General features: G+C 45.4%; 1 protein-coding gene across 4 annotated transcripts; it reads right to left on the reverse strand.

The window, feature by feature from the left end:
• Positions 1–12072: 12072 nt before the first annotated feature.
• Positions 12073–140638, reverse strand: XPNPEP2 (X-prolyl aminopeptidase 2). 4 transcript variants are annotated; one of them, XM_029607420.1, is made up of 24 exons: positions 140593–140638; positions 125468–125542; positions 115438–115511; positions 108800–108910; positions 108428–108491; positions 95095–95199; positions 94165–94251; positions 93517–93660; positions 92304–92405; positions 90989–91070; positions 83099–83294; positions 80875–80964; positions 68677–68786; positions 55453–55530; positions 54799–54870; positions 54038–54098; positions 52524–52593; positions 52238–52342; positions 49575–49634; positions 48333–48409; positions 24686–24784; positions 23791–23935; positions 12815–12905; positions 12073–12728 (listed from the first exon to the last, which is right to left on the reverse strand). In XM_029607420.1, the coding sequence occupies exons 1-23, from the start codon at positions 140621–140623 to the stop codon at positions 12862–12864; spliced, it is 2082 nt and encodes a 693-aa protein (XP_029463280.1). In that variant the 5' UTR covers positions 140624–140638; the 3' UTR covers positions 12073–12728; positions 12815–12861. The 4 variants fall into 4 exon arrangements, with proteins under 4 accessions (XP_029463280.1, XP_029463279.1, XP_029463282.1 ...); XM_029607419.1 differs by lacking the exons at positions 12073–12728; positions 12815–12905 and having other exon boundaries at positions 23169–23935; XM_029607422.1 differs by lacking the exons at positions 12073–12728; positions 12815–12905; positions 140593–140638 and adding an exon at positions 125652–125686 and having other exon boundaries at positions 23169–23935.
• Positions 140639–288358: the final 147720 nt, after the last annotated feature.

Genomic DNA, 288358 nt, shown 5'->3' on the forward strand with positions numbered 1-288358 from the left:
AAGTGAAGTATCAGGCTTATTCTGCGCATGTCTTATTCTGCGCATGTCTTCTGGCTTTGGCACACATAGTGCCTTTAATATTCACCTTTCAGTGTATTAGCTGTTGTAGGAGAAATTGTCGTGAATGGTCTCCGGTAGTTTCTTTGGTTGCCGCACTAATGCATGGAGGGAACATGAGGCCCACTAATGATTGTTTTAAATTCAACCATTTTTCCCCCCCCCCCCCCCCCACCGTCTATTCCAGGCTACTTTTGCACACAGTTGAGAAGCTACATAATACCGTACAAGATTCGGGACTGCCAAAGCTTCTCTTTGTTTTGGTTGGTACATCACTCCTCGAGCGACACCAGGGGGCCTTCGCCACCAGATAAGGACAAAGATTTTCCTCTGTCACAATTTCAGCATGCTGTTTGGAACCTGAACTGGTAAATGTTTGGAATAGCTAACAAAACTGAGGCAATATATTCATTTTTATCACCCGCTCTCTTTCTTAATCACGAGAAATTATAACCCTCCCATTTCTCTAAATATACTATTTATCAGCAGGGGATAGTTTAAGTAAATAAGTCTTTTGTCTGTCGAGCCAGATAAACCCCCAGATATTTTATCCTTGCCCATTTAAAGTAAAACCCCTGTGCAAGTTGTACTGCTTGCTCGTTTGGAACAGTGACATTCAGTATCTCAGATTTTTCAAGATTGATCTTGAAACCAGAGACCTTGCTAAACCTCCCCATTTCTGCCACCATTCCTACCAAGAAAGAACTGATCTGGTTCCACAAAAGTGAACAGGATATCAACCACAAAGAGATACATTGTCCCCCCCCCCCCCCCCCCACGGCAAGTGCCTTTAATAGAAATATCCACCCAAACCTTAATAGCAAATGGTTCTAGGAATAAGGCAAAAAGCAGCGGACATCCCTGCCGTGTGCCCTGACCCACAGTGAAAACATCGGAATAGCCGCCATTAACTTCCACACACTATTTTATACTTTTTTTAAATAAAAGGTTTGCATTTTTTATTATAACCACAAGCTGTTGAAACCATCCCCCCAATCCCAAGCTACCTTTTTGATAATAGTTTAGTTTAAGTTTAGCATAATAAAACTTGATATACTGCCTTTCAAATACAGCAAAATGGTTTACAAAGACTACAACGTGAAAATTACAAACTGTATATAAAAACGAAATCACATCACAGAAAATTATTCTGACCCTTGCATGGATTACTGTGATACTTTAAGAAGGCCCTGATAAAAAAAAAACCAACACATCAGGCCTTTGATTTAGATTTAAATGGTGGGAATGCTTAAATTGGTGCAGCTTTCAAAGGCTTTAAAACAGCAGTGCCTCTTATTCAAGCAAAACATAATTTTGACATGACTAGGAGAATACCTCTGATAGCACTAAGGAAGAGGAACCATAAGGGCTGTTTTTGTTTCTAGTGTACCTGTCATAAGAAAAACAACTAAAACAGTTTGGGTTTAATTAACTGGGAGTCAAGATTTACGGCCAGCATGCCCTTGGTCTCCTTCTTCCTCTTCTAATCCCCCTACCCCTGACCACCACCTCAGTACTACTTCTAAAGGCCTTTAATAATTGGTGGACCAGTTTAAAATTGCCTTGATCAATACACATGGAGGGTTCAAGTTTAATGTGATGCCCTTTGGATGATTTGGAGTATCTTGGACATTCCAAAGGCTCATGGATCTTGAACCACCTGGCAGAACATCTCTTACTGGCAAATTGGAGGACATTTTTTGAAGAGCATCTGCAGAAACAGAAAGTCATCCTTAAGAGTTTAAGGGAAGTTAAGTCTGCAAGGAAGTGAGATACTTTGGGCTCATCTCCAGCAAAGAGTGTGTGTGTGCCAACCTGAACAAAATGGAGGCTGTGAAGTCCTGTCGATCCCTATTTTTCTTTTTTCAAGCTACAGTATACACCGCATGCTTGTTTCTTTGAACTTTCTGCTGTTTAGCTAAATAAAACCTAAATCCTTTTTTAGAGACACACTGAGGATAGAATTCAGAGGAAATGATGTCACGGAATGATGCTGAGGAAGGGAGGAAAATGTGTTCCTAAACAAAAGATAAGAGCGCATCAGAAACCAAGGCACTGTACCCCAAAGTGCAGGGAAGGCATTTGAAATTAGAAAAAGGTTTATCACTTTTGAAGTTACTGATCAATAAGCAAATGCTGCACTGTATGGAACAGATCCTGATATTTTACTGGTATATAAGATAAATTCTGACATTTTTATACACAAGATACGGTAGATTCTGATGGTTGTATACATTGGGCATACCCTGATGATAAATAGATATTAATGAGATGCATAAGCTAAGATGCTGATTGTGTTGTACACAAGTTAAGTCTTGATGATGCTCTACGACGTAGAGTCTGACCATGCAGTATGTCATGCTTTCCCAATTGATGTGCCATGGGATACTGCTGTGCCTTCAGACCTGATCAGGTTGTGCCATGGAAAATTCACCACTGTCTGATCCTCAGATACAGGCCAGCACCTGGGGTCTGCCCTTAGCATCCCGTAGCAATAAGACACTAGTAGTGGCTTTTAAATATGTAGGATCTTCTTTCTAAAAACATGTGTACTCATGCATGCCTCTTCTTCCTAGCGACAGCATATGCCCTGGAGTGCGGGAATTTAATGGTCAGTATATACTAGATCTGATTCTCAATCGGTGTGTCGCGACACACCAGTATGTCGCCAACTACTGGCAGGTGTGTCGGGTCTCCTGGTGTCCCACTGCTCCGTTGTACTTTCCTTCTCCCTTTTTCCAGCCTCCGTGGGCCAATTGGAAGCCTCCTTTCTTCCTATCCCCACTGCCCAATGGGAAGCCTCCTTCATTCTGCCTGCCCCCGAGCAGGCCAATCGGAAGCCTCCTCCATTCTACCTGCCAGTGGGAGTAGGAAGAAGGGAGGAAGCCTTTGATTGGCCAGTGAGGCAGGCATGGCATAGCCCGGGGTGGGGTGGGAGGAATGCAGTGTTGAACTCAGACGAAGCAAAGCCACCACGGGAGCTCATTGCTGTGGTGGTGAAGAGGAAAACCCGACTCCAAAGAAGCAAGGCTGCTACGGGAGCTCATCCCCATGGCGGTGAAGAGGAAACCCGACCCCGACCACCACGGGAGCCCATCCCATGGTGGCAAAAAAAAGAAAGCCCACCGGAGTAAAGCTGCGGTGGAACTGGAGCCCATCCCTTCAGTGAAGGAAGAAGAGTTTTTTTGGTGAGAGTTTGTGTGTGTGGGTGTGAATGAGTGCCTGGGTGAGAGCTTGTGTCTGAGGGTATCAATGGGTGCCTGGGTGAGAGATGGTGTGTGTGGGTGTGAATGAGTGCCTGGGTGAGAGATGGTGTGTGTGGGTGTGAATGGGTGCCTGGGTAAGAGCTTGTGTCTGAGGGTGTGAATGGGTGCCTGGGTGAGAGCTTGTGTCTGTGGGTGTGAATGGGTGTGTAAGTGAGAGCTTGTGTCTGTGGGTGTGAATGGATGCCTGGGTGAGAGCTTGTGTCTGTGGGTGTGAATGGATGCATGGATGAGAGCTTGTGTCTGTGGGTGCCTGGGTGAGAGCTTGAATGTGTGGGTGTGAATGGGTGCCTGGGAGAGAGCTGGTGTGAATGAGTGCTTGGGTGAGAGCTTGTGTATGTGGGTGTGAATGGAAGCCTGGGTGAGAGCTTGAGGGTGTGAATCAGTACCTGGGTGAGAGCTGGTGTGAATGGGTGCGAGAGCATTTGTGTGTGATTGAGAGCTTGTATATAAGAGAACATGTGTGTGATTGAGAGAGAGACTGGTCAGGAAGATGACTAGTGTGCGTATGTGAGAGAGAGACTGGTCAGGAAGATGACTGGTGTGAGAGAGACCAATTGGAGGGGTGAGTGTGTGTGTGTGTGTGTGTGTGAGTGTGGTTGTGGGCGCTAAGGAAGAGGACAGAGCTTCAGCAGCCCTTGCTGCTTCTGGTGAGTGCTGTTGGCCTGGAAGGGAAAGGAGTAGGAGAGTTGCTGGAGAGGGTAAGTAAAGGTGGCTTTTTAAATTTATTTTTCTTGATTGACTGCCATTTTAATTATTGGGTATTATGCGGTCTGCTGTTTTGAAATATTTTATTGATATTTGGACATGTTTTAATAATTTTTATGAGTTTTAATTGTTGGATATTATTTGTAACATTTTTAGTATAGTTTTACAATTATTTCTGTGTGGGGTTCTATAGCAGCTTGGCTTATTCTGTTTTTCCAATAGGAAATGTATTAGTGTTTATGGCCTGGTTTAATAGTTGTATTTCTTAGACAGGGTTGTTACTGTTTGAGTGTGTTCCATAATACAGGTGTAACTTTGTGCGGATTAGTTTGTGTGCATTATTGCAGATCCTGGGACTGTATTAGGTGCTATATTTCTCTTTCCATTTCTCCGGGTTCGCACTGTATGCAGAGTGTCTTTTTTGGTTTTCCATTCCAGTTTCTGTCTCCATATTTATAATTTGTGGTTTTTCTGTACTTGGTGAAGGTCAGTTCTGGGTGTGTGACCGAGGTGAGGTATTTTACTAGCATGTAGGCAATTGTATCAATCTTATTTGTTGTGTTTTCTCAATAGGATATGCATTAATGGTAAATTATTGTCTTTTCATAAGGGAGGCTATTGTGCCTGGTAGTAAAGGGAGTTTGCTTTGCTTTTATTGAGATGTCATCAGAATCAGAATATCTTTTTTGTATGGTGAGTTGTACAAGGTAATACCCTAGATCTGCTCTGCACTCATTGTTGGGGATTGAGAGGATTCCTGAGGAAGCAGAGTGCATGTTTACATTTAGCCCCATGATGGTCACATGTTCAGTGTGTCACACATGTGAGAACCATCTGTCAGGTGTGTCCCGGCCAAAAAAAAGGTTGAGAACCACTATACTAGATAGACCTTGCAAGTGCATTACAAGAGAAAGGTTCCTTTGGTACTGTACAATAAGATAGCCCTTCAAAATAATGTTTACATGCATAGTATCAGATCTTTTATATGAATTACATCCTGTATTGAAGATCAGATAGATCCTGATGTTGCTGGACATGACAATTTTCCAGAGAGTCTTCTACATGTGATAGATACCGATGGTGCTTTATGAAACTAATTTTTTTTTCTTTATTAGTTTTCAGATGTAAGAATTTTCCAGTAACAATATCTCACATTGAGACAGAACAGCAGTAAAACTGACTTGAATATTGTACATGAGAATGATCTTAATGCTATGATCCATGGTGAGACAAGGTCTGATGGCTTTTATACATTTGCCATCCAATGTTAATGGCCTGAGATAGATCCCAATGGTGCCTGTTGAGCAGATGAGATACAATTTTACCAGAGTGAGAATCTACCACAGTTTTGGACAAATGGTGCCCTTACTTCTTGAACCACATGTCCTCAAACTAAAACTTTCTCTAGAACTGGATTATAGTTAATGCTCAATTGGGTAGATTTTCAAAGCTGTACGTGTGCAAAAACAGGCACTTATGCGCGTAAACGCCAGTGGCGCGCACAATCCGAATTTTGCATAGAGGTATTTGTGCGCGTAAGTGGCCCTGTGCGCACATTACGCAAATAAAAAAGGGGCGTGTCGGGGGCGTGTCTGGGCGGAGACCGAGCATACGCGCGTAAAACGTATTTTATAAGCGACACGCATAACTCCACCGGCGCGCGCTTCCTAGTTCACACGCATATATTTACTACTGCTTTTTGTGTGCGCAAGGTACGAGTGAAGGGTCTGCGGCTGCTGTCTGACATCGCTAAAGTGCCAGACATCCAGCAGAAGGGCAGAAGGTGGAAAGAAGAAGCCGTGGGGGAGTAACCGGTGTAAACTGGAAAAGTAGAAGCGTTTCCCATCGCCAACGTTAATGTGCGTATAACGGTAGGAGAGAGAGCCTCAGGAGCGTCTAAAGCCAGCCATTCCTTGGTTATTCCCTGTCTACACATGTTCACAGCAGCAATATGGCTCCTGCAATCCATAAGGCTCAGGAGGGAAAGAGAGAGGAAGAGGAGGAGAAGAAGACTGCTGAGACAGAGGCGGTACCTGTTACAGAGTCTACAGGACTCGCACCCAATTTCTCGATCTGTCTGAGGAGGAAGTAATGACCCATTACAGATTTAATAAGGAGACCATACTGTCCCTCTGCCGAATGTTAGAGGGTGACCTGCAACCCCTCACGCAAAGGGGCTATGCCTTGCCTGTACACATCAAGGTGACTACCTTCCTGGCATTTCTGGCTACCAGAACCTTCCAAACACCGCTTGGCCTGACGTCTGGAATCACTCAGGGTGCCACCTCAAGGTGTCTGGAGCAGGCCCTGGCTGCCCTGCTGCGACACATACACGACTTTATCTCCTTCCCCATCGGAAGAGAGGAACAGCATGAAACCATGGGAGACTTCTACCAAAAAGCACGCTTCCCCTCGGTCTTGGGAGCTATTGATTGCACCCACGTGGCCCTAAGGGCACCAGGAGGAGATGAGGCCATCTACTGCAATCGCAAGGGATTCCACTCAATAAACATGCAGGTGGTGTGCAACGCCAAGGGCCTCATCACGAATGTGGTGGCTCGCTTTCCTGGATCCACCCACGACGCCTACATTCTCACCCAATCCAGGATCTATGAAGAGTTCCAGCTGCAACACATCACTGGGGGCTGGCTCCTAGGTAGTACAGCAACCAACTGCACACACGAGCCCCCACCTATATTAGTAGAATCGCTATATGTAGGGTGCCACAGTAGGCATTCGGTTTGTAAGCCCTGTGAGCTGTACCCCAGTGAAGCACAAACCCATCCCCACCCCCTCTCCCTCCTCTTAGCCATCCCTTGATCCTTGGGCCTCCAGGCCGCTACCACCTCCCCGAGCATACCTCTCTCGCCTTTGCACCTCCAGATTCCCTTTAAATAAACTATATCCTAGTGAATACTGTCGCCAAATTAATATAGCTGGTATGTACCTGTACATACTTCAACTGTACATAGTCTCCCTCTTCTATTTTTTATTTCATTTTTGTTTCTGTTGTCGTATACTTCATCTAGATACACCTTTCCACCCGCTCCCCATCCCCTCTTTCCCATACCCCCTCCCCCACCGCTCCCTCCCCCCTTCCTCCCCCCGCCATCCTTGCCCCTTTGGTTCTTTTTGTATTCTGATTTTTGGTTCTGTTATTAATGTTATATTGTTATATTGTTACATTGTTTCATTGTATTTCCCGCCTGAGTTCTTTGTAAACCGGCATGATGTGCTTCACGAATGTCGGTAAATAAAAGTTAATAAATAAATAAATAAATAAATATAACCTTCTGTTTTTCTCTTATGCTACAGGTGACAGAGGATATCCACTGAAATCCTGGCTCATGATTCCCATGGCCTGCCCCAACACTGCAGCTGAGACTCGCTACAACAGGGCACACCGTAGGACCAGGGCTGTCATAGAGAGAACATTTGGCATCCTGAAATCACGCTTCCGCTGTCTGGACAGATCCGGTGGATGCCTCTTGTACTCCCCCTCTAAGGTGTGTGAGATATTCCTAGCCTGATGTATTCTACATAATCTGGCACTTAACAGACACATCCCTGTACCTGAGGAGGGTCCCGAGGAGAATGAGGAGGATGAGGACATACAGCTGTCCATGGAGGAATTGGAGGAAATACATCGCTTGAGCCAAAGGCAGGCGATACGAGAAAGGAACACTCTCAAAGAAAGCCATTTCTGTAGGTGATAAATGAGCAAGTGTGAAAAACGTGATAATTAAATAAAAGTAAAAAGGAACAACTGAAAACTTGTCACAGTTCACTTCCTCGGCCGTCCTCTCCTACGACCATCAGGAAGCTTAGACTGGCCCACCCGGGCACTCCAGCGCAGGGGACGCTTCCCACTGCTTACACTACCCTCAGAGGGCAGAGGTGACTGGGGCACATCCAGGGCATGGCTACAGGAAGGAATAGCCAGGGGCAACAGCTGTTCTGGTGCTGGTGGTGGAAGCATCACAGGAGGTGCAGGCAGGGGTGGTGGTGCCATCCACGGATAGCCTGGAACAGGCTGAGGCGCAGGTGGAGGTACCACACCGGGTGCCTCTGCACGGGCAGGTGGCATCCATGGGTATGGAGGCCCATAAGTGGAGGGTAATGCATCCAGGGCCCCATAAAAGGCCATGGAGCCGCTGGTGGCTGCGGCTGCACGGGAGGCATCCGCTGCAGCATCTCCCTCCAAACCTCCGTCTGCTGCTCAGTAGCCTGGCAAAGGTCTTGGAGGCGCGCCTGAATCCCATAACACCCCTCCCTGACAGTACGACGGAGGGAACTTGCTTCCTGCTGCACCACATCAGACAGGCCAGAGATGGCGTCCAAGAGGCCGGCGCCCTGCTGTAACAGTCTCTCTGCCTGACTGGTATACGGGTCGGGTTCGGGCTGGTCTGACGCACTGCTGTCTTGCTGCCGATCAGGTTGCATTTCAGCCAGTGGGTCCTCTGGCTCCTCTCCCTGCCGCTGCTGCTCCTCCTCCACAGGCTGTTCCATGTGTTCACGGGCTTCCACCTCCTCCTCTTCCGATCTGTCAGGGACCACCTGCAGACGCCGGTACAGCCTTTGGGGTCGTCTAGGTGCAGGTCCGGGTTGCTCATCATCTGGCTCCCCTAAATTCAAAAGCATATGGAAATTAGCACACTGACAATAGGGGTGTGATGTACTTCGCTCCATATGTGATACATGCTACAGTAGCAGCCCTGACTAATTACTCCAGTGGTAGTTACATAGGACTTGGCATGACACCCCTGGGGGTATCATGTGTGGCATAGTGGGGCCGTCAACCACACCATGTAGCACCTGCCCAACAACCCCTTCTGGACACAGAGGGATGTCAGTGTGCTGCATGGAATGTGGTAAGTTACCAGGCTGAGTTAGAACAGAGGGCCCTGTTGTAGGAACTGCACTTTAACCCTCAACCTAATCGAGCCCCACTGTTTATGCATTCCATGGACACATTACCTGTGCAATATGCTATGGAACCTGTGAAGTAGGCATGTCTGCTAGAGGAAGGTGGAAGGAAAACAATAGGGGAAGGGTAGGAAGGGGCTGAAGGGGGACAGGGGGAATGGGGGGGGGGGGGGGGAGGGGGGGGAAGAGTGAGAGGCTCATTTGCAATGTTGAACATCCAATACTGAGCAGGTGACATTGGTCATATGCCTCACATCAGTTCCCATAGAACTGCACCCTCCCATTGCTGACAATGTTGAAAGCCAGCATTGTGTGCCTGCTTACCCATGTGCACCAGCAGACACTCAGTGCACATGGGTAAGCAGGCACACTATGTTTTCCATAAGAAATAACATCCACAAAATATTGTAAGACAGTCTGTACACTATACTGCCTGCTGTATGACCACATATATACAGCATCACCATACACACCTACCAGAGCGGTGCACACTGTCCTGCTGGTGTACTACCCAAAGTGGAGCTCTGCAATGCTCTGTGCTGGCTTGGTACATACATCAGTACAGCAGCCCTGGCTGGAATCCTGGATACTGAGTGCTGTACCTGAAATGGCCACAGTGTTGGCTATACAGGTTAACAGTAATCAGTAGTTATAGGTACATGAAGACATATGCTGCTATACTGTGAGTAGATACATGGATAGGATTACAGGAGGATTGACAAAGTTGTAGTTGTGCTTACCTGGCTGCCCTACACGGTGCATGGTGTCAAGCTGGCCCACGCTACCCACAGCTGCCTCTGAGATGGTTCCCAGTATCAGCTGCTCAGAGGCTGAGAAGGTTATGTGGCTCTGTTCTCCCTCTGCAAGTCGCCTGGCCTGCTTGCGCTTCACCAGTCTCATGTCCCTCCACTTATGCATTAGTTCCCCAATACAGTGATTGTGATGGTACACAGAGTTCACAGCATGCCTGATCCCTCTCCAGATCTGTTCCTTCCTGTATGCACCCACCGTACCAGACTGTGGACCATACAGCAGATCCTGGTGCCTCATGACATGCTGCACAAGCATATCAACTTCCTCTGGTAAGAAGTTGGGCTTACGAATCTGAACTGCACGTGCCTGAGACATGGTGAAGGTGGCCAGTGAGTGGACCTGCGATCGTTTTAAAGGGAGCCCAATTTGCACGTGTCCTTCCCCAGTGGGGCGCAACTTACGTGCACAGCTGATCCCATCAGTGCGAATAGCAAGTACACTCGCCAACAATTAAAATTGATGCAGAACATGTGCGCGCTGGCTATTGATTTTCATGAAGATGTACGCGCCGCCTCTCGATTTTAATGAAGATGTGCACGCCGCCTATGTACCTCAATGGAGTTGGGAGTAATGGCCTATCAAAGAGGTGTGTGTGTAGCCATTAATGAATATATGCAACATGTGCGTGCTGTTGCCCCTTCCCACAGGTAATTACGGGTAATGAACTACCACTTTGTGTCAATGCCCTACAGAGTGTGGGAGGTGCTGATTAGCAGCTGGCCACGATTGAGTTGGCCTTCTCTGTGGGCTGCAGTGCTCACAAGTCTCTGCACATACTACTCGATTGCTGCGGATGTAGGACCCAGAGAGTGAGAAATGTAGGTAAGGCCGCTTTACTGAAGCGTTGGAAGGGGACATCTGTTTTTAATCGGGGATACTTGTGTATACTGTCTGATAACTGGTCACCAGTGTTTGCTTTGAAGGGGGACGTTTGCTGTCTAACATGTGTAGTCTGCTTCTCAGCAGCCTCTCTGAGGTGCAATATCCAGGCTTTGTAGCTGTTCATGATTGTATGTCACTGCATTGTCCTCCCACTATAGCAGCCCACCGAACAGCTTGGAGAACCATCCCATAGACTGTAGAGGAGATGTGCGCCTGGCCCATAGGGAGATGTGCGCGGCCCATAGACTGTAGAGATATGTGCCTGGCCCATAGGGAGATGTGCGCGGCCCATAGACTGTAGAGATATGCGCCTGGCCCATAGACTCTATCGGACATGTGTGCGCCGCATCGGCTTCAGTAAAGTGTATGGGCGAGGCGGCCATCTCGAGTACAGTCTATGGGCCAGGCGCACATGTCCACTAGAGTCTATGGGCCAGGCGCACATGTCCGCTAGAGTCTATGGGACGGCTCTCCAGGCTGGTGGACTGCTATAGTGGGACTAGATCCTAGTCCTTTCACTTCAATGTTGCCTTGCCCATAGACTGTACTCGAAATGGCCGCCTCGCCCATACACTGTACTCAAGATGGCCGCCTGGCCCATAGACTCTAGCAGAGATGTGCGCGCCACATCGGCTTCAGTAAAGTGTATGGGCGAGGCGGCCATCTCGAGTAGAGTGTATGGGCGAGGCGGCCATCTCGAGTACAGTCGTACAGCAACGTTGAAGTGAAAGGACTAGGATCCAGTCCCACTACAGCAGTCCACCAAACAGCCTGGAGAACCGTCCCATACACTGTAGAGGAGATGTGCGCCTGGCCCATAGACTCTAGCGGACATGTGCGCCTGGCCCATAGACTGTACTCGAGATGACCGCCTCACCAATAGACTCTAGCGGAGATTTGCGCACCACATCGGCTTCAGTAAAGTGTATGAGCGAGGCGGCCATGTCGAGCAGAGTCTATGGGCGAGGTGGCCATGTCGAGTACAGCCTATGGGCGAGGAGCACATGTCCTGTACAGTCTATGGGATGGTTCTCCAGGCTGTTTGGTGGGCTGCTCTGCTGGGACTGGATCCTAGACCTTTCACTTCAACGTTGCCTCACCCATACACTCTACCTTCCCTCCTTTCCCACCTACCTTCCCTCCCTCCCTCCCTCCCTCCTTCCTTCCCTCCCTCTCCCACCTTCCTTCCTACCCTCCCTCCCTCTCCCACCTTCCTTCCTTCCCACCCTTTCTCTCCCATCTTCCTTCCTTCCCTCACCTTCCTTCCTTCCCTCTCCCAACTTCCTTCCTTCCCTCCCTCCCTCTCCCATCTTCCTTCCCTCCCTCCCTCTCCCACCTTCCTTCCCTCCCTCCAACACTCGGACAATACATGGGCCCCTTCTACCCTTACCTGAAATGACCACATCGTTTTGGTTAATAAAACTTGTATTGTAAGGCTACAATATAAAATGTTACTATATTTACAATAAACAAAAAGGATGGGAAGGGGTGGTCTAAGGAGCAAAACTATTTACAGAAAACAAAACTCCCGTGAGGTTAGGGAGGCAGGGACCAGAGAGGATGATCACCGACGACGGATCAGATCCCCCAGGACCCGTACAGCTGCGCCAAGCAGCTGTAGAGCCCTGGTGATCCGATCCGTGTTCCGGATCATCCTCTCCTGGAAGGCATTCACAGCCCTCAGTCCCTCTTGGACCCCCCTCCCGAACGCCAGGAATTGGCCATATGTGAGAGGCTCATCCTCGGGGGAACGTGCCCCCCGGGGATGGGCCTCTTCGCTGGTGATGTGAGGGGGGCCGATGAGGCACGAGAGGGCCATGAATGCCTCCCTGGGCCAGCAAAGGCTGGCCCCTGTGTGCCCCCGCGTTCCTAACCCCACGGGCAAAACGGGGAGGTTGCCCTACGGGGGAGGGGGGGGGCTAGGGGAAGGCCCAGGGCGCGCCTCTGCCCGGGGAGGTGGCCGCCGACGGTGACATCTCCTCGCGGGGGGGGGGGGGGGGGGAGGAGAATCCGCCTCCCCCCCTGGAGCAGCTGCAGCTCCTTCTCCTGGAGCTGGGCCTGGCCTGGCCTCGTCAGCGTCTGTGAAACAAAAGGAGATGTCTGAATACACTGTACATTCAAGTTCAGAAGGGGGATAGCACATTCCAGTAGCTTGGGTCACTTACCACCAGGCCCAGCCCGCTGTGCCCACAGCCACTCCAGCCACCTCGACCTATGTAGGAGCAGCCACCGGGCTTTCTTCTTCAGGTCCTCTATCTATTAGAAAGAAAGGAGGGAGAACCATTAGTGTACTCTGATAGTCATAATAGGAACTGGATTCTTGGATGTGGGTGATACAACATTAATGACTGACGACCATGATATTCTTCACTAATCATATACAGGTCAATCCAGTAACGAGCAGTAGGAAGAGCTGCGTTAGTGCCCGGCGCACCCGCGGTTGCCGCACGCACAGTGCAGCTCACCTACCGCTCGATCCTGTATGTAAATAGCTTGCAAATGCAAGCTGCGTCTAAGAAGCGTCCGTGAAGCGTTAGGCCCGCACAACCCGTTTTACTGTATAGAGCGCTATACAGCGCCTATACAGTAACCTGGGTGCGCGGGCCTAACGCTTCACGGACACGCTGGTATCTGTCATTTCAAATGACGGGTACCAGGAAGTGGACGGTTCTCCGACGCTCGGGATTGTCAGCCCTCTCTCCCCTCTTCCCGAAGCAACAAAAGCGAAAAAAATCGAAAAAAAAAAAGTTGCAAGAGAGAGAGGGGAGAGAGGACGGGCAATCCTACGCTCGGGATTGCCAGTCCTCTCTCTCCTCCTCCCGAGGCAAGGCGCGAAAAGCAGCCTTGCTCCGGGAGGAGGGGAGAGAGGATTGACAGTGTAAAGCGGCGAAGCGACTTACTTTTTTTGCAGCCCCCCTCCGGAGACGGACATCGACGAGGATGACCGCGGCTCCCTGCCTCCAGCTGCCCGCGAAGATGGACGCATCACACGGGCGAAAGCGGCCCCTGTGCGTGCAATTGGGCCGCTCATGACGTGACGTCACATGCCGTGACGCCAAACGTCGTGACGTCACGCCTTGAGCGGCCCAATTGCACGCACAGGGGCCGCTTTCGCCTGTGTGATGCGTCCATCTTCGCGAGCAGCTGGAGGCAAGGAGCCGCGGTCATCCTCGTCGATGTCCGTCTCCGGAGGGGGGCTGCAAAAAAAGTAAGTCGCTTCGTCGCTTTACACTGCCAGTCCTCTCTCCCCTCCTCCCGGAGCAAGGCTGCTTTTCGCGCCTTGCCTCGGGAGGAGAGAGAGGACTGGCAATCCCGAGCGTAGGATTGCCTGTCCTCTCTCCCCTCTCTCTCTTGCAACTTTTTTTTTTCGACCTATAACGCGAAAGTCTCCTGTGCTTTAATATTATGCTTTAGCCCTATGACTACCCAGAGCAAGGCTCATAAATGTTTGTCTAACTGCACGAGGTTTCTCTGTTTAATTTATAATGGGGGGGGGGGGGGCGATTGGGATTCCTGAGTAAATCCTTGCTCTGCCTCTAATTTTCATCTTATTTCTGTTATGTTATTATTTTATTTCTTTATTCTTGCTGCCTAGAAAGATTGAGTTGGGACCCAGAATTTGGGTCTCGGTGAAAGGTGCAATAGTCAAGCTAGAAATAGTTGCATCAGTCAATAATCCATTAGTAACCTCGCTTGTGTCCAAAGGGAAGGTGTTTTTGTATTTTGCTTTCTTGCAGTAGTTTTCCCGATGTCTGATCAGTTTTGAGTGGCATAACTTCTGACAAATGTAAAACCCTTGAAATTATTATTTTACGCGATGTGTTTATTCTACTTGCATGTGAATGGAAAGGGGAAAGGGAATGGGAAAATCGCTTTCGTTGCTTCGGGAGGAGGGGGGAGAGGACTGGGGCTGCCCTGGAGACCAGCACCCGTGGACGCGGCCAGGGCAGGTGAGCGGGGGCTGGGGGAAAGTTTGCCGCCTACCCTTACCCCTGCCTCTAACGCAGGGGTAAGGGTAGGCGGTAAGTTAGCAGGTTAAACGCGCGGCAAAACGGCAGGGTAAAAAAGCGATAGTCGGGGCGCGCGTTACTGGATGGTAGGGAATGGGTAATTCGATCGTTTACATGCAATATACATGCCACGTGCGGAAGGGGTTGCCTGGGGATTTAAGGACGCGGTAAATAGGTTAAAGGGGATTGTGGATCGCAGGAAGGGCTAATGCGGCCAGAAAGTGAGTAGAAAGCGGGTTAGGAACGGGGAAATCGCGGACGCACTTTACAATATTGACCTGATAGTTATCAGCATTGACAATTGAGGCAAAACACAACACAATCCAAACCAGTGATAAGTAACAGCATGAAAGAACCTACTTTCTACAGTGCAGTTAAATATGACACTACAATACTCTGGTTCCTCCTGTGAGGCCTAACCTGACATTCACACTCCCACATTCACCCCATCAACTGTAGTACAGTCTACTTACTCCACGGGGGTGGGAGGCCTGCTCGTTAAAGCGGCTCTGCAGATGTGCGCACACTATGCAAAATTACTGGGATCCGCTGTGTGCGCAGGAGCGCGCGCTCCTTTTAAAACCTACCCCAATGTGTAACAACTGCTGTGTTTCTTTTAGCCTACCCTCCAAAGGGAGAAAAGTATATGTATGAGATCACCACGTCTATGTGCACATGTGTGTGTCCACCTCTCTAGCCCTAATAACTTTTGTGTTTAGTGTCCTATCCGCACCAAATTTTCAGGATGTCAGGATGTCCAAGAGGATCTTGATGTGGAATTTACTTTTGGGATCCACCTATATACACTGTGCCGCATGTGCACATCTCAGAAACTAGGTTCCATTAGCACTGTGTGTAATTTTTGAATAATCAGTGTAATAAATGGGAATCAAAAAATAAATAACTTTCCGACTCAGGCATTGACTGGGAAACTGCTCAGAATTTCAGCGTTTCTTCGCTGGCCCTTTTGTTTATTTTCAAATCTTTATTTACCGTAAATCAGATTTGGACAGTATGCTTGGCTGCTATAATCAAGAGAGGGACTCCACATATATGCAATTCAAACTGACCATGTAGAGAAGCAAAATAACTGAAATGCTTAGAGAGTTCTACTAACAGTCATTTAAAAGCTAATAAATGCAAACAGGCAACATGTCCTAGAAATCAGGTTTAATTTCGGGAAAAAAGGCTAAAATGCTTCTTGAAGAAAACAAACTGAGAAATAAATTATTTTATTCTTTGGGTGTATTTCTCATTTTCACTTCCAAACTTTTGTTTTTTAACTTTTGACTATTCAATTGAGGATATGATGGCTTAGGCTATTTTGTCTCAAAGCTTGTCTTTGATACACATCAAAAGGTCTGGGTTACAGAATCATCAAACTGTGCAAATTAATATGGTTCTTAGACCAAATGCATGCAAATTTATCTTAGAATTATTCATTTTGGTTATCCTAAAATCCAGAAAGAGTGCAGTGGGAAGGTTGCAAGAATCGGATTTGAGGACAGAAAGCTTTTCATCTTGATGCCTTCAGCCAAAATCAGACCAGAAATGAGCATCTCCAGAAAGGCATGTGAAACGAGGGGAAGTCCCAGACAAGTTCCTGGTGGGCAGGCAACCAGATCACCCAAACTGCCTTCACAAGTAATGCATATCAGCACCTACACTGGCAGTCTCAGCACAGGCTGAAGAGTGAATGGCACAGAATCTGCGCCTTCTCAAACCCTTTAGAGAGGATCAATGTAAAACATGCACATTGATATGGGGCATAGGTCCCGAAATCCAGTTGCGAACTCCTCCACTCAACAGCTCTGGTTTGGGGGGCTATCTGCCTTGAATATTCATGAGACATGTTTGAACACATTTGCTTTGATGATTAGGCTAATTAGCATAACTCAGTTACAAAAATAAACCAGACCTGTTGGGAGTTTTCGAAGGCTGGATTTGGGGAAAACTTGCATTGTTATTGCCCAGGCTCTACAAGTCTTTGAATAAACGGAGGATTTCACTTGTCAGTGCTGCTTCTCCAACACTTTTTGAGAACCTTACATTTGCAACAAATGCAACTGCACATAAAATACTTTGATTTTGCACATGATATAGGAATGTGAAGTCCTCCACCCAAACCCAAGGTCGATGTATTAAAACCTGTGGTAAAACCCATGCTAATTTTTAATGTGCTTTTAACTTAACGGGTGCAGTAAAAACCCACACTACCACGGGATGCAGTAAGCTAATGGTATGCAAATGAGCTGGAGCAAAAAAAAAAAAAGTGCCCTAATTGAAAAAATCAAGCTAAAAATGTGAGTTAAGCTGAAAATCCACACTAATGTAGTGTTTTAAAAAGTGCTTTAAAACCAGAAGTAGGGAGGTAGGTGGTGGAATTTGGAAGGAGTGTAACTAAAATAGCCTGCATGCAAGACTGGTGCTGTGCATCCCAATTTGGGCACAATCTTGCATGCCTGTCTGTTTGGGCAAAGGGTAAGCTCTCTGGGGTGGGCCCTACAGCTGAGCAGTATACACAATTTGGCACTGTGCATCCTGTCTTGGGCACAAAAGAGTTTGGCTGTAGGTGCCCTCATAAAAGAGCTTATTCTTTCATTTCATGTGGCATGTCTTGCTCAAATGGCCTCGCATGTGAGATTGTGCCCAAGTCAGGATGCACAGCCCCAGTGTAGCATGCAAGGCCACTGTGCCACAGTGCCAGTGCGTAGTATGCAGCTGTAGGTGTCCACCCCAGAGAGCTTACACTTTGATTTTACTTGCCATGCCTTGCCAAAATGGGGCGGGCACCTATAGCTGAACAGTATGCACTGGCACCGTGGCACCATGGCCTTGCATGTGAGACTGGCACTGTGCATCTCAGCTTGGGCACAATCTCACACTTTGGAATGAGGTGGAAAGGAAAGAGGAAGGGAAGAGGGAGTGTGAGTGAGAAGGGAGGGAAGGACAAGGGAAAGGAAGGAGGGTGTGGAAAAAAGGGGAAGGGAAGGGGGAAAGTTTGAGGGGTAGGGGAAGAGTGAGCAAGACTGCATGGGAGGGTGATATCAGTGGTGTATGTGTGTGTGTGGGTGAATGATGTGTGTGTGTGTGTTGGGGGGGGGGGTGTATGGCTGGCGGCAATTGAAATTGTTTTGCCTGGCACAACGCTGGCAATTTAATTTCTGGGTCTGAGTGGTGTAAAAGTTAAACTAACATTTCTGATGGCCGATGTTATTCTATTGCTGTGCCCACGTAGATGGAGTGTATCTGCTTCTACCACACTGGACACAGCAATAGAAAAGTAATTGGCTCAGACCAAGGAAGGAGATACATTTCCAGCATAAACTCTCTGGGGAGGGCACCTACAGCTGAAAAAAGCATAATACTCTGGGACAGGCACTTTCAGCTAAACAGTATGGACTCTGGCACTGTGCATCCCGACTCTGGCATACTATTCAGCTGTAGGTGCCCACGCCCGACAGCTAATGGTTTGCGAAGCTGTAAGTTCTGAAGCTGGGAGCAGCAATGGATAACACTGGCCACCAGTAATGTGAGTTTACTCTGCTGCAGACCCAGGAATTGAATCTCAAGTGTAAGCTCTCAGGGGAGGGCACCAGTCACAGGTTTCCCTGGACAACTGGACAATGTGTGCACAGCACCAAAGTGCATAACGTTCAGCTGTTGGTGCCAACCCTAGAGAGCTTGTGCTTTGCTCAGCTAGTTGTAGGTGCTGAGCTTACACTTTGATTTTACTTTCCATGCCTTGACAAAATGGCCTTGGGTACGAGAATGCGCCCAAAAGATGGGATGTACAGCACCAATCTTGCATGCAATGCCTTTTTTTCAAGGCCTGGCACTGTAAGCTCTTTGTGGCAGGCACTACAGCTGAGCAGTAGGCCAAAGTTGGTATGCGCACTATCAGGTACTATTCAGCTGCAGGTGTCTGCCCCAAGAGCAACGCTGGAAATTAAACTCCTGGCTCCGAGGTGGAGTAAACTCACATCTCTGGTGGTCAAAATTATTCTATTACTGAACCCACTGTGGTGGAAATAGCTAGTCACTATCAAATGAGCACAGCAACAGAACAAAACAGCTCTCAGATAATATGAACCAGGTTTTATTCCTGCTTTGGCCCAGGAGTTAATTTCTAGCATTAAGAAAATGTGCCTGAAGTTGTTTGCCCCTTGCTGCATCTCCCTGCATTACTGGGGAGTAGCTAATGCTTTCTTTTACATGGGATATGCATTCACCCACACTAATTTTAGCACTGAATTTTACTCCTGATTTAGCACACATTTCTTTGGAATTAAAAACTGTATTAAATACCAGGATTAATTTAGCATGGTAAACTGAGAAAAAATGCAGGTTAAAACAGGAGTAAAGAGCTGTGCTAAGGTCAGCGCGCCTTATTAGATTGGCTCCAATAAGAATAAAGTTCCTACACTGGCTGCTGTCATTACAATAATCTAGATATCCCTATAGGATCAATGCTGTCTCTGTTTTCCACCCCGTGGGAGTCTCTGCTGTGACGCCTATCGTGGGTGTCCTGCATATGTATAGTATGTGCTTGAATCAGCAGACTCTGAGAGGTTATCTGATTGGAAGCCTCAGACGACATTTCCATTCTTCCAATATTTTATTTTTCTTTCCAGCATGTCATCATTCTCTTCCTATCAGAGATCTCCTTCTCTGATATGGAGGCACTTTATACAACTTGACTGCCTAGTCTGTTTGTTTGCTTTGAGGGCTCATGATGGGGTGGAGAGGACTCATATATTTTTATACTACCTTTAGATTCTCTTTTCCTGATTGTGTAAAGTCAGCATTGCCCTGCAGATCACTGAAAAGTAATAGTGAGTAACTTTCAAGGGTGATTTTGTGAGAGGCTATGCTGCTGGCAATGGGTTTTGGTGCAAAACCTGCCCATCTTATCACTTTGTGTGAACCAGTCTTAGCAGTGAATGTCAACGATCACTTTTGCCACTAAGAAAATAGTAGAAACTGGCTCAGATATACAAGGATCCTCACAGAGTTGTGATGCCAATATTTTACCTTGAGGCTCTCACCAGCTTTGCTTGACTAAGCGAGATGCTCTTTGTTTTCCTAAAATATAATCACTGGCTGCTCGGTTGGTTTAGAACAAGTCACATGAGCATGTATGAAGTTAGACCGCAATACACCACCTCTGCTCACTCACCACTATCATGCTCCAACAAGCCATGTGAACAATCTGACTAAACTGTAAGAGTCCAATATTCAAAACGCCTAACTACGGATAACTTATCTGGCTAAAGTTAGCCAGATAGCTATCAGAGATAAATGTTCCTCTGAATATCCCTGCATACAGTTATACAGCTAAACCCCCCCTGGATAATTCTGAAACCTAACTGGCTAGATTTGAATATTACTGGATAGGTTTCAAAGGTCTCCAAGAACATTTTCTTGGATAACTTTGCTCTTAATTGGCTGTATATTCAAATAATATAGCCAGTCAAGGGTTGATGCTGTGTTAAAAAAAAACCTACCTAACCCAAAGGCCGCAGTGCAGGCCTCCCGATCCTACCATCACCCCATCCCAGTTAAATGAACAATGCCCCTGGCGGTCAACCATTCCTCCCCCCCCCAAAAAAAAAAAACAGATTTTAAAGGTAGCAGGTGAAAACTGGCCCTCCCTTCCCCCTTGAAATCACAGAATTGATCAAAGCATTAAGGAGGAATGCCCACCCTTCAACCAGGAACCTCCCTGCCATCAGCACCCCACAAACCCCCCCCCCGACCTGGAACCCCCTACCCTGTTCCTGGGGCCGGGAGCTGGGAACAGGCGTCCAGCGTTACTATGACAGCCACCCTGGTTGTGTAAGCTAAGAGTGTGCCGCTGTGAGAGCGATGCTCCGATAGCCACGCTGATAGCTTATGTGACCAGCGTGGCTATCAGAACCAGGAACTGGGGCACGTCTTCCCAGCTCCCAGTCACAGAAACAGATTTGGAGATGGGGGGGGTCCCCAAATATGACAGGAGGGCTTACGGTGGGCTTCCCACCTTGACCTTTTGCTCAATTCTACAATTTTGTGGGGTGGGGGAGGAGAGCACTAGTTTTTGGGCCTGTAGGCTCACTACCTCTAAATATTTTTGGGAGGGCTTTGAGGGGAGGAAGGATTGAATGACAAGGGCAATATTAATTTTACTGGGGCGAGGGGAAGGAATTGAGTCAGGAGGCCCACACTGCAGCCTTTGGGGGGTTTTTTTTTTGCACAGCATTGACTCTCAACTGGTTGTATCTTTTGAATGTAGCTCGTTAAAGGCAAAGTTATCTGGGAACACACGTTCCCAGGTAACTTTAACCCTCCTTTTGCTGATGGCTATAGTTAGCCAAATAAGTTATTCAGCTAACTCCAAATAATTCCAAATGTAGGAGTTAGCCAGATAATTTACTTTGCTGTCTTGACAATGCTTCTTACTTATTCGTCTAGATTTTAGCCAATGACTTATCCGGTTCAAATTTAGCCAGGGAAGAGTTAAATGGTTTTGAATTTTGGCCTCTAAAATGTTTTATTGCAAAAATAGTAGAAATGTCTTTTTCTAACCGTGGCTAGGGAGCATATCACGCTAACAAAATGACACCTTCCTCCAGGGAATGACGGATCTTCCATTCCCAGGTGCGTGAAGGTCCGCCCTCACTTCTTGGGTGTCTGATTGCATACGTTTAACCATTATACATTGTACTGAAAGGGGTGGGGTATCTAAGATTGTTAACACAAATCAGTTCTACAGCATCTTGCCCAACACCAAGTGAATGCTAATCCCCTGTGAACCATGGGTCACCTCTTTTTGCAGCCATTCACAAGGGTTTGATGTGTCATTTCTGAGCGTGTGTTTTTGTAACTGTATAAGAGTATTCTGGGCTATGTTTGTATGGGAGGTATAATAAGAGTGTGTAAGACTGTGTATCTCTAAAGAGACGTTTCCGATGTGTGCATTTGTATGCCTTCGGTCATAATAGGGTGTGCTTGTGGCATAAGAGTGTGAGTATGTGTGCATGTACAGAAAGATACATGTGAGTCTGGTGACATAATCAAGCATGCGTGTAGATGTACAATTGTGTGTGTGTCCAGAAGAGTAGGTGTGGGGTGTTTAATTCTGTGTGTGTATTAGAGCATGTGTGTTCACAATGGGCCAGATTTTAAAAAGCATTTACATGCGTAAATCTGGGTTTTACGCATGTAAATGCACTTTACTCGAGTAAGTGGGCTTTTGAAAATTGCTACAATATATGCCATTGAATCGTCCATAGGATTTATTCGCATAAGTGCACTTTACGTGAGTAAATGGCTTTTGAAAATTGCTACAATAGTAGTTACATTTATGCGCGTAACTCCTTTGAAAATTACCCCCTATATGTCTGCGTTTATAGTGAGTGTGCAGGTGTGTATGTTTACCCTGCCGACATACAATAGGGTATGCTACCAAACTCGGCGAAAAGCTTTCTGTAGGTACTTTGACTAGCTGGGAGGTATTATTATTTACTGCATATGTGCATCAATATGAGGAGTTTGATGTTTTCTTAAGTCTGAGACACAGTGGCTCCTCTAGATACCCTGAAAAGTACTCATCTCTGATTGCTTTTGGTGTTATGTATGTTTTCCCATTTTTTTTTTAAAATGGGTGAAAGTTGGTGTCTTTTGAAATGTATTTACATACTAGTATAAGAAAGGGGGAAGTATTTTGTCTGACTAGGAGGTTCCACCCACCCTATTTCCTGTTTTTCTTATATAGATTGTTTTGTGAGAAAAAGATTACATTCTTACAGCTTCACCCAATTATATAAATTGATCTTTGTGTTCAGTTACCCAACATTTTTTTTCCCATCTTTGAGGCTATAAATCTTTTCCCCAGTTCTTTCCAAATGCTTATTTATCTTGTCTGTCTGTCTTGACTAGATTGTAAATTCCACAAAACAGGGGGCGTCTCTTATATGTGTCTGGGTGCCAATGTACTGTAAGGATGCGTGTGCATGCATTCAGGCAGTAGACAGTGCATGCACACGTGGCAAAGTGTATATATGTGTTTACCTTTCACTTTGTGCTTCATAGAATTATTCTCAGCAATCAAAGGTTAAGGAGTACATTTACAATGAGCTGTCTTGCCTAACTACAAAGTTACAGGAGTACTTGTAAGCCCACGCAGAACAAGGAGATTTTCAAACACAAGGTAGTTCTACGCACTGAGTTTGAAGATCAGGTTGCTATGTGGTTACAGCTAAGTGTGCACATTCAGGGGAAGTAAAAAGAAAATATAAAGTTAGGCGGGGCAGCAGCAGCATGCAGTCTATGTGCAGGCCATTTGAAAATGCAAGATCCGTGTACAGATCTAATGCACACCCCCCAGGGATGCCTGTCTTTCACGTGGACAGGTCTGTATGCATTATGAAATTACGTGCACACTTTCAGATGGCTGAAAATCCACTTACCCACATATGGCTGACTTATCAAGGTGAACGCTATTTGTACCCGCGTACAAGGCAACTAGTGGCTTCATTCACTCAGCTTTTATTTTCATTTAGACATCAAATGGCAATAAAACCTTCATGAATCTTTCAGAATTGACCCCTATGAGCAGGGTTGACCTTAGAAGGGTGTGGGGCCCAGGGCTAATCCACAACAGCGGGGCTTTGGAAGACTGAAATGAGAGTGTTGGGGTGAGCCCTACCGTGGTAAAGTGGGGCCTCTCACCCAGGGTGGTTAGCTCTGTTCACCCCCCTCTAAGGAAGTTCCTGCCTACGAGTGTTATTAGAGGGTATTTAATTGCTATAACAGAAAAGTAAATGTGCACTAGTCATATTTTATGACAGACACATGGAGCATACAGTATGCATTGTATAAGGTAAGAGGAAGAATAATCTTTGCTGTGTCATTGTGTGTACAGAAGAGATAAGTGACAGGTTTTCTGTTGATTGGGGGCTGTGGTGTTGCTAACGGTGTAGGACCACTGTCATGGGACTATGTCTCAGGGATGAAAAAGGGTCTTATAAAATATTTCTGCCTGCTGAACTAAGCCCATTTTCTGTGCCTTTTTTGGGGGGGTTAAGCCATCTGTCAGACCGACGCCCTTTGTAGAAACATGTTTGCCAGTAAGGTGAAAGTCAACGTGCCCATGGACACTGTTGCAAGAGTCCCCTGTGAGAATGGCTCCGTGTTCCGCATCAGCCACGTGTGCTCCTCCCCCAGATTCTGGTTCTGGAGTTCCGGCCCAACCACCTTTCGGATGGTCTTATAGTATTCGTTCAGGTAATCAATCTGAAAAGAGAGACAGAAAATATTGGGCTGCCACCATATATCAAATAAATTGTGCTATGCAGTGTATATTCTGCCTGTGCAGAATATGTACTGTATATATGTTTCTTATTATGCTGCCACTGTATGTCATTTTGTGTTATTGCATAGCTTAGATTTCCTGCATGTTGCAGAGCTCTTTTTCTTCCGGTCGGTCATTATTTGACTGCTTCGGGGCTCCTTATTCAATCTTTCCTGTTTTTGCTTTGTCTCCTATCTGTGGTCAATTGCCTGCTCTTGCCCCACAGCATGCCTGGGACTGTTCATTTCCTGTAGAGACTCATGTACAGGGGGCTCCTGGCAAGCTAGCAGCTCTCCGAGTCTCCTTCTACAGGATCCTTAAAGCATCGCTTTTTTTTTTTTTACCTGTTTAATCCTATCCCGCTACTACTCACTAGTCCCTACAGCTTCTAGCTCAGTTTCAGAAACTTAACGGCTGAACTAGGCTTTGCTGGCTATGCGGGGCTATCCTTGAACCCTTGACATCCACAGTGAGTTTGAACTGTTAAGCTTTCTAATAAATGTTATTTAAATTTTCAAGAACTGAATTCTCTGGTATTTGAAGCTGAGAAAGGAAAAATGTTTAACTGACTGCATAGGCACTCAAGCTAAGGGAAGGAGAGCTGAGGGCAGTACAGTATACATAGTGAGATTATCTCGGCATTTATTCCCCTTTCAGCATCATCTGCAAAGTGGAATCCCAGGTGCACTCACCTGTGTGGTAGACATGATGCTGGTGTCAATGAGCTTCTGGTCATAGGGCACCAGGGTGACTGCCTGAAAGGTGAGGTAAGGCATGCCTCCAAACATGTGCTGTGGAACAAGTACAGGAAGAAGGCATGAGAGGGAGCCCATAGTAAGAAAGAAAGCAAAGTCGCTTACCTGTAAACAGGTATTCTCCATAGTCAGCAGGATATATCAGCCACACAAGTGGGTGACATTATCTGACAATGTTGAGATGGAAAAGCTCTCCAGAGCTTGGGAAAATTGAGGTGGTCTTTCTGAGCATGTGTGGGCGTTCCTGCACAGTCGCCGCTGCATGAGTCTCCCTGGTCCTTGTAGCAAGCTAACCTTCAACTTTAAAGGGGAGGTGGCTGGGATTGTGTGGCTGTTTTGTCCTGCTGTCTATGGAAATACCTGTTGCAATTAAGCAACTTTGCCTTCTCTGTGGTCAAGCAGAACAGTAACCAGTGACACGTGGGGACTCCCAAGCTGTGGGTTGCATGCAAGAATTCATGGTCTTCTATCAGCAGCAGAGCACACAATCTGAGTTTTGATAGAGGTTGGGGGGAGAGTTGAAGGAATTAATGAAATAAGCTTTTGAGATGGGAAAAGTTTTCCATTTTCTAGATGACACTAAAATTTGCAACATAATGGCCACCCCTGAAAGAAGAAACAGAATGAACAGTGATCTAAGAAAGCTTGAGAAGTGGTCTAATACTTGGCAGTTAAGATTCAATGTCAAAAAGTGCATAGTCATGCACTTGGGGTGCAGAAATCAGTGGGAGCAGTTTGCAGTAGGTGGTGAAGAGGTGACCAGGAGAGGGGCCTGGGTGTGATGGTATCAAATTATCTCAAGGTTGCAAAACAATGTGATAAGGTGGTGTCCAGAGCCAGGAGGATGCATAGGGAGAGGCATAACCAGTAGAAAAGTAGCCCGCCTCCAATGCACTGGTATCGGAGGCGGGCTACTTTTCCATGGGCCACCCTGTACTTGCTTACAGGTCATTGATGAGGCCTCACATTTCTGGAGGCCGATCTCAGAAAGGCTATAGAGAGGCTAGAGAAGGTCCAGAGAATGGCCACCAAAATAGTAAGGGTTGTACCAAAAGCCCTATGAGATGAGAATGAAGGACCTTACATAAATATCCATCTAATCTGTCTATCTGTCTATATACTTGCCCCAGAAGAGAGGTGAGAGATAGAGGATATGATACAGACATTTAAATACTTGAAAGGTATTTAATGCAGAAGAAGCTAAGTTTTTTCAATGGAAAGGAAGCTGTAGAACCAGAGGTCACAAGATGTCTGGCATGCCCTCCTGGAGGAGAGAATGGAGACAAAAACAGCAGTAACAGACTTCAAAAAAGCATGGGGTAAACATAGATGATCTCTAGAAGTAAAAGAATGATAATGAAGGCCTGGGCAACCTTCACTGACAGTTGCAGCCCAGGGCAGTGGTGCTATGTCTACATTTTGCTTCCTGGAAGGCATAGAAGAACCTGCATAGAGAAGCAGTTGCAACCCTGAAGGACGCATGGCAGAAGTGGGAGTTGGGTTCCATTGTGGGAATTTGATTTCCTTTAGGTAGATGTGCATACAGTTGCTGCTGGGCAGACGGGATAGGCCATTTTGATCTTTATCTGCCATCATTTACAATGAGAACTGTTTGGCCCAAACTGCTTTTTTCTAGGCCGAAAACTGCCTGAATCGTTACACTAGAAAAACCATTGAAAAAGCTTTCATATCGTGCTGACTCTGTCTAAATACAATTTAAGCGACTGTTGCTGGTCTAGTTAAAAATGCAGCTTGCACATAACTAAATGTAGGAATCGGGTGGAACTATTATTTTGAGTTTCATATTCTTTGGGAAGCCCCTGATGCAGCCCCGCTATAGGGCAAAACTCAGCCTGAGTCGGGCATCACCTTCGGGCATCATGTGCATATTTTAACTTTGTCACCTTTGGATTAATTATTGAATAAAAGAGTCCCTACACCTAAGGAGATCGGTCTGTTTCCATTGTGTGTGCCTCCTGGCTTTATTTGACCATCTACTGACTGGGCTGAAGGAAATGAATAGTTGTGACTTTATGTAAAACTTGTTTTCTTCAAACAGAACAATACGGTTATGGTTTCTTTATTTATAAACCACTTAAAAATCCTAAGCGGCTCACATAAAGGACAGTCATAGTAAAAGAATAGAGCATACAAAGCTAAAATAATCTAAAACAGCACATCACGCCATATCAAAGAACCTTAAAACTGCTCATGTAAAAAACATTCATAGTAAAAATAACATTCTTAAGATGACACATCAGAACAATAAAATGAAATAAAATGTGTTAAGAATAAATCAGAAAAAACAGGAGCCGTTATTTTAAATACACTTCTTGAAATCGGAAGGTTTTAAGTGAGTTTTAAATATTTGTAAGCATGAAATAAACTTTAATGCTTCTGGTAACTGATTCCATACAGAGAGTGCTGCGACTGAAAAGGCACAGGTCCGAGTGACCTTCAAATGAGTCTGATGAATGCTTGGTATTTCCAGCTGTGCCTTCTGAGAAGAGCGTAAAACTCTATTAGGATCAAAACTGGTGCCGGGTTCTGAGAAAACAGTTTAAGTACTGATGCTGCAATTTTATATTTCATTCTTGCATGCACAGGGAGCCAGTAAAGCTTTTCTGTAGTCTACGGTGTGAAAATTCTGTTTGTCTTTATTGGCATTTGGTCTTAGGGAAAATGTCGGCAATACAATGGATTGATTTCAATGAAATTTCAAGACTGTTTGATAGAAATTTAGGATGAGTTTTCAAAACTATTCTGTTATAGAAAATATGGGTAGGAGAGAGTATGAGATTAGTGCTTGCAACTCATTCTATGGGCAGAAGCTACAGCTATCAAAACCAAAACCTTCCAAGAACGGAATTTTAATTCTGCTGTTGCTAGAGGCTCAAATGGTGACTTCATGAGCTAAGCAAGAACTGTATACATAGATCCCAAGAAGTAGGAGAATCTTCAACAAGAGGTTTTAGTTGGTTTAGGCCTTTTACAAATCTGGAAGCTGTAGGATGCTGGAAGATATGAATTTCACCTAAATTCTGTTGGTATGCTCCTATAGCACTATGATGAACTGTTCTGATTGAAATGTGAACACCAGATAGAAAATCTTTCCATTTAAAGTTGTAAGATCTTCTGTTAGAACATTTTTTTGAAGCCAGAAGAACCTTACTCAGTTTAGCAGGCAACTGCAAAGAAGAAACTTATTAACTTACATTCATGCAGTCAGAGCTAGGGATTGAAAGTTGGAATGAAGAAGATTCTCGTTGCACTGAGCGATTAGGGATGGGAATATTTCTCATTTTAATGGTAGGTGTTGAAGTCATAGAAACCAAATTTGATGTGGCCAGAAAAGGGCTATCAAAATCATTAGATCTTTTTTTCTTAACTTTTGAATTGTTTAGGCTATAACTGGAATTGAAGGAATGCACAGAGAAGACCTTGATTCAATGGGATTGAAAAGGAATCCATCGCTAACACATAGAGGTAGATTTTAAAAACATACGCGCGCGCGAACAAAAGTACACCAGATTTTATAAGATACGCGCGTAGCCACGTGTATCTTATAAAATCCGGGGTCGGCGCGCGCAAGGCTGTGCAAAATCGGCAGCCTGCCTCCGTTCCCTCCGAGGGCCGTTCCGAAATTGGAGCGGCCTCGGAGGGAACTTTCCTTCCGTGTCTCCCCACCTTCCCCTCCCTTCCCCTATCTACCCTACCCCCCAGCCCTACCTAAATCCCCCCCCCCCCTTACCTTTGTTGGGCAAGTTACGCCTGCTTGAAGCAGGCGTAACTTGCGCGCGCCGCCCCGGCATCCCCCGGCACAGGCCGCAGTGCCGGGGGACTCGGGACCGCCCTCCCGGCCTGCCCCCGAACCGTCACCACGCCCCCGGACCCACCCCTGACCGCCCCCCACCCCAGACACGCCCCCTCCCGCCCCTTTAACGAAGCCCCGGGACTTGCGCGCGCCGGCACAGGGATTTTAAAATCTATCCCTCAGTAACATAGTATCAAAGTACTGACAGCAGAAAAAGACCACATGGTCCATCCAGCCTGCCCAGCAAGTTTCTTATAGTAGTAACTGCTGCTCTGTGCAGCTTACCCCCAAGCCTTGTATATTAACAAAGCAACATTTTTACTGGGTAATGAGCCTTCTTGAAAATTCAGACAGTGCTGCTTGAAGTGCTTTGCTTTTGAACTTGGCCATAAAAGCAGCCCTGTGCTTTTCCCCTTATGTTTGTCTATTAATACCCAGACCATCAAAGTTGGGGCCTGTGTCCTCTAAATCCAATTTTCCTTTTCCCCTCATGCTATCAAAGTGGAGAGCGATGTCAAAGCGGACAACAGTTGTGTCAAAAGCATCAAAACTTATTGGTTAAGGGTAGTAATCCCTATGCATATTGTAACCGCCACTGAGCAGGTTACCCCCATGCACCCTTTCTTCATTTCCATCCTTTAGCTTTTAGGGATCCAGTGTTTATCCCATGCCCCTTTGAAATCTTTGACTGTTTTTGTCTTCACCATCTCCCCCGGAAGGGCATTCCAGGCATTCACTACCCTTTCCATGAAGAAATATTTCCTGACATTCGTTCTGAGTCGTCGCTCCTGGAGTTTCATTTTGTGACCCCTAGTTCTTCTGTTTCCTCTCCAATGGAAAAGGTTTGAAGTACATGAATCATTAAAACCTTTCACGTATTTGAAGTCTGTATCATATCTCCATTCTTCCAAAGTGTACATATGCAGATCCTTCAGCCTCTCCTAATAAGTCTTCCGATACAGACCTCTTCTCACCATTGGCTGGCCCCTGTTACATGGTAGGAGCAATGGATGGCCCACGCCATTTTTTATGATGGCGTCGGCCATCCATTGCTCCTACCATGTGATGGGGCTGGCCAATGGCATGGATAGCCCCTGTCACATGGTAAGGACAAAGGGCCATTGGCGCCATTTTGTTTACTGGCAGCCGAAGGCTCAAGAATGGGAGATTGCTCTCGGGACCACTGCTGGACCACCAGGTACTTTAAAAAAGTTTTTCTTTGGGGGGGGGTCAGGAGGGTGGGGATTCGAAATAATTAAATTTAAAGGGTCGGAATGTGGTGGGTTTTTTTGGCACGAGACAGCCGACAAAAAACGCTAAGAACCGTGGGAACGAAGATTTCCCGCTGTTTTTCCCCGAACCCGATACCAGAAACGAGTCCGGTACCAATTCACATCCCTACTGGTTACTCCTCTCTCTATTAGCCCAGCATTCTTCTAATTTTAGCTATCAACTTGTCACATTGCTTCACCGACTTCAGTTCGCCAGACACTATCACCCCAAGGTCCCTCTCCCAGTCCATGCCCATTAGTCTTTCACCATATATCACATACAGTTCTTTTGAATTACTGCACTCCAGATGCATGTCTCTGTACTTCTTGGCATTGAATCCCAGCTGCCAAATCCTCAACCAGCATTCAAGCTTTCTTAAATCACTTTTCATTTTCTTTACTCCTTAAGGCATGTTCACTTTATTGCAGATCTTAGTATCATCCGCAAATAGACAAACTTTACCTTCTATCCCTTCCGCAATGTTGCTCACAAAGTGTTGTGTTCATGCCTATTCTCCTCCTCACTCCACCCTCTCTACCTTTGTGGCGACTCCCTTCGGCTCAGACTGACAGATGCTGCCGCGGCTTCTCCCCACCTCTTGGTCCCGGTATCCCCAGGCTGGCTTGACGCTACGGATCCGCCATGTTCCTGATGACATAAGGGCGCGCACGCGCACTCCAGACTTTGTACCAGCAAGGGTGCAAACCTCGGGGGAGTCCCCCCATAGTGATGTCATCCATTTTCAATTTAAAAGGTCTTTGTTTGCTAACTACAGACGAGTTAGCAAGGAACTCCAACGGGACTTGTTTCGGCAGTCCACGCTACTTGCAACAACTATCCAAGTCAGCAAGGGGAAATCTTTCTCCACTGCTTGGCCTTTTCAAACTTACCAGGAGTACCCGCTCCTCTGGGGCTCTGTTCTCTTTCTTCTTGATTTCAGATTGCTGGACGGGATCCGGTACTCGCCCCTCGAGGGCCTACGTTCCTGAATACTTAGAAGACTCCTATTGCCTGGAGGCGATCGCAGACATGAACACAGTGAGTCCTATTACAAACAGGAACTGGTACTCACTCCACGAGGGCCCATGTTCCTAATCTCTAAGACTCCCTTCAGTCTAAGACGTTATCGCAGGTACGGAGATCATGAGTTACCATTACAGACTGCAGATAGGAACCGATACTCGCTCCTCGAGGCCCTATGTTCCTAAATCTCTCCTAGCCTCTCTTCTATTCCAGAAGCCAGCCCATACACAGTTATTGTGAGTTCTATTTCAGACTGCTTATAGGAACCATTACTCATCTGCGGCTCCTGTTTCTGAATACTGAAGACTCTCTGTTGCATAAGAAGAAATTACAGATATCTACAATTGTGAGTGTATCATCTACCACTGGTTATGTCCAGCATACCCTATCTACTCACTACCTATAGTCTCTCCTTACAGCTCATCAACTCAGAGATCGTAGTTCCAGTATCTGAGGGACTTCAGCCCTGCCGGGCACATCAGCTCACTACTGCCACCTCTGGTGGTTCTACTTCCAGTCTAATAAAGAACTATCTGTGTTTGTCTCAATACTCCAGCCTAGCCGGTGGTCCCTTTCAGGATCTCCACTTGAGGGCGCTGTCATCTGCCATCAGCCCAGGGATTCACTATTTCTACTAAGTGTTACTCCTTACACTAAGAGAGCGGTATTATCATCTGCCACTCTGTGGGAGCCAACCCACATCAGACCATTACTCCTCTCTCTGCGGAAGCTGATCCATATCAGATAGCTATCTCCCCATGGGGATCATACAGGTTGCTGGCTCATCTTTCTACAGGAACAAAGCATAACAGTTGCTACTCCTTCCCTCTGGGGGAGCAGAGCACTAACAGATTGCTAACTCCGCAGCCTAATTCATAACAGATTGCTAACTCTGCCCCCTTGGAGGGGTGATCATTAACAGATTGCTAACTCCGCCCTCCTGGCGGGATGAGCGCTAACACAAAGATATTGAACAGAACTGGTCCCAAAACTGATCCGTGTGTCACTCCACTTAACACTGTTTTTTTCCTCAGAGTAGGTTCCATGTACCATTCCATGTTGTCTCCTGTCCGTCGACCTGTTTGCAATCCACACTACTACCTTGGCACCCACTCCAAAGCTTCTCATTTTGTTCACAAGTCTCCTATGTAGGACCATATCAAAGGCTTTATTAAAATCTAAGTAAATGACATTGAACGCTCTTCCTTGATCCAATTCTCTAGTCACCCAATCAAAGAAATCAATCAGATTTGTCTGACAAGATCTTCCACTGGTGACTCCATGGTGCTTCAGGTCGAACAACCCACTGACGTGTAGATAGATCACTATCCTTTCCTAGACTGTCCTTTGATGGTCTTTTAGAGCAGTAAGTAGGGACATTGTTGTTGAATGGCACTGCAAAGAGTGGCCCAAAGTTGAAACAGTTCTTTTGCTTCCTGATGGTCCAATGACCATTTGTGCGGTTGCAGATATGTCTTAGTATGTCTGCTATCTGATTTTTGCTTCCAGGGAGATACACAGTTATCGGGTACATTCTTTGGGAAAATGCCCATTTCCATATCTTGTATACCTGTTGACAGAGGTTGAAAGAACCTGCTTCTCCTTGCCTATTGATAAACATATTCTTACTCAGTTGTCTGTTTGGATCAATACCACTTTCCCTTTTAGCCAAGGACTGAATAGTTTAGAGAACTGAAGACTGCGCAGATCTCTAAGTGATTTATGTGGAATAATATTTCCTGTGGAGACCAGGTTTCTTGAGTGTAGATAGATCACTATCCTTTCCTAGACTGTCCTTTGATGGTCTATTCTAATGATCTCCCCATCACTGATTAGAGGCATCTATAGTTATTGTAATTTATTGTAATTTGAAATTGAATTAGTGGAAAGACTGACCTCTGAAAATATTTGAAGGTTCCAGCCACCATGCCAGAGATTGGAAGACAATGTTGGATATATTCACCCTGTGGGAAAGTGGTTGTAGGTGTTGGTTCCATTAAGATTTTAGATGCCACTGTGACTATATTGAGACATGCAAAAGATATAACATGGACTGTGGCTGCCATGTGTCTCAACATTTTCATGAAGTAGCAGGCAGAAACCTGTTTCTGATGTGATAGGGTTAGAATTGGCCAGTTTGCTTTCTTCTGAGGGAAAAATGCCTTTCCTTGTATGTTATGAGGCGGGTCCTTATGAAGTCTATGATATGAATCAGCTCCACATTGGATTTTGGGAAATTGATAATGAATCCTATTTACCACTTTACATATGTTCCTTAGTTTATTCCCTGTTACAGTTTAGCCTGTTTATGAACATCCCCAAAACGTTTTCCTGTTAACTTGTTTTAATGTATTTCACCCATGAGGTGATTGTTTAGTTCCATGTAAACCGGTGCGATATGTATTGTATACAGGATCACCGGTATATAAGAAACTAAAAATAAATAAAATAAATAAATTCATCATATAAAGTGTGGAGGAATGATCTTCCTGAAGAGTATGGCTGGATATGAGCCAATTGTCCAAATTATGGAAAAAAAATACACTGCTCTTCCTTAGATGAGCAGCAAACACTGCAAGACATCTTGTAAAGACTCTGGGTGTTGCTGAGAGGCCAATGGGGAGAACTTGGTATTAGTAATGACCATTGATGTTGAAGTACAGAAATTTTCTGTGATTTTTGTGAATCAGGATATACGTTTAACTCTCTTGTTAAATCTAACTTGTACATATGTATATAATTCTCGTTTTATCATCTCCTGCCCTTGTTAACCCTCTCCCTGTTAATGTTTTTATTGTAAAGCTAGTTGCTAAGTTATGTTACATTGTGAACCGAGGTGATGTTTTGCAAACGTGCCTCGGTATATAAAAAACCCTTAAATAAAAAAAAAAAACAAAAAACGTTTAGGCATCCTTGAAATCTAGAGTGGATAGCCAGTCACTGATGTCTAACTGAGGTAGGATTGTTTTGGGCAGAGTATTTGAAATTAAACTAGTATCTCTCCTGTATGATTTCTAATACCCAAAGCTTTGTTATTATTAGAGACCATAGTGAGCTAAAGTGTTGACACCTTTTCCTCACTGGAAGGCTGCTTACATCTAATAGGGCTTCCTTCTGTAATACCGAGATTGACCTTTCCTGCTTGTAGATAGCTGCTCAGATGTAGCTGCTGACATGGTATGGAGAATGCAGCAGTGATCTTTAATAAAATCTACTGTTTCTTTAACTTTGTCACCAAAAAGATTTCACCCTGTGCATGGAGAATCAGGACATTTCTTGTGAACATCTTTATGAAGACCCAAAGCCTGTAGTCATGCTAGCCTTACGGTTCCAATGGCACAGCAGACATTCTGGAGGAAGTAACAGAGTAATATAGTAATGATGGCAGAAAAAGACTACACTTTACATCTAGTCTGCCCAGCAAGTTTCTCATGGTAGTAACTGCCATTCCGTGCAGGTTGCCCCCCATGTTTCTGTTAAGGGTAGTAATTGCTGCTCCTTGCTGGTTACTCCCAAGTCTTATGTTAAGGGTAGGAATATTTACAATCAAAGCCAAGCAACTGTCAAACCCGGAACAAAATTACTGCTAGCAACATTTTTATGAGATACTGTATGCATCATAGGCTGATCAAATTGGATGCTTTCCATATTTATCTGCTTTTTTCAGCAAAGGAGTGAAATGATCCATGGTGTCTGAAGGGTGCTTCTGGGTCATGTCTTGTAACTTTTGCAATGAATTATACATGTACACAACCATATATAGTGGATAGGCAGCTATTCTAGTTGAAAATATTGCCGACTGGAAAATAGTAATTTAACCTCTTTCCCTGGAGGGGCACTAGAATGTGAATTGGACTGAGAAACATGGAAACATGATGGCAGAAAAAGACAGTATGGGCCATCTAGTAGGGATGTGAATCGTTTTAGGACGATTAAAATTATCGTCCGATAATTTTAATATCGTCTTAAACCGTTATGGAACACAATACAATACAGATTCTAACGATTTATCGTTATAAATCGTTAGAATCGTGAGCCGGCACACTAAAACCCCCTAAAACCCACCCCCGACCCTTTAAATTAAATCCCCCACCCTCCCGAACCCCCCCCAAATAACTTAAATAACCTGCGGGTCCAGCGGCGGTCCGGAACGGCAGCGGTCCGGAACGGGCTCCTGCTCCTGCATCTTGTCGTCTTCGGCCGGCGCCATTTTCCAAAATGGCGCCGAAAAATGGCGGCGGCCATAGACGAAAAAGATTGGACGGCAGGAGGTCCTTCCGGACCCCCGCTGGACTTTTGGCAAGTCTCGTGGGGGTCAGGAGGCCCCCACAAGCTGGCCAAAAGTTCCTGGAGGTCCAGCGGGGGTCAGGGAGCGATTTCCCGCCGCGAATCGTTTTCGTACGGAAAATGGCGCCGGCAGGAGATCGACTGCAGGAGGTCGTTCAGCGAGGGTTCCGGCGCCTCGCTGAACGACCTCCTGCAGTCGATCTCCTGCCGGCGCCATTTTCCGTACGGAAACGATTCGCGGCGGGAAATCGCTCCCTGACCCCCGCTGGACCTCCAGGAACTTTTGGCCAGCTTGTGGGGGGCCTCCTGACCCCCACGAGACTTGCCAAAAGTCCAGCGGGGGTCCGGAAGGACCTCCTGCCGTCCAATCTTTTTCGTCTATGGCCGCCGCCATTTTTCGGCGCCATTTTGGAAAATGGCGCCGGCCGAAGACGACAAGATGCAGGAGCAGGAGCCCGTTCCGGACCGCTGCCGTTCCGGACCACCGCTGGACCCGCAGGTTATTTAAGTTATTTGGGGGTGGGGGATTTAATTTAAAGGGTCGGGGGTGGGTTTTAGGGGGTTTTAATGTGCCGGTTTTTCGATTTTTCGATTTTTTAACGATTTTTCACGATATTTTACCCCCCCAAACGGCAACAATACGATTCCCTCCCCCTCCCAGCCGAAATCGATCGTTAAGACGATCGAGGACACGATTCACATCCCTACCATCTAGTCTATCCATCCATCCAATTAATTTAGCATTATAATTCCCATCACTTCCTTAGAGATCTCCTTTATTTATCCCATGCTGTCTTGAATTCTTATCTCCACTACCTCCACTGGGAGGCTGTTCCACCCATCCACCATGTTGTGCCAGAGGTGGACTCTTGATCCAAGGTGGGGTTGACACTACCCATAGGAGGGATCCTACGGGTCCCCACCGTCGGCAGGCAGAGAGGGCTGATGGACGGAGGCCGGCTGGCACTTCACCAATACCAGCTCTCGTTCCCCGCAGGTTGAGTGTTTGGGTGCCAGGGCTGGCTGGACTTAGGTGGCCTCCGTCAGTGGTTGTTGATGGGTGGATTGAAGTCAGCCCAGAGGCAGCAACTAGTGTAGGTATCAGTCTGTAGTGGACGAGGCAGAGTCCCGGAGACCTGGTGCCAAAAGGAACACAGTTTGACAGAGGGCGCCTGAGCAAGAGCAGGATGAAGCCTGAATGAATCACATCCAGGAGAAAAGCTGAAGAGGCGTCTTTAAGCAAGCTGGGATCAGGGCTGGCGGCAATCTGGAAGCAGTGGCAAGCACGGCTGAGGTCTAGTCGAGGAGAGAGTCAAAAGGATGGTCAGTCAAAGCAGAAGTCCAGGGCTGGAGAGAGGCAACAGAGTAGTCAGGCAGTGCAGAGGTCAAACCAGGTCAGCAATCCGGAGGAGAGACGAAGGAGCAGGAACAAGGAAACAGGAACGAAGGCAATCAGGATCGGGAACCAGGAACTGAAGAAGCAACTAGTACTCGACTAGCGAGGGGATCCGTTGCAAAGGCGATTTGAGAGAGCAGAGCCCAGGCTTATATACCGGAGCTCTGCCGACATCATCATCCAGGGCTGCGGCCAGGTTCCCGCTGTGGGCCCTATTTAAAGACTAGCTGTGCGTGCGCATGCCGAGGGAGGGGTACGGTGCTGGTCGGGATGGCGTCTCTCTGCAGGCCTCGCAGAAAGGCCCAACGTGGAGTATCAGGAGCTGCAGCAGAGCAGGAGGTACCAGGGGCGGCCTGAGGACGGAGCTGGCAGCCCACAGCCGCCAGAGACGAGGGACCAGATGCTGGATCACTTTGAAAGAGGTGAGGGGGCTGAGCCGCTGCCAGTGCATGTAACACACCACACTCTCTGTAAAGAAATATTTCTTAAGATTACTCCTGAGTCTACCCCCCTTCATTCTAGAGTCTTCTTTCCTTTGAAAGAGGCTCACCTCTTGTGCATGGAAACCTTTGAGATATTTGAATGTCTCTATCATATCTCCTGTATTTCACCTTTTCTCCAGGATGTACATGTTTAAATCTTAGACTATCTCCATATGCTTTAGAATGAAGACCGCTGAACAGTTCAGTAGCCACTCTCTGTACCGACTCCATCCTGTTTATATCCTTTTGAAGGTGCAGTCTCCAGAATTGTGCACAGTATTCCAAGTAAAGTCTTATCAGGGACTTATACAGGGGCAATATCATCTCCCTTTTTCTGTTGACCATTCCTCTCCCTATACAGCCAAGCATCTTTCTGGCTTTTACCATAGCTTTATCCACCTGTTTGGCCAACTTGCGTTCATCAGATACAATTAGCCCCAGATCCTGTGCTTCCTTTGTGCTTAGAAGAATTTCACCTCCAATAATCTTCAGAGGGATAGCTGTGTTAGTGTGGTGTAGCAAAAATGACAAGAGTAGGATGGCACCTTATAGACGGTGGATTCTGTCCTCGAAAGCTCATGCTTCAATAAATTAGTCTAAAAGATGCCACCTGCCTCATCATTTTTACCTCCAATAATGCACCTTTCCCTTAGGTTTTTGCATCCTAAATGTATTACTCTGCATTTTTTAACATTAAATCTTAGCTGCCAGACCCTAGACCATATCTCAAGCTTTGCTAGATCCCTTCTCATGTTTTCCACACCTTCCTGGCTGTCCACCCTGTTACAAATGTTGGTATCATCAGCAAAAAGACAAATCTTTATTTAAAAAACTTATATTCCGCCACTTCCTAAAATCTATTCAGCATGGATTTTTTTTTTTTTTTAATACTTAATACTTTCCCGACAATCCTTCCATTATGGTACTCACAAAAATGTTGAAAAGAACCAGTCCAATGACTACTTTGCTCTTTTGAAAGTTGATTCCACTACTATAGATTCATGAGGAAGATATATTTTTGCTGCACTAGATCAGGATGAACTTTGTATTTGAGATCCAACTTTCTTTTTACTGGTAATGTAGTCAAGGGCATTTGCCACATCCTGGTTTGGAGTTCTTGCAGCATTATATGAAGCAAAACAATCAGCGCTTGTTTTGGGGCTTGTTGCGTTTGGTGGGTTGCAGGTCTGTCCTGCAGCCCGCCACTCTTACCTCCAAGTCCACACCCCGGCACTCTGATCTCCAATTTTGCGGCCAGCCTCCCCAGCAAGAATGTGGCCATCCGGTGTGGAGAAACTAGGCCCATGCTGCCGACACCAATAATGCTGCAGGAGCACTCCTAAGCATGTGCACACCCAACTTGCTGGCATTTAAAGGGCCCACAGTGGGAACTCTACTACGGCGCAACTTGATGACATCACGGACTGGAACTTTAAGGCCACCTCGCCTGCCTCGGCAATAGGTCACCTCTTTGGAGTAGTATTTTGCCTCAGCGTTCTCCACTCCAGCATTCTTCACCTGACGTATGTTCCTGGTTCCTACTGTGTTCCTGTTCTTCTGTGTCTTCATCCTGCGTCCTCATCAAGCTGGTCGGTCCTCCTTATCTGCCTCCCAGTGTTCCTCCTTGTTCCTGTGGCTCCTTATCCTCCATTGTTTCTTGTCTCCTCAGTTTTGGACTTCTGGCTTTTGACCTCTGGTTTGGACTTGACACTGCTTGACTTCCGCCTGCCTCCGACCTTTGCCTTCTTATCGTTGTTGACTGACCTTCACCTGGCCTTACTCTCTCTGCCTGGACCTCGACCCTGAGTGTACTCTGCCCACCTCTGACCACAGTGTGAACCTGACTCTGATTACCTGCCACCTGCTCAGAATGCTGCTTGACCCAACTCTGCTTTCTCTTACTGTGCTGGTCCTCATCATCTACTACGCAACAGATCTTCACCTCCACAGAGGCCCGCATCTAAGTCCAGCTGGCCCCAGCTCCCGAGAGCTCAACCTAAGGGGAATGAGGGCTGGTATTGATGAAGTTCCTGTTGGGCTTCTGCTTCAGCCAGATCCACCTGCTGATGGTGGGAACCTGCAGGGCTCCTACTTGCAGGTTGCACCAACTCCCCCTCGGCCCAACGGGCCACTTCTGCAACAGATTGCCAAGACCATGGACCCAGCGGATGCCTCGGGCCTCCAGGCCAAGCCAGGTCTAGCACCGAAGATGCCTATTGCAGCAGCATCAGTTCTGGGAGCTCATGGCGGCATTGTTGGAGCAGCTTAGCACCTACCTGGATGCAGCGGTGGTTCTGCCGGCTTCTCCTTCCTCGGCTGCAACTCCTACCCCTGCTGCGGTACCTGCATCACTCATGCTGCGGGTACTGGCTCTGCCCCGGTATGCAGGGGATCCGAAGCAGTGCTGGGGTTTCCTAAACCAGTGTTTCATGCATTTCTTGCTCCAGCCCATATTGTTTCCCACGGATTTAGTGAAGACCACCTTTGTGCTCTCCCTGTTAGTTGGGAAGGTCTTGGCCTCTCCCTTGTGGGAGTGAGCCAACCTCCTTCTGCAGGACCTGCAACAGTTCATCTGGGCCTTCAAGCTAGTTTTCAATGAGACAGGCCAGCTGGCCATGGTAGGATTGGATCTCCTCCACCTACATCAAGGTAGCTGGCCCTTGATCAACTTCACTATAGAATTTCGAACCATGGCAACGGAGCTGAACTGGGGAGAGGAGAGTCTCCACAGTATCTTCATGGAGAGGCTCTCTTCACAGATTAAGGATGAGCTAGCCACTTGCGAGCTTCCCAAGTCCTTGGATGGTCTGATTGATTTGGCTGGGAGGATTGACTGTCATCTCCATTAACAAGCCCAGGAACTCCATCCTCCATGCAGGCCATTTACACTTGTCTCTAGGTTCCAGCATCCTCCTTCTCTACCTCCAACACCAGCCCCTAACTTCATCGCATCCAGAAGAACTGATGCAACTTGGTCAGGGGTGCCTGATTCCCGAGGAGAGGATCTGCCGATGTCAGCTGCGACTCTGCTTTTACTGTGCCGGGACTGGGCACCAGTTTGCACAATGTCCTCAGAGGCTGGGAAACTAATAACCCTAGGATCTAGTGAGGAGGTGACCCTAGTCTTCATGATTCCTGCTCCTCAATTAACACTCCCTGTGACCTTTACTGTGGGCGACCAGGAGTTTCCCACATAAGCCCTGGTTGATTTCGATGCCAAGGGAAATTTCATTTCGAAAGCCCTCGTCAACCACCTCCCGGACACCTCTCATCATTTCTTCCATTCATGGGGATCCACTGCCCAGACTGATTACAATGACCACCACACCCCTGCATATTCACATTGGCATCCTACATGTGGAAGACCTGGCTCTCCATTTCATTGATAAAGCAGTACATCCCATTGTGTTGGGTCTTCCTTGGCTACACCTCCACGCTCCGCAGTTCACTTGGACTTCACTGGCCAGGTGGAGACCCCATTGCCACAGCACTTGCCTGCAGCCTATCTAACCACTACTCTGTGTGCCATTAGCAGTCACCCTCATGGGATTACCTCCACTGTATATGGACTACATAGACGTCGTCTTCAAAAAGAGGGCAGAAACTTTACCTTCTTACAGGGTATACAACTGTGCCATTGAACTGCTTCTTAATTCCAAGCTCCCTAGTGGCAGGGTGCATTCATTATCTATTCCTGAGACCCTGAGCTATGACTGAATATATCAAGGAAAACCTTGACAGAGGGTTTATTCAGCCCTCTACCTCTCCGGCTGGGGCTAGCTTCTTTTTCATCACTAAAAAGGCCAGATCATTACGCCTATGTATCGATTATAGAGGACTAAATGCTATTACAAAGAAATATCGGTACCCCTTGCTGCTTATCTCCGAACTATCTGACCGCCTCTAGGGAGCCACAGTTTTTACTAAATTGGATCTCTGTGTGGCCTACACCCTCAATTGAATCCAGCCAGAGGATGCGTGGAAGATGGTATTCAATACACGACGGGCACCATGAGTACCTCTTCATGCCTTTCTGATTAGGCAACCACCTGCGGTATTTCAGAAGATGATGAAAGAGACCTTCCATGATCTTCTCTATGTCTGTAGTTGTGTATCTGGATGACATCCTAATTTTCTCTAAGAACCTAGACTCTTTGCTGGGTCATATGTCTGGTCCTATAGAGGTTGTGAGAAAACAAACTGTACGCAAAGCTTGAAAAGTACTTTTTCGAGAGAGAGAGCCTCCCCTTCCTGGGATAATTAGTGTCTAGCAAAGGTTTCTACATGGATCCAGATAAGATCAAAAGTATCCAAAATTGGCCACAGCCCACTGGTATACAGGCTCTGCAAAGGTTCTTAGGTTTTGGCCTCTATTACTGGCACTTCATACCTAACTACTCTCAGATTGTGGCTCATCTTACTAACCTCACCTGCAAGGGAGCAGACACCAAGATATGGACACCAGAGGCCATCCTCACCTTTCAAGAGTTGAAGGAGGCTTTCCTGTGGGAATCCTGACTTCACCATCATGATCCTATGTGGCCCTACATAGTCTAGGTGGATGCCTCCATGCTTGGAGTAGGGGTGTCCTCCATCCATGCTTGGAGTAGGGAGTCCTCCATCCATGCTCCTCCTTTTCGAAGAAATTCTCCCCAGTGACGCGCAACTAAGGAATTGGCAGCAGGGAACTGCTGGTCCTTGAGCAGCACTTGAGGAGTGGCACCACTGGCTCAAAGGAGCCTAGCATCGCATTGTTATTTACACCCATTCATAAGAACTTGGAACATCTCTACCATGCACAATGGTTGAACGCCCGCCAAGCCCTGCTGGTCTCTATTCTTTGCACACTTTTTTGAGATCAGGTACTGTCCTGCCACCAAGAATATTTGAACCAACACTATCCCAGTACTTCTTGGTAGAGGACATCTCCGAGGCTTCCACGCATGTCATAGACGCAGCCTGGATTCTTCTGACTGCCACCATGACATCCCACTAGGGAAGATGGACATATGATGCAGACTCCGAGAAAAGGTGTTAAAATGGTCCCACGATTTCTATGTTGCAGGTCACCCTGGGTGGGCCTGAACTCTCATACTCCAGCAGTACTACTGGTGGCCCCAAATGCAGAGAGATGTATGGGCCTACGTGGACTCCTGTCCCACCTGCGAACAGGAGAAGCCATTGGTGGGACAACCCTGGACCCATTTGTCCATAGAATTTGTGGTGGATTTCCTTCTCTCAAACGGCTGTACAATTATTTGGGTCATAGTCGACTGTTTTTCTAAAATGACTCATTTCATCCCGTTTCCTGGACTTCCCATGACCTCGGAATTGGCCCAGCTATTCACGCACCATATTTTGTGCCTTCATGGCCTACCCAAGCATATTGTTTCCGACTATGGGACCCAGTTTACAGCCAAGTACTGGCACTCTCTCTGTAAAAAGTTCAACATTTCCTTGGACTATACAACGGCTTACCACCCCCAAGCTAATGACCAGTCCAAATGAACCAACCGAACATTAAAGACCTTCCTCAGAGCTTATGGAAACAACCGTTGGGATAACTGGGTCTCTCTTCTTCCTTGGGTGGAATTCTCCTACAACTTCCACTTTAGCACTACTACTGAATCATCTCCTTTTCAATTGTTTATGGAAGGCAGCCGCAACTCCCTATGCCGATCCTTTTGACTATTCCCTCACCTGCAGCTCAATTGACTGCCAAGGAGCTCCAAGAACTCTGGGTCCGCATTGAGAAGATGCTCCAGAAGGCTATGGAGAGAGCCAGATGAATGGACGCGCACCATAGACCGGGTGACTAGGTTTGGTTTAGCACCCATCAAATTCGAATCCGGCTCTTCCCAATCACCCGGTAGGAGGGGCCAGTAAATCTACCAGTTGCACCTACCAGCTTCCCTAGGAATCCACAATGTATTCCACGTTTCTCTTCTGAAGCTTCTAGTTCTCACTTGGCCCTCCAGGAAACTACCCGAGCCTTAAGAGGTATTCACTGAAGAAGATGTTACCTATCAAGTAAAAGAAATCCTGGATGTCAGACATTGAGCCAAGAGATGGGAGTACCTGATATCATCTCGGGATCCAGCCAAGCAAAAGACACACCCTTGGGACCAGCGTTGCCGCCACTGGTATTCAAGCAGAAACTTTCTGTATTCCTCCCCCCCTGACCAGAGATCCCTATGATGAATCACTGAACTGAAGATTACTACACAGAAGCTGTTACACTTCTGGCCTATATCGTGTAACCAGCGTGCTTCTCCGCCTTTTCTCCTGTAATCAGCCTACAGCTAGCTGACGCTGAAGTCCCTGTAGTGACACTGACCAGCATAGAAGCTTCTTGCTAAGCGAGAGAAAGAGAGAGACTGTACCCTGCTTCCGTCACTGTCTATTAATGTGGTAAGAATAACAGACTAAGTCCTAATAATGTTTTAAAGGTCAGAGAGTTGCTTCTAAATAATCTGGGGTTGGTTAGCTGGTAGGATCTGTGTATTGGTAAAAATCTGTGCGAGATCTGTAGCCATAATTTAGAAACTGTAAAATTATCTGTATTGCATCATTTAAAGCAATTGCTGTATGCCTGTATAATATCTAATCAATTATGTTTAACTGATAAAAAAAACCCCCCATTATTAAAGGAATTCATGAGTCTTGACAAAATGAAGAAAGTCATTCTGCTGATTCTGATCCAAAATAAACATTATTGTAAGTAGTTGTGAGGTTTTTGCCCTACATATAGATTGCTTAGTAGTAGTGGATTTGGAATAAACTGGTTTGTTTAGTTAGTTGGTGCTGATATTTGTACCTTGACACTGAGAAGTTGTTGGTGAATACAAGGGTATGGTGGTTTTACTTGTTTATGGTGCTGGGAAAACTTCTACAACAAAGAGTGCTGATTGTACTTTCCCATGTGCTGTTATGTTGGTGCTGCCACCAGGGTTTGCTTTGGTTCCTGAATGTTCAGCATTGAAGAGAACACTTTCTGTCCCTCTTTACAAGAGGAGGAATGGTGCTTATGCCATGAGAGGCTTCTAAGAAAACTAAAAAGTCATGGGACAGGAGGCGATGTCCTTTCATGGATTACAAACTGGTTAAAAGACAGGAAACAGAGAGTAGGATTAAATGGTCAATTTTCTCAGTGGAAAAGGGTAAACAGTGGAGTGCCTCAGGGATCTGCTTTTCAATATATATATATATATATATATATATATATATATATAAATAAAAGGAATACGATGAGTGAGGTAATCAAATTTGCGGATGATACAAAATTATTCAGAATAGTTAAATCACAAGCAGATTGTGATACCTTACAGGAGGACCTTGCAAGACTGGAAGATTGGGCATCCAAATGGCAGATGAAATTTAATGTGGACAAGTGTAAGGTGTTGCACATAGGGAAAAATAACCCTTGCTGTAGTTACACGATGTTAGGTTCCATATTAGGAGCTACCACCCAGGAAAAAGATCTAGGCATCATAGTGGATAATAATTTAAAATCGTCGACTCAGTGTGCTGCAGCAGTCAAAAAAGCAAATAGAATGTTAGGAATTATTAGGAAGGGAATGGTTAACAAAACGGAAAATGTCATAATGCCTCTATATCGCTCCATGGTGAGACCACACCTTGAATACTGTGTACAATTCTGGTCGCCGCATCTCAAAAAAGATATAGCTGCGATGGAGAAGGTACAGAGAAGGGCAACCAAAATGATAAAGGGGATGGAACAGCTCCCCTATGAGGAAAGGCTGAAGAGGTTAGGGCTGTTCAGCTTGGAGCTGAGGGAGGATATGATAGAGGTCTTTAAGATCATGAGAGGTCTTGAACGAGTAGATGTAAATCGGTTATTTACACTTCCAAATAATAGAAGGACTAGGGGGCATTCCATGAAGTTAGCAAGTAGCACATTTAAGACTATTCGGAGAAAATTCTTTTTCACTCAACGCACAATAAAGCTCTGGAATTTGTTACCAGAGGATGTGGTTAGTGCAGTTAGTGTAGCTAGGTTCAAAAAAGGTTTGGATAAGTTCTTGGAGAAATCCATTAACTGCTATTAATCAAGTTTACTTAGGGAATAGCCACTGCTATTAATTGCACCAGTAGCATGGGATCTTCTTGGTGTTTGGGTAATTGCCAGGTTCTGGTGGCCTGGTTTGGCCTCTGTTGGAAACAGGATGCTGGGCTTGATGGACCCTTGGTCTGACCCAGGATGGCAATTTCTTATGTTCTTAAGACTTCTCAGAGTCAAGGCACATAGTGTTAGAGGACTCTCCCTTTTTTTGATTTAGGCAATGGTCCCTCAGCTGTGATGGTTTCTTCTTCACTGTCACGGAGAGTTGAGAAAAATGTAAAAATTCTTTGATTGTGCAACGTCTGGGTCTTCTGGCCCTGGGGGACATTCAGGTGCAGGCCACATATTTAGAAATGTCATGGGAAGGTCCTAAGCAGCCAACATAGAGGTCATGTTGGTCAAACAAGGACATCCTGTGGAAACAGTGGGGGGGACATTTTTTGAAGCCATCTGCCATCGTGAAGATTACTGGAGCTAGGTTGAACTCGATCTTGGTGAAAATTTGATGTAACAAATAACCTTTATTGGGAGACTCCCAAAAGAAAAATGTAAAAACAGACGTGAAAGAAAATAGAAATAAGAAGAGAAAAAATATGAAGAAAAAATGTCTGATGAACGGCTTGATCAAAAAGGCATCCTTTTGCACAAGTGGGAATGCTTGGGCATGCCCAGAAAAACCTTTGCAATTTCCTGAGCTCTGAGAGAGCTTTTCCGTCTCGGCGTCATCAGATGACATCTCCCACTTGTGGGGATGATTATTGTCCTGCTTGTCCACAGAGAAGGTGAAGAAGAGAGAGGAAAAGAGTTGACAAAAAGAAGGAAAAGATGATAAGAGGCTAGGGGCGGAACCAAGATGGCTGCACGCATTGAGACCTAAGCGGGAGCTCTGCCGTCTTAGATTTGCTTTTTTTCCTTTGAAAAATGCCCGCAAAAAGGAAGGGAAAAGTTCGGACTTACCCAGCCGAACTACCACCATCCGCGACTATCCAGACGGAGATTACCGGCTTTTTGAGTCCAGCAGTGCTAAGTCAGAGAACCGAGGAGTCCGATGTGCATGGAGGCAAGGAGGAGCTGTACATGCCTGCGGGGGAGGTGTCTCTAACCCCGGAACAGAGGGCGCCGCCTGTGCAGAGGCTAACGGAGGAGATGAGGAACGAAGGTACAATTAGTATCGCGTCTGAATTGAACCCAGAGGCTTTTTCAGAAACTCCCCATGGCATAGAACCGGGATTTTCCACCTCAAGCCCGGTGGAAGAACTGAGAGCGGAAGGAGCAACCGGACCCGGAGCAATCCTGGAAGAAGGTGTGCCTGTGGAATCTGCCATGAGGAAGGAACTGTTTGTAATACCAGCGCGCCCTGCACAGGTAACTTTAGACTCCCTCTGGGATTTTATGGCCGGGATGGCCACAGCTATAAACTCCTTGGATGTGAAAATGGATTCCTCTACTTTGCAAAGCACTCAAAAAACTGCTGCCTTACAATTACAAGTAGATGAGTTGAAAGCAAAAGTAAATGTCCTGGAAGAGGAAGGAAAACAGATTAAAAAATATAAAGTATCAGCAATAAAAGACAGTCAAATACTATCCAGGAGGATGGAATTTGTTGAAAATAAATCCAGACATTTGAACTTGCATTTCATTAATTTTCCCAGGGTAGTGGGAGAAATCCCTTACACTACCCTTAAAAAATTTCTTTTAGAAAAGCTGGAGATTGCTGAAACTAATTTACCTTCGATAAATACTTGTTTTTTCCTTCCTGTGCCAAAACGCTCAGGAAATACCCCTAATGTTTCCTTTGGAGGGAACTTAACGGAGTTTTTGGAAGACTCAACACTGAACGTGATAAATAGAGGAACACTCTTAGTTTCATTTATAACGGTTAAGGATATTGCTTTTGTGATGAAACAATACTTTAGGAAATATCCTGTGAATTATCATGAGGCTGCAGTTAAGATCTTCCCTGATTTAGCTCCAGCTACTCAAGCCAGACGTCGGGGGTTTTTGAACCTCAGACAAGAGGCTATAGGGCTGGGTTATACTGTAAAAATCTTATTTCCTTGTAAATGTTTTCTTACGAAAGGGAATGAGCGCTTTGTATTTTTTGCAGTGGAACAGTTTAAAGAGTTTATACAGGCCAGGAGACTGAACACACTAGTCCAGTGAAAGTAAATAGGACACTGCTGTTATGTGCACCAGTTTAACTATAATATTTTCAAATGTATCCTTCTTAAAAGATTTCTTTTCCTTCCCCCTATGGATGATCTAATCTGCTAGGTTTGTGTTTCTCTTAATAGCTGAAGAGTGTTTTGGAAAAGGATTGCAATTTATCCCACGGCCATTTCTGTAAGATATTTAATTTTATTATTACCTATTAAAAATTTCCTTGAAATGGTAGCAGAGGGATAATAAGTTTATAAATATTTTGTGATTAAGAATACACAATATTTCTGTATAAGCAAAGTGATATTGTTTTGTTTATGTATTAAAATTAATAAATAAAGAATTAAAAAAAAAAGAAAAGAAAAGATGATGAGAGAGAGAAATAGAGAAAGATTAAAAACAGAAAGATATAACAAATCAGAGTCACATTAGCTTCTTTCTAGGATGTGACCAAAGCTTAAAATAGGTAATTAGTCAATACAATAATAAATGAGTGCTTTGTTATTTATTCCCTAGATTTTTCTGGATTATTTATCTAGGGTCAGTCTTGAGTTGTGATCCACTGAACTCTGCCCAATGAGAAATAGCAGGATGACAGGCAGAATTTAGGACTGTGCTCTTAAATCTCAACTATATGGGCTGGCTATATCTATACTGACAAAAAAGACAGCCAACCAAAATTTAAGACAGAAAGAGGAAAGAATAAAAAATAGGCAGGTTGATATTTCAAAGCCTCTTGCTAGCACTGCGGCTTCAAGTCCTCACTGTTATTGTGACCAGTAAATAACAGACGGTCACTTGCTCTAGAGAGAAAGGAAAGTGTAGCAGGAACGTGCCCTGGTGCAGAGTTGCAGACTGCCCTCTGGTTTCTGAAATACTGGATTTGGGATGTGATAAATTATTGCTATCACCATGATTGTTTTTTTTTCCAGATACCCATTGGCTTTCGGGTTCCTATCATCACATTCTGAACCGATGCAGTTTCTTTTCATTATATAAAAAGACAACGTTGCCATGTTTCCAATATTTCCATATTTCCCCATTGTAAAAAAAGGAATACAACTCACCTTTGTCTGGGCTTCTACCACCAGGACCACATCTTCAATACGGATCCCAAACTCTCCATCGTGATAATATCCAGGTTCTGGGGGAAATGAAAGGACAGCAACATAAACTCGCTGCTCCTGAGATTTAGATCCCTATAAACCGCAGTGACCAGAGAGCACCACAGCTCTGCTGGATTGTCAGTGGCTCTCCAGCGAGCCTCCACCTCCTTGCACCAATGCAGCCGTAATCCTTTCTGTGCTCCGGGGCATATCCTCCTCTCACCTGTACACATTTACCATTCTCTAAACGGAAGGTTTACCCAAGAGTATTCACTTAGCCTGGACATCCTTCCTTCCGCGTCTGTAAGTACTGCTGCCTGCGACTCCTTCCTGTTTAGCCACCACTGGTCTCATCATCTTTTTCTTAGACTATCCTGACACCAGGAAGGGAGTATTAGCTCCCAAAAGCTAGTCAAGAAATATTTTAGGTTAGTCCAATAGAAAGGTATCACCTTACATATCTTTCGATATTTTTTTCAATTTTAAGTGTTAACTTTTATTTCCATTTCAGTTTTGTGTCAGTAAAGTAGAGTTTATTTTGGACCAATAAGCTTTAGCCTGAGGGCTGTCTGAGTGACTGTGAATGGATTCCCATGGACTGAGAAGCAGTGTCTTCCCCCCCCCCCCCCTATTGTCCCAGGGCTGCAGCAAGTTTTCCAGGACTCTGCTGTACCTGAAGGTAGCCTCTTGGCTTACACATAGAGGGGGGCCCTGTGCAAAGGGGTCCAACACTGTGGGCCAGTTGCTACTGGAGTCTGCTTGACCTTTAGTGTACTGGAGCGTTGGCTCAGTGCACCCGAAGAGCTTAATGAAGACGCGTCTTTTGCACTCACTGTTTTGTTCACGTGTGGTGGTGAGAACAGTGCAGTGGCGCCAATATAACCTGTGCATCCTCAGCGTGAAGGAGCAGAGGAACAGAAGACGACATCATGGGAACATTGTGGAATTACTTTTGTTGAAAATACTGTTGTGCTTGTTTGAATCGCAGCGTACAATGTGCAGGAACTGTTTCCTGTATTTGTCTACTATTTTTACTACCGGCAATTAAAATAAAGATCTTGGAAAAAGCCATCACAGTAAAGGATGAAGGGTTATTCTTGCCAGCAAGCCTACAGCTCACACGGCTGAAATCCCGAGATGTGCAATGCAAACCTGAAGGCAGTTGAACCCTGCCATCTAAACCAAGGCTACCCAGACACTCACCTATAGAAGTAAACATTCCTTTGCTCAATGGTATATTGTTCGACTGAAATCCTACAGGCCCTAAAGTAAAAATAGATTATAAATTCATTAATTATCCTTGCTGAACTGGTGTGAACAAGAGCTGACAAAGAGTGGCTAAAGGAAGGGCAGTGAATCAGTAGAGTTAGCAGATGGTCCCAGGTCATCAAGGAGAGGATGAGTCTGGCTTCATTTTGTCCCACTGCAGATATGGAGGTGAGGGGCTGTTGTCTTAGAAAAAAAATTAGATCGTCCCTCCATACAATGGAGAGAAAGCCAAGCTTTGCTCATCATTTCTGTAGGTACTCCCTGCTCTCCCTAGAAGTTAGCCAAAGAACTGAGGCACTCCAAGCAATGCATTAGAAATGCAAGGTTTCTTATTAGGGATGTGCTTTCGGTTTAAATCAGCATGAACGTATCAATGACATCTGTTGTTCCATTTCATGTCATTTCCTACATGAAATAATGGGGAAAAAAACCCAAAAGTTTTTTGTTGCTTTATTTTCATTTAAGTGAGTGCTAAAACCATTTAAGCTAAAACAAAAAAACAAAACAAAACAAAGTAACCCCCCAATCTCAAATAACCAAATAAAAGGAAAGGAAACAAATAACAAAATGAAAGGGGTTTTTCTCCTGCCCACCCCTGTTCCTTATTATAAATCCTAACAAGGAACCTTCAGGAATGACGCTTTGGATTTAAGTACAGGGCAATTTTCAAAGCTTTTTTCATGGGGAAAGAACAGGTTTCTTGTGGAAGAAGACCCACTGAAAACTGCTCTCTTTCCCAAAAGCAGGTAAAAGTACCGATGTTCGTCACGAGGGTATTTTTACCCGTAGCCGAAAAGGGGAGTGGTGAGGTGAGGGAAGGGTGCGTACCAGCAGAGCTTTCAGTTTTGTACTTATTTAATTTATATTCTGCCTTTCAGACACTTTAGCGTGGGTTACATTCAGGTACTGTAGGATTTGTGGGTATATCTGCAGCTGCTTCACAGTAGGTGCCAAGCTATGAGACGAGCTGAGGGCCCATTTTCAAAGGGAAACCCCAAGCGGGATTTCCCTTTGAAAATGAGCTTGCAGTCCCGTGGGTACAATGGATCCATGGGACTGCAAGCCCCCCTGCAAGGTTTCAAAATGACTCCCTTAATTTACATTTTTGTATTTATTGATGAGTCTGAATTTTTGGCATTTGTTGCAGTTGTTGTTGAGGATTTCCATAGGGTTTCCAGATGGACCCATGGCTATTAGGGATGTGCAGCAGGGACGGATTCGTCCCATTCAGTATTCATATTCGTGGGGAGTCAAATCCGTTGCATCCGCTCTCGGGGGACCCCGATCCATTCATTAGTTACTTATGTATTCGTTTCCCAAAAAAAACCCCATCTCAACCCTTTAAATTTAATTAACTACAACCCCCCCTCCTGACCCCCCCAAGACTCAAAAGTCCCTGGTGGTCCAGCGGGGGTCCTGGCGCGATCTCCTGCACTCGGGCTGTCAGCTGCCGGTATTCATAATGGCGCCGATAGCCTTTGCCCTCACTATGTCACAGGGGCTACTGGTGCCATTGATTGGCCCCTGTCACATGGTAGGAGCACAAGATGGTGCCGGCCGTCCATTGTTCCTACCATGTGATAGGGGCCGACCAATCCTTACTGGTTACCCTCATGCCTTATTCAAACAATGCAGCTCGACCTTGCTTTCCTTTTGGACTTGACCACATACATATAGTAACTGACCACATACATATGGTTAGTTGGATAACTTTCATTGGGGATATTCAGTGAGACCTTTATCCCACTGAATATCCGGGACAAGTTACCTGGCTAATGTTAGCCGGATAACTTGTCCACTAAACTTCCTACTGAATATGGACCCCTATGTTTCTAAGCCCTTTGTGAGCCCTAGATATAGGATACAATTCATGATTTTCTGGACAGTGCTCATGTATGTTAGAAACTGGGGAACAGATTGTGAAATTTCTGAGTCTTTCTCTGCAGAAATCACAAGACATAACATAAGAACATAAGACTTGCCATCCTGGTTCAGACTGAGGGTCCATCTAGCCCAGTATCCTGTTTCCAACAGTGGCCAATCCAGGCTACAAGTACCTGGCAGGATCTCAAGGGGTAGAGAGATTCCAAACTGCTTATCCCAAGAATAAGCAGTGGATTTCTGCAACTCTATCCTTAATAATGGTTAATGGACTTTTCCTCCAGTAACTTGTCCAAACTTTTTTTAAACACAGCTTCACTAGAAGTTTCCCCCACTTCTTCTGGCAATGAATTCCAGAGCTTTATTATGCATTGAGTAAAAATATATTTTCTCTTATTAGTCTTAAATGTACAACTTAGCAATTTCATTGTGTGTTCCCTGGTCTTTGTATTCTTTGAACGAGTAAATAACCGACTAATGGGTGCCCTGCTAGCAGGAAGCAAGACCCTAGCAGTGCCAGCTTCCTCATAGCAATGTCCTGCCAGACCTCCGAAGGAGTGAACCTCCTCACAACTGTACTCTGCCCCCTCTGCTTTATGATGCTGGAAGCTCCTTGGACTGAAATGATGGGAAGGACCTTGAGTGGTCGGTGCAATACTCGAGCTACAGAGGCAATGGCCAAAAGCATAAGTATATATCTCAGGAAAGTCACGTACACTCATGGACGGCAAGGAAGTTGCCAATTCCATGGCCAGTTCCGTGGCCATAATTCAGTCCAACGTTCCAGAGGGCCTTTCGGGCAAACGACTCCAGTATTCTCCCTGAAACCAGAAGCAGCAAAAAACCTTCAGAAAGTGAGCACCCCAGTGAGGCTGGGAGAGCCTTCAGTCAGAAATCTCAGAGTAGTCATTTGGATTTATAGTACATCATTCATCCCGCCGTGCCCTCAGCCGGCTGAATCAGCCACAGTGCATCTCTTGCCGTAAAGGCTCACACACCTACCTGAGGATTCTGAAGGAAAGATGAGCTGGGTCAGGTCAATATTTCCCATCAGCACCCGGGTGTAGGCTTCCTGGTAAGGAGAAAGAGAAAGTAAGCCTGAGATGCAGTCATTAAACAGAGATCTAATCTGTGTATGTGTTTGTGGTTTCTGGATCTGAATGTATGTCTGAGTGGTTGTAATTCGGTGTGTGTATTCCAACATGCTCATATTCCTCTGTGTGTGTTTGTATATCCGTCTCTGTGTATTCCTCAGATTGTATACTGGTATTGGTGTCTTTCAGTGTGTATATTTCTCTGTAAGTATATGTAGTTCTCAGTGCAGATGCATTGCTGTGTGTATGTATATATATATTTTTTTCTCTATGTAAATATTGTTCTATGTATATATTTTTCTCTGTGTGTTTATTATTTAAGGATCTGGGTATCTGTGTATGTAGTTCTGGTACGGGTGTAATTCTCTGTAATTATATTTCTGTGTGTGTGTGTGTATTTGTTTCTAGGTGGGTATATTTCTTTGTGGTTATATTTCTGCTTGGATACATGTGTATACTGAATATATTTCTGTGCAGATGTGTGTTTCTGTGGATGCAAGTAGGCGTACTTCTGTGTATCTAAGCAGTAAGCATCTGTTGCACACAGAGAATGAAATTCATGGGGCTATGTACTGCTTTGTTGTAATGGGGGCTCAGCAACCAAGTTGTCCCTTGCTTGACACGGATGAAAAGGTGGCTGCTGAATGGAGAGAGGCAATATCCATGTGCCCTCTCCCCGCCTCACCCCACTTTGTTAACAGCAAAGGGTACAGCAGTTCTGTCTAAGGGCATGGGCCTCCATGCTTGCATTCACAGGCAGCCTGCATCTGTACGTGACAGTGCACGGATAGATGCATGCGTGTGCGTTAGCATGTGTATATATATATATATATATGTGTGTGTGTGTGTGTATATATATATATATTGGTGTGTGTGTGTATATATATGTGTTTGGAAACATGCTTATCAGCGTAGAGTTGGATGTGCACAATGGAGTACTTTCTCAAAGACTTAGTCGTCTTTTACACGTAGAACTAGAACCATCCCATGTAAGTCAGCTCTATGTGAGCAAGCTGAAAGTCTGCACAAATTTGATTGCATAAAAAAAAAGAGGCATTCCAGAAGCGTATATAAGATGTACACATGGGCATGTAAAATGAGGCGAGGTGGTGGCATGTAGAGCACCTTTACCCACACAAGAACCTGATATTCTAATTTAGTGGATGCGGATACCCTGTGTTTGAAAACCTCCTTGTTCCATGTGGGCTTACTCATACACACCTCCCTTTGCAGTCAAGCATCTTCCTAAAAACATTCACCCCATTAGGCTCTCGATCATGTGTAAGAAGAAAAAAGGAAAAGGACAGAGTGTGTAGCATCTGCATGCAGCGACAGGCCTGCAGCTTGAGGGAGAGCTCAGTATGCCGCACGGTCCACCGCCGGAAACTGAATACGGTCACCCCCAGAGACCCCAATCCGTACCTTCTCAAACGCTGTGGGCGTCCCCCAGTGTAGAGTACGAGTGATATCCGTTGTCCCGTCCCTGCAAAAAAGCACAGGGAGTCACTGGGAGGCTTCACTTTGACTCTTTCTGCCGCGAGCTGCCAAATCCAAAAGCGGTGAAAGCATAGCAAAGGAAAAGTTATTGAAATCCCCTGCAAGGTAAATTGTCTGAGGGAAGAGAGACTTCAGAAGCCAGCTGGGAGGAAGAATAGACTTAAAAAAAATCTTCTTTCTCCTGTAGACGATTTACCTTGCAGGGGATTTAAAAACATTTTTGTAGTGGTTTTCTTTTTTGATTTTGCTTTCAATTCACTCCTTTCTCTCCTCCATTACTTTGTGTGGTAATAAATCCAAAGCAGTGCCAGAGGAGCCATGCGTCTTCCCATCTCTAGCATCAGCACGCATATAACACAAGCATTGGTACAAGCAACCCAAACGCTTCTCCATCCCGCAAGGCAATTCCAGTCGTATGACGCCTCCCTCATTTTCTATAGACATGGCAGCACATTTGGGGTGCTCTAAGAGCATGTCCAAACGTCTCTTAGGAGGGCTCCAGAGACCGTTTCTTTTCTTTAAGGCTGGTATCAGAGCAGTGCAAACCCACCTCTAGGATTAATATTGCTACTTGACAAGATACTGCCTTTCAACTCTATCTTACAATAAGAAATCTGAGAGACAAAATAAACGCATCAGTATTTCTTCCAGTGCTATTGATGGCAAGAAAATGAGTCCATACATACAGATATTGCCCTCCAGAATCAATGAGGTACATTTCATTTACAGTAAGTTTCCGCTTTGTATTATTTGATGGACTGAAAGAAGAAGCACAAAAAAAAAAAAAAAGGAAAATTAAATTCAAACAAACAAGTCCCCATCTCACCCTCCTGACACCTCAATCAGAGAGACTCCTCATGCTGAACTAACAGATATACCCAGCAGCGAGATACCCTTCACTGCTGACCTACCCAATTCATTTATTCCTTCCCGGTCCCTCAGCAAAGAGCCGGCCCTCGTACTAGCCCCTGACACCCCGGTACAGAGATCCTCTGATTGCTAACCTCTGCTGTAGCAGCCGCAGGGACACTGCTTGGAGCTAACTCCTGTTAACCCCAGTGCTCACCTTCCAGCAATACCCAGCAGCCGAGACAGCCTTCAGCACTGAACTCATAAATTCCCTTAACAAAAGACATTCCTCGGCTGCTAACCCTCAGACACCCAGGAGCAGAGACATCTCTCATGCTAACTACCTATCCCCTCCCCCAACAGCTGAGACACTCTCCTCTGGTGCTGAACTCAGCAATCCCCCAACCACAAAGGCACTCCTCGCGCTCACTATCAACCCATCCAGCAGCGCCAGGAGTTCCTTAAAGCTTCCTGCAGAACTACTACAATACCTGTAATGAGCAAGAGCTGCGTTCAGGCCACTTGCAGAAATGGTCGCAAAACTTTGCCCTGCAGAATTCTTCTGCTTCCTGTGGAAATTCAGAGAAGGAGAGTCGTATAAGGGGACGAGGAAAGGAGGCAAAATAAAATGGTATCGGACAAGGAGAAGATAGGACGGCTTCCATGTACGGAGTAGGGAAAACCAAGAATGTATCAAACCCTTCAGGTAGACTTAAATGAGGTGGCAGCACTAGCAGAAGAGAGTATATTGTTAACCTTCTGCAATTCAACGTCATCATCAAATTTCAGTTGTTGTAGGAAGAAAACAACATCCTGACTGCCTTAGAGATAGGAAAGCAGGACTGGATCAAAATCTCAATATCATAGCATGGAATTAAGCTTGCAGGCCTAATGCCTTTCCAACCCTTCTCCATCCTACTCATTCACCGAAATGGATGCTGTTCTTTCCCAAAGTCATCACTAGATGTCAGTCTGATCTGGGGGTTGGGGGAGAGGTGGGAGCATGCGGGAGGGACCTACTTTCCAACCTACTTCAACATGGGGCCTGTTCTGCAAAATACATTGAGATGGGTTCAAGAAAGATGAGCCACAAAATTTAGGACACTAAGTTAAACACCTCTTTTTAGCTGAACTTAGGTGCCTCAAGTTTCAGTTGAAAATTCACCTCAATTTAGGGACTGAAAGCTTGGGTTCCTAAATTTTGGCCTGTTATTCATTTTCCTAGATTTATGATCCTAAATTAGGTGCCCAGTGCTGAAAATTAGTGTCTTAACTCCAGCCCATATGCACCTACATTTTAGGACTCTAATGAAACAAGTGTAATAAACCCTTAGGATCACCACTAGATGGCCCTAGCTTAATACATAAGTTAGGAGTTCGGAGCATAACATTTCACAACAGCAACTCCAGGAGTGGTGACAGCTGGTGAAGAGAGAGAACAGTTTGGTATTTTTGGTTAGGATTTGAAGGAATAGGGTCTGTTCATTTTATTCCCCTGTCTCTATTTCTAGGCCCCACAACCAGAGATACAGTAAGAGGGGAGAGGAATAGATCTTCCAGTAGCATCTGGCTGTCAGGGTTTGCCACAGATTTTGAGCAAATGAGTTATTCCGCTGGGAATTCATTCTTGAAGTTTTTTTTTCTTTCGGGAATCCCTGGTCCTGGCTCTGGGAGGGAAAAGCCCTGCCTGAGGAAGGTCTGGGTAATGAAGACCTGCTGCTCTCACCTCACAGCCCGCGGAAGGACAGCGGTGACTCGCCTCAGGAGAGTCCTGGCTTTCGGTGTTTGTGAAGATGTTTGCCTCTTGAGTTGGGAGGAAGGTGAAATTAATACTTAGCAGATAACTTCCTTTCCTCTAGGACAGGCAGTATCATTTATCAGAAGATGGAAATGGAGCTCAACTGACTTGCTGATGTCACTCTCATATAGCCCTGCACTGACATCAGCCTGTCTTCCAGTATGCCTGGAAAATCCAACCGTGGACAACTGAATAAACACCTGGACTTTAAATTTCCACACTAGAAATTTCCTCTCCCAACCATTTACTATTTTTGGATATTTTTTACTTCCAGTCAGGAAAAGCACTGGACTCAGAGAAGGAAATGCAATAACCATAACAGGTAAAGACGTTGCACATATACCATGTCCCTCGGTGACCCGGAGATCCACATCAGCCTTTGAGTTCTGTCTCTGAAAAAATCCCTGAGAAGGACAAAGAAAAGACAATACAGTACAGTACAGTACAGAATACAGTATAGGCAGCCCAGGTCGGGAGTGTGGACTGGCCTGCCTGCCTAGAGGAAAGGAAATCAGGTAAGTAGTATTTCCACCTTCCAGTGCACTCAGGCAGGCCAGTCCACACAAATGGGATGTAAAAAATACTACTTCCTTGTCAGGCAGGAGGCTGCCTTTGCCCCCTGCAACACTGCCCTGGCATAAGATACTTCTTCCCAAACCCTAACATCTAAATGATAATGCTTGGAAAAGGTATGCAACAAAGACCACGTTGCCACTCTACAGATCTGACGGAGATAGCAACTGTAACTCCGCCCAAGACGCTGCCTGCTCTCTTGTCGAATGAGCCCTAATTTGTCTGGGCAATGGCTTATCTGCATTTACATAGGTCGCCTTGACCACATCCTTAATCCATCATGTCACTGTGGCATGAGAAACTGCTTCTTCCTCCTTTACTGCTTTGTGAAGTACAAAGAGACAATTTGGTTTCTGTAAGGTCTTGGTAACCTTAAAACAACAATATTTATTTTATTTATTTATTTAAATTCTTTTAATATACCAACGCTCAAGACCAGGTCTTATCGTACCGGTTTACAATAAACTAGGGGGTAAACCATTTAACCAGTAAACATTGAGAGCGAGAAGTTACATTACAACAGGGAATGTACAACAAGGCTTTTGAAGAGAAGTAAAAAGGAAAGATTAACAATTTCTAATTTGAGAGCAGCAGAGCAATAGATGCCTCCTCACATCCAAAAGATGCAAACTCTGAAATTCGTCTTCAGCCACTGCTCTATCCAACAAAGGTGACGATATAGACTGATTCAAATGAAAATTCAATACAACTTTGGGCAAGAAGGATCGTACATTCCTAATTTGCACCTTGTTTGGCATAAGCACTAGAAAGGGTTCTCGACAAGAGAGCTTGCAATTCCGAAATCTGCTGTGCTGAACATATAGTGACTAAGGACACCATGTTCATGGTTAACAAACACAAAGAGGACGGAATGTGGGACCTGCCAAAAAAGATCAGCACAAGATTTAGGTTCCAAAACAATACAAGTATTCATAGTGACGGTTGAAAATGCTCAACACCCCTCTGAAATCTGTTCACATCGAGATGCAAAGAGAGATGTCTTTCTTGAACTTGATCCATGTAACAGGCCAAAGCTACCACCTGCACGTTTAGTGTACTAAGGGCCAACCCCTTATACAAACCTTCCTGCAGAAATTCCAGAATCAAGGGAATTGCCGATCTGGTGGGGACACGCTGCCGCTCCCGATACCAGTGTTCAAAAATCCTCCAGACATGCAAGTATGACAACAATGTAGAACATTTTCATAAGAACATAAGAAATTGCCATGCTGGGTCAGAGCAAGGGTCCATCAAGCCCAACATCCTGTTTCCAACAGAGGCCAAACCAGGCCACAAGAACCTGGCAAGTACCCAAACACCAAGATCATCCCATGCTACAGATGCCAGTAATAGCAGAGGCCATTCCCTAGGTCAACTTTATTAATATCTGTTAATGGACTTCTCCTACAAGAACTTATCCAAACTTTTCTGAACCCAGCTACACTAACTGCACTAAACACATCTTCTGGCAACAAATTCCACAGCTTAATTGTGCGTTGAGTGAAAAAGAATTTTCTCCGATTAGTCTTAAATGTGCTAACTTCATGGAGTGCCCCCTGGTCCTTCTATTATCTGAAAGTAAATAACTGATTCACATCTTCTCGTTCAAGACCTCTCATGATTTTAAAGACCTCTATATTTCAAATTCGCAAGACAGAATAATCCTGCTTCAATAGTCTATCCCTCTCAAGGGCCAAATCATAAGACAAAACCGATCTGGATTCTCATAGAGAACCAGCCCCTGTCACAGAAGGTACCTGCAAAACAGTAGCCGCAACAGCCTGCCATCAACTATATGTGGAAGGTCTGCATACCATGTCATCCACGGCTAGTCTGGGGCTACCAGAAGGACTAAGCCTGGGTGATGGGCTATCTTCTGCAGCAATCTGCTGATCATGAGCCATTGAGGGAACAACCTATAAGATCTGGTCTAACAGCAATCTGCTGATCATGGGCCATGGAAAAAACACCTATAAGATCTGGTCATACGGCCAACTTTGGATGAGAATATTGAGTCAGAGTGCTTGAGTGCCTCACCTGTGACTCTAAAATTGCTGCACCTTCACATTCTTGCAGCTTGCCATCAAATCCAACAAGAGCTGACCCCCTTGGGAAACACTGAGCTGAAAGGCCTTATTTGCCAGCTCCCATCCCCCCAGGTCTTGGATCCAATGGCTGAGATAATCCACCTAAAAATTGTCAACTCCAGCAATTTGAAATGCCAAGAATACCCGGAGATGTTATTCCGCTCACAGGACATCCAAAGGATGTCCATCTCCCCAGAAATCTTTTGATTCCAGGTTCCCCCTTGATGATTTATGTAGGCCACCACTGTGGCATTGTCCGACATCGCCCTTACAGCTCTCCCAATCAGTCAGTCCGCAAACCTCAGAAAAGCTAGCCAAATTGCTTGAGCCTCCAACCAATTGATGTATCTCCTTGGGAAACCACTGCCCCTGTACCACTATTTCCTGGCAGTGAGCTCTATAGCCTTGGAGACTCGCATTCATGGTTACTACTATCTAGTCGGGGATTGCCAAGTCTATTCTCTTGGTTAGATGTTCCCTCTTCAGCCACCACAGCAGAGCATGTTCTTGAGAGATGGAAAGCAAAGAGGATCATTGCACAACAGGTGTTAGAAATTTGCATACCATGGCTACCAAGGCTAATCTGGATTCTTCAGGAGGAATCAACCCCAATGTCCAGCAATCTTTGGAACCACCCTGCCTATCTTGGGCCAAGGTGGAAACACACAGAAGAAATTTTCTGCTCTTGACCAATCCTACATTACGGCATTGATCTCAGAGGACTTTGGATCTTTCCTGTGACTGAAGAACTGGTGAAGCTTTCCATTTTCTCCCATTGTCATCAAAGCCATGAATGGCCAACCCTACCTGTTGACAATGAAGTCAAAAGTCCCAGAGAGAAACCACTCTTTAGGATCCAGAATGTGACAACTGAGATAATCAGCTTGCATATTGTTTTCTCCTGCTATGTGAGATGCCGACAAGTTCAGAAGATGCTCTCCACCCAAGGATAAAGCATATCCATCACCAAGGAGATCTGCTAGCCTCAGGTACTCCTTTGAAGATTTATGTATGCCACTGTTGTGCTATTATTGGACATCACTCTCACTGCTCCTCCAAGTAAATAGGGCATGAATTTGAGGACTGCCAGGTGAGTTGCCTGAGCCTCCAGATGGTTGATGGGTCACTTCACTTCCACACTGGACCACTGGCCTTGCGTTGTGACTACTAACCAAATGAGAGGCATCATATCCATCCCCCTCATCAAATGCTCTTGATTCAACCAACACTGAACTCTACATGATGTCCACTGGAAGAGGGAACCTCATCGAATAATCTTGATTCTGAGGATTCCACTGAACCAGCAAAGTTCTCTGTAAAGACTGCATGTGCACTCTCGCCCAGGGAACCAAGTCCAGTGCTACCGCCAGGGAAACCATGTCCTGAAGGTAAAGCCATACTGATGGTGCCTGAACTGTCCACAACCTTCTGACCTGATCTTGTAACATCCAAATCCACTGTTCCAGGGGGTTATACCCATCTGATGGATGTATTGAATCAAGCACCCAGGTACACCAGGTGTTGAGATGGTTGCAGATTTCTCTTGACCAGGTTGACAATTCACCCCAGCTCCTGCAGCCACTATATCACTCTCCAGGAAGCCACCTGGTTCCCCTTGAAGGACTTTGCATGGATCAACCAATCATCCAGGAATGGGTGGACCAGGATTCCTGTCTTCCGACAAGCTGGGATCTTTCAAGTCCCTTTATACCTTTGCCATCTTCACCAATTGGTCCCCAAATAGTAGCTGTCCTTTAACCGGCAGCTTGGTTAAGCTAGAGTTGGAGAAAATATCCAAGAGAAACCAAAGAAGCCTAAAGAAACAAGCCATCCCTCATGTAAACTAGCCTCAGCCTCTGTTTTCCAAAAAGGGCTGAAACTCCAGGTAGAACATGCTTTCAGCGGCACACCATGGAAACAAATTCTCTTCCAGAAGATGTGCAGCCAGCATCTCATCTCTCTGGAGCAGCTCTCATACCAGCATTAAAAGTTTGAGGAAATTTCCTATAAGGGGTAATACCAACCAGGACTCTCTGCTCATACCTCAGGACCAAAAACACTGGAGTGGTTTCCGGGACAAGAGACAGTTTCCATAATAGTGCCCGAGATGCATAATCAATGCCAATGCCATTTTAAAATGGGAAACCAGACTCTGGTCCACTAGAATGGTGGATACCACCCAGGCCATAACAGTACCCCTCCTCTTAAGACCTCCCCCCAGGGGTTTGGGCTTTCGAGGATGTGTGGCATGGAACTGCCAGATATGGTCTTTGTCCAGGATATTGGCGGCAGGTTCCCGATTGTTCTCCTCAGGTCCAAAGCCCTCCCATGAAAGGAGATATTCCCACTTTCTACCACGTTTCCTTACATCCAGGACATCTTGGACTTGATATGTGACGTCTACTTCAGAGGACAGTGGTTGGGGCTTCGGTGGTTTTTTAGAGAAGCTGGACAGTATCAAGGGTTTTAGTAGAGAAATGTGGAAGGCATTGTGGATTTTGAGAGAGGAAGGCAGCTGGAGTCTGTAGGTGACTGGACCCAGACGGCGTAGCACAGGAAAGGGCCCAATATACCTGGGAGCAAAGCGAGCTGAAGGCAGCTTAAATCAGATAAACCGGGTGCCGAGCCACACTTTATCACCTAGTTTAAACTGAGGTGCTTTGCGATGATATGCGTTGAAGAACCCTTTTGATTTTTGGGCAGCCTGCTGGAGTAGCTGCTGGGTGCTGTTCCACAATTGATGCAACTCCTGGGCTGGAGAGGGTACAGACAGTGGAAGCGGAAGAGGTGGCAGAGGCTGACGTTCAAAGACCACCTGGAAGGGCGATGAACCAGTGGAAGCGGACTGGTGGGAGTTTAGAGCGAACTCCACCCAAGGAAGGAGGTCAGCCCAATCATCCTACCGTAGACTCACGTAGGCCCACAGAAATTGCTTCAGGGTCCTATTAGTCCTTTCAGTTTGCCCATTGGCTTGGGGATGGTAAGCCGAGGTGAAATCTAACGAGATGTTGAATTTTTTGCAGAGACACCTCCAAAAGCATGCAGTGAATTGGACTCCACTGTTTGAGAGGATATGTTTAGGGAGGCTGTGGAGCCGGAACACATGACAGATGAACAACTTAGCAAGCTGCGGTGCTGAAGGTAGTCCGGTGCTGAAGGTAGTCGGTCAACGGTGGCCCAGATGGTGTTGTTGCCACTGGAGGCAGGCAGGTCCACGGCTCACTCGGGATAGGCAGTGGTTGCAAGAATCCCCATGGTCTTCCTGCAGGAGGTTTATGCCGCGCACAAGTGGGACAGGACTCAACATAAGCCTGTGCGTCCTTCCTCATAGTAGGCCATCAATAATACAGCTGAAGGGTGAAGAGAGTTCTAGACTGGCCGGGATGTCCTGCAGTCAAGGAGTCGTGAGCCCATCGAAGGACCCTCCGTCGTAATTGGTGAGGGACCACCGTCTTCCCCAGTGGCACTGGAAAAGTGGAAGACAGGATGACCTTGGCAGGGTTGATTATGTGCCGTGGGGTATTGGGAATGTCCTCTACGATGAAGGATCTGGAAAGAGCATTGGCATGGCAATTTTTATTGGCTGGTCGGTAGCGCAGCAGGAAATTGAATCGGGTAAAAAAGAGGGCTCAACGGGCCTGGCAATGGTTCAAACACTGAGCAAGGTGTAAATACTCGAGGTTTTTGTGATCAGTATACACTGTGATCTGGTGTTGGGCTCCCTCGAGCCAGGGGCGCCATTCCTCAAAGGCCAGTTTAATAGCCAGTTACTCCTTATCCCTGATGGCGTAATTTCGTTCTGCCGGAGAGAAGCGCCGTGAAAAAAATGAACACGGGTGTAAGGTACGGGTAGTCGAGTATTGGCTTAGAACTGCTCCTACACCAATGTCGAAGGCACGACCTCGACTACAAATGGGCGCCTGGAATCCAGATGGCGGAGACACGGCTCTTGAAGAAAGCATTCTTAAGATCCTGGAAGGCGGTCATGGCTTCGGGTGACCACTGAGAGGGATTGGCCCCCTTGCGAGTCATGGCCATGAGTGGTGCGGTCAGAGTAGAATAATGGTGAATATAAGACCAGTAGTAAAGTGGCAAAGCCAAGGAATCTCTATAGTGACTTGAGACCCGTAGGATGAGGCCATGCGCGGATGCTCTTCAACTTCTGAGGATCCATTCTGAACCCTTGACTGGACACCACGTAGCCAAGGAAAGGAACGGTCTCTTGCACGAAAGAACACTTTTCGAATTTGGCAAAAAGTTGATTGCCCCGGAGCCACTGGAGGACACATCCTGGCAATGGCTTTTTAGATTTTGGAAGAAGACTAGAATGTCGTTAAGGTACACCACGACGCATTGGTAAAGCATATCTCTGAACACCTCGTTCATCAGATTCTAAAAGACTGCGGGGGCGTTGCAAAGGCCAAACGGCATCACAAGGTACTCAAAGTGGCCGTCATGCATGTTAAACGCGGTCTTCCATTCGTAGCCTTTGCGGATACGGACCAAATTGTAGGCTCCTCGAAGGTCCAATTTGGAAAACATTTTCGCTCCCTGAAGCCTGTCGAAAAGCTCCGAAATCAGAGGTAATGGATAGCGGTCTTTTAGAGTGATTTCATTTAGGCCTTGGTAATCGATGCAGGGATGAAGTGAACAGTCTTTTTTCCCTACAAAGAAAAATCCTGCTCCCGCGGGAGACTTGGAGGGCCAAATGAAGCCTTTGGCTAGGTTCTCGTGGTACTGCAACATGGCCTGAGTCTCAGCGATAATGGGTAGATCTTACCCTGCGGAGGCTCTGTGTTGGGCAACAAGTTTATTCTGCAGTCGTAGGAATGATGTGGGGGTAGAGTGTCCGCAGCCTTCTTAGAAAATACATCCGCAAATGAGGAGTATTGTAGTGGAAGACCAGGTGGAGAAAGCGAGACATTCAGGGAAGGCAGAGACAAGATGGACTCCAAGCAGTTGTCATAGCAGCAGGAGCCCCAACAAGAGAGCTGTAAGGTGGCCCAGTCGAACTGCAGGGTGGGGGGTGTTGCTGTAGCCATGGTAGTCCCAGGAGCACAGGATGTATGGGTTTGTCCAGAATATGGAAGGAAATGGTTTCTACGTGCAAAGACCCCATGTGGAGTCGAACAGGAGCCGGGGTGTGAGTAACCTCACTGGGAAGAGGTTCTCCATGGATGGACGAGAGGAGTAAGGGCACTGGGGAGCGGTTGGTGGGAATCCGGAGGTGTTCCGTCAATTGTTTTAGTAGAAAGTTTCCACCAGCCCCAGTGTCCACCAAAGCCAGAATGTGAAACTCCTGGTTATCCATCTTAATGGAAACGGGTACAGTCAATGGAGGAGACAGCGGTCAGGCCTAGGAGCAGTCCTCCAGCTGAACCAAGGCCTGGGAGTTTCCCGGACAGACTGGACATGAGGCTATGGCATGTCTGGATTTGCCGCAGTACAGAGAGAAACCGGATTGCTGGCAATGGCGTCGTTCCTTAGGGAACGTCTGCTCCAGCCTCTCTGCATCGGCTCATCCTCAGCTTTACTCTGAGCTGCGTTTACCCTGGGTGAAGAACATCGAGTTCAGGACAAGCCTGGTATAGACTTCCTGGAAGCTCTAGACTCCTGTGAGCATTCTTGCAGGCGGTGGTCAATGCAACCAGAAAGGTCTATCAAAGAGTCCAAAGATGCAGGCAATTTGTGAGTCGCCAACCCATCCTTAATCCAAGGACATAATCTTTCGAGGAAGATGGACCTTAAGCAGTCTGAGTCCCAATGAAGTTCCAGTGAAAGGGTCCGGAATTCTATAACGTAGTCCGTTAATGAATGAGAGCCTTGTTGGAGATGGAGAAGTGATGACCTGGAAACGGCTCTTCTACCTGGGTCATCGAATACGGAGTGGAATAAGGCCAGAAACCCAGGAAGGTCTCGAAGAACCGGATTAACATGCTCCCAGAGAGGTGACACCCAGGCCAAGGCCTTACCATCCAGAAGGGAAAGGATGTAGGTAGTCTTGGTAATAACATATGGGAAGTAAGCTGGTTGCAGACAGAAGTGCATATTGCATTGATTCAAGAAACCCCTGCACATAAGAGGGCTCCTTGAAAAGCGTGGCAGTGCCGGCAAGGGCACGGTAGGCTGAGGAACCGGCATAGAGGTGGAGGAAATGAGCTTGGTAGATGTCGGTGGCGTCTAAATGAGTGCTCAAGTTATCAACGGCTGCTGCCAGTGTTTCCAGGAACTTTTGCTGTTTGCTGATTCGTTGTGCCAGAATAGCCTGGATCGCTAAGATCTCTGCAGGGTACATGGACTTGGTAATCTGTTAGGGTTCGTGGGTTTCGTGGACCCTTGGCCTGAGGTAAGAGTTAGTACCACCTGTGGGGAGGAGCCCCACAGGTCCTAACCATTGGGAGGCGAGGTCAGGTGCAGCAGTAGAGTTTAGAGAGCGTCCAGCATTGTAACCACGTGATCGCAGGAGCTAGTGGAAAGGAGTCTGTGGGGAGTCCTGAGGAATGGAGAGAGAGAGTCTCAGTTCAGAGGGATCCACAGTATACAGGCTAGACTGGAGAGCAAGTGCCAGAGCAGCACTAGGCAGGCCCGAGAAGCGGGAGCGCGAGGCAGGAAGTTCAGGAGGTGCTGCAGTGGCAGCCCCAAGGGGTGTAGCTGCATAGCGAGGAAGGCACTGATGAGATGATGTAAGCTATCCCGCGGAGTGGGGAAGCCCGAGTTGAGTCTCCAAGTGATGATGTAAGCAACTCCGAGGAGCGGGGCTGCGCACAATAAACCTCTAGTAGAGGTTCGGAGGCACCACCCCGAAAGCGGGGAGGTGTGAGCACAGTCTCTGGTGAAGAGCGAAGGCACTGCCCCGAGGAGCGGGGGAGCACCAGCAATCACCGGTGCAAACGTAGGCACTGCCCCAAGGAACAGGGAAGCACAGACAGTCACAAGTGTAGAATGTAGGCACTGCCTCAAGGAGCAGGGAAGCACAGATTCGAGTCTCCAAGGTAGTGAGGCAGTTCTGAGAGGCAACCCTGAGGAGCAGGAAGGCCGGCAGGTAGAGCCTCTGGAAAGCGCAGGGCTAGCCTGAGGAGAGGGGGAAGCCTGAAGACCAGGTCTCCGGTAGGAGCGCAAGTGGGCCCCCGAGGAGCCAGCCAGAGTCCAGAGTCCAAGGTAGAGCAGATACAGCCACTACGGGACCGAGGAAACAGGAGCAAACCCCAGTAGCGATGGAACTCGTTGCCAAGTCAGCTAGCAAGGGGTGAAGGTGGTGCTTAAGAACCCAAATCAAGTGATGTCATCAGTCAGGGACGCCCCTGAGGTTCCTGCCATAGAGCCTTCAAAGGAGGGCCCAGTGGCGCGCGTGCCTAGGAGGGCCCACAGTTGGCGTGGATGGCGGCAGCATCCCGGCGGCCATGAGGAACCTTGGGAGAGCGGAGGTATGCGGCGGTAGTGGCTAGTCCCTGCCGCGAGCATGCCTGGAGAGAAGGGAAGGGTGGCACATGACGTGTTGGAGCGGTCGCAGCTGTCTGTGACCGACGGTCTTAACAACCCCCACTCACCTGGGTTAGCCAGGTACTTGCAATCTGGATTGACCACTGTCAGAGACAGGAGGCCGGGCAGAACGGACTTTGGTGTGACCCAGCATGGACTTTCTTAAATTCTTATCATTCCAAGCCCTGGAGGGTAAGAATGTCTCAGGACACATTCACGGATAGAGGAGCAATTTGAGAACTATTAATGGATGTGCATGTAACCATAATCAAGTGTTTTTGCTGCCAATTAATTACTTTGGAAGATGTGCAGTAAAGTTGAACACCCAGCCACAATGTCCAGCCTCTTTATTCTGCATCTACACATATTCAATATGTACACCCAGAGGAGAGGTTTCCTCCTGCGCCTCAGGCCCTGGAAGTTAGCCTCCCCGCCCTTGAGAAGCTCCAGGACTGAGCAGGACCCCAGGTTTCACGGATAATACCAGAAGAGGGGCTACACAAGTATCCCAAATTCAGTCGTAGTCAAATTTCAAAAGCATCAACTTTAAAGCTTAGCAGCCCAAACCCTTTGAAAATTGGCTCCGGAGTTTCTCCATGCATTTCATACTGCCTGTCCTTTTGTCATGTTGATTCTGTAAGTATGATTTGTGTCTCAGAAATCATTTTCTGACCATAACAGCAAACCACCATGTGCTCTTCTGTGGGGAAAAATTCATACGATAACTTTCAGGGTGCTGGATGACCTCAAAAAGCCACTATACTGCACTCAGACTGAAATTCAGCAAAACTCAGACAACATAGTCCTACGGTAGCTGGGACCTCTGCATATTGCTGCGTGTGTCGTTTGTAAAAGTCACATGTTGTGGGAGTAATGCATCTTCAGGGTATTCTGATGAGGAATGGAAGTGATTCTATTTCCTGGATGGTATCGGGTGGAAGATGAGAACATTTTCTCTGAGAACATATACATTTTTGTGCATCATTGCTTCCCATATATGGGCCATCCTCAAGGAATAGGTACTGGTCCTTACTTTCACATTCCACTGGATGTCCCATGTTCGCCAGTAAAATGAAGCTTGAGCAGGAATTATCTGGAACTGAGCTACTTGTGAAGAACGTTCAGGTGCGTGATTCTCTGTCTTCTTCCCTGTTAGTCACAAACGCTTCTCTGTTACTTGTTAGCTGTCTCTGTATGATCAGGCTGACTTGTTCTTCCTGTCTACAGGAGGCCACGAGTTCATTTATTTATTTATTTGAAAAACCTTATTACTCGCTCTCTTCGAAGTCCAGAGTACAAATTAAGCAAGCATAAAATCATGTATTTGACACTTGTTAAATACCGGTTTATATCGCGTGCTATGTCACGATATAAACCTATTAGACACTGAGAACTTTCAGTGAGCTCACCTCTAGTTTGACCACATGCTTCATTTAAAGCCAGTCCTCACGTTGCAATGGCATCGCCCTCAGTAATATCAGGTGGCCAGTATAGCTACTAAATCACCACATCACTTTACCAGTGATTGAGAACGCTGAAGGTTTGCAAATCAGCTTCTGAAAACCATATTGGTTTAGATCATCTATAGTAATTTGACTAAGACTGGTGCTGGCTATACAAGGGGGATTTACCCTCCAGACTCCATGAAACAGCTGCACCCAGTTCATACTTTAAACCACTGTTCTTTATACACGTTGTCAAAATATTCCTCAAACCTTAACTCCAAGGAGAACTCTTTTGCTAGCAAGTGATTGAAAGTTTAGTGCAATGTTACAGACCCTCGCAGGAAGTCCACATAATTTGCTGCTGAGATTTCATCCACTGTTCCTGTTGGAACATTCTTCTCTAGCCAGACCAGGAACTGGATCACAGCCACCGCATCCCGAATCTGTAGAAGATCGGACAATATCCAACAGTCACTTGGTGGTCAACAGTGGAAATACAAGAAACCTTCAGCTGTTTGACAAGCAACCTGCTCATTTCCAAACAAGGGTATCTTAGAAATGTTTAGAGAGCAAGGAGGTCAGTAGAGAGTGGGAAGTTAGCTAGTTAAAGTTAATCACCTAACATTGGTCAGGATGCTCAACGGGACTTAACTGGGCGTCTCCTGCTGAACATATTCAGCTAAAATGACTCAGGTAGCAATACCTGGGGAACTGTCGCTCACTGGGTTTTCAATATTTGTAAAAAAAAAACCAACTAGCATGCCGAGGAGTTCTGCCCCTCCCATTCCCGTCTTAAAAAAATGGCCTGCTGGGATGAATACCAAGTGCACGAGCTGATTACTCCTGGCATACTAGTATTTATTCACTTCACTCAGGGTTAAAGGACCAATGACAGCTGTCAGTGAAGGGGATCTATCTGAGTAATTCTAACTGGTCAATGTTAGCAAGATAACTTTATCTCCCTAAAGTTAGCCTGTTTAAGTTATCTGGGACCAGTCATTTCATGTGGGTAATCAGCACCTTGGTTTAGACAAAGGAACTGTGGGCCGAAAAAGCTAAAAGTCAGAAATGAGAAAGCCTGTGGTTAAAGACTAAACTCCCTGAAAATAAAAGCAATTATAGACATGGCTATTAAAGAGCCAAAAAAAAGAATTATTCTTCACTGAAATTATCTCAAGAGATTAACAGGCCTAAAGCCTTAATTCTAGAAGATAAAGAGATGCAAGGGTTGGGAATTAAGCCAGAAGTAAGAGGAAAAGATGTAGGTTCCCTGAGTGTTGCTGACTGTGCAATCTTTCTTGAATCAAAGATTAAGCAACTGGAAGTTGGTTTGGATGGAGGGAATATGGAGGGGACTAGAAAGCTCTGAAACAGATAGGAAGATTAAATGGAATAATTTTGATTCTCTTTTTGGCAGGCGGCTGAAGTGGTGATGAAAGGTGCAGCGATGAACCAGCCTATGTTCACTAACCATGTCCTGCATGGTTAGTAAAGAACACACTTCTTCACTAACCATGAAGTTAGTGAACCATGTCCTGCATGGTTAGTGAAGAAGTGTGGGTTAGAATTAGTACCTATTTTAAAGACCCCTTATTAATGCCTCTTTGCAAACTGATAAAATGCCTTCACAACTGAAAGAACTAGGGTATATCCAAACTTAAAGAAGTCTAATGCAAATCCGGGTCAGGCCACAAATTATAAAACAAATTCTAACCTTCCGTTTTTTTAGCTAAGCTAACTGAAAGAGCCATGGAAATACAATAGCTGGAAGAGAATAATTTCTTTCATCCACTTGTCGGGTTTTAGAACCGAGACAGCCCTTGTTGCGTTAAATGATGATCCTAGAAGATAACTGGACTCAGGTGTGGACTTACTAGTGGTGGCTTTAGATCTCTCTGCAGCCTTCATCACTAGCAATCACCATAATTTCTTTTTAAGAGATTGGTGGCCACTAGTGGGGGAAGCAAGGTATTTGACTGAACAGAATCCTTTTTGGATCAAAGTCAGCAGAGAGCTCGGAGTAAGGATTGTGGTGTTCCGTAGGGATCGGTTTTGTCTCATCTATTTAATGTTTACATGCAACCTCTTGCGTATTTGATTAACAACTTGGGATTGAAATACATGTTGTAGACAAATAATGTTCAGATATTGTGCAATTTGGAGATAGACTAAGAAAGAAAAACTGAATTAGTTGACGAATTGTTTACATGTAAAGGGGGGGAGGGGGCCCTTCTAGCCTTAGGAAAGTGCTTCTACCTTTTACAAGCATGTAGCAGGAGGCTTCAGCTGGTCTGAGTGCCTGAGAATGACAGAGGTCTCACCGGAGAGAGGTATCACTTGCCTGTTGGTGATAACGGGTTGGTGTCAGTGTGCTAAGGAGGAGCACCACTCTCCATTGGGAGAGGTAAAACAGATGTATAAAACCCTCTGCTTCCATGTGCGTGGGAGGAGTCAAGAGATGTAAGGGGGTAGGATTCTAAGCCCTAGAGTCCTGAGGAGTGTGTAGAGCCATCTCCCGCAGAGGGCCCTGTGTCCCAAGAGAGGTCCCAGAGGGTTGAGTGGAGGAGGAGAAGAATTCCAGGGTGGAAGTGCCTGGGAGTCCAGAAGAGAGAAAGAGCTTGGAAGAGTTGGTGGACCAGTGTACCGGGAGGTGCCAGGAGAAAGGGTAAACCTGCCTGGGAAAATCCAGCAGAGTCAAAAACTGATCCAACTGCCATCAGCCAGTGACTCCGAGAAAGAAAGAGCAAAGGATATTGGAGAACCAGATTTCATCTGCTAAACAGGTACTGCGAGGGTCCAGGGAGGATGAAGGTGCCTGTCCCAAAGAGCTGACCTGTTTGAAGGAGAGGTAGAAAAAGACTGATTTTTGTTTTTTTTTGTGCTGTGAAATTTTGCCACAGTATTGGTGCACTATCCTATGTGTACTGTTTTTGGATTTGTGTTTTGCCAACAGTTTTTTTGAGTAAAGACTTTATTTTGAATAAGCTGAGATGGAAGAATGAATTTTTGTGTGACTGACAGGGGTGCAGAAAAGCCCCCACAGACAAAACCTTAAGTGCCTTGAAAACTTGTCTCCCCTGCACAGGAACCTTGGGATGGTCTATGGCCCTCCTCATATTCCCCTGTGCCCAGGACCCGAACCAGTTGGGGACTTCATACAGGTGGTGTAATTAGGGATAAATTGTTGCTTAATCTTCAAAATAGAGATATTGTGAGTAAGACACCATCTATGGAAACCGCACCACCAGTTCTAAGTTGGGAAGGCGCCATTACAATCGAAGTCCAAGATCAAAATTCTTGAATATGGGGCTATTTGTGATCAGTTAATATGGCAAAATTATCCTTTTGTCATCTTAGGCTGATAAATAATCTTTGTCTGTATTTAAGAATGAGCTAATCACTATGGCTCAGGCTCTTGGTGCTAGGGTAGCTGGATTATTGTAATTCTCTACTCGCACAGATAGAGATTACATTCACATTGTTGGTAAGATTACAATTTGTTGAGAATGCTGCCGCACTTACAGTGATGGGACTGAGGCTGTCACGCCTGCTCTACAGACCTTGCACTGGCTCCTTGGTGCATAAATTGGTTTGCAGAACAGGGACCGCCGTATCTGCAGGATTGGATAGCACTAGATCCTACTGGAGCTTTAGGGGCTTCTCAGGTCTTATGTTTTAAAGTTCCTGCGTCAGCAGAAATAAGGTTAGTTTTCACACATAAAAGAGCTTTTTTTTTTTTTTTCTGTAGGTCTTCGATTGTGACATTCTTTTATAAAACATTAAAGGCCTCATTTACTAAAGCCTTTCCCCCCTATTTTGTGACTAATGGGAAAAAAAAGCTTAGTACTTAAGGCCATAAGATTCATGGGGGGATATTTAGTAATCCAAAAAATGTGCAAGAGCTGTTTTTTTTTTTTTAATATGGTATTTAGTAATTAGTTTAATTAGTTTTATCTTTGTTCCTTTTAGAGTCCGAATAATGGAGTTCAAGAATTGGAGAGCTTTTATAGTATATTCCTAGCATTTCTTTTATTCAGTCTGATTTATTTAATGCTGCTTGTCTTTTTACCCTTTATTTACTGGATAGGGAACAATGATTTTGTAAGAATAGATTTATGATATGTTGCATGGGATGGCTGTCGTGGAATTGAATTTTATGTGAATTTTTGCAAGTCACTTACAACCCCTTCAAAATTGTATGTCTGATAAGCTGAAGTGAATAAATACTGCATGTGCCTGCGCTTGTCAGCTCTAACATCTCGGGGTCCCTATCTGATGCTACATCGTCTGATAAGTCAGCCGTACCTGGCTAAGTGGCGGCTGCTAAATATCCAGCTGTACCATTTAGCCGGTAAGTCACTGGCTCCACCCTGGAACGCTCTTAGATTACTCTTTTTTTCTGTGCATATATGTATGTGTGAAACTGAAAATACGCGCCCTCGTGCGACTTTTATAAAATATGGAGCACGTATGTAGAGGCTACTTACGCGCGTATAGGAAAATTGGTTCTTACCTACTAATTTTTCTTCCTGTAATACAGCAGATCATTCCAGACCAGTGGGTTGTGTATCCCACCCAGCAGATGGAGTCAGAGAACAAAACCTTTGGACACTGCTACAAAAGAGAGAGTGCCACCTGCAGTCCCTCAGTATCGCCCTGTACCCAAGCCTTTAAACTAAACTTCAACTAAACTTCAACCAAGGGCGACCAATGTCTCCCAACTAACCAGAGGTCTAGGTCGCCCGAAACCAACGAAACATACACCGGCTCTGCTGTTTAATAGAAATCCAGTCATTCCTTCAGAATACTAAAAGCTCCACAGACTGCCTTTCGGAGTCAGAACTGGGTGGGCCTCTAGAATGATCTACTGTATTACAGGAATGAAAATTAGCAGGTAAGAACCAATTTTCTTTTCCTGTACATACTCAGATCATTCCAGACCAGTGGGATGTACCCAAGCCACCTTATTCTGGGCGGGCCTCCAAAAGACCCTCTCGCAGAACACTCTCACCGAAGGCCGCCTCCTTCTGTGCCCTGACATCCAAACGATAAAACTAGGTGAAAGTGTGAAGGGAAGACCAGACAGCCGCCCTACACATCTCCTGCGGAGAAAGAAGTTGACACTCCGCCCAGGAGGCTGCCTGTGCCCTTGTGGAGTGCGCTCTCAACCCCACAGGAGTCCGCTTTCCTTTAGAAATCTAAGCGGAAGCGATAACTTCCTGAATCCATCTAGAAATTGTAGCTTTCAATGCTTTGTCTCCTTTCTTGGCCCCGGAAAATAAGACAAAGAGGTGATCTGACCGTCGAAAAGCATTAGAAACCTCCTGATAGTGGAGAAGGATGCGCCGCACGTCCAACAAAAGCGGCTCCCTCTCACGGGAGGAATCACGGGACCAGTCCGGAAAAGCTAGAAGTTCCACTCTCTGAGTGACATGGAAAGAAGAGACCACTTTGGGCACAAAGGAAGGAACTGTTCGCAAGAATACCCAATCCTGGTAAATTCTCAGGAAAGGGTCTCTACAGGATAAGGCTTGCAGCTCCGAAATCCTCCGTGCCGAACAGATAGCCACCAGGAAGACCGTCTTCAGAGTCAAATCCTTCAATGACGCTCTCTTCAATGGTTCAAACGCTGCTTCGCATAGAGTGCGGAGTACCAAATTTAAGCTCCACTCTGGGCATACTTTGTGCACTGGCGGACGCAAATGCTTCGCTCCTCTAAGAAACCTGATGATATCTGGATGCATAGTCAGCTTCTGACCCTGAGCAACATCTCAGAGGGCTCCCAAAGCAGCTACCTGAACTCAAAGCGAGTTAAAGTCTAAGCCCTTAGCTAACCCATGCTGCAGGAAAGCCAAAATCTGGGACACCCCCACAGCCACGAGGCTCAGGTTCCTCTGCAAGCACCAACCTTCAAACACCTGCCAACCCTAGCATACGCCATCGACGTAACAGGTCTCCTAGCCTGAAGAAGAGTGGAAATTACCAACTCAGAATACCCTTTCAGACGTAACCTCCGCCTCTCAAAAGCCAAGCCGCGAGACAGAAGTGATCGATCCGATCTGAGAATATAGGCCCCTGACGCAGAAGGTGAACTAGACTAAGAGGACCATCCTCCGCCAGTTGTACCAGATCCGCGAACTAGGGACGCCTGGGCCACTCTGCAGCCATGAGCACCACGGACCCGCGATGCAACTCTATCCACCTGAGAACGCGGCCTATGAGAGGCCATGGGGAGAAGACAGAGAAGAAATCCCGTGGGCCATGGACACACCAGAGCCCCACTGATCCGTGTTCCCTCCTTTGACTGAAAAACCGAACCATTTTAGAGTTGGCTTGAGTCACCATCAGGTCCAACTGCGGAGTGCCCCATCTGGCGCAAATGTGATTCCATGCTTCGGAGGACAACTCCCACTCTCTGGGGTCCAAGCGCTGTCGACTGAGGAAGTCCTCTTGCACGTTTTTCACTCCTGCAACATGACAATGCCCCCAAAATGAATCTTTGCCCAGGTGAACAAACGTTGCGCTTACAGCGCCACTGCAGGGCTCCTGGTTCCCCCCTGCCTGTTGATATACGCCACTGTGGTTGCATTGTCGGACAAGACGCGCACCATCTGACCCCTGACTAAGGGGAGAAACACCTGAAGGGCCCGGTGAACCGCCCAGGTTTCGAGTCTGTTGATGGACCAAGATTTCTCCGACATTCGCCACAGGCCTTGAGCGGTCTTGTCTTGACACATCGCTCCCCATCCGAAAATGCTGGCATCCGTAGAGATGACCATCCAAGCCGGGGAGGGGGGGTCCAACTCCACCCCTTTCTCCAGGTTGCGAAGCAACAACCACCAAGAGAGACTGCATCTGGGTTCCTGAAGAAGAGGCAATGGAATATGGAACTGCTCTGACACAGGGCTGCACCTGGACAACAGCGCACACTGTAAAAGGTATCAAGTGCGCAAAAGCCCAAGGCACCATGTGGATGCCATGATGCCCAGGACTTGGAGATAATCCCAGGCTGTTGGCTTCGTCAAGCGAAGAAGGCCTTTCACCTGAGTCTGTAACGTCTGCACTCTGTCTGTCGCCAGGAAGACCTTGCCCTTTTGTGTGTCGAACCGTGCACCTAGGTACACCAAGCATTGAGTGGGAACCAACTGGTTCTTCCACAGATTGATGACCCAACCAAGAGTCTGTAGGGTGATCATCACTCTTTGGAGAGATCTCTCGCAGTCCGCCCGAGACTTTGCCTGGATGAGCCAATCATACAAATATGGATGCACCAAGATCCCTTTGCGCAGAGCTGCTGCTACTACTACCACTACCATCAATTTGGTGATCGTGCGAGAAGTCGTGGCCAGCCCAAAGGGAAGAGTCTGAAACTGAAAATGCCGACTCAGCACCTTGAACCTCAGGAATCTTTGATGGTCCTGCTGGATCGGAATGTGCAGATAAACCTCCGTTAGTTCTAAGGACGTGATGCACTCCCCTTTGCGCACCGCAAGCACTGTTCAGAGCGTTTCCATGCAGAACTAGGGAACTCGTAGGCACTGGTTTAACTTCTGCAAGTCGAGGATAGGACGAAAGGACCCTTCCTTCTTGGGAACCATGAAGTACACAGAGTACCGCCCCTGGCCCTGCTCTGCAGGAGGGACTGGACAAATGGCATTGAGTTCAAGAAACCTCTGGAGAGTCGCCCACACGGCCTCTCACCTGCCGTGAGAAATCACACGAGACTCTACAAAGATGTCCTGACCTGGAAACAAGAAATCTAGAGCGTAATCATGCCGGACTACCTCCAAGACCCACCTGTCTTCTCCCACTCCTCGCAGAAGCTGGATAATCTGCCTCCTACAGCTTCTATGTGGGAGTGGGGGCCCCTGGCCTCATTGGGGAGGCTTACCGCTTCCTGAGCCCTGACCTGTACCATCTCTGGGAGTCAAATGACCTCCACAAAAGGACTGCAGATGACCAGAGTCTGGACTCAGGGGGAGAAACAGGTTTACCAGAACGAAAACGCCGAGAATCCCTAAAACGAGCTCGTGAAGGAAAAACCTTCTTACTCGGCTTCCTATCTTCCGGCAACCTATTGCCCTTAGTCTCCCCCAATAGCTTCACCAACTGGTCAAATCCTCCCCAAACAGGAGTTCTCCCTTGAAGGGGAGATTACAGAGCTGCGTCTTAGAGGACAAGTCTGCTGACCAGTTCCGTAACCATAAAAGCCTACGAGGAAACCGTACTACACGCAGAGGTGCGAACCAAATCATAGAGAGCATCAGCCACATAGGCCATTCCCGCCTCAAGGCGGGCCGCTTGCAAGGGCAAAAGGTCGTCTGCTGCTACCCCGCCTCCGCAACCTTCTGGACCTAACACAGACAGGCACGCTGCATCATGCTGACTCACACCGCCGCGCGTAGGCTGAGTGCAGAGACCTCAAACAAACGCTTCAGCTGAATTTCCAGTTTGTGGTCTTGCATGTCTTTCAAAGCAGCCACCCCAGCCACCGGGGCTGCTGACCCTCACGCCCCAGACACTGAACGGTCTCCCCTTCGGGCCGCGGTACCCACTGTCCCGGCCGGGCCCTGACTAAGACCAGAGGCCTACCCGAGGAACTTCTTAGGTTCTGATGAAATCACTTTTCTTTTTTTTTTTCAATAAAAACTTTAGCCAACCTCAGCAGGGCCAGAGGAAACCGGGATCAGCTTCGGAGGCAGAGGGAACCAGAAGCCGCTGGTTATCAGGCCCTCCGGCAGGGTGAGTGCAAAACACAGTCAGGGGTATCTAACCCCCCCGGCCTGGAGGGATGGCCCGCAACGGTGCCTAACACCTCAGGGAGCAAAATCTCAGCTCAGCTAATCTAAACTAACTACACTTTTTTTTTTTTTTTTATAACTAAATCCTAGACTGCAGTTTTGCATCTCTACCATCTGCTGGAGTCAGACTGCAGGTGGCATCCTCTCTTATGTAGCAATGTCCAGAGTTTTGTTCTCTGACTCCATCTGCTGGTAGGGATTGTTGCGTCCGTCGGTCTCAGATGGCTTCGACCTCTGTGCCTCACTTTTCTTCCTTCTCTCTCCTCAAGCCTTGGGAAGATGGCTGCTGCCGGGTCTTCATGCTGCTCTCCAGCGTCCCCAGAACAGCAACGGTGTTCGCCATGACTTTCCTGAGGGCCTCCTAGGGTGTGCTTGCGCACGCCACCCTCGTCTTTATCCACGTCATGGCGGGAACCTTGGGGGCGTCCCCTCCAAGTGACATCACGACAACCGGGTATTTAGTCTGCCCTTCGTTTGCTAACAAACCGAGTTAGCATGGATTGGATTTGCCTCCGGTCTAAGCTGCTCTGCCACTTCCTTGCTGCCGCGGGAATCTCTCTCTCTGCCCTTCGGGTAATTCATCTCTAACCTGGGTGCCCGCTCCTCGGGGGTCCTTATGCTTCTTTCAGGTACCTATCTGGAATACCGAGTACTCGCTCCTCGAGGGCCTGCTCTCCCTACCTTGGTGCCTACAGTTCAACTACTTCTGCCTGCCAGGATCTTCATCAATACAGCCATCTGCTTTAGTGAGTAACTAACCTTGTCAGTCTGTCTCATCTTCAGCTTCAGCGCTGTGAGTCTACATCCGGGACTTCTCTACTATTTTGTGCAGCCTACTAACTACCTGAGTGTGGGACTGGTCTCCTCTGCTGAGGACCCCTGGACTACTTCTACTAGGTTACCTCACTGCTGCCGTCCCTGGGCAGTACCACCAAGCTGTACAATAAATACGAATTCTCTGTGTCTGCGTGTATAGAGTCTAGCCTAGTACTGCGGTTCCTGATGGGGCTCCTCCCCGTGGGAGTGGCCATCACCGCAGTACCCAAGAATCCACTCAAACACCTCAAAACCATAACAGGGATAGACAACCCACTGGTCTGGAATGATCTGAGTATGTACAGGAAACGCTCATTTTTACACACGGAAACGTTCGAAAATTCACCTTTCAGTAATCAGCCCAGTGGTTCAGGGGGTGGTGGAGAGAGGTATTGACACTATATCGGCATGCTAGGTTTTTTTTTTTGTATAATCTAACATCAGGCCTACTATTTTTCCGATCAGAATTAACTTGGTAATTTGAAGCCACACCCCTGCCCTGCTACTTGTCTGGATGGCTGGGTAATGACTTATTTATTTATTTTGAACTTTTTTATACCGACCTTCATGTTGAAGAAAACATATCAAATCGGTGTACATGTAACAACAAAATTGCACAAGGCATTACATAAATCAATGTTGCACAAGGCATTACATAGAACAAGAGGTTACATAGAACTGGGAGAACAGGGCGAACTGACAGAGAATTTGCAACAGCAAACGTGAGAATTAACAATTGATAAAGGAAGCGAGCAATTGACTTATCCAGTTAAACGTTAACCATTTGGCAGGGCAGTATATTTAAAACTCAAATACTGTACGATTAAGTCCAAAACACAGCGAAATTAACCCCTTTGAAAATTGACTTCTTAGCATTTTTCCAATGGACACAAAACGGAAAAAATCCTTTAGTGCACCAGATACCAGGTGATACAATTTCCATCTTGTATTATGCAATGAACAAAGCAGCAGTACAACAGATAATTTTAAAAATATGTTACCATGCAGGGGTATCATTAGGGGGGGGGGTTGCCCCTTTAATCCTTACAACACCGCGTCACTAAGATCTTCTAACTTCTTTAAGGAAAAAGAAATCTACTGGCTTCATTGTAAACTGTAGCACTTCCAGCCCAGGCCTGTCCCGGGGGAATGCTACACTTGGAAAACCTACTCCAACATGTCTGGTAGACAAATTTCATGATATACGGGATCCAGCCAACATTTCCAGCAACATCCCACATTCTGTGCTAAATCGCAATCAAGGCAATCCCCAGCCCTATCTCTACCTCCCCCCCCCCCCCAATGTCTGACATTCTGCATTCCCAACAGACCCATGAAATCGACCGTTTCCCAGAACGGCCAACCCTGAACACCACGGCTGCCATGTCACTGGGCAATGCAGCCACAAAACTTGAGTTCTTCTGGTATCTCTAGCCTCTGAGGTAATTAAAGCCAGCTGACAGAAATATAAGGGCAACATTACGGAGGGAGGGCAGCAGGAAGATTTAATCTGAAGCAGAGATTAAAAAAAAAAAGAAAACAGGAAGAGCCTCATTCATGCAGCAAAGTCTTTAGTTCACAGAGGAGGTGAACAGAAAGGGATAGGAGGAACTGGAGACGGAGTTAAGCAGTGTAACAGTGAGGAGGTGGGGGGAAGGGGGAGGGCTGGGAGATGAAACATCAAAGAGATAGAACGGTGGAGAGATAATGCGTGTGCAGAAAAAAAACCTGTATATTCCTGAGAAAAACAGGCGAAACAGCAGCCATAGGGGCAAAATATTATATCCTGCCACACAGCTAGAAACGCAATTTGATCAGGGACTATAGGGATCGGCACCAGAACCTGGGAATTCTCCTTGCAATTTTCCTTTCTGTAATTTTATTTTATTGCCATCCCTATTCTGTTTTTCTCTCTTTTTCCTTTTATTTTAACCACTTTATGTATTACTTTGGAATAAAGTTTCCTGAATCTGGATCTGTGGAAGCTGAAGGAAGTGGACAAGGAGGAGGCAGTGGAGGGCTGGTGAAGCAGCAGAGAGCACAGTGCACAGGCAGTGTGTGCTGGAGAGGTCCAGCGGGAGGACAGAGCAGGAAGAGCAAAGACCCAGAAGCAGGGCAGAAGTTGAGTGGTGCAACAGTGACGAGCTGGAATAAGGTAATAATGGACGAGAGCGAGAGCATGAGAGGCGCTGGAGTGGTAGAACAGTGACGAGCTGGAATAAGGTAATAATGGACGAGAGCGAGAGCATGAGAGGCGCTGGAGCGGTAGAACAGTAACGAGCTGGAATAAGGTAATAATGGAAGAGAGCGAGAGCATGAGAGGCGCTGGAGCGGTGGAACAGTGACGAGCTGGAATAAGGTAATAATGGACGAGAGCGAGAGCATGAGAGGCGCTGGAGCGGTGGAACAGTGACGAGCTGGAATAAGGTAATAATGGACGAGAGCGAGAGCATGAGAGGCGCTGGAACGGTGGAACAGTGACGAGCTGGAATAAGGTAATAATGGAAGAGAGCGAGAGCAAGAGAGGCGCTGGAGCGGTGGAACAGTGACAAGCTGGAATAAGGTAATAATGGAAGAGAGCGAGAGCAAGAGAGGCGCTGGAGTGGTGAAACAGCGACGAGCTGGAATAAGGTAATAATGGAAGAGAGCGAGAGCAAGAGAGGCGCTGGAGTGGTGGAACAGTGACGAGCTGGAATAAGGTAATAATGGAAGGGAGCGAGAGCATGAGAGGCGCTGGAGTGGTGAAACAGTGACGAGCTGGAATAAGGTAATAATGGAAGGGAGCGAGAGCAAGAGAGGCGCTGGAGCGGTGGAACAGTGACGAGCTGGAATAAGGTAATAATGGAAGGGAGCTAGAGCAAGAGAGGCGCTGGAGCGGTGGAACAGTGACGAGCAAGTCCCTCCGCAGACTCACATGAGATTTCCTCATTAGTTGCTGCTCTTTTTCGTTTTTTACCGCTTTGGTCTTCATCACTGGAGAATAATTGTCATCAAAAAGTTTTTCCTGAAGGTGCAGAAAGAAGCAGAATGCAACAGTGTAAATAAGATCACACACACATATATATATATATATATACACACACACATACACACGCTGTATTCATATTTTTTTTTCAGGATTTATTTTAAATTATTATTTCATGTCAATTAAATAAAACATTACTCAGGCATTAGAAATCCATCCCAGTTTACAAAGAAATGTTGGGAAGTTGTTGGTGCGGCTGGGATCAGAAGTTGTTCAGCCCTAGAAGTAGGGATTTAAATACTATTACTATTCCTGCCATGGGGCCAGATGTACTTAAGCATTTTTTTCCATACAAATAAAATTGGAAAATCGCTTTAGTACCAACCCTTTAGGTCCATCAAGAGCAAGAGGTCACGTGCCCACAAAGATTAGTCATCTCAGATGGAAGCGACAGGTGCTTACAATCCAAGGATAAATCCATAGGGGATAACTTTCAAAGATCTCCAAACGGCCCCATGTATGCGTGTGTGGAAATCTACTACAGTGTTTTCGAATCTGGTCCGCACAGATTATAAAATACACTTATATCTGTCCCCCAAAATACATGCATATGTTTCAGCATGCCTGAATATTTGCAATGCATTGAAAAGCGCATGCTTTCACTACCTGCCTTTTAAACAAACATAACTTGTTTGTTTCAAACTCTGAATTGTACGTGGAAGTAGGTAGATTTTAAGATATGCACGTGCACTTGAAATCACCATTTTGACAATACCTCCACTAGTTTATCTAATCTGCCTCCAGATCACCAAGATCCTTCTAGTACTTTATCCTGAGCTCCCCCAGTTCAGCCAGACCTCCCACTCAAAGGGGCCAAGCGCACTGTTAACCTGCAGTCGGACACAGGTAGAATAGGTGCTAATCAATCCCCTAATGCTGAGGGGATTAGCACCTATTCAACAGGCATCCAACGTGGAGTGAATCTAATAGCACCCATCACATGCACATGCATGTGAATGAGGCTATTAGGCCTTCACTCCCGATGCAAAAAAAAAAAAAAAAGAATGTGCATCTCGGATGCACATTTAACTCAACACCTGCCTGGAGCAGGCGTTAATAGCTGAGTGCATCAAACACAAGTACAGAAAAGCAGAAAAAACTGCTTTTCTGTACTGCCTCCTACTTAATATCGTTGTGATATTAAGTAGGGTGATATTAAGTAGGATGAAAAATTAAAGAACAGTCAGCGCCCGTTCTTTTAATGCCCCCCAGGCAATATTTAAATTAGGAGGTCGCGCATCCTTGCTAACACGAACCCAATCGGTTTCCATGACTGCCGTCCGCCGGTAAGAAAAACCGATGCCGGGTCTATCGGCGTTGGTTTTCGTGACGGCCGTCCGCCGGTAAAGAAAACCAACGCTGATACACTCAGCGTCGGTTTTCCTTACCAGCGGACGGCCGTCACGAAATTTGACGTGGCTGTCTGCCGGTGAAGAAAACCGACGCCAATAAACTCGGTGTCGGTTTTCCTGACCGGCGGACGGCCGTCATGAAAACCGATTGGGTTTGCGTTAGCAAGGATGCGCGACCCCCCTAATTTAAATATTGCCTGGGGCGCATTAAGAGAACGAGCGCTGACTGTTCAGCACCTGCTTTCTACGGGACTTTATTGCATCGGCCCCAAAGATACCAACTTTTTGCAGGCACCTCTTGGCCCCGCCCTGGAATGTCCCTAGACCGCCCCATTATTGTGCAGGTAAATGTGTACCTGAAACCTATTGATCTTTATAAAATAGCCTACATGCTACTTGCGCGTGTATATGCTCATTTTCCACGTGTAACCCCTTTGAAAATGTACTCAACAGATTGGAAATGCAGGTATAACAGAAGCTCTTACATGCCAAATGATTGCAGTTCTGCCACTAAAACTGCAAATTGTCATCAAAATACATTCATTTGTCTGGACCGAGCATTTCAGCAACTGAATGAGTAGAATGTGTGTTTTTGCTTCCACACAGTAAATGCTTATGTGCCATGCTTATAGTATTCTATATATAGTTCACAGCAGATTTAATATTTTTCTGCATAGAGTCACCAGCAAGCAAATGCAAATCCCAGTAATTCTGCAGCCAGTTGACATGCACATTGCTAATTTGACGAGGCTTGCTTTTACCTTTGGGATCACTTCATAGAGCCCATAAGTGGTGTATTCTGTACCAATCCAGATTTTGACGTTTCCTTCGGTGTAATTCCTCACATTCTCCTGGACTTGGTTGTAGTCTATAAGCTGAACACACAGAGGCCCCGTGCAGGTTGTGTTCAGATACTTTTGAACCTCTGGTGTCATTCTGCTCACATTTACAAACAACCTTAGGAAAAATGATAAGGTTTTAGCTGCCCTCTACTGCTTTCAGTGAGTGAGTGCAGTGCAGAATTCCTTGCACTGTATTTTTTCCTCAACACTGAGTTCTGGAGAAGCTAATGTGTTTCTTATTGTACCATGCATTTTATTGTGTAGCCAAAGTTCTGGCAATGTATGGATAATATATGAAGGAAAATTCGTTCTTACCTGCTAACTTTTGTTCCTGTAATACCACAGATCAGTCCAGACTGCTGGGTTTTGCTCCCTTCCAGCAGATGGAGAAAGAGAAAAACTTGAAGAGCACCACCTCTTAAACCAATGTACCACTTGTGTCTCTTCAGAATTAACCTTACCAAAGCAGTATAACCATTTTAATCAATGGACAGATCAAGCAAGGACAAGAAGAAACCAAAGAAACTATGTACATGCGAGAAATAATCTGTAATCTTCTTCTGCAGCAACTAACAGAAAATGCTGTGAATAGAAATCAACAAGCGGACTCTCCAAGAACTCCTCCCCCCCAATGGGCGGGCATCTGGACTGATCTGTGATACTACAAGAATGAAAATTAGCAGGTAAGAACCAATTTTCCTTTCCCTGTACATATCCAGGTCAGTCCAGACTGCTGGGATGTACCAAAGCTTCCCTAACTGGGGTCCCGCTTGAAAGACACTGCTCCCAAAACAGCTGACGTCCAGTGCCTGGACATCCAAACGATAGTGCCTGTAAAAGTATGCAGAGACTTCCAAGTCACCGCTCTGCAGATTTCTTGTGGTGATACCAACTGGCTCTCTGCCCAGGAAGTAGCTAGTAACCGAATCGAATGAGCTTTTAGACCATCCGGAACTGTCACCCACGGCAAATAAATGCGGAAGCAATAGCCTCCTTCAAACAATGGGCAATGGTAGTCTTAGACACTTTATGACCTTTCTTAGGCCCATTCCACGATCGGAAACCTGAAAAGCATTGGTGACCTCGAGGTAACGCAAAAGAACTCTTCTGACATCTAAACACTTCAATTCTCTGGCGTGAGGAGTATCCCAATCGAAAACTGGGAAGGCCGGAAGCTCACGGACTGATTTAAGTGGGAAGCCGAAACCACCTTCGGGAGAAAGGATGGAACTGTTCTGAGCGACACCCTGGAATCAGAAATCCATAGAAAAGGTTCCCTACAGGAGACAGCTTGAATCTCAGAGATCCTCCTACTGGAACAGATAGCCACCAAAAACACCGTCTTGAGAGTTAAATCCTTTAAGGTGGCCTTCTTGAAGGGCTCAAAGGGCGGTTCACATAACACCCGAAGCACCAAATTCAGACTCCACGAAGGACAAATGGGACAGACTGGATGGTTCAAGTGCTTTGCCCCTCTAAGAAAACGTACCACAACAGGGTGTGCTGCCAGAGACGCCCCCTTCACTTTGCCTCGAAGACAACCCAAAGCTGCTACCTGGTACTCGCTCCTCTAGAGCCTACTTCATTCCAGCTCCTGGGCTATTCTAAAAGACTACATTGTGAGTGTTACCATCAAGGTTCTGTTCCTGAACTCTGCATACTCTGCCTACTCACTATCTTAATTTCTCTACAGCTCAGCCTTCCTCGGATCGTTGTTCCAGTGCCTGAGGGACTACAGCCCAGCCGGGCTATTCCAGCTCACTACTGCCACCTCTGGTGGTTCTCAAAGACTGTTTAATAAAAGAACTTGTGTGTGTCTGTCTCCCAACTCTGAGCCTGACCGGTGGTCCCTCTCGGGATCTTCCCCCGTGGGCGTGGTCATCTGCCACCGGCCCAAGGATCCACCCACAACTATCACAAATAATAACAGATTGCTAACTCCATGGATCCGGCACAGCTCAATGCCTTGCAGGCCATACCGGGCCTGGCCCTGCGCATTGCGGAGCAGCAAGAAGCCTTGGAGAAACTTACTTCAGCGTTCCATCAGCTACACACACAGAAGGTTCAAGGCACAGCTTCCAACCATGAAGGTCAGTTACAGGAGGTAACTTTAAAGTCTGCTGTACCACTGGCGGCTCCAATCCGCTTTTCCGGAGAAATCCAGAAGACCCAGGGCTTTTTAAACCAGTGCTGCATGCATTTTACCTTACAGCCATCTTTATTTTCTACGGCTCTCTCCAAGACTACCTATATCCTTTCCTACTTGGATGGTAGGGCCTTGTCTTGGGCATCTACCTTGTGGGAACGTAAGGACCCCATTTTGCAGGACATAGGATTTAGACTTATTTAAATCCGTTTTCGATGACCCTGCCCAAACTGCTGTCAACGGTTCTTCTTTGGTTGAATTGAAGCAAGGCAACAGATCATTGGCTGAATTTGCCATAGAGTTCAAAACTCTTGCGGCAGAACTCTGCTGGGACCCCAAATGTCTCAAGACTCTCTTCTTCAGAGGCCTGGATAACCGTTTAGAGCTGGCTGCTCATAAAACACCTGACTCGCTGGATGAACTAGTAGCCTTGGCCACTCGGATTGATCACTGGCTCCGGGACAAGGTGAAGGAACTCCGGCCTAAGGTGTTACCTAGGTTGAAACAGGCTAGTGCTATATCTGCACCTTGGATGGTTCCAGTAATCCCTGCTGCTGATATTGATGAACTGATGCAACTTGGTCATGGATGTTTGACTCAAGGGCAGGAGGCAACTTCATTCTCAGACGTCTAGTGGAATACCTGAGGATTCCCCTCACCAAGTTGAAAGATCCACTACTGTTATCTTCCATTCATGGAGAACCCTTACTGGGCGACGTGACTTGCCAAACCGTACCAGTTACTCTGCGTACTGGAGCTCTCCACACTGAATCACTCTCCTTCTTGGTATTAGAAAGGGCCATGCACCCTATCGTCCTGGGGTTACCCTGGTTGCAAGTGCACCAACCCCAATTCGACTGGGCATCCTTGGATCTCTCCCGCTGGGGCCCAGAATGTCATGGGAGATGCCTTAAGGAAATCTCGCCTATCATTTGCATGCCTACGACTCCAGTGATGCCAGGACTGCTGCCCCAATATGCTTCCTTCGCAGACGTATTTTCCAAAGAAGCAGCTGATATTCTTCCTCCACATAGGCCCTAAGACTGTGCCATAAGACTGAAGCCCAATGCTGAGCCACCGAAAGGACGGGTGTATCCTCTCTCAGCCATTGAAAATAAAGCTATGTCAGAATACATTGAAGAAAATCTCTAGAAGGGCTTTATCCGACCATCAAAGTCGCCAGCCGGCACAGGCTTTTTCTTTGTGGGGAAGAAGGACAGTACCCTACGCCCATGTATTGATTACCGAGGTCTTAATGAGATCACAATCAAAGACCGTTACCCCTTGCCGTTAATCTCGGAGCTGTTTGACCGGCTGCAAGGGGCCAAGATATTTTCAAAGCTTGACCTGAAGGGGGCCTACAACCTCATTCGCATTTGGAGTGGCGATGAATGGAAAACGGCCTTCAACACGCGAGATGGCCACTTTGAGTATCTTGTAATGCTGTTCGGGTTGTGCAATGCACCCGCCATTTTCCAAAATATGATGACCGACATCTTGCGGAACCTGCTGTACAAGAATGTTGTGGTCTACTTGGACGACATATTAATCTTCTCCCAGGATTTGGACACCCACATTGAAGATGTCAAGCAAGTACTCCACCGTCTTCGCGAACATTGGCTGTACGCCAAACTCTCTAAGTGTGAATTTCACAAAGACTCAGTGCCTTTCTTAAGCTACATCGTGTCAAAAGAAGGCTTCCAAATGGACCCTCACAAACTTGAAAGTATCAAGAATTGATCCCAACCTACCAGCCTAAAGGCTTTAAGGAGATTCCTGGGGTTCACCAACTATTACCGAAGCTTTATAAAGAACTATTCTTCTTTAACCGTACCTTTGACTGCGATGACCGGTAGTCCCTCTAGGGATCTTCCCCCGTGGGTGTGGTCATCTGCCACCGGCCCAAGGATCCACCCACAATTATCACAAATAATAACAAACTTGTGACATCAGCTTGGTTATCCGATCCTTCCCGAGGAAGACTTTGCCGACTCTGGTATCGAATCGCGCTCCCAAGAAGTCCAGGATCTGGGAAGAAAGCAGATGGCTCTTGGAATGATTGATGACCCATCTGAGGGAGTGCAGGCGGTGTAAGACCTTATGTATCGCCAGCCTTCAAAGGTCCTCCGATTTCGCTCGAATGAGCCAATCGTCTAGGTATGGATGAACCAGTACTCCCTCTCGCCTGAGAGCTGCCGCCACCACCACCATTACCTTGGTGAAGATGCGGGGAGCTGTCGCCAAACCAAACGGTAGGACACGGAACTGAAAACGCCTCCCGAGGATCATGAACCGGAGGAATCTTTGATGTTCCTTGTGGATCCCGATGTGCAGATATGCTTCCGTGAGATCCAGGGAAGCCAAGAACTCGCTGCTGCGCACCACCGTAATGAATGAGCGCAGGGTTTCCATCCAAAAATGTGGCACTTTGAGAGCTTTGTTCACCTTCTTGAGATCCAGAATTAGATGGAAAGATCATTCCTTTTTGGGCACCACAAAATAGATGGAGAATCTCCCGGTCCTACACTCGTCTGGAGGAACAGGAATGATGGCCCCCCAAGACCTTCCAGCTGGCGCAGGGTCTAATTCATGATCTGCTTCTTTATCGGTGACCCACATGGAGAGATCAGGAACAGGTCTCGCAGAAGCCGAGCAAATTCTAAAGCGCAGTTGTGTTCTATGATGTTTATATCCCACTGGTCCGACGTTACTTTGATCCACACCTCATAAAACAGGGGCAGCCATCCCCCTATGACTGGAATCGAGGAATGGGCTGGCGTTGTCTCATTGAGAGGACTTGGGTCCCAAAGACCCCTGATTGAATCCATCTTGGTTTGGTCTACATCCTCGAAAGCAGTGAGACCAAGATTGAGATCTCCCCAATGATTGTCTCTGTCCGGGGGGGGGGGGGGGGGGGGGGGGGGGGGGGGAGGGGGCACTCTGCTCTGACAGAAATGCCTCTGATCCTGAAAGCGAGAGTAGGGAGGGAGAAAACTTTTAGGGCCCTAGGCTTGTCCTTAAGGAGCTTATGCACTTTATTCTCCCCTAAGGACTTGATCAGTTGCTCCAGATCTTCCCCAAACAGGAACTTGCCGTTGAAGGGGAGCGCCCCCAGCTGAGACTTGGACGAAACATAGAAAGACCAGTTGCGTAGCCACAAAAGCCATCTGGCCGAAACCATGGACACCATCGTCCTGGACAAGGTACAGAGGAGGTCATATGAGGCATCCGCACCATACACCATGCTGCCTCTAAACGGTCCACCTGCTCTGATTCCTGAGGAGGGAGATCTTTCGCACTGAGAAGTTGCTGAACCCACCTCAGGCTTGCTCGCTGCATGAGACTGCTGCAGACAGCAGCCCTAATACCCAGCGCAGACACCTTGAATATTCTCTTAAGATGGACCTCGAGCTTTCTGTCCTGAAGATCCTTAAGAGCCGCCACTCCTGCCACTGGAATAGTTGTCCATAGCTCATCCCACTCGCAGGCCGGATTCTGGAGTATCCCACTCATGGAGCATCAGTTGTTGGAGCATAGGATGAAAAGGGAATGTCGTTGCCGGACCCTGCAATCCAGCTAGTACAGGGTCTACTATGTCCTGACCTGGGACCTCCTGAGGCAGCAAAGTTCCCAACTCGGTTAGGACCTGTGGGATTAGTGGGTCGAGTTCATTCCTCTGAAATAAGCGGATGGCACTCAGGTCATCATTATCCAACGGCAAGGGCTCCTCTGGTTCCTCACCCTGATCCACCCCGATGGAGGCACGGAAGTATCAGGCCCTGGACGCTCCATGGAGCCCATGTCCCCCCAAGGAGGTTCACTGGGACCCCGGACCTTCCTAAGCCTAACTGCCCCCTGTGGCTCCAGCCGCCTGGGGACCTTCGGGGGCTGAGGACCATCCCTCGGCCTACGTACTTATGCCTCACCTTGCCGAGGCTGGCATGTCAGATAAGCTTTGTTCATCAAAAGCACAAACTCTGCGGTAAAGGCCAGCTGACCCCCTAACATCCCCTACCAGGAGTGCGGGGTCATCATCAAAGCCATCCAAAAATGAGCCCTGAGGGCTCGAATCAGCAGGGGAAAGGGAGGGCGGGAGATCCCCTCCCCCAGCCGCTCTATCCGACGTGGCAGCAAAGGAACCCAAAATAACGCCATTCCCGTGCTCAGCAGGAACAGGGCAGCTGCGGTCTTTTGCCTGTCAGGCCGTTCGCCCGCCCCACGGGACTTAGCTGCTGTTCCCCTGCCATTGTCCGATGTCCTGGGAACAAAGGTCTGCGCGGGAGAGCTGCAAAGCACCATGAAGCACGCGGTATGGCCGGCAAAAAGGAAGCGAGCAAGAATGAAGGTCGGGCGCCAAAAAACGCAGGCACTACACAGGCCTGCTACTGAGTGTGCGGTCGCTGCAGCAGAAGAAACAAATCAAGCACCTGGCTTTTTTAGGTTTTTTTTTTTTTTTTAAGGGAAACCTCCTAAAAACTGTTTCAGGAGTAAGTTGTAGTGCTGGTGCCTCCGGGTCTGGAATCAGGGAGGGGGAGGGACCGGACCACTGGTATTCACCCCTAGTGCCTCACGGAAAGAAGGAGCAGGCAGGGTATCCAACCCCAGCTCCGGGTACCTGTTACCAGGGGGGATGGTCCCACCAGGACTTGCCAACACCCTGGGAGGATTAACCTTATTGTCCTGCCTGATCTGCCAAGGAGAAGGAAAATAAAGGAAGATCCTCGTATCCCATTTTTTTTTTCTTTAAGTTCAAGACCACAGGTTTTGCACCATCTCCATCTGCTAGAGACAGAGAAATACTGAAGAGACGCAGGTGGCACACCGGTTTAAGAGGGGTGCTCTTCAAGTTTTTCTTTGTCTCCATCTGCTGGAAGGGAGGCAAAACCCAGCAGTCTGGACTGATCTGGGTACATACAGGGAACAACAGATTCAATACATAAGTATTCAGTTTTCCCCATTACTCCAAGAAATGACCAATTCTCTAAGAGAATGTGTGTTTCCTACACACCTGCAACATGCAAACTACATGCTTTTAAAGCATGTCATTTCACCCATGCATTTTTGTAAGGGATGACATGAACCATGGGATAGTAACTGTTTTAAGGCTTTGAACGATGTTGTTGATTAAATATTTTTCCATGCACCATAGCAATGATTCCTAAACTTCTCCTCAGGGACATGCAATTGGTTGAGTTATCAGGATATTCACAATAAAGATGCATGCGGTAGATCTGATATGTTTGCTTATTTGCAAAAAAAAAAAAAAGAAAAACCTGAGTTGATGTATGCGGATCTCCCTCATGCATACTCCAGGATGTATATCCTAAAAGCTCTATCAACTGAGGGCAGGGCTGGGATCCATTTTTATGGCACATTTCATTGTGCAGTAAGGACAGTCAAAATACATATATAATCTTTCAATATTGGTTCCATCAGGCTGCATTCAGGAAATCACTATTTGTTTCATTATGGGATAGTCGCCTTTTGAGTCAATTCACTTAAAATGGATTTCCAGAATACCGAGCAATGTGCATTTGATACTGTCTCAGTCCCACACAGGACTCACTGGATGGGAGTGAATTCCCACCTTCTCTAAGCATTGCTGACGATTCATAGCACTGCGTTTCAGGGGAGAAAGTTATGTAAATTGAGATACACCGTACCTGATGAAGTCCTGACTCAGCAGCGTGTAGGAATAGAAGTAGGGGTTGTATGGGATGTCCTTGCCTCTCAAGTTAAAGAGCCCTACGGAAACCATCGGCAGAAAGTTACGGAAAGAACTAGTCCATCTGCATTTTTATCAGTTATTCTGTTACCCGCTTTTTCTTCCATTAACTCTGTGTTCCCCCATTTCTTTGCTGTCTGTTCTAATAACATAAAAACAGGAATGAGTTTAGATTGTAGGTCCATATTTGACTGTAAATGAGCAAGTAGCTGGTCTGGGGTAATCAGAAGGGACTGGGTGCCAGAAATCCGGGGAGGGAATTCCGATTGGCAGGCCTGGGATTTGTCAGTAGGCACACTAGGCCTGTGCCTAGGGCAGCAGAAATCTGGGGCTGGCAGATTTGGGGGGGGGGGGGGGGGGGGGGATAGGGTTCATGTGTGGGAGAGGAAGGGTTCATGCCATGAGTGTGTGTGTGTGTGTGTGTGATATTGAATGGGATATTAGAGAGTGGATGCAAGGAAGAGCAGGAGTGGAGCTTGGAAGGGACACCTTCCTCCTACCCTCCCCACCCAGTGCAAGTCAAATCCTCCCTCCCTTGATCTTAGATTCTCTCCCCCAGACTCTAGCACCTTCCTTCCTTCCTACTTTTCCCTTCTCTCCAGATCCTGGAACCCACTCCTTAACCCTTCCTACTCCCTCAGTCCAGGAAACTACCTCCCTCTCCCTCCAATCTTCCCCATCTCCCATCCTCCCCAACCCTAGTCCTCTTTCCTTCTCACATTCCTCCTCCTCCTTTCTCCTCTCCTCATCCCAGCCGATTCCTCCCTGTACTTACTTGAAATCAGTTTTATTCACCCAATAAAAATAAAATAAATTATACTAATCTAGTGTAAAACTACTTTATTTTTATAATGTTATACAAAAGATGGAAATGTTTGCCAATTTGCTTCAGAACCTTTTAATTTTTGCCACAAGAAGCTAGGGGGACGGTGCCTTAGATCTCCTGTTCCCTGTTCCCTGTTGTCCATCCCGTGGAAGGGGTGACAGGGGGGCGCCAGCACCAACAGTGCCTAGGGGCGCCAAAATCCTAAATCCGTCTCTGCCGGTTAGGGGAGCAGAAATTTGGGAGAAGGGTTGATCTGAGGCAATGTAAAGGGCAAGAGGATTCTAGGGGGATGGGAGGCAGTGGAGATGTTTCCTGGGGTGTTCGGCGGGGCAACAGCTGTGCAGGAAGATGGGGCTTCTGCACGTTGCACTATTTCAGAGCTAAGTCCTAGTTTCAGAGGGCTGCGGTACGCAATGTTAGCTCTCACATGCAGTTTCATCTAATGCTGAAAGCAGCACTGCTGTTGGTTTCTGAGAGTGTTGGCTCATCTGCCTCCGGATATTGGATACTTTCTCTTGCCAGGTGCTTCCTGAAACCCAAGCAGAGGAGAGGACATAATGAGTACGAGTCAGGTGATCACATTTGCAGACGACACAAAATTATTCAGAGTGGTTAAGTCACAAGCGGATTGTGATCAATTGCAGGAGGACCTTGAGAGACTGGAAAATTGGGCATCCAAATGGCAGATGAGATTTAAAGTGGACAAGTGCAAGGTGAAGCACACAGGGAAAAATAACCCTTGCTGTAGTTACACGATGTTAGGTTCCATATTAGGAGCTACCACCCAGGAAAAAGATCTAGGCATCATAGTGGATAATACTTTAAAATCGTCGGCTCGGTGGGCTGTGGTGATCAAAAAAGCAAACAGAATGTTAGGAATTATTAGGAAGGGAATGGTTAATAAAACAGAAAATGTCATAATGCCTCTGTATCGCTCCATGGTGAGAGCGCACCTTGAATACTCTGTACAATTCTGGTCGCCACATCTCAAAAAAGATATAGTTGTACTGGAGAAAGTACAGAGTAGAGTGACCAAAATGATAAATGGCATTTAACGGCTCCCCTATGAGGAAAGGCTAAAGAGGTTAGGGCTGTTCGGTTTGGAGATGACTGAGGGGAAATATGATAGATGTCTACAAAATCTTGAAAGGACTTGAATGGGTAAATGTGAATCAATTATTTACTCTTTCAGATAATACAAGGACTATGGGGCATTCCATGAAGTTAGCAAGTAGCACATTTAAAACAAACCAGAGAGAATCCTCTCACTCAACACACAATTAAACTCTGGAATTCATTGCCAGAGGATGTGGTTAAGGTAGTTAGTGTAGTTAGGTTTTAAAAAAGTTTGGATAAGCTTCTGGAGAAGAAGTCCATAAACTTCTACTAATCAATAGGGAATAGCCACTGCTTGTTTCTGGCATTAGTAGCATGGGATCTGTTAATGTTTGGGTACTTGCCAGGTACTTGTGACTTGGATTTGCCACTGTTGGGGACAGGATACTGGACTTTGATGGATCTTCGGCCTGACCCAGTATGGCATATCTTATGTTGTTATGAGAGTTATCACCTTCCTTTTTGTTTTTGTAGCTTATTGTCTTTTTTTTTTTAAGGGTGGCATTGCCTAAGAGATGAACTACCTGTGAATTCCTCTTGGAGTTGATAGATTTCATCGCTGGGAGGAGAAGGCCTTGCACTCCATACTGCATCCACAAGATTTGTTGTTAGTGAGGTCAGTATTCTACCAGAGTTTTTTAAATGCTCCGAGTAACTGTTCCAGTCATCTGTGAAATGCGCAAGCAAGAGAAAAATGGTCAGCTCCACATTATCACTTTGCCGTTCAGCAACCTATTTCTCTGACTCTTCCTACTAAATGACAGCTGTATGTACCAAGACATGCAGCCAAGGGCTCTCTCCTTTTTAGAAGACAATGCAAAGCCAATTTTAGACTTTACTTTCTGTAGGGACTCTCTAGAACAAAGCTAACAGCAAAAATCTTGAAAGGTTTCAAACACATCAACCCTTCTCTCCCCAACTACCTCCCCCCAAGCTTAAAAGAAAACACAAGCAGTTGCAGGCACGAAGCCAGACAAGCATATTCTCAGCATGAGCAAGACTCTAACCAAAGCAAATAAGGTTTCCAAGTTGCTTCAAACCTAACTGCTTGGTATTTAAAAGTGGACAATCATCCCATATAATCGGTTTGTAACTGACTGATTTTTAACAAGAGTAGACACCTCCCCTGACTACCACTAGCTAGACCCCGAGTCAGAGTGGAGATTTCTTACTGATGGAGAACAGGTAGGGATCGAAGCCAATTTTCTCTCCAGCTGGAATTTCATTGAGCAGCCACTCCACAATGGAATTGATCCAGGCTGTAAGAAATAAGGGAAGTGTTAAAAACATTTCTTAAAATAAATAAAACACCCCATGAGCATGGAGTGTTAGTAACCGAGTCAAAGCCGGATCGGTTTTTTGAGCTCCAGAGGCCACACTGCTGCTAAGGTGTCAAATGCTAAAGGTTTTAGGGCTCTCTGCTTTCTTTCACCCTCTGCAATGCTTTAGTTATGTGCTTTCAGAGCACCCTGTGGCTGGGGGTGATATAATGCACAGTGCAGGAGCTGAAAATGTAGCACTGATACTCAGGGGTTCAATGGGACATTATTATAATTAATACTTTCTAAATGGCTCTCTCCCTATTTAAAATACCCATCTTATTAGTCATGAGCAAATATACCACATCCTGGTGCAGATTATTCTGGTTCAATAAAATGGCTAAAAATTGGAGGCTGTAAAATCTGAATCCAAATTTTTTAGGCTGGCTTGAATCAGATGTGCCATATGAGTTTACTCAGATTTGCCCAGTTCTCTGGGTGTTGCTAGAGCAGGAAGATCCCTGGAGATCTGGGAAGCTTTCCCACCTCACTTACGACTTTTGACAAAATTACACTGCAGTTATCCACAGGTTGACTGACTGGATCTTTAGCATGACAGTCCTGACTTTTGATATTGGCCAACAATGGGAATCCAAGTCACACCAGCTTTGATCAGAGCGGGGGAACCAGGGCAGCTTCAGCTGTATTTTGGATAATGGAATCTGCAAAAGATTTAAATTAGATCTAACGGGTCAGTCTAATGCCTACATTGGCCTTCCATGGTACCAAAAGAATTAGGTAGAATAGGTGGCTAATGTCTTTTCCTGGCAGGGATATACTGACGCATCTTCTGCAGCTCCCAGTTGCAGTCCATGTGCCGCTCTGCCTCGGTCCAGTAGCGACTGTCGGTCCACAGCGCAGCCTTGCTCATCGTCACCACAGCAGTCCCTGCAATACATGACAATCATTAACCTGACAGCAGCATCACCCATCACAAGGCTGAGGGAAGTCAAGGAGCTCCCATCTCTCTTTCGTCAGTTAAAAGACAACTGGGCAATTTCAGATTCAAAATGTTTCCTAAGCTCTAAAGAGATAACTTGAGCAAAAAAAAGGAAGTGGCTTAGTGGTTAGAACCATAAGCTGGGAACCGGGGAAACCAAGATTCAAATCCTGCTTCTCCCACTGACAAGCCTTGTGACCTAGGGCAAGTCACTTTATTTGCCGTTACGTCAGGTACCCACTTGGACTGTAAAGGGAATTATTGCGCCTGAATTTTAATAATGCTGTAAGCTACCTTGAGTATCATTTGGAAAGGCAGGCTAAAAATCCATCCAAAAAAAAGATTAATTCAATTGACAGCTTAAGCAAAGAACAATTTAGTTTGCATTCTGACGCTTCTTTTATTGCTGAAGAGATCTTGTGTAGCCTGTTGGGGGGCCTGACAGACTCAGGATGTATCATGCTTAGCTTAGTAAATCTTGAACTGGACTTCAGGTGGTTGCTCAAAATTGGGGAAAGTTCCACGTTAGAAGTCCCTCTGTGGTGCTTTACTTAAGGAATAGACTTTCCATGCCTCATCCACATTCTCACTGTTAATTTCATGCTTTTTGAGCACTAAGAGTTGCAATACAGTGTTATGAAATTTACAATTAAGGAACAGTGGGGCAGCAGTCGTTATATAAACAGGAAGCAGGGGCCCAAAGTGGTTCCAAACCTGACATTTATTTATATTAACTGGGTCAACATTGCATGCACTTCATACAAACAATGACTTCCACGGTTCTCTTTCTCCCTAAGCTATTTCACCTTAGCTTCAGTTGTGACAGAATTATACTAATGAACGTATTCAGTTTCCACACAGTGATAATATGCAAGAAGGGTACTTCAGCATAGGCTAGCTTAGATTTCTGGAATAGCTAGTCTTCTTGCTGTCAAAATGATAAAATTCCTACTATACCGAAGAACATATAACACAAGACATGCCATATTGGGTCAAACCAAGGGTCTATCAAGCCCAGTACCCTGTTTCCAGCAGTAGCCAATCCAAGTCACAAGTACCTAGCAAATACATTAAATAGATCCTATGCTACTAAATCAGCAGCAAGCAGTGGCTATTCCCTATTGATTAAGAGCAGTTTATGGGTTTCTCCTCTAGGAACTAATCCAAACTTATTTAAAACCCAGCTACACTAACTGCACTAACCACCACATCCTCTGGCAACAAATTCCAGAGCTTAATTGTGCGTTGAATGAAAAAGAATTTTCTCCAATTTTGTTTTAATGTGCTACATGCTAACTTCATGGAGTCCTTGTATTATCTGAAATAGTAAATTATTGATTCATATTTCCCATTCAAGTTGTGTCATATTTTTGTAGTCCTCTATCACATCCTCCCTCAGCCATCTTTTCTCCAAATTGAATATCTCTAACCTCTTTAGCCTTTCCTCACAGGGGAGCCGTTCTATGCCCTTTATCATTTTGGTTTCCCTTCTCTATATCTTCTCCAGTGCAACTATATCTTTTTTGAGATGCGGTGACCACAATTCCTCACAGTACTCAAGGTGCGGTCTCACCATGGAGCGATACAGAGGCATTATGACATTTTCCATTTTATTAACCATTCCCTTCCTAATAATTCCTAACATTCTGTTTGCTTTTTTGACTGCCACAGCACACTGAGCCAACGATTTCAAGGTATTATTCACTATGATGCCTAGATCTTTTTCCTGGGTGGTAGCTCCTAATATGGAACCTAACATCGTGTAACTATAGCATGGGTTATTTTTCCCTATATGCATCACCTTGCAACTTATCCACTTTAAATTTCATCTGCCATTTGCATGTCCAATCTTCCAGTCTTGCAAGGTCCTCCTGCAGTTTATCACAATCCGCTTGTGATTTAACTACTCTGAATAATTTTGTATCATCTGCAAATTTGATAACCTCACTCATCGTATTCCTTTCCAGATCATTTATAAATATATTGAAAAGCACCGGTCCAAGTACAGATCCCTGAGGCACTCCACTGTTTGCCTTTTTCCACTGAGAAAATTGTCCATTTAACCCTACTCTCTGTTTCCTGTCTTTTAACCAGTTTGCAATCTACAAAAGGACATCGCCTCCTATCCCATGACTTTTTAGTTTTCTTAGAAGCCTCTCATGAGGGACTTTGTCAAATCCTTCTGAAAATTCAAAATACGCCACAACTACTGGTTCACCTTTGTCCACATGTTTATTAACCCCTTCATAAATATGTAAGAGATTTGTGAGACAAGACTTCCCTTGGGTAAACCTATGCTGGCTGTGTCCCATTAAACCATGTCTATCTATTTGTTCTGTGATTTTATTCTTTATAATAGTTTATTTGATTTTTCCCAGCACTGAAGTCAGGCTCACTGGTCTATAGTTTCCTGGATCACCTCTGGAGCTCTTTTTAAATATTGGGGGCACAGTCTACCATATATTCCAATCATGTGTAGATCCTGCCGCAATCTTAATACAGACACAAGGGCTTACTGGGAAGGTTATGCCTCCTGGGCCCTTTTCGCATGGAGGAAGGGAAGGATTTTTCTCTCTTCTGCACACCAGTACAGTCACAATCCGCAAACACACCACACAATGACATCAAAACTATTGTTCAAATAAAAGTCTTTACTGGTCTCTTATGTCAGGCAACCAAAATTTACAGTAGCACACTATTGTCCAGGGCACCAAACAGTTCAGAAAAAGAAGACCACTGGCAAGGAAAAATAAACTCAGTCTCTCACAGTATCCAAATGCTGCACATCTTTAACAGCTAAGCTCCCTGGGTCAGGAACCCTCCTCTCTTAGCTCTCCCCTGGTACGCGTTCTCTATACAGCCTTCCTTCTCTCTAGAACTTCTCACACTTCTGGTGGATTACTTTTTGTAAGTCAGCAAATCTACAGGACTTTCCTCAGCTGGGAGTTTCTTCTGAACTCTCACCAAGGACAATACTCTTTTTCTCCAAGTACTCTCTCTGGACAGATGAGGAATAATGATTTAAACTTCTTTCTTGAGACTATTCCTCAAGATTCCTTACTTCCTTGTAGACCGGGTAACCGTGACCTTGTGCTCCAGTTACCTTCCTAGAACACTTCTTCTTCATCATCAGCATCTCTCTGTTGAGACCTTTTCCTGTGGAGGGAAAAACCAAGACCAGAACCAGTCTGAGAAGCCGTGGTGCCTTTACAGCCTGACCTTCAACCAACTCCTTTTGCACTCACTTGGGCACAGGAGTTTTATTAAACCTAGGTACCTCCCACTTCAAAGTTCCCTAGACACAACTACATATAAGTTACACGGAGTGATGGACCCTTGCAGAGACGAGGTTGGTGCCACCTATAGGGGGAGGCCCCTATAGGTCCTCGTCATCAGTAGGTGGATGCAGGCGACAGAGACCCAACCGGACTTTCACCTATACCAGCCCTCGTTCCCCACAGGTTGAGCCCTTGGGTGCCGGGGCCGGCAGGCGCAGGTCTCAGATGAAGACGATCCTTGAAGGCAGGAGGCGGAGGCAAAGCCAGGTGTTCCAGAGGTTGGGGCTGGTAGCAGGCAGGAGAATCCAGAGATGGGCCAGAGGTCGAGGCAGGCGACTAACTAGAAAAGTCGATGAGCAAGCAGATGGTTAGGGCAGGCGGAAGACGAAGCAGAATCCAGGGATGAACCAAGTCAATAACCAGAAGAACCAACTGAGGGGATAAGGAGCGGAGACCGGAGAGGCACCAGGACCAGATGAGGCAGGATCAGGAACAGGAGAAGCAACCAGCGGCTCTGTTGCTGAGGCATCTACCGCTTGCCAGGGCTGGGATTAAATAGGCTCCTGGCTGCCACGTCATCACTGAGGACCGTGGCATTTGCTGTCGCTGGCCCTTTAAAGGTGGGGAAGTGGTGCTCGCATGCCTAGGGGGCTGGGCATGGGCTGTGCGGACAGCGTCCCTGCCGCGAAGTGGCTGATACAGTAAAAATCGCAGGAGAGCAGGCACTCCGTGTTGAGCACCCGCTCTCCCAGCCACCTCTCCTGGGTGCGTGATTCTTTATTTAAATGAGGGGTTGCGCTAATAAGGAGGTGCTAGGGACAATAGTGCTTCCCATAGCGCCTCCTTATTAGCTTTGAGGTGGTTTTAGCGGGTCCAGACAACCGATGCTCTATTTTACTGGCGTCGGTTTCCGACAGCCACAGGTTAGGAAAAAGGATGCCGGTAAAACTGAGTGTCCATTTTTCTAACCGCTGACCGACGGGCAGATTTTGATTTTTAAATTTTTGGTTCCTCTGACTTAATATCACTAGGATATTAAGTCGGAGGGTGTACAGAAAAGCAGTATTTTCTGCTTTTCTGTATACTTTTCCGGGTTGCTTAGAATTTAACACTTGCCCTTGGCCGCACATTTTACCTTCAGTATCCCGGGTGAGTAACTAATAGCTTATCAACATGCATTTGCATGACATGAGTGCTATTAGTTTTCGGGGGGGGGGGGGGGGGCTTGGCCACGTGTTTTCGATACGCTAAACCCCTTACCGTATAAAGGGTAATAGACACGTGTCGAAAACACGCAGCCAATTGCATGCTACACGGTGCGCTCAGCCGAGCACATCGTACTGTATCAGCCTGTTTATTTGCTGCCATCATTCTGAGCAAGGCAACTTCAGAAACAAAATTTAGAGGAGATACCCACTGCTATAACAGCCAGAACCATAATTAGAATGAAAAAAGAAACTACAAAAATCTATCCTGTCACAATAAATATCATTAAAGAAGTACCCTTGTCAAGGAATTTAAAACCAATAAAATAACATGGCAGGAGCCTGCTGGAATCATCTGAGGTGCATGGCTTTTCGGGATGGGAAAGGGGGTTTGGCTTGCATTTACGTTTGGACATTCGGGAGGAAGCGTCACGGTTGTGAGCCCTTGGGCTGCAGCACGGTTCACGCAGCCTAGCGGGTGAGCCCACTAGGTCCTGCCGACAGCAGGTGAACTCGCTCTTACAAGGACTGGGTCTAGGGCTTCACCTCTCGCAGCCCCCATTCCCCACAGGATGAGCCCTTGGGTTCCAGGGGAGGTCAGGGCTTAGGCGATGGTCCTGTAATGAGGGGTTAGGCGAAGTCAAGTAGCAGGCCGAGGTCAGGGCAGTCAGCAAGCAAACAGTGTCAAGATGCAGGCAGCAATTGGAGCAGGCAGAGATCAGGCAGCGCCGAGGTTTGGGGCAGGCGGCAGTCCAAAGGTGCAGTCAGGGTCAAAACCAAAAGTGAGGCAGAGACGGATGGACAAGACATGACAGGGAACCAAGACACGACAGAGACAAGCAGGGCAAGGTACACAGAAGCAAGGCAAGAGACAGTAAGGCATGACAAAGGGAGGCATAAGGCAAGACAAGGCAAAAAACAGACAGCAAGGTAGCAACATGCACTGCAAGAGCCAGAGGGCCTGTTGCTGAGGCCTCGGCTTGGAGCGCAGCTGGGGTTTAAATCACTGGCCATGCTGGCATCATCGGGGAGAGCTGCAAGGCCACGGGGCCTTGAGTCAGGGCAAGGGGGAGGCGCAGCACGACTGGCTGAGCACTCAACGACAGCGTCCTTGCAGCGTTGAAATCCCTGCAGCATCTTCCGGGTCTTGGCGGCATTGGGGGGGTAAGTGTGTCCAGTTGTGGGGTCCTCTTGTGGCTGGTCAAGCACTACTGGAAGTAGGTTATGTTCGCTCCTTTTCTCTGAATGCAGCTAGGAGAAGACTGAACTCAGCACATGACGTGCCACCTACATTTGTCACTACGATCACAAGGAACAAGAAAGATTTTCTAGTTGCATCAAGTCCTCGTAGTAAACCTCTAGCAGATCGTTCTGTGTGGCTGTTGGTAGTCCCTTGCTAGGAGAAGGGAGGAGAGCACGTGATGGAAGATGTCTTGTAGGACTAGTTTTATGGTCTTCCGGCCCGCTCTCTCAGAGTCCCTGTTTCCCTCTGTAACTGGTACTCTGGGTTAGGAGATCTTTAATGGGCGGTCAGTCAGATGGTATATCGGACTATGCTTGACTCAAAGGCAAGGGTGACCAAATCCTGTATGACAGCACTGAATAGTGGCAATCATGATCCTGGAATAACTGCAGACTCTCCAAACACATCTGACTTATATATTCATACTGTATTAAACATGTCTGACTTTATACAGTATGTATGTAATTATCCACAAATTACAAAGGAACAATTTGAGTGCACTGTGCTGAACTTTTGGGTTCAGATCTCTAACAGTTCCAACAGGCAAAGTTCAGATTATGATTAAATCCATATTTCTAATTGTTGCTTCATAATATAGTTTAAGAGGAGTTCAACAGGTTCTGCTTCTTCCAGGCTTTATGAGGTCATAGATCTCACCAGTCCCACGCCTTCTAGGGCTCAGCCCATTCTTGGCTTTTCTTGGAGCTTTGGGATCAAGGTTGTCACTTCAGTTAGAAAAATGATTACGGTAAATATCTTACGCCAGCTTCAGATAAAACTACTCTGAGAAAGCTCCAGGATTTTAAAGAGTAGGGAGACTCCCAAAATTGGTGTACTCTTTTTTTTTATTTTTGCGTCTGGTGGCAGTACAAGAGGCTCTGGGTGGGGGAGAGCCGGGGAATTTCATGATTGCCTTGTTTGGAAAAATGTTAAATGTTTGGTACATGTAGTACTAGCCTACTGGATGGCATTTTATATGAGTGAGTGAGTATTATACTTAATGGGTAAGGTGACTGTGCGTATGTTCCCTTAAAGAGTTTGGGTGACTAAGTTTGTAGCGGGAGCTATAAAGTGGGAATTTTTGGTAAGAAGGGTAAGAAGGACCTGGAGTAGCCAGCCCGCAGGCTAGTGGGGCCCAGGGACCTCCCAATTAGGAGTGGGACCCTGTGGGGGCTCTTCCTCTCAAGGGGAGAGACCTGTGGCTGTGCAGTGGGTTTCTTCCTCCTCCCAAGGAACTAACCAGAAGGTGAAGGAGAGACATAACCAGGAGATGAAAGGAAGAAGAGTTCATTCCTCCCTCTGAGGTCATGTGCCAGGAGTTCAGGAGTGGGATGAGTCCTAGAAGAGTTCCAGACTGTCCTTTCATGTGCAGTAGTCTGGGGAACCTGCACAGGAGAAAGGTGGTTTGGAATTTGGAGGAAAAGGTCTGTTAGGATTTGTAGGTGTGTGTGGGCCCTGGGCAGAGGTGAGAGATGGTACCGCCCAGAGGGAGGAGCCCTGTGAGCCTCACCATCGGGAGGCGAGGTCTCAGCCGACATCAGACACAGCTGTGGAATAGAGTTTTTATTAGAGCGGGGAGTGCAAGAGAAAGTCACAGAGTCTGTGCAGTGGGGAATACCTCTGTAGTGGAGATACGGCAGTGGTCCGTGGAGCGGGGTACACCGATGAGGCTCCTCAGCAGAGGTGATACGGTAGTGGTCCATGAAGCAGGGCACACCGGTGAGAGGTCCTCAGAAGAGATGATATGGTAGTGGTCCGCAGCACTGGGTACACTGATGAGGGTTCCTCACTAGAGATGGTACGGTAGTGGCCCGCAGCGCGGGGTACACCGATGAGGGTTCCTCACTAGAGATGGTATGGTAGTAGAGGGTTACTCACTAAAGATGGTACGGTAGTGGCCCGCAGCGCGGGGTACACCGATGAGGGTTCCTCACTAGAGATGGTACGGTAGTGGCCCGCAGCGCGGGGTACACCGATGAGGGTTCCTCACTAGAGATGGTATGGTAGTAGAGGGTTACTCACTAAAGATGGTACGGTAGTGGTCCGTAGAGTGGAGGTACTCACTGTAGGCAAAGGTTCCAGGAGAAGTCCTGGGAAATGGGGCAAGCAGTAGTCCAAGGCGATACACCCTCCGAGGAGCGGATAGCCAGAGACAAGGAAAGGGCCCCTGTAGAGCGCGTACCCAGAGCGTCTCACGCCAATGAAGCAGGAACAGGAAGTCCGTAGTGAGCTAAGCGGATTAGCAATGAGGGAACTCGTTGCCAAGTCGTCGGTAGGCAGGGCCAGCCGGCTTAAGTATTGAAGAGGAATGACCTCATCCGGAGGGGACGCCCCCGAGTGTTGCGTCCGTCGGTCTCAGACGGCTTTGACCTTTGTGCCTCACCTTTCTCTCTGCTCTTCCTGCTAGCCTTGGGAAGATGGCTATCACCGCGTCTGCAAGTCGCTCTCTCCGGTGTCCCCGGAACGGCTATGGCAAAGCCTCACGCCATGTTTCTCCTAAGGGCCTCCTAGGGAGCGTGCGCGCACGCCACCCACGTCTTTATCCACGTCATGGCGGGAACCTTGGGGGCGTCCCCCTCAAGTGATGTCACGCCATCCGGGTATTTAGCCTGCCCTTGTTTGCTAGCTATTTGAGTTAGCAAGGATCGTGAATGGATGGAAAGCCTTCGGTCTGAGCTACTCTGCTGCTTCCTTGCTGCCGCTGGAAGCTCTCTCTGCGCTTCGGGGATTTCTCTAACCTGGGTACCCGCTCCTCAGGGGCCCCTTACTCTCTTTCAGGTGCTTATCTGGGATCAGGTACTCGCTCCTTGAGGGCCTGCTCTCCCTGGCTCGGTGCCTGCATACAACTACTTCTGCTTGCTTGGATTTCCACCTATACAGCTACCATCTAGTGAGTAATCTAACATTGTCAGTTTGTCTCATCTACAGCTCTGCTGCACTGGGAACCTGCAACCGGATCTCCCTATACCATCTCTGTGAGATGGGTTCCCTCTGCTGAGGGTCCCTGGACTGCTACCTCTGGATCACCTCACTACTGCCACCTCTGGTGGAACACCTCAGCTGTATATTAAGACAATATCTCTGTTTGTGTGTCTCGAGTCTAGCCTGGTACTGTGCTTCCTCATGGAGCTCCTCCCCATGGGCATGGTCACCTCCACAGTACCTACGAATCCACTCACAGACTTCAAAACCATAACACCGAGGTTCCTGCCATGACGGGTTTAAGACTGGCCCATGCGCGCGCGCCTAAGGGATTCCAAGGGCAAGATGGCGGTCGGCTGCGACCACGGCATCCAAGGAGGCCTGGGAGCTGTAGGCAGGCTGGCGATAGCTGGCCAAGGCCGCAAGTCTTCCCAACGGAGTCAAAGCTGCAAGGAAGGAGGTGAGCAACAGCGGTCGCAGCCGTCTGCGACCAACGGGCGTAACAAGGTCTATGAAGATGAGTGAGTAAAATCACATCAACTGGAGCTGCATTTGGTCCACATTGGATGTGAATGTTGATTATGGGTATGATACAGAGTGAACCCCACTTCTTAACAAGGGTTGAGACAGAAGTGTGACTTAGGAGGAAAGAGTTCTGACTAACTGTTAAGGATGGTCTAAGGCAAAGAAATCATGTAGGAAAAAATGTGCTACTATGTTCCCAGAATCTCATGCTGTCATGTATTATGCTGACTGTTGGAAGCCCATGAAGCTCTGATTTATTCAGTTTTAAAAATGTAATCTTGTTTCACATCCATGTAAACAGTTGGCTGGCTGGTTCATTCAGAAAATAGTTAATTGTTTGGAAGTCTGAAACTTGGTGTCTTCTACACTTATTTAAGCCAGACAATAGGGTAAAACAGGGGATCAGAGGGGAGTTGACGGGTATCCTCCCTGTCCAGAGAGTCAAACAGGAGAAATGTTGTCATACCCTACCCCTGCTGTTACCTGTAAGGTCCAACTGCATGACCAAACTAAGAACCCACCAAACAAATCTGGAAGGGATGCCCCTTCTACAACAGGAAAATCCCATACCATCATCAAGGGATTACCAAAGCACGTTACTTCTCCCTAGCTTTCCCAAGGAACTGGTCTTCTTATTCAGTTTCTAAATTAGCCTGACCCTGCCGACTTTTCCCCTAGAGAAGTCCCCCAGAAATATCAGTGAATAAAGGATGAAAGAACCACTAAGGAAGGAAGAACAAGAGCAGATGACCTCAGTCGGATCTCCATACACCAAGGGCTCAGGACGGGCTGGGTGTCTGAGGAGAAAATGACCAAAGGTAGGATTTTTTTCAGAAAAGTTGGGGACCCCTCCACTAGGCTTCCTTCACAGCCGCTGGGTATGCTGTATGCATTAAAAATCACCATGGAGCTACCTAGATGCCTGAAAAAGGACACCTACCTACCTAGAACCACACATGTACCGACATTCATATGTAACTTTGATATTAGGGATGGATAGACTTATTATGTAAACCGATATGATGTGTACTTTAATGTCGGTACAGAAAAGCTGTTAATAAATAAATAAATAAAAGTTTACTGATTAATAATCATAAATTAACACCCAAACCTGGTCCTGTCAGAATTCTTACAACCTCTGGTCCCATGAGAAGCACCCACAGTTCATGTGCACACTGGGAATACTACTACAGCATCTGGGCCATAAGCGAGAGCTTCCCCCCCCCCCAGAGATTAAGAGTCAAGCATGAGAATTAAGTGCTAGCCGGAGCAGCCCCTCAAGAAAAATAAATCTGTCTGTGTGTGCCCTTGGGATTAACAACCCCGCAAAAGCTTACACTAATGAGCAGCTCTGCCCCTCTCTCAGGGTACAACCCAGTGAACACTGTCTGTTCCAGATCTACCAAAAGATAGATGTCACGTTATAGAGTGTTATGTGCTGCTTATTTAGCTATAGCTAGGCTTCATCCTAGACAGGCTTAAGCACACAGTCTCAACAGGAACAGTGAGCTTCGCTATTATTTCCCCACAGCAATCACTGCTGGCCCATGACCTTTACTAACCGTTTTATTAACTCATCTTCCCCTTTTCTACTTCCACATACTAGAAAACAAGTAAACATTTCCGAATGGAACATAAACCGCCTGGAAGCTCGAGCGGTCAGACTAGCCTGCCTGCGATTCAGCCACAGACTCCGAGGCGAGTCTGTCAGTCATGTCGGACAACGCAACAACTGTGGCCTACATTTCTAGGAGCAATGGACAGACTGTCAGGTAACCCCTGAAGCAGAAAGGGATTATTCTGCCCCCAGTTGTCCATTCCCAGACTATATATCCAGTCTAATAACGGGTTTCACTATTCTGCCTGATCCGATGGTCACGACTTTCTGCTGGTCACAGCTTCAAGTGCTTGATGAGGCTGGTACAGTCTCTTGGACTGGTGCAGAATATACTTTGTCAGTGATGGGCTGGATATGCCATCAACAATTAGACGTGATCAACGTGCCATCTGAGGTCTGGAGCAAATAAGAACACAGTGTGTCCGGTTGACCTGTATCCACAACTGTCCTGTCTTAAAACTTCTTGCCATCAGTCTTGAGGCAAACCACGTTTCCTGGGATGAGAGCTGGTAGCAGGTTCAGTGGATGACATCGATGGAAGAGAGAGTCTCATAATTGCATTTAGATTTTGCGTCATTTTGTTGCAAGTAAATAATTGCGGTGCACACATCACTGGTAGTGAAGGAAGGGTAGTGTGGAAAGTTTGGTGCATTAACAGCTTACCTTGACTCTCCCATGTAGATTCTGGCTGTAGCTCAGAAAGTCATGATAAGGATCTGGTTGACACAGGAACTGTTTTGTAGTAGGAGTCCATTTGCTTGGGGAAAATACGGCTCATCACAACATGGCAGATACCGTATTGAGCTATGAAATCTGAAAATAACTGGGCCTTGAACTGCGTACCATTGTCAGTTACTAAAGTCTCTGATGATCAAAATCGGATGAAGAGGGTCTTCAGTTTTATGGTCACTGCTGCACTGGTATGAGTACACAAGTGTAGGATTTCAATCCAATGAGAGAAATCATCAGCTACCACCTTGGTAGCTTTTACCTTTACCTTCATCCAGGTCAGTTGCAGGTCATGCAGCTTTGATGTGAGCAGAGGCTCCTTTCCTTTGCTGGGCCTATGAACGAGGCAGTGTTGGCAAGAGAGAACGTTCTTTTTTAACCAGGGGTTCAATACCTTGCCAGCCAATGGTTTGCTTGCACTTCTCCTTGCATTTGATAAGTTCTAAATGACCAGGATGTATTCTCTGCACTCAGTTTCTTGGGGACTATGATGATGCAGTTATATTTGCAAAATCCTGACTTACTGACTGGGGGGTCCTCTGGCTGAATGGCATTCTTTTGTTATATTTAGTACCTCTTAAACAGTCTGGCCAGCCCTTCTCTACGTACTTTCAGACAGCCCAAAGCTCATTATCAGTCTGCGTTGCTGCAAATCAGAGCTTCCATTAACAAGGTCTGTAATGTAACTGGCACACTTGCTCCTGCAGTTTGGTTGCCATCCTGTACTAGGCAAACTGCTGGTGCCAGTCAGGCCAGGATGCCAGATCAGCAAAGTTAAGGCCAGCAGGAGGGTCAAACTTCATCATCCTGATGTAGTAAGGGCTCACTGTGGGTTTGAAACTGGCTCTGAGGCTGTCAGACGTGCCTGAGGTTCAGACTTCTGAAACCATGTCACATTATTGACCGTTATATGCTGATTCCATGCCAGACAGACTGTAGCACAAAGCCTTAATGGTAAACGTCTTTATTATTTTCCTAGAGAGTCCTCTGCTGGCCCATGACCTCTGCTAACATCTCTATTAACAAAGCCTTTAACGGAACATTATACTACACATCATAATACAGTAGATTCTCCATAGGTAGTCACAGTTCAAAGCTTGGATCTTGTTTCACTGGTGTGGGAACATTCAGTTGCTGGGATTTATAGTCCTCTTGAGAGCTAATGCTTCATCAGGAGCTGGGCATTTTTTCCTCCTTACCAGGTCTCCCTCAATACATTCTAGCTCCTGCAGTGTGCTGCTTGTCAGTACCCAACTTCTGAGCATGCTCTGCAGGGAGCGTGTTCAGAACATCCCTCTGGGAACACTACCACCAGAGCCCTAGAACACAGGGGTTCCCCTCTCTCTGGAGCACACGCCTCTGTTATTTCATAGGAAAGTTACAGTGGGAAAAGGGAAATACTGACCTTGTGATATCTTATTTTGGGAAGTCTTATGGCCCTCTCCGGCCAATCCCATGTTCTGTTCTATACTGGTGGTTTTTAAGCTCTGGTCCTAAGGGGTCGTTTACAATTGCATATTGCCCGCTCTAGCCATGTGTGAATGCAGGTACCTCTATGAAGGCTGTGATGAGGGGTAATCAGAACAAGGTAAAATGAATGGCCACAGAGGAAAGGAGAAAACTAAATTCTGAATAATGGCGGAAGATGCCTCTTACCTGCTGACCCTGCAAATCCGGTCATCCACGCCCTCCTCTTATCTCGTTCTGCAATGTACTCACTCTGAGAGCCGGAGAGAGGAAAACAGTGAAAAGTACATCATTAAACTAAAGATATGACTGGGAATACAGCATGCACGTCCTATAGTCGAAATGCAATAATCTAATGAAATAACATAAAAGATCTTTAAATCTATTGGATCTTATTGACAAGTTTATGTGATTAGGATAAGCCAGTCTTGTGGCCCTGCTTATGTTAACTGTCCTCAATGCCGGTATAGATCCTGTCTTAACCTGTGGCATCACCAAACATGCCTTTTTTTTTTTTTACAATAGAAAACTAGTCAGCATGTTTTGCTGGTTGTGGCTTACCATGTGTGCATCAGTGGCTGGGATGATATACGCACTAACGTTGACGAGTCCCATCTGCTGCCGTAGGCCGCTCAGCTGCCGTGATGTGTTTACCACTGTTGGGGGCAGGAACTGATCGCAAAGAGAAACAGACTGTGTTGGTAAAGGCTCTCTTTAATTTGGCTGTGCGGCAGCCTCAGATCACTTCTGGATGAGCCTGGGGAAATTGTACACTGTCGCCTTCAACCAGGAATCTCACACAGCCTCATTTAACAGATCTCAGTTCTAGGAGATTCTTGTTTGGTGATAGTGACTAGAGAAGCCCTAGAGATTTTTCCTTTTGGGGGAGGGGGGGGGGGAGGGTTCCTGTAAACGCTGTGCTCTCTCCTTGAAATCGGAGATCCTCTACTAAGAAGAAGAAGAGAGAGAGAGCGAGCGAGCGAGAAAGATTTTTATAGGTGCACAGACAGGTAAGAGAGAATGGCTGTTCATATCCTCTCAGACTCTGACGACAGCTCTCCCCACAGGTAAAAATCTGACCCATTCATCCCTTCCCTACCCCCACCCAATATATGCTTTACTCATCCTCATAGAGAAGCATTAATTAAAGGGCCAGAAAATAATCATATCTGAAACTTCCTTTACGAGTCCTTCCCTGAAACAGGCATAGGGGCCACTTCTGAGTACTGCAGAGCATGAATCAACTTGTTGCAAAATGCTTCAGAACCCAAGGGGGATCACACTCACAGTCTTTCCAATAAAGTCTACATATGAGGGGCGTGTTCCAAAACCACATTTTACAGAAAGTAAAAAAGGTTTTCAGTATTAAAAAAAAATAAATAAATAAGACAGTTTTAAAGTTTTAACAATCTATCAGCAAAAAAAACCCCAAAAAAAACCACACCTTCTCACAACACTTGTTACCTGTCAGGAAATTGGGACTTCTTATTCCTATTAGGTCTTATTTCTCCCTTAGAGTTCCATGTGCAACTTAGGAAAAGTCCTTGCCATCCTCTTAATAACTAAATAAGTACCAGGTTGGTGCCTTTAGCCTCTGGACAAAATGTTCCTGAGCACTGTGGGCAGATGAGTCCCTCCTGGAACATCCTGGAACACGGAGAGCCACGGCCCTTTGCTGCCTGTCTCTCTGCCCCCTGGTTGTTGACTCTTCCCAGTGCTTCATGGAGCCACCTATACAGACGTTGGACAAATGAACCATCCTGTAGGCCAGTGGTTCTCAACCTTTTTTCGGCTGGGACACACCTGACAGATGGTTCTCACATGCGTGACACACTGAACATGTGACCGTCACGGGGCTATATATACACTCTGCTTCCTCAGGAACCTCCTTGACCCCCAACAATGGGTGCAGAGCAGAATTAGGGTATTACCCTGTACAACTCACCATACAAAAAAAGATATTCTGGTTCTGATGACATCTCAGTAAAAGCAAAACAAACTCCCTTTACTGGCAGGCACAATACCCCTCCTTATGAAAAGACAGTAATTTACCACTAATGCATATCCTATTGAGAAAACACAACAAATAAGATTGATACAAATGCCCACATGCTAGTAAAATACCTCACCTCGGTCACACACACAAAGCCGACCTTCACCAAGTACAGAAAAATCACAAATTATAAATATGGAGACAGAAACTGGAATGGAAAACCAAAAAAGCCACTCTGCATGCAGTGCAAACTTGGAGAAATGGGAAGAGAAATATAGCACCTAACACAGTCCTAGGATCTGCAATAATGCACACAAACTAATCTGCACAAAGTTACACCTGGATTATGGAACACACTCAAACAGTAACAACCCTATCTAAGAAATACAACTATTAAACCAGGCCCTAAACACTAATACATTTCCTATTGGGAAAACAGAATAAGCCAAGCTGCTATAGAAGCCCACAGAAATAATTGTAAAATTATACTAATAAATGTTATAAAACAGCTGATGAACAGAACATCCAATAATTAAAAAATAAAAATTTAAAATTGTCCAAATATCAATAAAATATTTCAAAACAGCAGACAGATCACATAATACCCAATAATTAAAATAGCAGTCAATCAAGAAAAATAAATTTCAAAAGCCACCTTTACTTACCCTCTCCAGCAACTCTCCTACACCTTTCCCTTGCAGGCCAATAGCACTCACCAGAAGCAGTAGTGGCTGCTGAAGCTCTGTCCTCAAAGACCTCTTCCTTAGGGCCCACAACCAGTCACTCACACACAGTCTCTGTCTCACACACACCAGTCACGTCCCTGACCACTCTTGGTCTCATACACACACACACACGCCCCAGTCACCTCTCTGACCAGTCTGTCTCTCTTCTCACAGAAACACATCACCTCTGACCATGGTCTCTCTCAATCACACACACGCTCTCACTCATGCATCCATTCTACCACACACACACACACACACACACACACACACACACGCATCCATTCTACCACACACACGTGCATCCATTCTACCACACACACGCGCAAGCTCTCACTCACGCACCCAGGCACCCATTCTACCACAGGCACACACAAAGCTGTCATTCACACAAACACATACACACACGCTCACATGGAGCCTCTTCTCATTGCTTGGCCTAATAAGCCTGGCCTCCTCTCTTCAGCTGCCACCGGCCTGGCCTCCGACAGTGGTGCACAGCATCTCTCCACTCTTGGGCCCGCCGGCTCAGTCTCCTGCAGCAGCGCATAGGGTCTCTCCGCACTTCAGCCGCCGCTGGCCTGGCCTCCGGCGGTGGCACTCCCCTACCAACTGCATCGGCCAGTCCACCCCTGGGGAGAAGGGAAGTACAAGTGGGGCAGTGGGACACCTGACGGTGCTTGCTGACACACCGGTTGAGAATCGCTGCTGTAGGGGATGGACCCTTAACTATCTCTCACAAACAACTCCACTTCCATGGAACCTCCCAGTGCTGGAAATTTACACATAATGACACCTAATTAAGCCTAGTTCACCTGACATTATTCCTTGATGATTAATAATTCAATTCAATTTAATATACTGCTCATAAAGGTTTACCAGAGTGGCTCACAATAAAAATATCAACAAATACAGTTTAAAAAATACAGTAGTTCAGCCTAATAAACATAATACAGTAACAAATTGCAAACCATTAAATATAAAAAGCACACAAAACAATATCAAATCGAACAAATCAGAATGATATAACAGTCAACACAAATTCAAAGACTAAAACACAGGTGGTGAATCGACCGCAAAAACAAAGCATAACTTTTAACCTAAAAACTTAATCTGCACTTGCACTTCCTATTCAAATGGCATTCTGCTCCCAAATAAATCACTGCTGGCACTGCTTACTAACTGTATCAGATGTCAAAAAAATGGGTGGCTTCTCCAGAAAGATTTCTATAAATCAAAAGCCTAGGGGGAAAAGAACATGATTTAATTACTTTCTGAAATTTCAGAAAGAGTTTTCAAGTGTATTGACTAATATTGAATCTGATTAGATTGAATGGGCCCTGGGTGCACATTTGTACTGAAATTGAGGGAGGGAGGATGGGACAATAAATTAGGAGGAAAGTGGAGCACTGAGGTCCATACTGAGTAAGCCACATGCAGGAAAGTTGTCCAGGTGAAGCATTAGCCAGATAGTCAGTGGATCGAATATATCCAGATAACTTTAGGGCAGCATTCGTCTGACCAGGCCTATCCAGTTAACTGTGTCTGAATGGCACTTAATATCGCTGAATATCAGCACTGCCGGATAAAATAAAAACTATGCCTCAGGCATGCTTCCGGTGCCGAGTCCTTTTACCTGAGTAAATTCCGTCCACACAAACTGGGCAAAATTTAACCAGCAAACAGGGGCAGAGGGAGGGGAAAATCTTGGGTTTTGTTTGGCTAATTCCAAATGTTAGCTGGGCAAATCCTCTGAATATAGACCTTACTATGTGTGTATGCATCCAAATGGCAGATGAAATTTAATGTGGACAAGTACAAGGTGTTGCATATAGGGAAAAATAACCCTTGCTGTAGTTACACGATGTTAGGTTCCATATTAGGGGCTACCACCCAGGAAAAAGATCTAGGCATCATAGTGGATAATACTTTAAAATCGTTGGCTCAGTGTGCTGCAGCAGTCAAAAAAGCAAACAGAATGTTAGGAATTATTAGGAAGGGAATGGTTAATAAAACGGAAAATGTCATAATGCCTCTGTATCGCTCCATGGTGAGACCGCACCTTGAATACTGTGTACAATTCTGGTCGGCCGCCTAAAGAAACCAATTTAAAACAAACCCCCCACCCTCCTGACCCCCCCCCCAAGATTTACCAAACCTCTCTGGTGGTCCAGCAGGGGGTCCGGGAGCCATCCCCTGCACTCACACCCTCAGAACCGGTTTCAAAATGGCGCCGATAGCCTTTGACCCACTATCTCACAGGGGCTACCGGTTCCATTGGTCAGCCCCTGTCACATGGCCATCGGCGCCATCTTGTGCGCCTACCATGTGACAGGGGCTGACCAATGGCCATATCCGTTGCGGATTGCCAATAATTAGGGACCGAATGCACACCCCTAGCACTAACTTCAGTTACTGCGCAATGACATCCAGTTACTGCACAGTAAGTTCTGTTAGTGCGCACTAACATAAAACAACAACTTTTATGAAATTTTGGCATTTTTTCTTTCATTTCGTGGCAGTCCTGAAATGAGACAAAATAGACAATTTTGTTGCTATTGTCTATTTCGTTAAAAACGAATGCACACCCCTAATTTACAGATGGCCATGGTGGGTACAGGATCTACAGCATCCTTCATTATCAGTTTAAACTACTTTTTCACCAATAAAGTCCCAGATTTCTGTAAAGGTAAAAAAAAATCATATTTAAACCAAAATTGCACCTCAAATTTAGGCCATCAAAGGAGCAGCTCTAGATCTGCCAGTGCGGCATTTGAAAGCTCCCCCCCCCCCACCAACAGTGCTGGATGCCAAAGTGTGTCAAAGCGTGTCGCCAATGCTGAGTTTCAAGTCTTCCCCCCACCACCCCCCCAACCTGCCAAGCGCCTGCCGTTTGGTGCTGCTAGTGTGGAATTTCAAGCTTTCCCTCCGCCAGCTCCCTGGCTCTCTCACACAAATGCAGAAGTGAAGCCACAGCAAGCGCCTGCAGGCATCCTGCTGAAGAAGGGAGAAAGAGTACAGTCTGCTACCTGCAGCTGTATGGGAGCCTAAATCCACCATCGCTAAGGTTGGGATGAATTCTCTTGTGGTGGAGGAGGAGGAGGAGGGAGGGAGATTCTTGGCTGGAGGAAAAGGCAGGCACGGCGTGGTATGGAGGAGAGAGAGAGAGAGGAATGTTGCTGAGTGGTGGGTGGAAGAAAGTAAAATGCTAGGCAGCAGGTGAGGGGGGGGGGATGCTGTGCCAGAGTTCGAGAGAAGATATGGGGGGGTGAGGAGGAAGAGAGGCAGAAGGGAGACATAGGGGAGAAACGGGAAGGAGATTATTTGAAAAAAAGAGTTTTAATCAACAAAGGTAAACTGTTGATTCAAAGGAAAATGTTATGATTAATTAATTATATTTTCTTCATAAGCTCATGATGGCATTGAGCAGTTCTACAGCAAAATGACTGTAAATTCTGTTTAATTTATTAAAACATTAATCTGCTTAATATTTTATTTGCAGTCCTGGCTTCTGTCCACCAAAATAAGCACCAATAATTTACCAGGAAAAACCAACAAGTTACTTTTTCCCCCACTGATTTTCTCTCATATTTTTTTCTCGCTGTAATAAACATCAATATAATCGCAGTGGAAAAATATAAAATAAAAAGCAAAAATGAATGTCCATAAGGATAAAGAACAGGACAGAGACCCTGCAACAGAGGGAAACAGACAATGGCTTAGTGCACTTCGGGACCTTGCTGCATGGGATGTTTTACTTCTGGAAAAGGCAGGCCTTTGAATGCATGTGCCAAAGCAAAGAACGTCAAGCTGCAGCATGGTCTGAATTATCAAGAAGGCTCCTCACCCAGTAAAAATCAAGTGAGAGAGAGAGAGAGAGAGAGAGAGAGAGAGAGAGAGAGAGAGAGAGAGAGAGAGAGAGAGAGAGAGAGAGAGAGAGAGAGAGAGAGAGAGAGAGAGAGAGAGAGAGACTGGCCATAATGTCATGGCCCATAGGTAGGTATTTGTATCCCTATGGTAGGCCCACCTAGTAACTCGAGGTGGGGATTAGTTAAGAGTGTAGGGGGTTAGGGGCCACTTTGACATTCTACCAAGCTATCAAGCTAGGTTGAGAGAATCTTGCCCAAATCTCATCTTGGAGTGAGTTTCCTCACTCCGAAGGCCAGCAAATCTTCACAAGAGACCACTGTTCTGTTCGTAGGTGTCAAGTAGAATGTCAAAGTGGCCCCTAACCCCATACACTCTTAACTAATCCCCAGTGGTTGAATGCAGGAAATACAACAGGTCTGGCACTTATTGCAGAATCTGAAGTGGTATCGCAATTTGCTAACTTAGCTCTTCGCACAGGTAATTAGCACAAATTGCGATAAATGCTATATTAGCATAAAACACGCCCCTTTTGCTATCGCATGCGGTACTTACCGCATTTTGATAAATCCACCCCAAAGACAGAAAAGAAGCAGCATTTCAAGGGCTCTCACCGGCGGGTTTGAGGTGCAGTTCCTTGTCGTCTCTCCGTCAGAGCTGGGCTGCATGGGCAGGCCTGCCGCGTATCCTAAAAACCCAAGACAGAAAGAAAGGGCCTGTTTAAAGGCAGCAGTGCCGGACTCTGGGGAGCTCACCTGTGGCCAGGTCCACGCTACTTCACGTGCGGTCCAAACAAGGCGGAAAAGATTTCCTACAGAGGCAGCCTCCAGCGCTGCGCTCTCCGAACAGGATGAATATCAGGAGGAAAGACACCGGGATTCAAACAGAGCCACCAGCTCTCCCAAATTTATTTGCATTGATGTTTTAATTTTGAATACAACTATACTCCAGGGTACTGTATGTAGTGGTAGTAGTACAAGAAGGCCCTAGGAGCGAGACATTCGTTTTCCATTGTCAACCACCTAAAATTTCTCTTCCTCTATTGCATTTAAATGGGGGGGGGGGGACAGAAACTGTATCAGGTTTATCAAGTTTACCTCTGATATCTGTGATGGAGTTGACCTACGCATTTTTTTTTGTTTAAACCAAGGACAGAGATAGGATTTTATGCTGGGATAACCATTCTGGGCCCCTAAGTAACGTTGCATGAGCGCTTGGAATATCTCGTGTGACATCTTTCATTCTCTCTCTAAATCTCATTTCCATCCTTCACTCTGTCTCTACCAGGCCAATGCAATAAATCTCTGCGTTAAAAGTGCACACCAAAATCCAGCGCTCAGTTCTTAACGCACAGATTCAGGTTTTTGGTTTTTTTAACTTCTGATGCAGTAAACTAATGCTATGTTAATGCCTTGGGAGTTTAAAATATGGCGCAAACAGCAAAATGTGTGTTCAGCATAGGCCGTACACAGGTTTTTAAGGCCTGTGCGCTGTTAGAGCAGAGGGGGGACGGGTGGGAGAAAGCTCTGGCCCACCCGATGTTTGGCCGTGGAGGGGAAGAGGAGAGAATCACAAAACATGGTGGTGGATCCCTAAGAGGAGAATGAAAAGGGAAAAAAAAAAAAATCACAGGTGCCAGAGGCAAGAGGAATGGCACTGTGGGGGCTGGGGCGGCAGCTGGGGAGGGGGAGTAGGCAAAAAAAATACCCTCCTAAAAACACAGCAATGGGAAGGCCTCTACCGCTTTCTCTTGCCACGTCCGATACACCCCCTGGAAACTTTACTCCACCTCTGACCAGAAGTAAAGTTTCCAGTGTTAAGAAAAATACAAGGCAAGCCAACGCCTCTCTGCATTGGGAGGCAATGCTTAATGCCCTCATTATAGCATGGGATTTCCATGCGGGGGCACTAAGCTGACCACAGGTTTATTTTCTGTGCACAAAACTCCTGGCTGCATTTGCATCAAGTTTTGCATGCAGAATATGCAGGTTCCAGAGCAGGCAAGGCTATGCGTTCGGCTGCAGGCACCTTTTGGCCTGCACATCTGTCTGTTGATCACTCTTCCCTCCCCACCCTGTCATTCTTTCTTCCCATTCATGGTACTTTACTGTTTTTTTTTTTCTCTTATTGCTTTTACTCTCTTCCACCTTTACTTTCTTCCCTGTGTACTCCCTGTTCTCAGTTTTCCTCATACCTCCTGTTATCACTCCCCTCTCCCTGAACCTCTTCCAGCCACCCTGAGCTCTCATTCTGTGTTCTGATTACTCTTTGGAGCGCTGCGGAGAATCATTTCCCCTCTTCAGAACCTCTGACATCTCCTCAGGAAGTCAGGAGCGGGAAGTGGTGCACAGGATCCAGAGGTGGCTCCAGCGCTTTCGGTCTCTTCCTATAATCCAACTACAAACTACAAGGGACAGGGAAAAAAATGTAAACAAGCTCTGGAACAAGCCCAGAAATAACCGGCGGGGGAAGAGTGCACCCTCCCATACGGGATTTACCTCTGACTCTCATCTGTGCAATAAATCTCTTAAGAAATTAAATAACTCAACAGCTTGGGAGGGCTGTACAACTGCAGCTGGTCCCCTGCAGTACGAGAGTCATTTGTTTTCCAGCTGGATGCACTGGGTTTTGAGCCTGCACCAAGGAAAGGAAAGGAAAAAGTCTCTAGCTAGGTATTAGCATGCTGCAATGTCTCAACGGCTGCTTTGCTGCCTCTCCCTTATTACATAACTAAATGGTAAAAAGGCACGCTCCAGCCAAATGCTGACTAAGGTTAGCAAGTGAACACGACATGTTGCCGGTCCAGCGACAGTGCTGTGTAGCGCTAGGGGCAAGACTGTGGAGGCAGTATTCACTGGCCCTGGGCGGAGGGTGTCTCTGCCATCACTCAGCAGTAACATTTAGTAGCCAAACTCGGGGGCTGGGTTCAGGAGGAAGCTGTGGTTTGTGCCCACCCCTCTCCTCTACCTGGCCAATGGCTGGCTGAGTTGGGAGGGAGACAGAAAATAGGGAAGAACATTTTGGAAAGCTGCAAATCAGGGTTTGTGCTCCTGTTGCCCAACAGAGGCTGTTTTGATTCAGCTGAAAGCCCAGAAAGGAATAGGAGGAAACTGCAGGGCCAGAACAGCAGGCTTAGCATTGCTCCATAGAAGAACTAACAAACAGGATTATGTTAACCTTTTACGAAACACTTCACATACCAGGTCATTCATCAAAATGCATTAGGGGCCGAATGCACGTTAAATGGGTCTAATAGGTGGTAAATATTTCAGTGCAAGTTAGCATGCACATTTTAAATTTGTTATGCAAGTGGGAGGAGTTCATACAAATTGGGTTATGCAGGATTTAATGTCAGAAATAACTACATCTTTTTTTTCTGCTGCCATTATGTATGAGAGAGAGAGAGAGAGAGAGAGAGAGATGTGTAATAGGAGAATAGGACTCTCTCTATATCTAGCACTGTAGATGGGCACATTCAACTCAGTGTGGGTTTGGGGGGGCGGTGGTGTTACATACACGGTCAAAGGAATTAACTGCAAATTTGAAATCACTGAAGAATTTCTGTCATTTGAATCAATGAAAGATACAACAAGAGGAGTTGATTTGTACAATGAAGATTATAGATAGAGTCCTATTCACCCTATTACAATGCTCTCTCTCCCCTCCCAAAGAGGCAGGTGGTATACGCATAAACCAAATAGCACGCCACACATAAATCAATGTGTGCTGCGTAAAATGACATGCGCCGTGATACCGTATTGCGCTTTGCAGAAATTGCTTATGTGATGAGGAAGATGGGAAATTAGCCTAACCATGCCCATTTTTTTTTTTTATTGCAGGTGCTATTTCTGCTACATTTATAGCATTTTGATGAATCTAGGGGATAGTTATAAGGCCTTGGAAGTCCATATTCAGAAGCCCACGAGTGGGTACGTTATCCGGATAACCTGATCCAGATATTCAGTGGAACTTATCTGGATAAGTGTTCCGCTGAATATCTGGGTTAAGTTGCCTGGAGAACTAGACAGGAAAATTGGTTCTTACCTGCTAATTTTCGTTCCTGTAATACCACGGATCAGTCTAGACTGCTGGGTTATGCCTCCCTTCCAGCAGATTCAGACAGAGAAAAAACTTGAAGAGCACCCCCTGTAAGTACGGTGCACCCCCTGCAACCCCCTTCAGTATAAACAGTATCAAAGCAGAAATTGAATTCTAACTGGTAACAGCAATCCAAATCCAATGGCTAGATCAAATCTAATACAAAAAACTACGTGCAGATTAAGAGCATTGTGAAATCTTCATTCTGCTACGCAGTCTGACAGTAAAATTGAAAGAAAAAAAAAAAAGGATTTGAGCGGATCCGCTCTGGGCGGGCGTCTGGACTGATCCGTGGTACTACAGGAATGAAAAATAGCAGGTAAGAACCAAATTTTCCTTTCCCTGTATGTACCTGGATCAGTCCAGACTCCTGGGATGTACAAAAGCTGCCTTACATGGGGTGGGACCTAGAAAGCCCCGCTCGAAGTACACTACTCCCAAAACTCTCGGAGTCAGGAGCCCTAACGTCCAAACGGTAAGGCCGAGCAAAAGTATGCAAAGATTTCCAAGTCACCGCTCTACCGATTTCCTGGGGGCAGACCAACTGACTTTCTGCCCAGGACGCAGCCTGAGATCGAAGCGAATGAGCCTTAAGACAGTCTGGAACCGTTCGCCCGTGACATATGTACCCTGAAGCAATAGCTTTCTTTAACCACCGGGCAATGGTGGCCTTGGAAGTCTTATGTCCCTTCTTAGGACCGCTCCACAGGACAAAAAGATGATCTGACAAATGAAATTCGTACCCGCCTAACATCCAAGTTCCTCAATTCGTGAGCATGCGGAGAATCTTGATCCAAATCCGGAAACGCAGGCAACTCAACCGACTGGTTCATATGAAAAGCCGATGCAACCTTAGGAAGAAAAGACAGCACCGTTCAGAGAGACGCCAGAGTCTGAAAACCTAAGAAAAGGTTCATAACAAGATAGTGCTTGAATCTCAGACACCCTCCGAGCCGAGCAGATAGCCACCAAAAACACCGTTTTGAGCGTAAGGTCCTTTAAAGTAACGCGCTTGAGCAGTTCAAAAGGAGGTTTGCACAATATTCGAAGGACCAAATTCAAACTCCAAGAGGGCCAAACATCCCGGAGAGGAGGATTCAAGTGCTTAGCACCTCTAAGAAAAACATACTACATCAGGATGAGCCGCTATGGACGCTCCTTCCACCTTTCCTCGTAAACAGTCTAAAGCCGCCACTTGAACACTTAGAGAACTGAAAGCTAACCCCTTCACCTAACCCTCTTGTAAGAAGGCTAGGATGTGGACTATCGAGGCGTGTCTAGGGGAAACTTTTGATCTACTACACCAAGAGTCAAAAAACTTTCCACACCCGGACATACGTAAGAGAGGTCGATGTTTTGTGAGCCCGCAAAACAGTGGAAATTACTGTATCCGGATAACCCTTCTTTCTCAATTGCCTCCTCTCATAAGCCAAGCCACTAGACAAAAGCAATCCACCTGATTGAAAAATACTGCACCTTGCCTCAGTAGATTTGGAAGATGACAAAGATGGAGCGGGCCGCCTACCGCTAGGTTGACGAGATCTGCGAACCACGGCCTCCGTGGCCACTCTGGAGCTACCAGGACCATTGTCCCCGAATGGGCCTCTATTCTTCTTAAGACCTTTCCCACCAGGGGCCAAGGAGGAAAGATATAGAGCAGAATGTCGTGGGGCCACAGATGAACAAGGGCATCCACTCCTTCCACCCCGTGTTCACGTCTGCGACTGAAGAAGCGAGGCACCTTGGCATTCACCCTAGTCACCATTAAATCCAAGTGGGGAACTCCCCACTGATGAGTTAATAACTTGAACGCCTCTTCGGAGAACTCCCACTCTCCGGGATCCAGTCGCTGACTGCTCAGAAAATCTGCCTAAACATTGTCTACCCCGGCAATGTGAGAAGCCGCTAACCTGGCCAGATTTCACTCCGCTCAAGCCATGAGCTGGTCTGCCTCCGAAGCAACTGGACAGCTCTTCATTCCTCCTTGCCAGTTGATGTATGCTATCGTTGTCGCATTGTTGGACAGTACCCTCACCGACTGATGATGAATGAGAGGAAGGAATTTCCGCAAGGCCAATCATACCACTCTCGTTTCCAGACTGCCCCCCAACTGGAAAGACTGGCGTCCGTCATCACAATGATCCACTGAGGGACTTCCAGATCCACCCCTCGAACTCACCAGGTCCAGCCACCAATCGAGACTGGACCTGGTGAGTTCCTGGAGCGGCAAGGGAATCTGGAACTCTTCTGATTTGGGATCCCAACGTGAGAGCAAAGCCCAAGGAACCAACTCCAGCGTAGACGCCATAGAACCAAGCACCTGCAAGTAATCCCAGATGCTGGGGACTGGCAGGGACAAGAGACGATGAACTTGAGATGTCAGCTTGTCTATCTTCTCCAGCATAAAGAAGATCTTCCCGATCTTACTATTGAACCGTGCTCCCAAAAAATCCAGGACTCTGGTAGGACACAACTGGCTCTTGGTGGGATTGATGATCCACCCAAGAGAAGGGCAACCGCTGTCTTGCATAGATCCTCTGATTTTGCTCAAATGAGCTAATTGTCCAAGTAAGGATGAACCAGAATCCCTTCCTGGAGAGCCGCCGCCACCACCACCACCTTGGTAAAAGTGCGGGAAGTGGTAGCCAGCCCGAATGGTAGGGCCTGAAACTGGTAATGTTTACCGAGGACCATGAAACATAGATACCTCTGATGGTCTTTCCGAATCGCTATGTGCAGGTATGCTTCCGTCAAATTGAGGGAAACTAAAAACTCTCCTCCTCTGACAGAGGCGATTACAGACCGTAGAGTTTCCATGCGAAAATGGGGCACTCTAAGAACTCTGTTGACTTTCTTTAGGTCCAAAATCGGACGGAAGGATCCCTCCTTCTTGGGAACCACAAAATAAATTGAATATCTGCCGGTTCTTTGTTCGCCCAAAGGAAGCAGGATCACCGCTCCTAGGTCTACCAATTAATGAAGTGTTTGAACCACCTGGCGTCATTTCTCCAAGGACACGCAGGGAGACACCAGAAACAGGTCGTGCGAGCAAAATCTAAAGCGTAGCCATGTTCTATGTTGTTTAGAATCTAGTGATCCGATGTGATCTTGACCCACTCCTTGTAAAATAGGGACAGCCGCCCTCCCCCCCTCCCCCGACAACTGGAATGGAGGAATGGGTCGGTGCTATCTCATTGGGAGGACCTAGCTCCTGCTGCACCCGGAGCGACATTGTCTTGGACAGGCCTACGGCCGCAAAAGGAATGAGACCAAGACTGGGGCCTCCCCGATGGCTGCCTCTGACCAAATGTGGATGGTCTGGCGAAACCGGCGCTGACCTCTAAAACGAGAATGGGAAGGACCGAAACCCCTGGAGGCTTTCAGTGTATCCTCAGGGAGTTTGTACACCTTATTATCCCCCCAAGAATTTAATGAGTTGCTCCAAATCATCTCCAAAAAGGAATTTTCCCCTGAAAGGAAAAGCTCCCAACTGCGACTCGGATGAAACATTGGCCGACCAATTAGGTAGCTACAAAAGTCTGCGGGCCGACACCGCGGAAGCCATTGTGCGGGAAGACATACGGAAGAGATCATACAAAGCACTGGCTCCATACGCCGCAACCGCCGCCTCCAAATGATCGGCCTGCTCTGCCTCTTCCGGGGAAAGTTCCCTGGCACTCAGGAGCTGTTGCACCCACCTGAGGCTCGCGCGTTGCATCAAACTACTACAAATGGCTGCCTTAACCCCAAGGGCCGACACCTCAAAGACTCTTTTGAGAAGAACTTCAAGTTTACAATCCTGGGGATCCTTAAGGGCCGCTGCCCCAACAACCGGAATAGTCGTACGCTTCGTGACTGCTGACATGGCCGCATCCACTTTAGGAAGGCTAGCTTCTGGAGTATCCCACTCCCGGAACATAAGCTGAAGTAACATGGGATGAAATGGGAAAGTTCGAGCCAGGGGGCGTAGACCAGAAAGTACTGGATTCACGGGATCCTGACCCTGGGGTGCCTGTGGGCCCTGTATGCCCAGCTCCGCGAGAACATGCGGGATCACTGGCTCTAATTCATCCCTACGAAACAGCCTAAGGACCTGAGGATCATTCCCTTCCACAGGCGCCACACGCTCTGAATCATCGTCTGCATCAGTCTGAAGCGGATCTGCCGTCACGGTATTACCTTGGACCCTGGACCCGACGATCCCCGGACCACCCGAATGCGGGAGACCTCAGGGAGGATCCGCCCTAGGAACCTTCCCAGGGGGGGGGGGGCCCAACCGCTGGTCAACCCGAAGTACGACCCAGGGCTCCGATCGTTTGGAGACAGCTGCGGAGGGACGTCCCCTCCCCCTACAGATAAATCTGCATCGGCATCACAAGCATCTAAAATGGCCAGCATTCCTGCGCTCCGCGGGAACGGAGCAGGCCGTGCTCCATGAGGCAGAAACGATTTACCCGCCCCACGGGACCACGCTGTAGGCGTCCCCCTCCTGCTCGCCGCTGCCGCCGACGGGCCCTCTCTCCTGGGGATACACCGGGAGCAGATGTTCTTGTGGGAGAGCCGAGTTGTCGGCTCCCCGCAGGCACAACAGAACGAGGCGCGCGCATGCCGCGGTGCAGAGGAGGGGAAATCTGAAAACTAACCTCCGGAGTCCGGGAGGCCAGAAAACGCCGCTGTCTGTGTTTTGTTTTTTTTTTTCAGCACAGCAAAGCGACACTCTCAGGCTTCACCAGAGTACAAAGCTTTATAGTCTCTGGGCCGGGGAGGGGGGGGGGGAAGGGACCGGCCCACCGGTAAATCCCCCCCAGTTACTCCCCGCTGTGCAGCTCCGGGAATGCGGGTTGCTAAAGCTAACCCCTGCCAAGCCTACCACCAAGGAGGGAAGCTCAGATGAGACTATCCCTTGGGAGGCAACGAGCTCTTGCTTTATTTATTTATTTATTTGAAGAAACAGAGTCTTGAAGAAACAGTTGATTTAGCCAAAAATAGAATAAGGATTCCTGCTGCTAGTACCCTTTTTTTTTTTTTTTTTTTTTTAAAGAACCAAACTACCAGGACCACAGGTTCTGCCACCTTCATCTGCTGGAGACAGAGAAATACTGAAGGTGGCTGCATGGGGTGCCCTTCAAGTTTTTCTCTGTCTCCATCGGTTGGACGGAAGGCATAACCCAGCAGTCTGGACTGATCCGGGTACGTACAGGGAACTGCTAATTGTGTGTCCACACAAATAATTCCAAATATGCATAAACTGACGTCTACATCTGATATATCTCAAAATTTTTCCTAATTAGTAAATCAGTCCCTATGCTGAATAATTAGCACTTTGATGTGACATGCACAATGAGTCTGAGATATGAAATCTTCCAAGTTGGCTGCACATTGACTTCTAGTATACTGAGTGTAAACGTCATTGTATGTTATATCTCAGTTCTGACCTGCCTTCAGGCCGTAACTATCACCTCAAAAAGTCACTGATTAGCCCAAAAGTCATGCATCACCAGATGTTTAATTTGCAGGGGTTGTACAGAAACCCCTCTCTTATTTACAGCCTGTCCCCACCCTGTACACAATCTGCAAGTGTCAGGAGACGTAGTCTCATGATCCTTTAGTGTAAGGCACATATGAATAATCCTTGTTACTCATAATGCTTCTTTGCAAGCAGATCATGCTATCACCTTGGCTCTCGAGCCTCCCTGGAGCTGCGGCTTCCACTGCTGAACCAGCCCTTACAGGAAAATCTCTGGCTGGAAGCATTGTATGCCCGTAGTACACTGGAGGATTTAGCTGTAAACCTGCCCTCACTCCCCAAGCCAAGAATTACTGGGAACAGGAAGAGCAGCAAAGCTGAAGAGAAACTGCAAAAGCAACAAAGCTAGAGGTTCCCATGCAAAAGCCAGAATAATAATAATAATTAGCACTGCACACTGTTCCTAAACTAGGGGCCCTGGAAGCTCTGGCCTCTTAATACCTTGGCAGGAAACTAAGCAAAAAAACAAAAATTAAATTAAATAAAAAGATGAAGTCTGAAAGTTCTCATTAAAGATGGGGATTTTTTTTTTTTTTTTTAAATAAGAGTTTGCAAACATAATCGACAATCTTCTAACTGGGTTCATGAATATTTCTGGTACCTGTACATTTGAACGGATTCCTGTTTATTAATGGAGTTTGCCCAATTATTTGCTTGGTAGTCTCCAGGGCTAACAAGTGTTTAAAACAAATGCACCGAACGGGCGTGAGCAAGGAAAAGAAAAAAAAAATGCAGAGAGCAAAAGAGAAAGATCGGGGAGCAAGAGTGTCCCAGTGAGAGGGCAAGTCAGCCAAACCGTAGTCAAGTAGGTATTGTGGAGCAGAAACGTTTTCTTCACATTGCACCGCTAGCTGCACATTTATTTTACAGCAAAAATAGGCAAAATCCCCCCCCTGGGGGAGAGCGGTCGGCAAACGAAATTCTTTGCCCATCCCTTGTACCATTAATGAGGCAGGTACCAGTGAGCTAAGGGGGGGGACAGGGCTGCTTAGCAGATTTCAGACTTACTCCCCACGTACCACACAGCAGAAAGCCCCAGATGCCGAAGCTCCAGCGAGAAGGTGCCATGGTGAGTGCTTGGCTCGGCTTCGTCCCTGAAAAGAAAGCAGAATGAACCGATTTGTGCTGTTTGGTCCGGCGGGGGGCGTTGCCTCAGGTCGCTCCTCCCCCCTGCTCACACGGAACGGACCCCACTGGACGCACCCGTCCCGGCTGCTGCTGCTGCTGCTAACTCTGCAGCCCAACCCTTTGCCCAGTGGTTTCACGTCTAACTCCCCCCCCCCCCTCCCCAGGAATGCCTGGAAACGCGGGGGCTCCTAAACTCTATTGCACTCTTCCGGTGACAACCTGGAAAATGGGCCCTTGCCGTACTTCAGCCCCACAGTTCAAAGATCCCCCGTATCACAAGGCTCAGTCTGTTTTCATTAAGTGACTGAATAACTTTTACTAGCAGCTGGATCCTGTAAGGGAGTGATAAGCCGCATACCAAACCCAGCATCAACCATGCCATCCTTCACATCCGAGGGAGATGACAGCCCAGGATAAATTCTAATGACCATTATAATATTTGCTCCTTACCTCATCCCTTACAGGAAAAAACAGAAGGTAGCAGTGAGAGAGAGCCTTTGTTGTGCCGTCAGCCTTTTGACCTTTACTCTGGAAGGGTTCTGATAATGGTCCACATTTAGAGTCACAAGGACCGTGGGGGGTACTTCTCATGATACTCAACAGCAGGGTCAGGATGGGGGAGAACGCCTCTTGCGTCAGGTCTAAGGCAGTGTCAGCAGCAGGGCTGCTTTTACTCTGCTCCAAGCAGGCGTTAATAGCTGAGCAATAAATGTGCGTCTGTAATAGCGATGAGCGCTATTACATTCACTCCACTTCCAACGCGCGTTAAATGGGCGCTAATCCCCCTATTGCATTAGGGGTGGATTAGGGGTGGATTAAAGGGGTCGATGCAATACAGTGTGCTCGCCTGAGCGCACTGTATTGCATCGACCCCTTTAAATTTATTTTCCGCTTTCTGACCTTTCAGAGTAGATTGCATTAGGAACTGTAGGTACTGATGAGCGCTATTACATTCACTCCACTTCCAACGCGCGTTAAATAGGCGCTAATCCCCCTATTGGATTAGGGGTGGATTAGGGGTGGATTAAAGGGGTCGATGCAATACAGTGTGCTCGCCTGAGCGCACTGTATTGCATCGACCCCTTTAAATTTATTTTCCGCTTTCTGACCTTTCAGAGCAGATTGCATTAGGAACTGTAGGTACTTCCCTATCTCCAGAGGGCTTACAGTCTAAGAAGGTAGTTTTAAGACCCGCGCACACGTGCCCATACATGTGCATATTGGTGCACAAGGGAAGATATGCTGGACACTTGCACGTGCATGTTAAAAATATGCCAACTGCCCTGATTATGCTCCTAATTTTAAGAGGTTACTTGAGCACAACTAGCACGCGTGTGTCGGCTTTTACATGCATATTTCAGTGGATTTTAAAACATGCTGTTGCAAGGTACATTTCCAGTTTTCCAATTAGTCCACCAATTTGTCCAGTTTAGTTAATCTTGAGGTCTTTCAGACCTCTCTGGTTCTTCATCCTTCGTGCCACCCAGTTGACCCAGACCCTCTCACCCTGTTGTAAAAACCCTACAGACTTGCTCGTCATCAGAAGCAGCAGTAAAGTGATATGGATATCTAGCGTACACATACTGTGGTTTTAAAAAACAGGGGTACAACATGTAAGTCTTGTTCCCACCCTAGAACACTCATCTCTGCTTCTGCCCTCTTATTCTCCCCCCCCCCCCCCCAATATAGGTACATTTGCACATATTTTGTGGCTTTTTAAAATCTGCATTTCTTGTACACAGCCAGCATACGCATGTATAAGGGCATTTCTGCATGAGCAACACTTTTAAAGTTAACCTGTAAGGTTGTAACTGAGAGTGAAATGACTAGCCCAAGGTCAGAAAGAGTGATAGTGGGATCTGAATCCTGGCTTTACTGGTTTGTAGCCCGCTGCTCTAACCATTAGGCTATACCTCCACTTTGATATGAAACGTTGATTGAAAGGAACATCTTACTCTAGAGTTTCTACAAGCCACAGGAATTACAAAGCTAAGTAATATTTAATATTGATTGATTTATCTGATATCCGTGATTACAGTGATTTGGAAAAGAATATTTCTTTGGCATAGAAGCATGAAATATTTTTTATTATCTGGAGATGCGTTGGAAGCAGCTTCTCTCTTCCTCTCTACAGCTTCCGGTTTTTAGTGGTAAAAATTAATGTGTTTTTCACAGAATAAAAAGAGAAAAACAGGAGATTTTTCTGACTGATGATTTTGCAAAAGTAACTAAACTGGGAGTTAATTCACCATAATTTAGCATCTGAATTCTTTGCCTCCTGAAACAAAAAAAAGTTCTGACATGTGTTTGGTATACTAGGATTGCCAAACGGCTCTGGATTTTCAGGATAGGTTGATCCGGTCCTGGTTTTACCTCACTGCATTCTGGGACTTATTCTGATTTCCCTACTGCATTCCCTCAGAAAATCAAGACTATAAGTACCTGCTTCCAGAGGAGTAAAACAAGCACTGGATCAACTTGTCCTGAAAATCTGGAGCCGATTGGCAACCCTGTAATATATACAGATTGTGATTGGGTATTCTTGTTTTCATTTTACAGTTGTGGCCTCCGATTTTTTGGAGTCACCCTCTGGGTTGCCTCCTAGCTCCATATCATAAGGTAATCAAGTCCTGATTTTACCCAGTTGCATGCATGGACTTGTAGTTGATTGTCCCATTGATTTCTTTAAGAAAATCAGAACTATAAACCCATGTAAGTATACACTGCAGTAAATAGTCAGGACTGGATTAGCCTGCTCCTTATGACATGGAGCCAAATGGCAATACCTACCATCTTCACTCCATCTGTCAGGTGTGTCCGGCCGGGACACACCTGACAGATGGTTCTCACATGCGTGACACACTGAACATGTGCCATCTTGTAAACATACACTCTGCATCCATAGAAACCCTCTTGACACCCAACAATGGGTCAGAGCAGATCTAGTGCATTACCCGAACAACTCACCATATAAAAAGGATATTCTGATGACATCTCAGTAAAAGCAAAACAAATTCCCTTTACTACCAGGCACAATAGCTTTCCTTATGAAAAGACAGTAATTTACCATTAATGCATGACTTATTGAGAAAACACAACAAATAAGATTAATACAAATGCCTGCATGCTAGTAAAATACCTCACCTCGATCACACACACAAAGCCGACCTTTACTAAGGACAGAAAACCCACAAATTATAAATATGGAGACAGAACTGGAATGGAAAACCAAAACAGCCACTCTGCATGCACTGCAAACCTGGAGAAATGGAAAGAGAAATATAGCACCTAACACAGTCCCAGGATCTGCAATAATGCACAGAAACTAATCTGCACAACGTTACACCTGCAATATAGCATGCACTCCAACCCTATCTATGAAAAGGTAACACTACAAATATTAAATCAGGCCCTTAACACCAATACACCTCCTATTAGGAAAACAGAACAAGCCAAGCTGCTATAGATCCCCATACAGAAATAAGTGTAAAACTATATGAAAAAATGTTTCAAAAAAGCTGATGAATAGAATAACATCCAACTATTAAAAACTCATAAAAATTATTAAAAATTGTCCAAATACCAATTAAATATTTCAAAACAGAGACATTACATAATACCCAATTAAAATGGTAGTCAATCAATTTCTTGTAAATACCTCCCTCATACACAGTTAATCAATTCTATAACTTGTATCCTGTTGTTACATATTGTTACGTGTTCTTTGTAAAGCTTCTTGCTGAATTAACTGTGAACGGAGATGATGTTCCCAACGTATCTCGGTGTATAAAAACGCTCAAATAAATAAATAAATAAATAAAATCAAGAAAAATAAACTTAAAAATCCACCTTTACTTACCCTCTCCAGCAACTCTTCTACTTCTTTCCCTTGCAAGCCAAAAGCACACACCAGAAGCAGCAGCAGCTAAAGAAGCTCTGTCCTTACAGTCCTCTTCTTAGGGCCCACAACCAGTCACTCACTCACTCACACACACACACACACACACACACACACACACACACACACACACACACACAAATTAGACTCCATGTCCAGTCTTGGTCTCTCACATACACACCAGTCATCTTCCTAACCAGTCTCTCTCTCTCACACTCAGAAACACATCACCTCCCTGAACAATCTTTCTCAATCACACACATGCTCTCTCTTATATACAAGCTCAAAATCACACACAAATGTTCTTGCACCCATTCACACCCAAACACACCAGCACTCACCCAGGCACCCATTCACCACCCCCGCATCCACCCCCACCAGCTCTCACCCAGGCACCCATTCACACCCACCCCCACCAGCTCTCACCCAGGCTCCAATCACACCCACACCCTGGCTTCCATCCACACCCACCAGCTCTCACCCAGGCTCCCGTTCACATCCCCACCCACCAGCTCTCACCCAGGTTCCATTCACACCCACACCCAGGCTTCCATCCACACCCACCAGCTCTCACCCAGGCTCCCATTCACACCCACACCCAGACTCCCATCCACACCCACCAGCTCTCACCCAGGCTCCAATTCACACCCACACCCAGGCTCCCATCCACATCCACCAGCTCTCACCCAGGCTCCCATTCACACATGCATGCATGCACCGGGCCTCGGGTGAGCTCCAATTCTGCCGTGGCTTTACTCCAGCGGGCCTTTTTCGCTGCCACGAGGATGAGCTCCCATGGCAGCCTTGCTTGGCTGGGGTCAGGTTTCCTCTTCGCAGCCTTGGGGATGAACTCCCATGGTGGCCTTGATTCATCGAGGTCGGGCTTCTTCGCTGCCATGGGGATGAGCTCCCGTGGCTGCCACTCCTCCCAGCCCCTCCCCCCCCAACCAGCCTATGCTATACCCTTTATTCCTGCCTCACCGGCCAATCAGAGGATTCCTCCCTACTCCCACTGGCAGGTAGAAGGGAGGAGGCTTCCCATTGGCCTGTGGGAGCAGGGAACGGGGAAGTACAACCAGGGCAGTGGGACACTGTGAGCCGCGACACACCGGTTGAGAATTGCTGCCTTAGATCATTCTGAGTTCTTATGTATAATACTGTTCTTGAGTTCTCATGTATAATATTCTTGAGTTCTTATATATAATGTTCTTGAGTTCTTATGTATAATACTGTTCTTGAGTTCTCTTGTATAATATTCCTGAGTTCCTATGTATATTGATCTTGAGTTCTCATGTATAAAGTTGTTCAAATGAAGGCCAACACTACTACTTCAAATGAAGGCCAACACTAATACCGGTATTATAAAAACAAACAAATAAATAAATAAAATAAATAAATTCAATTTTACTATCTAGGCTTCAATCTTTTGGCATATTAGACACTGTATTTAAATGGTTTCAGTCATATCTAACAAACCGTACATATCAAATAAATATTGACCCCCAACTCTTCCGACTGGTACGATATCTCCTCAGATGTGCCTTAAGGTTCTGCCCTTTCTGCCTCTCTCTTCAATATTTACTTGTTACCGTTATGCTACCTATTAAACAACTTAGGTATCCAATTTAAAATTTACGCTGATAATATTCAGTTTTTCATTCCTTACTCCTCATCTTGGACCAAGACTCTAAGCACTGTCTGCCTATATATCAAAACTATAAATAGCTGGCTCTCACATAATCGACTGAAAATACCGCAAAGTCTGAAATTCTTCACCTATCCTCAGTTCCACACTCCACTTGAAGTTCCCTGACACAACTCGATTTAGGCGGTACTTTAATCCCAATAACGTCAAAAGCATGCAACCTAGGCGTCATATTGGACTCAAGTCTATCCATGTCACATCACATTTCCCATATTGTAAAAAATTCTCTCTTTAAACTCCAATGCTGAAACGCCTACATCCACTCTTATACTCCAACGACTTTTGCACAATTTTGCAATCTTTAATCTTTAGTGGCCTTGATTACTGTAACGCGCTCTTGATTGGTCTCTATGATAATGCCATCCGTCCTTTACAATTAATGCAGAATTCGGCAGCTAGGATCCTAACTGGCATATCTCGCAGAGATCATATTTCTCCCATCTTATAGTCCTTATATTGGTTACCCATCCAATACAGAATCAGATACAAAATTCTCTCCATTATATATAACTTAATCCAAAATGACAATTCCACATGGTTAAGTACCCAACTTCAAATATATCAACCGAACAGAAATTTATGCTCAATACACAAAAACTTATTACAAGTACCCACAATTAGAATTACCGGACTAGATATCACAAGAAGACGTGTCTTTTCTGTTGCTGGCTCCCAAATCTGGAATGCAATCCCTGATAATCTGAGACAGATTACCAACAGCAAAGAGTTTAAAAAGAATTTGAAAACCTTTCTTTTCAGGAGTGCCTTTGACGCTATTACCAATTTCTAAATTCACCTCCCCACAGCTCTAAGAAAATTACCACCGTGATATCACCCACTCGTCCGAATTTTAAATCGGCCACGCATGCAAATATAGTCACTTATGCGCGCCCTGCGTGTGTCGCGCACATCTTCAAAAGGGCCTGGCCACGCGTGTGACAATATGCGCATAATTGCTGAGCCCTGAAAAGGGGGCAGGCCGGAGAGGGTGGGGAGGGGTAGGACGGATGCCGGCCGGGACAGCGCGCGCCAGCATCCAGCAGGCGTGCATAAATTACTTCTGATCCTGAGAAGCAGCAAGTAATAAAATAAAATAAAAAGAGGCAAGGTAGGATAGGTTTAGGGCATGTGCACAAACTTTCTCTCTCATACATTAGCACACTCACATGTTCACTCACTCACATACATGTTTATTCTCACATACTCGTTAATTTTTCTCCCTTGTCCACATACATATGCACACTCACTTCTCTCCTTGTTCCACACACATACATGTACTCAGCTACACATGCACTCACTCCGCTCCCTTTTACACACACACACACACACACACACTCACTCTCTTCCAAACACATACATACACACTCACTTCTCTCCTTCCACACACATACATGCATTCCCTCCTGTTTTACACACACACACAAATTCACTTCTCTTCCTCTTCTATACGTATACATGCAGACTCACTCCTCTACCTTTTCCACATACGCCCATAAATGAATACACACACACACACACACACACACACTCTCACTCATTTACTTCTCTCCCTCTTCCACACACATATGCACTCTGATTCTCTCTTCTCGCCTCGATTCTTATTAGCCACAGGAGCCTCCTTTTTCCCCAGGCCCGCAGGACATGTGCTCCACTTCCTCCTCCTCCTCCTGCAGTGTTGGGCTGCTCTGCCCATGTTTTATTTTCAGCAGGTGGCCTGAAGTTGTTGCTCCTCCTCCTGCATCTGTAGTTTCTTGTTTCCTGCAGGGGAGGGCAACGCTCCTGCTCATCTCGCTTTTCACGCCATTTTCCTGAGGCACAGGTGCTGACGCTCCTCCTACCTTGAGACCGCACTGCTCCCGCCCCTTTCTCTTCCGGCCTTCTGCAGCAGGGCTCCCGAAGTTATCGGGTGTTGGCCCGGAGACCCAGCAATTCATTCAGAATTCCGGAGACTCCGAGCCAAATCCGGAGAGTTCCCAAGTATGCCCAGAGGATGACCAAAACAAATTATTAGTTCCCCTCCATCAATCCCTCCTTCTCACCCTTCCTGTACTCCATCTAATGACCTCTCTTAACCTCCTCCCCTCTCTCAATCTCTGTATCTCTCACTCCCCAGCCCACCCCTTCTCTCTCACCTCCTCCAGTCCTTTTCACACCTCCCAGTTGATTCTCTGTTATCCGCTCCCTCTCACGCCATCTCCCATTGCCTCCTCCCTCTCATCCTCTCTCTCAAACCTTCCAGCTTCATCTCCTCCCTCCAACCCTTTTTTCACGTCTCCATTCATTTTCCATCCCTCAGTTGATCCTCTGTCATTCCTTCTCTCTCACTCTCCAGAAGTAATCCCTCCCCACCTTATCCAACCCAAAAAACCCCCCCTCTTGCCTCTCATCCCTTTCTTCAAATAGCCCCTCTTCCAATCATCTCACTGGCCAGAGTCAATGGTAACATTTTCCTTTGGGCTCTGGGCAAAAGGCGGCTGATAACAGTGGGAAGAGAGAGAGAGAAGGCTGATGACAGAGGCAATGTTTATCTCTTGGTTGGGTTCAGTGGTTGGTGAGGGGAGGGCGGCAGTGAAAATCTCCACTGGCCATACACACGGCCCTCCCCTTCTTTCATGGCTGGTCCCCAAGCTGCCGCCGCGTGCAGATCACACCAGGGCCTGCGACAGCCCTGATCCCTCCTTGCACGGGGCTTCCTGCAACTACGGAAACTCAGCGTGTGCTTATTTACAGGCCCCGTGCTAACCTCCACTACGAATAATGCTGCTGGCACCTACAGAGTGCTGTCACTCGAGGCACTTGTGACCCCCAACTGAAGGATGTACGACCCCCATTTAGGGTCCCCAACCACAGTTTGGGAAGCCCTGCTAGAGCCTTGACTGTATGGAAGGGATTAACATCATTTCTGCTTACCTTTATCTGCAGCTGGATGGAGAGCTGTTTTCTGAGAGTCTGCAGTGGTAGGGTCTCTGCTGATTTTTTTTTTTTCTCTTTGCCACCAAGGGAGAGACAAAACTGGGACAAAACCTGACGGTTGGGTGATTAGGCAAGTGGCTGTAGTACCAGTCAGGACCACCCCCCCGCCCAGTTTCTGCAACTGAGAACTGTTTTATGCAGCATAAGGCCAAGGAAAGAGAGGAAGGATTAGGTATTTCTTCCTGAGGAAATGAAGCAAGCCCGATGAGGTGGGGGGTTGCCTGGAAAAAATAACCTCACAGAGCACGCAAAGCACTGTGCCTGAAACCATGCCGTACATGCACAAACGCATTGTAGAGCAGCGTTTCCCACCCAGGGTGCCATGGCATACTAGTGCGCCTTCAGACGTGATCGGGCGTGCCACGGGAAAGTCACCACCGCCCGATACTCAGATTCAAACCGCTACTTGGGCTCTGCTCTCAGCATAAAAGAGTCACCAGCAGTGGCTCATAAACCTACAAACTCTGAGAACACTGTGCTATCGTGCATGCCACCTCTTTCTATCTTTAGCATGAGCCCCCGCAGGGTGGTAGTTAATGGGCGGCATGCGGGGTAGACATTGCACAAGGCACCACCTCCTTTCCCCCCTCCCCCCCCCCCTTCCTGACCCTTCTCCTTTTAATCATTCCAGCCTCGGTCATCCCCATGTTGAGTAAAAGAGAGAGAGAGAGTGCGTGCACTGAGCGCTGGCTGTAACTCATTGGGGCAAATATTCAGCCGCTGAGCGGCGAGTTGTTAGCAGGAAACCCATATCCAGCTAACTTAACCGGGCTATCCAACTGCGTAGCTGCGCCACTGATTACACCCGGATGAGTTATCCAGGTTATCCTGCTAAACTCTGCTCCTCCCTGGAACGCCTACCTCCCGCCCCTGGAATGCCCCCGACCACTAAATTTTAGCCGGATAAGCCTTTCAAATATGCGGCTTAAGCCATTTAGACGGATAACTTGCCCGCTCTCCCACGTTTCTTCCTGAATCGGCCTGATAGAGAGTGCAGAACATACCGATGCCCGCACCACAGAAGTATAAAAAGCCACACAAAAAGACGGCAAAGTCGTACCCACCCAGGCTGCCCAGTACATAAATTTATGCACGCACGTTGCATAGAGCAAAGTCCTGCCCAGGCACCCTACAGTCCCTAAAGCCTAACATCAGACCCACAGCCCGGCAGTTGGGAATTTATTATGGTCAAGTAGAACGGTCTGCCCTCACTTCACACATCATACACACACACAGTGCCATAAGCTGGCAGACTGCTAGTGCTTTTACATTTCAAACATAACACTATCTTTTTTCTCCTTTCTCTCTTCCTTTCCATCCACTCACAGCTAAATGTCACCCCCTTCTTCCCACCTTCTATAACTCTCCAGTCCTAAGTTTCCCTCTTTTCACCTCTCTCACCTACCTGCCAGCTTTCCATTCCCACTCTCCCCACCTCCCCTCCCCTCTCACCCCTTCCCGCTCCTCCCTCCGTCCTGCACTTCCCAGGACCCTGTTACTCCCCCTTCCCAATCCTCATCTCAGCAGTCCAGCTCCTTCCCTTCCTAGCCTCCAGACCACCCAACCTCCTATTATCCCTCTTTCCACACTTCCCCAGCCCCATTCCCACCCTCTCGCGCTCTCTCTCCCAGATCCATCTCTTTCCTCTCTCTCATCCTCCAGAGCACCTCCTCCTTTTCCACTGCCTCACTTTCACCCTCTCTCCAGTCCTCCAGGTCATTCACAGCATTTTTCAACCCCTCCCCACCCCTCAGGCCCCCTTCTCTTTCCATCTCGCACCTTCACACATACCCCCCCTCTCCCAGTCCATCCGAGTGCCCACTCTCTGCCCCGGATCCCCGCTCAGTCTCGGAGTCCCTGCTCTCACCCATCCCCGAGTCCTTGCTTTGACCCCCTCCCCCCCCCCACCATTCTATCTTTTGAGTCCCCAGTCTCCCACTCAATATCAGGGACCCTGCTTTCCCTCCCGATCCGTGCCAGAATCAGCTTTATCTGCGCTTGGGGAAGATATTCAAATTATGCCTCTTTCCCTCTTTCCTTTGGTGGCAGCGGCTCAAGTATAGCACCCCTCTCTCTCCTTCCCCCTGTCCAGCATCTCCCTCCATCCCTTCCCCTGCATCCCCCTCTTTTTCTATCCTCCCACTGATTGCCCTTTCTCTCTCCCTCACTCCTTGCTTTGCATCCCCCGCTTCCTCCCCTCTACTCTGTATCCAACAGCATTCCTCCTCTCTCTCTCTCCCCCCCCCATCTCTCTGTTACCCACCTCTGTCTAGTAGCTTCCTCATCTCTCCTTCTCACCTCCTGCAGTCCCTCTTCTCTCTATTTGAAGGGAGGGATAAGATGCAGGAGTGTTTTAGGGTTGGATAAGGTGGATAGGTATTGGAGGTGGAGAGTGGGGATTGACAGAAGATGTAAGAGGAGTTGGGGAGCGTGAGAGGGGGATCAGCTGGGGGGGTGAGAGAGGGGATGGGGATAAGTGAGGAGGGAACAGGGGATGGGTGAGAGAAAGGGGTTGACAGTTGAGGTTATAAGAAGGTCTTGGAAGTGAGAGAGGATCAGCTGGGAGATGCAAAAATGGCTTGATGGGGTGAGAGGAGTGGAGGTTGAGAGAGGGGATCAGATGGAATGGGGGAAGGGTAAGAAGGAATGATTTTTGGAGGGGGACTGCACCTCTGGTTATTTGTGTTGGTCATCCTCTGGGGTTGTGTGAATTTTCAAATGCTAAAATGGGGTCACATTGGCGAAAAGTTTGGGAAGCCATGAATCTACTATCTCAGTTCAGTCCATTATTTCTTTTTAATCCAGTAGAGGAATATTGGTTTGTTAGCTGCATCCTGGGAGCTAAATTTACCAGGGTTCATCCGGCAGGGGGGGAAGATAAACTTCCAGGGCCCTAGGTGTATCTCAGGAAAACTCCACTGCTCCAAGCCTCTGTATCTGGGGTGCCACTTAGGTGCAGGGGTAACCGCAATAAACAGTGAAAAATAACACCAAACACAGGTGCCAGAAGCAAAAATAAAAGGGCAGAGTCCATTTTGGTGTTCAAAGTAAAAGTTTACTTGCAGAAAGAATAAAGTCCCAACCAGCATGGAAACATCAAACTTCATAAAAATCATAAATAGTCAAAACTGGGGTTTCTGTGTCCCTGTTGCATCACCATCCAGGCTTAATGATCCCTTCCCATTGGAGAGTAGGGTACTGGGCAGCTCCAGCATAAACGAAGAAACTATAAAGTATGGAATAGTAGAAGGACTAGGGGGCATTCCATGAAGTTAGCAAGTAGCACATTAAAAACTAATCGGAGAAACTTCTTTTTCACTCAACGCACAATTAAGCTCTGGAATTTGTTGCCAGAGGATGTGGTTAGTGCAGTTAGTATAGCTGTGTTTAAAAAAGGATTGGATAAGTTCTTGGAGGAGAAGTCCATTACCTGCTATTAATCAAGTATACTTAGGGAATAGCCACTGCTATTAATTTCATCAGTAGCATTAGTTCTTCTTAGTGTTTGGGTAATTGCCAGGTTCTTGTGGTCTGGTTTTGGCCTCTGTTGGAAACAGGATGCTGGGCTTGATGGACCCTTGGTCTGACCCAGTATTGCAATTTCTTATGAAATCCAAAAATAGACTCCATGATTATCATAGTCTCTACAAATCTCCTTGCCCTTGTTTTTGCATTGCAGCGTGGATTTAAAGATCAGCGACTCAGCCTTTCTAGATACAGAGGGTGAGCCCTACCTTCCGGACTGGTCAATTGAAAGTCCAAAAATCTTTTCCAAATCTACCGCAGACTCCTTCTCTTCCGGTCAAAACCACAAAGGGTGAGGCTATGACCATTCCACTGCCACATCTCTCCCTCTCTTCTCCAGGCTTGAGGGGCCTAGAAAGGGATCTCCACCACCTCCACCCCCTCTCTCTCCCAGTCTGGCCTGCCCTCTGACCCTGAGCTCGCTCAAGGGGATATTTGTATCCCACACAAGCCTCCCACATAAAGGTGGGGTTAATGCAAGGGGAGGGTCCAAAAACGTAAACATCGCTCCCACTGCCCATAGCTGGAAAAACTGGTGGGGACTGAAATAGTGACGAGCATAGCCCCCTCACACGTGTTTTTAAAGTTGCCTTTAAGGATTGACGTAGATAGATCAGAGACCGAGTGTCCGGCTTGGGAGGAGGCCAAGATATGTTGGGGTAGGGTTAGATAGACAGCAGTCTATTGAGGGTGATTCATCCTGGTTTGCGGGGCCTGTTTGGTCTTGATTAAATATCATTTGTTGGGACATTTCTTGCACTGGATGAGTTATACCGCCTTCATGGATTTGCCAGTGAATGATCCATAAACGGCTATGGGTTTGTGAAAAGCAGTGAGGATTTTAGTTTGCCTTTTTGTTTGCATTAGTTTCTCTTAGGGTTTGATTCACCAGGATTTTGATTTTTCTTACATTCTGTGTCTATGAGAAAAAAAAAAGATTAGCAGCCTGAGTGATCTGTACTTATAATTATAGGGAGAGAGTTACCCAGGGGCAGCAGAAAGCCATTTTGATCGGTGGGGGGCTCCCAGCTCTGTCCCCCTTCATTTCCCTTTTCTTCCCCTTAACTCCTCTCTTCCCCCATCCCTGCCCAGCATTCTCCTAGTCCCCTCTCTTCCCTTCACCTTCCAGCCTGTCAGCTTTCAATTGCCCCCTCTTCCTGGCTCCCAACCAGTAGGAAGACTTGCTCCGGTCCAGGCACGTCCTCCCCCCTACCGAACGCAGCCATCAACCTCGCAGAAGATTGCATGGCTATATGAAACATTTTGAGCATTATAATTTAAAGATAAAGGAAGCAAAAAATGGCTTCTTCTCCAGTAGTAACATAGTAAACGATGGCAAATAAAGACCAAAGTTGTTCATCCAGTCTGCCCAGCAAAGTATACAGAATTATAACCACTGCTCCAGTGTCTTCTCTTTAGGGTTGTAACTGCTGCTCTGTGCAGATTACTCTCATGCCTTCTGGGAAGTACAGTACAGTCATTTCACTGCTATTATTTGCCTTGTATAGGTGGCTCCGGTGCTTCGTTACCATCCTCTTACCACTAGGGATCTTCCATGTTGATCTCATGGCTTTTTATAAATCTGTTACCGTCTTTATTTCCTTCATGAGGGCATTCCAAGCATCCACTGCCCTTTCTGTGGAAAATTATTTCCTGATATTCAGGCCTATACAGTACAGTGTAGCAGGTGTAATTGACGTGGACATGGTCAAGGCAACTTATATAACGGGGTTCAAAAAAGGGTTGGACGAGTTCCTGAAGGAAGAGTCCCTGAACAGTTATTATCCAGGTAGACTTGGGAAAGCCAGAGCGTGGTGTTATGTAAATTAGAAAAAGGGGAGGAGTTTGTGGCAGGATTTCTGGCCAATTGGGCTGGCTTTGCAAATTGCAAAACCATAGTGCACAATTTAAATGTGGATTTTAACTATACCTTTTTCATTAAGCCATGTGATATGGCTTTATTGCATTTGCAAATAGCATTTTCAGCTGCTAGGGGAGAGAGAGAGAGAGAGAGACACTAGCTAGGTAGATATTTATACCTCTATAGGAGGCCCACCTAGCTACTCGAGGTGAGGTTTAGGTATTAGTGTAGGGCTTACAATCTAAGGCCTGATGCTATCCAGGTAGAGAGTCCATCAAGCTAGGTTGAGAGAACATTGCACAAATCTCATCTTTGGGTGAGTTTCCTCACTCCGAAGGTCACCAAATCTTCACAAGAGTGCACTGTTCTGTTTGTACGACGCACTCTGCATGTCAAAGTGGCCCCTAACCCCTACACTAATACCTAAACCTCACCTCAATTAGCTAGGTGGGCCTCCTATAGGTGTATAAATACCTTCCTAGTATGAGGGCCTTATAGCTAGTCTCTCTTTCTCTCTCTCATTTGCTTTACACCATGTGTTATGGTGCTTTCACATGCATTAAAGGTGCTTAATGCATGCAAAAACGCCATATAGCACTTTGATAAATGACCCCCTAAGTTATGTGGGCTATTGCAAAATGCAGTATCTTCTTCTTGTGTGCACATCTATGGAGTCTCAATAAACCGCACTGATCTCGCAGACTTTAACTGATTGAGGGCGAGTGCCAACAAGACCTTTCCCAAGACAGGAGAGATTAGGAAATGCACACTGTCTGACAGTTCTGTCCAAAACAAATCAAATTAGCAGCGAATGCTTCCTGCATCTCAGATTAAAACACTTGGCCCTTACTGGTTCCATCACAGGCTCGTCTTTCAAGAAGCTTAACTTTTAATTTCTTTCCTTTTACTCTGATCTTTCGTACTGTAAACGGTGACAGGATCTGGTTCCCTCTCCGCATGCCAGTGCTTGAAGAGCTAATCTGAGCCTGGCCTCTCGCCGACACCGATACGAATGCAACAGAAACCTCCCCCCTCCCTTCCCGCACACACATACCTTTACTATGTGATACACGAACAGGGGGCATAAGGCAGGCAGGCAGGCTGCGGCTTCTCCTCACCTGGGGAATGCAAACAGGGCATAGGCTGGTGGTGGCTGACTGGTGGCTCCTCCTCTAGTCTCACATGCTCGGGAATCCTGTTAGAGCAAAACCCCAATGTAGCAGGCGTGTCCTGAACTTCAAAAATAAGAAATCTTCTAGAGGCAAACAACTCAGGGGGGAACTCCCCTGTTCTAAGGAACTCTTCTTCTGTAGTACCTGTTCATTGGGAAGAAGAAGTCTTTTTTTTTTTTAGTTCAAATCTTTTTATCGCAAAATATTAACAAGCAAAGAAATACAAGCGAGAAGACGTATTCAAAATTATAATAACAGAAACTACAAAAATACCAATACACAAAAAGCAAAACAACACTAGGTCGCCCGAGCATAATGCCAAAGAACAATAAAGACAATCACCAAAAGGTTGTGCGTCAGCTCGAAGAATCAAAATAATCTTCAAGCGGTTTCCACACCTGCGACCACGAAGCAAGACGATGACTCTTGATAGCAACAGCTTTCTCGTGCTTACAATATAGACATTGAATTCCACCAAACAATGCTCATTGAGTAATTCACTGTGCTTCCAGAATGACACGATTAAATGAATGGTAACAGCAATAAAAAATCTATTAATCGGGAGGTCACGTGATGTGGTGGGTTTGATAGGACGGGAGAAGATTGAGCTCCAGCCACCACTCAGATAAACCTGCATTTTTCCAGTTTTCAATTGACCACTCTTTGAATCAGGGCACGGAGATATTGCTAGCAGGCTCGGGGAGCGAGATTCAAGCACTTTTACCGACACTAATGGCCACCAAATCTGTGAAAAAAGACAGAAACAGATTGAAGGCCCCAGACACCAAAATGGATGAGGCTAAATCTGATCTTCCTACCGACGAGCCGCTGGAAGAGAAGGTAACCGCTGTGGTCGTAGCGGCGCTTGATGTGCGGCTCACCCAAATATCGGAGCAAATAGTAGAAATGTGTTCCTTAGTGACGGAATTTAGTAATCACATGGATCTTGTGGAGGGCCACATTGCAATAATTGAAGATGATGTTGGGGCTCTGAAACAGAAGGTTGCAGCATTAGAGAAAGCCGTGTGGGCATGGGACAATAAGTTGGATGAGTTTAAACTGTTTTTTGGTTTTTTTTCAATTATTTATTTATTCAACTTTTATACAATACAGACAGCAATATCCGCTTGTCATAGAATAGGGTTACAAGTATACAACACAAACAAAAAAGTATACATATATGAATACCTTCATAAGAAATTCTCCCCATTATAAGGAAAAAAAGATCTAAGGCAGCCTGAAAATGAGCAGATTAGGCAATAATAATTTAGGAAACATTGTGGTCCGATTTTTCTATTACTCGTACTAGGATTCAGTATCAGGCAATCTTGCATCAAGAAACTTGCGTAACTCTAATGGTTCATAGAACACAAACCTTTCCTGTTGGTATTTTACCACACATTTACTAGGGTAATATAACATACACTGTGCCCCTATAGATTTCACTTCCAAATTCATTTGCAGGAAATTCCTTCTACGTATTTGGGTCACTCTAGTTATATCAGGATATGTCCAAATTTTCTGATTTAAATACAATTTTTCTCTATTTTTCAATGCCAATTTTAGTATTCTATCTCTATCTGCACTATTCATAAATTTTACACATAATGTACCACGGTATTCTATTTGTTCAGACATTGACTGTTCCAGAAATGCCGTTATATTACCCACCTCATTTTGTTGTATATTTTGTGAATGCATCTCATCTTTCTTTTTTCCCAATACGACAAAGAAAATTTTTTCAATAAGTGGAAGTTCTCCCATTTTTAACATTAGATTTTCCATTAAGTATTGTTTATATTGCTCATACGGAGAAATTAATTTCACCTTGGGGAAGTTCAAAACTCTCAAGTTATTATATCTCATATAATTTTCAATAATCTCGATTTTTTTTAGTATTTAAGGTTTCTCCCTGGATCAAGCCTGTCTGAACTTTTTCAACCTGATCTAACCTAGCTCCCATTCTACCAATTTTTTCTTCATGTTGTGGCACCAAAGGTTCAATTTTGGATACCTGATCTTTCGTACCCACCACTGTTGCATTCAAAGATAGAATTATTAACTTTAAATCAGTCAAAGTGGTCCAAATAGTCTCCAACGTTATAGGATGCGTCTGTGAATCTATTGAGTTATCCAAACATACTGATCCTTGAGGACAGACTTCTTCCCTCTTGTCAGAGGATTCTGTCCTCCCTTCTTGCGCCGATGATGTCAAAGTTTGGGGGAATTCAATCACGTTCCCCTTACTTTTTGGCCTTGCTCCCTCTCTCTCCATTTTTCCTCCATCGGGGATAGTTACTCCTGGCCTTAAAGGTCGGCAACTACCTCCCAAAACAGGAGATTGTGCAAGGCAAGGCAGCAAAGGAGTCACGGGTTCTCCAGGGCTCAATGAGGTGTTTAAATCCAGTGGTGTTTGTATTTGCTCCATACTTACACCAATGCCTGGTATCGCTCCTGGATTAATAAGACCACCTTGTGGGAAAAAACTACCGATGGTAGGTTGAGATGGGGTACTGGTCGCCTTGCAACGAGGTTCCTCTTCTGAGACTCGAGTTGCCTTCCTGTTCCTGTTTACTGCTGATTCCTGGTTCCTGACTTTGGTTTGCCTTAGATTTTCCTGCTTGCTGCCTGCCTTGACCTCAGACTTGCTCCGGCCTTCCCCTGCTTCATAGTGAGGGCAAAAGTAGCGCTGGCGCCATTTTGAATATTGGCAATACGGCGCGAATGCAGGAGGTCGCTCCTGGACCCCTGCTGGACTTTTGGCAAGTCTTGTGGGGGTCAGGAGGCCCCCCCCAATCTGGCCAAAAGTCCCTGGGGGTCCGGGAGCGATCTCCTGCACTCGTGACGTCGGGTGACAGGAACCAAAATGGCACCGGTGCTACCTTTGCCCTGTCATATGGTAAGGGCAAAGGGCCACCGGCGCCATTTCTATTAATGCAGCCGTGGCCTGAGAGCAGGAGATCGCGGGAGATCATGCCGGGACCCCCCCCACTGGACCCAGGTAATTTAAAACATTTTGGGGGGGTTCGGGAGGGTGGGGGATTTGTTTTAAAGGGTCGGGGTGGGTTTTAGGGTTGTTTTGGTGTGCCAGTTTTCCCGCCCTCCCCCGATTTACGATTTTTTGACGATAAATCGGGGGAATTGTTATTGTATCGCGGCTCTAACAATTTTTGACGATTTAAAATATATCTGCCAATTGTTTTAAATCATCAAAAAACGATTCACATCCCTACCCAGGACTCCTGTCTATCTTTGGCTTCGGACTTCGGACTTCTGGCTTCTGACCCTGCTTCGTCCATTGACTCTGACTTCAGCTTCCGCCCCTGGTTTTGACTTCTGACTTCTGGCTTCTGACCCTGCTTTGTCCATTGACTTTGGCTCCAGTTCTCTTGTCGTCTACAGGTATCCAGTTCCTGCTTACCAGGAGGATTCTCCTAAGTCCCAGCGGCTCGGGCTCTCATGGGCTCCTCCCGGGGGAGCCGCGGGCTTCCAAGAGTGAAGGCTCTTCTGGCCTCCTGGGCTTACCGCTCCCAACGACCATCTCTTCGGCCGCTTCCTTGATCCTTGGTCGTATAGGGTCACACCTAAGTCCAAGAGGCCTGGGTCCCTTCGGGCTCCCAGTGGTGAAGCCTTCTTCGGAACACCTCTTCAGCGCCGCCTCCCGGCTGCGATGCCCACTGTGGGCCCCCACAGTGCAACACCTGTAGTCTCAGCCGGCCCAAGGGTCCACTACCCTAACAATTTCCCTGTTTAGCATGCACTGTGAATAACAGTCTTAGCTCTCGGCTATTACCTCCTGTGTTAAAATCTGCTAAGGTTCGGCCACCGTTAAAAAAATGAAATCTAGATGCTGACATGGTAGAGAATTACAGGCCCATTTCTTGATATGTCACATGTTCAGGACCACAGATCACAACTCCTGCGCAGGAGAGCCGGTGCTCCGAGGCGAGCGCCCACTCTCCCAACGCGCGCTCAGGCACCTCTCCTGGGCACGTGATTCAGTATTTAAATTAGGGCCCACGCTAATAAGGAGGCGCTAGGGATGCACTAGTGTCCCTAGCGCCTCCTTATTAGCACTAGTGTCCCTAGCGCCTCCTTATTGGCAGAAGCGGCGGCTGTCAGCGGATCTGACAGCCGTTTAATTTTACCGGTGTCAGTTGTTGAACCCACTGACAGCCACGGGTTCGGAACACAGACGCTGGCTGAAATTGAGCTTCTGTTTTCCAACCCGTGGGCCGCGGGAAGATTTTTTTTTGTTTTTAAGATTTTTATTTTTTTTATTTTTGGGGCCTCCGACTTAATATCACTATGATATTAATCGTAGGGTGTACAGAAAAGCAGTTTTTTCTGCTTTTCTGTACACTTGCCCGGTGCTGTCTGAAATTAACTCGTGCCTTTGACAGGAGTTAATTTCTGAGAGTAAAATGTGCAGCTTGGTCGCACATTTTGCTTTCTGTATTGCGGGTGAATACCTAATAGGCTCACCAACATGCATTTGCATGTGATGAGCGCTATTAGTTTCAGGGGGGTTGGCCACGCGTTTTCCATGTGCTATTACCCCTTACTGTATAAGGGGTAATAATAACGTGTCAAAAAACATGCTTCCAAACGGGGGCTAATGGTGCGCTCGGCCAAGCGCACCATTCTGGATTGGCCTGATTGGTATTAGAGATTCTGTAACACCCCTTACCTCCAAGCACCTCCAGTATAGCATCCTGCAGTGTGCTGCATCCAAGGGCCCTGTCTAGAACCTCCTGCATTCCTGAGCCCCTTTTATAGGTCCTGCAGCCAGGACTGACATCACGTCCTGACCAGGTATAAAAGGAAGGCCTCTGCAATCAGCCAGCGCCTCAGTAATAGCTTGCGCAGAATTCTCAGTTGCTGCTATGGTGCTTCTCTGTGCCTGCACTTGTTCTGTCGGTCCTTGTCTGTCCCTGCCATGTTCCTGCTGTGTTCCTACTTGCCCTACCTCTTCTCTTCCTTTGGTTGTCTCCCTGCTTATGACCTCTGCCTGCTTCTCAAGTTCCAACCCTGCTTGATCTCCACCAGACCTGACCTTTGGCTGCTCCATGACCTTGCTTGATCTCCGTCTGCTCTGGCCTCTACCCGTGCCTCAGCTCTGCCCATGAAGAGTCAGCTACTGCCTGTTGGAACTGAGTCTGGGCTTGCCTTGGCTTGGTTACACTAATCTGACAGTGGTCCAAAGGACCCAGTCTCTGAAACTTGACAGATACAGTACTTAAATTGGTTTACTTCTTTTTTAACTGATAGGATTTACCATGTAGACCTTGGATTCAAAGATTTTTTTTATTATGCCAACTGATTTGTGATGTTCCTCAAGGGACTATTATCTCCCACCCTGTTTGATGTTTGTATCTCCCCTCTGACTACTGTAGCACCCCCACGAGGCAACCTGTGTAATGATGATTCTCTTCGCTACAGTGGATAAAATGTTCCAAGTAGTTTTAGGGTAGGCAGGTGACACCAGAGGGGTTCTACAAGTTGCCCTCTTCCTGACTGGGTAATTTTGTGTGTTTGAGAAACCCCACCCAGCCAGTGATGCTCCCGGAGGTTGGGAGGGGAAGCAGGGAGCAATAAATAGTCGGATAGCTTCCATTGGTGAACAACAAGATTTATTGCTTAAAATAAAAGAAAATGAAGTTATACAGAAATTAGTTTTTACCAAAACAATTTTGTCATTACTAATCATACAAATCTCTTGGTATTGTACAGATTATATATGAAATCTCTGGATCTTCACTTATCATAAAACAACAACAGTACAATAAACTCTCTCAGATAAGTATCTAATATCTTTATTATTCATTCAATAACCATCCTTTACTGTTCACTGTAGTATCTGAAGGCGCACATAAGCATCAAGGTGAACCCAAGGATTGGATACTTTTATATCCTCTCTCTCAGTTACCTCCAGACGAAATTAGTATTATTAAATTTCAACCTACGAAAAGAAAGTACTCTCTGCAATTAGCAAGAAACAGTAAGTAATTTGTTCTCTGCCCTTCTTTCTTTCTGTGTTTTACTTACATTTGCTTTCTCTGTTGATGTCTGTCCTTTTTCCCTCTTTCTCTGTGCTTTGTGTTTTTGTGTCCCAGTGAGTGCACCCACTTATCTGTTATAGACAGAGAGGTGTGGTCCTCTCCTTCCACTGACTTGGGGATGCCATTGGCTAGTAGGTGAAGCTGGTGCTGCTGGAACTACTTGGGTGACCTTTGTCTCCTCAGACTCTTCCTCCAGTCCTCAGTAACCTTGGCGCACACTGTCTTTAGACAATGTTCCTCTCCTGAAGAAAGAAAGTTCTTTCCAATGCTTTAAATAAAATAAAAGAGTGTAACTGGCTACTTCTACTACTTCTTAACATTTCTATAGCACTCTATGACATACACAGCATTGTACAAATACACAAAGAAACAAACCGGAAACCGATCCAATATTGCAAGTAGCGACCAAACATTTAAGAAGATCGGTAAACACCAAGGAATTTATTCATCATAAAAAGCCCAACTCAGGTTGAGTTTTGCTCTATTTAGAGCTGCTTCAGGGGCTATATAGAAACAAATGAAATCAATATAAAAAAATGAAATCAATATAAAAATATAAATATGTATAAACATATATAAATGTATATAAAAAAACCACATAAAACCATGCATGACATAATAATAAAAAATAGAAAATTATATGAAAATTATATTAAAAAATATTGAATAGGACTGAAAACATAGGAAAACACATGAATATTATCCAAATTGACAGGTGTGGTAAGATCTCACATTGTTCTATATTAATTCATATGTTAAACATTATCCTCCCATTTTAAGGAATATAGCAGTGTCTACAATTGTCAGTGATAATAATTAAAAATAAGGATAATGAATCAGCAATGTAAAAAATTCTATAACTACCTGTTGAATAATGATAGCAGTGTTTGCCTGTATGCAGCAACAGGATAATGTTTAACATATGAATTAATGTAGAACAATGGGAGGTCATTTTTTAACACCAATTAAGAAATATACCAACCCCTGCTTTGTATTTTAATAGCTCATTGATATACAGTAAGCTGTTTTCTAAATATATGATCACTAGTTGACTACTTTATATTTACTCTTTCAATCATATGCAAAGTTTGAATCAATTTTGTACCACTTGTCTTACCAGACCTGTCAATTCGATTGGTTAAGAAATATACCTACCCCTGTTTTGTATTTTAATAGCTCATTGATTTGGTGCAGAGGGATCATCAAAACTGAATCAGTGAGGATCTTGGAAGAAAACTAATAGTCTCTTTCTTATTCTTTCAAATCCAGCTCCAATATAATGGGCACTACCACAAGTTTTTTAGTGCCAGAGTTTCAGTCTGAGAGTCCTCTCTCTCTCTCTTATTTTTGTTTGCAGCGCTGTTTATGCACTGAATAAAGTCTTACATTGAGGCCACTGGGTAGCAATGTCTCAGTTTATGCAGTGACTGAGGAGAAATGTTACTGAATCTTAGTCCCAAATGTCTACCTGGACTCAGTATACAACCTGGTAGCCCCCTCACTCATTCACCTGAACTTAGTACTCCGAGAGGACAATTCAGCAAACTGGTTAACCTCTTTTAGGCAGGGAAATGTCAGACTGACGCTCACTTCCAACTCTATAGCTTGTAAATATCAGTCACATTTATATACAGTTTTTTTCTTTTACTTGGCTACGCTGTGTCTAAAAAAAATCCACATTCCAGCAGTTCTTTTACTTTTGAACTGTCAGTTTTCACTTTACCTTTATTCCAAATCTTTCAACATTTTCTTCATGCTCTCATCCAGCACCTATCAATGTCCCATAATGATCTCTCTGTGACTGCAAACTCCACCTGCTAACAGCAGACTCTTAGGCAGGCAGCAAGCCCAACATCTGCTGAATTATGTCCACCAGGATATCTCCTCAAGATCCCCCTCCGCATACACATTTTTTCCAGAGAAATCAATACACCTCTGACATCATAACAAAGAGTTCCAGATTTAAAACTGTTCCTTCTTTCAAATGTTATCACTGTCAAATTTCCCCATAGCATAGCCTAGGTGCCCACCACCTCCCTTACATTTACACTGCTTTTTTTAAATAACAGTACTGCCCAGAAATCCCAGGGACTTGTTACTTTACTTCCTTATGGTAACCTTACACTGGGTTAATACAAAAAACACAAGGAGAGTCTGTGCTATTTGGAAAGGCTACAGTGCTTTATAGGGCAAAACCAGGACTGGATCCCTGTCAAATCTGGAGTCCTGAGTCAGGGACTTTTCTGGACACCAAAACCATAGATAACCACCCTGGCACAGGTTAGGGGACATGTGCAGGGCACCCCATTACCAATCCTGCCTGAATTAATTAGTTTAAAATACTTTTCCAGGGCTATTCCATTAGAGGTTTTCCATGTCTCTCCCAGCAGTCTTTCACTTGCATGTCCCAAGTACTTCTGGGCATCCCAGAACTCCATGCATGACCCAATGCATCCCTGGGAGTTAGGATCAAAGAAACTTTCAACCCCAAAAATATTGTTCTTAAATGCTAGTAGCCTCATGCTGCTTTGGAAATAAGGTTGGTGCAAGAGTATTTGGCATGCTAGGCAAACCTTTGGGTCAGGCACCCCCTCAACTTACCTACTAGCGGCAGCACCAGCACAGTGCTCCCTCGTTCCCTGCAGCAGTGGCTCCAGCACAGTGCTCCCTCTTCCCTGCAGCAGTGGCTCCAGCACAGTGTTCCCTCTTACCTGCAGCAGTGGCTCCAGCACAGTGCTCCCTCTTCCCTGCAGCAGTGGCTCCAGCACAGTGCTCCCTCGTTCCCTGCAGCAGTGGCTCCAGCACAGTGCTCCCTCTTCCCTGCAGCAGTGGCTCCAGCACAGTGCTCCCTCTTCCCTGCAGCAGTGGCTCCAGCACAGTGCTCCCTCTTCCCTGCAGCAGTGGCTCCAGCACAGTGCTCCATCTTCCCTGCAGCAGTGGCTCCAGCACAGTGCTCCCTCGTTCCCTGCAGCAGTGGCTCCAGCACAGTGCTCCCTCTTCCCTGCAGCAGTGGCTCCAGCACAGTGCTCCCTCTTACCTGCAGCAGTGGCTCCAGCACAGTGCTCCCTCTTCCCTGCAGCAGTGGCTCCAGCACAGTGCTCCCTCTTCCCTGCAGCAGTGGCTCCAGCACAGTGCTCCCTCTTACCTGCAGCAATGGCTCCAGCACAGTGCTCCCTCGTTCCCTGCAGCAGTGGCTCCAGCACAGTGCTCCCTCTTACCTGCAGCAGTGGCTCCAGCACAGTGCTCCCTCATTCCCTTCAGCAGTGGCTCCAGCACAGTGCTCCCTCGTTCCCTGCAGCAGTGGCTCCAGCACGGTGCTCCCTTCTTTGGCAGTATTAGATTTGGCACAGTATCCCTCTATGGTTCACAGTAGGAAGATTTTGCCGCCCCCACAATTTTGATGCTCTAGCTGACTGCCTAGTTTGCCTAATGGAAGCACCGGCCCTGTCTGGATCTTATCTTATCTCCCTTCCTGATTGCTGCTGATTACTGGTCTGAATGCTCTCCTGTTTGACACCACTCACAAAGCAGGTAAACACATTTTTTCTCTTTTTTTCCCTATTTCCTTTTGTGGACCTGCCCAAACTACCTTAATACAAAGCCTCAGTTATGGGTGTTATCTTTATGCAGATGACATACAGATCTTGGCATCTTTTGATTCTAAAAATCTAAAATCTTTAGTTGACTTTAATAATTGTTTGTCTGAGGTTTCCAACTGGCTTACTTTACATAAACTCAAAGTAAATCCCAATAAATCAGAGGCCATATGGCTTTACATAAACTCAAAGTAAATCCCAATAAATCAGAGGCCAATAATGGCTTTACATAAACTCAAAGTAAATCCCAATAAATCAGAGGCCAATAATGGCTGGTTTCACTAATGAGCTAAAAGAAGTGGTCACAATGCTGGGTGCCAAGTTTGATCCTTTTCTGGTCTTTAATTCAACTATCAGTTTACTATTTTCATTTTATTCATAGTCTTCAACCATTTTTTAATTCAACTGATCTAAAAAAAGTTGACTCGTGCATTAATCCTAAGTAGGTTTAGACGACTGAGTGGAGGAGTAGCCCAGTGGTTAGAGCAGTCAGTGGGGCTGAGAGCCAGCAAAGCCAAGAGTCAAATCCCAGTGCCTGTCCTTATGACCTTGGGCAAGTCACGTCACTTCCATTGCTTCAGGTCCTGATTTAGATTGTGAGCCCTCTGTTTAACTTATCCAAGCCATCTCAAAGTCTTTGCTCTTCTCAGCAAGAACTCCTGAAATTACCCTCTGGTAAGGATCTTATTTTTGAGCAAACATATTAGATATGTTTTTCTTTTCTTGCCCCCTCACTATGGCATTCCTTGCCTTTAGACTTACCTTCTTGAAAAGAAGAATCTGAAATTCAGGAAACAACTAAAGATGGCTGTTTTCCAAAGTTTTCTTCTAATGATCTGGTAATGATCTTATTCATAATTCTTACTTTCAATTTTGTTTATTTTAAACGAACATTCGTCTTTATCAGCTTTGCTGTGTTGCATATGTGTTGTTTATAAGATTTTTTTTCTCTCTTCATTTATACATTTTCAACAGAAAACAAGAAACAGATGCAAGAGATTCCAGTACAGCAACATATCCCAAAACAGGAAAAAAAAAAACCTGATCCAGCCCTCACCACTACCCAAATATTTTTTAACTCAAAATCCTTTACATATGTGGCCTAACTAACTTAGAATTCCATAATCCTTCCTTCTCACTAACATGTAGAAGCTCCGATTGGTGAAGCAGCAAAATCACTCTACAGAAGCATTAGTGAATACAGTACCAAAAATAGTTATCCAAATTTCTAAAAATAAGTCATAATGTTTAGGAGATACATGTTAAAATGTTATGTGTTCAAAAATAACAAACTTATCTAAGCACAATTTCCACTGCAATAGAGTAGGGCCCTCAGATGACGTCCACCATGCCAATATTGATTTCTTAGCAAATAAAAATGCTTTCCATTAAAATAATCTTTTCCGTTTTAGAATTCCAGGGCTTGCATCTTCAAATATATCAAAGAGACACAGTTGTAAAGAGATGGATTGACAGCTGCACACTTAAAAGCTGATTCAAATAAATGTAGGGACCTGTCAGCTCCTTACCAAGGTTAATCAGGAATATACCATTGGTATGGGGAGAGACATAGTGATAACTTGAAGAGTTTGCAGCTCCCCCATGTGGTAGCTAGTAAATAGTATATTCCTTTAGCACTTAATGCATTGCCACCATTTTATCTTGTGGATTCCTTTTTTGCTTTTGTAGAGGCAGCATGTCCTACGATGTTCTCTAATTTTTTCTATTAATTAATTTATTGCCTCTACAGAGCATTTTATTTGGATGGGAATTTGTTTCCACCTTCCCAATCCACTCTATCTTCTTGAATTAATCTATTTAAGTTTGGAGTACCCAGTACCTTGGGACTCAGTAAATCTAACTTGATTTCTGCTCTACTATCAACTGGGAAAAGTTCAATTCCATGCAATATGGACCTGTGATCATCAAGATCCAAGGCGAGGATGACATCCAGTCATCCTAAAGAGAAGAAGAAGAACAGGGGAGAGAGGAGAGGAGTTGGACCCAATCCAGGGCCCAAGAGACATCTATTGAAGAAAGGGGAAAAAAGGAACAAGAGTATCATCCTGATATGATACCAGGCTAATAACTGCCTAGGACAAACCTATGTTTTGTATCTTACAGTTTTTGTTGATTTATATAGTTATCTCTCTCTAATTGTTTCTTAGTTTAAATTCTGCACTGTCTTCCATTGCCCAGGTTTTATGCTCCCTGTTTAATGTAACTTTACTTTCTACCTTGATGTTAATTGGTTTCCCCTCAGTTACATTGTAAACCGGTACGATAAGACCTAGTCTTGAGCATCGGTATAGGAAAAGAAATTAAATAAATAAATAAATAAATATTATGAAGGGGAGAAGAGAAGGACTGGTGCCATTCAGGTACTGTGAGGAAGCTAAGGAGTTCAGAGGAGAAACTACAAGAAGGAGATATGAGATGAAATGACTGTGTACTATGAATTCCTTCTTTAAGGCTTCATCTGCATTGGAGGAAGCCAATAACTTGCCCTATATCCAATGGGAGGGAAGAAATCAGCAATTTAAAGTCTATATCAATTGGCCTTTATCATCATGAGCTGTAAACAAGACTGGAGAAGCCACAAGTTAACTTAAAAGTATTGGTATATTCACTAACAGGCCGATGCAATATTAGCTCACGTAAAACGGGCATAACGCACGCCCGGCCACCTCTCCTGGGCATGTGATGCATTCTTTAAATGAAGGTTCACGCTAAAAAGGAAGCACTAGGGAAAATTGTGCTTTCCTAGGGCCTCCACGGCATTGGGTGCACAGGAGAGGTGGCTGTCAGTGTGGGTTGGGAAAACGGATGCTCAGTACAAGCATCCGATTCCCCCACCACCTGCACAAGATACCAGCACAAAATACTCAGCCTGGTCTATCTTGGGTGCCCAGAATTTTTTTTTCCAAGTCTTTTTTTTTGGTGTTTCAATCTACTTTCTATCGTTCTTCCTCCTTAGTATTGTGATGATACTAAGTGTAGGGATCAGAAAGCAAGAATTTTTATTTTTCTACTGAGCCCTTGAGTACGGCATACCCTTTACGCAATCCCTGGGCTGGTGTAAAATTTGCCACATTGCAATGGGCGCGTTGGCCGCGCGGGAAAGTTTTTGAATCACGGGGATTAGCCAATAGCCTCTTCTACATGGAATTTACATGTGATGAGCCCTAATAGCTACACGCTCGATTGGACATGCTAATCTCCATATTGCATCGGGAGTTATGGACATGCATCCAAAATGTTTGTCCAATCGCGTGTTAATGCTGTGCGCCAGTCACAGTGCATAATATTGCATCGGCCTGAACGTGAATAAATCAGCTGTAAAGAACTTTGTTTCGTCAATTAGATCTCATCAGTAAAGAAGCCATCCAAACTCTCCAGTGTTTCATTGAGTAGTGACTTTGATGCTTAGCCATGTTGTGATCATCACTGCTGTACACAGCCCTTGAAACTGGGAAATAAAAGTAGCAATGTGAAGGGCCTTGAAAGTAAACTTTCCCCCTGTGCAGGACACCTTGGAAATACCTTGTGGCAAAATAACAATGTTCGCCACACTTCCCGGTCCCTGACTAGTCCGGCTGCTCCCCTTTACCGCCGCGAGATGCAAACTCGTTTTCTGCTCGGGCCTGAAAAGCTGATAGCCCAGGCAGAATGCGGTAAGAGAGCTAGAGTCAGCGGCACTAGCAGCATGGTTTCTTCTTCCCGCTCCCGTGGCCAGAAAGAGGAAATGGTGTGCATCACGAGATCAGCGTAAAAGAAATGCTAGCCTCACGATTTTATGAATACCGCGGGGCCGCCACAGGAGAAGGAAGCAGCTGAACGGGCTCCCTCCTTCTCCGATCGCGTCATGCACGGGCCTCTTCTTGCCTTCGCCACTGGTGGGATGGGGTCCACTGGTGTCACTTGAGGCCCGCTTTCTTCCTTCTGCTGCCGTTGGCCATGAAGCCTCTTCTCTTCCTCCTGCTGTTGGCAGCACGCAGGGTCTTCTCCTCTTTCGTTTGACGACAGGGGGTTTGGAACCTTGCCGACGTTTAGCTAAAATATGTATCAGGAGGCAGGGGGAGGCAAAATTTTGCCGCCTGAAGCGTCCGCCTCACCCTGCCTCAGTATAGAACTGCCCCTGTCTGGAAAAATTAAGGGGAGCTGGGAAAGTAGTCGGGAATGCAAAAAATTGAAATAGAATTAAAAATAGCTAACAGGGTAAAATGGGGGGGGGGGGACACAAGGCTTTTTTTTTTAGATATATTAGGGATAGAAGGAAGTGCCAAAGTGGCATTGTGAGACTCAAAGGTGAAGAGGAGGAATATATAGAGGCTGATGAGGAAAAAGCAAAATTGCTCAACAAATATTTCAGTTTGATGTTCCCTGTGGAAGGACCTGGAGCAGGACCACATAAAACAAATATAAATAAGATTGGAAGTGAGGTAAACATAATCGATTTTCAGAACAGTGCGCTTGTGAGGAGCTAACTAAACAAAGTAGATAAGATGATGGGGCTGGATGAGATATATCTGAGGGTGCTAAGAGAACTTACAAATGTCCTGGGAGCTCCACTGGCTGAGCTTTTTAATGCTTCTTTATAGTAGTAGTTCTGGAGGACTGGAAAAGGACAGATGTGCTTCATAAAAGTGGAAGTAAGAAGGTGGCTGGGAGCTACAGGCCAGTTAGTCTGACCTCAGTTGTGAGCAAACTAATGGAATCACTGCTAAAACAGAGGATAGTATCATTTGTAGAATCCAAACCCAAAGAGTTGGATTAAGGGAGAGCGCTAGACATAGTGCACTTGGATTTCAGCGAGGCCTCTGACACGGTTCTGCACAGACTTATAAATAAATTGTGCGCCCTTGGTATGGATCCTAGAGTGACTGACTTGGTAAGAAACTGGCTGAGTGGGAGATGACAAAGGGCACTGGTAAACGGAGTTTTCTCTAAGGAGGAGGTTGTTACTAGCGGTGTACCTCAGGGATCAGTCCTTGGACTGGTTCTTTTCAACAACTTTGTGAGCGACCCAACAGAAGGATTCTCGGGGAAAGGCTTGTCTTTTTGCCAATGATACCAAAATCTGTAACAGGGTGGACAGTAGGGTGACCAACTGCCTGGTTTTGAATCAGATAGTCCGGTTTTTTTTGGACACTCACTCAGAGCCTCCTGTGTGGCACCACATTTATCAGAAAGGACAGAAAAATATACCTCTGGCAGGAAACAAAAGAGGGAAAATGAGTTGCGCCTGCTCAAAAGAGTCCTCCTCCTTGCCCGCAACTTGCTCATGATGGAAATTTCGTCTTGAAGATGTAACTTCCACAGCAAGCAAGTTCAAAAAAGCAGCTGCACAACTTGGGTGCCTTTTTTTTGTAGCCAGAGACCTCTTCCCTATTTGTCATTACTGCTACCCGCTGACAGTTTCCTCCTTCTGTCTGTTGCTGCCACTGCTGGGCAGCTGGGAGGACTGCCACGTCCTTCTCTTGCCACTGCTGCTGCGGCGTTGTCATCCGTGATGCTAGGAAGCGAGACCTGCCTGCCTGCCTTTATTTCTGATGCCAGACTGACACCACCAGACCACCTTGATTGCACTTCTGCTGCTGTCCAACAATTTGTCACTGTGGAAGGTCATTGTGGTGGATGGATGATGGGGAGGAGTGGGGGAGCAAGAGGTGGGGGCAGGAGTGCGAGAGAGAGAGAGAGAGAGCAAAAGGAAAGGGAATGATAAGAGAACACGGGGGTGGGAGCAGGGAATGAATAAAGAGGGATGCTGAAGAGAGAGAAGGGGAAGTGAAAGTCAGACATCAACTAGATAATAAAGATTTCTATGCATATCTTCAAGTGAGTCATTATATTAATAGCTTGCTGTACAAAAGAGAGGAGTCTCATTCCCTTTGAGTTTATGAGGAGATTTTAGAAGAGAAACATAACAGCAGAAAAAGACCGTATGGCCCATCCAGTCTACCCATCCGTCCAATTAATTTAGCATTATAATTCCCATCACTTCCTTAGAGATTCCCTGTATTTATCCCATGCTTTCTTCAATTCCGATACTGCTTTTGTCTCCACCATTTCCACTAGGAGGCCATTTCAAACATCTACCACTCTCTATGTAAAGAAATATTTTCTAAGATTACTCCGGAGTCTACTGCCTTTCAATCGCATTGCATGATCTCTTGTTCTAGAGACTCCTTTCTGTTGAAAAAGGCTCACCTCCTGTGCATGGAAACCTTTGAGATATTTGAGTGTCTCTCTCATATCTCCCCTATCTTGCTTTTCCTCTAGGGTGTACATGCTTAGATCTTTAAATCTATCCCCATATACTTTAGAACAAAGACCACTGGTCATTTTAGTAGCCACCCTCTGGACTGTCTCCATCCTGTTCATATCCTTTTGATGGTGTGGCCTCCAGAATTGTTTACAGTATTCCAAGCGATGGTGGAAATGGAGGAGCCAGAGAGGAGGTGAAATGGAAAGCTGGGTGAGGGGGTAAGAGACAGAAGAAAGAGGCTGGAGGCCAGAGAGTGCATGAATGGCAAGGGCTGGGGCTGATGAGGGAACAAGAGCCAGAGGAAGGTAGATGAGGGCTGGGGAGGGGTGATTAGAGAGTGGGTGAAAGAGAGGGAATGGAAGTCTGGGTAGAGAATGGGGGATGGAAAGCTCGTAGGTAGGTGAGAGGAGAAGAGGAAGATTGATGACTGGAGGGTAAGAAAAAAGGAGAAGGAGTGGTGAAATCTAGCTATGAGTAGATAGGGAAGCAGAAAAGAGATAAATGGGAAAAAAAGAAGAAAGCATAGGAAACAGATGTAGATATAACTCCATCCCGGAGAGCTAACTGCACTCTGATAAGATCATAAAAATAATTTTGGTCTTACAGAGCCTATGGCTAGCTCACACTCTTTCATACAGTCTCTTTGTCCAGGGCCTTGTTCTTATACTGACAGAGGGATGATGACTCCTCCAGGGTCCTAAATGGCAGGTGTGGCACTGCTATGTTCCCTGGGAGAACAGTGTTCTCCCTCTGTCAGTCGTTCTCCCTCTGTCAGTAAAAGAACAAGGCCCTCTGTCTCCTTTCTGATAAAGGTGGTGCCACACAGGAGGCTCTGAGTGGGTGTCCAAAAATAAAACTTTACTGAAGTTGTATTCTGAATGGCAACTGACACAGTTCACATCAGTTATTTTCCCACTGATGACTCTTATAGTTCTTTCTCTCTATATCTGTGCAAGGGTCTGTCTATCTTTTTCCAGGGCAAGGGTCACCCTTATCATCCAGGATTTGATAAATGAGGATCCAAATTGGACAGGGGTATCCTGACCTTGGTGGGAAAAAAAATCCCTCCTACTGGATAGAAAAAATAAATAACACAGTCTCTGCAAGACTCCCAGATTCCTCGTTTTCTCTCCCACAGGTGAAAACTCCAAATGGGGATCCTCATTGAGCTTTCTCGGATTCAGCTCTCAATGTTCCTTACTAGGGCAGAAAGATGGGGCACAAAAACTCTTCTTGCCAGTCTTCTAACAAAATTGTCTCTTTTCTCAAAATGATTCAAAACACCAGCTGGTCACCATCGTTTCTCTGCTTCCTTGGAAGACCACAGTGGGGCAGGTCTCCTCTACCCAGCACCCCCCAAAAGAGAGGTTTCCCCAAGACCTCTCCCTGAGCAAAAACCTGGGGTTTCACAGTCTTCTTACAAAGAAAAATATTCAAAATCCCCCAAATAACTCATGAACAAACTCAGCCAGTCTGAGAGTGGACTGAAAGGGCTACTCCCACAACCTAGTTCAAAAACTGCAAGCAGGTGGTGCTTGAGTCCCAAGATGGCCAAACCCAATGAAGGCAAAGCTCCAACACCACCTCTTAACTCACAAATCAAATTGCGCTGCCCCCAGAGCTCTCAGGAAAGAGTTGCTTATAAAACTTATCCAGGGGGACGGCCATTCCAGCACTCTCAAAGGAAGGGACTGTACATGAATTGGGCTTCCCCCTAATTACTAGACTGTCACTCTCTAGCCAAAAAGAGTTTAAACTTAAGGGTACTATTAATAATGAACCTGGAAGGTCCATTACACAGGGAAGGAAGAAGAAAGGAAGCAAGAGAAGAAATAGAAAATAGAAAGGAGATCCTGGAAAAGTTCTATGGAGAAGACCAACAAGAGGCAAGAGGAAAGTGATAAAAAGAGACCAGATTAGAAAAATAAAATGTCTAACGTAGGAAAAAAAGAGCATTTAGTTTTCCATTTTTAGTAATTGCAAATGTCAACTTTATGAAAAGGGGCCTGTTGACACTTCACTAGGTCTATGCTCCTCCCTGAGAATGTTAGCATAATCTGGTGGATTGAACCATTTGCTATGGCCCTCCCCTATAGGTGTGGCCACAGTGGTGCAGTTCCGGGGCTGGGTTAGAGCAGCTCAAAGTTTTTTGATCCAGAAAGGTGAGGAGTAAGGTCTCTTGTGATAGTGTGGAGTTTGGGAAGCACTAAAACCTGCTTTTATCCCACTTGCTCCATAGTCTTTAGCAGAGAAAGAAGGCCACACATATAGTGTGTGGAATCTGCTATGTGTTTGGGTACTTGCCAGGTACTTGTAACCTGGATTGGCTGCTGTTGGAAACAGGATGCTGGGTTCGATGGTCTGACCCAGTATGGCAATTTCTTATGTTCTTATGTTTTTATAGTCATCTCTGGTGGTGCTTCCGATGTATTTCCAAAAGTAACTGTTCCTGTTGTGATCACCAGTGAGATAGACAATATCTCCACTCTGAAGGAATAAATCTTTTACCCTGGGTCTTTCTTCCTCTGGAAGGAAGAAGACCCTAATTCAAGGATCGCTACAAGAGCCAGTGAGAAGGGAAATGTCAGGTTGCTTGTGTGGAAAATCCCCTGAGGGAAAATCTTGTGGGATTTCCCTGGGAAGCCCTTTAGTCTGGCTTTGTACATTACTGTTTGTATAAATTCAAAAGCTTCAAAAGAAAAATTTTTAATCATTAATGAGGCAGAATGCAATAAGCAAGCAACTTCCTTATTTTTATTATCTGATCGTGCATGGACAGATGTAACAGGTCACTAACAGCAACCTAGAATATGATCCTGTAACAAGGACCCGCTCTCCAGGCGGTGCATCGTCCTCTTGCACCAAGGATGCGTCTCCAAGGCCTACTGCTCAGGAGGGAAGGGTTGTTGGCCGTCATAGTTGGTGATTCGATTATTAGGAATGTAGACAGCTGGGTGGCTGGTGGGCGTGAGGATCGCCTGGTAACATGCCTACCTGGTGCGACGGTGGTGGACTTCATGAGTCACCTAGATAGGATTTTAGACAGTGCTGGGGAGGAGCCGGCTGTCGTGGTACATGTGGGCACTAACGACATAGGAAAATGTGGGAGGGAGGTTCTGGGAGCCAAATTTAGGCTCTTAGGTAGAAAGCTTATATCCAGAACCTCCAGGGTAGCATTCTCTGAAATGCTCCCTATTCCACGCTCAGGTCACCAGAGGCAGGCAGAGCTCCGGAGTCTCAATGCGTGGATGAGAGATGGTGCAAAGAAGAGGGATTCAGTTTTGTAAGGAACTGGGGAACGTTTTGGGGAAGGGGGGATACTTTTCCAAAGGGATGGACTCCACCATAACCAGGATGGAACCAGGCTGCTGGCGCTAATCTTTAAAAAGGAGATAGAGCAGCTTTTAAACTAGAACAAAGTGGAAAGCAGACAGTCGCTCAGCAGCACATGGTTCGGAGGGAGGAATCTTCAAAGGATACTAATGAAGCATTAAAGTTAGGGCATCCCAACAGTGAGGTTCCAATAATAAGAAAAGTAGTCCAAGTGCCTATAATTAAAAACCTCACCTGAGCTAAAAGATTCCAATTTATGCCTATCAACTGAAAAACAGAATGTTGTTAATACAAACAAAAAGCACATTGAAATGTCTGTATGCTAATGCCAGAAGTCTAGCAAGTAAGATGGGAGAGTTAGAGTGTATAACAGTGAATGATGGCATAGACGTAATTGGCATCTCAGAGACATGGTGGAAAGAGGATAATCAATGGGACAGTGCTATACCGGGATACAAATTATATCGCAATGATAGAGGAGCATCTTGGTGGTAGGATGGTGCTTTATGTACAGGTTGGCATAGAATCCAATAGTCTAAAGATCCTGCATGAGACTAAATGCACAATTGAATCTTTATGGGTCGAAATCCCTTGCGTGTTGGGGAACAGTATAGTGATTGGAGTATACTACCATTCACTTGGCCAAGATTGTGAGATGAACAGTGAAATGCTAAGAGAAATCAAGGAAGCTAACCAATTTGGCAATGCAATAATAGTGGGAGATTTCAATTACCGCAAAGTACAAATAATGCAGATGAATATTCGATCCTAACAAAATACTCCAAACAGCGTATTATGGTTAAGAAGTTTTTATGTTTCAATAGGCAACTCCACAGTTTTAAACGAACACCAGCTTAATGGCGTCCCCCGACACGGTCCCGTGTTTCGCCGCGGGCTGCATCGGGGGGGATCGCCATACAGGAATTCACACAAAAACTGTAAAACAAACAAATTGACAAAAGTCAGGAAAATTGAGGGACTTACAGCCAACCTACATATAATGCACAACTTATAAGATACAGAGAACAATAATGACACATACCTGGCAACAGCATTCAAATAGTGACAGGGAGCGCAATGCCCTTCATAGTTGACAGGAATTTAAAGAAGAGAATGGCGCCAAAACCTACAGGAGAACCAACCACGTGAGTCCGAGGACTCCATTCATTGGTTCCCAACCCTGCAGTGCACCCCAGCCTTTACGTTTCCCGGCCTTTACGGGGGGGCAACTTTGCTGAACTTTTGGGCAGGATTGAGCAGCGCTGGATTTTCCTACTGGACACTGTCCATCCTAAGGGCTTGAATCGCGATATCGAATGGTTCTTATTCACTTAGACACACTAGCAGGGTTGGCTGGTCTCTGTACTGCTGGGGTGCACTGCAGGGTTGGGAACCAATGAATGGAGTCCTCGGACTCACGTGGTTGGTTCTCCTGTAGGTTTTGGCGCCATTCTCTTCTTTAAATTCCTGTCAACTATGAAGGGCATTGCGCTCCCTGTCACTATTTGAATGCTGTTGCCAGGTATGTGTCATTATTGTTCTCTGTATCTTATAAGTTGTGTATTATATGTAGGTTGGCTGTAAGTCCCTCAATTTTCCTGACTTTTGTCAATTTGTTTGTTTTACAGTTTTTGTGTGAATTCCTGTATGGCGATCCCCCCCGATGCAGCCCGCGGCGAAACACGGGACCGTGTCGGGGGACGCCATTAAGCTGGTGTTCGTTTAAAACTGTGGAGTTGCCTATTGAAACATAAAAACTTCTTAACCATAAAAAAAAAAAAAAAAAAAAAAAAAACCCCCGATGCAGCCCGCGGTGAAACACGGGACCGTGTCGGGGGACGCCATTAAGCTGGTGTTCGTTTAAAACTGTGGAGTTGCCTATTGAAACATAAAAACTTCTTAACCATAATACGCTGTTTGGAGTATTTTGTTAGGATCGAATATTCATCTGCATTATTTGTACTTTGCGATATTGCCTGAAGTGCAGATCTCGCCCATCCGTGGTTTCTTGGTCTTAGATTTCAATTACCCCAATATTGACTGGGTAAGTGAAACATCAGAGCATGCTAGAGAGATTAAGCTCCTGGATGGAATAAATGACAGTTTTATGGAGCAAATTGTTCAGGAACCGATGAGAGAGGGAGCAATTTTAGATCTAATTCTCAGTGGAGCGCAGGATTTGGTGAGAGAGGTAACGGTGGAGGGGACGCTTAGCAATAGTGATCATAATATGATCAAATTTGAATTGACTGGAAGGGGGGTAGTAAATAAATCCTCGGCTGTAGCAATAAACTTTCAAAAGGGAAACTTTGATAAAATGAGAAAAATAGTTTTAAAAAATTGATAGGTGAACTACAAAGGTAAAAAGTGTGCATCAGGCATGGACATTGTTAAAAAAATACCATCATAGAAGCACAGTCCATATGTATTCCCTGCATTAAGAAAGATGGAAGGAAGGTCAAGTAATTGTCAGCATGGCTATAAAGTGAGGTAAAAGAGGTTATTTTCACCAAAAGATCTTCATTCAAAAATTGGAAGAAGGATCCATCAAAAGAAAGTAGGATTAAGCATAAGCTTTGGCAAGTTAAATGTAAAGAAATTGATAAGACAGGCTAAGAGAGAATTTGAGAAGATGTTAGCTGTAAAGGCAAAAATTAACAAAAAGTTTAAAAAATATCTGAAGCAGGGAGTTGGTTGAACTGTTAGATGATCGAGGGGTTAAAGGGGCACTTAGGGAAGATAAGGTCATGCAGAAAGATTAAACAATTTCTTTGCTTCAGTATTTACTGAAGAGGATGTTTAGGAAATACACATTCCGGAGATGGATTTCAAGGGTGATGATTCAGATGAACTGAACCAAATCACAGTGAACCTGGAAGACATGATAGGCCAGATTGACAAACTGAAGAGTAATAAATCACCTGGACTGGATGGCATAAATCACAGGGTTCTGAGAGAACTAAAAAATGAAATTTCAGACCTATTTTAGTTAATTTGTAACCCATCATTAAAATCATCCATTGTACCTGAAGATTGGAAGATGGCTAATGTAACCCCGATATATTTAAAAAGGGCTCCAGGTGTGATTCAGGAAACTATATACCAGTGAGCCTGACTTCAGTGCCGGGAGAAATCATGTAAACTGTTATAAAGAATAAAATTACTAAACATTTAGATAGACATGGTTTCAAGGGACACAGCCAGCATAGATTTACCCAAGGGAAGTCTTGTCTCACAAATCTACATTTTTTTGAAGGGGTGAATAAATATTTGGACAAAGGTGAACCAGTAGATGTGGTGTATTTGGATTTTCAGAAGGTGTTTGACAAAGTCCTGCATGAGAGGCTTCTAAGAAAACTAAAAAGTCATGGGATAGGAGGTGATGTCCTTTTATGGACGGCAAGCTGGTTAAAAGACAGGAAACAGAGTAGGATTAAATGGTCAGTTTTCACAGTGGAAAAAGGTAAACGGTGGAGTGCCTCAGGGATCTGTACTTGGACTGGTGCTCTTTAATATATTTATAAATGATCTGGAAAGGGGTATAATGAGTAAGGAGATCAAATTTGCAGATGACACAAATTTATTGTTAGGATTTGTAAGTAAGTGGGCCCTTAGGCTGAGGTGAGGGATGCCACCGCCCAGGGGGAGGAGCCCCGCTGAGCCTTATTGTCGGGAGGCGGAGTCTCGGCTGCGGTATGATATACAGCAGAGGTAGAGAAGGAGAAGAGAGGGTGACCCCAGGAGGCAGGTCACGGAGCGACAGCGTAGGTGCTGATGTCGGACTCAGCTCAGAGGACTGGAGTCAGGCAGTAGATGCGACACTACCCGAGGAGCGGGGTGCCGAGAGATGGTTACTGTCACTGAAATCACTCTGGGTCTGTAGAAATGGTACATAAGAGGGTTCCTCAGTGGGAGATCACGGTAGTGGTCTGCAGAGCGGGGTACACCAGTGAGGGTTCCTCTAACAATATCACGGCACGGGTCCTCAGAGCAGAGTATACCCGGAGATGGCTCCTCTAAAGATATCACGGCAATGGTCCACAGAGCGGGGTACACCGGAGAGGATTCCCACATAGATATCAAAACAGGGGTCCAAGGCGTGGGAACTCACAGCGACTGAAGACAAGTAGTAGTTCCGTAGAAAGCCTCAGGAAGCGAGGCAGGCAGGAGTCCGAGGAGCGGATAGCCAAGAAAGCAGGAACCAGCACAATGCTGAAGAAAGAGTAGGTAGATACAGCAAAGTGAACTCGTTGCCAAGTCGCTGGTTGTCTGGGCTGGCGAGCTTAAATATTGAAGCTGAGTGATGTCATCTGATGGGGATGCCCCCTAGGTTCCTGCCATGACGTGCTTAAAGCAGGTCGGGGAGTGCGCGCGCGCCTAGGGAACCCTGAGGGTAAGATGGCGGTCGGCAGCATCCATGCTGCTCAGGTAGGCCTGGGAATGGAGGCCGGAAGGCCAGTGGTAGTTGGCAGAGGCCGAGAGTTCGCCCAATGGAGCCAAAGAAGCAAAAAGAGAGGTGAGCAGTAGTGGTCGCAGCTGTCTGCGGCCGCGGAGCGTAACATTTCTGAAGAGTAGTTAAGTCTCAAGCGGATTGTGATAAATTGCAGGAGGAACTTGCAAGACTAGAAGATTGGGCTTCCAAATGGCAGATGAAGTGCAAGGTGTTATGGTTGGGCGATAGCCAGGTGTGGTGCAGGGGTGATTCAGGACAGCAGAATGGGAGCAACAGCAGAATAGCTGGTAAGGCTGGTTAGTGTCTATGGAGCCGGGTGCAGGATGCTGGCTGAGATGAGACTGTGTTGCTGGCTGGAAGAGTCTCTGGTGCTGGGGGCTGGCTGAGAGGAGTCTTTGGTGCTGGGTGCTGGCTGAGAAGAGTATCTGGGGCAAGGTGCATGGGGGTAAGGGTGAACTTTGGGAAACACTGGAACGGCATGGGGGCACGCGTGGATGTGAGTGCAGGTATGGGTGAAATCAGGATGGCGTGCAGGTAAGCGTGAGACTGAATGTAGGTAAGTGTGAGCTGGATGAGAGAACCAGGGCGAGCAGGAGTCAGGACAGATATTGACTGGACTAGACAAACCAAGACAAGACTACACTGAACAGGAACCACAAAGGCCCGAAGGCAGCGAGGCAAGGAAGCAGGGGGAGTAGGACAGCAACAGGGAGGGAATCAGTAACAGAGGGAAACAACAAAGTAGGAAAGGTGGAAGGCTACAGGACAAGAAGAGCAGAGGCCCAAGGCCACGGAGCAAGACAGGTAAGTGAGAAGCCCGAAGGCACACAGGATAAGTAACAGGAGGCTAAAGCAGGGAGCCCAAGGGAACTCGATGCCGAAGCACCGAGGCATGGGCTAGGCGGGGTTAAGTAGGGAGTTCGGAACATGGAGCAGATAGGCAGGACAGACTGGGCCAGCCAGGGGAGCCTTCTCATGAGGGGCCTCTGGTGGTGAGGAGGCTGCACAGCAGCCATAGTCGTAACGCTAGGTGATGCACATAGGGAAAAATAACCCTTGCTGTAGTTACACAATCAGGCCGATACAGTACAGTGTGCACTGTTAACCCACATTTGGACGCGCGTTTTCGATGCACTAGCTTTACCCCTTATACAGCAAGGGGTAAAGCTAGCTAATTTCTTAAAGTAAAATGTGCGGCTTGGCTGCACATTTTCCTTACTGTATCGCACGGGAATGACTAATAGTGCCCGCAACATGCATTTGCATGTTGCGGGCGCTATTAGTCTCGGGGGAGGTTGGACGCATGTTTTTAACGCGTTAGCTTTACTCATTATTCAGTAAGGGGTAATAGCGTATCAAAAAACGTGCGTCCAACCCCCCCCCCCCCCCCCGAGACTAATAGTGCCCGCAACATGCAAATGCATGTTGCGGGCACTATTAGTCATTCCCGTGCGATACAGTAAGGAAAATGTGCAGCCAAGCCGCACATTTTACTTTAAGAAATTAGCGCCTACCCAAAGGTAGGCGTTAATTTCTGCCGGCGCCGGGGAAGTGCACATAAAAGCAGTAAAAACTGCTTTTCTGTGCACCCTCCGACTTAATATCATGGCGATATTAAGTCAGAGGTCCAAAAAGTTAAAAAAAGTTAAAAGTAAAAAAAAAAAAAAAGTAAAATCAGCCCATGGAAACCGGACGCTCAATTTTGCCGGCGTCCGGTTTCCGAATCTGTGGCTGCCAGCGGGCTCGAGAACTGACGCCAGCAAAATTGAGCGTCGGCTGCCAAACCCACTGACAGCCGCCGCTCCTGTTAAAAAAGAGGTGCTAGGGACGCGCTAGTGTCCCTAGCGCCTCTTTTTACCGCGGGCCCTAATTTAATATTTTGTTTTACTGTATCGTGCGCATAGGACACTGGCCTGTGCGCGTGCCGGGAGAGCGGGCGCTCGCCTGCTCTCCCGCGAACTTTATTGTATCGGCCTGAATGTTAGGTTCCATATTAGGAGTTACCACCCAGGAAAGAGATCTAGGCGTCATAGTGGATAACACATTGAAATCGTCGGCTCAGTATGCTGTGGCGATCAAAAAAGCAAACAGGAATTATTAAGCAGGGAATGGCAAATAAAATGATGGATGACATAATGCCTCTGTATCGCTCCATGGTGAGACCGCACCTTGAATACTGTGTGCAATTCTGGTCGCCGCATCTAAAAAAAGATATAGTTGTACTGGAGAAAGTGCAAAGAAGGATGACCAAAATGATAAGTGGCATGGAATGGCTGCCCTACGAATTTAGAGAAGAGACGACTGAAGGGGGATATGATAGAGGTCTACAAAATCATGAAAGGACTTGATCAAGTTAATGTAAATCAGTTATTTACTCTCTCAGATAATAGAAGGTCTAGGGGGCACTTCACGAAGTTATCAAGTAGCTCATTTGAAACAAATAGAAAAACAATTTTTTTCACTCAGCACTTAGTTAAGCTCTGGAATTCATTGCCAGAGGATGTGGTTACAGCAGTTAGTGTAGCTGGTTTTAAAAAAGGTTTGGATAAGTTCCTAGAGGAAAAATCCATAAACTGCTATTAATTATTATTAATAGTTGCTTGAGATTTATTTAATATTTGGGTACTTGCCAGATACTTGTGACTTGGATTGACCACTGTTGGAAACAGGTTACTGGCAATTCTTATGTTCTTATCAAAGCTCTGAGTGGTGCAGAAGGAATTCATACCTTATAAATGATCTTAAGATATTGATAACAAGCAATAGACAAATCAGCTGTGAGTATATCATACTCTATATGCATATTTTTCTATATTCAATTAATTCCTGGAATTTATACCTAATTCGTGTAACTAATGCCTATGCATAAGCTTACAGCTTGCTCATATGATAACCGTTAGCTTTATGTAGTAAACAACTCTAGTATTGCTATATATGGTAATGTTTTGCCTACTAAAGAAAAAAAATATATATATATATATTTATTTTATTATCATGCTGTGGCTATGTCATTTTCAGTTCTCTTGCCTTTAGCTGTTACTATGGCTAAAGCACAGTCTTAGTCCTTAAGATGGCTATTTAGCATAACTTAACCAAGGAACTCAAGCCAGAATTCCTGAAATTTATGACACTTGTCTTGGAGGTGATTTGATGTGTGGGAAAAGGAGAGAAGGAGTAAGCCCCTCATTTGGTGCTCTGTTTCCAGAGATCCAAGGGTCTGTTAGAGTCCAGGTATTCACCTGCAATACACCTTGGGCTCTGGGAAGTCAAACTTTCTCCCTCTTTTGAAGAAGCTATAGCAGGGTTGATAGAGTAAGTCAGAGTCTCAGCCCTCTTTTTTCTCCTTAATTTGTTATCCACTCACATTGCAGTAATATTTATTGTGGCATTCATAATAAAAACAGAAAATAAATACCATACGCAAAATACAGGCCAAACATAAAATAGGTGTACGACTCTCTGCAGGTTACGTTATCAATTCAGTCTAACACCGTTACGATGTTACCAAATGTTTGTACAAATCAGTAGGTATTTAGAGCTGTTTTAAAGGACTTCAACCATGATAAAGGCTCGGAGTTGCTCTGGAAGAGAGTTCCAAAGTATTGATTTGGCCATGGAGAATGTTCTCTCCCTTGTAAAGTCCAATGGCGCCAACTTCAGTGAACGCATCTTCAATAGGCTTTTATTGGCTGGTCTTAGTGCACACAATTGTCAATATATGTCCAGAACTACATTGGCCCTGTAAGCTGAATCACAATGTAGAAGCCTATGAATTAATGCTACCAGCTTAAATTGAATTCTCCATTTTATCAGTAGCCAGTGCAAAGATGCTAAGATATTGATAATATGATTGTGCATTCTTGCGTCCATTAATATTCAGACAGCGGCATTCTGCACAATCTGCAGAGCTCATGCAGCAATGGCTGGAAGGCCTGCATAATCCAAGCCAGATAACATAAGTGCTTGAAGAAAGTCCAAAAGCCATGTGGCTCAAGGAATGGTTTTAATCTTCTGAGCATTTGCAATTTATAGATTGATGACATGATTAGACCTAATCTGTGGAAGCAGTGAGAGGATGGAATCCAGAGTTACATCTAGATTTTTTTACATTACTATTAACAGGGATACTGTGATCCTTAAAATTAAATTCAGATGGATTATCGCTTATCGGGAAACTACTGAGGATAATCAGCTCAGTTTTCTCGACATTTAGCATCAATTTATTATGATAAAGCCACCACTTAACAGAATTTAAGCATAGTGATACCAGGCCAAATGTCTTCATCCATGATGAATCGTATGGAACAAAAAATTGAATGTCATCGGTGTAAACTTTGTAACATATGCGAAGACATGATAAGACCTTACCTACAGGAGAAAAATAGATGTTAAATAAAGTTGCCAATAAGGCTGAGCATTACTGATTCTAATCTGTTCAAAGTGGTTGGACAAATGGGAAGAAAACCATTGTAGTACTTGCTATAGCAGCTATACCAAATGACTGTAATCGTGTCAGGAGAATCTTTTGGTCCAGCATATGGAAAGCAGTATTGAGTGTGGATTGCCTCAAGTTGGGGCTATATTTGGGAATGCGCATTTCTTATATCTTTGCACTTTGATCAGTATAGGAGGAAATGCATTTCTGCTTCTCTGGACCATCTGAAAATCCTCACATCAGAACCCTGACAATTGCTACAATCCAAACACTGGCCCAGTTGTGGTCCAGATCTTCTTCTCTCTATGTGTTATGGACCCTCTGATGTGGAATCTCTAGTTTCAGGCGAAGTGCTCCCTAGGCGAACTTTTGATCTTACGTTGTCTATCACAGCATTTCCCTATCTTGCCCTGCTCAGCATCCATCTCTTGGTTTCCTCTCACTCTCCTCCAAACCTTAATCCCTTCCTTTGCCCTGTCTGCAGTGCTTCTCTCTGTCACCCTGTCCAGCACCTCTCCTCTCCTCTCTTCTCTCGCCTGACATCCTCCTTTTTTCTCCTTTTCGCTCCCTGCTCAGCACACCAGCATCACCACCACAATCTATTTTCCCCCTTTAGTGCACAGCATCCTCTTTCCCTCCCTCTCTCTACCCCCACCTGGGTCTCTCCACCCCTCCCTCACATGCCCAGCCCCCCTATCTTTCTCCACCCGCCCCAAACCCCTTATTCACAAAACCCTCACCCATCCAGCTTCCTGCCTGTCTCTACCTGCCCACTCTCACATCTGCCCAGTATCCATTCCCTTCTCTTGTGCGCCTGAAAAGCAGCTAGGCAGCACCTGGAGGTTTCAGAGGTTTTTACCGCTTCCCAAAATGTTGGTGCTTTTGTCGGTGGAAGAAGTGACCCTGGGTAGGGCCCCTTGCCAGTTACGTATTTGTACAGAGAATCACCTGTTCAGAATGACCTTGTAGAGCACACAGAAGGGAAGGCACCTGGGGATCAGGTCCAGCAAAAAGGAGAGGGGCCCCAGCAGTCAGGAGACAGTGCCAGTCAAGACTTAACCAAATTACGGGCGTGAAAAAGAGGAACAAAGCTTAGGTTCCCGGTGGATCTTGGACTTTGGAGGCACTGGCATATTAACGTGAACTATGCTCACACCTGCCATAGTTCTTCCAGCACTGAAATCTCTCTTATCATAAATATAGATCTGTCCACCAGATAAGCACGGACACGTTTTATGGTGCAGAGCAAAATACAGGTGGCTTCTAGGCTTTTGGAACTGAAAATTCTTGCTGTGTTATGGAAAGAAGTCATTTTCTCATATCAGTGCCTGGTTACACTGTGCTGCAGAGCCGGGGTGCTGGTTCTTTAAGGATGGCGACTCAGGTTATTCAGACAGAAAAATGAAATCCCATGGTCGTAATAAACTAAGGGTCACACATGGTAAGAAAAAGGGAGGAAACAGCCTAGAAGTCAATTGGCCCAGTGCTAGCTGTGTTCAAATACTTGAGATGATGCTGGAAAAGCCTCCAGGTTGGCAGCATTTGACAATCAGGGCACACTTCTCTCCTCGTCAATAACTTCACACAGAAAACTAACTTGGATCACTGCAAGAAATGGTAAAACGTTCCCACAGACCATTAAAATCTGCTGAAGATTTTGAAGAAAAAAAGGAATAGCAAGTGGTGCAGGGCGCAGCACTGAGTTTTTCGCAAAACCTATGCACCACCTCCTCCCAACCAATCCTGCTATGGCAGAGGCAGGGTTTGTGGGAGAAGGGGAGGAAAGTAGGAGCTGGGCACCCTTCCCCCACGAAATGAATTCTGCCTGTGGAGTTTGCTAGTCCTTGGTGTAATATGTAAAGGAAACAGAGGAACCAAGAGTTTGTGCGAAGTCTTATGAAAACCTTTATGGCTTGTTTGCACTAAGCCTTAGGGCTGCCAGCTCCAGCTGGACCTAAGCCTGGAGGTTTTATGATGTAATGACTTTAAGGACCAGACTTACCGTAAAATCATTCATCCTGGGGAGAGAGCCTCTCTCGATCTTTGTCCTGGTAGAAAATAAAACACAGGTGTACGTGAGTCAGATTTTTTCATGTGCCTGTGATGTTCAGGTGCGTTACATAAACAATGCTGAAAACATCCTTAATGATGTCATGAATCTGGTTTCTAAAAGGGTGCTGGGACTTGTGTTACTTTTTAAATGCATATTTAAATGGTTTTTGGGGAGGGAAGGGCTGTGAAGAGATATGTGTGTTATTCAGTTCTGGTCAGTTCCTTAACAAAAAGAGAAGAGTTTGTTATCTTGAGATGGCTGATTCATTCAAAATATGTTGCTTAGTTTAAAAATAATGAATGACTAAATCTTATATATATATATTTATATATAAATGGCTTGTGTCAGTCGGTCACACTGTTGTGTCTGTCTGCCACCACCAGGTGGCACTTGGAAAAGTAGAAAGTACAATGTACAAAGACAATATGTTCTATTTGCAAAGCCCTGCCATACACACACCCACACACACACACACACACGCACCCAAACAGATACACACAGGTATATGGCCACCTGATGCACAAGCACACACACAGGCTGTTATTGACCAGTCAACACAAGCAATGCTGAATAATGTTTACTAATATGCTCTGTCTGCGAAACCCTGTCTTTCATGTTCCCACACAAAGGGTCAGAAAGGCACACACAAGCGTGCATGGAAGTGCTCACAAGCTCACATATGCACACATACACACGTTCAGGCGGACACACACACAAAGACACAGACACCCACATAAGCAGATACACACACACATATATGCTGTTATAGATCAGAACACTTGAGCAACGCCAGGCACTTTAATTTTATTTATTTCATTGATTTATATATTCTGGTTGGACTATTAGATGATCGAGGGGTTAAAAGAGCACATAGAGAAGATAAGGCCATTGCAGAAAGACTAAACAAATTTTTTGCTTTTGTGTTTACTGAAGAGGATATTGGGGAGATGGTTTTCAAAAGTGATGATTGAAATGAACTGAACCAAATTATGGTGAACCTGGAAGATATAGTAGGCCAGATTGACAAACTGTAGTAAATCACCTGGACCGGATGGTATACACCCCAGGGTTCTGAAAGAACTCAAAAATGAAATTTCAGATCTATTAGTAAAAATTTGTAACCTATCATTAAAATCGTCCATTGTACCTGAAGACTGGAGGGTGGCCAATGTAACCCCGATATTTAAAAAGGGCTCCAGGGGAGATCCAGAAAACTATAGACCGGTGAGCCTGACTTCAGTGATGGGAAAAATTGTGGAAACTGTTATAAAGAATAAAATCACAGAACATATAGATAGACATGATTTAATGGGATACAGCCAGCATAGATTTACCCAAGGGAAGTCTTGCCTCACAAATCTCCTACATTTTTATGAAGGGGTGAATAAACATGTGGACAAAGGTAAACTGGTAGATGTGGTATATTTGGATTTTCAGTAGGCGTTTGACAGTCCTTCATGAGAGACTTCTAAGAAAACTAAAAAGTCATGGGATAGGAGGCGATGTCCTTTTGTGGATTGCAAACTGGTTAACAGACAAGAAACATAGAGTAGGATTAAATGGTCTGTTTTTACAGTGGAAAAAGGTAAACAGTGGAGTGGCTCAGGGATCTGTACTAGGACAGGTGTTTTAAAATATATTTATAAATGATCTGGAAAGGAATATGACGAGTGAGGTACTTAAATTTGCAGATGACACAAAATTATGCATAGTTAAATCTCAAGAGAATTGTGATACATTTCAGGAGAACCTTGTGAGACTGGAAGATTGGGCAACCAAATGGCAGATGAAATTTAATGTGGACAAGTGCAAGGTGTTGCATATAGGGAAAAATAGCCCATGCTGTGATTACACGGTTAGGTTCGTTCCACAATAGGAGTTGCCACCCAGGATAGCGATCCAGGCATCATAGTGGATAACACATTGAAATCGTCGGCTCAGTGTGCTGTGGCAGTCAAAAATGCAAACGGAATGTTAGGAATTATTAGGAAGGGAATGGTGAATAAAATGGAAAATGTCATAATGCCTCTGTATCGCTCCATGGTGAGACTGCTCCTTCAGTACTGTGGACAATTCTGGTCGCTGCATTTCAAAAAAGATATAGTTGTACTGGAGAAAGGACAGAGAAGGGAGACCAAAATGATAAAAGAGATGGAACGGTTCCCCTATCAGGAAAGACTAAAGAGTTTAGGGCTGTTCAGCTCGGAGAAGATTTGGCTGAGGAGAGATATGAAAGAGGTCTAGAAAATCATGAAAGGACTTGAATGGGTAAAGTGAATCAGTTATTTACTCTTTCAGATAATTCAAGAACATGGGGGCACTCCATGAAGTTAGCAAGTAGCTTGTTTAAAACAAATTGGAGAAAATTATTTTCATTCAACGCATAATTAAGCTCTGGAATTCATTGCCAGAGGATGTGGTTACGGCAACTAGTATGGCTGGGTTTAAAAAAGGTTTGGATAAGTTCCTAAAGCAGAAGTCCATAAGGATTAGTAGCTTGGGATCTATTCATTTAAGGGTAAATTTTTAAAAAGTGCGAGCGTGCATTACCCGGCTTGAACACATGGATGCCCAATTTTATAACATGTGCGCGCCAGTGCGCACATGTTATAAAATCAGGGGTCGGCATGCACAAGGGGGTGCTCATTAGTGCAACTTGCGCACACCGATGGCCGCAGCCTTCCCCAGTTCCCTCCCCCCAAGCATGATCTTCCTAACCCTTCCCGCCCCCTAGCCCTATCCTAACCCCTCCCCGAACCCTTGTCCTACCTTTTGCACCTGCCTTGGGGCAGGCGCAAATAGCGCACACCGGCACCCTGCCGGCACACGATCCCCTGGCTCTGCGGCAAATGGCGGCTGTGTAGGGCAACTTTAGCCACACCTCGCCCCGGACCGCCCTGCCCTGCCCCTTTTCTTCGGCCCTGGGACATACACGCGTCCCGGGACTTTACGCATGTCGCCGGACCTTTGAAAATTGGCCTGGCGCGCATAAGGCCCGGTCACGCACGTAAACCCCCGGGATCACCAGCAAACAAAGCTCCAAGCTTCCAGAAATGAAGATCACAGCCAAACCCAATTTGAGCCTGCACAACCCAGCTTATAAATGTGGAGTCTGACCAATCTCAAAACAAGACCCAGGGCGGATCCAAGAATCAAAGATTCTCCCAGGAGATGGAAAATGTTTATTAAGGGCGCCAAGCCTCTCTTACATTATAATTTGCCAACCGAAGTTGGGTCACTGTAACCGAGGGTCTCTGTGCATGTTATCTCGCCATTGCAAGCACTGGCCACACTACAGTCTCCAGGTCTAGGAAACTAAGCAGAAATGCATCCTGGGAAATATTAAATTACTAAGAATTTAGGAAACAAGTTAATATTGTTTTTTTTGCACAAGCTTTTAATTTAGTTATCTAAGATGGTCCTTGACTGTTATTTAAAATTAGCATGTTTAAATCTGTTATTCCTGATTTTTTTTGTTTTAAATGTTTATTTTATTTGATGCATTGTTTTATATTTATTCTATGTTGTCTATTATGTATGTTGATTTTGATACCTATCCAGAACAATATGTTGTAGGCAATAAGCATTTTTAAATAAATAAATGCATAGATAAATAATTTAAATTCTCCATTCAGTTTCCTTTTTTTTTTTTTTTTGAGAGTTTTGTTTTGGTTTTTTTTTAAATCAATGTTCTCCTGGGTCATTTGCGGCAAAGCCCTGGAGATGAAGCTTTAATTCATGGAGAGTCCAGGACAAAACAACTCTATTTATAAGTGTGGGGCAAAAGACTGAGGTGCAAAAGTGCATTTTGCACAAAATAATTCATAAGGGAATGGGATTGCTGCAAAATTATTCCCACATTTCTGTTTGAAAGGGGACCACCATATTTACAGAATCACTTGAGGTGGCAGAGAGCTAAGGGTATCCATTGGAATTTCCTAAGTTCAGTCTATAAGCCCCTAACCTGTGGAGTAGCCTCCTGCTGGACATAAGGCATGAACTGAACATCCTGGCCTTTAGGGAAAAGGTCAAGGTGTCCTTATTCCCAGCAATTGAATGGGCTGGGGGGCGGTCAATACAGATAATTTTGGGGTAGAACTACTGGGTGTTGGGCTGCATCATTATATGGAGGGAGTAGCACGATATTAATATCTTAGCTGGGTCGTGATTTAATTGTATTTTGTTATTAGGTGCGCTTCTCTAAGTCACCTTGGCCCTTCCGTTGAGATTCCGGGGTGGAACTCTAAACATTTTGATCAATAAATAAAAACCAAATGAGGGGCATAAGAACCGGATGAGAAGGTTGAAACCTTACTGGAGGCTTTCAGTTGGGGATGGGGGCCAGTGCAAGGCCCAGCTATTTCTGCACCTGGGTCAGATACTCAGAATTATGCTCCCCTCAGCTTACCAGCAGGCCCTGTGGCGGGCCTCCCCCTTCTCTTGCACGGGCTTCCTTGTACTGCAGGGCCTGGGAATGCATGCCAGCTCACTGTCCTCACTCTTTTTTTAGGTTGTTACTGCTGTTGGCACCGTGGGCACTGGCGGGCGTAAAGATGCCTTCTTGAGTGTGACACCCTAGTCCTGGCACTGGATGGTCACACTGAAAGACCATTTGAACATGGGGCATATGCAGAAATATCAACAGTATGTGAGAGGGCAAGCACGTCTCAATCTCCTCCCTACTCTCCTTCTCCTGGTGCTCTCTCTTCCTTTTCTGTTTTCTGCCTGTTGTCCTCTCTCCTGCCCCTCCCTATTCCCCTCTCTTCTCCCTTTTGCTCTCCCGACTGAATTCCTTATGGCAGCCTCACCTGTGCCCCCCCCCAGCATGTAGAAGCAGCCCATGTGCTAGTGATTTTAAGGGCAAAGGGTGATTGTTAAAATGGAGCAACCATGTTTCTTTTTTCACCCAAAGAACTGTATAAATAAAAGCATAGAAGGGACCATCCTACTTTCCAACCGTGTCATTATAATAGAGGAAGCCAGCACTGGAGCTGCATGCCAGCCATGGTGCTGCTGTGCCACCTGCTGGGCCAAGAGAGCAATGCACAGAAATCCTCAGTCTCCAATTCAGAGGCGCCTTCATCCGCTGTGAAAGATTAAACCACATCTGCTCCTGGTTTTATTTAAAAAAATTTTTTATATATTCCTCCTCTGTGGGTTATTTAGCATTAAAAATCTATCTCCAGGAAGTTGTTCTAACAGATGTTTAAGTCTCAGCTCAGTTGTCAAGTGACTTTAATCACCCAGACTTGGTGTCAGTCTCACTTTTAACTCACCACAAAGTATTCTGGGAGCTGTAGTCCTGCAGTGCATAAATTGAGAGATAGGGATAGGTATTTTTCCTTCTTTAATCATCTTATATATAGATGTAGAATTATTGTAAGGCCTCCTGTGCAGGGCACTGTGGATAATCCTATGCAAGATAGGCTCGGCGCGCGCAGGGGGAGGCAGGGGTAGGTTTTCGGGGGTTGCGCGCGTATCTTATGTGCGCAACCCTTTGAAAATCTACCCCTTAGTGGAGAGAGGCAAGATTGGGGGGGGGGGGGGGGGGGGGGAAGGAGGAGATGGAAAGGTACCTGAAGGAGAGTGAGACAGACAGAGAAGAACCCAGTGGGTAGCCGGAACCTGGAAGGAACTGAGGGGAGAGGAGCGAGGGGGGGGGGGGGGGGGAAGGAGCAAAAGGGAAGATGAGGGTGAGGGGGGGAGGGGGGGAGGGGAGAAATAGGAAGGTGAGGATGCACCACACTATCTGTACCCTCCCCAATTTTTAAAATCTTAAATTTGCCCATTTGCCATGTATGAAATTTTCAAATTTCTTTTTCTATGTAAGGCCACATAAAAAAAACAGGACAATTGTTCACCCTAATCTTGCCGCTGTAGGATAGGATAACTGCTTTAATAAGCAGGATTGTGCGGTATAAATCAGGACATCGGGTCACTCTGGCTGGAAGTGTGCCACCCTGATGCTGCTGCTCAGCACTGTCTGATAATTCTTTTATTCTTTAGACTGGCTAATGTGGCACTGCCCAGAACATTATTGCAAGTCTAAAATGGTAAATGAAAAATTGAGTTCACATCGCTGCATAGCCCCCAGTTTCCCATGCCTTGCGTCAAGCTTGTGTTTTCCAGACAGATTAGATCTACCTGTGCCTGCGCCCTTCCCTCGGTGGGGGAATGGGTGGGATTCTTCTACAGGGCTCCAGAGATCATTTGGTCCAACATACGGCTGCAATGCCAGCTCCGCACTGTCCAGCAGGGGGCAGCAAAAAGCTTCCAGGCCCAAGGGGATCATCCACAAAGTCGCCTATAAAAAAAAAGGCTCCATGTAATGGGTGTTGTTCCAAGACAAAAGTAACTTTCACTGAAGACAAAAGTAAAATATTTTGGACTCTGTGCTTTTCACCTTGCTGTTCTATATGGGTAGAAGCGACATGCTCCAGCTCTGGCCATATTCAAATTCAGTCTAAAAACGCACCTTTTCGAAGCTGTTTTTAAATCCTGGCCACTCCCCCGCAAGATGTACACTACGCATAGACTTTTTCTTTGCCATGTACTCTGTCCTGACTAGATTGTAAGCTCCATGGAGCAGGGACTTTCTCTCAGGCGTGTATTTGGTAGCAGTTTAGAAATGATAAATAGTAGTCGCAGCAATTGTTACTAAAGTAGAACAAGACAATTGTGAAGCTCAACGATCGACAAGCACAAAAACAGAGCCTCTCATACTGCTTCAGTAAGTTTGTAGGAAAAAAGTGGGATCCTCTCCTTGCTTCTATACCTGGAAACCTTAGCTTGATTAGTGCGGGAGGGCAGGGGCGTGTGTGTGTGTGTGTGTGTGTGTGTGTGTAAGAGGAAGGAATAATGCGAATCATAGTATTAAAGAAACATGATGGCCCATCGCGTCTGCCCATCCACACAAGTGCTAGGCTTTACACTCCCTACCACTCCCTAAGAGATCCTCTGTTCTTTTTTGAATTCAGATATTGTCCTTGACTCCGCGGTGAGGCTGTTCCATGTATCCACTGTCCTCTCTGTAAAGAAATATGTCTTTAGTTTATTTCTGAGTCTATCTCCTTTCACCCTTATACCATCCACGTTCTCTGTTCCACCTCCATCCCCTGCCAATCCATCCCCTCTATTTCTGCCACCAACACCACCTTTTTTTTCCTCCTCCAGGAATGACCCCCAGTGATCTTCCCGTCCTCTCTTTCTGACCCCCAGCACTTTCCTTCCTCCCATGCCCATATAAGCCACAGCTCACAAACGAAAAACAGGGCATGGTCACGTCCCGCTACACGCCATAAAGATACACACAGTATATAGAGTTAACAAGAACCAGTAGAGTCTGAACAGCATAACATCACAGGGACATTGTCAAGGGAATCATATTCTACACTTGTTCAAAGAATATATATATATATATATATATATATATATATATATATATATATATATATATATAGCATTCCAATTTTGGCTACGCCACTTCCAAACTTTTCTCCATGTAACATCATAACCCTCGAGCTTACATTTTAAGGCAAAAGTAAGCATTCTAAATACCCAACTCCACAGCTTTATTTCACCAAACCAAGATTTGTGGTGAGGTTTTCCAAAAACAGGCAATTATCAAATGTCTAGCTTGCAACAAATGAGATACCAGCTGTTTACCTGTTTTGGACAATTCCTGTTCATCCCAACAGTTTAACCTACAAAATTGAGGCAAGAGGGTTTTATCAGTCCCCACAACAGTATGGATTATCCCTCCAATTTCATCCCAAAACCTCCGTACTTCCCTACAGCCCCCACCAGATATGAATGGAGCATCCCTGCTAACCACACAGCTCACAGACCTGTGCCCTCTGACTTTATCCTCAGCTAAGTCCCAAGTCCTGCAATCAGAGCTGCATTTTCTCCCTACCTCCTGCTTGCAGTGCGTGTGCTTCAGGTTTACCTCTCCCTTACCTGCAAGCTTGCCAAAGGGGAGTGGCCGGAGCAGGAAACCAGCCCTGAGCTTGTGTGTTTCCATCTGACAATTGATGCAAATTTCCTGAATTTCTGGGAGAAATCCAGAGAGTTCCCAAAAATGTTTTCTTACCATAGGGCTCTTTCTAACAAAATCCTGTTTAAATCGAAAGTCCTCTTCTGCCACTTGGAAACTCTGTTCAGATGTCTGGTTGGTGCCTTTAGCCTCCAGCCAGACTACTTTGCTCCTGGGACTAAGGACAAACATCTTCCTGAGCACTGTGGGCAGATGAGTCCATTGTGCAACCCACCCCAATCGACCGAGGCCCTGATGTAATAAGATGTGCTCTGCAGAATGTACCTTTTCATCTGCATGCAATCGTGTCCACATATTTTGTGCACAAATGTTAATCCCGATGCAACAAGGAGTTTTGTGCACAAGAAAAGTTCTTTTTAGTACCCTAACATGGAAATCCCGAGGTCGATATTCGAAAGCCATTTAGATGGATAATTTTTCAGTTATCCATCTAAATGTCAATTTGGCAATTTTGGAAGCCGTATGCGGCTAAATTCTAGGTATGAGGCTACAATTTAGCCGCATAAGTTGGGGGTGTTCCAGGGGCGAGCATAAGGCATTTCAGGAGGGAGCGGCGTTAGCTGCTTAACTTACGTGGCTAACTCTGGTCACGCTGTAGGGCTGTCCTAAAGTTAGCTGGATATACTTATCTGACTAATTTTAAGATAGCTGCTGCACCACTGAATATCCCAGTTAAGTTAGCCAGATAAGTGCATCTAACTCACAGATCGATACTCTAAGGCCGCGGTAGAAACAGTGCGGCAGTGTCAGGCCCACCCTCGTTCCCCGCACGCACAGTTCTCTTCACCTACCGCTCGATACTCTCTTCAAATTGCATGCAAATGCATGCCGCAGCTGCGAAGCCTTAGGCAAGCGTTAGGCCCGCGCAACCCATTTTACTGTATAGAGCGCCTATACAGTATCCTGGGTTCACGGGCCTAACGCTTCACGGCCGCGCTGGTATCTGTATTTCAAATGTCATTTCAAATGACATTTGAAATGACAGGTACCAGATGTTCCCCGATGCTCAGCAAACTTTCCCCCAGCCCCCGCTTACCTGCCCTGGCCCCGTCCGGTCTCCGGTGCAGCCCTGTCCCCTCCTCCTCCCGAAGCAAAAAAAACCAAAAAACCGAAAAAGTAGCAAGGCTCGGGCCTGCTACGGTAGTCCCTTCTCCCTTCTCCTCTCCTCCCGATTTCGGCGCTCAAGGCCCCGTCCAGTCTCCGGCGCAGCCCCATTCCTGTCCCCTCCTCCTCCCGAAGCAAAAAAACCCAAAAAACCGAAAAAGTAGCAAGGCTCGGGCCTGCTACAGTAGTCCCTTCTCCCTTCTCCTCTCCTCCCGATTTCGGTGCTCAAGGCGGCCGGGTGGGCGTGCATTCATCCAGGCAGAGGGAGCCGGCGGCGAAAACGGCCTCCGGCTCCCTCTGCCTGGATGAATGCACTGCCCCCGCCGGCAGTGAATGAATGCCCGTGCGATTTCGGCGCTCAAGGCAGTCACATGCCGTGACGTGCTGAGCAAGGAGGCAGGGGAAGGAGAAAGCCCTACAGCAAAAACCCTTCCTTCTCTGTCTGTATTTTTTTTTTAAACTTACCTGAGATCAGCCTTACTGGGCTGAGTACAGAGATGGTCTCTGGCTGCAGGGCGAGAGGACATTTGCTGTCACTGCTGTGTTCGGCTTCCTGCACCCACTGCCTTTCAGCTACTTAACAGCTAAGTCCACGCTGGGGCTAAAAAATCCCAGCTACCAGACCAAGGCACTCATCTGAGGGACCACGGAAATGACCTCAGTAATTCTGAACTGGGGCAAGAACTTTTTGGTATCACCACAGGAGAGCAGGGCATTTTTATTTTCCTTATTTCTCCTTTTTTAAATCGAAGCAGTCCCCAGTAGGGAGATGCACGTCCACCATCTGCTGGAGACGAAGAATACTGGCAGGCTGATGTCACTGCAGGAGTATATGTACTGTGACGTCAGCTTGCTCCATCTCCATCTGCTGGTAGAAGTGCATAACCCACTTGTTCTGGATTCATCCGAGTGGATGCTACGAACCCCAAGTTACAATATGTGCTCAACCAGAGATCTCAAAAATGTTATAGCACAATTAGAAAAGGTAGTGTGACCAAAATGATAAAGGAGATGGAATGATTTCCCTATGAGCAAAAGCTAAAGAGGTTAGGGCTCTTCAGCTTGGAGAAAAGGCAGCTGAGAGGAGATATGATAGCGGTCTACATAACGGGTAAATATGAATTGGTTATTTACTCCTTCACAAAAGACAAAGATTAGAGGACACACAATAAAGTTATTAGGTAATATATGTAAGGCAAATAAGAGAAAGTATTTTTTTATTCAAAGCATAATTAAACTCTGGAATTCATTGCTGGAGGATGTTGTAAAAGCTGTTAATGTAGCTGGGTTTAAAAAAGGTTGGACAAATTCCTTGTTATGGGAGCCAGCCGCGGAGGCCCACAGCCAGCCCCCTTTATTCACCAGCTTCGCGCTGGTGTCCTGGTCAGCCTGGGGATTGGTGGCTGCGGGCCGTGGCGGATGCACTCTGCCCTGCGTTGAACTTCCACCGCCGGCGCGGCCTTCCCTGCACGACTGGGGCCGTCTGGCTTCTGCTGCCTCCCGGCAGTCTTAGGCATGCGCGTGCACCACTCATTTCCATTTAAAGGGGCCTCGCCGGGATGTGCCCCAGCTCCACCCCATTGACCTTGGCCTTTATCTAGGCAAGGCCTGCTTCCAGACCTTGCCTTGGCTTCCTGGCTCCTGCTTTGGAGTGCCCTGTTCCAGTTCCGAGTTCCTGACCCTTTGGATCCTCGAACCCTGCTTGGGCTCTTAACCCTTGCTTGGACCCATGACCCGCGCTAGGACTATGGATTACGAGATACGCCGGCTGCCCTGACCCACTCTTGGACTACAGATTACGAGATACAGCACCTGCCCTGCCCCACGCTTGGACCACAGATTACGAGCTTCGCCACATGGCCCTAACCCATGCTACCATCAGGACCATAAAATGCTCTGCACCTGAGACCCCACATAAGTACAGCTGGCCCCGGTACCCAATGGCTCAACTTGTGGGGAACGAGGGCTGGTAGTGGTGAAGCCCAGCGGGGTCTCAGACTCTCCCCGGCCTCCCCAGCATATGGTGGGGACCTGTGGGGCTCTTCCCCACAGGTAGTGCCAACTCCCCCTTGGCCCAGGGATCCACGATCATAACATCCTGGAAGAAAAATCCATAAACCATTATTAAGGTGGACTTGGGGAAATCCACTGCTTATCTCTGGGATAAAAAGAATAAGAACATAGGATATGCCATACTGGATCAGACCAAGGATCTATCAAGCCCAGTATCCTGTTTTCAACAGTGGCCAATTCAGGTCACATGTACCTAGCAAGATTCCAAATAGTACATAGATCCCATATTGAAAATGCCCAGAGATACAAGTTAAAAATCCAAGTGTAAATGAATAAAATTTGGAATACAAATGTGTGCGTAAAGGAGATTTGGGCCACTTATCTGGCTAAGTCTCAAAATCCGTTACTTCTCTGACTAAGTGATACCTATGTTGAAAATACATGCCATGTAGATATGTGAATATGTTGTTGGGGAGATTTAAGCATATTTATATAGCGTGCATGTTTGCACACACGATACAAAATATGTGCGAGTGTGCGTGAGTGCCCATCTATGTGCATTCACCAGCACACTCACAAAGGTATTAAGGTTATCCTCCCTGTGTAGCATTTCAGCATGTGGGTAACCTGTACGGAGTGGCAGTTACTACCCTTATCAGAACACATGGGGGTAACCTGCATGGAGCGGCAGTTACTACCCTTATCAGAGCACATGGGGGTAACCTGCATGGAGCGGCAGTTACTACCCTTATCAGAGCACATGGGGGTAACCTGCATGGAGCGGCAGTTACTACCCTTATCAGAGCACATGGGGTAACCTGCATGGAGCGGCAGTTACTTCCCTTATCAGAACACATGGGGGTAGCCTGCACGAAGCGGCAGTTACTACCCTTATCAGAACACATGGGGGTAACCTGCATGGAGCGGCAGTTACTACCCTTATCAGAGCACATGGGGGTAACCTGCATGGAGCGGCAGTTACTACCCTTATCAGAGCACATGGGGGTAACCTGCATGGAGCGGCAGTTACTTCCCTTATCAGAACACATGGGGGTAACCTGCACGAAGCGGCAGTTACTACCCTTATCAGAACACATGGGGTAACCTGCACGGAGCGGCATACACTTATCAGAACACATGGGGTAACCTGCACGGAGAGGCATACACTTATCAGAACACATGGGGTAACCTGCACAGAGTGGCATTTACTTCCCTAGGCAACTTACTGGGCAGACTGAATGGACCATTTGGTCTTTATCTGCTGTCATATACTAGGTTACTAGGTAGGATAACAGTTCTGGTGAATGTCTGGATAAAGTTGTAGTCCTGTTGCACTTCTGCTTTCTCATACCATACTCCTCACCAGTTCTCTCAGCAATGCCACAGCTCCTGGATTCTGCTCTACAGCTAATAATGATGTCTGCCAACCTTTGCTGTATTTCACAGTTAGTGCCAATGATGCTTCCATCCCTCCCATTTCTTCCCAGCAAGAGTACTGGGGGTGCTGCTTGAGGAGGAAAATTCCTAACAAACACCAAAGCGCATAACATACTGTACATCGTCGGCTCAGTGTGCTGCAGCAGTCAAAAAAGCAAATAGAATGTTAGGAATTATTAGGAAGGGAATGGTTAATAGAACGGAAAATGTCATAATGCCTCTGTATCGCTCCATGGTGAGACCGCACCTTGAATACTGTGTACAATTCTGGTCGCTGCATCTCAAAAAATATATAGTTGCGATGGAGAAGGTACAGAGAAGGGCAACCAAAATGATAAAATGGATGGAACAGCTCCCCTATGAGGAAAGGCTGAAGAGGTTAGGGCTGTTCAGCTTGGAGAAGAGACGGCTGAGGGGGGATATGATAGAGGTCTTTAAGATCATGAGAGGTCTTGAACGAGTAATAGAAGGACTAGGGGGCATTCCATGAAGTTAGCAAGTAACACATTTAAGACTAATCGGAGAAAATTCTTTTTCACTCAACGCACAATAAAGCTCTGGAATTTGTTGCCAGAGAAGGTAGTTAGTGCAGTTAGTGTAGCTGGGTTCAAAAAAGGTTTGGATAAGTTCTTGGAGGAGAAGTCCATTAATGGCTATTAATCAATTATACTTAGGGAATAGCCACTGCTATTAATTGCATCAGTGGCATGGGTTCTTCTTAGTGTTTGGGTAATTGCCAGGTTCTTGTGGCCTGGTTTTTGGCCTCTGTTGGAAACGGGATGCTGGGCTTGATGGACCCTTGGTCTGACCCAGCATGGCAATTTCTTATGTTCTTATGTTCTTATGTACATTATGCAACGCAACCTAAGCCAAAATATTTATTTGCAGAATAGAAAAAGATGTGAGCAGCAAGAAAACATAATTAACACAAAGCAGTATCGCTTTCATTATATGACAACAAATGTAATTTCAATATTCTGTTCTGACCACTAGAGGTCAACTGCCGTGTAAACCAAGTGGCCACCATCTATGTCTTGGAATTTAGAATATATCAGGTGCTATTCACTAAACATTCACCAGATGGCATAGGAGAGCTAAAGGTAAAGTCTCTATGGGCACAGGTGCCTGAATCTCAGCATGAATAAGTTGAAGAGCTCAGCCCTGTAGCTTGCCCTCCTGCTGCATGCATTTCTTCTGGCAATTAGCGCTCAGTCAGGGAATGCTGCAATCACAGTCTCCCTTAGGATTTTTGATTTAGAAATAGTCTCCAACAAATAAACTTCATACTGTCTGTTACTATTGCCTATATAGTGGAGATTTGCCATTGTAGCCAAGATTTAAACTCACAGACTGTAGCTACTGCAGGATGGCCTCACATTTCAATTTCTGGATCTGATATCTTTGGAAGTCCGGCTGAGTGGATATCTGGCTTCCAGCACAATGGCTTTGTTTTTCATTGCAAGCAGACTTCAGCTCCGGGGGATCACAGTAGCAATACTCTTGATGCACAATCTTTAGTATTTAAACTGGGATGGGTCAGAAAAACCCTAAGAGCACATCTTCTGTGACCTTGTCAGTCCCCTCTCCCCAGCTCAGCTCTTGCTCGCCCTGTCCACCATTGGCTGGGACTAATCACAGAGAACAGTGTTACCATTGGCTTGTCATTCTCTGTCAATCATGTATGGTATCTTTCAGCTTAACTCTTTCAGTGTTAGGCCGCTTGCTGGCTCTTACAACCAGTGCTGCAAGTAAGCAGGTCCAGTCAGGTATGGAGGTTTTCTGCTGGACACAGAGAGCATGGCCAGGTTTCTGGTACCTGTGCTGGATGACCTCAGAGCTGGGGGAAGGCTGGGGTTTTATGTAAACCACTGGCCCAGTATGACCTCGGATGTGTGGGTCCTCAGCATCATCAGAAGAGAGTACAAATTAAACATATTGGGTCTCCCGCCAAACCAGCCCCAGACCCATCTTGGAGTCAATCACTGCATCAGAAAGTGCTTCTTCAGGAGCTCTCATCCCTCTTGCTGGCCAAAGCAGTTGAGCCTGTTCCATCAAGGCAAAGAGGGCAGGGGGACTTTATCTCATCCTAAACCTGGGTATGCGCTCTCTCTCAATCTCAAGAATGCCTGCACTCACATAGAGATCTTTCCAGGTCACAGGACATATCACAGATTTGTGGTAGGAAACCAGCACCTCCAGTATCATGTTCTGCCATTTGGGCTGGTGACTGCCCCATGTGTCTTCACAAGATCACTAGCCATGGTGGTAGCACACCTACGCAAACTGGGCATGCATGTGTTGCTGTGTCTGGATGATTGGCTGGTCCAGAGCACATCTTGGGCAGGAGCATGATGTGCATGACTATCTGGGTGTTGGTGTTACTAGGGTTTATCATCAGTTACCCCAAGTGTAGCAAACCCCTCCGGTTTGGCCACCAGATGTCACTGTCCCTGTACAGAACATCTCTCTCAGTCCCTCCCACCTGGAGGGCTGTGGATGGATGCCTTGACACTATTTAGCCCAGCCAATTTCGGACACTTTGAGATCAGTTTGAGAAAGCAGTGGAAGAGTAAGGATGTCTACGTTTCATACTCTGGTGAGGTACCCCAGCTTCACTCAGAAGGAGTTTAATTTAGAAGTGACAGCTCATCGTGCACTCCCTGCCAGAGGGTCCTTCTCCTCCTAATTTACAGAAGAGATTGTGCCTGATACCCTTTTGGGACGAAAGGGCTCTCATCAGTGGACCAAAGACCTGTGAGCACCCACCGAACCCTAGGGGGGGCAAGCACCAGTGATGGATCCTGCTGCCAGAGACAGTGAAGGTAGAAAGTTTATCCAGTTTTAACTTTAAGAAGTATTTTTTTGGATCTGAACAGTGTGGGGAGGTTTTTGGATCCTCCCTCCCCATTGGACTGCAGTGCTTTGGGATCCTGAACCCTTTTGACTTTTCCTCACAAGAAGTCCCCTCAGAAATATCAACTAATCAAGTATTAGAGATGTGAATCGGAACCAGAATCGGGTCGGATTTCAGTTCCGATTCACATCTCTATCAAGTATGGAAGAACAAGATTGAGATATTCCAACTGGGTCTCCACAACTATGGGACCAGGACGGGCTGGGTGTCCAAGGAGAAGATGACCTAAGGTAGGACGTTTTACTGTGGAGCTGGGGATCCTGCCACTAGGTTTCCTGGATAGCCGCTGGGTGAGATTTGCACATTAAATATCACCATGGGGCTCAACTCAGATGCCTGAATAAAAGGACACCTACCTATAGAGAGATACACCTGTACCGCCAGCAGTCAGATGTAACTTCACTCTTATGGACAAATGGACTTAATGTGATGATTACCAGACTCTGGTCCTGTCTGATTTGTCACAGCCTATCACCTCATGGGAAGCATCTACATTATTTATATGCACTGTGTGCCAAGACACCATGGTCTGGGCCACAATAAAAAGAATCCCCCAGGATTAAGAGTCAATCATGGGAGTAAAATTTGCTAGTTGGAGCAGCTCCAGAAGAGAAATAAATGTTTGTGTGCCCTTGGTGTAAATCCCCGTTAACAGTTACCACTCAGCCCGTCATCTCAATTGGAGTTTATTGGAGCTCTGCTAGAAACAACTCAGGCAAAGCCTTCCTCCCACAGCAAAGGGCTGCAACTGTGATGGCTGTAGTGGCAGAGATCCAGATGAGTCAGCAGACATCAGTGCCTGGCACATATTAAAGTTGTTGGGCCTCATGGCAACAACAGTGCATATAACTCCCATGGTAATCTTTACATTAGAAGAGGCCGATGGACCTTATGATCTCAGTGGCTGCAGGCCACTCAAGATCTCTGGGACAGCATCCATTCCAAATCACTCAACTGCTGAGGGACCTTCTGTCCTGATGGTGGAACAATTCCAATCTGATCCGAGGAATTCCCTTCCACATTTCTCCATTCCAAATTGTACTTATGATGGATGCATTTAATTTGGGTTGGGGAGCTCATATAGATGAACTCTGCACCCAGGGCTCTTGGTCCACCCAGGAAAAGTTACAACAGATAAACTTCCTGGTGATTTGGTATATTTCAAAGATAGGCTGGCCAACAAAATCATTCTTGTCTAGATGGACAACCAAGTGATGATATTCATCAGCAAACAGGAAGGTATAGGCTTGTACCTTCTGTATCAAGAGGCCATCCAGCTGTGGGGCTGAGCCACCTCTCTGCGGAAGGTTCTGAGGGCCACTTATCTGGCCAGTGTGGAGATCATTTTAGCGGACAGACTGAGTTGGTCTTTTCAGCCACATGAATGGTCCCTGAATCAAGGGATAACGAATCCAGGTCTTCTGCTGCTGGGGGACTCAAGTGGCGGATCTGTTTGCGTCCCCTTGCAATAAGAAAGTCCTACTCTTCTACTCCAGGCAGAGGCAGCACGGCAAGCTTTTGCCCTTCATTGGAGCAAGGGTCTCCTGTATGCGACTATGCGTATCCTCCAGTTCTGCTAGTAGCAAAGTCTTTGTTAAAGCTCAAGGAAGACAGCAGAACCGGGATTCTCATAGACCCTCTTTTGGCTGAGAGAGGTCTGGTTCCCACTTCTACGGAAGATGTCGGTTAGGGAATCGATCAGACTGGGGTTTTCCCTAGCTGCCATCACTCAGAATCAGTGCAGGTTAGCTTCAAGAAAGGCTTCTACTAGGAAAGCAGTTCTGCCATGTGTAATGAATAGGTGGGCATAGATTGGGAGAGGCTGAGGGGGAGACTGTGAACTTAGGGTCTGTCTGTTTATGATATACACCCAAGGAGAGGCGGAGTAAATAGCACACACATATAGAGAAAATCACAACAGGCAAATGTGCGGCATATAATAAACTGGACAATAATAGTAACACCAACGAGCAGTTATTTATTTTGCATTAGCACAAGAACTTGTGCAAGGAATTTTAGTATAGAATTAACAATGGTGTACAAGCGACAGAGCCCCGACACGGCCGTGTTTCGCCTCCAGCTGCGTCAGGGCTTGTAGTTATTTGGTCAGACTTTGACAAACTTCGGTCCCCCTGACGCAGCTGGAGGTGAAACACGGCCGTGTCGGGGCTCTGTCGCTTGTACACCATTGTTAATTCTATACTAAAATTCCTTGCACAAGTTCTTGTGCTAATGCAAAATAAATAACTGCTTGTTTATTATATGCCGCACATTTGCCTGTTATGGCATACACCCATACATACACAGTTCACTATATATAGTGAACTGATTATGTGGGAGGGTTGGGGTGCTTTGGCAGAATTCATGTTACAAGATACCAAACATGGGATTGCTAAAGGAGAATCCAGTTAATTTGTGATTCTGCTTATCATGTTTTCTTGAGATTTACATTTCTAAAACTGATTACCTAGTATTCTGCCCTCCAGACTAGATTGAAATGAAGTGAAGAACTGCTTGCCTAGGTAGAATGATCATCAGAAAAAAAAGGAGGTGTTATTGCCCCTGTACAGGTCACTGGTGAGACCTCACTGGGGATACTGTGTACAATTCTGGAGAAGACCGCACCTTCAAAAGGATATAAGCAGGATGGAGTCAGACCAGAGAATGGCTACCAAAATGCTCAGTGGTCTTTGTTCTAAAGCAAATGGGGATAGATTTAAAGATCTACTTATGTATGCTCCAGAGGAAAGGTGAGATAGAAGAGATATAGTAGGGACATTTAAATATCTCAAAGGTTTTCATGCACAGGAGGCGAGTCTCTTTCAGTGAAAAGGAGGTTCTAGAATAAGGGGGGTCATGGGATAAGGGTTAAAGGGGGTAGTAGACTCAGGAGTAATCTTAGGAAATATTTCTTTCAAGCGAGAGTACTGGATGCATGGAACAGCCTCCCAGTGGAAGTGAGGGAGACAAAAATGGTATCTGAAGGCAAGAAAGCATGGGATAACTAAATACAGAGGATCTCTGAGGGAGTGGTGGGAATTGTAAAGCTAAATTATTTGGACAGACCGACTGTCATGTTTCTATGTTGCTGTCCAGCAGGAGGCAGCATAGGATAGGCACAATCACAGAATAGAACAAAAACCAATCCTGCACTCATAAAAAAAAAAAAAATTGCTGTAAATAATTGATGAAATTGACAAGTATGCCAAAACCAAATAACACTGAACATGCAAGGCAGGTGTGTGGCTCCTGTAAAGTATGCCAAAACCAAATAACACTGAACATGCAAGGCAGGCGTGTGGCTCCTGTAAAGCCATGTGAGAGGCAGTGGCATAGAAAGGACTCCAGCGGTGAGCTGTACCTATTCACGGTATTCTGCTGCTGCAGGCACGGTTGGAATCATAGTGAGAAGAGTAGGATTATGGTTCTTTAGGAAAAGCTCTTTTTTGTTAGGGACTCAAGTCTTTTTACCTTCAGCATAATTCCTGCTGAGTGTTTTTTGTTTTTTTTTTATATCCTGTTTATTTGAAAGTACCTTTTAACAAGAAGGTGCAAACAGATCATCTAATATTCATACCAACACAAACCAGATGAATACCAATAATGCACATACTTTAGAGATACGTTAGCAATCTATGTGAACCATACACATAACATATGTATATGTAATATTCGTGTCCGGAACTACCAGGGCATCTTCTTGCTGCTGTCAAGCTGACATCAGAGCGTCCAGATATCAATAGATGGAAGCATATGAAAGCAGTTGAAATCCTATACCCTTCAAGGTGCCTAGCGCTGTCCATGCAAAAGCTACCCAGAAGTTACACAAACAACACACCATTACAAACATGTTCGTTTGTGTCGTGGAGGGGTACTTCCCAATTTCCTCCATTTATTCCTTCCCCCCCTCCCCCTTTCCCCTTTCCTACCTTTCCCAATTTCTCCCTCCCACTCCTAATCCCACCCTCTATTAAGGGAGATCCAAATGCTGAATATGGAATACTAAATAGTACCAGGGAAGTATCCGTTATAAGTAAGGTTACACTTTAATTTTATTCAAATCCGTTTTAATCAAATCAGTTTTGATCAAGGGAGATAAATGATCATATAAGGGTTTCCAAACTTGCAACAGAGAGTGGGGCCTTTTAGACGAATGCTGTTGTGCCGACGTATATTCCAAGGTGAAGAGTCTTATCATTTTTTGAAACCATATTTCTGCAGAAGGGGGTGATGGCGAGATCCATACTAATAATATCACTTTCTTCCCCAAAAGACCCATTTTTGCCAGCAGTTGATTGTGACCTGTCTAGTCCTCCGCTACCCCTTGGGGCTGTCTACAAAATAACCATATGTTTGGGTGTAATGGCAATGTCAAATGCAATAATGTCTGGGCTTTCTTTTGTATAGTTTGCCAGAAGAATTGTATATGCTTGCATGTCTAGAACATATGGATATAGTCTCCTATCTCAACCCCACATTTAGGGCAACAGTTAGACTGTGATGCCCTAGCTTTAGATGCTCTGAGCGGTGTCCAATAGAACTGCCAGAGGAATTTCAGCTGAGTTTCCCTAAGGGCCACGTTCTCTGATATTTTGGGGATGTCTGAAAAACAACTCTGAAACTCTGAATATGACAATTTAAACTCCGGCCAGGCCTCTCATTTCTGAAAGAGGGTGAGAAGATCTATACTCGGAATTGTCTGTAGAAGATTTTTCCAAATAAGAGCTATGGAAGGCCGCAAAGTTGTTTTGGGAGCTGTAAGTATTAGGGTTCTCAGAGCCAAGGAAGGTTGTGATTCAATTAATGTCATACCAGAATATTCTACATTGTGTCTCGCCTGCAGATACCCGTAAAATTGTTGTTTGGGGGATGGGGTGAAGTCCGGATTATGACACAACAGGCTCAGGGTCGATGTGTGTAGGGGGTGTTGTAGAAGGTGGCATAGAAACCCCCATGCCTTCCTCTCAGCTAGAAATAGAACATGGGAACAAAGATACTGTGGTACAAATTTGAGCTTACCCAAAATAATAAGGTTTGAAGTGGGCCTTTCATACCTGCTATGGGTAAAACTAATAGGGACATGATTGTCTAAGTCTAAAACCAGGTCTCTAACCCATCTTAGCATGATGGCCAAGTTGTACATTCTTAAGTTTGGGCAGCCAATTCCTCCTTAAGTTAAGGGCTTGGTTAACTGTCAGAGTGAAACCCTAGCTCTTTTCCTAGACCACAAGAATCTGTTGATGTATCTATCAATGTCTTTATGATTATTTTTTGTAATCCAGATCGGTGCCATCTGAAGAATATATAGTCATCTGGGGATTATTATCATCTGGAGAAGTTGTACTTTCCCCCAAAGGGAGACTGGAATGCCATTGTTTTAAAGTAGCCTCAGTAGAGGTCAATAGGGGCTGTATATTTACATCATAAAAGTGAGCTACATCTATCGGTATTCGCACCCCCAAGTATCTCATGTCTTTTGTTACCCATTTCAGAGGGAATATCCCTGGCCAAATACCCTGCACTCTGCCTTCCACATCTAGCGCTTCCGACTTGTCTTTATTCATTTTAAGGCCTGCAAATACCCCAAAGGCTTCTTGAATTTGTAACAATGGAGGCAGGGAATTGACTGGGTCTGTAAGAAAAATCATCACGTCGTCCGCAAAGGCGGCAACTTTGAAAGTAGCCCCATTCCGCGATAGGCCCTTAATATCTGGATGTGCCATTACCTTCCGCAGTAGTGGGTCTACCGACAGTATTTATAATAGGGATGATAGGGAACATCCCTGCCTCACTCCCCTGCCTATATTCACTGCTTGTGATTTCATTCCATTGGCTACTATATAAGAGATAGGTGAGCGGTATAATAGAGAAATGTATCGTATAATATTACCTTGTAGTCCAAAGTGGGCCAAAACAGAAAAAAGATAGGGCCAGAGCACCTAGCCATAATGCCCTCAGCCTAGGTAGGTATTTATATTTCTATAGGAGGCCCTAGTAACTCGTGGTGAGGTTTAGGTATTAGTGTAGGGGTTAGCGGCCACTTTGACATTCAAAGTGAGACGTACGAACAGAACAGTGCTCTCTTGTGAAGATTTGATGATCTTCGGAGTGAGGAAACTCACCCAAAGATGAGATTTGTGCAATGTTTTCTCAACCTAGCTTGATGTTACCCAGGTAGCGAGTCCTTCAAGCTAGGTTGAGAGAACATTGCACAAATCTCATCTTTGGGTGAATTTCCTCACTCCGAAGGTCATCAAATCTTCACAAGAGAGCACTGTTCTGTTCGTACGTCTCATTTTGAATGTCAAAGTGGCCCCTAACCCCTACACTAATACTTAAATCTCACCTCGAGTTACTAGGTGGGCCTCCTCTAGAGATATAAATACCTACCTAGGATGAGGGCATCATGGCTAGGTGCGTTCTCTCTCTCTTTCTCTCTCTCTCCTCACTTATCACAAAAAAGTTATCCCTAGTTGCAGTAGCTTAGTGCTTCATATAAGTGTTAGTGCAAATTGTGATAAACTGCCTATTACCATAAAACATACCCCTTTTGCATGCAATATAAAGTGCATTTTGATAAATCCAGGCCTTAGCTGGCTAAGTCATCTGGCTAACTCTGAATCGGGCCGATACAGTAAAAATCGCGGGAGAGCGGGCAAGCACCCGCTCTCCCGGCGCGCGCACAGGACACTCTCCTGTGCGCGCGATACAGTAAATTAATTTATTTAAATTAGGGTCCGTGGCAAAAAGAGGCACTAGGGACACTAGTGCGTCCCTAGCACCTCTTTTTGGACAGGAGAGGCAGCTGTCAGCGAGTTTGACAGCCGACGCTCAATTTTGCTGGCATTGGTTCTCAAACCCGCTGACAGCCACGGGTTCGGAAACTGGACGCTGGCAAAATTGAGCATCCGGTTTTCAACCTGCGAGCCGCGGGCCCATTTAAAATTTTTTTTTATTTTTTACGTTTTTTTAACTTTTGGGGCCTACGACTTAATATTGCCATGATATTAAGTCAGAGGGTGCACAGAAAAGCAGTTTTTACTGCTTTTCTGTGCACTTCCCGGCGCCGGCAGAAATTAACGCCTACCTTTGGGTAGGCGCTAATTTCTTTTTTTTTTGAAACTTTCTTTATTGAGATTTTCAACAGTTTTCCAATGTACCAATACACTTCCAGATCACAGGGCTTATACCGTGACCACCCTCACCCCCCCTTCCCCCTTCCCCCTCCCGCCCCACCCCTATCCCGTACACACCACATCCGATACAGTACCTCATAACTTGGAGTACCTGCGAAAAATACCTTCAGTATAGACAGAACCTACTTAGAATCCCTTCAATACACATACATATAGAACCGAATATGGACACTAGCGTGCCGCTCGCTGACTGTACTGTGCATACGGCCCCCATAGCTGCCTAAAAAAGAGCTTCCAGTGTGATTATTATGTTGCGTCCGTCGGTGCTAGACTGCTTCGCCCCGTTTGCCTCACCTTATTCACGACTCCTCCCGCTTACCTAGGAAAGATGGCTACCGCAGCGTCTACAAGCCGACCTCTCCGGCATCCCCGGAACGGCTATGGTGCAGCCTCCCGCCATTGCTCCTCCCGGGTACCTACTAGGGTGCATGCGCGCGCGCAACCCACGTCTTTATACCACCCTTGGCGCGAACCTCGAGGGCGTTCCCTCATGCTGACGTCATGCCATCCGGGTATATTACCTTCACTAGTTTGCTAGCTCCCCGAGTTAGCAAGGACTCAAATCCGTTCCTGTCTACACTACTCTGTTGCTTCCGTGCTGCCACTGGAGGCTCTCTCTCTGCCCTTCAAGGTAACTGCTAATCTGGGTACCCGCTCCTTGGGGGCCCTCTGCTTTATTTCAGGTGTCTTACAGGGAACAGGTACTTGCTCCTCGAGGGCCTGCTCTCCCTACCTCGGTGCCTGTATCTTCTATAACATATCTGGTGGAATCGCATACCAACAGCAAACACCTAGTGAGTACTCTAACTCTCAGTCTATCTCATGCACAGTATCTCCTCGCTGGAAGACCTGCTGCGGAACCTTCTTTCATCATCAAGGAGAGAAGGGCTCCCTCTGCCGAGGTCCCTGAGACTGCAACTACCAGACTGCCTCACTACTGCCATCTCTGGTGGCTCTCGTCAAGCTGTTTAATAAAGAACTAACTGTGTTTTGTGCATTACGAGTCTAGCCCAGTGCTGTGGCTCCTCACGGGGTTCCTCCCTGTGGGCGTGGTCATCTCCCACAGCACCCAAGGATCCACCAAAACACAACTTAACCATAACATATTACTGTTGTTACCAGAGACTAAAATGCTGAATTAACTATTCAGCAATTCTCAGGGCCTAGGATGTAATCTTTCCTGCCTCGTCACCCCCTCCCTCCCCCTTCAACAGAGAATCTTGGCCTTTCAGAGAGGCTTAACATTAAGAGATGAAAGTTACACACTTAAGCCCATAACTTGAGGTGTGGTCTTTGGGGTCCTGTGAAGGGTCACTAGCCCAGGATTTACATAGAAGTGAAAGAGAAGGGAGAAATCTGCTGCAAGTTGCCGGCTTAGTTTATTACCTTGGCTTGCACATGTGTCTGCTAAAACTCCTTCATTGCTGCTTCTCCCAATACTCAAAGTGAGTCAAATCCAGCGCTCAGTGCATGCTCTCCCCATCTCATCAGCCTGGGGATAAGACAGAGACTGGAAGGACTCAAAGCCAGGGAAGATGAAGAGGTCCTATGTGCAATGTGTGTGCTGCAAAATTCAGATCCCAGCTCTCTGTGCACTGTTTGCTGCCCATTAATTATCACACTCCAAAAGGAGTTCCTACAAGTTCAAGAGCCATCACTGGTATCTCTTGTTTCTGTGAGCTGCTGAGAGCAAAGCCCAGATATTGGTCTGGATCCAAGCATTAGGCAGTGGTGAATTTTCCGTGGCACACTTGACCAGGTCTGAAGGCACACCACAATGTGGCTGGTAGTGGAGGGAGTTTCTGTTACTATTACTGGGATGACACCAGAATTTGAATTTTTTTTTGTATGGTGAGCTGTGTGGGAACATGTCCTAGATCTGCTCTGTGTTCTAGAACCGTAGGAGAGAGTGCTAGGGGGTGCTCCCGATTCCGAGGACGTGTACCCTTGGGCCACAATGTGCCTGCAGAGGACTCCAGGAAACACCGAGGCAGGCGAGGAGTGCCCAAGCATGGGCGGACAGGCTAGAGATGAGTGGCCCAGGCCTCTGCTGAACCTGACAGATCAGAGAGACCCAGCAATGCAATGCTGGTCTCTGGAGTAGCCCTCCGGCCACTCGATAGCCCTTTCGGACCTGCTGCACGGGAGCAGCAAATGCGACAGGACGGACAGTGGCTGAAGGGCGAAGACATCAGACGAAGATTCAGATGTGGACTCAGATGTGGACTCAGGATTGAGGAAGGATTCAGAAGGAGTGCTGCCACGACATGTGCCCTACACAGCAAGGCATGGCTGGTCGTGGACCACATTAGAGGCGAAGCAGACAACAAGGTGACATCGACTCAAATACATTAGAGTTCAAGATGGTGGTGAGTACTGAAGGAAAGGAAGACTGACATTTGGGCATTTGAGATGGAGGACATCAGGATAGACGGATGAAGGTATCCGGCCATGACTCCTGGCAGCCATGTCCTGGACTGAGCCTCGGGAACCCGGCATGATCGACGCACCTGACAGGTCAATTGATGGAAGGCGAAACTTCCGACCCAGCGAGGAAGATGCATTTGAAGATATCCTAGAGGAACTGAGGATGGACCACAAGGAGGTAATCTCCGGAACCCGGAACATAAAGGAGGACGTGAAGAATCCTCAGCCATGGCTGATGGAGTTGTCCCACCGAGTGCCCTACATACTCCAGCCAGGGTGGTCGCAGACCACTTGGACCACTGCATGCCATACGCAACCCAGCTGGGCTGGTCACGGACCACGCAGGGACGGAATAAGCGGAACCTCGGAGACTTGGAGATATCAGAACTTGAAGACATCAGGAAGACCAGGACGAAGACATGAGACGAGAGATCAGGACGAAGACACGGGATCCCATGAAGAACGACGTGCCTAAGAGAAGCTGAGATTCAAGGAGTCCTAAGGAGGACTTGCTCCTTGCAAAGGCAAAGGTAGAATAATGCAGGGCCCTTATATAGGGCTGAAGAGGATGACTCCCACAATGATGTCATCAAGAGGAGTCCAGGAACCACTCCCTCGATGGCCCTTTAAGAGAGGGAGAGAAGCGCGGCCCTGCGCCTAAGGGAGGAGGAGTGCAGGACCATGGAGAGCTGCCATGCTGCTACTGAAGCAGGAGCAGGAGAAGGGCCGCAGGCAAGCCCCAACGTGGGAGGTGGCGTCCGAGCCATGAAGAGGCATCTAGGAGCAGCTTCTACCTTGGAGGTGGGGCTTCATAGCGGCCTCCTGGCCGCATGGGACCGGCGACAGTGGTGGGCCCGCAGTGGACCACGGCAGTGGCTCAGCCGCGAAGAGGACGATTGCGGCCTTCTGCCACCACAGCAGGAGGGGTGATGTCGGCGTCTCGCCACTGAGGAGCAGGCCTCCTGGCCTGTGGGAAATTGGCGACGCCGGCGGCCTGGACCGCAAACGGAGGTCGAAGTCCGCGGTTCCCTGCCACGGTGAAGTTGGCAGCAGCGACGGGACTAGGCCGGCTTGCTGAGAAAAGGTGAGAGGCTGCCCGCAGCTCCAGCTGTGGGCAGAATCACAACACTCTGCACCCATCGTTGGAGTGGGGGAGGTTTCTGTGAATACAGAGCATATATATACAAAGTTTGATGTGCAGGCTTTATATTAGGTTTGTCCTGCACAGACCATGACAAGAATGAACCTCACTAGCAGTAAATGTGAGAGATTAAGAATGAATCTTAATCTCTCAAATTTACTGCTAGTGCTCTTCCTAATACTCGCATTGTGCCAAACAGCCTCTTTGTAAAGTGTAATATATACAGGCAACATATCGAGGTGAGCTTGGAAGTTCTTTTTAATCAGATGAATGGTGCCCAAAAAATTAGGATGGTTTCTGTATCTTTAGGCCACATTTTCTTGATCTCAGATTACATCCTTTGGTTCTTAATGATCTTCTCTAACTCCTACATAGTAGTGATACCTGCTTTTGTCATTTTCTCCTTTATCACTGTGTCTGGTTTTCTAGCATCAAGCTTTTTAATGGTTGGTCTGGAAATGTATAATTCTACGCTGATTTACACGAAGAATGTAAAACATAAGGGAGGAAATTGCCGGTGGAAGCTGGGGGTTGAATTTGGGGCCAGAGTGGGGGTCCCCAACCCAAAAGGCATTCTACTGCCCTTGATTGTACCTGAACACTTACCAACACTGTACAGTGCTGCGCCTGTCCACTAGTGCTATATAAATTCTAAGTATAATTATTATTAGCACTGGAGATTCAAGCCTTCTCCTTATTCCCAGAGCACAGGCATTGGTTGGGGTCTGCATAAAACAATCTGCTTAAGGAAAGAATTCAGGTTACTGTGCTGCTGCTTTGATGAGCCTTCCTCTCTTTCCTGACATGCTCAGATCTGAGCTTGGTGGCCGAATGGAACTTTCCCTTTGTTTTGTAAGAGTTGAGTTCCGAGCCAGCTGGCCGCCATCCTGCTTGTGAAGTAGCAGTGACTGTGGCAACGGAGGGCCATGTGGAGGCACCAGGCTGCAGTGTTTGAAGTCAGCTGAGAAAGAGAGAGAGAGAGAGAGAGAGAGAGCTTGCATTCCTGGAGCCCTCCAAAGTGACAAGTAACCAGCATTTGTCAACCAGCTCAACAACTACATGGCAGCAAAGCCCCTGACTGCAGCTCATTTTGGGAGTATTTGTGCATATTATTATTTCAGCATTTATACAGCACTCTGAACCAGCATGCTTTCCAACAAATTGCAAACAGGTACCCCAAACAGCTTACTATTTAGTGGGCACCATTACCCGAGGCAGTGGGAACTAGAGTGACTCGCCCACAGTCACAAGAAGTGGCCAAAGCAGGAGTTGAACCCACGTTTCCTGGTTCTCAGCCCATTACTCCAACCACTAGGGCACACATTTCCCCATGACCCTTAACTTTAACAAGGCATAGAAACAGCAGCATTAAGTCCCAGCCCCATCCCAATCATGTGATTTTTTTTTTTTTTTAAATCACGACTATTTTATGAAGTACCATCCACCATACTCTGCATTTTCCAAGAGACACAGACCAAGACACAGCAGAGTTCAAAGCAAAAGGAACTGCACTGGAAGTTACAGATCGCTCCCCTGAAGGACAGAGTTTACCATGATTGGAGAATGGAGGAGTTGAAATAACGCTGCTAAAATTAGTATCTGAATCCTCCTCCGTGTTTCAGAGTGCTTACTCTAGGACATGCTTTGTAAACATAAGCAGAGTTGCTCCTTAATGAACTGATTATTACTTGGAGTCTTAATTTCAAAACTGTGTTTTCTTCATGCTGAGCCCAATGGGAAATGCTTCCAAAACTAGGCCTATTAGCCAATAATAAGCATCTTGTTCTTTCTTTCTTTGAAGTATCCATCACAGAGATACAAAGCTTATGTGACAAAATGTATATTCCAGTCCAGATTTTAAAGAAATATATCTTACAATCCACTATGGTTTGCTTTCTTTGATTAAAGGACCGTAAATACTTCCCCATGCCTCCCTCTCTCTTATATTATTCCCCTCATGTCTGTGCATGGCACAATAACTTTTGTCTGTGCCACACCATTGGCTGCAAGCTGGGCAAGTGGTTGCACAGAGTGCATGTTAGATTTCAATCTTCAGTTTAAATGGTAAAAGGATGGATAAAACCATGTAAATCATCATACCTGGGGGCACAGGATGGGCAAACGCACAACCTGCATGACTCCATGCGATTACCTTCTTATGCTAGTTTGGCAAGCAGTCATGTATGATAGGATCTTTCATGCATCTAAGCCTTACGCATGTTCGTTTTTATTTCGTTTCATTCTACAGTTGTGTACAGTACTGGCCGATGAAAATAGCATGGTTCGTACTTTTGCTCAATGCACTGCACGGTACAAAGACATGCAGTTACTGCATAGCTAACGATGGATGGTAACAGGTGTATGATGGGAAAATGGGCATAAAAAATAGTGGTGTTTCCTGGTTTTAGTGACTGACTCTTCAGATCTACTCCTCAGTCTTACAAGTGAATAGTAGCCATCAGGTCTTAATGGTTTGCTCAGTGGCTTAAGTTCAGTTTGACTTTGGTCAGAATGCTCACATGAGAAATCCTTTAACCATGTGTTTATTGAAGAGCTTTAAACAAGCAGATAAAAAACTGGGATCCCTGTTTAGCATCTTTACCTTCCCAAAGAACAAAAATGAAAGCTGCCTCTGTAGGGAAGGGAGGAAAAAGCAGTATATATTTTGGTATCCAGAATTGAGGTTTTCTCATCAATTCTGAAGAAACTTGTGAGAAGACATCATCAGATCGTCAGAAGGAAGAAGGCATGCCATCGCATCAATACCATGTCAATGTGGCATCAAAAGTGGCATGAATACTAGGCTAAGGCACTGTAAAAGGGCAAAGGGGTATCAGCAGTGGCAGGAATTCTCATTGTCAAAGGAGCAAAGAAGCAGCAAGAGGTGGAAGAACACCCCAAGGCTTCAAAAGAGGGCACAAGCCATAGTGACATGAACTTTCAAAGGCAGCATGAGAGGCAAATTGGCACCAAGGGTGGCATCAACATCCTAGGGCACCATGAAGGAGGAACAAAGCAGAAAAGGTGGCAGTAAAAATGTCAAAGCACCGATAAAATGTTAAACCCCACATCAAAGCTCTCCTAAAAGGGGGTTTCTATAAACTTAACATCCTAAAAAAACTTAAACCCCTCCTCCACACCCACGATTTCCGCACAGTCGTTCAGACCACCATGCTCACGAAACTAGACTATTGTAACTCCCTGTTACTAGGACTCCCTGCCTCCACCATCAAACCCCTTCAGATTCTACAAAATTCCATGGCTAGAATCATAACCGGTACACGTAAAAGGGACCACATCACCCCCATACTAAAGGACCTTCATTGGTTGCCCATCTCCTTCCGCTCACAATACAAAACCCTCACCATCCTTCACAACTCCCTACATAAACACAATCACACCTGGCTCGATGAAATGCCTCATTACCGCTCCTCCGATCGCCCCACAAGAACTACCCATACAGGCACCCTCCACACCCCATCCCTCAAAACAGCTCATTCAGCTCACACCAGAGGGAGAGCCTTCTCAGTCGCTGGCCCAACCCTCTGGAACTCCATCCCCGCCCCCCTATGCCAAGAGACATCCTTTCACAACTTCAAGAAAGGAGTCAAGACATGGCTTTTCCGACAGGCCTACCCTGACGCAAACCATGACGCAAACCAAACGTAATTTCTCCCCCTAGCTCCCCCCTGCCCCCCCCTTTCAGTTTCCGCTCGGCCCGGCCACCTCTCACCCTCCTCCCGCCTGTCTTATCCCTTTCTCCTCCCTGCCCCCTGTCACCCTCTCGTTTCCGCGTCACCCGGCCGCCACCCTTCCCTTATTTCCCCCCCCTCCACCCCCCCTTTTTTACACCCTCTGAAGTAACTATTTCCCAGTTTTACCGCCTTCCCCAACTTTCGATGTCTCCGTAATTCTACGTAGTTAAATGACACCTATACAGTTCCCCTGTACATAGTCTCACCCTATTCTTTTTGTATTCTCCCCTTACCTCCTTCTAACTATGCTTTCCCCTTCCCCTCCTACCCCTTGCCCACCCTCCCCCCTCCCCTCCCCCCCCTTTTCCCCCCCCCCTCAATTCGGCTCCCATGGCTTCATTTTTTTTTTTTTTTTTTTTTCTGTACTGTTTTATTTGTTCACTTTGTTATAATGTTTTATTGTTTTATTGTTATATTATATTATATTGTTATATTGTTTCATTGTATCTCCCACCTGAGTTCTTTGTAAACCGGCATGATGTGCTTCACGAATGTCGGTAAATAAAAGTTAATAAATAAATAAATAAATAAATAAATAAATAAATAATGGGACAAAGCAGAACAGAGTGACATCAACACACCCAAGCTCCATGAGAAATGCAGAGCAGCCTCTCAGAGTAGCAAGACTATCCCAAAGTGCAGAGTCTGGGGGAAGGCAGCAAGGCAGAGTGAAAGAAAGACTTCTAAAATGAAGGATAAGGGATACAGCAACAAAGCAGAGTGGCATAGTACACTCTGTCTTGCCAGATTTAGTACAAGAGAAAGATCTGTCATCAGCATCGTTTTTAAGACATAAGCTCTTATTACATTCCCTACTTGAAATTGATCTTGCTGCTGGGTGGAATTATGGGTTTCTTGTGAAATGTGCTTTCTGATTTAAACTTTTAGTCAAAATCAGAAGATGAACATGGTCTCTCCTCAGTGTGGATTTCCTAATAGTTTGTGAAACTTTCTTTATTAATAAAGATTTTCCCATATTCTGTAGCAGAACACACTCTCTTCCCTTTCTTAATTTTCTGGTGCTGCATTAGTTCTCTCTTTCTACTGAAACCTTTACCAAAGGTGCATCTTTTCGGTTGAGACTGCATTTCTTCCTTCTGTTTGAGTGCTTTTGGGGACAACACACCCCAGTAAAACTAAGAAAGAAGAAAAGTTGGAGAACTAAGCTTGGATCCTGGAGATGTACAACAAAATGGTAAGGTAGAGAACCAGGACAAACTTGTATTTTTTTTCTTTTTAAATTTTTTTTATTTCTGGGAACAAAACACCCCAGTATAACCTACAAACAGGTTGGGAGAACCAGACTGGGATTATAGAGGGGTATAACAAATTGAAGAACCATAAAACAAGTGGATGGAGAAAAGAAACTTGTATTTTTTCACATTTTCTGCTGGGGGAAAAAAAACAAACACTCCAGTTTAACCAACAAACAAACAACAAACAACATGGATGCACCAAAACTTCCATGCCGGTACATAATAGGAATGGCAGGTAGTCAGAGAAGTAGCAGTAAGACCCCCTAAGGTGGTGTAGGCATAGTAGCAGCAAGAACCCTAATTTTGTATATCTTGGGCATGGCAGGTAAAGGCAGATCAGTAGCAGCAGGACCCCTAAACTGGTATACAAGGGGCATGGAAGTTAGACATAGTAGCAGCAAAACCTCTAAGCTGGTATAGCTAGGACATGGCAGGTAAGCAGATCAGCAGCAGCAAGACTCTTAAGGTGGTATAAGTGGCATAGCAGGTAGGCAGAGCAGTAGCAGCAGCAAGAACCCTAAATTGGTATATAAGGAGTATGGCAAGTAGGCATAGTAGCAGCAGGTCCCCCAAGTTAGTAAATCTGGGGCATGGCAGGTAGGAAGATCAGGAGCAGTAAGACTCCTATGGTGGTATAAGGGACATAGCAGGTTGGCAGCTCAATAGCAGCAAGACCCCTAAGTTGGTGTATCTGGGACAAGGCAGGTGGACAGATCAGTAGCAGCAAGACCCCTAAGTTGGTGTATCTGGGACAAGGCAGGTGGACAGATCAGGAGCAGTAAGACCCCTAAGTTGGTATATCTGGGGCATGGCAGGCATGCATGTGGCAGTAAAACCTGTAAAGTGATATAAGGAGGCATGACTCGTAGACAAAGTGGCAGCAGCAAGACCGCCAAGGTGGTACATCTGAACAGTGCAGGTAGACATGTGGCAGCAAAACCCCTATGATGGAATAAGGGGGCATGGCAGGTAGGCAGTGCGGTGGCAATAAAATCTCTAAGATAGTATAAGGGGCACAGCAGGTAGGCAGAGCAGCAGCAGAATGACCCCTAAGTTGGAATAGCAGGGGCATGGCAGGTAGACAGCATGGCAGCAAGATCTTCAAGGTGCTTTCAGTTATCTTGCCACTCTCATGGAAATTCTGGAAACCTAAGCAAAAGTAGATTAATTTTCAAAAAGACCAGCTTTTCTATCAATTCTGGCACCAGCCTTGAGTGATGAGCGCTCATGATGTCCCCTGACAATGAGAAGACACGTTCATTGGGTATATTGGCTGGTGGGCAGGAAAGACAGCGCTGAGCCACTATGTGCCCAATATGCCAGTACATCTGTGTCTGTGCCCTTGATGGACTCTGTGCTGTAGCATGTCAGAGACATTTATGCTGGGGTCTCCTTTTCTGCATTGGGCTGAGTGTCTCTCTTGCCAGCTGCTTTAGTTATGGCCTGTGCCAGCAGAAATGGTTCTTTGTGTATTGAGGTGGGGGAGGAAGTACTAGGTGACAAGGTGCTGCTCCTCCTTGCATTACTCTCTGAAGTGACCACTCTTACCTGTGCTTCATCCCTACTCTACCTCTGGCGTTTCTCTTGCCAGATCTCAGCTACCACCATCTCCTTCATGAAGGTGAGAATCTGGGACTGGAGGGTGAGACTCCCTTTCACTTGTGGATCACAGAGTGTATCAAGCATGTAGGTATGTATGGTGTTTTCTATGAGAGGTTTCAATCTCTCTTGCACTTGCTGCTGTAAGGAGTCCAAAAACTGAAACACCTCTGCTTCCATTCCTTTTTCCTCACAGAAGCCCTCTAACTCCTCCTCTAGAGTATTTACTATAGGGGTGTTATGATTCCTGCTCGCGGTGCTCATCCTGTGAGCAGGCTTCTCCACCTACCTTCTGCCACTGCCGTGTCTACGCGGCCTGGACCACTGCCCTTCCAACTTCCTAAGCGGCCTGGAGGCCGCCCCTAGTCTTGTTCTTTCTTGCAGCAGGGAGCCACGGACTTTGGTCCTCTTCGCGGCCTGGAGGCTGCTCCCAACGCCACCCTTGGGGCCTTCACTTGCGGCAGGAAACCATGAGTTAGCCTGCCTTCAGCGGCAGAGAGCCGCGAGCCTGCCTTCTGTTACAAGAGTCATGGAGCCGCCACTTCTGAGGCCTGCTTTGCGGCTGGGGCCGCCCCTGAGCCTTCTCTTGCGGCACGGACGCCGCCATCAGCTGTCTCCCCTGTTTCCTGCCTCTAGGCACTGGCACGCGCCTCTTCTCAAGATTTAAAGGGCCCGCGGCCGGATATGCTCCGGGCCCACCTGATGACCTCATCCTGGGCGTCTTCCTGCTAGCCTTATAAAAGGGCTTCTTCTTCACTTCAGCCTTTGCCGTGCATCGGAGTTCTTCGTTCCTGGAGATTCCTGTCTTCCAGCACTCCGTCAGGACTTCGTTCCTTGTTCGTTGTTGGAGCTTCATGTCCTGAGTCTTTGCTGCTTCCTGAGTCTTCGTAGCTTCCTGATGTTCCATGTCTTTATGTTCCGAAGTTCCTAGTCCAGGCTTCCTGATGTTCCACTTCCTGATGTTCCAAGGTTCCATTCCTCCTTTGCTTGTTCCGAGCCCTCTTGACCCTCCAGCTCCTTTGGTTCTCCAGATGACACCTTGTTGGGGTAAATCCGTCTCGTTGGTTCCTGTTCTCGTTATTGGCGTTTCGTCTCGGCTGGATTCCCTTCCTGCGATTTTCCCTCTCTCCGCATGGTCTATGACCAGCCTCTCCAGGTTGGGTAGGGAGAGCAGTGGGACAGGGTGGTCCGAGACCAGCCCATTGGGTCCGCTCATGTCGGTGGGCTGTGTAGGGTGCCCTGAGAGACAGTCCTTATGTCTGAACCTTCCAAGCTCCTCGTCTCGTCCAGAGTCTTCATCTGCCTTCGTCCTCAGTCTGGCCTGCTGCTTCTTGCCGATACCTAGCAGCAGGTCCGAAAGGGCTGGGAACGGTCGGAGGACTGTTCAGTAACCAACATTGCGTTGTTGGCCTTCCAGAAGCATGCAGGTCCGGTAGAGGGCAGACCTTCAGTCTTCACCCATGTTTGGACACGCCTCGCCTACCGTGGTGCTGCCCTGGAATCTTCTGGGGTCATGCCTAGGCCCAAGGGCACACAATCCCCTCAAGATGGGACCGCTCTCCTAGCGTTCCCAGAACAAGGGGTGACCCTGCCCAGGCTGATGCTTCTGGAACTCAGGTCAACCATGGTATCATGAAGGGCTTTGGGATCTCTACCAGCTGCCTTATAACTACCCAGTCATGATGCCCCAGGGGAGACTGCACATCTATATTTCCTGAATCAAATCATAAAGAGATATCTGCTGCTGCATCATAACGGTGTAATTCTAGCGGGTGCCAGCATCCTGAATCAGGTGCTTGTGAGGCATCCCATATTCTCCCTGCTTTTCATAGAGAAGCTGCCCTGCCTTCCTGCTTCTATGGAAGTGCCCTGCTATTTTCCTGCTCTTCTCTATCAGTCCTTGCAGGAATGCATTCACTTGGTTCTTGAACTCCAGCTCCAGGGCATTCTTCACTACTAGTTGCAGCGAGTGTGCAAGGCAATGGATACCCCGAAAGCCTTTATTTTATTTATTTATTTTTCTATATCGATATTCGATTCGAAATTTCACACCGGTTTACATACAACGGGATGTCTAAAGGCAATCCTTTTGGTGACATGATACAGTATAACAGATTAACTGAGTAAATATAAAGAAAACTTGCTTTACATAATAACTTTTCTAACAGTAAATATATTCTGATTTAACTTACTTTGTACAATGGCAGAGAGGGGAACTAGCTGTGCCAAGGGAGGGTAACAAAAAAAGGGAGGGGGGGAGCTGGTGGGGGGGGGGGGGGGGGGGAGGACAGGGAGCCGGGCATTAATTTTCTGGAGAGAATGCTTTCCGAAAGAGCCATGTGTTGACATTCTTTCTGAAGGAAGGCGTAGAGGGGTCAGTTCTGAGAGGAGCAGGGAGGTTGTTCCAGATGTGGGGACCTGCTATTGATGCAGCACGTTCTCTTGTGGAGACTCGATGAAATTCCTTAATAGAGGGAGTTGTAAGTAAACCTGTGTCGTTTGAGCGGAGGTTCCTTGTAGGGTTGCAGGGGTACAGTGGTCCTTGTCATTATGGATTGCTTTGTGGATGAGCATGAGGATCTTATATTGAGATCTGAATGGGATGGGTAGCCAGTGGAGTTGTTTGAGTATGGGCATGATGTGATCCATTTTTTGGCTATTTGTTAGTGATCTTGCGGCTGCATTCTGAAGGAGTGGGAGGGGCTTTAGGGTGGCAGTGGGCAGGCCTATCAGGAGGGTGTTGCAGTAATCTAACTTGTCGAAGAGGAGGGATTGTAGTACTGTCTGGTAATCCGGAGGATGTAGCAGGGGTTGGAGTTTCTTAAGGATTTGTAGTTTGTAGAAACCTTCTTTTATCAGTGTGTTGATATGATATTTAAAGTTTAATTCCTTATCCAAGGTGACTCCAAGGTCTCTAACCATTGTGAGCTTTTTGTATTTGAGCGGTGTTGTAGGGTCAGTGGGGGGTGTTGAAGTTTTGCTGGAAAGGTGTAGAATTTTCATTTTGCTCTGGTTGAGCGTGAGTGCCATTTGGGTGAGGAAACATTTTATATCAGTAAGGTATGTTTCCCATTGGTTTAGTGTATTATTGATGCTATCCCTGATGGGAAGCAGAATCTGTACATCATTGGCGTATAGGAAATAGGAAAGGCCTGCTTTGTCCAAATAGTTGCATATTGGCAGCATATAAACATTGAAGGGATAGGGATGAGCCTTGTGGGACTCTCTGTGAGAGGGGTATTAGTTCTGATGTTGTAGTTTTGTAGGTTACCTTAAAGGATCTGTTGGAGAGGAATGATTGAAACCATTGGAGGGTGGTGCCATTGAGACCAATTTCTCTTAGTCTGTGAATTAAGATCTTAGGGTTGACAGTGTCAAATGCGGCAGAAATGTCAAGAAGTATTAGGAGGAAGGAAGTACCTTTGTCAAACCCTCGAAGTATTGTATCTGTGAGGGTGAGTAGTAGTGATTCAGTGCTGTGAAATTTCTTGAAACCGTGTTGAGCAGGAACAAGTATACTTTGGTTTTCCAGGAATTCTTAAAGTTGGTGGTTAACTGTTTTCTCGATGACCTTGGCCAGGAAAGGCAGGTTAGAGATGGGTCGGTAGTTGGACAGGATGGTCGGATCCAGTTGAGGTTTCTTTAGAATAGGTTTTACCACGGTGCATTTAAGGGAATCTGGGAGAAAACCTTGTTCGAAGGAAAGGTTGATCGAGGGAAAGGTTGTAGCGTATGTCACAAATAAACCTGCATTTAGAAACATAGAAACATGATGACAGAAAAAGTCCATATGTCCAATCTAGTTTGCCCAACATCTAATTTATCTAGCCCTACAAAGCCCATCACTCCCTCAGAGATCCCCTGTATTTATCCCATGCTTTCTTGAATTCAGAAACCATTTTTGCCTCCAGCACCTTCACTGGGAGGCTGTTCCATCCATCCACTATCCTCTCTGATAAGTAATATTTCTCCTGAATCTACCCCTTTAAAATTCATCCCATGACCCTTGTTCTAGAGCCTCCTTTCCATTGAAAGAGACTCACCTGTACATGGAAACCTTTGAGATATTTAAATATCTCTGTCATATCTTCCCTATCTCACCTTTCCTCTGAGGTATACATGTTTAGATCTTTAAGTCTATCTCCATATGCTTTAGAACTAAGACTACTGATCATTTTAGTAGCCACCCTCTGGACTAAATCCTTTTGAAGGTGCGGTCTCCAAAATTCTACACAGTTTTCCAAATGAGATCTCACCAGGAATCTATACAGGGTCTCTATCACCTTCCTTTTTATGCTGACCATTCCTCACTTTCTGACTTTTGCCATTGCTTTACACACCTGTTTAGAAACATTAAGATTATCAAATACAATTAACCCCAGATCACACTCCTCTCCTGGCTTTCCCGTCTAACTTCCAACCCTCCAGCATCTCTCTTAGTGATTAAAATATTGGCTGAAGTATGGGGGCAAATCATAACTAGGTGTGCAACACATCTACCTGTATCTTGGTGCTCTGTCCCTACTAGAGCTACTGCCTACCACTGCCTCAACGAGGTCCCATCAGTGTGCCATCAGGGAGAGGTAAGTGTATGTAGCATTCCTGGCAGTCCAGATATTGCTAGTGAAATGCATATTACTTCCATTTCCCTTAGCCAGTTGCGCCTGAATGCGACTAAAGCATTGGTTTAATGGAACACAGTCAACATGGATTTACCCAAGGGAAGTCTTGCCTAACAAATCTGCTTCATTTTTTTGAAGGGATTAATAAACATGTGAATAAAGGTGAACCAGTAGATGTAGTGTATTTGGATTTTCAGAAGGCGTTTGACAAAGTCCCTCATGAGAGGCTTCTAAGAAAACTAAAAAGTCATGGGATAGGAGGCGATGTCCTTTTCTGGATTACAAACTGGTTAAAAGACAGGAAACAGAGTAGGATTAAATGGTCAATTTTCTCAGTGGAAAAGGGTAAACAGTGAAGTGCCTTAGGGATCTGTACTTGGACCGGTCCTTTTCAATATATATATATATGATCTGGAAAGGAATACAACAAGTGAGGTTATCAAATTTGCAGATGATACAAAATTATTCAGAGTAGTTAAATCACAAGCGGATTGTGATACATTACAGGAGGACCTTGCAAGATTGGAAGATTGGGCATCCAAATGGCAGATGAAATTTAATGTGGACAAGTGCAAGGTGTTGTATAAAGGGAAAAGTAACCCTTGCTGTAGTTACACGATGTTAGATTCCATATTAGGAGCTACCACCCAGGAAAAAGATCTAGGCATCATAGTGGATAATACATTGAAATCGTCGGCTCAGTGTGCTGCAGCAGTCAAAAAAGCAAACAGAATGTTAGGAATTATTAGGAAGGGAATGGTTAATAAAATGGAAAATGTCATAATGCCTCTATATTGCTCCATGGCGAGACCGCACCTTGAATTCTGTGTACAATTCTGGTCGCCGCATTTCAAAAAAGATATTGTTGCAATGGAGAAGGTATAGAGAAGGGCAACCAAAATGATAAAGGGGATAGAACACCTCCCTAATGAGGAAAGGCTGAAGAGGTTAGGGATGTTCAGCTTGGAGAAGAGACGGCTGAGGGGGGATATGATAGAGGTCTTTAAGATCATGAGAGGTCTTGAACGAGTAGATGTGATTCGGTTATTTATACTTTTGAATAATAGAAGGACTAGGGGGCATTCCGTGAAGTTAGCAAGTAGCACATTTAAGACTAATCGGAGAAAATTCTTTTTCACTCAACACACAATAAAGCTCTGGAATTTGTTGCCAGAGGATGTGGTTAGTGCAGTTAGGGGCGGATTTTAAGAGCCCTGCTCGCCTAAATCCGCCCAAATCCGGGCGGATTTAGGCGAGCAGGGCCCTGCGCGCCGGTGCGCCTATGTTCAATAGGCCTACCGGCGCGCGCAGACCCCGGGACTCGCGTAAGTCCCGGAGTTTGGCGAGGGGGGCGTGTCGGGGGGGCGGGCCGGGTTGGCGCGGCGTTATGGGGGCATGTCGGCAGCGTTTTGGGGGCGGGCCCGGGGGCGTGGTTATGGCCCGGGGCGGTCCGGGGGCATGGCCGTGCCCTCCGTACCCGCCCCCAGGTTGCGTCCCGGCGCGCTAGCGGCCCGCTGGCGCGCGGGGATTTACGTCTCCCTCCGGGAGGCGTAAATCCCCCGACAAAGGTAAGGGGGGGGGGTTTAGACAGGGCCGGGCGGGTGGATTAGGTAGGGGATGGGAGGGGAAGGTGAGGGGAGGGCAAAAGAAAGTTCCCTCCGAGGCCGCTCCGATTTCGGAGCGGCCTCGGAGGGAACGGGGGTAGGCTGCGTGGCTCGGCGCGCGCTGGCTATACAGAATCGATAGCCTTGGGCGCGCCGATCTAGGATTTTAGCGGATACGCGCGGCTATGCGCGTATCTACTAAAATCCCGCGTACTTTTGCTTACACCTGATGCGCCAGCAAAAGTACGCCAATTCGCGCTGTTTGTAAATCTACCCCTTAGTGTAGCTTGGTTCACAAAAGGTTTGGCTAAGTTCTTGGAGGAGAAGTCCATTAACTGCTATTAATCAAGTTTACTTAGGGAATAGCCATTGCTATTAATTGCATCAGTAGTATGGGATCTTCTTAGGGTTTGGGTAATTGCCAGGTTCTTGTAGCCTGGTTTGGCCTCTGTTGAACAAGCATGGTAATTTCTTATGTTCTTATTATGGTTGTATAGACTGAGGATGAATTTCCTACTAAATATAATCCTGGAAAGGATTCAGGGCTAACACATACAGCAGATGCTTAAAACCCAGTCATTTCCCTGTTGCTCCTCATTACAAGTTTTGATGCTGTTTGCCTCTTGCCCCAGGGCTGTGCTACTGAATACCACCCCATTTCTTCCATGGTGGGTTGCCACTTTGGATGCATGGCAGGGGGCTGCTGACTTTCCACCTGAAAGCTAGAAGGGGCCATGGGATCAGCTTGGGGAAAAGTCTTCCCCTTTTCAGCCTGTTTCCTCTGGCTTTTACCTGGAGTAGCAGAAGGAATCCGCAAGCTAGTACTGCCACTCTCCTCTGATACCAAATGCTAGCGGATGCTGCTTCTCCAGGTAATCCTGCCTACCAGTGTGTATTAGATGTCCCATTTGCTTCCCTTGACTAATATTCTTTGCTTAGTGAATACATTGAGCAAGATGTAGATCCTCCTTCCCTTTGAAGTACCTTCATATCTGGGATTTCTTTTTCAATCCCTTCTCTATATTCTTGGGGGCTGATGCTAGCACTGGAGTTGAGGTAGAGGGTGTATCCTGAGGAACAATGTCAATGGCATTACTCATCCTCTCTTACTGCTCTGCCTGCTCTTTCTTACCATCCTCAGTTTTCTCTATGTCTTCCATCACTGAAGTGGAGGCTAAAATGCTACTAACTAATCTTCCAAAACTTTGATCAGTTAGTAGCTCTTCAATTTTTGATTTAGGGAATACCATACAAGATTTTCCTCTGAATCAGTTGATGTAAATGCTATCTTTATTGCCTCAGCAGCAGTAACTAATGAAGAGCATGCTGCTGGTTTAGGTTGTTCCAATTCTGGTACCCACTTCTGCACTGATACTGTTTTAGATGGCTCTGCCACCTTTTTCCTCTGCTCAAAAACAACGGGGAGAAGAATAGGTGGCAGTTGCTCACCTCTCCAAATTTCACTTTTTTCTAGCTTGAGCTGCCTTTCTTTCCTGACATTCTGGACTTGAAAACATCCCTTTTCAATTTAGGTACAAAACTCCCTTTTTCAGTGCTGTCCCTGCCAACAACATTCTTTCCTCTACCTTTCCATGACATGATGTATTTTGTCACTGCCTACTTGGGGGTTTGGATAATAAAAGGATTTTTAAAATTTATTGGTACCATATCTGTACCCCCACTCATAGTACCACTTTACTGTGTGTATGGAGAACTGCTTGTCACACATACTTGCACAAACAGTGCAGTGCAATGCCATGCACTAATGCTGACTGCTGAGAGACTCCACACTCAAAAAAATACCAGCAGCATGGTACACTTCAGTCTCTGTGCGCTGCTCAGTGCTCACCTCACTGGTGTCTAGACAGAGACAAAAATATCACTAGCACCACTGCAACTCTCCACACTGTCTCCCACCCACATTCAAACATTCCTACAATAAAAAGAAAAGTCAGCAGCAAAGTGCTACTGCCTGTCTTTCTCTGCTGACTGCACAGTTAGTTAGACTAGTGCAGCACAAACTAAATTAGAAGCAGCCAAAAAGCTTTCTTTTTAAACTCTGTGAGAAAACAACTCTGGATTTGGAAGGTCCTATTGTTGGCAAAGAAATCTATTCACTATTGGGTAGGTAAGGACCCTCCAAACTTAACATACTGGTACAATCAAATACATCTGTTGTGTGTCAATGAGAAATTTGCTGAACAGATAGATATAACTGGTAAGTCTAAGCCATTTTTATTCATTTGGGAAGCCTATATTCAGTCAGTATCATACCATGCATGCAGTCTTATTTTAAATGATTACCAAACTGGTCCAATTACTTAGATGGTTGGAGGTCTATTGGGACACGTAACCCAGTAATACAGGGATAGCGAGGGGATCATGGGGAGAGGAGGGATTTGGGCCTTTGCTTAATTGTGAGGAGGCTGGGAAGAATCCACCAGTCTACTCCACACTTTTCTGTGACTATTCTTGTTTTACTGTCCAATGTTTGTATGTGTTGGATGAAATTCAATGAAGATACTTAAACATTTGGGTAGGGGGGATTGGCAAGTGAAGAAGGTATAAAATCCATGAATTTACTGTTCTGCAGGGATGTTATGGTATGTGGTTTAACATATGGGCACTGGAAAGTACCAACCAGTGAACCCACTCTTATTTCTGTGATACTGTTTATTGATCTGTGATTTGTACCATATTTGTTGAAATTAATAAATATACATAAATATAAACTATGTGAGATATCCAAATAGTACATTCTTCTCAGACCAAGCCTAGAGAGGAAATGCAGTACTTTTTATACATGCTCAGTACTTACAGGGAGAGTGGATCAGTGTCACTGGATCCGGATAGCAGTGATAGTCTAGTTAGAAAAGTGCTTCACTGTGATTTGTCATGTGTGTAGTTTCCTTGCCAACATGCCCTGACTCGGCTATGACAAAGTAGTGAGGTCACACTGGTTATAGTTAGATGCTCCTGTTTCATGGAAATAAACTTCAATGGGTCATAGAAATCAATGGAAAACAGAAACAAATGAGACAAATAATATTTGTTTCATTTATGGGATGCTGCCATTCATTTCAGGGACCCATACATGAAACAAATAGAGTTCAATTTGATCAGATTATCCATTCATTTCAAACAAAACATACATTCCTATTATTTCCTGTCTCTGAAAATGGACTGAGTTTTATAATACTATCATTGGCATACTCTTGTAAGGCTGATGGAAAGTTACCATTGCCTGCATAGATTTTTCTAAGAGATTTTGCAGGCACTCTTCTGATTTCACCAGGGGCTCAGTTTCAGTAAAGATTTCAAGGGACCTTGGACTCAATCAGATGGCTGATGAGTTAAAAAGAAGTTGCCAGTAGAAAGGGCACTGTTTGACAAATAATTATAGAGTTATATAACAGCCATGTGGTTTACCCTGAGTTGGCAATGCCTTATCTATCTATGGATTAAAGCAAAGTTGAGAGAGAGGAGAGATAGAGAGAAAAATAATGAATATAACTGAATTTTCAGATTTCTGTCATATAAGGGCATTTGTTTATATGCATGGACTGCATATATAGTAGGAACTTTTTGTTCTAGAAAGAAATCTAAAAATCCTAATGCCTAAAAATTTACCATGGACAGGTTTTGTTTTAGACAGAAATCTGAAATTCCTGATGTCATAAAAATTTAGTGTGGACAGGTTAGCAAAAACAAGAGTTAATCCACACAGACACGCACACATTTACACAGTAATCTCATAAGCCTTCTTTTCCTTTGGAAAATAGGCTAATAATTACCAAATTCCCACCCAAGTAATTTCAGACTTACTGTAATCCCAAATAACGGTGAAATTTAAACCTTTAGTCCCATTCATTATCATTGGCAATCCCTCATAGTCAAGGAAGATTGTTTCCCATGTGTGTCCTATCTGTGGGTCCAGAGATGGTAGATATCTATACACATTTTTGACTCGCCCCCTCCCCCAGAGACCCAAGGCAAGAGTACATAACATAAAGCACGGAATACATTCCAACAAATCATTAAACAAGTAATAGGGTGAGGCTGATGAAGCCAATCTAGGATTGGCAGACTCTGCTGAGACTTGGGCACTATCATATGTACCAAAACATGCTGACAAATTTCCTCACCCTCATTTACTAATCTCGGGCTGAACAAAATCCCAGAGTTTGCTGACGGGCTTGGGAGAGGGAGCGGGCTACTGCCGCTAGCAATAAGTGTCTTACAAGGAACAGGAAAAATGAAAGAGCTCCAGAAAATGTCCTGAGATCCTTAACAGAAGAAAGCCTGTAATTGTATTCAATCAATTAGATTTAGATTTAGATTTTATTAATTTATGAATCGCCCAACACAAAGGAGGACTAGGGGATGTACAATGGTTATACCTACCTAGACCCTAGTATATATCGATGATACATTTCTATTCAATTCAACAGAGTTGTTTCTCTATTGATAAGGCCACAATTTAAATATATTTTTGGTAAGGTAAAAGTATTTGTGAGAAATGTGGTGTAACAAAAATAGTTGTTGACAGCATTCGAAAGATCTAATGATTGGCATCAAAGAGAAATGACAATCCCAGATTGCAGAGGATGGGAATCTTTTTTTTTCCAGGAGACAGAAATGAAAAAGGGGTTAGTTTGTTGCTGCCAAACGAGAGTCCATCCTCGTGAGGAAGGAGTGGTACAGCTGCGGAAGCTCTGTGGGACGCGTGAGAAGCCTTCTGCTGGAATTTCACATAGAGGGAAGTGGAAAGTGGAGCACGCGATCAGCAGGTGAATCCTCGTGAAGGAGAAGGAGAGGCTGGAATGTGGATCTCCGTGCCAAGGAATGCCACTCACAGCCGAGCTCTGAGTCACATCCAGATCCTGATTTATCTCAATGGCTTGAACCTGTCGCCACATTCCTCCTCTACCTCTCCTTCCCCTCCCCTTCTCCCCCCATCATCGTTCCTGTAAAAACAAAGCCAGGAGCCAAACTAAACACCACTGTAAACAGGACCAAACATTCCAAGAGGAGCCTATCCAGGATGGAATGGAAACACAGTTTGCAGTTGTTTTCCCCCCCTCTGCAATTAGCTATTTCCTTGTCCTTCTAGTGGTTTCCTCGAGCTCTGGAGGTTGGTTCTTGGCTTGTGCAGAGAATGAGGACATCCTCCTTTTGTTTGTTGCTGTTGTTCTTGAGAGACTTCCGTCACCTGCGAAAGGCATCTCATCCAGAAAGATTTCTATTAATGTAATAGCTGCGCAAATCAGAGAAATAACAGCAATAAAGTAGCAAACAAACAAAACGCTAAAGGAGGAAGAAGAAGGGGTCCAGCCGGGAGCCAGAGATGCTGAAATGACAAAGTATCCTGGGTTCTCATGCATTTAATCCTTGGATATGAAGGGAAACTGTGCGACTCACAGGTTTATAACTGGGGACAAGCAGAATCACTCGAGAAAGTGGAGTATCTTAAATGAAACCAACTCAGATATGTTTGCAGCTTCATTGTTGTTGGGTATTTTTTGCTCTGCTTTTTTTTTTTCTCAGAGGGTGTCTCTCCAGCTCTATATCACTGCTTCCACATCCATCGATTATGGCTGATGTACAAAGTCTTTCATTCCTATTAACGGTAAGACCAATTTGGCACCGTAGAACTCTTATGTGTATCATATGTGTTGCCTCTTATAGCTCCTCTCCAGCTCTCAGCATGGCGGCCTCATTGTGGACAAGAAGGCAGGACTTAGCCCCTTCCACCACCTTTCTGTAGAGCAAAGACTGCACTGACATTCTTTGGATGAGAAACTAGGACACAGCCCCCTTCCCGTCACCTCCAGTAGAAGGAGTATTGCAGGGGCATCCTGCAGACCAACATACGGCCCCTTCTCCAACCAGCTCAATGCTATGCTAAGCAGAGAGGGATTTAGGAGTCTGCCACCCCTCGGCACTGTTGCTGCTGGCGTGCCCTCTCTTCCAACGTCCCTCCCCCACCCCCGACACGTGCACACTCCTGGGTAAGGTCAGACCACAGGGAGCAGGGAGGGGTAAGGCACAGACCCACAGTTTGCTGCGGCAGCTCAGGCGTAGATTCTGTGGCAAAACTGGAAAAAAATCTGAAGCACGTTGGCACGCATTTCCATCTTTTATCCTATAAAAATGAAGTCATTTTCCAACCTTGCTTTTTTTATCTGTATAATTTTTTATTTTTTTTTTATTGTGTGAGGAAAGGGGAATCTCGAGTATCACTACAGGGATGAGATCTCGGGGATGGGCAAAAGAGAAGGAGAAGGTGAGAGGAGCAGGGATGGGGAGAGGAAAGGAGGAGGAGGAGGAGGACAGGAGATGGGAAAGATAGAGGAAAGGGAGAAATCAGGACTGAGGTGGGAGGGAAAAGAGGGAGAACAAGGGAGGTTCTACGATCGAGAAAAGGGGAAAGCGAATAGGACATGTTGAGGGGATGGGTTCCAGGTTCTGGAGAGAAGGGAGAGGGAAGAAGGGAGATTTCAGGGTGTGGGGGAAAGAATCTGAGATCAAGGGAGAGAGAACCTGAAATGCAGTGGGTGGGGGAGGGGGAAGGGCTCTGGTCCTGCTCCCCCTTACAACTCCTCTCTAACCTCTCGATCTGGCACACCCACACACCCCCCAGCACCAAACCCTTCTCTTTCTCAGGCACACACACAAACCCTGCCCCCTTCCCCCATCTGATCCCCTCTCATCCCTCAGCCTCTCTTGTCACCCCCAATGATCCCCATTCAGCCCCTCCAACATGATCCCCCTTTGCTCTCCGTGCTCCAGGCTCACTCGCCTCCCATTTTGTTCCCTGCATGCCGCCTGGGGAGGGAGGGGCTGGATCAGGCAGCTATTCACTGCTGAGAGAGAGATTCAGCACCAACTGCCTCTATGGCAGAGCTTCCTAACCCAGTCTTCGGGGCACATATAACCAGCCAGGTGTCAGGATATCCACAATGAATGGACTGGAGTTAGATTTGCATACAATAGAAGCAGTGCATGCAAATGTGTCTCATGCGTACTCATTGTGGATATCCTGAAAACCTAACTGGCTAGGTGTGCCCCAAGGACTGGGTTGAGAAGCACTGCTCTATGGAACCTATTTTGGAAAGATTCTCTAAGCAGTTTCAGTCACAAACACCCATCCCATCATATCAGAAGGTTCAGTTGCAGCCTGTTACTATATCTCCTTCAGGTCTTTGTGAAAAGTTACTATGTCTCCTTCAGGTCTCTGTGAAAAGTCTCCATTCAGAGATGTTGATTGTGATCCAAATTCTCTCTGTTCTTTTGACTCTTATACTTGCCATTCAGATGACAGCTCCAGGATTATTCTATGATCCATCTCAACAACCTCCTAGAAGCTCCACGCTTCCTGAGGATATGGAATATTCTGCATGCCTCCAAAAAAATGTCTGAATCAATTTCTTTTAAATTGGAAGAAGACTCTCAAAACCTAGAGAAGTTTCATGGTATCTTGCAATTTATTCAATCACCAAAACAACCAAGGACAATCCTGGTGCACAAAGCCTTGTAGGACCTACAATCATAGCTGCTGAAAACTCCTATTTCTATATCTTCAGTGGCAAAGAACATTGACTTCAAGTATAGAGTTCAACAGTGTCCAGGACATACCAAGTTCAAACATCCACATGACTCTCTAATAGTGAAATCAGCTATGAAAAAAGCAAAAAAAAATTTCTTTTTCTAGTGTTCCATGTGCAAAAGAGTCTAAATTATTGGACATTACTGGTAAAGCATATTTTCAATCTTCAATGTTGCAATCAAGAATTACAGCCCATCGCTTACAGATGGTAAAATATTGGTATAACACCCTCAAAAGATAAGAGTCTCAGGATTCAGAACATCTTAATTCAAACAAAATTGCTTCTCTTCTAGATGAAGCTGAAGAATGCACTAAGCGTATGACCAGATCAGTCTATGATTCAGCCTCTAGAACCTTTGCTATGTTTATAGCGACTAGAAGATTTGCTTGGCTGAAGGCCATATTCTGAGAAAGGATGTGCATGATAAGCTGGCAGATGCCCCTTGCTCTGGTAACAACTTATTTGGTGATAAAGTGAAGGAAGCAGTAGATTGTACAGCTTTGGAATCCTTGACATCAGTTACAATAGATCAATCTACTCAAAAAAGGTACCAAGAACATCCGTATAAGATGCAATACTATTATTATTCTTGCAAAAGATGTCATCCCTATTCATATTATAAACAACATCCATTTCACCATCAGTAACAATAGCAGTTTCAGCAACAATAGCCAAAACCTTGAATTAGAGACTGCAACAGAGACAAGCTCAACAATGTCTCAGAAACCTAATCTGCATTTTTTACTACCAATTTTTTAGTCATTCCCAGCTTCATTATCCCTTGCAGTGGTCTCTGAACACTTCTGACCATTGGATTCTCAAAATAATCAGCAATGGTTATTGCTTACATTTCCATTCCATTATTCATTCATTCCTTGTCATCATCATCTTTCTCTGGATTAGCTCCACATTCTCAGAGAAGAGCTAAAGTCCCTGTTATTAGCTTGAGCAATAGAGCCAGATCCTCAGTAAGAGGAGAAAAAGGGATTCTATTTGAGATACTTCCTCATCCCAAAATAATCAGAAAGTCTTTATCCCATATTAGATCTCAGAAACATATTTCCCTATCCACTATTCTTCCTTTTCTAAGGTAGGGGATTGGCTCACAGTTATTTAAAAATACATCTTAGAGGTCCAATCCAGATGTATTCCATGCACTAAGAACAATTGGAAGGAAGGCCAAATGACTGCTAACATGGTTAAAAGGTGAGGTAGGTGAAAGAGGCTATTTTAACCAAAATAACTTTTTTTCAAAAATTGGAAAAAGGATCCATCTGAGAAAAATAGGAAAAAGCATAAGCATTGGCAAGTTAGATGTAAAAAATTGATAAGAAGAGCTAAAAGAGAATTTGAAAAGAAGTTGGCCTTAGAGGCAAAACTCATAATGAAATCTTTTAAAAATAAATCTGAAGCAGGCAGCTTGTGAAGGAATCAGTTGGACTGTTAGATGATTGAGGATTAAAGGGACACTTAGGGAAGATAAGGCCATCATAGAAAGGATGTTGGGGAGATACCTGTGCCAGAAACTGTTTTCAATGGTTATGATTCAGAAGAACTGATACAAATTACTATGAAGTTGGAAGATGTAAAAAGGAAGACTGATAAAATAAAGAGTAGCAAATTGCCTAAAACAGATGGTTTGAAAGACCTAAAAAATACAATTGCATCTGTTCTGGTAATTTATAATGTCCAAAAAATTCACCTCATCAAATCACGGAGACCAAAACCACACATTTGAAATGTATATAACCATCTTATAGGGACATATATATTCTTGTTCACCTCCACATTTCGAGTGGGCTGAATTATTAGTCTTTCTAAGACCCCGTCCGTTTATAAAAAAATTATTTTTTTAAGAATAACTTCAGTGCATATAAAAACTTGAACTTAACTTTAAGTCTTGAGTTCCAGTAGCTGCTATGTACTGTTGTGGATTGTAAACTGGTTAAAAAATAGGAAACAGAGTAGGTCTAAATGGTCCGTTTTCTCAGTGAAGAAAGGTAAACAGTGGAGTGCCTCAAGGATCTGTACTGGGACAGGTGCTGGGAAAGGGCTTTGAGTGAATTGATTAAATCTGAAGACGTACAAAATTATTTCGAGTTGTTAATCACAAATGGATTGTGAAAAATTGTAGGAGGATCTTGTGAGACTGGAAGACTAGGCATTTAAATGGCAGAAGAAATTTAATATGGACAAGTGCAAAGTGATGCACATGGAGAAAAATAACCCATATTGTAGTTACAAGATGTTAGATTCCATATTAAGAGCTGCTGCCCAGAAAAAGGACCTGGTCAAAAAGTAAACAAAATGTTAGGAATTATTAGCAAAGAAAAGGAGAATAAAACGGCAAATGTCATAATTCCTCTGTATTGTTCTATGGTGAGGCTGCACCTTTTGTACTGTGTGCAGTTCTGGTCACCGCATCTCAAAGAAGATATAGTTGCATTGGAAAAGGTATAGAGAAGGGCAACCAAAATGATAAAGAGGATAGAATGGCTCCCCTAGGAGGAAAGGCTAACGAGGGTGGGTCTGTTCAGTTAGGTGAAGAGATGGCTACGTGGGGATATGATAGTCTATAAAATCATGAGTGGAATAGAATGGGTAAATATAAATTGATTATTTTCTTTTAAAAAAAAGACAAAGACTAGGGGACACTTCATGAAGAAAGTGGTAGCACATTGAAAACAAATCGGAAAAAATTATTTTTCACGCAACACACAATTAAACTCTGGAATTAGCATAGCTAGGTTTAAAAAGGTTTGGACAAGTTCCTGGAGGAGAAGTCAAGAAACAGTTATTAACCAAATAGACTTAAGAAATAGCCACTAATTATAATTGCATAGTAGCAGAATGGGATCTATTTATTTGTGACCTGGATTGGCCACTGTTGGAAACAGAATACTGGGCTTAATGAACCCTCAGTATAGCAAGTTCTATGTTCTTAACTCTGGATCTCAAAGATGCCTACTTGCATATACTTATTCATAAACAAGTACATTTTAAAACTCCTGTGTGCGCATCTATGTGTATGCGGTTCCCGGCATGCGCACATGGACTTGCTGATTTTATAACATGCGTGCATTGCCGTGCACATGTTATAAAATCCAATACATGCCCAATTTTGCATCGGCGCGTGCATGTGCATGCGGGTGCCCCACTCGCGAGCGTAGAGGGATACATTTTTGTAAAAACCACACGGCGACACAAATAGGCCTACCCCAGTTCCCTCCCAGATCACCCCAGTAAAGGAGCGGACTGGGAGGAAACTGTTGCGCTGGAGGTGGACCCTTGGCCTTGTGCAGGATTGGTACAGCCCTCTGGTCGGACCCAGAGAGCGCCTGCCACCAGGAGGCGGAGCACACAAGGAGGCAGAGGCTAACTGGGGCTTTGCCAATAGCAACCCGGGGTTCCCTCAGGTTGAGCCCTTGGTTACCCGGGCCGCCTGGTCTTAGGTGGGCCTCGCAGGATCTCCTAGAGAGGAAGTGTGGAGGAGGGCCCACCACGAACAAGGGTTCGCAGTCGATGTCCAAAGCAGAGTGTCCAGAGGTCACAGGAGGCCAGAACAGAAAGTCCGAGTGGATAGCGAGGATCAAGGCCAGAGTAGTAGCTCAGAATGGTCAGCCGTAGCAGGGGTCAGTACCTGTAGTCAATCCGGAAGTAGTCAGGTCAGGCAGAGGTCATGTTCCAGGCAGTGATCAGGAGAAGTCAGTGGTCAGGCAGAGGTCGGTTCCAGGCAGTGATCAAGAGTAGTCAGGAGCAAGCAATGGTCAGTACCGTGAGAACAGCCCAAAGGGTACTACCAGGGATGGCGAGACAAAGGAACAGGAGACGCTGGAACAGGAGACACAGGAGATGCTGGAACCTGACACTGGAACAGGAGACGCTAGAACAAGAGACACTGGAACAAGAGACACTGGAACAAGAGACACTGGAATAGGAGATGCTGGAAGGCAAATCAGACACACCGGAGTGTACGACCTGATTGCCAAGGCACCGTTCAGGGGAACGGGCCTTGCCTTATATAGTAGGCTTGCGAGATGTCATCAGGGAGCGCCGGGTTCGGGTTTCCCGCGCTTGGTCCTTTAAATAGGGCGACGTCGGCCGCGAGCGCCTAGGGGCGGGGCCGAGGAGCAGGAATATGCGGAGCCCCTACGGGAGCTCTGCTGTGAGGCCAGCATCAGAGACGGTGAGCGGGAGAGCTGGGGACCCTGCGAACTCGCTGAGGCAGCAGAAGAGATAAGCCCGGAGCTTGTGGATGGAAGGGAGAGGTGAGCGGGACCGGCCGCGGAGCGGATGAGGCCGGGAAGCATAACAGAAACTTCCCTTACTCTAACCCTATCCTTTCTCCCTCTTCCCCTCTCTTCCCCGACCTCTAGACCCCCCACCTACTACTCTAATGTTTTTGTCTCTGAACTTAGCTGCTCCTTGGAGCAGGGGTAAGTTCTGTGCACCAGCCAGTTGCCGGCACACACTATCCCAGCTGGCCCCCACCCTGCCCAGACCCCACCCCGGCCCACCCCCTTTTTTGCAGCCTGGCACATCCTGCATACCGGGAGATACACGCGTGGCAGGACAGTTTCGAAAATGCGCTTAGCACGTGCAAGGCTTGGCCATGTGGGTATCTCCTGGGATTTGTGGGCACCAGACTCTTAAAATCGTGCCCAAATGGCCAGATTTTAAGATCTACGCGTGGGCGAAGATTTGTGCCCACAACCCAGCGCGCACAAATCTACACCCGATTTTATAACATGCACGTGCATCTGCGTGCGTGTTATAAAATCCGGGGTCGACGCGCGCAAGGGGGTGCACACTTGTGCACCTTGCGTGCGCCGAACCGCACAGCCTTCCTCTGTTCCCTCCCAGGTTGCTCCAAAATTGGAGCGGCCTCGGAGGGAACTTTCCTTCCGTCCTCCACCTTCCCCTCCCTTCCCCACCTCCCAGCCCTACCTAAACCCCCAATTACTTTTATCTGATAAGTTGTGCCTGCCTCCGGGAGGCATAGGTTACGCATGCCGGACAATGGCCGGCCCGTGATCTTGGGCACAGCGGCAAATGGCTACTGTGCCTGGAGGCTCCGGCCCCGCCCCGCCCCTGGACCGCCCCGCCCACTCCCCACCCCCTTTTTCAAGCCCCAGGAGATACGCGTGTCCCGGGGCTTGCGTGCGTCACTGGGCCTATGCAAAATAGGCTTGGCGCGCGCAGGAGCGGATTCTCAGGGTTCCGCGCGTAACTCTTTGAAAATCCGCCCCAAAGTGACCAGGAAATATCTAAGATTCACCTGGAAGGTGTTCACTTTCAGTATTGGGTTCCTCCATTTGGTCTAGCAGCAGCAGCTCCCAGCATTTTCACCAAGTGTTTGGCAGTTGAATCTGTCCTTCTCAAAAAGAACAATCTTCTAGTCTTTCCTTATTTGAATGCCTGGTTAATATCAAGCAGGTCCTACAAGGAATCCAGGCACACCAGATCTTATATATTCAATACATTACATACTCTAGGTTTCATAGTGAATCTATAGAAATCTCATTTAACCCAAGCTCATTTTTAAACTTCGTAGGTGCTCATTTGGATAACAAAAGAGGAAAAGCTTTTCTCCATCCCAAAGGATGGACATCTTGACAGGAATAGTTCAAACTCAATGAAAACAAAGCACAGTTTCAGGGAGATTCTTAACAAAGACGCTTGGTCACATGACAGCTACAGTGCATGTTATTTCCTTTGCCCAGCTGAACATGAGGGAGACCCACTGGTATCTCAGACATTGTTGGAAACAGTAACTGCAACCATTATCACACAGAATAGTTCATTCCAATTTTCTCATTTGATCCTTACAGTAGTAGATAAAACCATCCAACCTACTTTGTGGACAGCCCTTTCATTCACTGCAAATACAACAGATGCTTTTCTTCACAGTTGGGGAGCTCATTTCAATACAATTTGTACTCAGGGAAACTAGGCCAGTTGAGAATCCAGTCTGAACATCAATATTCTAAACATCAAGGTCATCTTCAAGGCAGTCCTGGTTTTTGATCCTTGATTAAAACAGTCAGTGGTTCCAATACAAACAGGCAATTAAGTAGCAATGTTATATATAAAAAAACAAGGAGGAACAGGCTTATTGAGACTATGTAAATAATTTCTGAAGATATGGAATTGGGAAATATTAAAATAGATAAAGCTATTTGCAATTTATCTATCCAAGAAAGACAGTGTTCTTGGTGATGCTCATGAATAGTCTTTCCACCTGAATACAGTATAATTTATTTTCCAACTGTGGTAAACTCCACAAATAGACCACTTTTTTATTCCAAGATCCCAACTAGCAGTGGATGCTTTCTCAATTCTGTGGAAAAAGATGCTAATGTATGTACTTCCTCCAATTCCTCTCATATCCAAGACAATTCTCAAACTGAGAAAATGGAATGATAATATTCATTAGGAATGTGCATTCTTTGCGCCATTCGTTTGATTCATTTCGGTGGTCTGAATATATCTAATGAATGGATAGTGGGCACGCAAAAATGAATGGTGTGAACGTATGTGCATGCCAAGTACATACGCGCACACCATTCATTTCTGCGTGCCCACTATCCATTCGTCAGATATGCGTGTACCACCAAAATGAATGAAGCAAATGAAACAATGAATGTACTTGCCTAATATTCAGATCCCCCTTCTGGGTTCATCTAACATGGTTTCTATTGCTTCAAAGACTCACAGTATCTTCACTCATCTGCAATCATATATTTCCAGATCTATTAACACAAAACAATGGATCTCTTCTTCATCCCAATCTTCAGTTTCTATCGCTTGCATCTTAGAAGTTAAGAGCAAATTAGTTCAAGCAATGCCCTTGCCTATTGAAGTTCAACAGGTCATTTTAGTAGCGAGAAAATCTTCCAGCAGAAAGTCTTAAAATTTCAAATTGAAAAAATGTTCTCTTTGGTATACTTCTCAAAATGAAGACCCCCTTCAACTGCTCAATTTCCATGCTATTACAGTATTTCTTTCATCTTTCAGATTCTTGTTTAAAATTGAATTCAATTAGAGTCCATCTAAGTCCTATAGCATCATACCATCAGCACTTTTAAATTTTATGATGCTGCTCGCGGAGCCCATCCCGTGAGCAGCCTCTCACCTTCCGTGCCGGTCTGGCCAGCACCCAACCACCTTCCTGGCCAGATGCCGCTGCAGGACACTTCCTTCTTGCTGCCTAGGCTGCCCTGGACTGCCACTGCCACTCCTCACAGCATGACGCCGCGGTATGTGGCAGGAGGGGCTACTGTTGTTTCTTCGCGGCAGAGCCACTGCTGGGATCATCCCTGTGTGGCATGGAAGCCACCGACGACCATGCCTCCCCATGTGGCAGGGGAGCTGCCACTGATCCGCCTCTTCATGCGGCAGGAGTGCTGCTGTTGACTTCTTTATTCACAGCAGGAATGCCGCCAATTTGGTCTCCCCGCTCCTGCCTGTCCTGGGCCCTCTAGGCACGCACCCACATCTCTATTCTTCTTTTAAAGGGCCAGCAGTGGGAAAAGCCTGCGGCCCCAACGGATAATGTCATCTTCCTGTGTCTTGTCCAGCCCTATAAAAGGACTCAGCTTGTTCTCTTCGGGGCCTTTGCATGGATCCTCACAGTGGTCTGTGCGTCCTTCGCCATGCAAGGTTCTTCATGGTCTCCACCTGTCTTGATGGTCTTCATGGTCGATGTTCCTGGTCTCTTGTGAATGTTACTGGTCCTGTTCTTCTTGGAGCTCCTTCGTCTTCACTTCAGTGTCCTGATGTTCCATGTTCCTGTTATTCTATGTTCCAGATGTTCCAGTCCTGGTCTTGATGTTTTCATCTTTTATTTATTTATTTATTTATTTATTTGTTTGTTTAAAGATTCTTGTATACCGTCGTTCATAATATACATCACAACGGTTTACATGTTACAAAATCATAAAAATCAAACTAAAATATCTAAAAGGTACAATAAAATATGATAAAAAATAAAATTGTTAATCAATTATTAATAAAAGAACATAAAACAAAAGTAAAAATACTGTTTCTTTAAACCAATTAGTCCTTTTTTTCAAGATAATCAATATAAGCCTGTTCGAAAAGCCATGTTTTTAGAGCTTTTTTAAAAGCTTTAAACTCTGACTCTAAACGTTGTCCTGCTTCCAGGTTTCCTGCTCATCCACCTTTCCTGGCGTGCCACCATCGTGGTCTGTCACCAGCCCATGGGGGGCTGTGTAGGGTGCTTTGTGGCACAAGGCCTGTCTTCATGTCTGCAGCACGTCTCCGGAAGGTCCTTGCTTTTAATGCCGAGGTCTGTTCCTGAATCCAAGTTCTGAATCCTTGAATCCTGAGTCTTGTATCCTGTTCCTGGACTTCAGAGTTCCTTGTTCCTGCTTCCGTCCATGCCCTAGACTCAAGTCATAACCTGCTCCACTCAGCATGGTCCGTGACCAGACACAGGCAGCTGTGTAGGGCGCTCCTTGGTGCAGGCCTCTCTTGAATCTTCGTCATGTTTCCAGTTCCAGGTCTTCATCTTCTCTTCTGGAGTCTGCTTCGCTTCCAGTGTGGTCCACAACTAGCCAAGGTTGGCTGTGTAGGGCGCGCTGCGGTGCAGTACTCTCCCTGTACTAGTGTCTGAATCCTGAATCCTCGTCTGAGTCTTCCAAGTTCCTCGAGTCCTCGTCTGAGTCTTCCAAGTTCCTGAGTTCCATGTCTTGTCTTGCTCCTGCCCTCAGTCTCTGTCTGCCCTCATGCACTCATCATTCCCAAGCGGCGGATCTGGAAGGGCTACTGAGTGGCCGGAGGGCTACCCTTGAGACCAGCATTGCGTTGCTGGGGCTCACCTGTGCATGCAGGTACAGAGGAGGTCTGAGCCTGCCTAGTTCCAGCCCTCGATGTTCCACATCTTGGTCCTGGTCCAGCCTTGTTCCAGCTCCTGTCCATGCTTGGACACTCTCACCTCCTATGGTGTGTGTCTTGGGGCTCCTCCCTGAGGCGTGCCATGGTTCAAAGGCTCACAATCCCTCTAGAGCAAGCGACTGCATCTCCGTGCTTGCAACAGTAAGGTTTACCAATGTCTCTTCATCTTTTAGTTTCTAAATTCATCAAAGTCCTATACCACGAACCCCTATCAAAGTTCATCCGTCACAGTAGGACCTCAATGTAGTTTTTTTGCAGCTAATGAAATCTCCACTTGAAACTTTGGCAAAACAGATATTACATTTCTAATTTGAAAACTTTTGTTTCTCATAGCAGTGACCTTGGTATGCAGAGTGAATGAACGTCAAACCTTAGTAGTCTACACTCCATATATGCAAATTTTAAAGAATAGAGTGGTTCTCAGGACTCATCCTAAATTTCATTTGTATCAGACCATTGTGCTTCCTACTTTTTTTTTCCCAAGACCCCATTCTTCTCCAGTTAAGCAGTCTCTTCATTCTCTAGATTGCAGAAGAGTTATACTATTCTGTTTGGACAAAGCAAAACCTTTCAGAAAATCATCTTGATTGTTTGTCTCTTATGACGTGCCTAAGCAAAGTCTTCCAGTCAGTAAGCAAACATTAAAAACAGGGCTTCCCCAAGATATTTCTTGCTGTTTTGCTAACTCTGGTATTCATCTTCCACAAAAAGTTACATGCAACTGCATCTTCAGTAATCTTTCTAGTTGCAGCTTCAAGTCAAGACAGGTAAAGCAGCCACTTGGTCTTCGATATATACATTTAATTTAGTAAATATCACTGCCTTTATCAGGATAATAACTTTGGACAACAGTTTTACAAAATGCATTTATAAAGTGTCAGCTTTCCCTCCATCCACTTTTAAAAAATTTTCTGATTGCAAAGAATTCTATTAACAGCCAACATTTAACTTTATACAGCCATCAGCTTGGGAGTGCCCATTTATGTGACTGTATTTGTACCTGCTTGTCCATATAGAAAGCAAAGTCGTTTACCTGTAATAGGTGTTTTACCTGGACAGCCATTCAAGCCTGTCCTTCTCCCCTTAGTTGAAACTCAGCTAGAAAAGGGAATGAGGAGACTTGCATGGTGACAGTAGCATGGAAACTCTTGTGTATATTCAGAATGCTTTATTTCTTTTTTCTGAGTTATGCGAAAGCATGTTCTTTCATGATGCCATAGGATGAATCACCCACTTGTTTGTCTGATTTGTCCTGCTGTCCATGAAGAACACCTGTTACAGTTAAGAAATTTCACTTTATCTTTTGTATTTTCACAATTTTTGAGAAGAAGGTGTACACCGTTTAGTATGGTTATAGGCCCTATTTTAAAATCTTCCCCAAGTGCCCTCTTCGGTTGTTTGTTACATTCCTACATAAGTAAGAACATAAGAACATGCCATACTGGGTCAGACCAGTGGTTCATCAAGCCCAGCATCCTGTTTCCAACAGTGGCCAATCCAGGCCATAAGAACCTGGCAAGCTCCCAAAACTAAGTCTATCCCATGTTAATGTTGCTAGTAATAGCAGTGGCTATTTTCTAAGTCAACTTAATTAATAGCAGCAGGTAATGGTCTTCTCCTCCAAGAACTTATCCAATCCTTTTTTAAACCCAGCTACACCAACTGCACTAACCACATCCCCTGGCAACAAATTCCAGAGTTTAATTGTCCGTTGAGTGAAAAAGAACTTTCTCCGATTAGTTTTAAATGTGCCCCATGCTAACTTCATGGAGTGCCCCCTAGTCCTCCTATTATCCGAAAGAGTAAATAACAGATTCACATCTACCCGTTCTAGACCTCTCATGATTTTAAACACCTCTATCATATCCCCCCTCAGCCGTCTCTTCTCCAAGCTGAACAGTCCTAACCTCTTTAGTCTTTCCTCAGAGGGGAGCTGCTCCATCCCCTTTATCATTTCGGTCGCCCTTCTCTCTACCTTCTCCATCACAACTATATCTTTTTTGAGATGCAGCGACCAGAATTGTACACAGTATTCAAGGAGCGGTCTTACCAGGGAGCGATACAGAGGCATTATGACATTTTCCGTTTTATTCTCCATTCCTTTTCTAATAATTCCCAACATTCTGTTTGCTTTTTTGACTGCCGCAGCACACTGAACTGACAATTTCAATGTGTTATCCACTATGACGCCTAGATCTCTTTCTTGGGTGGTAGCACCTAATATGGAACCTAACATTGTGCAACTGTAGCATGGGTTATTTTTCCCTATATGCATCACCTTGCACTTATCCACATTAAATTTCATCTGGCATTTGGCATTTCCAGTCTCACAAGGTCTTCCTGAAATTTATCATAATCTGCTTGTGATTAAACTACTCTGAATAATTTTGTATCATCTGCAAATTTGATTACCTCACTTGTCGTATTCCTTTCCAGATCATTTATAAATATATTGAAAAGCACAGGTCCCAAAACAGATCCCTGAGGCACTCAACTGCCCACTCCCTTCCACTGAGAAAATTGTCCATTTAATCCTACTCTCTGTTTCCTGTCTTTTAGCCAGTTTGTAATCCACAAAAGGACATCACCACCAATTCCATGACTTTTTACTTATCCTAGAAGCCTCTCATGAGGAACTTTGTCAAATGCCTTCTAAAAATCCAAATGCACTACATCTACCAGTTCACCATTATTTACTTGTTTATTAACCCCTACAAAAAAGTGAAGCAGATTTGTGAGACAAGACTTGCCTTGGGTAAAGCCATGCTGACTTTGTTCCATTAAACCATGTCTTTGTATAGGTTCTGTGATTTTGTTATTTAGAACACTTTCCACTATTTTTCCTGGCACTGAAGTCAGGCTAACTGATCTGTAGATTCCCGGATCGCCCCTGGAGCCCTTTTTAAATATTGGGGTTACATTAGCCACCCTCCAGTCTTCAGGTACAATAGATGATTTTAATGATAGGTTACAAATTTTTACTAATAGATCTGAAATTTCATTTCTGAGTTTCTTCAGAACCCTGGGGTGTATACCATCTGGTCCAGGTGATTTTCTACTCTTCAGTTTGTCAGTCAGACCCAACTGACTTTGATTTGGTTCAGTTCATCTGAATCATTACCCATGAAAACTTTCTCCGGAATGGGTATCTCTCCAACATCCTCTTCAGTAAACACCGAAGCAAAGAAATCATTTAATCTTTCCCCGATGGCCTTATCTTCTCTAAGTGCCCCTTTAACCCCTTGATCATCTAACGGTCCAACTGACTCCCTCACAGGTTTTCTGCTTCGAATATATTTTTAAAAGTTTTTACTGTGAGTTTTTGCCTCTACAGCCAACTTTTTTTCAAATTCTCTCTTAACCTGTCTTATCAACGTCATACATTTCACTTGCCAATGCTTATGCTTTATCCTATTTTCTTCTGTTGGATCCTTCTTTCAATTTAGAATAAATATCTTTTGGCTAAAACAGCCTCTTCCACCTCACCTTTTAACCATGCCGGTAATCGTTTTGACTTCCTTCCATCTTTCTTAATGTGTGGAAAACATCTGGACTGTGCTTCTAGGATGGTATTTTTTTAACAATGTCCACGCCTCTTGAACACTTTTTACCTTTATAACTGTTCCTTTCAGTTTTTTCTAACTATTTTTCTCATTTTATCAAAATTTCCCTTTTGAAAGTTAGCACGAGAGCCGCGGATTTGCTTACTGTCCCCCTTCCAGTCATTAATTCAAATTTGATCATATTATGATCACTATTGCCAAGCGGCCCCACCACCATTACCTCTCTCACCAAATCCTGTGCTCCACTGATAATTAGATCTAAAATTGCTCCCTCTCTCATCGGTTCCTGGACCAATTGCTCCATAAAACTGTCATTTATTCCATCCAGGAACTTTATTTCTCTAGCATGTCCCAATGATACATTTACCCAGTCAATATTGGGGTAATTGAAATCTACACAAAATAATCACAATTAGTCTCAAACCACAACGAGCACAATTCTCACTATAAGACGTTATGAAATTCCAATTTTTCCTTATTCAATGTGCAATATGTAAATATACATGACTCAATATATATTACTTTATAAGAAGGACCATCATAACACCTTCGGGCATACCAGCTATTTTCGCTTAGGTTTTGCCACACCAGGTCACTTTTAATCATAGGTCCAAGTCCTTTATTATCCCCTTTTTTTTGCTTTTTAGTATTTTTGTAAAAATGATTCGTGGGGTGATACCTTCTTTGTGCGTTATTCAAAGCTTACCGCTGGACTTTTGATAAGTCTTGTGGGGGTCAGGAGGGTCCCCCAAGACTTGCCAAAAGCCCTGGTGGTAAGGGCAAAGGGCCATCCACGCCATTTTGATTAGTGGCAGCCGACGGCCCGGGAGCAGGAGGACGGCCCAGAGCGGGAGACCGCAGGAGATCACTCCCGGGACCCCCACTGGACCACCAGGTACCTGTAAAAAGTTTTGGGGGGGTCGGGAGGGTGAGGGAAGCTAAGGGGTTACTTTTAAAGGGTCGGGGTAGGTTTAGGGGTTATTTTTGTATGCCATTTTTCCCACCCTCCCCCAAAATGATAGGAAAACCCCACAATATTGATCGTGGGGGTTCCCTTATCGTTTTGGGGGAGCCCCCTATTTCTGACGATTTTGAAAATATCGATGATATTTTCAATCGTCCGAAGCCCGATTCACATCCCTAGTTTCTACCTATAAAGATTTGATTGTGCATTTAGTCTCATACAGGATGTTTATCCTGTTGTTCTCAATGCCATCCCAGACATAAAGCACCACACCGGCTCCCGGATGCTCTTCTCTGTCATTGCGATATAATTTGTACCCTGGTATAGCACTATCCCATTGGTTATCCTCCTTCCACCATGTCTCTGAGATGCCAGTTAAGTCTATGTCATCATTCACTGCTAATTCCCCCTTAAGAAATTCTTTTTACATCAAATTTAGCAATTTTTCAATGCCCACGAATCGTGAGTCATTTCAATTCGATGCCATACTTTACTGGGAGACAGTCAAGCCTGTATGCTGACCCGAACTGGCTTCCCATAGAACTACCAAAAACCAAAAAATTTTTAAGGAATGGAGGAAGGGTTTCATATATCTGAGTTTAAAACCCCCACCAGGGTGAACTCAATTCATGTGCGTATAATCATGAACCAAACCTCCTCCGTCCCTAGTTTTTTGTCTATTATTTTTAAATTGTGTGCAACAAGCCTACACCCCTATGTGTTTCATTCAATAAAAAATCATTTTCAAATCTGAATGTATCATTCTTCTTTCTTTTGAATTATCAAAAGCGGATAGACTTCATGAAATAGTTTGAAAGTCCCGACTTATCTGATGGAAATTGACAACCCGACGTAGCCACGTTTCTGGTCCGCACCCAGACCTTTCCTCAGGGGATGTTATCCTGTTTGAAAACCAGTCGGTGTACCGAAGCTATCCATAATCTTGAGAGACCTCTCTGAGGACGCCAAATGCGCTCCCTGCATAGTTGATATATGAAACCCTTCCTCCATTCCTTAAAAATTTTTTGGTTTTTGGTAGTTCTATGGGAAGCCAGTTCGGGTCAGCATACAGGCTTGACTGTCTCCCAGTAAAGTATGGCATCGAATTGAAATGACTCACGATTCGTGGGCATTGAAAAATTGCTAAATTTGATGTAAAAAGAATTTCTTAAGGGGGAATTGGATGTGAATTGATTACGGATAATATAATTTCCCCAAAAAAATATTTTTTGGTGCTTATTGTTTATTGGTATCATTCACTGCTATACATTCTAATTCTCCCATCTTACTTCTTGGACTTCTGCCATTAGCATACAAACATTTCAAAGTTTGGTTTTTGTTTGTATTTTCATTCTGCTTTTTAATTGATAGGGATAAGTTAGAAAGTTTTAGCTCAGGTGAGTTTTTAGTTACAGGCACTTGACTACTTTTCTTATTATTGGAACTTCACTGTCGGGATGCCCTAATTCTAAAGCGTCTTTAGTATCCTTTGAAGATACCTCCCTCTGAACCATGCACTGCTAAGCGACTGTCGGCTTTCCTCTTTGTTCTAGTTTAAAAGCTGCTCTATCTCCTTTTGAAAGGTTAGCGCCAGTAGTCTAGTTCCACCCTGGTTAAGGTGGAGCCCATCCCTTCGGAAAAGATTCCCCCTTCCCTAAAAGGTTCCCCAGTTCCTTACAAAACTGAATCCCTCTTCCTTGCACCATCGTTTCATCTACACATTGAGCTCTGTCTGCCTCTGAGGACTTGCGCATGGAACAGGGAGCATTTCAGAGAATGCTACCCTGGAGGTTCTGGATTTAAGCTTTCTACCTAAGAGCTAGGGGTGTGCCTTCGTTTTCGACGTATTGGCAATCCGCAACGTATATGTCCCTATTCGTTGTATTCGTGGGGGTCACGAAACATATGGTGAACCCTCACAAATTCAACATATCTAACGAATAAATTCCCCACCCTCCTGATCCCCCCAAGACTTACCAAAAGTCCCTGGTGGTCCAGCGGGGGTCCTGGCGCGATCTCCTGCACTCGGGCTGTCGGCTGCTGGTATTCAAAATGGCGCCAATAGTCTTTGCCCTCACTATGTCACAGGGGCTCCCGGTGCCATTGGTCGGCCCCTGTCACATGGTAGGGGCAATGGATGGGCGGCGCCATCTTCTGCTCCCACCTTGTGACAGGGGCCGACCAATGACTCCGGTAGCCCCTGTGCATAGTAAGGGCAAAGGATATCGGCGCCATTTTGAATACCGGCAGCCGACAGCCCGAGTGCAGGAGATCGCGCCAGGACCCCTGCTGGACCACCAGGGACTTTTGGTAAGTCTTGGGGGATCAGGAGGATGGGGGGTTGTAGTTAATTAAATTTAAAGGGTTGGAATGGGGTTTTTTTTGGGAAACAATTATATACGTAACTAATGAACGGATCGGGGTCCCCCAAGAACGGATGCAACGGATTTGGCTCCCCACGAATATGAATACCGAATGGGACGAATCCGTCCCTGCTGCACATCCCTAATAAGAACCTAAATTTGGCTTCCAGAACCTCCCTCCTACATTTTGCTGTGTCGTTGGTGCCTACATGTACCATGACAGCTGGCTCCTCCCCAGCACTGTCTAAAATCCTTATACCTCATAAGCAGGCTGATACAGTTTGGACATGCTAAAGAAGCGCGTCTGTTTTCAGTGCCCATTTTTTCAATGCGCGCACAGCCCCCTCTCCTGGGTGCGCAATACAGCATTCAAATGAGGGGCTGTGCTAAAAGGAGGTGCTAGGGTCAGTTGTGTGCCCCTAGTGCCTCCTTGGCCCAGGAGAGGTGGCTGTCAGCGGATTAGGAAAACGGACGCTCAATTTTATGAGCATCCATTTTCCTAACCTGACCCACCGGCACACTTTAAAAAAAAAAAAAAAAAAAAATTGTTTAACGTTTGGTTCCATATCACCATGATATTAAGTCAGAGGATGTACAGAAAAGCTTTTGTGTACACTTTTACGGGCTGCTCAGAAGGGCAGGCGTTAATTTCTGAGTGTAAAATGTGGAGATTGAGCGCACGTTTTTTTTTTTTTTTACGGTATCTGGGGCAAATGACTAAATAGTCTCGTCAAGATGCATTTGCATGTGATGAGTGCTATTAGTTTTGGGAGGGATTGGAATGAGCATTATGGAGGCGCTAAACCCCTTATTGTAAAAAGGGTTGTGGACGAGCGTCCAAAACGCACGTCCAACCCGGGATAAACAGTGCGCTCAGCTGAGCGCACTTTACGGTATCGGCCCGTTTCAGATCAGCACCTCACCTGATTTACTTACATTCATAAGGATAGGAGTGGCTACGTGGGAGGAGCTTTTGAAAAGTTTGAGCAGCCTCGGTTCTGGTCCTCATGCCTCTTGCACAGATTAAATCTTCCGGTGCCCCACAATGACTCGGTCTGAGCTATCCGTGCACATCTTTGGTCTGAGAGTCAGTCTGGCTGGCTCCAGTATTGCTCCGGAAATGAACTAGAAATGAGAACTGAAAGGGAAAGTTTAAATGATTGCATTTTAACTGGCAACTGATATATCCCACACATTTTTCTCCAACTGTTGCTTTATAAGGGTTATAACAGCAATTGAAAAGCTATTGGTAAAGAGTGTATTGGAGGATGGAAAACTTACCAGATGAAGAAAGACTAACACAGCTAGGAATATTTTCCTTGGAGAGGAGCAGGTTATTTGATCACTGTTTATAGACAGTTAAAAATGAAAAGTTAGACACTATACATGCAAATTGATAATATGGAAAAAAGAAGACATAATTTTGAAGATATAAAAAGGGAAATTTTTTTAACTGTTTGCCTACAAGAACAGGGCCATCACTGGGGAACACAGCGCTCCAGGCGAGGATTACTGTTGGTGCCCTCCACAGTTGCCTCCACATTGGGGCAGGCTGGGCTGCTATTGGCAGCTTGGGGAAGGCGTGCACGATTGGGGATAGGGGGCCGCAGATGAAAGGGAGCCAGGCAGTGTGTGGCTCATACTACTTTCCTCTATCTTATCCCCCCTCTGGCTTGGCATCCGGGGCAAACGCCCATTGTGCCCACCTAGAGCAATGGCCATGCACAAGGCTTAGTGTTTCAGAGTAAACAGAAACAGTCCTTCCTATCACTGAGAGCACTGTCACTGAATCTGCTATAGTTTCATAGCATTTTTCAACCTTGTGGACTATTTTTCTTTTCTGCACTTGGCAGTCAGTGGCCTTTCATCCACTAACATGCAGCAAAAGAGCAACTTATGCCTTCAGTGCGCTGTCTTCCATTCACATATCGTTCTCTAGCTTTGTTCAGAGTGATGTCATAGCCTGCAGAGCATCATGGGAGTTTAAGGACCCTGGGAATACTGAAATGGCCAACTTCCTGCCTACATTTCATTATTTTCCAAATTTCAGTTTATTGTTTTCTTTAGTCAGATAAGATGCCAAACCATTTTCTAAGCAAAGGACAAACATAAAATAGTGATGAAGAATTTTTATTTGTATATTTTGGATTTTGGGAAGTCAAGCAATGGAGAAGCTACAGAGAAGGGCAACCAAAATGATAAAGGGAATGGAACAGCTCCCCTATGAGGAAAGGCTGAAGAGGTTAGGACTGTTCAGCTTAGAGAAGAGACAGCTGAAAGGGGATATGATAGAGGTCTTTAAGATCATGAAAGGTCTTGAATGAGTAGATGTGAATTGGTTATTTACACTTTCGGATAATAGAAGGACTAGGGGGCATTCCATGAAGTTAGCAAGAAGCACATTTAAGACTAATCAGAGAAAATTCTTTTTCACTCAATGCACAATTAAACTCTAGAATTTGTTGCCAGAGGATGTGGTTAGTGCAGTTACTGTAGCTGGGTTCAAAAAAGGTTTGGATAAGTTCTTGGAGGAGAAGTCCATTAACTGCTATTAATCAAGTTTACTTAGGGAATAGCCACTGCTATTAATTGCATCAGTAGCATGGGATCTTCTTAGTGTTTGGGTACTTGCCAGGTTCTTGTGGCCTGGTTTGGCCTCTGTTGGAAAGAGGATGCTGGGCTTGATGGACCCTTGGTCTGAGCCAGCATGGCAATTTCTTATGTTCTTACATTCTTATGCTTTTAACACCTTTGTCATACACATTCACCTAATTATAGAACTATTCGTAAAATTGCAAAAACAATCTGATTTTGGCCATCTTGCTAATAATTCCAAATAGTGTCTCACAAAGCTGACCAAATGTCGACTGTTTATATGCTCAAATATACACTGAATAATTTAATGCAATGCCCCTGTTGTAGGGAAAAATATATTTTTAAAATAGATTCTCAAGAATTTTTGGATCCTTAAAATCACAAAGACTTAACTAAATTAATTTTTTTTTCTTTTAGCAGATGCAAATATAGTGCTATAAAATGCTGCTATGCACCCTGTGACTGAACATTTCATCACAGCTGATTCTGGGCCAGCTCTCCTTAGGGTAGGATTATCAAGTTTTTTTGGATAGGCTGAATCAGGCCTGGTTTTACTCAACTGCTTTTTTTAAGAAATGGAAATTCCAAGTCCATACATGAGATGAAATAAAATTAGGACTTGTTCAGTCTGTCTCGGTGACATGTAACCAGTTACTAACCTTAGCTGAAATGCTGATACCTTACACATGTTGAATCCGAAGAGCTGGAGAACTGCTACACATATTTTAGAGTCCCGTTGACGACATGGGCTATATTTCATACATCAGTGACTGCTAGCAAAAACCATGAGGTAACATTTTTCCGGTTATATTCCCATATCGCCGTAGTGATTAAAGGGAACTAATTTATAGGTGCCTCTGAACTCTGGCCTCTCAACTTCATTCTCTGAAATAAATCCAGTTTTAAAGACCTTTCTCTGTCAGTGCTGGTGGTTCAGACACATCACAGACCTGAGAATCAGTCCAGAAGAAGAAATATATGTCCAATGGGAGTCATTTATGGATAAAGTCTTCTCTGTAACTAACTGAGCTCGCTACTGTACCACATTAAGCCTAGGAAACACAGCCGTCAGATATACTCTACAGTAACAATCATTGAGATCCGCTCTCAGATTAACCTCTCCGGTTTTTGTACCACCTTTAAACAGGAAGCAGTGCCTTCCGGAAATACACATCTGTGATTAATTTAAACAGGTACTGCAGAGCATCACATCTCAATGGAAAGAGTACTGGTGAGGGAATTCTCTGCTGAATATATGGAAAACTAATTTAACTGGCTGTTGCCATTATAAATCAACTTTAAGTGCAACACCAGGCATTCGGCTGACCAATCACTGTCTCACCTTTAAATAGGACAAGCTCAGTAATAATATCTGATAAGATAGAACGGTTTTCCTAAAGGTCCTATGCCTGTGTCAGGGCTTCCCAAATCTATCCTGTTAACCCCACAATCTCTTACATTTCAGGATATCCACCATGAATATAGATGAGATATATTGCATATATTGGGTGTCCATGTATGCAGATTTATCTCCTATATATTCATGGTGGATATCCTGAAATACTGATTGACGGCCTGATCATGAGGTAGGATTGTCAACTGGCTGGATTGGCTGGTTCTTATTTGGCCAGGCCTAGTATGAAAAGCCTCTTTGGATCCTTAGCAGACTATTTGTCCCGGTAGAGAAGAAGACAGTGGACTGAACTATTGTCCTAAAGCCAATGGGAGGTCGCTAACATTGTTCCAGAAAGAAAGACGCTACATCTTTCCAGCCTTTGAATTGGGAGTCAGTTATTCAGAGATCTTAGTTAAGCATTAAAGGTTTCCCAGGAGTTGGAAGACAGCCTTTCCCCTATGGGGCTTCTTGCAGGAAAGAGACCTGTTGGAGTTTTGGAGGTTTTTGCGTCATTGGAAGCTTGGAGCTTGCAGCTGCGTCTTGTGGTTTGCTCATCCAGCCATAAGCATTGCCACTCAAGCATCATTTAGGAAAATGAGGAGTGTGCCTATCCAGCACCGACGAAGAGGAGACCAAGGAGGAAATGAAAGAGAGGTGCCCATCTGATATAACGAGGTGGAGGAAGGAAGAAAGTATAGATTAGAGCATTGGATTTCAAGTACCAGGGGTGTTTCAAGAGTTAAGGAACCTACAAAGAGAGAATGACAAGAAAATAACACTTCACGAGGCCTATGAGAGCTCACGCTTGTGTTTGCAATTTTTTTGTTGCTGTGGATTCATCTCCCAAGAAATGTATAATGCTTCAAATTATTTCACTGAGGAAGTTGATTTCTAAGTAGAGATTTTATTTGCTGGCCACCTCCTGCTTGGAATGTGTGAGTACTAAGTCTAAGAGTTTTGTCCCGTTCACAACAGACCCAGGGCTGTTACATTGAATTGTGCGAGGACTCAGCTTGACCCACAACAAAGCCTCCTGCTCAGTGAGAAGATGGGAGGGGGACTACAAATACAAACCCCCAACATTAGCAGGGGTGTTTCCTGTGCTGTCATCCTCCCTGTAGCCCCTCCCTCCCGGCACCAATGGGAAATGAAGAAGAGCTGCTGTGAGGCTGCAGAGGAGGCAGCAGCTGCTCTACGCTGGATTCCACCTGCTTCCCCTGGCTGGGAGACAGGGAGAGAGGCACCACCAGGCAAGTTGGAAATGAGGGCAAGAGAGAGAGAGGATCTGAATATTGAAAGGAGGGAAAGAGAGTTGTGAGGGAGGCAAAAAAAGTTAGGTGAATGCTGGGGGAGAATAGCAGAGAGTGGAATGTCAGGGGGAAGATGGGGGGGGGTTGGGGGGCGGCAGCCAATGCCTGGATTGGAGGAGTAGCCTAGTGGTTAGAGAAGTGGATTGAGAGCCAGCATAAAAAACAGAGGAAGGCGGTCTAGAAAAGCCGTGAGGAACAAAATAAAGAATAACCGATAGTCCTTCAAAGAATTCTTTATTGATTGCCCGACTCCAGGCCTGAGTTTCGCCCACCAAGGGGCTGCTTCAGGGGCTGTACAATCTTTAAAATGTCACATTCTTAAGTCAGCTCAATCGGTTGGAATACATCACAAGTTTAGTATCTTCAATGAGCTTACTAGTTAGCCTTGTTGATTGGTGCAAGCAGATTAATTCCTGCTCCTTGTCACCCTTGGGCAAATCACTGCCCCCTTCATTGCCTCTTAGATATAAGCCCTCTGGGATAGGGAAATACCTATTATACTTAATTGTAGCTCAGTTTGAAAGAGCAAGAAATCAAAATAAAAAATCCAGACCCAAAGTGAGATGGAGGTTAAATGTTGGGAGGAAAGTGAGAAGGGGTTGAAAGCTAGCGGGATGGTGAAGCGGGGAGAGGATTGTGCTGGGGCTGAGACGTGCAGGTGGTGAGGCCCTGTAACGTCCTCGTGCCCCTCCCTACCAGCACCGAGGAGAGCAGGGATCTGCCGCTGGGGAAATCCCTCCTCCTCCCTTCTGCCGCTGCTTCTGAGGTGGGGAGTCAGGCTCTTCCTCCCCCTCCTCTCCCCCCCCTTTGGGAAACAGCAATTGCTTTCTACGTCGTATCAAACAAAAAGGAAATCCCAATGAAAAAATCTTTCCACTGACGCCAACCAGGTTAATTCATGTCTACTGTAGTATTTTCCAATTTTAATACTGTTGAGACCTGTTCCCGAGTTAAAAGAAGCGGGAGACATGCTGTCCCACGGATGGAACATGAAACGATTTTGGAGGGTACAAGCATCCGATTACATATTGATGAAAGAAGACAACCTTAGGCTCCTGATGAAGCGTGAGACGCGAAACTCTGGCCGTAGTCACACTAAAATATCGCTGTTGCAAACACCATACAATACCGCAAATGATTGATTAGTCCGGGGGGGTCTTGAAGTTCACACTGAGACACGCTGACGGGCTCGCTGATGAGGTATAAATTAATAATTTAAAAATATTAATAAAATATAAAAAACATAAAAATATCAAGAGTATTAAACTTGGAAAATACTACAGTAGAAATGAATTAACCTAGTTGGTGTCAGTGGAAAGATTTTTTCCTTGGGATTTCCTTTTTGAGAGTTGTTCACTCTGTCTACCACATCAGAGACTTCGGAACCTTTTTGCCTGTGAAAGGCAGCCAAGTGTCCGATCCTGTGAGGCATGTTGCACAACCTTTGTGTCCTACAGCATCTGCAGTGGCTGGAAGAGGCAGCTGGGGATGGAGACAAGAGGGCACAGAGGAGGAAGCTGAGGATGAAGAAAGGACAGCATCCCAGAGAGCATGGGTACCGTCCTAGTGCTTCAGCTGAGAACCCCCTGAAAGGTACGCGGTGTGTAAACGTTGCTATGACATGCCTGATGAGATTTTTAAGCGTTGCAATTGTTTTGTGTTATTGCCCTGTTTTATTTTTTTTTTTCAGGAGCTCTTCTCTTGAAAGTTTCCCCATGGTATTACCCCTATTTTTCCGATGCTGCTTTGCCCTGGTTTAAGCTTATCTGAGCTGCCAGACCACGCCAGCGTTAGAAAAGTGGCGTGGAGCTTCTTGGAATTAATAGAAAGATATGTTTAACTATCCGAGTATGGCATGTTTTTGACCAGGGCAGCTCTTCATCAAACAACAGTGATGGCAGAGATGGGATTTGCATACCTGTTTGCTTGTAAAGGCTGTAGCACATGAAGCTGGATTCTTTCTCAAGCCACACGGATGGCAATGCTTGCCCTGCAATAAACATTTTTTCCATGCGTGATCGCCGGGGTTTTCCCCACTGAATCCTATAGAGCCAGGACAAATAAGGGTTTTCAGAGAGTTTGCAAATGAGGCAGTGTGTCAGCCAAGGTACTGGCAGGCATTTGTTTTACTTCTTGGCCTTGGTTTCTGCTGACATCAGGACCCGGGAATGCTCAGTATGATTTCCCCACCTAATTCTCCAGGGCACCGAGGTCTCCAGATCAACTTTGCATGCCTGAAAGAGGATCAGGAGGCGCATGCATAAGGAAATGATGCAGCTGATATAATTCCATGCCTTGGAGCAGAACAGGGCCTGAAATGCTTCATTATAAAACCCATTTCCACCCTATTAGCCCCCGTTCGATCTCCAGTGCGGCTGTAGCTTTGACTAATGATTGTTTTGATTCCTCAGCTTGCCAGAACAGCAACTCTTCACCCCGGCCTCCTTTCTGCCTTCAAAACTGGTGACTCTTATTTGGTATGAGGTCCATATTCAGAAGCATTTAAGCCAGGTAACTCAGAAGTTGTCCAGCTAAATGAAGATTAGGGCACTTATCCGGCCCTAATCAATTCTAGCCAGATAATGTTAGATAAGTTAGGAGTGTTCAGGGGGGCATAACTGGGAGGAGGTGAGTTATCTGGCTAACTGGTTGGGCCGTAGATCTGCCCTAAAGTTAGCCAGATAAACTTACCTGGCTAATTTGGTGATAGTTGGATATATTCAGCAGTGCAGCCGTGTCACTGAACATATGGGCTAAGATAGCTGAATAGGTTTATCCAGCTAACTAGCCCAGCCGCACAGTGACTAAATTTGGACCTCTGTATTTTTAACTTTTTTTTTTTTTTTAAAGACGGGTGTGCCCTTTTTATCATAGTATTTCAAAATATGCCACCCTGAATCCATTTGCCAGCTGCTTTTGCTGTATTCGTGTTTTACATGCACTGTGACAGCTGCATGGCGTTCTGATGAAGATCATCGTAGCCCTACTTACCTGGGTGGTTAAGTTACTGGAACTTTAAAGATGTATTTCTTCTTGAGAATATAACAAAATATTAGGATAAAATAGAGGATCCAAGATTCAAGAAGGATTTTCACGATAAGCATCGTGAAAATCCTACTTGAATCTTGGTGGCGGCAGGTCAGGTTCTGTGCTTTATGCTGTGTGCTTTCAAGGGGAGCTTGGCCCTTTGCCCAGAGTCAGGGTTCTGACCCCCCTCTCGCCCCCCCCCCCCCCATTATTCAGTGACACAGGTTTGACTTCAGCGCCTTGTGTCCAGGGCAGACTGTAAATAGACGGAGAGACAGGGAACAATGCAAGGAGCAGCTAAATAACAGGTGTCGTGTTTCCTCTGTAAATAAGCATCTTCCTTTCTGTTTCTAGATGACTTTGAGAGAGAGGAAGGAAGCAGTGAAGGACGAGGCACGTCATGGCGGTAACCTTCGCTCTTTTCATATTCTGGGAATTCCTCGGGAGAAGGAGCCCGGAATGCGGATGTCATTCATCCTGGACTACTAATGGGGGGTGTGTGTGGGGGGGTGAGGAGGGAAGCATCCCGCAGCTGGTCGCGCTGTGTACAGGGTTGGTTTGGAAACAGCAAAAATAACCACGGGCTATTCTCAGTGCCAGAAAATGCCAGTACTTGTCTTCTGTGCCATGTTCCTTCCCATGTCCACTAAATCAAAGGATCTAAGGATGCACGAGCTTGCTTGGACTGAATCCAGCTGCCTAAGTCGCAGTCTCACTTGGCCCTGAAGACAAGTGCTTTCCAGCTGAAACATGTTTTTTAATCCTCCCTCGTTCCCCCGTAACCTCCAGAACCAGGGCTGTCATAAGGGGTAGTCAAGAAGGGCAACTTCCCTTGGTGCCAAGTCGGGGGGGGGGGGGGGGGGGGTGTGCCACGCTGCCCTTTCCAGTCAAATTGTGAATCTGCAGGTGAACTGGAAAGGGAAAGGTTAAGAGGCCCCCCAAAACAATCCTTACCCAGGGTACCATTTTGTCCAGGGCCTGTCCTGCCTAGGACTTCCTTTGCATCATGCTCTGCTCATGCCTGGTTCTTTGCAAAGTTTAATGACATTTCTGAGACAGAAAGACACAATTTGATGGATTAAAATATCTGCTGCCATGCTTGTCCTGGGAAAAAAATTGAACACTTTGAAGTTTGTGATAACCCCTCCTAGACTCTGTGCACAGAAATTAGACATGGATATTGTATGCAGTGCCTGTATCCTATCGTTTACACATAAAACATCAGAAAAGTTGAAAAGGGCTCCCAGGTAAGGGCAATATAGCGCAAACAGAACTTGAACCAGACCTGTCCCTTATGAGAGGTGGTGTGGTAATATTGCATTATCAAGCAAGAACACTTAAAAAAAACCCTACTCTCTCTGTGTACTGCTTAGCCAATATGAACAACCATTCCACTATCCAGTAAAGAAAAAAAGTACTACCAAGTCTTTTGTATTTAAATTTCTCTAAGCTCCTCCTCAATTCTTTAGGAGCAGTCATATCTGTAACCGTGGCACTAATGACCTCACACGGAATGAAATCTGATTGGTTTATGCCTGTGATGTCATTTGAGGCTCATCAGCCAAGATGGGCCAGATGGATCAAGTGAATGTGAAGTAACATGCAACTCTCTGCTAACATGGCTTATGGATGGGACATACAGAGAGCAATTTAAAGGATTCCAAAATCCAGAATGTTTAAATGAAATCACATAAGTATTTCTGCTTGCTGTGTATGTTTTTGAAATATGCACATTGTACAGAAGGTATAGGCAGCTATCTTTTAATTATAAATACAATAGAACATTAGGATACAATCATTCCCTCCAACCACACCATGCTTTCTATTACTATTGGCCATTTGGCTTTTGAGCTGGAATGAAATTCATACCTTAAGTCTGCACTGGCATAGGCTCTACTAGATGAGCATCTTGGAATTGCAGGGCAGGAAGGGCATGATATAATCATATGCTAAATTCTGCAAATCTGGTCCTTAAATGGCAGGCAAAATCAAATATTGTAAACACATTTTCATTTTGGAGTAGTGCAATGGAACTTGTATATGGGTTTTACAAGCAAAGACCTTGATTTATCAAAATGTGGTAGGTACTGCATGCAAACACTGGGAGGACCATTTTTGAGAGAGAGAGAGAGAGAGAGAGAGGGAGACTGGCCATAATGTCAGCCCCAGAGGTAGGTATTTGTATCCCTATGGTAGGCCCACCTAGTAACTCGAGGTGGGGTTTAGGTATGAGTGTAGGGGGTTAGGGGCCACTTTGACATTCTACCTGACACCTACAAACAGAACAGTGGTCTCTTGTGAAGATCTGATGGCCTTCAGAGTGAGGAAACTCACTCCAAGATGAGATTTGTGCAGTGTTCTCTCAACCTAGCTTGATGGACTCTCTCTCTCTCTCTCTCTCTCTCTCTCTCTCCCTCCCTCTCTCCCTCCATTGCACCATACAATAAGGTGCTATTGCATGGGACAGATTTGACAAAAGCCTCATTGAGCATGTAGCTCTGAGGTGAGCGTAAGGGTTCTTTTCCAAAGCAAGGAATAGGGTTGCCAACTGGCTCCAGATTTTCAGGACAGGTTGATCTAGTCCTGGTTTTACCCCATTGCATGCTGGGACATTCTGATTTCCCTATTGCATTCCCAAAGAAAAGCAAGACTATAAGTACTTGCATGCAGGGAAGTAAAACCAGGACTAGATCAACCTGTCCTGAAAATCTGGAGCCAGTTGGCAACCCTAGCTGGAAGGAGACACTGCAATCTCACTGTGCTCTATAAAAACCAGTCCCGAGGTTCCCAGAGTGTTTCTTTACTTTCAAAGACAAAACAGAGGATGACAAACTTCAAAGAAAACCACAGTCTTTACACACTCCATCCAAAAGCAATAGACAGGAAATCTTCAATGCAAGTCACTTCATACAGATGGTTGAGAGTGTACAGCTAATAGAACTGTTCCTAGTCTCAGCTCTGGAGGGCTGTACAGTGTGCAGACTCAGATGAAATGTACAAGACTCTCCTACTTACAATATGTCCTTGCCACTTCTTTCCTATCCAAGATGTCAGGTCCACAGGAGAGAGTTACCTGGATATCCATGCTACACTCGTAGATCAGATCCTTGATCCTAAATGTGCACCACCACTGGATGATCAGGATTCTTGGATTCAGATGTATGAAAAGCATCCCCAGGATCCCATATTCTGGTGATCTTTCCAAATCAGAGGGGCCCCTCATTCTTCCAGCTTACAGGTAAGACATCTCCGTGTAAGTGAAGCAACCAGAGTACATGAGTTACATTGATCAAGCTCTCTCATGAGCCAAGTTTTTACAGAGGCAGCTGCTATCTGCAGATGAGTTTCTGCAGTTTGTCACTCTGAGGCCCGGCAGGCACGCTTTCCTCATCTCCAATTTACAGGCAAAACTCCTGACTGACAGGTAGTAGAAATGCACAGGTAAACAAGAATGCATGGATCTAGGGCAATACTATTTCTGATTTAAGAGCACGGATTTAAATATAAATTTAGAAAGGGGCCACTGGGACCTTCCACATAGCTTCAGGTTGTGCTGTATTATTTTTGCTAAATCTGTCCCACGATGGGATTTTTTTGGATGTGATTGTCTTTGTGGTTCCCATCATTACAGCAGGGCTATTTTAACACACAGTGCTATTTTTGCACAAGTTTCGCCTCGTGTCAGATTTATGCCCATTGGATCTCAGAACTGCACAAACGTGATTATATTTTGTTGTGCAGTTTCCCCATATACATCGTAATCCTGCAATTTGCTTGTCATCCTTTAAATGAGATTTAAGCCTTTGGGAAAATTATGTAAGTTTTTTTGGTGAAAGATTCTTACACTCCAAATTTACAAATAATATGCTTCCTGTAGATGTAAAATCACCTGAAAGAAACCAACATAACGAAGAAAAAATGCAAATTAAAAAAAACCCAATGGAACAAGCTTTATTCCAAAAGTCACGAAAACCTCATCAAAATCATCCGAGAACGATACATATTTGAACTCTCTTATGGCCTCCTTATTTTCTAAGCATTTTTCCTATAGACACAGAATGGGAGAAAAGCCTCAGTAGATCAGGCCCTTAGTTTGTGCCAAAGAACATCACTGCCTCATCGCTAAACAAAAAATGGATTTCGGTCTTTTCTCCCCTTTCCTGCTTTACTCCTGCCCTCCCCAGACAGCGTGCCAGAGTGGCTGCCAGGAGCCCTTGCTAGGATGAGGGCTGAAAGGCAATGGTGGCACTTCCCCTGAAGCCCACCCTCAGTGCCTTTGGTTGGACGTCAGGGGCCCCCATGGTAGTGGCAGTCATTATACCTCCACCTCCAGGCCTGCGCGTGCCACCTTTGCAGCCCAACGGACGGGGGATCTGAACGGTGCCGTGGCCTGGATCGGTGCTGCCTCATTTTAATATTGACGGCGCTTTTAGGAGGCCTTGATGACTGGTGCTACCGCTTCTCCCAAGTTTATAACTTGTGCTCATTCAACCCTTTTGTGTAGGATGCTACCGTATGTCCAAAATACAGGCAGACATTTTTCTGAATACGTATGTTGAAAATTGTTGTGGAACTACAAGGTTTTGCTTTGTGTATAAAGCTTAAGTTTTAACATATACAAAAAAAATTGAAGCAGAGGGTTTTTTGGGGTTTTTTTGGGTACATGTTGTGTGTGGGGGGCCAATGGTTGCAATTCTTTGTCCTTAAAGCGGTAATTTCCATGGCGATACTGATTTTGATTAAAAAGTGTTGTGACCCTTCATCTTCATTTTTCAAAACATGATGAGTCCTAGCAGAAATAATGACCTGTTATGACTGGTATTTCCTGTTTATTAAAATCTGGCTGTAGTAGGGTCTCCTTAACGCCTCTGGATGATTATTGTTTGCCAGGAAACGTCCTGCTGTTTTTCATGATTACTCAGGTACAGTAATAATATTAATAATGATAATTGTGTACTTATAGACCCATGGCAGCTTAAAGCATTTTTTCCGAACGACTTGAAGCAAGAGTGCTAAGTGATATGATGAATCGGTTGAGATACTCTAGAAATTGTTTGCTGATGGTGGTGCTGCTTTTTACAGGAGCAGTAGCAGCCCACAGTGTTTATTCCGTTTTATGACAGATAAAAATGGAAACGAAATGCAGAGCTGGCACATCCATTAGGCAAACTAAATGGTCACAACAAAATCCCACCAGTGTGAGGTCCAGAGGGGTCCTGTACCAGAGCCAATGCTGCCAAAAAAAGGGCACGCAGTCCTGCAGCCACTGCTGTGGGTAGAAGGAGGCAGTGCTGTGCTGGAGCCACCTCTGTGGGTAGGAGGAGGGTGTGCTTTGCTGGAGCCACCCGTGTGCGTAGGAGGAGGCAGTGCTGTGCTGGAGCCACTGATGTACGTAGGAGGAGGGTGTGCTGTGCTGGAGCCACCGCTGTGGGTAGGAGGAGGGTGTGCTGTGCTGGAGCCACCGCTGTGGGTAGGAGAAGGATGTGCTGTGCTGGAGCCACCGCTCTGGGTAGGAGGAGGGTGTGCTGTGCTGGAGCCACCGCTGTGGGTAGGAGGAGGAAGTGCTGTGCTGGAGCCACCGCTGTGGGTAGGCAGAGGGTGTGCTGTGCTGGAGCCACCTCTGTGGGTAGGAGGAGGGTGTGCTGTGCTGGAGCCACCTCTGTGGGTAGGAGGAGGCAGTGCTGTGCTGGAGCCACTGCTGTGGGTAGGAGGAGGGTGTGCGTGCTGGAGCCACTGCCGTGGGTAGGAGGAGGGTGTGCTGTGCTGGAGCCACTGCCGTGGGTAGGAGCAGGGTGTGCTGTGCTGGAGCCACTGCCGTGGGTAGGAGCAGGGTGTGCATGCTGGAGCTCTTACCAACAGATAAGTTGACAGTTGGTGGGGGGGGGGGGGGGGGGGAGTGTGGCAATAACCGTAGGTTTGCCTAGAGTGCCAAATGGGCTTGCACCGTTCCTGACTAAATGGCTTCCAGGTCTGCCACTGGAATGAAGTGTGACCCTCAGAAATGCTGGCTCTGTTCACACCAGCAATTTTACAACTGACTGAAACGCTTTCTTTTGTAAGGAAGCATAAAACTGGACAAAAGCTAGGAGTTTCTCCCTCCTTGTTATTGCTCTTTTTTTTGTTTGATTTCATCCTTCCCTTTCATCTGTGTACACTCAAGTGGGCTGCAGGAATTCCAAGGTCTTGTGCCAGGAAGTGTCAAACTCTGTAAATATGCTGAAAGGACAAAAGACAAGAAATGTGTTCTCTGACTTTTGTTTACCAGGTAAGCAGAACCAAAGTGCTTAATGCAACTGGGTGCTTGTCCTCAAAGATTGTTTTCAGTGTTAACAGGATTTTTATTATTAAGGGGTGGTGGTGGTGTGGTCAGCAATCGAATGCCATTTCAGAGACATTTTGAGACATTTTTCGTAAGAAAGAGGGATGTCTTTAAATCTTACTGAAAAGCATTAAATTGGAAGAATAGTTTTACAGAAGAGAGCAATAAATTCTGCAGGACAGTTAGCCACCCTAGCTGGTAGTACTCAACCTTCATTATTTAGAAATCAATGAGCTAAACTGCCAAAACTTGCAACCAATTTTTTTTTTCAGTCTTCAGTGCTTATCCTGTCGTGTATACATGCAGTTTTAATTAGAAATGGATGGATCAGAGTAGATTAGAATCATCTCTGATCCGAGGGACTTTTATTCACCTTGAAGTAATCAAGCTGTACCTGACTAGCCCAGAATAACCTGAATTTGTATCCGTTCGTATGTAACCAAAACTCAAGCTGCAGCCCAACTCAGCTCTTGTCTTTTGATCTTGTTCATTGAGCGTAGGTAGGCAGCCGTGGATCCTGTTTTGACACTAATTGTAAGTCTTCTGATAGACGCTATAGGTGAGGAAATGGAACAGTAGTTTAGATCAGCAGAATCTTCCTACGTATGCCTTGCCTGCCAATCAGTGCAAATATAATCTGACTTCCACAGAAAGTTCCAGGTGCTCCACAGAACTGACTTTCTTAAAATATTGGTCCAAAAAAGCAAAACAGTAGACGGTCAAATAAAGCCAGGAGGAGAGCCAAATGGAATGAGACCGATCACCTTAGATGTAGGGATTCCTTTACTTGAAATAGAGTCCAAATCAATAAATAAATGAAAATATACCCGTCTCAGGCTGAGTTTCGCCCAAAACTGGAGCTGCATCAGGGGGTGCAAGATATACAAATTAGATAGTCATGAAATTGATATCAGTTAAACATATAAAATGATCTGATCAATTAATATTACAACACATATTTAAAAGTTCAAGTTAGGGTTAGCGTTAGGGTGGATCCTTACAGGAAACGCTGTACCGAAACAGAGGACACAGAACCCTGCTATGCCAACAAGACCGTATGTAATCTGATAAGAACCTTTGCTGTCTTAGACATCTTATACATGTGACAAAGATGGTATGAGAGACACTATTGTAATCTGGTTTATTTCAGACAACAATAACTATTACAAGCCCCTGAAGAAGTAATTCCACGAAACACGAGCCGTGTTGGGCAAAGTAAAGCAGTGACTCTCAAGTGAAGCGATAGCTTGAGTAAAACGGAGCGGCGGCGGCTCCAAAACAGAGCGGTAGCTCTGATTTTTTCTAAATCCGTTATTACAGCGGTTTTCTTTGATTTGAAGAGTGATTACTTTCTGATATGAAATTATCTTGGGGAAAGTGAACCCCTAATCTAAAATTAATTTCAAAAAAAATTTTTTTCAAGGTACATTTGGCTCGATATCACAAGCAAAAAAGAGTTTATTGTGTCCCACATCTTATTTTATGAACGGGAATCAATGATTAAAAATTTCACAGTTACAGTCTCAAAGAATCAGACTGCTTAAAGCTTTTGAATAAGCTACTGTTGCTAAACCGAGCATTTTATGAGATTCCCGCTCACATTATTCATAAATAAATATAAATTAAAATAATAAAAAATAAAATAAAAAAACAAAAAAATAACAAAAACAAAAAATTCATTTCGTTTCCATATATGATGTTCATTTTGTTGATTTAGAATTTTATCACATCATATCTATCAGTCTCATACAGCAAAAGTATACACATAACATCTGAAAGGACTCAGGAGGAAGCGATATTTCATCTTGTTAAAATCCTAAACAGCAGTGCTATGATTGCATCGGGGATCCAAGAAATCACTGGGGTAACAAGCAGCAGTTAAAACTTTAAACAACAATGGTACAACAGCATCACATTTCCAAGAAGGCTGGGATTGTCATCTTAAAATCCAAACTTGAGCATCGGGAGGACAAATACTTTTTTTATTTTACAACAGCCTCACTAACCTTGGTGGCTTAGGGGATTAATGCAAAACTTGGTAATAAGATGTAGAAGTGGGCCTGGTTGTTGGCTTAAGAAATGATCTTGTTGTTGACAATGGCAAGGTCTGAAATGGCCCACCAGTGGTGAAGGCCATCACTGTAACAGATTTGGGTCATGCTTGGTACAGATGGAGGGCAGTGGTAGGAAACAGGGTACGAGGTCAGGTGAAAGACATGGGGAGGCAGGAGCTGATGTTGGATTGTATATGGAAATCCAAAAGGAGGATAAGCGGAGATAGGTTCCACACTCAACAATCAAAATAGCAAATAGAATGTGCCACAGGTAATGGTTATTATACAATTTTGATAAATTTCATTTCTTTATTCCAATTGCATCTCCTCTGTGTAAACATATCCAAACTGACATTTTTACAATCGTCTCCTGACACGGACCCCGTGTTTCGCCCAAAGGCTGCGTCGGGAGAGACAGCAGAACAGGTTCACAGGAACTAGAGATAAAAACAAAGAACATTATAAGAGAAGGACCAAAATACAACTGGGCATAATATACAACTCTCAATGATCACATACCTTGTCACTTGAAAGTCTTTAATTTATAGGGAGTGCAAATGTACAGTCTCGACTCTTAAGCATTTAAAGACGCTGAGAAAAGGCACCAAAAGGGTAAACCAATCAGGCAACTCCCACAGATACAATGGGCAGCCAATCAGACGGGGAGTAATGTCTGAGTACAGAGTCAAAAGAAAGAACAGACCTACATGGAAACAGGCTGTGAAGCAAGATATACAAACCAATAAAACAGAGGATGTAAAAGAAACCCACGAGTGAGCAGTCCAAATAGCCTTATATAGAAGATTTTGCAAACACATGTATCCAATGTTGAAAAGCACAATAAAGCCACTAAAATCACTGTACGGTATACTGGATTTTATGTGGGATTATCTCAGAAGCAAAAGACTTTATTATAGCTAATCTGTTTTAAATCTAAACCGATCCACCCTTACTGTATACATCCCAGGGTATATCAACAGTCTCAGCCCAAATGGAGTTGCATTTGCTTATGTATCCAAAGTGGATAAATCTCAGTTGGGAGCTGGATGGGCCATTTTCGTGTTATCTGCTGTCGTCCACTATGTTCTATGTAACAATATGCAGTTATCTTGAACTGCTTACTTTACATTGTCTCTTTATTATGAAAGTAGACCTTGGCCTTGCTCACTTGCGAAAGTTGCTGTCCTCAGTTCCTGATGGCAGTTCCAAGGAGTTTAAAACAATCAAAAATATTACTCTTTAAGAAGCGCATGTTTTTAATGCATATTGTAACTTATTTTTTACGATTTTAGTTTTAAATAACTTACATTTTTAATTAGAATGTACCATTGCATCACCAACCACTTGCTCTTTAACCATTTGCTCCTCTCCATAAGGGAAGGCCATGGATTTGACAATAAATGGTAAAGGCTGAACAATTATCAGCTACTTTGGGGGAAAAAGAGGATGATTGTGAATGCTGCCTTTTTTAATGGACTGTAATGTTGACTAAGGAGATGTAATGAAAATAACGTAGTACTGGTTGTGTTTTTTTTTGTAAATGACCATTGACGTGTATTTCATGAGGATCGTGGTGAAATAACTTCACTCCTGCACAGTATTGTGTAAAGCATCTAGTCAGTTGTTTCCTTTTGCCCCCCCCAAAAATGTATATATAATAGGAGACTGGGATGATGCATTGAATCTGCAGCTGAACTGTTTGTGGTAAGTTTGGAGACCTGACTCAGTGCCTCCGAGAATCAGCCTCAGCTAGACGCACTGCAGAGCATGCGTGGTTGAATTGCTTATGACTAGATTCCAGTTCTAACCCTGTTGGCATTTAAAAGCCAACCTGGCTCAGCTTTCAACTCAAATGATAAGTGAGTGGGTCTGCCTACTTGGATATAATCCTTTTCCTCATAGTTTAAACCTTCAGAGAAGTAATGTGGCTGGCTGCTGCTGCATTAGATCAATTCAATTTGTAGAAATAAAGGTTAACAAACTACAAATTGTAATTTCTTTTTTTTATTAGACTAATTATACATTTTTTTATTAACTAGTGAGAGTTAAATTAGTCACAAAAATATTAAGTTAACTCAATAAAGAGGCATCACTTGCCGCTTATTTATTGAAGTTTATTTCCACTTAAACCTTTATTAAAATCCAAGAACCTCTGTTAAAGGCTTATGGATTAGCTTGGCATTAAGGAGGCTCCTTCATAAACTTGCTCTCATAAGAGCATGGGAAGCTGAGAAAGTCCTCTTTCTAGCAGCTGGAGATGCCCATTAACCTCCTCATACAGATTCCTTACTGCCCAGCATAACCACAGTAATGCTGTTTTTAGAATTGGGAGGAGGGACAATTCATTTAAGTGCGATTGCTGCTTATCAATATATGCAAGAAGTTCTGTCTCTCAAGTGCTTTTGGCACCTATGTGTATAAAAGGTTTATTCTCAAACCATCATTAAAAACACCGCTTAAGCAATGCGATCTAAACATAGTTCTTACCCAGCTTAAGAGCGCACTGTTAACCCACCTTTGGACACGCATTTTCAATGCACTAGCTTTACCCCTTATTCAGTAAGGGATAATAGCACGTCGAAAACGCGTGTCCAACCCCCTGAAACTAATAGCACCAGCAACATGCAAATGCATGTTGATGGCCCTATTAGTTATTCCCACGCAATTCACTAAGTAAAATCTGCAGCCAAGCCGCACATTTTACTTTCAGAAATTAGCGCCTACCCAAAGGTAGGTGTTAATTTCTGCCGGCACCGGGAAAATGCACAGAAAAGCAGTAAAAACTGCTTTTCTGTACACCCTCCGACTTAATATCATGGCGATATTAAGTCGGAGGTCCCAAAGTAAAAAATAATTTAAAATAATAAAACAAAAAATGTAAAATCGGCCCGCGGCTCGCGGGTTGAAAACCGGACGCTCGATTTTGCCAGCGTCCGGTTTCTGAACCCGTGGTTTGCCAGCGTCCGGTTTCTGAACCCGTGGCGGGTTTGAGAACCGACGCCGGCAAAATTGAGCGTCGGCTGTCAAACTTGCTGACAGCCGCTGCTCCTGTCAAAAAAACGGTGCTAGGGATGACCTAGTGTCCCTAGCACCTCTTTTTACCATGGGCCCTCACTTAAATACTGAATTGCACGCACAGGTGAGTGGCCTGTGTGCGCTCCGAGAGAGCGGACGCTTGCCTGCTCTCCCGTGACTTTTACTGAATCGGCCTGTTAGTGACTACAGAAGTTAAATGGATGACTTGGAAATTTTGTTTTCTCATAGCAATAATGTCAGCACAAAGAATAAGCAAGCTTCAAGCATTGGTAACATTACCCATCTTACACACAGATATTTCCAAATAGTAATTTTGAGAACCCACCCAAACATTTTGCCTGAGGTATTTTCTCATTTTCATTTGAACCAATCCATTTATCTTCCAGCTTTCTTTCCAAAACTTCATAGTTCCTGAGCAAACAGGCTTTACATACCTTAGATTGTAGAACAGCATGGTGAGACCACACCTTAATACTGTGTGCAATTCTTGTCGCTGCATCTCAAAAAAAGATATAGTTGTACTGGAGAAAGTGCAGAGAAGGTCAACCAAAATGATAAAGGGCATAGAATGGCTGCCCTATGAGGTAAGGCTAAGGAAGTTAGGGCTGTTCAGCTTGGAGAAGAGACGGCTAAGGGGGGATATGATAGAGGTCTACAAAATCATCAAAGAACTTGAACAAGTTAATGTAAATTGGTTATTTACTCTCTCAGATTATAGAAGGACTAGGGGGTCAATCCATGAAGTTAGCAAGTAGCTCATTTAAAACAAATCGAAGAAAATTCTTTTTCACTCAGCACATAGTTAAGCTCTAGAATTCATTGCCAGAGGATGTGGTTACAGCAGTTAGTGTAACTGGGTTTAAAAAAGGTTTGGATAAGTTCCTAGAGGAAAAATTCACAACTGCTATTAAAATTAATAAGCAATAATAGCTTGAGATCTATTTAATGTTTTGGTACTTGCCAGGTATTTGTGACCTGGATTGGCCACTGTTGGAAATGGGATGCTGGGCTCGATGGATCCTTGGTCTGACCCAGTATGGCATGTTCTTATGTTCTTATTGTAGCTCCATAAACAATGTTGTGTACACCATTAGAAAACATTAAGTGCAACCATTCATCTTTCTTAGAAATACAATAAAATCATTCCTGTCCCTGTCTCAATCCAAACAAACAGATCATTTTAACGACATGTGTATCATGTATTGCTTCCTTGTAATAATTTCCAACAAGACTGGAAAGAATCTTAGTTATTCTCGTGGTCCATCCTGGGAATAATACTGGAAGTAATTCCCCAAACAAATGACATCCCCTACTATTTCAGTATTTACTTATGCCTGTTTATTTGTTTCTGCTAGATTGCTTGATGAAGGGATCTCAGATGTCCCGAAAGCTATCTTCAAACATCTGCTGGCTTTACAAAGGTATCATATCTACCCATCTACTTTGTTAGTCTTCTTTTAATTCATTTTATGTCATGTTTATATAAAGGACCTGTTCCCTCACTCAACTGAGAAATTCTTTATTAATAGCAACTCACATTTTTCCAGTCTTGCAAGATCTTTGCAAATAAACTTGGCTACGTCATAGTTAAATTACTTAAAAAGTCAGATACAGCAATTTACACTTACTATTGGTTTGTTTTTTTTAAAATATATATTCTGTCTTTCGTGACATTTCAAAACAGGTACTCTTGGTATTTCCCAGGAGGCTTATAATCTATGGGCTTGATGTAATTAAACCCATGCAAAAACTGGAGTAAAATTTTAATGCTAAATGTTCTTACCACGTGCATTAAAAACACCCAGCCCCCACTCAGTGCAGTAAACTAATGGTATGCAAATGAAACTGGCATTAAAAATCTGCAGTAAATCAAAAAAGCGTGACAAAACCAGAGTTAAAACCAAAATTCAGAAAACCGCAGTAAAAATGGCAGTAATAAATTGTGCTAAGTTTGAAAAATGCTATTGGTTGCCTAAAGAAACTTAGGCAGCCCCATGGTGTGATTGGTAGTGCATAGATGTCCATCAGGTTTCTTGGACACGCCTCCTTTCTGGGAAATAAAAGGCAGCGCCTTCCTGGGCCATTTTGTCAGTGCTGGGTGATGTTAGGCAAGCTCTGGACTAGGAGGTTTTCTAGGTATGGTTGGTGGTGGTTGTTCAATTACGATTGATGATTGGTGTCTTTACTTTGCTGTTTCCTACCTATCTACCGCCTTACAACTGGACTCTTGATCACTCTGGGGTTTTTCCTTATCACAAAGAGGAACAGAAAGCCGGGAGACTGATCAAATAAACATGCTTACAACCAGACAAGGAAAGAAAACCACAGTAACAAGTTAGCTCACCAGTGATTTGTAGGCAACATCAAAGCAAAATGCAAAAATGTGTGACAATTATAAAGAAGTTTGAAAACTGCAGTTTATAATTTTGTAAGAGTGGTCCTGGTGATGATAAGCTGCAGTCCTAGCAGCTAAAACAAATCTCATATAATATTTTTATAGCAGTTAAATTCTACTAATAATAAACATTCTTTGTTATAAGCAGACAGGATCCCAGTTGCATTCCCTGGGTTAAAAAGAGGGATGAAAATTCTCTTTATCTTTCAGATTTTGCTGTTGTATATGAAAGAAGAGGTCTTTCAAAAATTAGGAAAACATGAAATAGTAATAATTCTAATAATAATAATAATAATACAATTAATTTGGGAAGGTAAGATTTGAAGGATAAAATGTTCAGTACAGGTTTGTTTTCAAACAGGCCAATACAGAAAAAGTTGTGGGAGAGTGGGCGAGCGCCCGCTCTCCCAGCGCGCGCTCAGGCCGCTCTCCTGGGCGCGCGATTCAGGAGGGTGGCCTATGCAAATTAGGGCCCGCGGTAAAAAGAGGCGCTAGGGACACTAGCGCTTCCCTAGCGCCTCTTTTTGGACAGGAGCAGCAGCTGTCAGCGGGTTTGACAGCCGACGCTCAATTTTGCCGGCGTCGGTTCTCAAACCCGCTGACCACCACGGGTTCGGAAACCGGAAGCCGGCAAAATTGAGCGTCCGGTTTTCAAGCCAAGGGCCCATTTATTTTATTTTTTTTAATTTTTAACTTTTTTTAACTTTTGGGACCTTCGACTTAATATCGCCATGACGCGCTATTACTCCTTACTGAATAAGGGGTAAAACTAGCGCATCAAAAACGCGCGTCCAAATGCCGGTTAACAGTGTGCTCCCGTGGGGAGGTGGTTGGTCAGGCAGAAGATCTTGATTCCAGCCAGCTACCGAGGGGGTCGAGCCTACTCCTGCTTTGGGATTGTACTGTATCAGCCTTTGAATAAGGGGTAAAGCTAGCGCATTGAAAATGCGCATCCAAATTCGGGTTAACAGTGCGCTCCGGTGGAGCGCACTGTACTGTATCGGCCTGTTATTTTGGTCTGGACTGATAATTGGAGCGCAAGCAGGGCACTATTAGAACATGCTAAGACGGAAATGCAGCAATAATGGCCATTAAGCCCTGCCGTCACTTGAGTTTCTGTGGTAATAGGAAACCCTGCACTAGGCAGGATCAGAGCCATTGTGGGGTCTCTGAGCTTGCACTGACTTTCATCACTAATGCTGCAGTCACTTGTGAGGACCCTGGCCGTAGTACGGTTCTCCTGCCTGAAGAGGCCCTCAGTGGGCCTCAGTCTGGGCTGCACAGGCTTATGTCTTGATGACTCTCATGACTCGGCACTGCTACTCCCTCAAAAGGCCTGGTTCATCACCTTGGAGTTAGTTTCTCCTTGCTGTGGCTGCTGTTGCTAGTCTTCTCTCCTTGCCCCTGTCTGATCTTGTACTTAGGCCTCACTTTATGACCTTCCTAGTTTGTATTCTTTCTTGCTTTGTCTGTGGGTTTGCTCTTGGGTTTAGATTTAGTTTCTGTCTGTTCTTGGTACCAACCACAATACCGGCTTTCTGGTTGTCTGCCCTGGTTGCCTCTGTATCTGTTTGCCTTTGTTCCATTGGCAGAAACCCTTGTCTGTGTTTGTCATGGGCAGCATCCTGTCCTCTGCTTTGTTGCAGTTTTGCTGCCCTAGTGGGTGCTGCTGTCCTTGTCTTTGTGTACCATAACTAAGTCCTGCCAGCCACCAGAACCGGAGAGCTCAACTCGAAGGGGAGGTGGTTGGTCAGGCAGAAGATCTTGATTCCTAGCCAGCTACCGAGGGGGGTCCAGCCTACTCCTGCCTTGGGACTTATTCAAATACCACCCATCATGGCCTGACAACTTGCAGATTATCATCGAGCTGGGGACCAGCCATGAAAGAAGGGAAGGGCTGAGTGTGCAAGGGTTAATGGCAGTTGCTACTGCTTCTCTCTTCTTATCCACCACTGATCCAACTCAAGAAAATAATATTGCTCAATCATCAACTAGCCCTTTCTTCCCTATCATCTACTGTTATCTTGAGGCCCAAATAAAAATTTTGCCACTCACCCTGACTAGGGGAGGAGGGGCTGTTTGAAGAAGGGAGCCATGCAGGAGGGGTTTGAGGGTTGGATCAGCTGGAGGGGGAGGTTTGAGGGTTGGATCAGCTTGAGAGGATTTGGTTGTGGGGTAGGGAGAGGATTGGCTATGGAGGTTTAGAGAGGGGAATGACAGAAGAGGGTTTATCAGGAGGGACAAGGGTTGAGAGGGGGGTCCCCTGGAGGAGGTGGAGGTCAATGGAGGCAGTAGCAGTTGAGAGTGCAGATTAGCTGGACAGGATGGAGGTTGAGAGAGGGGGTCAGCGGTAGTGCAGGGAGGGGGAATGTCGAGTAACGAATGGGGTGGTCCTCCTCCAACAATTTGTTTTGGTCATCATCTGGGGTCATGTGAATTTTCATATGCAAAATGGTGTCACATTAGCTGAATATTTGGGAAGCCCTGACTTAAAACCAAAATGTTTCCTCACAGTAAGGCAAATTTTAAAAGCCCTGCCCACGCCAAAACCAGGAGATATGCAAATATGTTGGGCCAACATGCACCGAGATTTTAAAAGCCATCCGGATGCACACGTTATCTCTCGCTGCGCGCACAAATAAAAAGTTCCAAGAATGGGGTGAGGCATGGGCTTTCCTGGATCTCAACTTCAAATTTGCGCGTAAATACTTAACACACATAGGGGTACATTTTAAAAGACAGCGCGCGCGTACTTTTGTTCGCGCATCAGACGCGAACAAAAGTACGCTGGATTTCATAAAATCCGGGGGTCGGCGCACGCAAGGGGGTGCACATTTGTGCAACTTGCGCGTGCCGAGCCCTGCGCACGCTGCCTATTCCCTCCGAGGCCGCTCCGAAATCGGAGTGGCCTCGGAGGGAATAGGCTTCCACCCCAGCACCTTCCCCTCCCCGCCCTATCTAAACCCGCCCCCCTACCTTTACCTGAAAAGTTACTACTGCCTCCGGGCAGTAGTAACTTACGTGCGCCGGCGCGGCAGGCCCCGATACAGGCCGCTGTGTCGGGGCACTCGGCCACGCCCCCGGACCGCTCACACGCCCCTGAACACGCCCCTGATTCGAAACCACGCCCCCTGGCCACGCCCCAGACCACCCTTTTTTGCAAGCCCCGGGACTTACGCGCGTCCCGGGGCTTGCATGCACCACCGAGCCAAAATAGGCTCGGCGCGCATGGGGGTTTTAAAAGGGTTACACGCGTACCTTATGCGCATAACCCTTTTAAAATCCGGCCCATAGGCGTGCGCTGGGGTACCTTGCCGCCTAGCTTTACTTCTACCATGGAGGACGTGTAAGTAATAAAATAAGGATAAACAGAACGGTGGGGTTTTAAGAGTCAGGGCTAACAGAAGAGAAGGGAGGCTACTAAACTAGGGGGATTTGTAAGTCCTATCCCTTATCAGGGTGAACTGGGAAAACTAGTAATGACAGAGCGTGCCTATTAAAATCCCCCCCCCCCCCACTCACGTGGTAGAAGTGGCATTTCCGCACATAAGCACACATCCACTTAAAATTGTGGGCACATGCACAGTCAGGTTATTTTATAACATGCCTACATATACGTGCATATGTCATAAAATGGCTGTGTTACTAGGCGGGGGCCGACGAACGCTCGTGCATGTGTGCCTGCACGTCATCAGTATGTTTATGTGTCAAGAAGAAGTCAGAAAATAAATGTTTCTTTATTGCTGCACAGAAAAAGCAGCACCAGTCTCCCTCTAGTTTTAATAACCTGTTATTTTTTTTATTTCCTCTTGTCCCATAGTGTGCCTTACCTTTTGGATTTCATATGGTCTGAATGTTGCTGAAGACATCCTGGTCTGAATGCTGTAGGCTGCAATGAGGCTCAGTTCATTCCCCATTTATAAATGTATTGGTATGCATCTGGAATGCAGATGAACCCCAAGTGATGATCTACAATGCAGCAAGAGTATAATGTCCCGATAACAAACAAACAAACACTTAAGTCGGTTTCTTTGTTATGCAGAGAGTTTATTATTGTACAAATTTGACAGCCATATCAAAAGCTATACAAGACTTGTTTTCAATGTAAGATTTCCATGTGTTATAGTGAAGGTTTGCTATGAAGAGTGACTTCCTGTAAAACCTGGTTAATATCATTACATGCAGTTGACAAGGTTGGTACAAAGAAAGTACAGGTGTCCTATACAGCAAGCGAGACATGTAATGTTGGCATATTAGCTAACAAAACTCCTTACCCTGAGAAACACAAAGTTTAAATTAAAAAGGAAAGTAACAAACAAGAGACAGGAACAAGGTATGGTTATGGTTCAACAAGGACCAACAGAGTAAAAGATATTTGTGAGCTGAAGGATAGCAATCTGATGCATGATGATCGTAGAATCAAAGCCACTTAGTAGTAATAGGCAAGGATGGCGTGATAAGGAATGCCGTCTCTGGTAATATATATAATTTCAGTAATATATATAATTTCACTGTTAAAGCAGTGTTTACCATGTTACAATATGTGGGGAAAGTATGATGCAAAAATACATCAATAAATATATGCCAAAACAAATAAACAAATAAACAAATAAATAAATAATATCAAATAAAGATAGTCAACAAAAAATATGTAAAAGATAAATCATTAAATACATAATATCAGAGGTCATGTGATGCACTGTGAGCTAGGGCGTGTTGGGCCGGAGCTCTGGTGAACTTTTCCTTTTTGATCACTGCATTCACCCCATAATCTTCTTTGTTTTTTCTTATCTCGACTTCTTTGGACTTGGCAATGGTTCTCCTCCTGTTTCTGCCAATTGCAGTTTCCTAGTCCGAGGTGTCCAGTAAATCAGGAAAGAAGGAGAAGGTACAGGATGCTAGGATGGCTAACGTTGTTGAAGAGGGCCTTGGTACCAGAAGAATGGACACATCAGTGAGCGAAGTCGTTGCGGCAGTAGTAACAGCCTTGGAAATCAGGCTAGATGCTAAGGGCCGGATTTTAAAACGGTTATGCGCATAAGGTACGCACGTAACCCTTTTAAAAGACCCCTGCGTGCGCCGAGCCTATTTTGCATAGGCTCGGCGGCGTGCGCAAGCGCCGGGATGCGTGTAAGTCCAGGGGCTTCGCAAGGGGGGGCGTGTTGGGGGCGTGTTGGGTGGGCGGTGCGAATTTCGGGGTGTGTCGGGGCGTGGCACTGGCCCGGGGACGTGGTCGAGGCCTCCGGACCAGCCCCCGGGTCGGGTGATGGCGCGCCAGCAGCCCGCTGGTGCGCGCAGAGTTACACCTGCCTCCTGCAGGCGTAACTTTCCCAACAAAGGTAGGGGGGAAGGTTTAGATAGGGCTGGGAGGGTGGGTTAGGGAGGGAACGGGCAGCGCGTGCAGGGCTCGGCGCGCGCAAGTTGCAAAGATTTATAAAATCTACCCCTAAATTTGATACAGTTTATTAGAAATTTGATTCATTCATAATGCAGGTAACTGAGGGCCTCATTTACTAAGCATTTTCCCATAGCCACAGAAAGGGAGAAAAGTCTTAGTAAATCAGCCCCTGAGTTTGCTGGGAAGATTCACATGCAACAGATTTTAAGTTCAGAGGAATGAGTGGGTCACTGCCAATTTTTTTTATTTTATTGTTTATAGATTTTGCAAATACAGAACAAGAAAATCCTTCTCTTGTACAGAAATACAGTCAAAAAAAAATTAAGTAACAATATTAACATTAGCCTACTATACCAGGGAGCAAACAAATATTGTAAGAAAGAAATATAAGGAAAATGTACAGCCTATCCTGGAACCAAAACATAGCTACAGTCATTAATCTTTAGGGGAAGCAGATGGACCCAGAGATGAAGAACCTAGCAGGAAATTAAGCAATTGCCTCTGAGAAAAAAACTGTTGGGGATCAGAGAAAATATATTTAAAACCTTGTAATTTGACCATAAACTTACAAAGAAAATTTAACCAGAAAAAAGTCCCAAATTGCAATACCCCAAGTGTAAAAAGGAGAAATCTCTTCCTCCTTTGCTGAGTTGTTTTAGCAACATCAGAAAAAATGTTAACCCAGTACTCCAGGAAGGGGGTTAATCTATTACAAAAGAAATATTTAATAATCAGGTCTCTATCAAAAGTCCACAACAAATGTTGCAACCAATGTTGAAGGAACAGTATGTTGAGAAACGAAGCCTTCCAAGTAGTCAGTAATATTCAGGAATTCCAAAGACACTTGCCTGAATCTGAATGTGGAACTTTCTTAGCTTGCGGTAGATAAAATGCCTTGGCAATGGGAGGCAAAATATTCTCAAGAATCTTTAGGTCTTCCAAAGCATATTGATTGATTTATTTATTTAACATGTTTTGTATACCGTCATTCGGTTTTGCCATCATAATGGTTCACAATAGTTACATTAGTTAAACATACGTTGATGCATATATGCACTAAAGTGTGAGGAATATTTTTCTGGTGTAAATTGTAAGCATCCATTCACTGCATCAAAATTTATTGGAAGAGTTTATTTTGATATAAACTATAAATATAAAAATGGGCAAACATATTTTTGTTTGTTCAAAAGACGCTTTCCTTCAGTATAGGAAAAAAAGGTCCAGAAATGGATAAAGCCGTTTTTAATAATCCTAAAAGCAAGTGAATATATTTGAAAGGTAAATATGCCTTTGGAATCCCCTTGGAATATGCCCCCTTAATTAGCATGAGCTGGCAGTCTCTGAGCTGTCTTCGGGACCAATGCAATAACCCGCAGTTGGACGCCTGGGACGTTGGACGTCCTTCGGTTGGACGCCCTGCCTCGTGCTTTACTGCGAGCCGGCATATAATAACCTGCAGTTGGACGCCCAGAAGTTGGACACCTTGAAGTTGGACGCCCGGGAAGTTGGACGTCCCACGGTTGGATGCCTTGAAGTTGGATGTCCTGCGGTTGGACGCCTTGAAGTTGGTCGTCCCGCGGTTGGACGCCCTGGAAGTTGGACGCCCGGGAAGTTGGACGCCCGGGAAGTTGGACATCCAGCGGTTGGACGCCCTGGAAGTTGGATGTCCCGTGGTTGGACGCCCTGCCTTGTGCTGTACCGCGAGCCGGCATGTATCAACAGCCCAGTCTCTGATCTGTCTTTGGGACCGATGCAATAACCTGCGGTTGGATGCCCGGGAAGTTGGACGTCCCGCGGTTGGATGCCTTGAAGTTGGACGTCCCGCGGTTGGACGCCCCAGAAGTTGGACGTTCTGCGGTTGGACGCCCGGGAAGTTGGACGCCCGGGAAGTTGGACATCCCGCGGTTGGACGCCCTGCCTCGTGCTTTACCGCGAGCCGGCATGTATCAATAGCCCAGGAGGAGCAGAGAACCCTGCCACCTTTGTGGGCTAATGCAGCCGCCTCAATAATCCCCCCCCCCGAGCCGACCGCAATGTAATCCCCCCCCCCCCCAAGTAGAACAGGCCCCAATGCGCAGCCCACTATTTAAAAAAGTACCTCGGCGCGAAAGTTAACAGGCCCTTTCACCTCCCGTATCGAGCTGATCAGGCCGGCTCATCTGTGAAGCGTTTGTAATGGAGAAACCAAGTTCTGCTTAGGAAAATGTATTAGTCTTATATTTCTAGATCTAAACACATTCTCCATGGATTCTAATTTACTTTGCCACACTAGATGACCTTTCAATATTGTTCCAACTTTATCATGTAAAGAAGTAATCTGGAGTTGAACCTCCTGAAATGTAACCGAAAGCTCCTGTTGTGATTTTTGTAGGGACTTAGTAAGATCCTTTTGAGAGTCAACATAAAGCCCCAATTTTGAAGAAAGGTTGGAGATCACCTTAGGCTCTATTTGGTAGGCAATTATAGGGGGTTTTGAAAGCAAAAATTCCTGAGTCTCCCTTTGTAGGGAGTGGGTCAATGACAAGGAGTCCATTGAGATCTGAGAACAGGTAGCACAGGAATCGCCATCTTTCCCCATGCCTACTTCCTCTCCACTGGCTTCTCTCACCCTGATGGATTCAAAGGAAATGCCCAGAATGGAAGTAGTGGTGCCTTCTAGCTCCAGATCAGACAGAGACAATTTTTAAGGTAACTGTGTTAGATAAGCTTGACAACTTGGGAAATCGCTCGAGGTGGAATAATCTCAGATTCTTTGGTTTTCCTGAATCAATTGCTGACAGGGAACTCCTGGGGCTTTTGAAAAAAAACGGCTTTGTGAGGTCTGGAGAAGAGGTGAAGAATAGAAGATGAGGTTTCAGATTAAGCAGTTAGAATGTTCTTATGATCTGAGATATCTCCCCTTCAGTCCAGGATTGTAACAAGAGTTAGAAAAATACATGTCTCCATGGAATCAAACTGCAACATACATATGGTATTAAGTCAGGGATATTTATATTCTTTAGCTTGTTCCAGTTTTACCTCATCAGCAAATATTTCTATAGCTTTGATATTCTTTTTGCTGATTATCACAATTTTTGTGTTCCTGGTGTTCAGGCTCATTTTATTGACCCTACTACAGATTATGCATGATTATGATGGAGTCTCCCTTCGATGATGATGCATGAGTTTTCAGCAGCCCCCTTTGACTAAGTTTATTTATGTTTCCGTTGATGTGATATAGAACCATTTCTTGACCTGCAGATGAGACCACATGGGACCACATGAGATTTGCAGTTGTTGCAAATTCTATATTTCTTCTCATTTTCTTTTTCTTTAATGCTGGTATTCATTTGGTTCCCAAGCTTTGGATGGCCAGATGATAGAGCTTCCTCCATCTGACCCTGGCCAAGGCCACGTCCTCCTAACTGCCTGCCTTGCAGATTTTAAGGTCGTACTTGAATGTGCCCTTGAATCTAAGGCATGGTCTTCTCTGTGATCTATACTCACTTTTCAGTTGGCCTTAAAACACAAATCTGGGAATTTTGGTGCCCTCCATCATTTGGCATGGCCTGTCCACTGAAGCTGAGCTATTTTCACCATTTACTCTACACTAGAAATTTGGCCCCTTTCAAGGATTTCTCTTTTGAAGATCCATCATATACTGAAGATAGATCTCAGGGAGTGCTATTTGAATTGCCAGAGTTGCCTGAAGTGTCTGTGGTAATAGTGTCCAGGGCTCACATCCGTACTGCACTGTGGACAGTACTACTGCCTGCTACACTTCAATCTTATAGGGTCATTTTCTAATTCGTGTTATAGTGTTTTCGCATGCGTTAAGGCATTTTTGCATGCGAAAAACACCTTAATGCATGTGAAAAGTGCCATAATGCTTAGGGGTAGATTTTAAAAGAAGCACGCGTGGCCTACATGTGCGCACGCTACCCAGCGCGTGCACATGTACACCCAATTTTATAACATGCGCGCATGTTATAAAATTCGGGGTCAGTGCGAGCAAGTGGGTGCACAATTGTGCACCTTGCGCACGCCGAGCCGTGCTGCCTTCCCCCGTTCCCTCCTAGGCCTTTGTTTTACCTTTTGCATTTGCCTCCGGGCAGGCACAAGTTGCGAGCGCCGGCAGGCTGCCAACATGCGATCCTCTGAAACACCAGCAATGGCCGCTCTGTTGGAGCCCTCTGGCCCTGCCCCGCCCCCAGACCGCCCCTATTGTAAAGCCCCGGGACTTACATGCGTCCCGGGGCTTTACGTGCGTCACCGGGCCTTTTTAAAATAGGCCTAGCACATGTAAGTCAGATTTACGCGCGTAACCTTTTTAAAATCCGGCCCATAGTGCGATGCTAATTTTTAAAAGGGGAGGGATTGGGGTGGAGTCGGGGGTGGGAATTTTGTAAAACTGAGCTGACTTTGTGAAGCCATAAGGCATGATATTGCACAGTTTTAATGCTGAAAATAACTACACCTTTTTCATTAGTGTTAAGCTGTAGGATGTAATATGATATGCCCATAACATAAATTATGATTTTTTTTGCAAACTCCGTTTTGAGCATTTTTAGGCTGGAGAAGGGCCTGAGATGTGGGAGGGGATTGAGGGAAATAAGAGAAACCAGCGACCCTTCCCCCGATCTTCCAAGGGCAGAGGTTCACAGCGCTTCAACCCATACAGAAACACTTATCAAGCACCTCTTCCTACAGGCAGGAACCAGTCCTTTTGGAACAAGCACAACAAAAGGGAAACCAGCTTGGGACCAGGCCCCAGCCGCACCCCACAATGAGAATCAGCCGACCCATCCAAAGATGCCATGGGCACGAGCTCACATGAGACCCCTACAGTGCTAACTTCTATCGTGATGGAATCCACTGTTCCAGAACTACACCGTATGTCTACAGCTCCCGGGCAGAGTTTGGACCCAACTACGATGATGGCTACAAGACGGCCACCTGAGCCAGGGAACAAGACTATCCTCACCGACCTGGATCCTGCTCACCACGGATGCCAGCCTACGAGGATGGGGAGCACACTGTGAAGAGCTAACCGCCCAAGGGCAGTGGAACACAGAAGAGTCGGGATGGAACATCAATTGCCTAGAAGCCCGGGCAGTCAGACTAGCCTGCCTATGGTTCGGTCACAGACTCCGAGACAAAGCGGTCAGAGTAATGTTGGACAATGCCACAACAGTGCCTAAATCAACCATCAGGGAGGAACCAGAAGCCAACAGGTGTCTCTGGAAATAGACCGCTTAATGTCGTGGGCGGAAGTGAATCTCCAGGGGATCTCGGCCGTCTACATCGCCGGGAAAGACAACATCACGGCGTATTACCTCAGCAGAGAAAGTCTAGACCCAGGGGAATGGAAGCTGTCAACCACAGCATTCCAACTGATAGTGAACCATTGAGGAACACCAACCATGGACCTTCTGGCAAACTGGTCCAATGCCCAAGTGCCCAGTTTCTTCAGCCGCAGGCGGGAACCTCAGTCCCAGGGAATCGATACCCTGGTACAGACCTGGCCACAGGAGACTCTGTTATATGCCTTCCCGCCGTGGCCCCTATTGGGAACAATCATTCACAAGATAGAACAACACAGGGGACCAGTACTTCTTGTGGCCCCAGACTGGCCAAGAAGACCATGGTAAGCAGACATGCGAAGACTACTGACAAGGACCCCCTGCCACTACATCCACACAGAGACCTGCTCCAACAAGCACCAATCCTCCACGAGGATCCAGCTCGATTCTCTCTTACGGTCTGGCCATTGAGAGGATTCGCCTGAGGAAAAGCAGATACTCGGGGGCTGTAATTGACACTACTCCAAGCACGCAAGTTCTCCACATCGCTAACATACATAAGGATTTGGAGAGTATTCGAAGCCTGGTGCGAGGACCACGACATCATACCACACTCAGTCTAAATTCCTGCGATCTTGGAATTCCTACAGAATGGCCTACAGTTGTCCCTCAATTCCATCAAGGTACAGGTGGCCGCATTGTCATGCTATGGAACTGAGAGCGACAGCATAGCCTCTCACCTGGATGTTTCCCGCTTCCTGAAAGGAGTCAAGCACATCCGACCACCCCTAAAGGGGCCGGTACCTCTTTGGAACCTCAACCTGGTCCTAGATTTCTTAGCAGGAGCCTCCTTCAGACCTCTCCGCAGCCTATCTCTCCGACTATTAACATTGAAGACAGCCTTCCTGCTGGCAGTTTGTTCAGCCCGTCATATATCCGAGCTACAAGCACTGTCCTGCCGTGAGCCATTTCTCAGGCTCACCCCAGGAACCATCCAGTTACGCACAGTCCCCTTGTTCCTCCCCAAGGTGGTATCTCACTTCCATCTCAACCAAACCATCTCGCTACCATCGCCAGATGAGCATAAGAATTCATAAGAGGCTCGAAGTCTACGCCACCTCAACATCGGCAGACTCCTATCCAGATACCTGGAAATGTCGGAACCCGTACGAAAAATGGACCACCTATTCGTCCTTCACAGTGGGAAGAGGCAAGGGAAAGTGGCCTTGCGAGCAACCATAGCCCGCTGGATCAAAGAAGTCATCAAGGCGGCCTATGTAGAAGCAGGCAAGCTGCCACCTCTACAAGTCAAGGCCCATTCTACTAGAGCCCAGGCAGTGTCCTGGGTGGAAACCAAGATGCTGTTACCCGCCGAGATCTGCAGGGCGGTGACATGGTCCTTTAGCCACACCTTCTCCAGGTTTTACTGCCTGGATGTTCAGGCTCGGGAGGACACAGCATTTGCAAGGGCAGTACTAAGTGGGTCACAGGCAGCCTCCCACCCGGTTCGGGCTTAGCTTTTATACATCCCATTGGTCCTGAGTCCATCTGCTACATGCTAGGAAATGGAGAAATTACTTACCTGATAATTTCGTTTTCCTTAGTGTAGACAGATGGACTCAACATCCCACCCACGTCTGCCGTTACTCATGGAATTCTCGGGGGACTTCCCCGGGAGCGAGTGATTCAAGGGTAAGCAGTTTTCCTTCATCTAGGACACCCATCCTACCAGGTGTCGACATTTCCCAGTTGAGGGCACTGGCGGTCTCTAGCTATAGCCAATTCAATCAGTTCAAATTAATCAAGTTAACCAAGTTATAAGTTAATCAAGTTATTCAAGTTATGAAGTTAAACACGGAATCATTACTATCTTCTCTCTCGGACACCATTCTCCTAAACTTGGAAAAAGGACAACCATACCTACTCACTCTTCTGGATCTATCCGCGGCTTTCGACACCGTGAACCATACGATCTTATTACAGCGACTTGCAGACATTGGCATCAAAGGATCTGCTTTCAACTGGTTCAAATCCTTCCTTGAAAACAGGTTTTACAAGGTGAGGATCAACAATAAAGAATCACACCCAGTCAGATCCAACATGGGAGTCCCCCAAGGATCATCTCTTTCACCCACTCTATTCAACATCTATCTCCTCCTGCTCTGCCATTTACTCACTAACCTCAAGTTAACTCACTTCCTATATGTGGACGACATCCAGATCCTCATCCCGATCACAGAGTCTCTTCACAAAACCTGGTCCCACTGGAATAGCTGCCTTCTAGCAATCAACCGACTTCTTACTAGCCTCAACCTCGTCCTCAATACCAACAAGACTGAGATCCTTCTAATAGCTCAGGACAACAGCAACATTCTCCTCAACTCCTCAAGTTCTTTCCAACTAGCCAAAACATCAATTAATCATTCATCGCATGTGAGAGACTTGGGGGTTCTGCTCGATAACCAACTCAACCTGAAACAAATTCGTAAATAACACTACCAAAGAATGCTTTTTCAAATTGCAGGTACTAAGAAAACTAAAACCACTCCTACACCTCCGAGACTTCCGCTTGGTGCTACAATCTATCATCTTACCTAAAGTGGATTACTGCAACTCCCTCCTTCTGGGTCTACCCACCAACTCCCTCCTTCTGGGTCTACCCACAATTAAACCACTACAGATGGTCCAGAACGCTACTGCCAGGATTCTCACAAACGCCAACAAAAGGGAACACATCACCCCCATCCTTCAGAACCTTCACTGGTTACCAATCAAATTCAGGATTCTCTTTAAAGCCCTCATGATGATCCACAAGGCTCTGCATAATATCTCCCCCCTTAAGCTAACCTTCCAAATACAGCCGCACATCTCAAACAGACCCATCAGAAGGGCATACAAGGACACGCTGTATACCCCTCCTGCTAAAACCTCTTTAAGGAAGCGTGCCCTTTCCACAGCTGGTCCTCCCCTTTGGAATTCGCTCCTGCCGGACCTCCGCCAAGAACCCTGCCCTCTGGTTTTCAAAAAGAAACTGAAAACATGGCTCTTCAGCCAGGCCTTCTCGGAGAGATAATTCCTCGCACTAAAGCTTCCCTGGCTTATATCCAACTATAAACTAGATTTGCGACTCTAAGCCCTCTTATCCATACCGGCACTCCACATATCCCCCAAATCTTGGACTACTCCGGGAGACAAAGACTACATTAATTCCCAATCTAGCCGCGAACCTTCACACAGCTACAAGTCACTTAGTCCCTCTATGATTCCTCTTAAGTTAAACGCCTTAATGCACTTTGTGAATTTATTCCCCCTTAACCTGCCCGCTTGCTAAGTTAGTTCTTTCCTGTTATCCATCAGTTACGCCTCCTTTCCCATCCCAATGGCATTTTCCTAAAGATTATATAGAAGTTCCATTAGGCATAGCCCTATGTTTCTATTGTTTATTATTATTGTTATTGTTATTGTTATTATTATTATTTTATTATTATTTTTCCTTTTATTATTATTATATTATTATATTATAGTGTATTTCTAATGTTCCACATGTCCATTGTTTCCGCATTTTCATTGTAACTCATGTTTCATTGTATCCGCCCTTCGGCGACAGTTCAGTTTCATGTAAACCAGTGCGAGATGTATCCTATACAGGAACATCGGTATATAAAAATTAAAAATAAATAAATAAATAAATAAATATTCAAATTAGTCAGTCATACATATATCCACAATGCTTTTCGAGGAGAATACTGAAGAGCTGCACTTCCTGCAGTGGTATATGTACTAGGGGCTGACGTCAGATTGAAATCTGATCCGTCTCCAACTGCTATCAGTACACTATACCCATTGGTCCTGAGTCCATCTGTCTACACTAAGGAAAACAAAATTATCAGGTAAGTAATTTCTTCATTAATTTGTATTTAGTTGAGTACATTGAATGAAAACTGCAGGCTCAACATCGGCCTTAGATGGAGCTCGCTGGTACATGACCTCCATCTTTTCCAGATTGTTGGTGAGTGTCTAGTTGCTTAAGTGATAACCTGGATGGTCTGTAGTGAGTGGGCTACTGGTACACAGTCACTAGCAAATAAGTCCCCGACCACTGATTCTACCACCTTAGAGTTGGCCTATAGATGTCTGAGGTTGAACTGACCTCCAACAGATTGTGACTGGATGTAAACAACCTAATCCATGCCCAGGAAGGAATCCAGAAACATCATGGAAAAAGACAACGGAGAAGAATATTGGTGCCAGTAGCCAGCCTTACTTTGTGCCGTATGAAACCGAGATGGGATCAGAGGATTCCCCACATTCCTACACCTTGCCCTGCCACCCTTCATTGAAAGAGCTGTTGATGGAAACAGACCTCTCTGGGCATAATCTATTCATCACATCTTGTAGGTTGTTTCTCTTTGATGCTGGTAGTACTGTATTAGCACATCAAACATTCTTCAAGTTTATGCCTTCCGATTCTTCCAGCCCTTCCAGAATTAAAAATTCACTGTATAAATGGAATAAAATTGCATCCTTATATTACTCTTCTTTTTAATTTCCATGTTCTTTGTGTTTCCTGTGGCTGATGTTCTGACTATAGCTGTTTGATTCCAATAAACTCACGAAGAGCCTAGTTTTAGTGTCCCAGCTCTAAACATTATTTCTACCAGATTGCAATGATTTACTCTATAAAATGCCTATAAAGCAAACAGACAGAATCCTTCTTCTACTGAATCCTTCTCTCACCTATCACTTGTGGTTATAGGTGTCCCTTTTCTGAATCCTAGTTGCATGTAGTCTGGATGCTGAGCTGAGAAAGTATCTTGGAGACTGTCAAACCCATTGTCTTGTAATTTCCCATTAAAGTGCTTGGCTTTGTTGATTTTAGGAAGTGAGATACAGATATTGAAAAAAAGGTCTTTGGGGAATTCTCCAGTAATGAATATCTACTTCATCAAATCTGTGAGATTTAATTCTTTCCTTACCTATTTGTTTTTTGGGGGGATTTTTTTTGCAGAAATTCCCTAAATATATTGACAGTTGCTGCTGCTTTATTTTTCAGCAAGATCTTTATCACTATTTTTTACTTCCTCTTTACCGATCTTACTTACCCTTCATTAATAGATATACACTTGGCTATAGAGAATTGATACCTCCTTGAACATTTCTCACATTTTCTTTTTTTTTTTTTTAAACCTTCATCAATACTCCATACTCTGCACCTTTCAGGGCTACAAATGTTTTATTGGGGTATACAGCAAAGCAAATTCAACACTTGGATAGGTCTGCAACTTTGGCAGCAATTACAGCTGTGATTCTGTCAGGATAGGTGTCCACATCTGGATTTGCCACCATTGGGAGTGGAGGAGTAGCCTAGGCGTTAGCGTAGTAGGCTGCAAGCCAGGAAAACCAAGGTTCAGATTCTGCTGCCACTCCATGTGACTTTGGGCTAGTCACTTTACCTTCTATTGCCTCCAGTATAAGCTAAGGGGCCAATATGGTAAGGGGCACTAGCATTATTGCATGTTTTTTACTCCTCTTTTAGCACATATTTTTCTGGCATAAGTTAACTCTGGTATGTAACAGGGACTTTAACTCCTAAAATGCAAATCCCATGTACAAGAAGCATTAGCTACTTAAAGTACATTTTCTTAACACTGAAAATTTAATTCCTGGGTCAGAGCAGGAGTAAAACTTAACTCAAATTTCTGGTTGCCCTATTATACTATTGTTGTGCCCAGTGTGGTAGTGTGGTAATGTCTAGCTGCTTCTACCGCACTGGGCACAGCAGTAGAATAACTTTGGCCACCAGATATGTGAGTTTACTCCACCTTGGACCCAGGAGTTTAATTTCTGGTTCTCTCAGGGAGGGCATGCACAGTTGAACAGTGCATCCAACTTTGGCATACTATTTATGGTAACTTTAGATGCCCACCCTAGGGAACTTACACTTTGTCCAGCTAGCTGGAAGGGCCCACTTCAGAGAGCATCCAAGGCCATTTTGGCAGAGAATGGCATGCACACCTACAGCTAGATTAACAAAGCATAAACTCTCGAGGAGAGGAGCCAAAGCTAAAGCTGAACAGGATGCCAAAGTAGTATGCACAGCACCTAAGTGCATACTGAAACATTAGGCTTTGATTTTACTTGCCATGCCCTTCCAAAACAGCATTGCATGTGAACTTGTGGGTATATGCTCTCATTCAAGACCATTTTCACAAGGAACGGCAAGTAAAATAAAAGAATAAGCTTTCTTGGGAATGCACCTACAGCTAGATGAACAAACCATAGGTGGGTGGGCACCAACAGCTGAACAGTACACACTTTAGTACTACATCTGCGTGTGCTGTCCAGCTGTTCAGGAAAACAAAGAAAACCTGTGACTGGTGCCTGCCTTAGAGAGCTTACATTCGAAATTTAACACCTGGGTCTGAGGTGGAGTAAGCTCACATTTCTGGTGCCTGATGTTGTCTATTGTTGCGCCCAGTGTGGAACTCCACCTCAGACTCAGGAGGATTTACATTTCCAGTGTAAGCTCTCTGGGGTGGGCACCTACAGCTGAACAGTACTTCAAAGTCAGGATGCACAGCACCAAGTGCTATACCATTCAGCTGAAGGTGCCTTCCCAAAAGAGTTTCTGTTTTGTTCAGCTGAAGGTGAATTCCCACGAGACCTTATGCCTTCTTTCATCTGAGGTGGTGTAAACTCAAATTTCTGGTGGCCAAAGTTATTATATTGCTGCTGCTGCTGCACCCAGTCTGGTAGAAAGACAGTGCTACATGGGCACAGCAATAGAATATCGTGGCCACCAGAAATGTGAGTTCACTTTTTCTCCACCTCAGACTAAGGAGTTAATCTAAAAGTCCACCCAAGTGCTTTAAACCAGGAGTATGGAGGTAAGCACTTGAAGTTGGAAGGAGTGTGAACAAAATGGACTTACACACAAGACTGTGTCTAAGTCGGGAGATCTGGTGCCAATCTCACATGAAAGACCATTTTGCCAAGTGAAATCAAAGGGTAAGCTCTTGTGGAACAGGCAACTATGGCCATTTGAGATGCACAGCACCAAAGTGCATAGGGCCGGATTTTAAAACCTATGCGCGCGGGGTACATTTGTGAGCGCTACCCGTCGCGCACAAATGTACGCCTGATTTTATAACATGCATGGGCAGCCGCGCGCATGTTATAAAATCCGGGGTCGGTGCATGCAAGGGGGGTGCACACTAGTGCACCTTGCACACGCCGAGCCCTAGGGGAGCCCCGATGGTTTTCCCCGTTCCCTCTGAGACCGCTGTGAAATTGGAGCGGCCTCGGAGGGAACTTTCCTTCCGCTCCCCTCCCTTCCCCTACCTAACCCGCCCCCCCCCCCCCCCAGCCCTATCTAATAAACCCCTAACCTTTGTTTAATAAGTTGCGCCTGCCTCTGGGCAGGCGTAGGTTGTGCGCACCGGCCAAGTGCCGGCGCACAATCCCCGGCACAAGCGCTGTGCCGGAGGCCTCAGTCCCGCCCTGCCCGGCCCCCACCCCGCCCCTTTCACAACATCCCAGGACATACGTACATCCCGGGGCTTGCGCCCATCTCCGGGCCTATGCAAAATAGGCTCGGCGCGCACAGGAGCGGTTACGCACGTAAATCCTGAGGATTTACGCGCGCACAATCCCCGGCACAACCGCTGTGCCAGAGGCCTCGGTCCCACCCTGCCCGGCCCCCACCCCCGCCCCTTTAACAACGTCCCAGGACATTCGCACGTCCCGGGGCTTGCGCGCGTCGCCGGGCCTATGCAGAATAGGCTCGGCGCGCGCAGGAGGGGTTACGCACGTAAATCCTGAGGATTTACACGTGTAACCCTTTGAAAATCTGGCCCATGCTGTTTAGTTGTAGGTGCCTGCTCTAGAGAGCTTATCCTATGATTTCATTTGGCATACCTTGCCCAAATGGTCTTGCAGGTGAGATTGAGCCCAAGATGGGATGCCCAGTGCATTCTCTGCACGCAAGGTCATTTTGGTCACACTCCTTTCAACTTCAAGCACTTTTTTAAAATTTTTATTCATTGAAATTTTAATTATACAAAGTTGAAAAACACCTTGCATTAGAAATACATGAGTAATGAAAAGCTGCCAAAAAAAATGATAACAAAGATAACACGATATTACTCATTCCTGAATAACAAAAATATATAAAGCAAAACCAGGGGAACAGAAATATACGGAGCCCTTAAGAAACTATGAAAAAAGAAAAAGAAGCTTAACATGGTAGCTGCAATACTATAGCAGTCCACCATACCAGACTCACTCGTTTTCTAAGGCGGGCAATAGCATTCTTCTTGAATTCAAAAAAAGATTTTAACTGTTCTGGAGAGAAAAAAATAAAACAGTCATCCTTTTATTGAATAACACATTTGCATGGACCCAAAGCAATAGTAGCCTAATGGTTAGCGCAACATGCTAGAAGCCAGGGTTTAAATCCTGCTGACTCTCCTTGTAACTTTGGGCAAGTCCCTTCACCCTCCACTGCCTCAGGTACAAACCTAGGGCCTGATTTACTAAGTATTTTTCCCATAGACACAGAAAGGGAGAAAAGCCTTAGTAAGTCCGGCTTTCTTAGATTGTGAGCCCTCTGGCGGGGCAGGGAAAATACCTGCAGTAGCTGAATGCTTTGAAATGGTTGACCAGTCACACAAGGTGGAATATAAATCAGGAATTAAATGGAATCAAGCTAGGTAGTGAGTCCCTTGTACAAATCAACTCCTCTTTTACCTTTCATCGCTCCAAATGACGGAAAATCTTCACTGATGTCAACTTTGCTGTTCGTATCTCTGACTGTGTGTGTAAAACTGCCCCCCCCCCCCCCCCAACCTCTCTCTCTCTCTCTCATTGGTATATGAGCTACAAGGGGGATGGACACTTCTCCTTTCATTTCTCCTTTATTTTCTAAGGAATTCTGGAATATATTTTTCATTTGGCAGTTGTGGGATAGAATGGGAGAATATATGAAGCAAACACTGTTTTAGTGCATTTTACTTATTTCATTTAAAAACTTTTATATACCGGCGTTAGTGGGGACATCACACTGATTCACATAACAACAGGTAAGAAATTACATATTAACAAGGCGAAGAAACTTGGAAGGGGGGAACAATAGCGAAGCATAGAAGGATAGTGAAACAACGCCGTTAAACATTGAAACAAGCATTAACAGCACTAGTAACCTTGGATATAACAGTAACCTAAGATGATAATAATGGGGGTTAGCAGACTGAAGTAAGGGGGTTCATGATTTAGGTGCGTATCTAGGGGCATTTGGTAACATGGTCTATTCTGGGTAGGCTCGTTTGAATAGCCAAGTTTTCAGTTTCTTTTTAAACTTGATAAGACAGGGTTCGAGGCGCAGGCTGAGGGGCTTGGAGTTCCAGAGGGAAGGGCCGGCAATAGAGAGGGCACGGTCATGGGCGAAGGAAAGGCGGACTGTCTTTAGAGAGGGTGCACGTAGTGTGCCACTATTGGTGGTTCCGGCTATAAGACAGCATAAGGCTTTATTTATTTTTTATTTTATTTATTTATTTATTTATTTATTTTTATTATACCGACATTCGATCTGAGATATCACATCGGTTTACATTCAGAAACTGTAGGTATTTCCCTATCCCCAGAGGGGGTGTAGATTTTCTATAGCTACTGTAAAGGGTTTTTTGTTTGTTGACCCCTCTCACTGCAGAGCTCAAATATGTTCTTCCCATCTTTTTAAATTTCTCTGCTTGTAGTGATTACCTTCCTTATCTTTCACTCCTAATTTCACCCTACACTTCTCATGGTTCAGATTCTTTAGTGTTATATAAATTGTAGCCAGCTCTGTTTGTCCAGTTCCTGAAATTCTTTAAAGCTTCGTTGAAAATATCTTTCATTTGCCTTTCTGTAGTCTTGTTGATTTTATTTCCTTATATTTCACTTTCTTGCCCTCATCAGGCAACCTTCTAAGATTCTTCCTTTACTGACATTTTATTTAGCATTTCAGTGGTTATCCATGCTTGACTATTTTTCTATCTACTTTTTTTTCCACATGTTGATTCTGCTGCTTCTTGTATGCATTTTTTTTTATCAGTAGCCAAATTCTAACTGGAGTTGTCCCCAAAAATGTTTGGTTTGAATTTATTTTCTAAATTTGCTCTGAAATTCTACTTTTATGTTGACATTCTTGAGACATTCCAGACTCTAGTTTATCTATTTTATACGACTTTTTTTTATTTTAATTTGGTATTTGTTTTGATCTAGACAGGACTGTGATCTGATCCAGTCTGCTCCTGATCTGCTTCTCACATTCCTTTTATTATTTTTAAATATATTATCAATATAATATTATTTCATAAAGTATTTTTTTTATTTATGTTTTTAGATTTATATTCCACTCTTTGCACTTTTTTCAGCACTTCAAAGTGGATTACATTCAGGTACTGTAGGTATTGTTTATCCAACTGTATTTTGAACACCGATAAAGCATGGGATAGTAAGCTGGTTACTGTTTTCAGTCTGATAAGTATGCAATTTGATGCATGGAAGAAACTGCATAATGGTTTTATATAGCTGTGTTGGTGCTCTGTAAATTAGGGCTGTGTAAACAAGTCCAGTACTGCTTCACCATAATCTCTGCCAGCATAGTGCACATTATGGACTCAGTTCAGTTTTCAAACAATATGCACAGCCACCTCTGTTGGCTCTTGTAGCTGCGAGCTGAGCCCAGATCCTGGCATTAGGCAGTGCTGACTTTTCAGTGGCACACCTGATCAGGTCTGAAGGCACATAGTGATCAACAGCACACTGGATGGGACACTCTGAGTTAGATAACAGACTTGGGCCTGGATTTTCTAAAATCGCAGGCCTTAGTGAAAGGTGGTGCTATTGGGCGCGTTACTGGCGGCGATAAGGGCCCTTATTTTTTCGCCATCAGTGATGTCTTAGCCGCGTCCACCCCGTGCCACCCCGACTCCTCCCCTTCCGGTGCCGACTCTGCCCTGGCTCCGCCCTGATCTAGCTATTGCATGTGAAAAGGGACTTTTCATGTGCGAAAGCTATAGAAAATGACCCCCTTAGGGGGGTTATTTTCCAACTCGCGTTATGGCCTTTTCACCCACAAAAAGCACCATAACACATGGTGCAATGCTGTCCAAGTGGCATGTCGAGAGAGAGAGAGAGAGAGAGTCTAGCTATAGGGCCCTTATAGTAGTTAGGTATTTATACCTCTCTAGGAGGCTCACCTAGTAACTCGAGTTCAGGTTTAGGTAGTAGGGTAGGGGTTAGGGGCCACTTTGACACTGAGAGTGAGACGTATGAACAGAACAGTACACTCTTGTGAAGATTTGTTGACCTTTGGAGTGAGGAAACTCACACTAAGATGAGATTTGTACAATGTTCTCTCACCCTAGCTTGATGGACTCTCTACCTGGGTAACATCAAGCTAGGGTTGATGCCCCTCTTCCTATCACATGCAATAGTTTGATGAATCTTATCCATCAATGGAAGGTAATAGTTCAGAGGCATGGATTTGATACTGGGGTCCATTTTCAGCTTCTGTTTGGCTAATAGTCACATTTATATTATTAAATGTACAAAAATATTTTTATTACAAATGTCAAATCAATTGCATATCAAACATGTTAAAAACCGCAACATCAGTGCTTTGTTATTATCAATTTCTTACTCACACCATCCACGCTGTGAGCTCAACACACTTTTCAATCAGGCATCCACTAAACTATATATATAATTATCCTTTAAATGTAACTGATATTACAATTTCATGTTACATTCTTAAATTCCTTACCACTATAATCCCATGGGTGAATCATAAAAATATTTAAATGCCGCAATGCTAAGAAGTTTCTCAGATCTGAAGGATAACATTAACTTCTTACAATACCCTTTTCGAACTTTAAACATTAACAAAGATAAATCCCCTTTTCACAAGCATTTCATACCACAATTTTTTTTCCCTTTAGTAAAGTCGTTATACTTGAAATCATTTGTTGTTAATAATAAATCCTTTCTTCAGAAGTATTATAAGTCCCGGTAATATTTCATTAGACAATTCCTGTCGCAACAAAGATCTTTGCTTTGCCTAACATAATTGAGAGGCTGCCAAGCCCTGTCTTGGCAGCCGTAGTTAACCTGGGGCCAGGCTGGCTCATACCCGCTCACCACGACCCAAGGAAAGGCAGTAGGAGAGGGGGCGAGCCTCGGTGAAGAGGTGCGTGGACTGGAGCAGTGGTTGCTACTGATTGGCAGTAAAGCTTTAGTGAGGCATGGCTGTTGGTTTGAATTTTTACTGTTATAAGGGCAGGATAGCTGCGGAGGATTTCCTTCACCCGGTCCAGCAGTCACACCTTCCTCCCTCCCTTTTGGTTTTATGATGGTTTCTATGTGCCTTTTCAATCTGGAGTTTTGTCGCAGTGTGTGTGTGTGTGTGTGTGTGGGTGGAAGAACCGAGCCTATTTATTGGTTGGTACATGGGCTTTGTCTAAGTGGAAGTTAATACGCTGTTGGAGTGGGGTAGCCGCTGGCATGATGGGGGCTGCACATTGGATTATACATCCAGGAGAATGCCTTGGGCGGCTATTTCTCATGGGGGTTCCCACCCTTGCTGGATTGTGGTAAGGGAGGGCCTCGATTTGGGACAGTGGTATGCTGGAACAAGTCTGAGGCCAGGTGGGTCGCAGGTGGCTCCCCTGCTGGGATATGGCGCGGGGAAGACCCAGGCTTCGAGGTTGGGGGAACTGGCTCCTTGTTGGCTCAGGTCATGTGTTACACAATAAAGCTGCGGCCTTTATTATCCAAAAGTGATGTCTTGGTTTTTTGTTATGTATCTCGGATAGCCAGGTTAAGTCTTCAACAAGGAATATTGCTGGTAAAGTCGACGTGACGATCTGTAGACCACCTGGAATCATTTGATGGGCTCTCTTCAAATTTAACGTGTTAGCATAATGGTCAAACGTCAAACTGCAAAACGGCTCAACTTAATATCGCTCCGAAATGAAGTCAAACTCTATCTTGCGAAAGAACATGGAGGGTCCAACGAGCGATCTAACAAGTGGAAATGAGCGGTTTAAGGATGTGACAAATTTTTGAGAAACAGACCCATAAAACATTGAGATAAGATGAGCATCAAGCTTCAGTTTGGAGCAGGATTAAGTTGAACCGTTTTGTGGTTTGACGTTTAACCACGATACAAACATGTTAAATTTGAAGAGAGCCCCATCAAACAATTCCAGGTGGTTCACCAAGTTACCTAAGGGGTGAATTTTACAAACCCAGTGTGCGCCAAAGCCCAGAGATACGCGCAGAAGTTGGGCCAGCGTGCACTATGCAGATTTTAAAAGCTGTCCTTGTAAGTGCGGATCTCCTTGTATGCGCACACATTTTTTGTCCGAAAATGAGTGGGCATGGTCTGGATGGGGCATGGGCATTCCAGGATTTATAAATGAAATCAGAATATAAATACTTACAAAGCCAAGAACACGCCGGGATCCCCTGTCTTGTAACTTTACTACTGCTATGGATGGCATGTAAGTAATAAAATAAAAAATTCTAGGCTAGTCAGCGGGATTTTAAGGGTTGGTGCTAACAGGGTGAAAGGGAGTCCATTTAACTAGGGGGGAGTTAGAAAGTCCGATCCCTTACCTTGGGGAACTGGGAACAAACTGGGAAAACTGGTAATTGCGTCGGTGCGCGTGTCTACTAAAATCCCCCCACTTTCGCGGTGCAAGCAGCATTTGTGCGCACATGTGTGCGTCCATATAAAATCGTGTAAACATGCACACGTGTGCAGCCTATTTTACACCATGCGTGCATATATGTGTGTATGTTATAACGTGGCTGTGTCCTTTGGCGCGAGCCAGCATACGCGCATACATGTGCGCCTGCGCACCAGTAACGAAGTTACCGTCCCTGTTGGGCCCACTTTAAAAGCAGATGCATAATCACAAGGCTAGATCTCCCATTAGACATAGATCTCCCATTAGACATAGATTTCCCATTAGACATGCTTCCCTAGGCACTTCAAAGCGTGAAGTGCCTAGGGAAGCATGAGATGTAAATCCTGCACTGAGTATAAGCTATGTTGAATTCTAAGCTTGATCCCAAGTGATCTGATAACAAATTACATCCTTTAAGTCTCTGATTAACATTTTTGCTGGCATCTCCAATAGTTTTATCACTGAAAAATCTATCTAGAATATTTGAGTCTCTAAGACACAAAGCAGATCTCCAGCAACATTAACAAAAGGTCTTTAGCTTGCTTCTGAGAGCCTTTGAAAGGTTATGTGATAGACTGGAATGTAGGAAAAGAAATCCCCTAGAAGAGCTCGTATTTCATGGATTTATTTGTTCGCAATATTGATCTTTTGAGCCTCTTTCTTAAAAATATCATGGAAAAAACACTACAAGCTTAGTCTGTGACCTTCAGTCCCTAAACCTATCTGTGAAACAATTAAGTATGAGGAGTTGTCTCAGGAAAAAGCAACAAAGCCATGTGACACTTCTCTGCCCCAAAACACATTGAGTGTCAGTAAGGGAAGCCAGGAATACAGTTGCAAGTAGAATTAGAACATGCTACTGGCAAAATGGCATTCTCCTCGGAAGAGAAAAGTAAAATCCTGGCTATCTAAGCCCTGCCTGTTCTTAGAAGATCCAGGAGCCTGAGAGGACTGAATTTTCCTGTTGGCACAGACTAATCATTTATAGCTCACTTCAGACCTTCCTGCATCTGTGCAGCAGCACTGGGAAACCTGACTCAATCATCCAGGTGAATAAAGTCCCATTACACAGCTGGCAGACAGTTGTTTGAAGGGTTCGACTCAAGCACTCTGATGGGGGCTGAAAATTGTAATTTCTTGTTCTCAGTGTAAAGCAGACCAGAGGAGAGATTTTTAAAATGCAAATGCTTTCAATTTGGCATTAGAACCCCTTGCTTTTAAGATCCATAACACGAAGGCGGTTAAGGGGTTTCAATTTGTCACAAATTGACCGTGCATGCTGACGATGTACTGCTGTTTCTTGCTGATGTGGAAAAGTCTGGTCTGGCCTTGCTTAAGATATTATAGTTTAATGTTGGGTTGTAAAATTAACTATACAAAATCCAATATTTTAACGCATTGGCCCATTTTGTAGAATGCCAAGGTGTCTGGGACACTTTTCTGCTCCCACCCAGCTTTAAAGATCTCTATCTAGCAAACTATCCCCAAGCATTAGCAAAAATAAAAGCTGATCTAATTAGATGGACCCCATTACCTATATCCTTGTTGGGTAGGGTTAATTTGATAAAAATGGTGGTGTTACCTAAACTTCTATATCTTTTTTCAACAGTTCCCGTGTACGATTCCTGGCAGGGTGTTTGCTCATCTCTTCTTTTCTATGGCGTAATAAAGTACCTCTTACAAATACTCCACCTTACAATTACCTAAAGGTAGTGGAAGACTTGAACTACCTAACCTTTATTGCTATCACATTGCAGCAGGTCTTTCATGCTTGTGGTGCTGGACGGGGGTGGACACAGCGGCTAGATGGTACGATATGGAAGCTGATGAAGCTGGAGGACACAGCTTGGGTGCACTTTGCAGTATAGTTCACAAAGCCCTACTGTAGCAGGATTGGGTAGGAAGGCACTAATCTTAGCGCATACCCTGAAAATCTGGCATCGATATCGTAAAATACGTGGGGTGGCAGGTGAGAGATGTTCTTCAGTTTCACCATTGATAGCGGACGCGCAGCTCTCTCAGGTTACGTTTTCATTAGATATGCTGTTATGGGAAAAGGCTGGCCTATGATATTTGGGACAGATTTGGGAGGGGGGAGTTTTTAAAAATTTACAGACATTACAAGAGGAGTTTGGCGTTCCATATCATACCAAGTAAATTTATTTTCAGCCAAGAAGAGATATTTTCAGAGATCCCTCAGGGACTACCCCGTTGCGACAGAAGACGAGGGTGGAAAATATGTTAACGTGATCTCTTGTCGCTCCTGATCAGGCTATTAGCACTGATTTGATTGGTAAGTGGAACGCAAACCTGGATACCGATCTTGATGAAACTGATTGGATACTGATATGGCATTTCATATTTACGTTGTCCATCTGCAACAAAAGTCAGGGACTGATGTGTCAATTGCTACATTGCGCATATCCATGCCCCACTTTCTTTTCTCCCTTCAGTAATTCTACTCCCGGGTTGACATAACTTTGTCAAAGTCGCACAAGTGGTTAACCTCTCATTTATCACAGGCTGCTCATCTGACGATTGCCTATTTCTGGAAATCCTCATCGCAAATTTCTGTATGGCGAAGCAAAGTGGTCGAACTGGCTATGCTGGAACGTATTACTTTTGCCTTAAAGAGCAAACTTGGACAAGATGAAGTCACATGGAGAAACTTTTGGAAATGGCACGTTCAGAATTAGAATATCAGACTTCCACTATATAGTGAGACTAATTTGTTTAAAATATCGTATTATTGTTCTCCCTACTCATCTATGAAGTGCGGTTTATGCACACGCCTTTGTTTGGTATTATTTTCTAGCCATATTCGTTTTTTGTATTAGATGATAGAATGTTGAATCATGTCCTGTATCTGCTGGAAAATAAAAAGTTTTAAAAGAAATGCAAACACTGACTAGATTGTAAGCTACAAGGAGTAGAGGCTGTCCACTCTGTGTCTCTGTACAGCGCTGTGTACATCTGATGTGTGCTATACAAAAGGTGATAAAAATAATACAATTTGACTCGGCCTATGACTTAGCACTCACAGACTCTCCCTGGCTGTTGTATTGCTGCCCAGGACTTCTGATTCTTCCCAGGAATCTCATTTCAAGACAGCTGCTTCTGTCTTGAAAAGAGTCAGGAGAGACAATTTGACCATGAGAATGGAGGATTCCCTGAGGTTAAGTATTTTTCTGTTCTGCCCCTTTCATTGTTTAAAAGATGCTCAAAATGTTAAGTGAGACCTCACACTGGCCGGATAGCATCATCGGTCTTGAAACAAGCAAAACACAGGACACTACTCCCCTCCCATGGTGGGGGTATCAGTTCCATGCGACTGCTTGTGGTGGGTCAGAAGGGTCACAGACTGACTACCGACCTCCGGCCACCCAGCTCTGATTTAGGGGAGGTCACTGACCTCAGGCAAACATTGAAAAGCACTCACTAAGCCTACTAGGTGTGCAGGGAAGGGGGATGGGGGAATTCTACCCACATCTTTAGTGGTTGGGATTCTCCGATTGTAGTTCAATTGTATATCCCTCACAAGCAGGACGATTGCAGGGGCATTAGGTGCCCTAGGCATTTTGAGATCTGCAGGTCAGAACTTGCTTGACGTTCCCTGGGTGCATACGGTATAGTTGGCAGAAACTCACGCCGGGCTATATATGCAGTAGCTGGTGCTACTATGTGGAATGCCCTTTATGACGAGTTAAGAGCAATAATGTGTATTTGGTAGTTTTGGAAGTAGCTGAAGATTGTTTTGTTACGTTCAAGCCTTTGGAACTGGAGGCAGTTAATTATCTGCCTGATATGCCTGGACAGAAAATGAAAGGTAGTGATATTGTCTATGTTTCTGTAGAGAGGTTGTGGCAAATTGATGATTGACACAAATGTTACAGGCTCTCAGGGTAATGTATGTTTATGTTTCGTTTTGTTTTTTTATTACGTTTTATTATGTAACCCACCTAAAGGGGCAGATAGTGTGGACTAAAAATCGTTTAAATAAGTAAATTACTGAAAACCCTTCAAAAAAAAAAAAAACCCACAGAACCTACAAGCCTAGATAGGAAAGCAGCTAGAATAAAAACAAAACTAACCCTCAGTATTTAAAGTGCCACGATCCTACCTAGGAAAAAACAACTCTACAAATATAGTAACAAACCTTAAAACACCAATACACCTTCTGTTGGGAAAACAGAAACAGACAGACTGGCACAGATCCTTACCCTGACACTGTGCACTAGTAGAATACTGCACCTTAGTTACATACACAGAACATGGTCAGACCCTTGCCAAATACAAAAAGAAATATGCAGATAAAAGCTGAAATGGAAACCCCAAAGAAGCCAGACTCTGCCTGCAGTGCAACACAGGAGATAGAGAAACATAGCCACTACCTAGCACTTCCACTTACCACCCTCTCTCTTCCAGCCCTCCAGATGCTGCTGATCCTAAGCCATTACTAGAGTTGAAGATGTTGACTCCTCCCATCCTGGAAGACACTCAAACCACAAATGCTGGGATGAGGTAGGAGGCAAACGGGGCACCTGCCACAATGTCTAAGAGAGCATCCTCACCTGTGTGTTCTGCAGAGGTGGGAGGCCGTGCTGCGTTGTGTATGCAGCAGTATTCTGCTGCCGACTCACAGCCCACGTAGCTCTAAGACAGTTCGAGCCACTCACTGGTACCCACTACCCATACACATGAGCTGCTGTCCTGTTGATTGCCATAAAAGTGTGGGAGTGCAGGCACCAGGTGGCTCAGAGTGACTAAGAGTCACGAGAAGCTGTGAACATCAGGAGTGTTGGAGAGAGTATCTGGGGGCTGGTAATATGTGTGTGTGTGTATGTGTGTGTGAGTGATGGGAGCTGGGCCTAAGGTGTGTGAGAGAATGAGAAATGGATGGGGACTGGGCAGGGGGTGAGTGTGCTATGGAGTCTGGGAAGTAAAGGTGAGAGCAAATCATGGCTGGAGAGGGAGCTGTAAGAGAATAAGCAGAGGGGCCGGGGAGGTGGTGAAAGAATGAGCAATGAGGGCTGGATAGGGGAATGATAGTGTGTAATGGGGAAACCAATAACATCCATCCCCCCCCTCTCTCTCTCTCCCCCCCCCCACAACAGCCCAGCAGCGCCAGTTTCCCCTTTCTCTCTCTCTCTCTCTCCCTCCCACACTCCCAGTAGTATCCATCCCTTTTTTTCTACCCCTCCTACTGGCAATGGCTCTAGCTCTGGCACAGGCCATGCCACAGTGCCCCTCCCTCCCTCCCTCTTTCCTTCAGCAGTGCAGAGGGCCTGGGGAGGCTCCTTCGACAGTCAGCAGATGCAGAAGGCCAGGCTCCTCCATGCGTACCACATGCTTCTACCACACTCTGCTGCTGGGTCTGGGGAAGAGGGAACAGCGGGAGCACTGAGCTGCATGGCATGAGGCTCTTTCAGTGTGAAACCCGGGGCAGGTGGGTTTTCATCCCTTCTTTGTTCCGGCACCTCACCATGAAGGGCTGTGGACCTGTGTGTTGCTGCCACAGTGTCACTTCCCCCACATTTTGCCACTCTAGGTGACCGCCTAGATTACCTGAAGGTTAAACCAACACTGCCCTCATGTGAACTATTTTGTCCCAAAACATAGCCCCAAACCTATCAGAACCAAGCAAAATCCAGCATGCCCCTAATCTGTCAGGGCACAAACTGTGAGCAGCATTGACTTGAGACAAGAAATGTTTTGGTACTGAATATATATTTCTTTGACTACTACTTCTGCACAGGGCATCGATATCACCTCTGCTTTTCACTGATATCTAACTTAATTTACAAATTTATATTTCATTTTTCCAGATAAAAATCAGTAAATATAAAACTTAAGATCATAAAAACATATAAATATAATAATCATAATATCAATAAAAATGTCAAAATATGCCTCATAATATAATAAATAGCTAAACAATGGTAAATGATTTAAGAACACATTAAAACCACCGAATATGGGTACACCACATGACACTATCATCATCAACTATCCATCCTAAATTTATGCTTCTGTGCAGGACTCCCATATCACTCCTTCTGTGCAGGGCATTCATTTTATTCTTTTTACAGAAAGGTGTTGATAAGACTCCTGAACCGATACCAATTCGGTTGTACAGAGTACCAATATATTTCCTTCTGTACAAGGCACTCTTATTCCTGTGCAAGATTCTCTTATCACTTCTTGCACAAAACGAAACTGATAACATTCCTACTATACAAAGCACCACTATCACATCTTCTGTGCAGGGAACTCATATCACTCCTTCTGCAAGATAGCAATCCTGCAGAGGGTACTACCACTTCTGCTGCAAAAAATGCGGATATCACCCCTGTGCAAGCTACTTAATAAACTTGTATATTACTCTTGCTGCACAGAACACCAAAATTCTTCCTTCTGTACATGGCACTGATATTGATCCTTCCGTGCAGGGTACTGATACCACTCCTGCTGTAATAGAGCACTAAAATCCTTCCTTCTGTAAATGGCAGTGATATTGATCCTTCTGTTCAGGGTACTGATATCACTCCTGCTGTAATAGAGCACTAAAATCCTTCCTTCTGTACATTGCAGTGATATTGATCCTTCCATGCAGGGTAATAATACCACTCCTGCTGTAATAGAGCACTAAAATCTTTCCTTCTGTACATGGCAGTGATATTGATCCTTCTGTGCAGGGTACTGATATCACTCCTGCTGTATTAGAGCACTAAAATCCTTCCTTCTGTACATTGCAGTGATATTGATCCTTCCATGCAGGGTAATGATACCACTCCTGCTGTACAGAGTACTAAAATCCTTCCTTCTGTACATGGCACTGATATTGATCCTTCTGTGCAGTGTACTGATACCACTCCTGCTGTACAGAGTACTAAAATCCTTCCTTCTGTACATGGCACTGATATTGATCCTTCTGTGCAGTGTACTGATACCACTCCTGCTGTAATAGAGCACTAAAATCCTTCCTTCTGTACATTGCAGTGATATTGATCCTTCTGTGCAGGGTACTGATACCACTCCTGTTGTACAGAGTACTAAAATCCTTCCTTCTGTACATGGCACTGATATTGATCCTCAGGGTACTGATACCACTCCTGCTGTACAGAGTAATAAAATCCTTCCTTCTGAACATGGCACTGATATTGATCCTTCTGTGCAGGGTACTGATACCACTCCTGCTGAAATAGAGCACTAAAATCCTTCCTTCTGTACATGGCACTGATATTGATCCTTCTGTGCAGTGTACTGATACCACTCCTGCTGTAATAGAGCACTAAAATCCTTCCTTCTGTACATTGCAGTGATATTGATCCTTCTGTGCAGGGTACTGATACCACTCCTGTTGTACAGAGTACTAAAATCCTTCCTTCTGTACATGGCACTGATATTGATCCTCAGGGTACTAATACCACTCCTGCTGTACAGAGTAATAAAATCCTTCCTTCTGAACATGGCACTGTTATTGATCCTTCTGTGCAGGGTACTGATACCACTCCTGCTGAAATAGAGTACTAAAATCCTTCCTTCTGTCCATGGCACTGATATTGATCCTTCCGTGCAGGGTACTGATACCACTCCTGCTGTAATAGAGCACTAAAATCCTTCCTTCTGTACATTGCAGTGATATTGATCCTTCCGTGCAGGGTACTGATACCACTCCTGCTGTAATAGAGCACTAAAATCCTTCCTTCTGTACATTGCAGTGATATTGATCCTTCTGTACAGGGTACTGATACCACTCCTGCTGTACAGAGCACCAATATCACTCCTTCTGTACATGGCACTGATATTGATCCTTCTGTGCAGGGTACTGATACCACTCCTGCTGTACAGAGCACCAATATCCCTCCTTCTGTACATGGCACTGATATTGATCCTTCTGTGCAGGGTACTGATACCACTCCTGCTGTAATAGAGCACTAAAATCCTTCCTTCTGTACATTGCAGTGATATTGATCCTTCTGTGCAGGGTACTGATACCCCTCCTGCTGTAATAGAGCACTAAAATCCTTCCTTCTGTATATGACCCTGATATTGATCCTTCTGTGCAGGGTACTGATATCACTCCTGCTGTAATAGAGCACTAAAATCCTTCCTTCTGTACATTGCTGTGATATTGATCCTTCTGTGCAGGGTACTGATATCACTCCTGCTGTAATAGAGCGCCAATATCACTCCTATAATAGGCAGTTATATCACTCCTGATAAAGGTATTGCTAGCTCTTCTTCTACAGATGGTATTGATATTGCTCCTTCTGTGTAGGACACTGATCACTTTCTGTGCAGAACACCAACATCACCTCTTCTTCAAAGGGTACTTCTATAACTCCTTCACAGGACAC

The sequence above is a fragment of the Rhinatrema bivittatum genome, chromosome 6, assembly GCF_901001135.1.
Source record: "Rhinatrema bivittatum chromosome 6, aRhiBiv1.1, whole genome shotgun sequence".
Classification (NCBI taxonomy): Eukaryota; Metazoa; Chordata; class Amphibia; order Gymnophiona; family Rhinatrematidae; genus Rhinatrema; species Rhinatrema bivittatum.

Bases quoted from the DNA above. Each gene is read 5' to 3' on its own strand.
- XPNPEP2 (XM_029607419.1), bottom strand. From the start codon at position 140,623: ATGCCCCCTGTTCGTGTATCACATAGTAAAG. The intron at 49,635-52,237 runs GTACGTGACTTT...TTTTTACTTTAG, and splicing joins CTTCCTTGCCGTCCATGAGT to GGCCTGTAGGATTTCAGTCG. The intron at 24,785-48,332 runs GTGAGTTGTATT...CTTGTTCCACAG, and splicing joins TGGTAGAAGCCCAGACAAAG to CACATGTTTGGAGGCATGCC.